We start from the raw sequence: 275,355 nt of genomic DNA, 5'->3' as shown, positions 1-275,355 counted from the left end.
TAATTTTTGATAAATTTTTCAAAAAAAAAAAATTATTTTTTGCTAATTAAAAATTTATATGCTTTGAAAAATTTCTAAAATGAGAAAATTTTTCGTTTTTTTATGAAATTCTCTCTGAAATTCGAATGATTTTTTTTTTCGAAATTATTTTTGACAATTTATTATTTCTTTAAATTTTTTTTAAATGGATTTTAATTAATTTAAAATTTTAATAATTAATTTAATAAAATTAAATTTTTAAAAAGTTTTTTTTTTTTTAAATTTCTCAAAAATTTAAATTTTTTTTTAAAATTTATAAAAAAATATGTATACAATTTTTTTAAAATTTTTTAATAGAAAATTTTTACTCAACTTTTTAAACAAATTTAATTTTTTTTTAATTTTTACTTATATTTTTATGAAATTTACTTAAAATTATTTTTTTTTAATTTCTCAATTTCATGTTAAAAATTCAAATTCATTCTCAAAAATTCATTAAAACCTCTTAAAAATAATTTTCGCAAGGGTCATTATTTTTCAATTTGTCACTCAAAAGGGTTGCAAAAACTTTGACATCTCTTAATGAACATATCGTCATTAAAAATTAATGAAAACCGTCTGTCTAATTTCATTCAAAACAAATTATTAAACCACTTTTCACGTTTCAAATTTTCCTTACTGCAAAATTTCCCGTTATTTTATTTGTTTTATTTCAAGTGTCACTCAAACATTTATTGCAGTTTATTTAAATCTGACAATTATTCCTTCTTCTATTGTTTATTTATTTATATTTTTCCGCGTCATTACCGAACAACAAAAGATTTCGAGGATCACACGACGTCGTCGTCGTCGACTGCTAAACACCGACTGAGTTTAATTTTTGGCACGAGCCATTCTTTTATGCTCATCTCCGTGCCTTTTTCGTCTGAGATGTATGTATTTATTCGTAACAGGTTCAAAAGCACCCTTTTCCCTTCTTTGTACGTGCTGCGTTCAGTTTGGGAGCAAATGAAAACAAGATACTTGTAAATGTAAACATCATCTCGGTTATAAGTGTTTTATTGGCTCAATTATTTGAGATTAAATGTATTTTTATGTTTTTCCTTTTCTTTTGTGCAAAAGTCCCATGAATGGATGGAAAAATGCACTTAACGAAGGGGGATGATTTCTGAAGAAAAATCTCCTCTGTTAAGGGCGGAAACGAAGATAAATCAGGGCGGAGTCTCGTTTTGTTAGAAGGGATGTTTGTTTGTTAAGTATTTCTATTAGCAATGTTGTTGTTTTCCCGTAAGAACTTCACGGCAGGGAATTAACGTTAATGATACGATAATAATGCATGTAAATGTTATTTATGCGATTATCCGTAATCATCTCGCACTTGAATCAAAGCTTTCGTGTTCATATAGAGAAGAACAAAGGTCCATAAATTTATCGGAAAATCGGAAGTTATATTCACTAAATTCTCTTCCGGCACGACATTTCAGGAAGTTTTTTGATTTTTTCAACTTGCGTTGATTATTCTTTGAGTTCTTAAGAGGATTAACAGCTGATCTCGCCTTGCTAACTTTTTGTTAATTGTTTTGAAAAAGGAGTTTTTCACTCAACCAAATTAAGTAGCGCAAATTATTTTTAAACCATATGGGACATGGAAATAAATAACCATAATAATAAATATTAATTTGGTTTCATTACCAAAAGCGCCGCTCCATGCTTTAATCAAAAATTTATTTTAAATTGCCCTGCAGTTATTCAACCGGCAATTTCAACCACTAAACAAATTTACTCTGGATGGATCAAACCTGTGGTTTACTAATTTTTTTCTCCCTGATGTTGAAATTTGACACCGAAGTTTTATTTTTTTTTTTCTTGATATTTTACTATAAAGTGTAATTTTCGGATTAAACTCCCCCTTTCGAAATTTATCCTTTTGTATCAATTTTTCATGTTCAAATTTTTTCTTGTATGTACGAAAAGTTTGACGTGTTTCGCGTTAGTTTCATTCAAGAAAATTTTATTATCCAATTTTCCTTCCTTTCCGTTCTTTCTTCCAAAAATTTCTATTTTCCATGAAATTTTCTGTTATAAAACCATAAATAGAATAATGATGGGTTTGTAAATTATTCCATCATCATTTTTCACGCCCCGGGATACTTAACTAACACATCGAGCTGCTTGAACGAATTACGAATGCATGGAATATCATTTCGCTCCCATATGCGGTGTTTATTTTGGCAATTAACATTCATATACAATCATCGTCTACTACCAGCAAATCTCCTTGTATCAGATTTATTGTGCTTGTTTCATGGAGTGAATGAGAGTAGAAAGAATCACAAGTCAAGTGAAAAAAAAAGAAAATAGTTTGTTTAGTTAATAGTTTGGGATGCAACCAGCATTTTTTGATGGATTATATTTCAGAAGCAATTATTGCAAATAAAAATGTATTTATTAGATCGAAAGTAGAAAGATTGTAATTGTTGTTGTTGTCTACGTTGTGTTCGTGTAAAAGGGTGACAATGTGAAAAAGTGACGAAATTCGCATGGTATCAGCTCGATGTTTGTTTTTTTTTTTTTTGATAAAATTCTTTCAAAGGCTTGAGTTCAATTTTTTATCTTCGAAAATTGATTTTTTGATGTTCTTTAAGTTTTTATCCAATTGAGTTATGTAGCAGGTTTTCGATACTTTCGAATAGTTCTTACAATGTACTATTTCTATTCTTATACTCTTTTCTTATATTATATGTTCTGTTCTCATTTTCCATTTTAAAAAATTTACTCGTCTGAAGTATAGAAAAGCCGCCTCTTTTTTTGAGGTTTCTGTATCATTTTGTTTGCAAATTCTTCTATGACATAATAACTTGTGAATAACTGCCTTTATTTTCGCAACTTTTATTTGTTTTCATAATGTTTTTTCAGTTGAAAAGGAACAATAGATAATCTATATTGGCAAAGGTCACATAAATAGAAGTCTCATCAAATATTCTCATTTTGGATGCTGAAAGTTACTTTGAAAATAAAATTTTCGGCGCAATAATACTTACTTCTGGAATCATCCTTTTGACTTTTAAGATTACTTAGTTTCATATCCACAGAGATAATATTTGTGAATTTTTTCAAATGGCTTGAAGAATGTTTTACATGAATTTTCGTCATCATTTGCAAGTCTCGGCTTCAATTTCATATTAAAAATTCGTTTTAACATATTTTTTCCATTTTTTGTTAAACATAATTTTTGTTCAACAACTTCTCAGCTTAAACTCCTATTATACACCAATGCTGTTTCTCCTCACAATACAAAAAGATAAAATAAAAATTTGATTGAATAAATTAATTTAGATGTTGGTTGATTGAATATTCCTCACATCATCATCATACAAATTATATTTATTTATTTTTATTGCAAAGATACACACGAGTTCCATTTAAAGTACGGTCCATTAAAATGTGTTGAGATACATTTCATTTAAATACGGACTAAATTGATAATTGAAACAAGTGAATTAACTTGTGTCTCCAATGAAAATGATGACCATTAAAATATATCTACATGCAAAGAGAAAAAGACCCTCATGACAATTCTGTCCCCATATACAACATAAATGAGTCTGCATCTTAATTGAATATATCGAGTTAGCAGAAAAAGATATTTTTGGACGATAATGAAGAGAGCGTTGAGAACTCCCAAACAACAATTATCGACGCAAATTAGTTTATGATGTTTCATCTTTCATTCGGAACACTCTTTGCAAGGTCTATTGAGCTATGATGATGACAAATTGCAAATTGAATTAGATTAATGGGGACAATTGGGAATTGATTGATATTTTCTTTGAAAGCACTGAACTCCTATTTTTGGCAACAAATTTCCATAAATTTCACATTAAAATGATTTTCCTTGCACAAACAATATAATCGAGGTTATGTCCTTGGTTTCATTTTTCAGATACGAAATCACAGTGAAAAATTGATGCAAACTGACATAACAGTTAATGAGTGATATTCCATGTAATCTAAAACAAAGTATGTAAACATCAAATATTTATTCAAGGCCCGAACAGCGAATAAATATTTAGGATAATAATTTCCAACAGATTACCTTTAACGATCTCCTTAACCCTCAGTACATGAGAGGAACACAAAATAGGTAAGGGATTTGTTTCCAAATATCTTGCGGTTATTCAATTTGATTTTCTCAATAGGAAAAAAATCGGCGTAAAGTTAAACCAACATTTGTTTTCTTAATTACATCTTGCTTCTTTTTAGAAAGATTGACAATTCCCCCGAGTTCAAACTTAAAAAAAAAATAAAATAAAAATGAAATTGATACTTTTGCAAGTCCTTTTTTGAAGAAAATTCAATTACCTCTTATAAAAAATATGTTTTCTCCGACATCAAGACAGTTGAAATTCACGTTTAGTTGGCATTCATCCAGGTTACTTATAGGACAATTTCAAGACAATTATTTGGCATGTTTTCGGTGTCAAGTTGCAAATTTTATTCGCAACAAGGGTGCACGAAGCAATTCAATTACAGTTGATTTTTTATTGCAAATCTAATAATAATGATGATGCTTGAGGAGTGAAAATTCTTTGACGTGTGAAATATGTCAGTTTTTCCAAAAGTTTTGTTTGAGCTTGAATTATTGATTTTTCTTCCTCTTCCTCTTCGAGAGTTATCTCGCTCGTAAAAAAAAGCCAAAATAAAAAATGTATGTCACCAAAAACTGTTCGTCGCCATAAACACGAAAACATTGTCTGTTGCTAATTTATGTTGTGCTTTAGTGCGATAAAAACGCCGGGGCAAGTGTATCGATGTCCATTTTCGGTTAATTTATCATCATTGACACGAAATTCGTGGAGTGAGAGACAAACGCGAACGAAAGTGTTGCCAAGTGAGATTTTTTTGAATAAATTTATTATGAAAAAAAAAATTTATCAAAAAAATTAGGAAAAATTGGCATGGCTCCAATATTATCAAAACAACGATCGATTCGAGACAAGAAAAAATTTGTTCCAGACATTTTTTTATTATCATATAAATGGTAAAAGGAAATCAAAATTATCATATAGAAGAAAATGTCTCGAGTGTGAGGTCAATGAAATTTAGTCCTTTATTAAAGTTCATTGAAAAACATGAAAAAACGCTGACATTTCCAAGCAATTTATCATGATAATTAAGTGTAATGACATTTTTCATTCGTGTCGGAGGTCATTTCACTCGTTCGTAGACGACATTAATCTCGACAAAACATCGAGAGTCAATCATTAGAACGGAACTCACTTAATCTATTTTTCTATTGAAAACCGCACGAAACGGGAGACGATAAAAAAAAATTCTAATAACGTTAATAGTTTATGAATGATGTAATATTAGAAACCAACAAAGTACTCCTCATAAAAGGACAATAACATTTTCTTCTCTTGTTTTTTGTAGGTGTTTCTTTTTATTGACACGTTCTTCCATTTATAAATGGAATTTCATCAAATTACGTCATCTCTATGGTCGTCTCTTCGGAAAAAATGAATAAAAAACGATACACGGCAATGGAAATTTGACACCAAATATGTCGACAACGTGCCGGTATTTTTTTTTTTTTGCTGTTTTTCTATTTTTTGCAACCTTCGACAGGGAACGTTCAGGTAAGTTTTAACATGAAAGAGCAATAAACTCATTTTCATCAATTTCCGACTCGAGTTACTTTTTCATGTAAATTTCGAGCGATTTCCGTCAACAATTTTATTTATTTACTTTTTTTTTATTGTTGTAGTTCATTCAGTGACTTATCGACTGCGAGTCATATTCATCAATTTTGTTGACTTTCGTGACTTTTTGACTCGTAAATCAGGTGTTGAATGTTATGAGGGTGAAAAATAGGGAAAAAAATATTTTTAAAGATTTTAGAAAATTAATTTATGAATTTTTGATTAAATTGAAAATTTTTCTTAATCCATAAATTTTATTTTTTTTCTTTTTCAGAAAATCTCGAGCTCCGTTCCTGAAATTAAGCAGTAATAAAAAAGTTACGAAGAAAAACAAAGGAAAAAAGCATAATTGGCCTTGTATTGTTCCACAAAACGGAAATTTTTTCCATAATAAACGCATTATGAACGTCCCGTTGGATGAATGTACCGAAAGAAACATGCGATGCGAGCGATTTATTGTTCAACATGCCTTTTCGTTTTGCTTTAATGCAAGCCATGACACACAAAAAGGGCAGTAAATTAAGGACAGCTCCATTAAAAATTACATAAATGGGGAAAAACTATAAATTTTTAACGTCTCCCGAATATTTATGACTGAGTTGAACTAATTTTTCGACTGTTTTTGGACCATCAACAAAACAAATTATCGATTTTTTTCGGTATTTTTGTCACTTTTATGAAGGGTTGGAGGGAAAATTAGTTCTTGGAATCGTTAATTTGTTGATTTCTTTCAAAAATAAGTTATTATGAGTCATTTTTGAACTTCGTTTAAGAAATTTATACATAATTTTTGTCACAAAGCTCCTATAAATAAGCCCATGTGCGAAAAACGATGATATCCAACGCCATAAATCCTCAAGAGACAATTTAACAGCAGATTTGTTCAGAATCACGAGAACAATGGAACACATGATGCCGCAATTTCTCGCTTATTCAACACAAAAGAAGAGATTTTCGCATTAAACTTCGACAATAAGTGAGATAACGAACAAAATTTACTGTTCAACTCCCATTTAAAATGTCGCTGGAAGCAAACAACATGAAAAACTTTGAAGGACATTCAGGTAAATTTTCTCATTTTCACATATTTTACACTGAATCATGTTTTAATATTGGGCCAATATCCCATTCTATTAACGCAACAACCGCAAAAAAAACTTCAATCACCCTTTCCTTTACATTTTTCTCGTTGGCTTTGCTTTACATGCCTTACAGATGTTCAATACATGATATTACTCTCAACTCGGTGAACCCCAAAAATGTATTGGAGGTCGTTTACCTCGTTTTTTCTCATTCCATTACACACGAAAAATGACAATTTTTGTCTAAATTGACGTTTTATGACTGAAAATTGTTGCCGTTATCAGTTATTGAGTAATAATTAAATGAAATATTTCCTCTCTGATGACATAAAATTGAATTTTTCACAAATATTTAATTGAAATTCGATAAAATTCTGATTTTGATTCACTTTTTTGTACTTTTTTGACATTCACAAGTATTTTACTCACCGATTTTGAGTATCCTCGAGGAGTTTTAATGACTTTTTGATTCAAAAAACGTTCAAAGACGCGATTTTCAGCAAATAGTTTCAATTAAATAGCTAGTTTTTGAGCTTTTGTCACTACAATATCCTTGTTAAAACTGATTCTCGTTCGTTGAAAAAGGCTGAGTACACTAACACCCCTGTCAAAAAGTGTTCTCAGTACGCACAATCTGTACGCATGCACCCTCTTCGACGAACAGATGACTCTACGGCGCTTCTGTGTGAAATTGTGTGAAAGAGAAAATAATTTTCTCTTGATTTTCTCTTAATCAAACATATGGTTTTGCTCACACTTCCCTCTTCGTCTTCTGCTTTTCGGGGGTGTTTTGGAATGTTTATGAATTAAAATTGTCTCTCTGCAAGGTCAGCACTTTTGAAAGTCGAAATTGTTACTGATTGCGAATTTCGTGTGCAAATTTTACCTGTTTGCAAGTCGGAACTGATGACTGAATTGCTCACGGAACAATAATAAATGAGAGAATTTTGTGCAACGAGTGTGTCGACACTTTTAATGAATGAAATTGAGAATGTGGATGATTTATGTACGTTTTTTGTGTGACATACAGGTAGGTCGATGGCCCCAATTTGCTTTGAACTAGACATTGTGAGCGACGATAACGCTTTTTTTGTGCGATATGCATGGATATAGCGATAGTCTGGAATGGAAAGTGACACGAGTACGATGAGTAATGAGATTAAAATGAGTTTTTGTAACGTTAAAAGGCGCGAGCATTAACATTGAGATCCGTTATGAGGCAAAAATTTTACAAAATTTTTCATTTTTGGGCTTTTTATACTATTTTCAAGATTATTTTTCGTCTCAAATGATGAAAATTGACAATTGATGGATAATTAATTTACATAAATTTTGTTGAAAATTGAAATTTTTGTTAAAATTTGATCTTATGACAAGTTGAAAATCAATTTTTTCTTACTTCAAATCAGAAATTCAGCAACAAAAATATTTCACTTATGGCAAAATTGTTCACTTTTAGATCTTTTTTAATGATTAAAGTCCTTTGAGTTCATAAAATTTTGAAAATTTCCTTTAAAAATATTATTTTTTGTCTTCTATGGGCCTTCTTTGCTACAAAAAAGTAAAATTTTAATGAAAATTCTTAAAAAAATGTTGAAAAAAATAATTTATTTTGTGTTTCGATGAATTTTCAGACCTTTTTACCTCTTACAAAATATCATCTTCCTCCCGATTCTCCCTTTTTCTCTTGCGATGATTCACAACCATCTGCGAAGCTTCGATATTACTACTTGCCGTTTCATCCTGTAACCATTTATTGAACTTTTCTGTCGTAGAATTTCCAACCAAATACAATTCGTGCTCCAAAAACTCCAAACCATGTGATGATTTCACGTCAGATAGTTTGTCGCCGCAGCACAAATCCTTCAAATGTTGCATTCTCGATTTGCAGGCTTCGAAAATCATTTGCGCTACATTCCCATGTCGATCAAACTTTGAAACGTAACGCCCGAATTCGTAAAAATACTTGTTGAGACGATTCAAGTCAAGAACTTTGGCATCAGCTTTGCAAATTTCCGTGTACGTGTCTTTGTAGATGTCGGGAATATTCATCTTGAACGTTGCACTTTTGGATCCTTCGATGGCGAGACAGTACCACAGAGGCATATCGATGGATTGTTGCTTGAGGTCTTCCGAATCCGAGCCAGAATCGAGAAATCCCATTTTCTTTTGAACGGTGAGACTTTGACACGGGATTTTTTCTTGCGTGACAGCGATGTCGTGCAGAGAATAGTAATTCGGGAAGTAACTCATCGTTTTTTTGAAGGAATTTTGATTAAATTTGATCAAAAATTGAAGATAAATAAACAAATTGCCGCTTTTTCTGCTGTTTTGTGATTGGTTGTTTTCGAGTTTTGCACTTTTTTTATTTTCGTACGCCTCATGAGGCTCGTGACTTGATTTTGAACGAAATCCAAAGTAACTTTTTTACTCAAATGAGACGAATGAAAGTGAACTCTTGCGGGCACCATCACATGGAAATTGCATCAGTCCCTATTTTATCAACAATTAACCATTAAATTCGACGAAAATCAATTAAAATCCGAGGTAATTCTTGAAAACTTTTGTCTCCGTAACTTTTCCGCCCAAAATTCGTCGGAATCGTGCAATATTTCCTTCGAAAATGGATAAACAAAAAAACCTCATTTCGTTTCAGGTCAAAGTCTTATCAGAAATCGAAGATGGCACAAAGCAAATTCAACGATTTGGCAGGAAAATTCGGCAAAGGAGGTCCTCCGGGATTGAATGCTGGCTTAAAAGCTCTCGTCGGTATCGGAGCTTTAGCTTATGGCGTTTCGCAATCCATGTACACAGGTATGTTGTTACTCTCCGACTCCCTTGTTGCGTAATCATCATTAACCGGCAATTAATTTTTCTTGTTTTTTAGTTGATGGAGGTCATCGTGCCATTATTTTCAGTCGTATTGGCGGAATTCAAAATGAAGTTCATTCTGAAGGTTTGCATTTCCGGATTCCATGGTTTCAATACCCCATAATTTATGACATTCGTTCGAAACCGAGAAAAATTTCGTCGCCTACCGGTTCGAAGGATTTGCAAATGGTGAATATTTCGTTGCGTGTCTTGTCTCGTCCAAATGCGCAAAATATCCCGCAAATGCATCGTCAACTCGGCTTGGATTACGACGAAAAAGTTCTTCCTTCGATTTGTAACGAGGTTCTTAAGAGTGTCGTTGCCAAGTTTAATGCGTCGCAACTCATCACGCAACGTCAACAGGTTTCGTTGCTCATTCGACGCGAACTCGTTGAACGTGCTGCTGACTTTAACATCATCTTGGATGACGTTTCGCTCACGGAATTGTCCTTCGGCAAGGAATACACAGCAGCTGTCGAAAGCAAACAAGTTGCCCAACAAGAAGCTCAACGAGCAGCTTTCTTCGTTGAACGTGCCCGTCAAGAGAGACAACAGAAAATCGTACAAGCTGAGGGAGAAGCAGAAGCTGCCAAGATGTTGGGTCTTGCTATCGGACAAAATCCCGGTTATTTGAAGTTGAGAAAGCTGCGAGCAGCTCAAAGTATCGCAAGAACTGTAAGAAATTCAATTTTTTTATAAAAAAAAAATAATTAAAATTTTTTTTTTACTTTCACAGATGGCAAACAGCCAAAACAAGCTTTACCTCTCAGCCAACACCCTTATGTTGAACATTTCCGACAGCGAATTCGACACAGCAGCCCAGAAATTAGGTAAAAAATAGAATCAAGACTTAGGAGCGTTAATTACTTTTAATGATGAGTTGTTCAGTAGTCAGGAGAAAACCAATTATCGCATTTAGAATTTTCGCATGTGACAAAACAACGCTCCTCTCAAGCTTTTTTTGCCGAATTATTTCATTTCATTGGCAAATAGTACGAAGAGATGAGTTTGAAATTTTTTCACATTTTTTTTAAATAAGAGCTACATAAAATTAGTCACCCTCAAAAAAAATTCAGAAATAAGAAAAAATAAAAATTTAGAATAAAAAAATGTTTTTTCCTTTTTTTTCATGTCCAATTTCGGTTGTTAGGAGAAAATTCGCCATCATCGCCCAATCGTAGTCAAGAATCCATTCATGAAGTGACAAATAGTGTCGTTCACTTGCTAAAAGGAGTTCAGGAATAAATTTTATTTGCATTTTTTTACCGTTAATTCTTGTTGGAATCTATTGGATCAAAAAAAAAATTAAAATTAAGGATAGTGCAATTTCATTAAAAAATAAAAAAAAATTTTTAGAGATATAAATTTGATTTTTTTTTTTTAATTTTTTGATATTTTTTTGTTTCCTCGAGTATGTAAGGCACTTTACTTGATACTTAATGAAGGTCGATATTTATCAGCAGAATAAGGATGATAATTTAATAAGCGGTTCATTGCACTTTTCATTTCGTTTGTTGGGTTTGGATCTTGAGAAAATCTGAAAAATTAAAAAAAAATGTTAATTTGAGTTTTTTGAGAATAATTTTTTGTAAGAATTTAAAAATAAATTAACAAAATAAAATAAAAATCTAATATTAAAAAAATTAAAATTTTTAAAAAATTCTTACAAAATTTTTTTTTTAATTTTTAACTTCAAAAAAAAATTAAAATAAAATAATAAAAAAATGTCAATTTGAATTTTTTTTAAGAAATTTAAAGAATAAAAGAATTTTAAAAAATAAATTTTTATAAAAAAAAAATAAATAAATAAAATATATAAATAAAATAAAAATTTAATATTTAAAAAAAAAATGAAAATTTTTAGAAATCCTTACAAAAAAAAATTATTTATTAAAAAATTTCAACTTACATTTTAAAAATATCATCCAACATCGCTTCCGTGAACGTAATTCGATCCAAAAAATCAATCAAATATTTTTCATCTTTTCTCATCACATATTGCTCGAAAATTGCTCTTGGCCAATCGATATTAAAATTAATTGCACGACTCAGAACCAAACTTTGCGGAACACTCAGATAATTATTCACCAAATAACTCGCGAGTTTTTCATCTCCATTCGCTCTCAACACGCAAATCGATCCATATCGACTGTAACCTTGATTAATCAAACAAATTTGCAAAGCAACTAATTCCGCGCATCCTGTTGCCGCTTGAGCAAGCGATAATTTCTGTGCTGCAATATAAAACTCCGCTGCACTTGCGTAATTTTCCATGGCAGAATTGAGCGTTGTATTTGTCTCTTTTGTTCCCTTGATGTACGGAAGTTGATTTGGTTCGCGATCGGATTTGGGATGACATGCGACACATTTTACGCATGTTTGGTTGATGGCATTTACCATATTTTCAGCATCTTTGAACATCAAATCGCCAAGTTCTTTGTTCATGCCGAAGTGAATAGCAGCAAGTTCGTAAAAACGCTTCTCGTTGGGACAATATTCACGGAGATAGAGCATTATGGCGTTCTTTAAGCCGCCTTTTTCGTTTTCTTCGCATTGTTCTAAAAGGAAAAAAAATATTTTAATTCAAGAAAAAATGAAAAAAATATGTTTTTTACTCAAAAGTGCTTCGAATTGCTTATTTTCGATCAAAATTTCAAAGCAATAGAACATTTCCTTGTACTTTCCGATTCCTGTGAGCAACTTTATTATCAAACTCCAAGATTTTGAGTTCGTTAACACATTTACCAATGCTTTACTCTTCTGCAAAACTTCAGCAATTCCCTAAAAAATTAAATTTTTTAACATTTTTCGAAAATTTTTTTGAAAATTTTCTTACCTCCATGGAACATTCGTACAAAAAACACAAATGCGCCTTGATCAATAATTCAATTTGAATCGTATTTTGTTTCTTCTGCGACAAAATCTGTCCTTCCAAGATACATTGAATGCTTGTTATCACTAAATTCAAGCGTGGATTCTTTCGTTCTGTATAAATCGAAGGTTGTCGATAAATATTCAAAGCTTCACAATACAACAACAGATAATTCCCGAAAAGTGTCGTATTTGGGCACAATTCCAAAAATAAATGAAATTGCGTGTCTAAATTGAAGCCCCAAAGCATGTTCTTGACTGTTAATGGAGGTCCATTGTTGTTCAGGAGATAAAATCGGGATTTGATGATACTTTCCGCGAGTTGTTGCGAAATGAAAGAAGCGACTTCTTCCGCACTGAGCTTCGAAGCGGAGATTATATCACTTACGACGAGCAGTTTGTTCAAAGTATCTTGCTCGACGGCATCTTTTAGAATGCTGAAAGGATCTTTTCTTTTGTAAACCGCTTCGTAAGGTAAGTCCATGTACATCGAAGCTTGATAGATTTGAACGACACGACGACAAATATTTGCTCCGTGTTTGACTTTTCCGGCGAGATTTTGAATTGCTTCCTTCACAGCTTGCTTTTCGCGTGAAGGAATTTCTTCGAATTCGTATCCAGAAGTGTCGGAAGTGCTGTCGAGATATGCTGCTTTGTTGGGAGATGATGAACCAGAAGCTGAAATTTAAAAAAAAAAATTAGATGATTTGAAAAAAAATCTGAAATTGAAAAATTTTGAACAAATTTTTATAAATTTCAATTTTCAACCATCAAAATGACATTTAAAAATTTTTTTACGTATTTTTTACGTATTTTTTTTACGTATTTTTTACGTATTTTGTATTTACGTATTTTAAATTTTTTAAGCTTCTCAACTATCAAATAGACATTCGAAAAAATTTTTTAAATTTTTTTTGAACTATTTGTCCCAAAAACTTTTTTTTGTGAAATTTATTTTTTTCAATTTTTAAGTTGAAATTTGTTTCGAACTTTAATTAATTTTCGAAATATTTCATAAATTTTCGAAAATTCATTAAAGTTCGAAAACAAATTTTCGAAAGTTCATTAAAGTTCGAAAACAAATTTTCGAAAATTCATTAAAGTTCGAAAACAAATTTTCGAAAAATTAATAAAATTCGAAAATTTGTTAATATAGAAAAGTGAATTTTTCGAAAATACAAATTAAAAAACTTACATTGACTCAATCTAGCTGTCAATAATGTCCTTCGATTAAACTTGTTAGCTGCAATTTTATCATCAATCGCCATAGCTTTTCTCTCTTCGACTGCTAATTCATGCGGAGCCATTTTATTCTCCGCCAAACTCATACAGAGCATCGTATAATGCAAATCCGTCGACTTATAATTGAACATTTTCTGATAACGAAGCGTTTGACAAATATCTCCTTGGTCCAGCAACACATTTATCAAGTAATTCAAACGATTTATCTCCTCAGGAGCTGTAATTGGGTCCAATTGATCGATTTCATCCAAGCCAGCAAGGATTTTGCATTCTTCCAACGTGTTATAAAGGATAAAATTCTCATTACTGACATAATTTCGAAAATGCGGCGAATGATACAAAGGTAAGTCACGATATGTTTGAGTGTTTATATAAGAGATAACTAATTGAGATTCGAGTTCTTGTAGATCGACATAGTCTGCATGTTGCAAAGAATACTTTTGAATGAAGTCGAGCACGTTTTTGTACCAAATATATTTGGCGGGATCTCCAAGAGGCAAATTTTGAGCAATCGAAAGACAGAATTTTATCAAAAGTTCCTTTTCCAAACCGAATTCTTCGAGATTTTTCTCACACATTTCGACACTGAAGATGGAATCTTTCTCTTCGTACGTTACTTGCCAATATTCCAAGATAATTTCATCGATTTCGAGATTGAAAAGTTTCGCCATCTTAATTGCTTTTTCATATAATTTCAGTTGTCGCAGCTCGGAACAAAGTTCAGAGAAGATTTCGAGTCGATTTTCGTCGTTATCTGAGTTGCGATCGAAAATTCTCAAGGAAACTTTGAGTTCTGTGCCATCTAAAATCCGTAAAACGTCGCGCATGAGTGTAAAATTCACATAATCATCAAAATGCCCGATCTGACAAATCTGGTTGAGAATCCAAAGTTGATCGCATGGCACGGGAAAATTATTTTCGATATGTAACAAGAGCAGTTTTGCCGAAAATATTAACCCATCATTTCGTTTTTGGAAGAGAACGGGACACAATTCCTCCGAATTCAACAGGATAAGGTATTTTTTGAGCAAATCTATCGTTTCAGTCTTCCGAAAGTTCTTCTTTGATGCCTCAAGAAACTCTGCAAGTAATGCAAATGCTGATTTCTGATAAAAAATTTTCGTTGTAATTGCCAAAGTTTCCGTAAATCCGTTTTTTACTGCAAAATTGACAACATCTTCGGAAAAATGATCGAAAGTTTGGTAATCAACGCCAGCGATTTCGAATCCGATTGACGTTGCGAGCCACACGATGCCCAAATATTGCGAAGAAACGTCGATGCCTTGAACAGCAGCGAGTACGACAAAAATTGGCCATCGACGATACCAAGCATAGTTGATGAGAGAGAGCGTAGTTACGGGATCAGCGGTTATGTGCTTCAAAAATCCCTTGAAAGGGTCTTCTGTCGGATCAGGAGTATACGTTTTGGTGAGTTGTAATATGGCGCCCATCAAATCCATGGAATTTGGTTGATTGGAATGCATCATATGGAAGATTGAAATGGATTGCTTGTCGATATTGCCCGAATCGGATTTCTGAAAATGAGAAAAATTTTGATTTTTGTTCAGAAAAAGTAAGTTTTTAAGAAACATTTTAAGATAAAAGATAAATTTTGAAATATTTTCATCCAAAATTCGTCTTTTTAAAAACTTTTTTGTTAAAAAATATCAATTTTTGGTTCTAAAAGCTTCTTTAAGATTCATTTAAGACCAAAATTCGTTTCTTAAAGAACTTTTTTGTAGAAAAAAGCAAAAATTTTGAATATCCAAGATATTTTTTGAACGATTTTAAGCAAAAATTTGTCATTAAATTGACTTTAAAAAGTATTTTAAGTCAAAATTTTACTATTTTTAGTTCGAAAAATACATTTTTAAGTCTAAAACTTTTGAAAATCTCACCTGTTTTCCGTACGTGTTTTTCCTTTTCCTACTTAGACTCCTATTTCGAGGTTGAAATTCATCAACTTTGTCATACTGAATTGCCAACATCAAATTCTGTCTCACATTATCAATCGGAAATCGCGATACAATTTGAAATAATTCCTCAACAGTGAGATTCATGTATTGCGCGACAAGCAAAAGCTTATACCACGACCTTTCTTTGCTCAACAAATCACAAATTCCTTTCCTGAATTCTTGTCCTTTTCCATCACTAATGAGTTTCATTGCCTCCAAATCGACGACATGATCACAAATATCCTCTTCTTGCGATAATTTTTCAAACATTGCTTGCAAAACTTCACTTATGGGCAACGCAATGGGCTTCTCATAGTCAATCCGCTTGAGACATCGCAGCAAGGCACGAACTTTTTGCGTATCAATACCGATATTTTCCATGAAACTGATGCAATGCGTAAGTAAATTCGGATCTCCCAAGTTTTGCAAAGCAACTTCCGTGACATGTTCCGCCGCCAACATCGAATGAGTCGTCGTGAGTTTCGAATATTGCATCAAATGTTCGAAGAAAAAGTAGTAAGCGGCGTAAATTCCTCTTCCTTGCTTCACGTAATGCAAATAGCTGAGCTTCGTCGGATAAATATCTTGATCCACGGGATTTAAGAGGTTGAAAGTTGGCATATAGTTATTTTCGCGATCGAAATTTTTTCTTTGAATCTCCATGACGTCGTAATGTAAGAAGCGTTTTAGCAGATATTCGATCTCGACAGGTTCTTCAGGTAAAAATGCGTTTTCGAGAAAGGAATGGAGATGTTTGAACTTTTTTGGAATGATATTTTCTTTGATAAGTGTCTCCAAGGGGGTATCATCAAGCAAATGTTCCAAAAAGAAGCCAACTTTTTGATCATCAGTCATTTCTTTGGATTTGGTCTTCTCTGCGACGTACGAAGAAAGGGTTTTACTGACATCATAAACACTTTTTTTCGTCATTGGATCGTTAAGTAACTTGTGAATCGCCAACAAACCAATAATTTCTGCCCTAAAAGGAGTTTCTTGTCCCGAATCGACGACTTTTTGCAAGAAACTTGGTTCCAAAACATGTAAAGCTTGAACATTTTCTCGTTTTTCAAGCAATTTCAGGATCATATCTTGCGTTTCGTCGGATTTTAAGAATTTTTCGTTCGCTTTATAGCTACCAGTTGTCATAATTCGATGTAAAATCTTCTGAATGTCATGTCGTTCGTTCTTGGAAAAGACTCCCGAACGTGCTGCTCCATACAAAATTGTCTCCGTATATGTCAAACGTTGCTCCCCCATATCGAACATCGTTTGATCGACATTCCATTGCTGATACAACAACGAAAGTGTTTCCTCAAAAGCTGTCGGATTGGGTTTCATCACGTTATTTGTCCATAATTTGATGTCATGAAGCTTCTCTTTGGCAACAAAGTACTCCCAAACCTTATATTTGTCCAAATGCGGTACCATTGTGATATCTTCCTCAGCAAAAAATAGAAAAACTACCATTTTGTTCTTCAATCCCAAGTCCAACTTGCAAAAAGCATCGAAAAATGTCAAATCAAATTCAGTTAATTTCTGTTCCTGAAATTCTTCGATCAACATTTCCTTTTTATGCTTCAGGCGGTTGAAAACCATCCATTCTTCCTCGAGAAATAACAAATGCGACTCATATTCCTCATATGCCGCTTTGCAATGTTCTATCAAGTAATCTCTCAGAGCTGAATCCGTCGATTCTTTGGAAATTTCAAAAAATACATTTTTCGCTTCGAATCCGATATTTTTCAAAACATGGTCCGCTCGATGCACTTGGCGATTATTCAGTAGTTGATGCACATACAACAAGACGTGAATGTAGAAAAACTTCCGAGCTTCGGGCAAACTGACTTCTTGACGTTCTGCGAGGAGTTTAAAGCAGGCATTAAGGTATTTTCCTTTCGTAGCTGCTTGTCGCACAATTTGTTCGTCATCTTTCAAGAGTTCCCAATCGCGGAGGAGTAAATCTTTTTCGCTTGTCATTATTTACAAAAAAAAAATGAACTTTAATCTTTTGAAGATTTTTTGTTGATTTTCACGAAATATCACAAATTTTTGACATTTTTTAACATGTTTGAAGTTGATATGGCACGTTTCGAGTATTTTTTGGTAATTTTAGGACGGGTTTTTGATGGAAAATTCAATTAATTGCTAAATTTCTGTGGTTTTCTGCTGTTTTTGTGTTCGCACTTGTCGAATTATGAATCAAAACAAAGAGAGAGTGATAAGAAACCAAACAAAAATTTATACGGAGAGAGTTTTTTGGAAGCTTTTGTACCGTTAATTGGAGTGAAACTTTTGTTTGGTAAAAGTAAATTGACAAATTTCATGTTTTTTTTAAATTGCAATTGAAAAAAAAAATTTTTTTTTTATAAAATTTTATAAAAATTTAAATAATTGATATAATTAAAACTAATAAAAAATATTTTTCAATTTTTTTTCTTAATTATGAGATTTTTTTTAAATTTTAAAATTAGTTTTGAAAAATTAAAAATAAAATAAAATTAATTAAAATTGAAAAAAAAAATTAAATTAAATTTTATAACTATTCTCAAATTGATTTTTTTTTAAATTTAAAAAAAAATTTAAATAAAAAAAAATTAAAATTTTTATCAATTCTTAGATTTATTTTTTTTTTATTTAAAAAAATTAATTTGATTAATTTAATGTAATTTTAATTTTTAAAACGTTTTAAAAAGTCTTAAAAATTATAAATTAAATTAAGATTATAAAGTTTATCAATTTAAAAAAAAAATTTAAAACTGAAATTGAAAAAAAAAAAAATTAAGAAAATTTTATATCAATTTTTATTAAACTTTTTTTTCAAAAATTAAATTAATTATTTATTACATTAAATTTTTTAAAAAATTAAAATAATTTTTTTTTTCAATTTAATTTTTAAATTAAAAAAATAATTTTATATTAATTAATTTAATTTTGAAAAAATGTTAAAAGCCTAAAAACTTTCAAAACTAAATTTAAAAAAAAAATATATTTTTTTAAACGAAAAATGTAAAATAGCATTTTCACGTCAATTAACGGTAGCAAAAACTTTCAACATAAAACATAAATTTCGAGAGAGAAACACAAAAAAGCTCAATTTTTCTCTTCTTTTACCTCTCTTTCTTGTTTTTTATCCAATTGGAACCCAAAAATGCTCAAATCATGTTTTATTCAACAACATACGGGCAACATACGAGCACCTGTTGAATTGATTTATGAAATTGGATTGGATTGATAAACGATCTCTGTGAAAGAACATAAAACATTTAACAATTAAAAAAAAAAAGGAATTTCGTCTAGACCTTTCTTGTAGGTCTATCATGATGATCAACAGATATCGAAGAAAAGTTCAAAAGGTCTCAAATATCAAAAAAACCTACCGAAATCAGAAATTTTTCCAAAAGTCAGGAGTTTTTGAAGGAATTTGAAGCAATGTCGATGACTCACAGTCTCATAAATAACCGTTTTCTCTAATCTCTTTCACCTTTTCCTTCTTCATCCTTCGTTCGTTGACCAAATTCTGAACATTTTTCAACAACAACCGGCATCCAAAGCTTCAAATGAGACGAATGCAAGTGATAATCGAATCGAAAACACATTCGAGTTCATGAGCAAAATGAACAAAAAATGAATGGTTGTCTTACAGTTTCACAGACTTCGAAAGCTCATTGTCGTTTCTTCGTTGCTGCCGATCGGTTCGCATTCTAACTCGTCTCTCGGTAGGTTTATTCTGTGCGCGAGTCGTTGAATGAAGAAAGAAGAAGAGAAAAAAAAGAAAAAGAGTTGACTTTTTGACTTGAAATTCTCAAACGAAGCACGGCAAAAGTTCCGACAAAAATCCAGAAAAATCTGAAATAAAAATAAAATTAAATTTAAAAAAAATCAGGAGATAAAAGTTGTGATAAAATGTGTGCCTCTTGTTAAAAAAGAAGAAAAACAAAATAAAAGCAAGTTAAGACATGAGTGCTCTTGCATTGCATCGTCCATCATTAATTTAATCATATGTATATAAAATAAATGTGTAAAAAGGTGAATGTTTGTTGAAGTGAACGTCTACCTACAAGAAATAAAAAATTGTAAAATTAAGAACCGGAAAAAAAATCTGAAAGAAAGTTCCTCAAACGAGGAATCAAAACTTGTGCAATCAAAGAAGAAAAAAAGTAACAATTAAAAAAAATTCAGATTAAAATATTTAAAGAAAAAAAAATGTTATAAAAACAAGAAACATAAAAAAACGGCAAGAAAAAAAACTATGGAATCATCTTAAAGTTTATCCACATTTTTTTCACACTATTCAAAAGTAAGTTTGTTCACAAGTCTCTTCGTAGTTACTTCTTGTTGTTCAGGGCATTGTTGTCTCTCATTGTTACTTAAATACGATGAAAAATTATTTAATAGAAATGTTTTTGTATTTGAATGAAAATATTTTAGAGTAAATTTATTTGCCGTATTTACCTCTCATCGTCATGCGTACGTCTCTCTTCGGCTTCTTACCTGCTCTGTTATCTCTTATTTATTCAAAGATATTTTTTTTTTTCAAAGAAGAAGAAGACGAAAGTACTTACCTGAGACTGTGTGTGGGTCAATTTTGAGGTTTTTTGTAAATTTGAGTATTGCGAAAAAAGAACAATCCGGATGAGTTTTTTACGGGAACTTCCCATTTCCGGAGAGAATTTTTTTTGATAACTCTTTTGAGTGTTGGATGTCAAAGATTCTAAAAAGAAAGAAGAAATTTGTTAATTTTATTAAAATTTAAAAAAATTTAAAATTAATAACTGAAAATTTATTTTTAAATTAAAATTAAATTATTAATTTAATTTAAATTATTTTTTTAAAATTTAATTATTTATTTAATTTAAATAATTATTTTAAAATTTAATTAATTAATTATTTATTTATTTATTTTAATTATTTTAATTTTATTATTTAAAAATTTTTTAAAAGAATTTGAAAAAAAATATTAAATTTTTTTTTATTTTTTGTGTATTTTTAAGTAAAAAAATAAATAAAATTTAATTAATAAAAATAAAATTTAAATAAAATTTAATAAAAAAATTTTTTTGAAGCAAAATTCTTCCAAAATTTAAAAAAAATGTATCATTCTGCATTAAAAAAATTATTTTGATTGCAAAATCCATCCAGAACTGCCACAAACCTTCCCTCAGGGAGCAAAATACAAAACGCGAACCTTGAACTCGTCGTTGAAACACGAAAAATTTTCCGTCTAACAACAAAACGTTCAACTGTAATTTAAAAAAACAAAAAACTCTGAAACAACCTTCAAACAATCGCCAGTTCTTTTTCGAAATGTGTATAATTTTACAAAAAGTCCAAGCATAAAAGCATGAATATGAACTATATAATTAATAAATTAAAGTGACGTGTACGTGCGTTACAAGCGAAAATCACACCGACTTGACTCGACGACGACGTCGTCGTATATTTGGGAGAAAATGTTCGCTCAGAACAGAACCATTAAAAATTTTACAGTAATAACGAGTAAAACCAATAGAAAAGACACTCGCAAGACAAGCAAAAATATAGAAATAAAAATAAAAAAAGACAAAGAAACAGAGTCGAGCGTAAACGAGAAGGAAAAAGGGCACAAAACATAATAATAAAAATACCTCAAGCTGATTCTAATTGATAAACTTTTTTTTTCCTTCTCGTTTCTGTTTTCTTCGTACATATTATAAATGCAATGAATGCCAGAGAGACAAAAAAAAATTCACTTTGAACGTGACTCACAATTAAATTTTACTATTTAAGACATTCGATTCGATTCGTCGTAACTCTCCGTTCCGTAAATAAATAATAAATACGAGCTACACACAAAAATTTGTACTTTTTTTCATGTTGCTGTTATTATTCAATATTTTAATTTAAAACATTTTATTTATTTACCTTGATTCAAGTTGTAATGTAACCAAATAAACTTGCAACAAAGTACTTCCATGTAAAATTTAAATTGATTTTTTTTTGCGCGCGATGATCGATCAGCGAACGATTCTAAAACTTAAAAAAAATATTTAATTGTTGTTGAAAGTAATTGTGTCAATGCCTTGTTTGTTTTGACTTTTTTGTCGTGTTTATTAAAAGCTCTATTAACACGTGAATGATGAGCAAGAAGAAAAGAAAGAAGAGACGTTATCATCGTGATGCAAACATTATTAAAAATAAACCACTTTCTAAAAAGAAAGAAATAAAGAGCAAAAAATAAAAAGAAAAAAAACTGAATTTTAGCTTAGTTCAGTTCAATTCAAGTGCGTGATTTTTTTTATACTCTTCTTTTTTTCACAATTTCCCATCATTAAATTTGTGTCTTATTGAAGATTATTTAATGATGAGTGAGTGTAGTGTGATGGGCATGAGAGAAAGACGACGATTTGGAATTGTTTTAATAATGAGGAATTTCGCTTTAATTAGCATAGTGACGACATAACGACATCAGGTTTGAGCTCGGTTCGATTCGACGCGATTTAATGAGTGAATGGGCTTTGTTTGTTTCGTTCGTTCAAAGATTTCGAGATTTTGTTGGAAGGTTTTTATGTTTGAAAGAGCTTAAAAAGCTTTGTGAAAAAAACTTTTCGACATCTTCTTTAGTAACTCTTGAATTTTAGAATAAAATTCAAACTTTTTCAAACTCAAAAAACATAAAAACCTTCCAACAAAATCTTTGAACGAACGAAACAAACGAAGCCCATTCACAGATCTTTTGAATCGAACAGAAGTCTTCGTCATTCATGAGCATCAGAAGTTAATTTGAGGTTAGATAAGAGATTTGTACAATATTAATTTCGTTTCTTTATCCAGCATTTTCTTCATTCGAGTCATGAAATAAACTTTCTTTGATATTTTCTTCGTAATTTGATCCTCATAGATGGATTTTTCTAAAAATAAGATTTTCGTTTCTTTATCCAGCATTTTCTTCATTCGAGTCATGAAATATCCTTTTTTGATATTTTTCTTCCCAAATTTGAGCTTCTTTCGTGTTAAGCTAAAAAAAAATGAAAAGAACCGAAAAGTAATCTTGTGATTTTAAATCAAAAACAATACTTACCGCCTTTTTGAAGAGACAAAATTTGATCAAATCTCTTTTTCACACGTTTTTGCTAAAAAATCACAACCACGATTGAAGGTCATTGAATCACCGCTTCTCAGAAAACCCGATGATTACTTCATTCACTGATCGACTGACCTCTTTTTCTCCTCAATTCAAAGCAATTCCTCGTAGCTCAAAACCACATCCTAACTGTCACGATTCTGCTTTTTTTTTCCTTTCCTCCGTAACTACCGATAAACGACTCAATTATCGCGTTTAAACCAGAATTTGCGTTTAGTCTCGCTGCTGCAATAAAAAATAATTCATAACAATTCGAGATCGACTTACCTATCATCATCAATTTCTTCTTGTTGCAACTTTGTTCTTTCTTTTTTTTTATTTCTTTTCTAACACACTTTGCTCAACTCTCAAACTGCAAAAAATTGGCCTTATTTCATAAAAAAAAATATGAATATTTGCAAGAAGCTCAGTCAATTATTATTATTCGCTATGATTATACACACGATCTCTTCCTGTAGAAATATTTACAGTTCTGAAAGGCAAAACTCTTCTGTTGTAGAAGCTAAAAAGCAAAAAAAAAAAAAGTAGGATAGATGCAGGAAAAAGTATTCAGTTATATTGTGTGTCAGCAGCTGTTTGTTCATCGACAACATGTCGATTATTATGTGTGGCTGGCAGACGTGTACTAGATTAGCATATTGCAAACCTGAATGCTGAACAATAAATGCACGTCTAACGTTTATGGTTGAGCACGATTGAGCTACTCTCCTGTACTTTTTTTTTGTCGTTCATTGCTGAGCATAGAATTGTAGTCGTTTTCTTAAAGGTTTGGATCGTTTAGAAAAGCAGCTTGTAAGGGAACAAGAAAAACGTGCAATATCTGATCGTTACTTTTTCTTGTTTCAATGTTCGTTTGGATGCGAAAGTGAGTAAAAATCCCTTGACGAATCGATTTGTAAGGAAATTTTTCATTCTTAGAATCGAATTAGGTCGTGAATCTTTTAGAATTTCATAAAAATCAATTTTCAGCCCTTGAGGTACTTTAGAATGATCATGATCGCCAATGATCGCTAATTCAGTTCAATTTCTTCTTCTTTTTCCTTCTTACTCTTTATATTTTTTTTCTGCAACGACATGCTCATTTCTCCGATTTGTGTGCTATTTTGCGAAAGTTCATAAAGTTCGCGACTTTTTTTCTTCTTTTCATGCCATTTCATGTTTCGTACGGTATTGTTCCTACTTACAAATTTAATTTATTTAACTTTTTTTTTGTCATTGTTTGAAGTTGTTACGTTACCTTATGCAATGGCAAACAATAAACGAGCGGACTTTCAGTAATTAGATGGCATAATTGGATAGTTTTACTCCCTTTTCCTCTTCTTCGTCACTTCTTTCTTTCTTTCTTCTCCATTGAAGCAGTTGACAATTTGATGAGACAAAATTTCTTTACTTAACTTCACTGTTTATCAATAAGCGATCTGTATTCTTTTTTTTTTTTTTGTTGTTGTCCATTCATCCATTCATTCATCTATCCATCGGAGTAAATAATTTGCACGTCTAACGAAAAAGAGATGGAGAAAAAAGGCCCCCTCTGGCACCGAATGTCCCAATTATCGCATTAATGATTTGTAGGTAAAATTTTTATGCGATAGAAAAATAATAGTTTTTTTTCCTCTCTTCGTTCATCATCGTTTGAGCAAAGTTGAAATTCCATTCATTCAAAAGTTGGCGTCGTCGTCGTCGTTGTCAATGTCGAGTGTAACCGACCGATTGAACACAGCAACAAACATATACAACCGACGTGCAAATTAGGCATTGCTTGCATTAAACCGTAAAATAATTATGTGTTCTCTCTCTCGTACTCCATTGACTCAACTACCTTATTAAAAAAGATAAGTAACCTTTATTTATGAAAAAAAAAAAAAAAAAAACTTTTTTGTGATATTTTTACCTTACTCCATTAAAAATCTGTTGGAGTTAATGAATGCAATTCCAAACCTAAAGCTAAAAAAAAATAAAAAATGTAGAAAAGAAGAAGAGATTTATTTTGTTGTTCGAAATGAAACGGAAAAAAATCATTTTCAGGTAATTTCTTACGTTGTAATCTCGAAATAACGTTTTGTTAAAACTTAAAATCGGAAAGGGGTAATTAAATATTGCCGTTTGCTGCCGTTTTGTATTGTTGTCTGAGCTGAAAGATAAAATTGAGGATGAAGGCAATGCCGCTAAATCACAGCCGTTGTTTGTTTGTTTTGCAGTTCGCACAAAGCTAGAGACAAAAATAGCGGTAAATCGATTGGAAGTTCGTTTGTGTGAGAATTTTCCTTCGATGAAGATTAGTTGTAAGTCAACTTTAAGTAGAGTTCAAGGTTTTGAGGTAATTTCCATTGTCGGTAGTTTTGTGAAGGTATTTTTGTAAAATTTGCTTGGTTTGAATTAATTGGTAATTTTTTTTTTTAATTCCTCTGAGTCACTCACAAGAAATTAGATATTTTCCTAAAACTCAAAAAAAAAAAAATAATTAAATTTCCTGCAATTATTTACTTAAATTTCATGAACTTGCCTTCTACTTGAATGAATTGAATCCATTTTGATCCAATTTGAGGGTTTCACACTTGATTTAACCAAATTTCTGTATTTCGCCATACTCCAAATGCTGCTTTACAATTCTCCAAAGACCTCTTTCTTCATTTTTTGATTTTATGACCTGATTCGGCGTAAATTCCTGCATTTCGATGTTACACAACCGCATTGCTCTGCTAGAAAAAATGATATAATGAACCATTTTTTATTATTTACCGAAAAAAAAAATAATAAAAACCTCATTCAACAGCTTATACTGACATAAGGGCAGCAGTTCCGTTTAAAAAAAAACACACAAATTTTTTATATAACACTTCTCTTTTTTTTCTTGAGTCTCTTCACACATTCACCAAATTATATTCATATAAATTTCTTGTGTTTCAAATTTTTTTTTCGTTTTTTGATGTAAAATGCACTTTACGAAGGTGTTAACTACCATTTTTTATAACACACATCGAGAGAACGTTTTATTTGAAGAATTTATTAGTTCATGTTAAAACCTTCTGACATTCAAGGTAGAAAAAAAAACAGAACAGAAATTAAAATAATGTAAATTTGTTCTCGGAAGACACAATTTTTATGCATATTTTATGATTTTTTTGTGTGTGTCTCTTTTGTTTTCGTTTTCAATTCTATGTTGGAGACAAATGTCGTGAGAATTTGTGAGTTTTTTAGATGGAATGATTTCCAATGAAATTTTCAAAATTACTTTTTGGGACATTTTCTATGAGCGAGGCACTTAGAATCGTTCCCTCGTTGCGGAGTTCAATCAACTAGAACAAATTGATTTCGAAATCGCTGTAACTTGACACTGTATCGCTTTGCATGTTGTACGATAACGACTTTACTTGACTTGATTATAATTGCAGAAATTTTTATAACTCTTGCTTTTACGCTCACTCGCATGATTGTTGCTTTGCTCATGTATTAACTCGACTCGTCTCGTCGTTCTCGTCTTACGTAACGATTTCGTGGCGTATAATTATGTCCAACCATGCACGCGTCTCTTCAGAAAAATTTTTAGAGTTACATTCAGAATATTTATGACTTTTATTCGTTCTGAGAAAAAGCTTTTTTCTTCCTTAAACTTCATTTCAAGCCTTGTTTCTTCATTTTTTGTTCCGTATTCGTTCATTTTTCCCTTCAAAAATGCAATCGCCAAGATCCTGAAAGTAAATGAGAGAAAAGCCATTAGAAACTTTTTGTTATGTCGAGAAATTAAGTGAATTAACACCTAATTTTAAATCCATTTTCGTGTCTTTTTCGACTTACACCTCACAGGCACGCCACAAAACCCAAGTAAAAAGCTGAAATTGAAAGAAAAAAAAGTTTGTTTTAATGGATGAGAAGAAATTATTTACACGATTATTATTATATTTAACAACAATATGCCCATAAAGTACCGCGCGAGAGAGAGATAATAATAAAAATTAAATTAAATTAGATATCGACCTTTGAGGCATACTGTTGATGCGAGTCTTCGCGTCGACGTCACTCGTCAGTGTTTGTATGGAAATGAAAGTAAAACACAATCTTGGTCACCGCATTAAAATAAATGAGTTTAGATATCGCGAGAAGATGAAGAAGAAAAATAACAAGAAAATCCATAAATCGCACACACGATCATGCAAAAAAAAAATAAGTAAGCAGTAGAAAAGATAGATGATAATAAAACAAACAAATGCGGATTTTTACTTTCTTCTACTCGTCGACTACTACTTAGTTACGACTTCTTATTTAACTTTTTGTTAGATGCTTTTTATGGAAATTTAGTTTTTGTCAGTCTCAATTAAGTTTTAACAAGATTCAATTTGGTTTTTTTTAAATTTGTTAGAAAAAAATATTCGAAAATTTTTTTTCGAAATTATTCGAAAATTTTTTTTCGAAATTGTTTGATTTTTTTTTTGAAATTATTCGAAGATTAAAAAATTTTTGAATATTAAAGATTTTTGTTAAATAATAAAAAAAATATTTAAATAATTTTATAAATATTAATACAAATGAAATTTTCGAAAATCTTATAAATATTTTTTTTTTAAATATTTTTCAAAGTTTAAAAAATTTTTAGAATTTTTTTAGCAATTTTCATATATCTTCGAAATTGAAAACAAAAATTGTTTTCGAAATATAAAAAAAAAGTTTAAAATTATTTTTTTCGAATGTTTAAAGAATTTTTAAATGTTTAATTTTTTTCTAAAATTAAAAAAAAAATATTAAAAGAATTTTGTAAATAATTATAGCAATAATTTTTTATCAATATTTTATAGTTTAAATGAATGTTTGAATATTCAAGATTTTTTCGCTACAAATGTAAAAATAAATTAATTTTTTAATTAATAAAATTAATTTAATTTTAATAATTAATTTTGAATTAACTTAAAATTAACTTAAACCGCTTTAAACCTCTTTGAATGATTTTTGCTAAAAAAATAATTTAATAATTTTTAAAAAAAATTGTTTTTTTTAAATTTATTTATATTTCTATTTGTTATTTGTTACTGTTTGCGTTTGATTGTCTTTTGAACTTTTGCTTGATTTTTGTGTCGAGAGTTATTTATCTTCCGCACGCTGGCGCGTGATTGTGTGCCGTACACGTTTGTTGCGCGACTTATATAGAAAGTTTGTTTTAGGTTAGCGCGCGAGATAGAGGTAGATATTGTAATAAGTGATATTTGTGCCAATTCTCGATATTTTATATTCCGATTCATTTGTAAGCGTCAAATGTAAACAACAACAACGTAGAAAGGCAAAAAAAAATTAGACATGATAATTTTTTACTTACATTTTTTTTCTTTCGAGAGGCGTTCTTTGATGGATTTAGCTTGAGATGTGAAGTGTCTGTCTGTCGTTCCTCTTTTCGTCTCTTCAAAAGTGTTGAAAAAAAAATACAATTGATCCGATGATTGTTGGCCGAGTTTTTATTTTCTTGTAACGGCGATTGTCAGGAAATGCGAAATTTGTTAGAATTTGAAAAGAGAAAAGAAGATTGTTTAGATTGCTGTTGGGAGTGTTGCTTGACAGATGGAGACATTTTGCGGAAATATTCAATTTTTAACAGTTTCTAAAGACATTTTAACGTTATTTCATGACGATGCGATGTCTAAACCGGTTCCAGCAATTCCAACAAAGCACTTCACGCCGAAAATAAAGTTCAATTTGAAGTGGTTAGGTACTTAATGTCCATCTTAGCTGGATGTGTCGAATATAACGACGTTCTTTATTTTTTATTTGAGGAACTTTTCTCCAAACAAACAAACAAAGAGCTTTACGACGAGATGCAAGAAGAAGAAGAACGAATAAGTGCATCGTCTTCTTTCGTTCTTCTTCTTTTTTTTTTCCTTCGTCGTCATCTTCTTCCCTTTATCGTTAAAAAAAATACTCGATTTTAGCGGCAATTTTGTTGTTTTCATTAAAATTTGTGGTTTTTCTCGAGTCAAGTTGTTCAAAGCGATTTTAAGTGAGGGATCGAGCATTCACACCCATTAAAAAAGTGTCACACGAAATTTGTCCCTGAATTGAAGTACATGAAATCTTTTTATCCGAAAAGTGTATTATTGCCTTTTGTCGCGTATTTGAGATAAAGGTCGCATCTCGCCAAGCTCTGAAATAAAAAAAAACCACAAGATAACGACAAAATATTGCGTCGTTGACTTTTACCTTCTTTACCATTTTACGCCCACGTTGACGCATTTTGTACATAAAATATGCGGTTTTTCATGCTTGTCCACTTTACGTGAGATGTTGCTGCTTTGCTTTACTTTGCGTCGTCGTCACTACCGCGCGTTGTCTGGAATTTCGATTTTTTTTTTCGAGTTAAATAACGAAAAATTTCCGAGGCGTCGTTTCTGAGTCAACTGTAAAGCAAAGAGAGTCATAGATAAATTACTTGCTGTAACTAAAGAAGTACCAAACAACAAAAAAAGAGACATGCAACGTTAAAAACTTCCATTTATAAAGAAAGAACAAGACTTGTTCAATATTTTATCATGCAGATTAGAATAATTTTTTTTTCTTCTATTTATTATTAAATAAAATATAGATACTCACACACACAAGCTCAAGAAAAGTCTCCTCATCTGTTTTTCTGTTCTGCTACGAAAGAGAGAGAATGGCAAGCAAAAAGCAACACGAACTACGAGAACGACGTTCAACAACCGACGAAGTTAGTTACGAATAGAATAGACGCAGGAATAAAATAAGAAAAAAATGGATATCGATGCTATTTATTACTTTTATTAAACACTTCTTATAAAACTCTATTCTAGCGAGTTGTTCAGCAAGCCAACAAGTAAACTCGAGAGCAGGCAATATATATCAAGTTATTAGAGTTGTATATTTTTTTATGGATTAAGAAACATGCTGAGTTTTTGTACGTTTTTTTTCCTATTCCTGTTTCTGTGAACTTTTTCAACGAACTCGAACTCGAGCAGATTCAAACCCTTCTGCCAATAAATAACGCGTGCATTATTCAAACAAAAACAAAACAGAAGCTAATTAATTTAATGACACGACACACGATAATAACCGTAATAGAACTGAAATGATACGATGCCAAAGATGGAGATAAGAATTTTGATGATAGTCGCGTCACTTCTTGTCGTCGTGATTGTGACTGTCGGAACATTTGTTGACTTTTATAGCATCTCCCATAGCATGAAAAAGCAGCAGCACAGATCTGGAGTAGAGTAAAGCAAACATCAACCAGAAACTAAAAACAATGTATGAAAGAAAAATTGTCGGAAGAAAAAAAGTTGTTTTTTGGAAACTTGATGAATGAGCAAATTATGACAAAAGATGAGAGCGCATTTTCAATTGAACTAACTATCAAATTTTTATTTATAAGTAGACAAAATGAACTCAAATTCACATGAAGAACGACATATAAATCTAAATATGGCAACCAAAAGTTGAATTTCTGAAAGAAGTAAACTTTACATAATTAAGCTTAAATACTCGTATCCTTCAACTTAGTTGACCAGAGTGCATTGGAAAACCGGATATTATTCTCTTCAGAAAGTTATTGTATCAATTATGTTAAAACGTTTGGTTTCGAAAATACTGACATCCAAAAATCTTATGAGAAGTACTGCTCATCGATATCGGAGAAACAAGTTGTTAATGAAAATAATGTTAATAAAATCGAATGCCATATACTACTTAGCAATTCAAATGGAAGACGCGGTAATAACGAATAACATAATATTGGAAGTAATAAAAATTTAGAATTTATTCAAAAGACACATTACAAAGTAAAATAATTAACTCAAATAGTTAGTTTAAGCTTAACCAAACTCTAAACTCATAAAAAAAGTTAAGATCAGAATATTTTCATATGAAAAACTTTAACTAAAGATACATTTGATTGCATATACCTTGGGTTAAAGAGCAAAGTACCATCAAAAAAATAGTTAAGATGATGTTCCTAAACTAAATTTTTCTTATTTGATGAAATAAATACTATATAGAATTAGATTTTAATACAATTTCAAAGTAAAAAAAAATTATACCTCCCAAACTAAACATTTTCTGTTCAAATATTAATAACAGACAGACATCCATTTCATTTCAAAGCTCTTTTCGTCTTTATCAGGAAACGCGCTCCAAAAATAAAAACACAGGTAGCTACGTTTGTTTAATGCAATGATAATGATCGTCATCATCAGCATCATAATAATTATATCAATGGAATTAATTCTTTTTTTTTTGTAGTTCACATAAATATATGACATTCTTTCAAATAATACTTCTTGTTTACTTCTCTCATGTATTTATTTCAACGTTCATATATAAAATATAAAATATCTGAAACTAAAACAAGAAATGAAAAAAAAGCAAACGTAAGGCCGTTCATTACCCGTTCTTTCGTCGTCTTTCGTTTCTTAAAAATCTCTTCTTTTTATATTACACAAAACCTACAATAAATAAGATTTTACTTTGCAAAAATGCTGTACGAGAAAGAAATCGCATCAAAAAACGACGTGAGCGCTGTTATTTATGAGCTCATGTACGGAAACTTGTATGTACTTTATAAGAAGATGGGCGAAGAAACTCGTGCAAATTTTTTTTTAATTCAATATTATAAAAATAAAAAAAGGTTTCGACTTTATGACACTAATGTACATAAATAAACGAGAAGAATTGATAAGATTTTAATTAAAAGAAACGACTCTTATCAGAAATCTAAAAACAAATATTTTTGACAAATTTTTTAATCACACGTTTTAAAATGTCATTAACGGTGTCTCATTACCATAATAATACTTCTTTTTTTTCTGTTCCATTAAAGAACGAGTGAACTACAAAATTTTTCAATTAGTCTTAGATTAAGTAGTGTTAGATGATGATGATGATGATGACGAGTTTACTTATGCAAAGCATAGAATGGAATAAAAGAATATTATTTTTGTTTCTACTCCTTATTTGGCTTCGCCATAAGAAATATGAAGGTTTCTTCAAAAGTAGACGATTAATGCATTCATTACAACTGTATGAAGATGAAAAATTAACATAAGAATGCATCCCATCATTGTTGTGCTTCTGCTTAACTAACTTTACTGCCTACTTAAAAAATATTAAAACGTAACTTTGTATTCAATTCACTGAACTCGGGTGCAATTTGAAGCATTTTAAACTTGAAAAACTCCTTTAATGACCAAATCTAATCGAATTTAAGTAATATTCTAACTTTCTTTTCTTCTTTTCTCTCATTACAGATCGAAGCAACAAATTAATTCGAATGATTTTATGTTTCGTCGTGTCTACAACATTATGGAAGCTTGATTGTCCGGTACAAAATAAAAAAAAAGTGATACGTCATTTCGAAATGACTTAAAAGTGTGTTAAAAAGAAAGAGTGCGTTGTATTCAGTAACGAACCAGTTTAGTTCGAGTTATTTTTAATTTTCATTTTTCAAGTATTTAACAAAAAAAAAAATTTCTCAAAAACTGAACGGAAAAAAATTTGCATGAGGTGCAAATTCATGCATTGGGCGTCTCGTTACAATATGAAGTATTTACCATACATTTCGACAGCAGCACTAAAAGCAACAACAAGGAAATTAAACAAAGTTAATAATATCTACAGCTGACCAGTAGAGTACAAAAAACATTCAAATTGAGTGTGTGTGAGTGTTTGTGTTATAGTTAGTTAAAAAATAAAAATAGAAAATCATGGATCGGTTGAGTTTCGATCATAATCGCGTGATTGTTGGCGCAAGTGATCCAAATGTTGTTACGGCAGCAAATACAAATACAAGTCCAACAACTGGCAGTAATAATAACAATCTGAATAATTTAATCAGGAATAGCAGCAATAACAATTTAAGGTTTGGCCAACAACAACAACAGCAAACAGCACCAACCACAGTTACAGCGACACAAACAAATCAAACAGCTACCGTTGGTAATCTCATACTATCAGATACGAAGCTAACTGGTTCTATGAAGGTAAGATTTTCCTCCTTTTTTCTTCTTTTATTGCTTGAACGAGTGAAAAGTTTGAAAGTTCTCGCGCGCGCGCGACAAAAAAAATCACGGTTCCAATCACGTTTCGCCCCGTAACAAAAAAAAACCAGTCTTCTCGTCGTTGTAAAATGTAACTTGCTGCATTCAACTGGTTCTTCTTGTCTTGTCTTTCTCTCCGGCATACGAGTGTGTAGTATGGCAAACCAAATTTCTACCTCGTTTTTTTCTTGTAAAACGTGTAATGCAAAAATAAAACTTTTTATGCGGCAGACACACTTCATTCGGGTTAATTTGCATGATGATAACATGCGAGCAATTGAATTCAATGCAAAAATAGCAACATGTGTGAAACTAAAAGTTGATCAAGAGACTTTGTTCTTTGAGATTTTAAGTAGATTTAATCCTTTAATGCAATATTTTTTTTATAATTCAGAATTTTTTCAGTTTTGTAGAAATTCTCAAGTCTACAAAAATTTCAAAGTCTACAAAAATTCTTAATTCCATAAAAATTTTCATATCTTAAAAAAATTTAAAAAAAATTATTAAAATAAATTTTAATGTAAAAATAAAAAAAAATAAAAAGTTTCAAAAAATTTTCAATAATTTTTGAGTTTACAAAAATTTTCATGTTTTAACAAATATAAAAAAAAAATAAAAATGTTAAATAAAAAAAAAATTCAAAAGATCTCAAAAAATTTTAAAACTTAAAAAAAAATTTTAAAAATTCGAAATCAAAAATTTTCTAAATCTTTAAAAGTTAAAAAAAATTTTAAAAATTCTTAAATTTCTTAAAGTAAGTTTCTTGAAGTTAATTTTTTAAATTTTTTCATATTTTGAAGTTTCTAAAATCTTCAAAATCTTAAAAAGTTAAAAAGAACTCGAAAATCGACAAAAATTTTAAATATAAAAAAAAAAATATGTCATAATAAAAAAGAATAGTTGAAAAGTTAAAATAATGATTTCTACAAAAAAATGAAAATCTACAAAAAATTTGAAGTCTACATAAAGTTCTTATTTAATTCATGATTTTTTATTTTAGTGAAATAAAACAAATTTTCTGTGTTTTGAATTCAAATTAAAATTTCATAAAGTATAATTTCTTCACAAAAAAATATAAAATAATTTAGAAAATTTTTAAAATTTAATTTAAAGTCGATTTGAAGCTCAGAATAAAAATCAAAAATTGTTGAAAAAAAACTTTCAACTCAAAATCTGTCACTTTCAATCAACAAAGAGAACATTTTCTTAAAATCCCGTTCGATGATGAATGCGATTGCCAAAAATTTGCCATTTTTCGTCACTTCAACAACACTCCTTTCACACTTTTCGAGTCACTGAACGTGTCCATATTTGTTAATTTGTGCGTCAAAAAACCCGAAAAAGCAATAAATAAACCAGAAACGTAATAAAACTGCTCACTTTGATGCCTTTCTGTCCCAAAAATGTAAATCAAGCAACATCATATCAATATTAATAACAATAAAAAGAGAATAGAACTCTCCGGTAATCGCGCAAAAAAAGACAAAACAGCTGGCAATATAGAAGGAACGAAAGTTCAATGATCTTTTTGCGATTCGTCGTTGATAAAAGTCGCTCTGTACACACACGAACGAAAAAAAAATGAAAAAGATTGTGCAACAAGTTATGTTCTCTTCGTTTAAGAAAAAAAGAAGATTTTAATTAGCGTGGATCGTGAGCAAGGTGAAAGGAATTAAGGTTGAATGACCGAAAAGAGGATTTTGCGAAAATGACCTTGACCTGCTATAAATTTCGAAAAATTCCGAATTACGCAAAAAAAATGGCTTAGAAACTTCGAGTTTGAATTTCACACACTTGTTGCACTTCCGTGAATTGAATTTTTTTATTGAAAAAAATAAAAATCAGTTGAGCACGAAAATTGAAGCAACAGCAGCGCGGCGTGATTAAGTCAAACAAAAACAAACATAAAGAGGCTCGAATGCACTGAAGAAGAAGAAGCAACCGACGTTCTTTTTCAATTTACAAAAATTTTATGCATGAAATGGCACACACAATGCTCGTTCCGTCGTATAAAGTGTGAGGGATTTTTTGTTTTCGTGCGTATTATTTAATATTTAATCATAAATAAATGCATCTTTCTTTCGTGCGATGCGAGTTGAGGAAGATATCCGGTACGAAAAACGTAAAAAATCGACCGAAAAATGCTCGCAAGCAACTTTGATGATGAAGTGACCTTGATTGCAACAAAAGATTAGAGCAGTTTAAGGTCAAAGTCTGTTCTGCCGGCGTGCCATTCACTCCAACAGCTCGTACTTGTAGCAATTAAAATTTTGTTAAATATGAATTATGGACAGGCAAAAGATGAAAGATATATGAATCATAATTGTGCCAGATGGATTTCTCGAAGCAGTAATTAAAGTTGAAAGTCATACTCGACGATTAACGGCAATTAGTTCCAACATCGTTGTTTCCTTATTTGATTTTTGGATTTTTATTGAAAAATTTTTTTGACAGATTTCAATCTTTACGATTTTCCGACGAAGGATTTGGGGTCCATGAGAGCTACTCATGCCGTAACAATGTCACGCATTAGCACATGACACTTTTGTTCGAGCAGAAATACTCACTCCATGAGTCACTGAAATCGAAACGAATATATGACAATTTTATTAATATTTCTTGCAAGGCGACACGAGTGCAGAATGTGAATAACAAAACACAAAAAAAAACATGCAAAAAGCACACACAAATCATTTATTAGTCGCGTTCCAATGGAAAAATTAAATCTATTGTCGTCGTCGACGAGTTTGTTGTTTTGTTGCATATCGATTTGAGTTTTGAACTTTGTTTTATTAGAATGCGATTTTGTGAGAAAATTTATCGAATTTTTATTAAAAATTGATTTTTAATTAAAAAAATTATTTTCTCCTTAAATTCATCATTCTACAATATTTTTACAAAAATTTTTTTATTTTATTTTATTTTTTTAATTATTTTTTTTATTAATTTTTTTAAATTATTTTTTTTTAATTTTTTTATTTTATTTTTTTTTAATTAATTTTTTAATTATTTTTTTTTTTTTTGCTTTTTTTATTTAATTATTTTTCTCACATTTAAACTCAAATGTTAAAAAAATTTTTTTGCAAAACTTTAAAATTTTAAAATATTTTACCTCAAAATGAAACGAAATTTTTTTTTAATTTCGTAATTATTTTTTTTTTTTACTTAAAAAATTTAAATAAATTTTCTAAAATAAAATCTTTCAAAATTTTAAAAAACTTTTAAAAATCTGAAAAATTTTTTAAATTTAAATTTTTTCATTTCTTATAAAATAATTAAAAGAAGAATTTTAAAAAATTGTACTTTTTGTTCACAAAATCGCAATTTGACTAATAGGCTCGCCTCGTATTAGTTCGCAATTCTTTACTTTTTATATTTTTTTTCGCAAGTGTGATACATGGATTGCCCTATTGATCTTAATTTTTCATTGTTTCCTCATCGACTCGACTCTCATTCTCATATACATGAAATTTTTGTTTTGTAATAAATAATAAAAATAATTGCGGATCCTGTTTCTTTCTTTCTTTCCCCATAAAACTTCTCTTTTCTCATAACAAGAAGTTATTATTGGCAATAAAGTAGTTCACTTCACATTCACATTATTTACCATAAAAATTCAAATATTGAAACTCATTATTGGTTCGTAATATGCTTGTCTTATGTTCAATCATGCATGACCTAATTTGGTAAAAAAAAAGAAAAATTACAAAAAAAAATGAACAAATGGGCATGAGGAAGCCCTATAACCTCTCTTTTTGTTTCGTACTGTCTCTTTTTTTTTCTTCGTTCTCGCGTCGTCGTCGTAATCGTTACGGAATTTATTTATTACAGCAACAATTCATGTCGATGTGATCAAAAAAAAAAAAAAAAAAATGACGAACGACACAAAAATTGATTATACCACAAAGTTTTTAACAGTAAAAACCATAAGTAGCACCCGAGAAATGAAGACAAAAAAAAGTGAGATGAATATCTTACTTTGCACGCTTTCCGAACAAAAGTTGTGCACAAAAGTAAAATAAAACAATAAGGCGTCAAATTACCGAATTCTGATGAACTTCAAGAAAAGTGAAATTCCGGTGTTGAATTTTGCTGTCTTCGTTCACTTTTCAATGTTACGAGCTAAAAACATTGGAAAAAGTGTAAAAAGAGACATCCTATTTGGTGAAAAGGGCGCTCAAAACTGGATCAGCAGATGGCTACCGTTCGAAATTCCTTCGTTTTCGTGTTCGTGTCATATTATTCGTTCGCTGCAATCATATACCGATGAATTTATTGAATTAAATTCGTTCAAAGGAAACAAAAAATATATATATTAATTAACGAATATTTCTTGTGCGTTCCGTTACTCAAGACATTTATAAATATTTTTTGGACGTCTCTTTAATTTTTTTTTCAATGCATTTCAATAAAAATTTTAAAAAATATTTTTCATAACCGATGTTCGTCTGTATAAAATTGAAAAAAAAAATTTTTAAAAAAATTTAAATTAAAATTAATTTTTTTTTAAATTAAAATTTTTAATTTAATTTTAATTTAAAATTTTAATTTTTTTAAATAAAAATTTTATTTTTTTCTCAATTTTTTTTATAAATTTTAATTTCGAATCAAAATAAAATAATTTATTTTTTTTAAAAAATAATTTTTTGCAAAACGAATAAAATGCGCTCAAGTAATTCATTTTACTTGAAAATTTTAAGTCTTAAAAATTTCTTCAATAATAATAATTTTTAATTTAAAACTGAGCAAGTTAAGTGAATGACCAACAAACAAGAGAAAAAAATCGTATAAATGATCTGTTACTCATTATTGTTAATTTTTATCATTATTTTATTAAAAATATCACACCAAGTTAAAAAAGCTTCACTTTTGTTCAAAAACAAATAATAAGAAATCATAAAAAATTGAGATAAATTTTTATTATTTTTTTAATGAGATACGTGTTGAGATTTCGACGCATGGGCGAAAAAGTGAAAAAAATAAAATTGGAATAAATTTAATAAAAAATAATAAATAATGAAAAAAGGAGAAAAGTGTAACGAATTATTTTGTTTATTTTGAACTTTGTTGCTTTTCGTGCATGCTGACCCAAATTTCAAGATGAAATAAAAAAAAAACAATTTTTGGCAACAAGTTCAATACTCTTGCTTCACAGTAAATTAATAATTGAAAAAAAAAAATAAAATTAGAATCTAGTTAATTTTCAATAATAATAAAAAAGATAGAGTTAAGTATTTAGTAAAAGCCAACCAACCGTTGAATTCTTTATAAAAAGTTTTTTTTTTATCTTTACGATTTTTTTTTTCGTTAACTTGCATTAAACTCTTAAGTAAGGCATTTAATGAGGACTGTAAAGAATCTACTTACACGAACTCCATAATTGTCGTTGGTTGCAAGAGAAGTCAACGACATAGATATTCGACATTTTTTCACGAGAAAATTACGCGAGGGGATTTGTGTTATTACAACAAACTGAAGAAATGGTATTTGATGCGGAATGTTGCACAAGAATTAAAGGCTTGAAGATTTCTTGAGAGTGAAAATTATTGTTTTTTAGGTTTTAAGAGAAATTTCTATTAAAGTTTTAATTTTTTAGAAAATTTAAGAAAAAAAATTATCTTAAATTTAATTTTTTTTAAATTTATTTTTGTTGAAATTAAATTTAATTTTTTAAAATACTTAATTTTTTATTATTTTATTTGAATTTTTTTAATTTAATTTTTTATTATTTTAATTGAATTTTTTTCATTTAATTTTTTTAAATTAAATTTAATTTTTAATAAAAATTATTTTTTTTTTAATTATTTTTTTGTTAAATGAATTTAATTTTTTTAATAAATTTAATTTAAATTTTTTTAATATTAAAATTTAAAAAAAAAAATATTTAATTTATTTTTTTTTAAATTAAATTAAATTTAATTTTTTAATAAATTAATTTTTTTAATAAATTAATTTTTTTTAATATATTAATTTTTTTATTATTTTAATTTATTTTTTTTTAATTTAAATTAAATTTAATTTTTATTTTTTTTTTAATTTTTTAATTAATAGTTAACAAATAATAATTTAATAATTTTTTAATAAATTTAATTTAATTTTATTTTTATAAGCAAAAACTTATTTTTATAAGCATTAACATTGTTAGCAAATTTTTAAATTCGAAATCCAAAAATGTAAATTTTAATAATTTTTTACAAAAAGAAATCCTTCATAAAGAGGAGTTGATTTTCATGCTTTCCTCATCACGCGTTCAAATACTCTCGTAACAGTTGAAATCTCACATATTACGATGCAATCTGGTTAAAAAAACTGAAATGCACGTCGTCATGGGTGTATTAACAACTTTTTAAACGTGCAAATTACTTGAGGTCCCAATTGAAACGCGGCACACGATGACCTTTATTGTTAATCATGCATGTTGCCTCGACGTTTTAAGTAAATATTGAAACGAAACAACATATTCAATAATTCCAATAATAATAAAATAATCAAATACTAATAAAAAACTACAAAATATATATCAACGAGTATTAGTTATGTCTGCCCGGAGGCGTTCACGCATTTTGCTACGACGACGATTCTGATTATTGTCTCAAATTTTCGTTAAATGAAAATTCTCTGCAGGCTGTTTGTTTTTTTTTTTTTGAGTTTAATGACTCGCTTGTTCTAGTTTTGTCACAAAATTTGCCTCATGGGTGGTTTTCGCTTCGTAAGACGACCATCACGAGTAACTTTTTTTTTGTTTCGCGTGCCTCGTCGAAAATTAATCCTCCGTAATTTCTGTTCTTTTATCGTTAAAAATTATTTTTCGTACAAAAAAGGTCTTGCTGGATATTAAAACAAAGCAAAATGGCAATAACAATGACCAACCAGAGAGAATTGTTGATGAATGAACAAAAAAATAATGAATTAACACCCGCTCAGTAACCCAATTTTGTAAAAAAAAATAAAATTTTGAGGTTTTGAGCAATAACAATCAACACTGACACACATCTTGATCGGGAGACGAGCTAAGATTTGATCGAATTAATTAAAAAATTAACTTCAGGAGAGTCGCCGAAGACAATGCGGGGCATTATGTAAGAAAAAACGATGATTAATACAAAAGTAGTACAAAACTGATCGTGGCTTGAATGAATAATGAAGGACAGAAAGAAGGGTGATCATTGTGCAAATTGTTTATTTTTTTCATGAGCAATCTTGATTTGTTTTTGATTTCCGATTCGAGTTTGGAATTTTTTCATGTTTTTTCGAGACTTATCGAAATTCGATCAATGTTCCCTTTGGGATCAAGTAACTTATCTGATCGACTTTAATGGCAATGTAACGACTAAGAGCCCTTTAAAATGTTTTAAAGCTTAATTTTGACGCTTTTGGTGAACTTTTCGATCATTTTTGGAAGTTGTAAGAACTGAAATGGCGTGAAAGTCAGATTTTATGACAAATATGATGAACAGAGGTCAAATGAAGGTCAAAATTTGAATTTTTAGCTTTATTGAGTCATGAGAGTTTTAAAATTTATTTTTTTTTGCTAAAAATTTAACTTTTAAAAGGTCTCAGAAATTAATTTTTGACTTCTAATTCTGAAAAAAAGCTAAAATTTTTGTTCAAAAGATCAAAAAATTCTTCCGATATGGAAAAAATGTCTGTAATGTAACGTGTTTGTCTTATTTTTATCGTCATTTCATTCCAAACAAAATTCTTTCGCAAGGTATTCCAAACAAATATGTTCAAATACAAAACATTTGTCTTCTTCAAACGTCGTCGTCGTCACCTCGTCGTCATGAAGCGTCTTGACACTCGCTCTTGTTTCTACTCACTCGCCTTTTGTTGTCGAAACAGCCTTCAAGATTTTTTTTCTCGTCATTCATTGAAGAAAACCAACAAAAGCCAACCAACTTGATCATCATCCAGCCTTTGATACCTGCTCACAAAAACGCCACTCGCGCATAAATAACAATTAACCGTCGAGCAACAACAACAACAGAAAACCTTAATTAGCCTTATTGGATAACACCCAATTCATTACCGATTTAACCGTTTACTACTGCGCCGCGCACGTCAATCGCTCAAGCACCAACACTTTTACTTTGCGCTAAACCATAAACTACACATTACTATTCATAACTTTGCATTCATGCATACCGCGAGTCGCGCTTCTTGCTGTTTTGCGCTATTATTATTATTTAATTTGTCTTACAAATGATTGCCACGATCCACGTCGATCGTTGTAATCATCCAAAAAATTGTTTTTTTTTTAAGTTTTGTGAAATTAATGACTTGAGCGTATTTCAAAATTTTATATTTCTTATGATTTCCAATTTTTTGTGAGTTTTAATTTTTTTCTTTAAAAAAAAAATTTTTTTTTTAATTTTCATAATTTCATGAATTTCAAAAATTTTCATAATTTTTAAGAATTTAAAAAATTTTCATGAATTTCAAAAATTTTTATTATTTATAAGAATTATAAAAATTTTCATATTTTTATGAATTTCAAAAATTTTCATAATTTTTATGAATTTTAATTTTTTCACGAATTTCAAAAATTTTAATAATTTTTAAGAATTATAAAAATTTTCATATTTTTATTAATTTTAAAAGTTTTCATAATTTTTAAGAATTTCATACATTTTAATAATTTTTTAAAAACTTTTATTTTTAAAATTCATCAAATTAACAAATATAATAATTTCAATAAAAATTAATTAAACAAAAAATTTTCGAAAAAAAACAACAGACAGACAACAAATCAAGCAATTTTCAGTTCGAAATGCGCCTCAAACAAATTATGTTTAAAAACAAGTACATTCATTAATAATTATGTAGCGATTACGCAAAATTAAAGTTTTTGTTCACTTTTTGCGATTCTCCTCATTGTTTGTTCGTTAGAAGAAGGCGCCTTCTTTTGTGCAAAAAAACTTTAGACGAGATTACGCGTTTTTTTTCACGCATTTTATTAAATATTGCGTGTTCATAACACCCGGAATCGAACAAAAAAATCGAATCTGGGTATTTATTTTGTAACGCATTGACTTTCTATTCGTTATTCGTCATTACCTACTCGCCAAACGACCTTGTGCGTTTTTGTCGATGATGAGCGAAGACAATAAACTCAATTAAGTTTTAATAATTTAATTTATTTTGCAAGTAAAAAAAGTTGTTTTCGTCTCGATGAGATTAGTTTTTTAGTTTTAGACACGAGCTGTTTCTTCGATCCATGATTTGAAGGAATAAACACGCGTAAAGGCATCTGGATATCCGATGGCGCAAGGACGTCCCCAACTAACAGCTCCAACCAATTCTTGTCGACCATTGATAGTGCAAACTAATGGACCGCCGCTGTCGCCATGACACATGCCTTGCCCGTATTTCGTGAATGTGCAAATGCCCGTGTCAATAACGGATCCGCTGCCATGCTTTTGGTTGCATTCGTCATTCGTGATGGTTTGAACATTGGCGAATTGCAAGTTATCGGGAGCACTTCCGGGATACGAGGTTGTTCCCCATCCGCTGGCAACGCAATTTTCGACGCCGACAAAGGTTGAACTCAAAGCGATCGGTTGAACATTTTCGTTGAATTCAATGTCACGGCCAACCTTGATGAGCCCGATGTCGTTGTACAATTGCCACGAATTCCAATCTTTGTGATAGATGAGTTCTACGACGTCGTAAGTGTCTCCGCCTGAACTGAGTTTCTCGGATCCTGCGACAACTTTGAAGTACGATGGAGACATGCCTTCGATACAGTGAGCAGCAGTTACGATCCAACGTTTGTTGTAGATCGCACCTCCGCAATAATGACTTCCGAAGTAACGAAGGGAAATTTGGTACGGGAATTGTCCAAGACGAGCATTTTCTCCTCCAACAATACGACCAGCATTGAGGGATTGTGGAAGAACTGTACGAAAAAAAATTTTTTTTTAGAAAATTTTTAAATTAATTCTTTTTTAAAATTCTTACCTTTGGCATTTGCAACGGCGGCAAAGGCGAGTAAAGCGATAAGTGCGATTTTCATGTTGATTGTCGACTTAAAAGTAACGAACAATTCGCGAAGATTGTCTTATATACACTTCCCATATCTCGTTTGGGGGCAAATCTTATCAAACATGCCTTGATGATAAAAATTTTAATTGTTTGATGAAAATATAAAGTTTTCAATGAGATAAGGTCAATGATACGTGATTTTGTAGTAAATTTTGGAAATCCCTTCGTTATCGCGCTACCTTAATAGATGCATATCAATGTCCGGTGTTATCTTATCCGCGTGAGAGATGACGGGAATTTTACGGAAGAATCGCTTGAGACACAATTATCGATTGCAAACTTGTAAGGCTGTCTTTAATAGAGGCAATTTGTTCATGTCAATAGTTTTTTCTGTTATAATTCCTGTTGCCTTTTGTGTGTCGCGCTGAATGCGAGGTGTGTGCATCGACATGCAAAATTCCAGCGGTTATTTGATACATTTTCGAGTACCCTTGAATGGGTTTGTATTTCATAGCGCACGTTTTATGCAAATTTATAAAGAATTGTAAAGATGGTGACATTTTAATTTTTTTTTGAAGATGAAAAATTTTTTAAAGGAGTTTAAGTTCAATTTTTTGAATTTTAATTTAATTAATTTCATGAAAATTGAAAATTTTAGGTATATGAAAATACAAAATTTTTTTTTGAATGTCTATTTGATGGTTGTAAAGCTTAAAAATTGAAAAATATAAAAAAACGTAAAAAAATCCGTAAAAAATACGTAAAAAAAATATGAAAAATTTTTTTAATGTCTGATGAACATTGAAAAATATAAAATTTCGGATTTTTCGGTATTTTTTTTTTTTTTTTTTTTTTTTTAATATAAATTTGATGATTCTTAAGCTTTAAATTTTTAAGTTCTTAAATTTGTAAATGCAAAATTTGATATTTTTCACAAAATTTTTAGTTAAAATGAAAATTTCATAAAAATTTATTTTATTTTTAAAATTAATTTAATTAATTAATAAAAAATAATAAAGGTTAAGCTTTATAATAAATTTTTATTTTTTTTAATTATTTATATTTGAGCCTGAAATTTGCTCTCATTAATAAAAATTTTTAATTTATTTAATTAAATAAATTTATTTTTTAAAATTTTAATAATTTAATTAAGATTTTTTAAAATTAAATTTAAAATTAATTTATAAGAAATTAATTTTAATAAAGGCTTAATTTTGTTAAAATTAATTATATTAATTTTATGCTTGGTTTGGATTAATTGAAATAATTTTACTTACAATTTTCATAGTTGACCTTTGTCATAGTTGACAAAAAATTTTAAATAAAATTTTTAGAATAATTTTTAATTAAATTAAATTAAATAAAATTAATTTAAAAATTTTTAATCAAATTAAATTAATTTTAAGATTTTTAATTAAATTAAATTAATTTAAAATTTTTTTTAATTATTTTAAAATAATTTTACCTTTTTTTTAAATATTTCAATAACTAAAAGTCAATTCAAGCCTTTTTTCATCAACTGAATGTGAGAATTGTTATTTTTATCCCATACGATGGTAAAAAAGTAGAGTAAGTCACACACAGTTAATCCATTTATCCACGCAAAACAGTCACATATCGACATCGCCTGTGGGCAAAAGTTAATTAAAGGGTTCTGAGAACGCCAAATTGAACGTTATTTGTTGCGACTTGACAGTTGTGTCGTAAAATCAAACGTTTTGTCATTTCATCGAAGGTCATTTATCCCAAAAAAGTGCCAATTATTTTCTCAACAAATAATAGTAAAACGTGTAACCTCATCAAAATCTCGTAAAAAACAGCTATTAACACGAATAATTTTGATATTTTTGCGTAATCCGTTTCAATTTCAAACTTATTTGCCTATTCGTTCGATTTTGTGTGTGCATCACGAGTTTCATTGAGCAACAATTTTCTTTGTTTACATCGAAATTCGATTCCAATGTCACTAACTCTCCCATTTTTTCTTATTTTTCGTTACAGGATGACAATTTGAACAAAAATGACATCGCTGAATCGCGTGTTGGTCTCACGCAAGCTGGATTAGAAGAATACAGTCGTTCCTATTACGATACCAATGCAATGTATAACCATCAAAAGCAATCGTCGTACGCACAATCCGAAGGCTATCACAGTTACGTCTCGAGTTTGGATAGCAGTTCGACGCCATTTCTCGATCGTTTGCGACAAGATAGCGAATTAATTCATTCGCGGAATCTCAGTTGGTCCCAAGATTATGTGAGTGTTGCGGGAAGCAGCAATCTCGGTGATAATAGTCCGGAAAGTAGTTCCTCAACGGAGACATTAAAATGGCTCGGTTCGATGTCGGATTTGTCGGTAATTAGTCATGCGACGAGTAATTCCGCCATTTCTGAAGTTGGAGCACAAAATCGTAAGAAAATATTTTTTTTTGTTAAAAAAATTTTTTTTTACCAATTTTTTTTTCAGCATCTCCCTCGCAATTGATCGTTCACAGTTCGAGAGTTCGAACGCCTCAACGTCACAATTCCGAAAGTGTTTTGTTCATGAAAGATGAAAATCAGGCGCCTTCAATGCCGAAAACATCTCCGACGGGAAATGGATCTTCTTTGGGAATCGGGCCTGTTTCGAATCACGTGAGCACTTCGAGTCTCGATGCGATCTTGGATGAAACGATGCGACATCAAACGCAAAGTACAGGACTGACGAGATCAAGTGATCGTTCTAGTCGTAGAAATAATAGCAGACTTTTTCCAATTAACACGTACACGGAGATGCCAAAAAATGCGCAACAACCTTTGTCTCCGAACACGGGAAGTCAAACGCAATTAGATCAAATTCAAAAGTAAGAATTTTTTTTAAATTTTTAAAATAATTTTACTTACATTTTTTTCATTTTAGATCTCCAACAAGTCCTCCGGCATGGCAAAGTGTTGCTGAACGCATCAATGAAATCGAAAAGAATGCCAACAATCCTTCGCAGCAACCTTTTACGATGCAACAACAACAAAAATACACATTTCTCGATCCCGCAAAGACTCAATTGGTATCAAATGCTGCCCTGAAAGCTGTGCAAAAGAACGCCATTCAATCGTATTTCGAGCGACAGCAATCTGTTCGTGAGAGTATCAGTCGGAGCAAATCTGTGAATCAATCGATTGCGTATTCGAAGCCCGTCGTTGCTCGTCCTCATTCGTTAAACATGAGCTCCAATATGTCAAGCTCGATGAAAAATCTTCAACGTTCCTCCATGTCGGGAATTGCTCCTCCTGATGGCTTGATGCAACATTCGAAACCCTTAACAGCTAAAAATAGTCCCATAAAGAGTCCCGTGAAAGATTCGTTCGATCCGAGAAACGTTATTAACAGAATCGCAGCGCAAATTATCGGAAACGAGATGAAATCTGATGAAATTCCTCCAACGCCTCCGCCGAGAAATCGTGCTCCAATTCCCGTTCGTCGAACATCCTCAGCTGCGGAATATTCCTCGATGCGTGATAAAGTCAACCAATCAAAGCAGAATCTCTCGAAAGATCTTCTCGGTCCAATGATCATGGGTCCTATTATTTCGCTCGATGATTGGGTGCCCGAACGTCCTCCGAAAAATCCAACGTTACGCATTCCAAGTCCCGAATTGCCTCCGCCGCCTGTTCCGATTGTCAATGAACAAGAAGCTCTGCCCACGTTTGATGAACCTTTGCCGCCGCCGCCCGACGAAGTTTTGCGACACGTGAGACAACATTCCGAAGTCGAAGCAAAGCACGCAAACACGCCGAGTAGAAGAAACAGTTTTGCGGGACACAGTACGCGAATTGTGCGAAATCCGTATTACGAACCCGCGCATATTGCTTCTGTGTCGCAGCCTGGATTGCATCGAACGAATGGATTTGATGCACGTGCCTCGCATCACAATTTTACGACGACGACGACGACTTCGCATCATCATGCGAAAAAAGGCGGCACGCATCAAGCGCAACGTGTGATTTTGGATGAAGCTCCGCAGAATAAAGTTTCGATGCGAAAGAGAGCGCATAATATGCAAAATACTGTGGGACTTCCAACGACGTTACAACAGCAACAAACTCCTCCGCCTCCGTTGAAGCCTCGAATGTCGGGACAACACGTTCATGGACCGCAATTGATTGAACGGTGAGTTTTGTTTCTTTCACTTCCGTATTTTAAATTTTAAAATTTTCGTGCATCGTCTTCTTTCACTTTAATGATGAGTTTTTGTAAGAATTTGCGAATTTTTCAAAAATATATTTTTCAATTGAAAATTACTTTTTCTTATTTTTAAAAATTGAATTTAAAAAAAAAATTTTTTCCTTGAAAGTTTAAAAATTTTATAATTTTTCATAAAAAAATAATTTTTAAAAAAAAAAAAAAATTTCAATAAAAATTTAAAATTATTTAAAATTAAAATTTTTAAAATTAAAAATTTATTGAAATTTAAAATCAAAATTAATTTTTTTTAAAAAAAATTAAAAATTTTAAAAAAAAAATTATAAAAAATTAATGTAAATTAAATTTTATTTTTTTAATTATTTTAAAAATTAAAAAAAAATAATTAATTTAAAATTAAAATTTTTAAAAATTAAAATTTTTAAAAAAAAATTATTAAAATTAAAAAAAGTTAGAATGGTAATATGAAAATTTAAAAAAAAAATTAATAAAAATTATCACAAAATAATTAAATATCATGAAAAAGCAAAAAAAAATCACATTTGCAAATTTTTACAAAAATTCACATATTTTCGTTACATTAAAAGCCAAATCAGTAAGCACAAAAGTCATCCGACTTTCAATTTACATTTGTTGAACAAACGAACATTTCCATTTATTTTTATTTTTTTGCATTGTTTTTTCGTCTGACTTGAGTGCGGCATGAAATCCCGTCGATTCTCATGACCTTAAACTTTGAAATGATGCAAAAGTTAACATGTTACTGTTTCTTCTTCGACTACCAAAGCACAATACTCGGCTGTACGTGTGAAGTAGTAAATTGAAGTAACCAAGGTAGTCAAACAGAACGAACGAGATAATTATGTGCGTTAAAAAAAAAAAAATAAAAATTGCAACAACCAAAATAAATGGAAAAATTCTGCAGTGCACATTCAAAGAAAGAGTTGAGGCGAAACGCTTTGTTAATAATGAGGGACCATGATCATGTGTGTTGCAATATTTTTTTAATGTACCTTGCTAATAAAAAAGAGCATTTTTGTGTGTTTGTTGCAATAAAAACAGGAGCAGCTGCTGTTTCAATTTTATTTTTGCACCAACCAACAAGGATCTGTCAAGAAACGTAGAGTTAGTATGAAATTAAATGGTGAACAAGTGAAATCTAAATTAAAACAAAGAACGAAATTTTTACGAAAAAGGAAGTGCTCAAGGTTGTCTGATTTTTATTTTGGTTTAAATAATTTTTTGATCAATCAATAGAGTGAAACGTCACTGATTTTAATAAAAATATTAAATTTTTTAAGATTTTCATGAAAAATTTTCAAAAATATGCAAAATTTTTTGACAATATTTTTGGAAAATTGTTAAAAATTTTTTGATATTTTTTTTAAATAATTTCAATTAATTTAATTATTTTTAACATATTATTAAAATTAATTTGAAATTTTTATTTAAAAAATATATTTTTATTTAAATTTATTTATTCAAATAAAATTTTTATTTATTTAAAATAATAATTCATTTTTAAAATTATTCATATTATTTTTATATTTATTTTAATTTTTTATAATTTTTTTTTTAATTTTTAATTAAAATTTATTCATTTAATTAATTATTTATTTATTTAAAAATTTAATTAAAAAAATTAAATTAATAATAATTAATGTTAATTTTTTTATTTAAAATTTATTTTATTGAAATTTATTTTAAACAAAAATTTTCTGTTTAAAAAAAATTAAAAAAAAATGTTGAAATTTCCAAAATAGAAAAAAAATTAAAAAATAATACTTAACTGACAAAATCTGCTGAAATTTAAATAAAAAAGCTCTAATTTTACGGTATACCGTTTCAAACTTTCTCTCTCTTACGATCAAAAGCTTTAAATTATTTCTCTCTCTTAAACATTCAACTTAAAAATAATTTCTTCACGTCTTAACTTAACATTTTTGCATTGAACACTAACATTTTCTGCCTTCGTACAGCAAAATTCGTACCTTTATAAACGTACATTTACCGGTTTTGTTCATTTTCTCTCGAAAAGTAATTTGAAAAAAATCAAAACAGAGAGAAACACGAGCTTTTCGATCGTTTTTCGGTATCGTTCGTACGATGGCTCGTGCTCGCAAGTACAAAAGAAACAGTTGTTTTGTCCACAAATTGCATAGAATTACGTCTCAACGCTGTTCGATACTCGTCTATGATTCAGTTGCTGTCACTTACTGATCGAAAGTAGACGTGCGTTTTAAATTTTTATCGGACAACGATAGTTATTTAAAGGAACGTAGCAAAAAAAAAATCCAACAGTGTGCAATTCTTTTGTTATTTATCGAGAAATAATAAAGAGAATAATAAGGAAGAATTTCTAGAAGATGACTCTTTGTCACTTGAGACGTCGAAGATGTGTCAATAAATCGAGAAAAAAGTGACTTGAACATAGTGAGCTAATATTTACTCTTCAAAAAAGGTGCATTACATGAAATTACAATAAAAGAAAAGATCAATTCTCGTTGCTTGGGTTGAAAAATACTTAAAAAAAAGTGGATGATGATTCAAAATAAAGCACATAATTTGTTTGCATAGTGTTCCGTTACTTTTCGAGACGACTCAACTTGGAAACAAAGTTACTAAAGTAAATATTGGATGTCTTTGTTTCGAGCTTAAACACATTTTTATGGACTTTCGATGATAATTTGAGTCATTTAATCGACTTAGGAACAAAAAATAAACACGTTAACGCGTCAAGGAAGTTATCAAGGAAAGAATTTCACAAGTCGCACGAAAAAAATATTTTAACCAAAAATACTTTTTATTATGAAATTCGCGTTGATTACATTCTTGTCACGTAAAGTTTTTATTTTTATCTAAAAAAAAAATTTTTTTTTTCAAACAAACTTTGTGTGAACTTTTTTTTCGTATGAAATTCAAAATTTCATTCACAAGAAACTTTTTGACGACTTCTGAATTAATTTAATTTGCAATTGTGGTAATTCAATTTGTAATAACGATAACGATGAGTAAGTGATTTTAATTCAGTTCATAAAAAACAAGCAAAAAAATGTGAAGAAACGGCACATTGCCATACGAACTGAATAAAATATCAGAAGAATAATGGAAAATATTTTAGATTATTATTATTTATTTTGTATTATTGTGGAATTCGGTTCTATAAACAATTTGTGTCGAATGGAATTCCGCATCCAAGAAAAACATTTATACAGAACAAAACAAAGAATTTCATTATTCGTTCAATTTTTTCATGTTTTTAATGATGAGTTGGTACAAAATAATAAGTACACATGACGTTTTTTGTTGAATTTCATTTAAAATAAAAAAAAAATATGTGAAGTCAATTGTTTCTTACCTTTAAAAGAAAATTGTATTTTTTGTATTTCGTTATCAATTTAATGGGAGAATATTACAGAAGCGGGATTCTGAACTAAAAAAAAATATTTATTGAAAAAGATTATTTTGAACAGGGTTCAGAATTTTTAAAGAAATTTAATTTTTTAATTTAAATTAATTTTTAATTATTTTTTTTTAATTTAAATTTTAATAATTAAATTTTAAATTAAATTAAATTTAAAGAAAATTAAAATGAATTTTAAAAAATTATTTTTGGACACTTTCAATCTGAAAATTCATTAAAATGGATATATTTAGTAAAAAAAAATAATTTTCATCACATATGTTTTATTTTAAAAAATTTTTAGAATCAAAAAAATTTAAAAAAAATTAATAATTAAAAAAAAATAAAAAAAAATAATAAAAATAAAAATAAATAATTAAAAAAAAATAATTTAAAAAAAATTTTCTTTAAAAAATTATTTTTTGACGAATTTCAAAAATTAACTTTTTCTTAAAAATAAAAAAAAATATTTTTCGAACCCTGTGCAAAACGAAAAAACTTTTATCGCATCTAATGCATTACTGTCATTTGACATACACGCACCAATTAACCCAAGCAACGATCTTTGCGTCTTTCTTCTCGTCTGTTTAACTAAAAAAATAATCTTCCAACCATTTTAGAAGAGTTCAGAAACATCAGAAAAACGATAAAAAGGGCAGAATAATTGCAAAGTAAATTTAATAATAATTGTGTTGTTGTCTAACATTATCAAGCGAACTTTAAAAGAGATAACGGTACAAGTCGTCGTCGTGTGTCTCGGGATGACATAAAAATAACCGGAGACAATTGTGATCGATCAATGTCTTAGAAAAAAAAAAAAAAAAAAAAAACGAGAAAAAGAGAGTTCATAAAGAAAAACGCATTAAAATGACCTTTTTATGTAATTATCTTGATCGCCAACGTTTTATAATAACTCTAAGCAAACACAACGGAGACAACAACAAATGTAACATTCTACAACGTATCGGGCAACAATAACATCGGAACATCACGAGCCTAAAATTTATGTAATAAACGTTTTCATAAGAAGTAACAATAGAGAAAACACTGCGATCTGATTAAAAAAACGACGAGATTCGAATGGAGTTAAGTGCAAAAGTGAATTAAAAAGTCGTCTCTAAAAGCAAACTCAAAAAAAGAGACAAAAGAACAAGTAAGCCACAAAAGTGTTTTGTTTTCGACGACGCGTGAGCAAAAAAGTAAACGGTCACAATGGTTTTCGGAAGCAAATTGAAAATACGAAGGTATGTGAATTTTTTTTCTCATTTGTCACATCCGAAGTTAAACAAAGATTTTGTTTTGTCTCGAGACTCGTGTGTTGTTAAGAAGAAGAGTTTCACACGAGTATCTCGAGTGTAGATTGTGTGATGAGATAAACTGTCGAAAAGTTATGTTTGTTAATGAATTGGGTAAAAAAATGCTCGGTACAGTGAGAATTGTTTAAAAATAATAATTATAATTGTTTAACAAAAAAAAGTTTGAAAATCCGTCAAATTAATGACTTCGTTCAGTCAATCACCTTTAAAAATTTTTTTATGGATTTAGGATCGGAAATTGGCACAAGTCATGCAAAGTTTCGTTCATGATGAGAAGAAACTTTTTTTAGAATTTAAAAATTTTAACAGAAAATTTTCAATCAATCAAAAAATTTATAAAAATATATTTTTTTTTAATTTTAAAAAAAAATTTAATTCATCGAAAATTTATTTTTCTATCAAAAACTTGCAATTTAATGATGACGTTCGCAAAAAACAAACGAAAGATCCATGCTTTTGATACCGTTTTCAATAAAAGAACGAAATAGATCTTCATTTGTTCTAAAATAAAAAAATTCTCAATGACATTGCATGAACGTGACTGTTGGATCGAAAAATTTAGCAAATAAACAAATTTAACAAATGTTAAAAGTTCACGAGATCGTCCATTGACCACAAAACGCGCAACAAAGTAAAAATCAATCAAAATCCCAAGAACTTTTTCAAATGGGTTATGATCGATTTCTCTCAATTTTTTTTTTTGCCATACTTAAAGGTCAACCACAAACTTTCTCATCTTGCATGGGCTTTGTTGGGTAATAATAGTTCGATCGCATTTTTATTTTTTTTTTAGAAAAAATGTTTTATGAGAGATGGTTAATAACCATATTTAACGACTAATGGCAAATATTTGTATGATTTATCTTTTCATCGTTTCTTTGTAGTTTTTCTTCCTACAATTTCTCATGCAAGATGTGAAGATCATGCGGATTAAACGCTTAATAGCTCATTTGCCCTTAATTGAACATTTTCAATTTATATAGTTTTTTGTTTTGTTTTATCGTGATAGAGAAAAAGAAAGAAAATGATGTCATAGAGATTCGATTCGCAAAACACTCACGCATCGCATATCGCATCAAGTATCACTTTACTTCATTAATTAAAATAATCTAACACTTTCAATCTGCTGTTAATTCTTTAATAATTGCTCATGTGTTGCAAATGTGTGTGAACAAACAGTTCTTTCTTCAGCATTTTTTTTTTTTGTTTTTTGCCCACATTTTGCGTAAAATAACATTACTTCATGACTCGGTTCATGACTTGTTCTGCTGAGCAAGTAATGAGCTGAAGGCGTGAAATATTGTAAAAGAAAAAAATTTGTAATTAAAGTTCTTTTCGTGTTCTGTTAATTAGAATGAATGAAGTGATACGGGATGATGCTGATGAACTCGAGATAAGAAACAAAGAGACAAGGGTTGAAAGATTAATGAACTTTGGTGACTTTTCAACTTTTCTTTTTAAAAATTCTTAAAAGAACTTTTAGAGATTAATTGAGAAATTTTGCTTGGTTTGGACCTACAATTAAAAGAGTGAAAACAATCAAATATTTGGGAGTCATTATAGACGAAGAATTAAATATGAAGGAAAACCTCAAAACTGTGATAAAAAAGACTGCAAAGAAGGTTGGTTTCTTGATAAGGAACAGAAACAAGATTGATAGAGAAACAAGACTGATGCTATATAAATCTATGGTTGGGTCGTGCAAAGACTATTGTAGCTCAATTTTGATATTGAACAACGAGACTGATTTGAATGAATTACAAAAAGTGCAAAACCAAGCTTTAAGATCACTGACTGAATCAAATCTAGAATCTGTGATATGTTGAAACAAACTGAATTATTGAGTGTCAAACAGAGAATAAACTTTAAAAAAAAAAAAAAAGCTCTCTTGCCCGATTAATTAAGAGTAAACATATCACATGCTGGAGACATTCAGCCTTACCTTTTGAGAAGAAACAATCAACTAAGACCATCAAGTAGCCTGCTAACCAATTTAGTATTTTACAAGGGATCAGTATTATACAACGAATTATCAAAAACCTGTGATATTAGTGAATTAACATTGAATCAATTTAAAAGAAGAGCAAAAGATTATGTGATTAAAAACATTAAAATATAGTAAACTAGCCCAAATTAAGAACATGAAAAAGTAACATATCATCTTAACGATGGAAAAAAACTTACTTTTCACTCTACAAACCTGTGTTGGCAATGACTTTCAATTTAAGATGAAATTCGAACCAAATGTCAAATGACTTCATTATCTCCTCCACAGTTGATACAAATCGCCATTAGTTCGCCCATCAGTGGATTACTTTCGAGACAACAAACATTCGATTCATCCATCAAGTTCACTTTATGAACGAATTGTCTTTGTTTCTCATTTATACCTACAAAAAAAAAAAATAGAAAAATTAGAAATGCTTTTCCTTCTTTGTCGTTTTGTGAAATAAATACAAAATCGAAACAAATCAGTCTTTCATCATTGGTATTTTTCATCAATCTATTTTTATAACATTTCGCTATTATTACCGTTTTTTTCTTCAATTTTTTTTCATCTTCTCTCGATGAAAACAAATCAAACTAATAACAGCAGCAGCAAAAAAATAGAGATCGCTTATTAAACCAGTTACCTTGACAAAAATGCGGACAAAGAAAGTCAATCATTTAATGTAAACGTGATTTATGAAGAATTCTGCTCGTTGCTCGATAATAGTTTCAGTCATGCTTTTATTATTTCATTTGTAATTATTATCGCTCAGAGCAACTCTACCTGTAGCTGGCTTTTATGGATCGTATGACGTGCGTCGCCATTTATAGATTGCTCATTTTTTGCTTCTAAAAAGTTCAAGGTAGTTTCTGAAAGAAAGTTCGACTCAAGCCGGATTTTTCAGCTAACAACAATTCTCGAGAGTGAATTAATCTTGCGGCCTTGGAGCGTTACGCTATTCGTGATATATGTTCCAGGTGTGTTTTGCTCATGATTTGAAAAGCGAACCATATGATAAACGACCTTGTTGTTATTGCATGTAACATGCATCGCTTTGCTCAGTTTTGCCGGATAAGGGAATAAAGTAACTTTTGCTCAATTCAATCGGTTCAGTTCTCGGAATCGAAGCAATAAAGCCATAAGGTTGAATTTTTAATCTATTGAGTCAAGCAGGCGAGAGAGACGATACTGTTTCGCCCTTCAGGCAAAAAAGAAAAAGAAACTCTTGATCTTATCAACGATCGACGTGTTTTCTACTCAACTCAACACTTATGAGCAAGAAAAAAGCACTGCGGATGCTCTTATTTATTAACTTAAACCGCCGTTTCGTACTTCTTTCTTATTATTATTGCGAGAAAGTGTAATCCAAGCTAGTTTTTTGACTATGCCATCCCATCGACATACGTCGCCGTCGTCGCACACATTATTTAATTGCTTCACTTTTATGCGTGAGTACAAAAAAAAACTTTCGTGCACTCTCTTTTATTTTATATGTTTTACCAGCTGGTTGGCAAAGGAATCGAATAATCGAGTGTGTTACTTTTGTCTTGCTGACTTGCTTGCATGTCGATCGTTTCAAAGACTCTTTATTCGGATTTCACGCAGAATTTTTTTCTTGCTGATGCACGACAAAATGTTATTGACTTGGGAAAAAAGTGTATCAAAAGATTTGTACAAAAGTTGTGTTTCGCAAAGATTTGCGGGTTTAACATTAATTTTGCTTGGTTTGGATTAATTGAATGACTTTTTCTGAAATTTTAATTTTAAAAATTAAAAATGTTAAATTAAAAATATTTTTTAAAAAATATACTTACCAAAGTCCTTGAAATGTACAGAGTTATTTGTAAATTTTTCATCATCCTTTATTTACTAAAATTTAAAAAAAAATTATTTTTAATTTTTTTTCAAAAAAATATTTTTTTCAAACTTCAAAAATTTTTAATTTTTTTATAATTTTTTTTTTTTATTTTTAAAAATTAAAAAAAATTTGTAAACATTTTTTAAAAAAAAATTTTTAAAAATTTTTAATTTTTTTTAATTTAATTTTTTTTAAAAGCTAATTTGTAAATTTAAAAAAAAAATTAAACTTTAAGAAATTTAAATAAAATATGATGAAAAATTGAGTCTTTCTTCACAAAATCAGCGAAACATGAAATTTCTTCAGCAAACAGGCAACAGCAGAGACGGATAGGCACACATAGGCAATGATGCAGTAAATAAAGAACGACGAAGACGACGCAGAAAAGAGACACAAAGGAAATTTTTCAATTGTAAACAACACACAAGTAGAAAGTTTCTTGTTCTGTTTTTCAATTTCTTTCTCATGGCGTGTCGTGCGTGTGAGACTTGCGACAAAAAGCCATTTTGTTCGAACAAGAATCAGAAAAACGTGTGTTGCAACATTGTAACAATTCACACTCAATTTCCGCCTCATCCATTTTCGTGTGCCCTTTATAGTCATAATAGTTGCAAGCCGATAAATAACATCTCTCTTAACTTTTTTTTTTTTTTTGAACGTAATTTAGCTACGGATCCATTTTCTGGAGAAATTTACGCACAGCTGGAGTTCAATTGCGTGTCTCTCTCTTTTTCTTAGACAAAGCATAAATCAAAATATTTAAAAAGCTTTTAAGTTAAAAGGGAACCTATAATTATAGCAGCAACTGCGAACGCGCCTCTTTCTTGTTTTGCATTTATCGTAAATCATCAGCTTCGACGTCATCGCTTGTCTTTCATAACAAACAAAAGCCCAATTTGGCAATTCAATTATCGTTTGTTCAAATTTTAAAATAAAAGAAAGAAAGAAATTTGGAGTAAAAGTATCAAAAATAGACTCTACACAAATATTTAAGACAACTGAAGCTAAAAATTAAAATTTGAAATAAAAAATAAAATAAAAAAAAAATTTAAAAAAATTAAATTAAATTAAAAAAAAATTTTAAATTTAATTAAATTAAATTAATTTAATTAATTAAAAAATTAAATTTAAATTAAATAAAAATTTAAAAAATATTTTTTTTTTCAATTTTTTTTTTAATTTTTTTTTAATTTTTGTTGAAAAAAAATATGTTGTCAACAAAATAAAACATGAAATATGCTCCTGCCCACAAAGTAACGAAAATTAATGTTAAACATCAAGAAAACTGACGATTACATAAAAATCTTACAATTTCTTGTAAATAAATTGTAAGATTAATTTCTGTTGTAATTCGGATGATTTTTGATGACAATGAAACAAAAGCTGTTAATGGAAGAAATAAATTTAATGACTATCAATTCACCTCCGTTTCAGAGAAAAAAGAAAGAAGACCATCCAAAAATTTTTAAAAAGGAAAAAAACTTTTAAAAAGCATAATCACGTTAAATAATTTGTGGATTAAAAGATTTTTTATTTTTTTTTTTTGCTCTGCTTTGAACGCAGATTGTTATGTTTTTTTGTGTTGTTACACAATCAGAGCAAAATTTCTTTTTTTTCCAAAAATTACAAATTTTTATTGCTTATTTATTCGTTTTTTTTTTCGTCGTTCATAAATTAATAATAAAATATAATAAACAAACTGTTCGTCATAAATCTCTTGAGTGCGCAAAAACTTTTATAAAGCACAAAGGTGAAAAGGAAAACAATGAAATTTAATACATGACCTGTGTTGGTTTTGTAATTTTTTTTCATACATTAAAAAAAATTATTAATAATAAGTAATAATTTGTACTTTTTATTATTTACCGTTTGTGCCACCCTGCATGCTTGAGTTGCCCGAGACGACATGCGAAGAGAGACGACAGACTTCTTTTGTTACTTTTTTCTGCTTATCACGCAATTCGCGGCAATTGAAGGAAATTTCAATAAATTATTTTTCGAGGAGATGTGTCAATAAAAGGTGTTATGAAATATTTTTTTTTTTCGGATCAAATGGGCTCAAAAGCGTAACATTGACCGAATTTATGTGGGTAACTCGTTAATTGCTCTCATTAATTTTTATTTGAATTTTAGATCAAACTGATTGTTTCATATTTTTATAATTGTTTTTAATGAAATTTATCAATCAGTCGGTAATTGACGTTGAAGTGAGCGATAATGAGTGATAAATTGCTCTGAAAAACTCTTAAAGGTCACGTCTAATGAATGTCTTTAATTACGTTTAGAAAAGGAAAGTGATCTTGAATGAGATCTTGAAAGGGCGGGGATTTATGTTCAAGGCTTTTTTCTGTAAAAAAAAAAAAAAAAATTTTTTGACAAACTTAACGAGCAAGTCAAGAGTCTTTGAACTTACAATGCACGTGAATGAATTTCTCGGAAGATTCGTTAGTAAGTAAATATCGCTTGCAGCTATTTATTAATAATAAATAACTAAGTAATAATAAAGTATCGTTTTTATGGAGTTTAAAAGACGAAAGCATGTTACGTGTCGTCTCCGTCGCGTCGTTGTTAGTTGAAATGCAAGTAATGAATGTTTTTGACTTGAAGGTACTTGAAGAAAGAGACACTTTTGAAAGAAAAATGAAAAGTGATGCGAATTTTGAATGAAACTGTGATTACAGATGAAAATATTCGCACGGTGTTAGGTTGCCTAAAGGCTTTAAATTTTAAAAAATTTAAATTTTTATGACAATTTTCTATTTCTAAGGATTAAAAATTAGATTTTTTAACAAATTTAAGATCTTTTAATAAGAATTTTTTTTTGAAAATAAAGCCGTTTCAAATTTTTTTCAAGGTTTTTGTCCCAAAATTTTTTTTTAATAAAAAAAAGTTTTGAAATACTTTTTCAAAAAAAATAACATAATTTAAAAATTTTTGTCATTAATAAATTTCATGTCATTAATCAATATTTTAATATATTTTATTGATATTTGATAATTTAAAGTTGGTATCAGAGTATTTCAAGTTAAAAATTTAAACAAAAAAAAATTATAAAAATAAATGTCAAAAATTTTTAAAATAGTTTTTTTGAAAATATTTTTAGAGAAGACAATTCATGTAAAAATATAAATTTTAATATAAAACTGCTTGAAAATTTGTAATTTTTTAAAAATTTTCTTCAAAAATATGAAAAAGACCAAAAAACGGTAATTTTTGTTGAAATTTTCAACTTTTTTTTTAATTTTGTCTCATTGGATTTTCGGCTTTTGAAATAGAAAAAAATTTGGAGCGACCTAAAGTTCAAAATAAAGTAAAAAGTGCTCATTAAAACCTTTAAATCATCGTAAAACGCCCTTAAACCATCACACAAAAGCCTTTTTTACGCATATATGATCCGATAACTAACTTACGATTCACTTCATTGCTCATCGTCATCATCATCGTTGTTCATCCCATAAACTATTGAATAAATCTAATCTGCAATAACATTGATTTTGAATTTTCTCCATAATTCATCGTTGAAATTTTTTGTTATTTTTGACTCCGGCATATCACGTACTAACGAAGTTTCAATGAAAAAAAGAAGAAGAATAACAAAACATCGTTACCACATCCATTAAAAGCCATTTTACTATTTTATTTACAAATAGTAGTCGTGTTATCACATCGCTTGTGAGTTGAGTTAAGCGCGCGCGCGAACCGGCAAATTTATGGACAAGATGCGAATATTGAACGTAAAACGAAAGAGACAAGTTCATCACACTCTCTGCTCGAATGTAAATATTTTGCTTGAAAATTTATCGTGAATATTTGTAAATTTATTTTTTTTTTTGCAACACGAGAGACGAGACGCGACGAGAGATGCAAAGAAAAGAGTTAGAAGACACGTAACAAGTTACAACGAATGCGTTTCGTTGTAAAAAGTGCATCAACCTTTTTCACATGTGTCCATATCAAGCATTTATTTAGGAAGAAACTTGTCACATTAAAATGTCGTAAAAATTTATTTATTAATATTAATGAATTTAGAGCAATGATCTCGACTCCGAATGAAGTCATTAATCCTCATTTCAAGAGAGTCTTTCGAAGACAAAAAATAGTAATTATTATGCGTTTTTTTGTATTTCAAAACTTTCTTTCGATTCCGAATCGCAGCAAAATTATGCTGATTGCTGATCTTTTTTCCGTTTGTCTTTTTTCTTCTGTGTCCGTTAGTACAAAAAAAAAAATGATGAATGGCTCAGATAAAGTTTTTTAATGGGCGATGAATGTGACGATTACGTAAAATTTTCTCGTATACGTCAGAAAAATGCATCGGGACCGTGATGAAAGACTTAAAGGCATTCATTAAAATTTATTTAAAGGTCTTGCAATGAAATGCGAGACAAAAAAAACTTTTTATTGTCATGAAAAAAAAACCAGAACTGGATTGAACGGATGTTTTTCGAAGTTTTTTTGTGCAAATTCCTGCCAATTAATGAAATAACTAAAAATTTGCATCCATGAAATTGCGTGTTGATTAATTTTACAAGCTTAGAGAGTTAGTTAGTTATTACTACAAATTTGTTCCTTTTTTCACATTTCATAAATAAAAGAAATTGCAAAAAAAAAAGTTTGTAACATTAATGTCGGAACCAATTACCATCAACAAGTTGCTGTTCATGACTTATATGAACAAAATGATGTTCAAAAAAAAAAAACCTGATGCACGCGCGGGCGAACTGAAAATAAGTTGATGGGTTTCTAGTTGAAAGGAAAGTGCAGTTTTTGGTACTTGAAGCGACTTTTTAGGCGATAGAAGATGAATTATTTGCTTGGTTTGGATTAACAGGAAGAATTTTGATGGTTTCGACGCGATTTTTGATCCAATGAGGCTCAGTGCTTTCAGTTGAAGATATTTTTGACGTCTTTTAGCTTCTTTTTCAAGGTTACGAAGTCAATAGGTTCATTTTTAGGCTTTTGAAGCGATGTCAAGATGCTCTTTGGAGATAAAAATGCTCTCAAATGTCACTCGAAGTTGAATTGTCTAAAAAATTGCCTAAAATTATACAAAGAAAAGTTCAAGTTTTGTTAAAAAGTCTCAAAAACTTACAAAAAATCGACTTTTGAGCCAATTAAGCATCTTCGTCTTTATCGAAATTTCATCTTATCAACATCTGAAAAGAAAAAATAACAAAATAATCATCATTATCAGCGAATCCAACACCTCATCTCTCTTTGTACGAACAAAATAATAACCTGTCATAACTTTTTTCTCCTTAACTCGTACACTACTTCTCTCTGCGCTGTGCACCTTTCTTGATCAATTCAATCTTCTGTCACGTACGAGCCATGCACACTGCGAAAGAAAGGCGAAAGTAATTGAATATTCATATAAATTTGATTTTTTTCGTGTTTCATCGGTAGCTGCGTTCATTTCAATTTCGTTTTCATTCTCAATTAACATATAATAACACAGTCGATCGATATACGCTGATACGCTGTGCTAATAAATTTATTATTATATTATTACTATTTAAATGCGAAGACGAAAAAAAAATATAAACAAAAAATAATTTCATTCAGGGTCATTGTCACTTTTGTTACTTTTTTGTCGTTTCTTCCTCTCTTGTTTGCTTGTTTTGATCTGTTGATAATTTTTTAATTTTTTTTTGGTCGAAACAAAGCACGGAGATAGTTTCGTTTTAATTAAATGGAAATAAAAACCGAAATGAATGGCAGTTGAGGAAGCATTTGGGCAATTTTTTTGCATTTTAAATGAGGAGAAAGATGAGTCAATGACTGAAAACAGGCGATCGTGAAATATCTCATTATAGTTATGATGTAACGCGTTTTGTTAGTTTTATTTTTAGAGTTTTTTTTTTGTTTTGTAGCCGAATTCGTTGATACGGATGATGAGCGATCGATCAATCGATGAGTAGAAGGGCAAAGAGCAACGTTGATAAAGTGAAATGGCTTAATTGATGAGTTTTTGGTCGATTTCTATTTGGAAAAGAGAAAGAATATGCACTTAAAAGATTTTTTCAACAAATTTTGATAATTAAAATAAATTAAAAAAATAATTAGTTTAAAAAAATTAAATTTTATAATTTTATTTTTTTTTTAAATTAATTAATTTATTTATTTATATTAATTTTTATTAATTCATTTAAAATTTTTAAAAAATTCTTTAAAATAATTTTTTAATGAAATTTAAAAATTTCTTAATTTTTTTTTTTAATAAAATTACAATTTTTTTTTTATTCTTCTTAATGTTAAATTTTAATTAATTTTAAAAAAATTATTTAAAATAATTTCTTTATTGAAATTTAAAATTTTTTATTTTAATTTATAAATTAAGTTTAAATAAATTTTATTAATTTAATTTTTTTTAAATTATTTTTTTAATGTAAAATCTTAAATAATTTTTTAAATTTATAATAAATTTTTTTTTAATTCAAAATTATTTTTTTAAATTAAAAATTTAATTTTAATTCTCATAAAAACTCATTTTTAACATTAAAATTTATGAAAAAATTTTAAAATTTTTAAAAAATTAACTTACCTTTAATTTTAAGTCCTTTCAAAATGACAATTTTCTTCATAAATCTCAACAAATTGTTGCACATTTGTTCTCTCCTGCAACGAAAAACGTGAAATTAATTGTTAATTCATTTCACACCCACACAAAATAACAAAAACGACTTCATCTAGATAAACTGCTATTAATGTAAAATAAAAAGAGGGCAAGCAAAAATCACGAAGAACATAACTCGTGTAACTTAATATCGATCATCGAACAGAAAAAAAAACAAATAAACGACGACTTAAACTAACTGATTCTCGTTCCGTTCAAATTAACCAAATAAACCACAATGTTCATGTCAAATTAAATAAATATCGCATTAAATCGAGGAACAAGACAACATTAACCTACAAAAAAGAGGTTCATGTCATTTGATCTGCGCTGCGATACTCTATTGGTGACGTTTTTCCATCGATTTTTGATTTTTTAAAAATTTTTTTAACGGAAAATAAGGCGTCTCCATCGAGATTTCCTTAACGGGATCCAAAAAAAAAACAATTGCCTCGCCTCTGAAGTTGAAAAAATTGATCAAATCGTGAATCAATTCATGCTGTAAATGGCCAATAAACTTACTTGCTCGTGATTGAAGTCTTAAAAAGCGCTGAAAAGATGAGGAATTGAGTTCAAGTCAGTCACTTAAATTACAATTTCAACATTGTCTTCAAGTTTTGTCGAAGTTTTGTTGCCACAAAGAGATTAATGTACCAAAAAAAAAGTAGCTAACTGTCATTTTTTCGTCATCGCAGCGACGTCTCTCGTTGGAAATGCACTCAAGCGTACAAAGTGTGCCATGTCTGGAAACGTTATAACTGCAACGAAAGAAAAAAAAATAAAATGAAATGAAAATATCGGTCAAATAGACAAAGCGAGCGTCTTCTAATGAGATTATCTTACGATCCAATTGGATTTTAATTAATCAGACACGAACATGACACGCCGCTGCGGTTCGCAGTCTTAGATCGCAATCGCATTGACATAACGAGACATGACAGTTTTTGATCAATTTTTATAAAAAACCAACCGACGACGCTAATGAAAATTGACAAATCGCAGTTCGAAGCGGAACTTTGCCTTTCTCAACATATTTTTTTTTTTTGTTTTTTTTTATTAAAAATCATCTCATAAACAAAACATGAAGGCATCTCTGAATAAATTTATTTAAAAAATTTATAACGCGAGACTTGTAACTGACCTTTGACACTGTCAGCGAACGTGCAAAATTTTTGTATTTAAAGAAGAGAAGCAAGAAAAAAATACAAAAAAAACGAAAATGACATAAATTTTATTGTTGCGTAACTTTTTTACAACGACTTGCAAGAAAACATGCTGCTGTTGCGGCTTTCAGATCGGATTAAATTTGCTACAAATGTCGTTTTATGGCGCGACGCGAGTGAAAAGTAGGCCAGATAACTTTAATAATAACAAAAAAAAAATAATAATAAAAGGGTGTGATTGTTTTTTAATTAACAATCGAGGCGACGACGAGTCAATTTGAGAGACAAAAGGAATCAGAAGTCGAGAATAGATCTCATTATAAACTGAAAAGCATTAAATTAAAGCACTTCATTGTCATTTGAATGCCTTTTTCAGATGTCGACGCGACGTGTGTGAGCAAAAAATAATAACATAAGAAGCAAAATGAAATGCATATTTCGAGTCTCAACAAGACTCACGGTATAATGTGATGCATTTTAAGTAAATATTATTGTAATGCATTTCAATTCCGTGATTGACGAGCAACGTTTTGATGCAATTTGTGAGATTTTTACGAGTTTCGAAGCAGAAAGAGATACTTGCGAGATATACTTATTTCATAAGTTTATAAGATATAAGCGGGAAAAGTGAAAAAAAACGAGAAAAATAAAAATACTTCAAATTTTCAAAAAAATTAAAAAAATTAAAATATTTAAAAATAAAATGACAAATAAAATTGAAAAAAAAAATTTTTTTTTGAAATGAAAAAAAATTAAAAAAAAAATTGAAAAATAGTTTGAGAAAAAAATATTTTTTTTTAATTTAATTTTTTTTAAATAATTCAATTTTTAAATTAAATAATTCATTATATTAAATTTAAATATTTTTGTATGATTTAAAATTTTTTTTGGTTTAATTTTTCATTTTAAAATCTTGTTTTTTTAATTATTAAAAATTTAAAAAATTGAAAAAAAAAATTTAAATAAAGAAGATTTTTGAAAAAAATATAACAAAAATTTTAAAATGAAGAAAAATTATAATAAAAATAAAAATTGTAAAAAAAAAATTAAAAAAAAGGAAAAGTTTAAGAAAAAAATAATTAAATAAAATTTGAAAAAAAATTAAAAAAAATTTAAAAAAATTTTTTTTTTTTTTTAATTTTTCTTAATTTAATTTTTTTTTAATTTTGTTTTTCATTTTAATTTAATTTTATTTTATTTTTTAAAAATATTTAAATTTTTTAAATTATTAAAAATTTGAAAAATTGAAATATTTTTAATTATTCACATTTCCCGCATCTTTTTTCGGAGAAACGTAAACTTTTCACATCAATTTGAATAAAAATATAATGAAATGCAATGCATAAAAAAGAGTGCGTCGCAATAAAATAATGAGCAAGCAAACTCAAGCCATAACTCAACGAGCGGTTCAAGGATGATTTTATGCACGCTTTGTATTTCAAAGCATTTTGTTGTCTGCGTTGATTGTTTGTTTTGTCGGTTTCGTTGTTTATTGTTTACACATTTTCGCTCCAACGGCACAAGTGGTAATTAATTAAAGCTTCTTCGCGAACAAAGGAGCGACACAAGCCTCTTGAAATCCAAAACTTTTTTTTTATTGACCAACCCCTTTTGTATTCAAAACATTACTCAATTTTATCTTAGATCCGTTCTCGGGTTACAGAAGTTGACGTCATTTACATTTCCCATCGTTGTTTGAATTCTAAGCCAGTCATGATTCTGAAAAATAAATAAAATAATTATTTTGCTCAGTATCCCAAAAATAGATCATTTATCTTAATTCTTGAGCATGTTCAACGTTATTTATGGACTTGTTATGTTTTTCAATTGAAATCTAAATTCTGCCTATTACTCCATCTGAAAAATTCAAACAGTGTTCTCCCACATTTCGTTGCTCTGTACGTGAAAATAATTGGCATGACTGACAAACAAATAACCTTGCCGCTGGTCAAACATGATGTTGTTCGCCTGAGTTTCTTTTTATTTATGAATTGTTATAAATTTAATCCACAAAAATATCCGCATAACTGTTCGCGTCGTTCGTTCAATTAATTACTCTCTTGTCTACATTCGCTAAAATGTCAATTAATGCCTCGTGTGCATGCAAAGAAAAGGCGCCATTGCGTTGATCGCAGCGATAATTCATAAACAAGAAGCTATTTTGCCACGAATTTATTGTGAAATGTAAAGTAATTTTGAGCTTTCCCTGCAAAATATTGCAAATCGTTAATCGCCAATCAGTGATAATAATCAATTGACTGAAACAGCGATAATTTATTTACTTTAGCAGCATTTATCATTGTTGGTTGTGTCTCTCTTATGGGGAGAGACAAAATCTCGTTTTGATGAGAAAAGTCGCGCGAAGTTGTTTGGTGACATTTTTCGATGCGATTGTCGATGATTGCATGATAAATGTTGGTAATGAACGTCGGAAAATGATGTAATTTCCCTTAAAAACATCGAATTTTGAGCTCCAGCCAATATTTCAAGTGTCAGCTTTCCGCATATATTTGTCCAAATCTAAAAAAAATAAAAAAAAATGTAAAAAAAATATTTAAAAAAAAATATATAAAAAAATATTTTAAAAAATTATATTAAATTAAATTATATTATAATGTTTAAATAAAATTTAAAAAAATATTTTAAAAAAATATTAAAAAAATATGATAAATAAATTTATCAACTTCTAAAAAAAAATTTGTAATTTATTTATTTTTAACTTTTTTTTTTGTTAAAAATTGAAAACTTCATTAAATATATTTTTTTTAATATTTTTTTTTAAATATTTTTTTATCTAATATTTTTTTTTATTTTATTTTTTTTTTTATTTTCAATGTATTTTTTTTAATTTTTTTAATTTTATAGTGTTAAGTTTTGCAATGAAAAATTCAGTAATGTAAAATGGATTTTGGGTGAAATTTTTTTGAATTTTTTTTTTTTTTCGCTAACATTGTGCGCTGACTCGAGTAGATAATTTTTCTCCATGAAACATATGCTCGGAGACGCATCGTTCTCGAGTTATAAGATCACAACAGATCTTGTAGGGCAAAATCAATAAAAATTTTTTAACAAAGAGATTTAAATTTTAACCGATACGCATTTCGACTCTAAACGCTTTTCAAGAAAACATACAAAAAAAATATATAATGGCAAATAGGTAATAATAAAATCGTAAACTATACAAAAATAAATGTTATTATGACTGTTTAACATCACAAAATGAGCGTAGACGTTATTTTATTATAACTTGGAGTATTATTAAAAATTTTTGTTATAAAATGCATAACACAAACCAGATTTTACATTTTTTTATATATTCGTTCGAGTCTTATTATGAGATCATAATAAAAACCGTCCAACGTTGTTGTTACTTTTTGCATTACACATCTGGCCATTAAGATTATTATAAAATAAGACAAAATGTAAATTTTTTGTTTGAAAGTGAAATTTCGCTTCTGCTTCATCTTCTTCTGTAAATTTTTTGGTTCTACAAAATTTTACGTTGTACAAAAAAAAAACGAAACATACATAATGACATAAATTAATTTAATTACATGATTACACAATGCACGGATTGGAAAAATTAACAGAACTTGTTATTTTTCATGTCGCTTCTCAAAACTCGAGTCGCTGCTCAGTTATGCATGGAAAATTAAAATTATTATCATTATAATTTTTTTTCTTCGATATTATGTGTGTCTTTCTTGCTTATTTGTAAAGTTGCATACGAAAAAAAATGCAACATTTAATATAAGAGGAAGTAAATGTTTGAATGGCATTTACAATATACCTTGCGCGTAAAGTTGTTTTGTTTTGTATATGGAGAACAATTTTCTGCATCTCTCGGCACTCACTCCGTCAAGCTATCAATTTTCTTGCACGTCGCCATTTAAATAGTGGTAGATAGAAATTAAATGCTTTTACACCTTGCTATTAAGTCATACACGTTGTTTGGTTTGTTCGTTATTTTGGCTCGGTTTGAATTAACTGGAAAAACTTACATTGTGTAACATATTGAAAAATGTCTGAAAAGAAGAAAAGTTTGTGAGATAATTTTTATTTTTTTGCATTAATGGATTTTTTTCTTGGCTTGAAATTGATTGAAGAGAAATTTTAAGTGGTTTTCTCATGAGAAAAGGTCATGCGATAAACTCGTAATTGATTTGAAAATTTTTAACGGAAATTTTTTGAAATGACATTTGATGAAAAATGGCGCGAAATTTTTAAATTGACAAATCATAATTTCAAAAGTTTATAAAAAGCTTAAAATTCGTAAAAATTCTTTTTAAAGATAAAAAATTATAATTTTTTGGTGAAATATGATTTGAAACTTTTTAACAGAATTTTTTTTAAAATGACATTTGATGAAAAATGGCGCCAAAATTTTTAAATTGACAGTTTGACAATTTTGAAGTTATTTTATGTGTTTAAAATCCATTAAAATCTTTTGATGGATACAAACCTGTCCTTTTTTGATGAAATATGATTTTCAAAAAGCTTCGGAAAATACTTTTAGCGCCTTTTCTTTCAACATAACCTCAATTTCCGTTGTAAACAAAAGTTGACTCACTCTTAGGTCATCTTCCCATCTAAAAAAAAACCTGAAAAAGACAAATTCCGTTATTATTCAAATCGTCGTGTGATTTATCTTTGACAACTTCGATTGTATCAACATCATTTATAAACATACAATTTTCGCAATATCAAAAAAAAAATCATTTACAACTTCTTTCTTTCCGCTTTTTTATGTAATATCACAAAAATATTTCACGACAATCTGGTAAGGTAACGTAATATCTGAACGAAAAAGCAAGCATGAGAGAAGCACAAAAACGTAAAAACAAACAAAATATTAATAATAATAATGAGAAACAACATTCCAGAGGCGAGCTTGGACAAGCGCAGTGACATGTGCGTGTACATTTTTGCATATGCATTCGACTCCTAACGGGCGATCACGACGATACTTGACTGATGGATGTTTTATTAAGTCTTTATAACGCGAAACGGGGGAGAAATGATGAATGAAGTTTGAGTGAATTTGAGATAAAATGCGAGGATTTTAATTAAATTGTTATTTCGCGCTGACAATTGACATGCAAAGTGTCTTCCGGTGTTCGAGACTTCAAAAAAATGGCGCCCGCATGAATTTATTTTAAGCTGTTTTGAGCGATAAGTGAAATAATTGCCTTGCGGAGTTACGTTTTAAAAGTTAAAACTGTTGTTTTAAGGCAAAAAGTGATAAAAAATAATTTAAAATGTATCTTTTGTACTCGTTTACGAACAAAATCAAGCAAAAACATGGCATTATAGTAAAATTTGATGAGCGGTAATTAAGTAAAGTGTAAATAGGTTGTGCCGAATTGACGTGCGTGTGAGTTTGGATAAGAAAAGGGCACGAAACAGTAGCTAACGAATGTTCTTATAAACAAATTGTGTAATCTGTTTGTCGTGCAATGCGGGTTATTTAGCCTCGACATGTTTACTGAGTTATTTTCAAAGCACTAATTCGTTTTTTTCTGTCTTTCTCATTTCAGAAGTACATCGAAAGCCACATATTTACCGCGTCAAACACATGATAAGCACCAATTGTCTGACCCTGATCACGGCAGTTACAAATTAAAGTTGACCTCTAACGAAGATTGCATTAATCACGATCAGTCGTCGTTCAACAACGGCAGTACCAACAGTTTGGCAAACAATAAATGTAACAACTTACCTGATGTACTTCCGTTAGCTGTCAAGTACAATGGGCAGCAGCAACAACAGCAGCGATATTTCTCGCCCTCTCCTCCCTCATCAAAGCAAAAGGCTGTGCCACAAAGCGCCCCAGTTATATCCGCAAACAACTTAAAGTCCCTTTTCAACTTCACGAAACTCAATACGCAAGTAGCAATCAGCGATGAACTGACAAAAGTTCCTCCCTCAGCGCCGGCGACAATCATCTCGAGTCCCAAATACACGTCGCAATCCGTTTTTGATCTCGTTGCGAATCGCGATGATGATCCGCCGCCGTATACGGATGAAATTAAGAAGGAATTGGTTCAACATTTAGAACTTCAACTCAATTCAAGTCCGCAAATTATCGTTCCTCCTCCCATTGTGAGTCCTCCGGCGCCTGTTATCATCCGAAAATCGCCCGAAAAACTACGTGAAAGTCCCAAAAAGGATTTATCGCCTCCCTCGACGCCCGAAAAACGTCTTTCCAATTGCTCCTCGGAACCGCCGTCGTACGAAGAAACGCAACAGAACTCAAGTTATCCCGGCGTTAACACGACATCTGTTGCCAATGTCTCTTCAGACAGCGAAAAATCCGACACGGAAGAGAGATTAACTCCATTAACGACGACAACGACGACTTCCGAAACACAAACTGACGAAGATACAGAGAGAATTACGCCAACGATGCCTCCTCCGCCGCCGCGTGAAGAACCGACGACAGTGAAAAAGACGAATTTTATTCAGTTTGTCTCGCGGAAAATCTCGCCTGAGGAACTCGACTGCGATAATTTGTCCAAAGATCTTGTTAGTCAATTGTCACCGTTAGATAAGTTGCACAGTATTTTAGGTGAGTAACGAAAAAATCTCAGTTTCGAGAATAAAAATTAAGAAATTTTCACTTTTCATGCTTCAAATTTCAATGAAAATGGTATGAAATGGGTTCCTTTTTTGTTCTTTGTTTGTTGAAGTCTTTTGATTTTTATTAAAAACAAATTTTGAATTGTTTCAGTTCCTCCAAAAACATTCCGTCAATCATCGGATTACGTCTCTGAATTATTTAACATCAATATTTCGTCACGACCAGCTAAGAAAGATGCTTCTACGATAACTACCAACGAGATAGCTGACGAACCAAAAACTAATGGGTACGTTGAAAATTTTATTTTTAACAAAAAAAAAATAATTTTAATTTTTTAACGGACTTTTAATTATTTTTTATAAATTTAATGAAATTGTTTTATTAAAATTTAATTTAATTTTAAGTATTTTTTTTAATTTGTGTATGTTAAATATTTATGTTAAATTTTTTTAAAATAATTTTTTAAAAATAAAAAAAATTAATTCATTTAATTTTTTTATTAAATTTTAATTTTAAATTTTTTTATTTTTCAAATTTTTTTTTACAAATTTTCAATTATTTTTCGTTAAATTATTTTTTTGATTAAAATTTTATTTTTTTTTTATTTTCTTAAAAATCAATTTTTTTAATTTTGTTTTATTGTTCATGTTTTTGTTTTTTTTTAATTAAATTTTTTAATATTTTTTATTTTAGAATTGAATCCGTATCTACTTCAACAACGTACTGCACTGAAACGACGTTGGAAATCGACAATGGCTCGGTTCAAATGAAACATTACAACCGTGAAATGACTCTCATCAGCAATGATCATTCGGATTTGACGAAAAAGAAGGTAAAAATCGATTTTACGAACAAATTTATCAGAAAATTTAATTTTTTTCTTTTAAATTAGGAGGAATTAGTTGAACGTCTTGGAAAGAAATTACAAGTTCTCTCCAACGAACAAACGCAACTGACGGAAGAAAGTGCTGCGAACGAGATTTTGGGCGAAGAAGTTTTGCAAAAAGTCACACAGAAAGTTAAACCAAGCGAGGCATCACGTTATCGCTCATACGTCGACGATGTCGGTTACATCACGAAACTTTTGTTATCTCTCTCGGGACGTCTCGCAAAAACCCATAATTCGCTTCAAAACATGGATGACACGAATGTTGAAAAGGTAAAAAAATTTCTTTAAAAATTAAAAAAAAAATCTTAATTAATTTTTTTTTAACTCAAACAGAAACCGTTGGAAACAAAGCGCGATCGCTTGTTGAGTCAATTAGAAGAAGCGAAGAATCTCAAGGAGAACATCGATAAACGAGGCTTGAATGTCGCGAAATTGCTCGAAAAGTCACTCACACTTGAGGAGTATGCCGATTACGATTACTTCATTCACATGAAGGCAAAATTGCTGGTTGATTCGGCGGAAATTGCGAACAAGATCAAGTTGGGCGAAGAACAATTGAGTGCCTTAAAGGAAACATTAGTTCACTCGGAGTGCTGATTGGTGCTTTTTATCCGAAATTTTGACTTGATTTGATTGTTTTTTTTGATACCTATGTGATTATTTTAAATGAAATGAAAAAAAAAATGAAATTTGTGAATATTGATACATAATGATAAATAAATAAATAGATTTAGTAAATAAAGTTATGTCATTAAATTATATTAAAATTAGTTTTTTCTTTATTTTAACATTTTTCGCACTCAAAAAAAGGTAAATTTTTGACAAAATTTTAATTTGGATAAAAAACATTTTTTTTTAATTAAAAAAAATTTAAAAAATATTAAAAAAATTTAAAAAAAATATTTTATAAATTAACAAAAATTTGTAAAAATCAAAAAAAAAAAATTTTTTTAAAATTAAAAAAAAAAATAATTTTAAAAATTAAAAAAAATTATAAAAAAAATAACTTCAAAATTAAAAATATTTATTAAATTAAAAACAATAAAATTTAAAAAAAATATTTTGATAATTAAAAAAAAATATTTTAAAAATTAAAAAGAAATTTTTTTCTTAATTATTGTTTTATTTTTTTTTTATATTTTTTCATTATTTTTGATTTTTAAAAAATTATTTCTATAAAATTAAAAAAAAAAATCGATAAATTTTTAAATATTTTTTTGCAATCCACATTCATTGAGAATTTTTGGAAGTGTTTCTCTTATGTAAACTTCTCGTTCATGTTGTTCATCGTTGATGCAATAATAATTTCCCGCACTTGAAGCCACATAAATACGTTTTCGTTGAATTTCCGATTGGGATCTCGAATGATTGTCCGAATAACTCCCTTGATAAGAGTTATAAATGTTGTTCTGACTCAGAAAATTTGTAACTTCAGCAGCTCGCGAACATGGCAAATCCAAATCATCGAACAGAGTGTACTTCAATTTCGGCATTTCGACGTACATTTCCTCGATTTCAAGTGACAACAAGGGATTACTCAACAGTTCCAAACTTTCCATGGATATCAAATCGTCAAAAATCACGGCAGGCAAGCGCGAAAGACGATTCGCACACAAATCAATTTTCTGCAAGGAACGCAAACCTTTGAAAAGCTCCAAAGGAATTTCCGTCAAATTGTTGCTGTTCAAGTAAATTTGCTCCAAATGCGAGTTTTTGTGAAACGAATTTTCCGGAAGCTCTTTCAACCAATTGTCCTGAAGATAAATTTCGCGTAGCTTGGTACATCCATCGAGAGCTCCTTCGAGAATTTTTCGCAATGATGAATGACGCACATCGAGAACTTGCAAATTTGGGAATTGATCGCAGATGACGGAAGATAAAGTTGGCACGACAGAAGATTTGAACGTGACTTTTGTGATGATTCGATCGTTGTGCGATTTGGGAAGGAAAATTCCGTCATCTTCGATGATCACGTTGTCGAAGAGACATTCAGTGCTTTGTGGTTGCTGACACGTAAATACTTCAATTTGAGGTTTTCCGTAAATGCTTGGAAGAAAAAGACACAATAAGAGGAAGATTTTCATTTTTGCGACTGAATTAAGAGAGATTTTGTAAGTAACTGATTGCAAATTTATTTTCGATTCCTTGATGTAAACTTTTTGAGATTAGAATTTCATTGAATTCATGGAATTGATAAGAAAAAAGGTTAAAATTCATAGAAATTCATTGTTTGATTAAATCAATATTTTCCAATAATTCTAAATAAAAAATAATGTTTCTGAGAAATTGAAGCTGTAATCTATGCAGTAATGTTTTTATTAAAAATTTACTCGAAAAATTATATTTTTGAAAAAAAAAAATTAAAATCGAAACAAAAAAAAATTTTTTTTTCAGTTTCAATTTTTTTGCAGTTTTGAGTTAAAAAATTAATAAAAATGATAAATTAGAGTCCTCTGACAAATTTTTATCCATTTGGAGCAAGATTTGACAAAATTTGCTTTGACACGGTTTTTGACATAGTTTTTGTCTTGATTTAGTTTTCAAAACAAAACTATGTCAAAGAAAAAAATTTTTTTCAGTTTCAATTTTTTGGTAGTTTTAAGTTATAAAATGATTAAAAGTGATAAATTAGAGTCGTCTGACAAATTTTTATCCATTTGGAGCAAGATTTGACAAAAATTGCTTTGACACAGTTTTTGACATAGTTTTTCTCTTGATTTAGTTTTCAAAATAAAACTATGTCAAAGAAAAATTTTTTTTTCAGTTTCAATTTTTTGGCAGTTTTGAGTTATAAAATGAATAAATATGATAAATTAGAGCCCTCTGACAAATTTTTATCCATTTGGAGCAAGATTTGACAAAAATTGCTTTGACACAGTTTTTGACATAGTTTTTTTCTTGATTTAGTTTTTAAAATAAAACTATGTCAAAGAAAATTTTTTTTTTTCAGTTTCAATTTTTTGGCAGTTTTGAGTTATAAAATGATTAAAAATGATAAATTAGAGCCCTCTGACAAATTTTTATCCATTTGGAGCAAGATTTGACAAAAATTGCTTTGACACAGTTTTTGACACAGTTTTTGACATAGTTTTTGTCTTGATTTAGTTTTCAAAATAAAACTATGTCAAAGAAAAAAATTTTTTTCAGTTTCAATTTTTTGGCAGTTTTGAGTTATAAAATGATTAAAAATGATAAATTAGAGTCCTCTGACAAATTTCTATCCATTTGGAGCAAGATTCGACAAAAATTGCTTTGACACAGTTTTTGACATAGTTTTTGTCTTGATTTAGTTTTCAAAATAAAACTATGTCAAAGAAAAAAATTTTTTTCAGTTTCAATTTTTTGGCAGTTTTGAGTTATAAAATGATTAAAAATGATAAATTAGAGCCCTCTGACAAATTTTTATCCATTTGGAGCAAGATTTGACAAAAATTGCTTTGACACAGTTTTTGACACAGTTTTTGACATAGTTTTTGTCTTGATTTAGTTTTTAAAATAAAACTATGTAAAGAAATTTTTTTCAGTTTCAATTTTTTGGCAAGTTATAAAATGCCTCTGAAAATTTTTATCCATTTGGAAAGATTTGAAAAAATTGCTTTGAAAAAAATGGTAATTTAAAAAGAAAATTAGAGCAATCTAAAAGTTTGCCATTGAGTGCTTTAAGATTTTCAAAAATTAAAAAAAAAAATAAGAAATAAAAAAAAGTAAAAGTAATTTCAAACCCTGCCTTAAAAACTTTTTAATAAAACTTTAAAGAAATTGCTTGACATTAAATTCATAATTTTGCTTATCAATAGAAATGAATCATCACAACGATCGCCATGTACAACATGATCCCCGTTGTTCCCCAAAAAGCTAATCCACGCGCAGGCTGAGGCACAACGAAAACCGCATAAACAAACGTATGCAACAATCTCGATATCCCCGCAATGCGAAACAGATAACAAGCTGCTGTCACATTCGGTTCCGTGTGAAGATACAAATAACCAATTGCGAGATACGGCAATATCGTTTCCAAATCATTACGATGCGCTCGTCTACAACGTTCAACATCCTCGTCATCGAACTTGATTTGAGACCTTGGAATGTGTCGCAAGTCTTCCGGATTTGCAAAAACCTAAAAAAAAAAGATTTTTTTTCAGAGTAAAATTTTCGTTCAAAGTTCAAGGTCAAAACTCAACTCTCTTCCGGAAACGTTGAAATCCTGTCAGAAGCATGACAAAAATCATCTTTAACACCAAAATAGACGCCCAAAAGGCATAACACTCGAAAGCTTTGGTCCCAATGACAGAATCCATCGTAAAAAAAAATGAATTTTCACGTGAAATCAACTAACGAACAACTCCTGAGCACGTCGCGCATCAACTGAGTGAATGATAAAAAATGCAATACACGCAATTTACATTCTGAGAACATTCTGGTTACGTTCAAGTTTTATTTTTCTCATACAAAAGTGAGTTTTGCGTGTAACGTATAAGTTGAAACTAATGAAGCAAAGATCGAATGTCATTAAAAGCCGCTGTTAAGTGTCTAAGTTCTTTATTGTTTTCTATTTCAGACAAATTTGATCACAAAAGCTTCATTTAAATTTGAATCTTGAATATTTTTTACATTTTTTTGCTTATTTTTCTCTGAAAAAGAAGAAAAATTCATGTTCGGGACGAGTTGCAGTTAAATAAGGTAAATAAAAAACTAAATTTTCTAATCTACAGTTGATGATTAACGAAGATTTACTTTTTACGCATGCCGCCTCCGCCTGCCAATATTGAGACAATTCTAATGAAGATGTTTAATGTATCCATGTAGATCGAAATTGCACTAAAATTTAAAATTTTTCATTAATTTTTGAGTTTTTCTTTAAAAAAAAGTAAATTTTCTTACTTGTTAATAGGATCAAAGGGTCTCTCAGCGTACAATGGATGCATTTCAGCTCGTTTGATGATTTTTTGGGTGTCATACAACATGAATCCGCTGAAAAGTAACAATCCGCCGTACAATGACATCGAATAAAGTCCCGCGCCAAGTGCCGTTGTTGGGGGTAACCACATGCCTGCGAGAGATGAAGCAAACACAACGCCCAATCCGATAGCCAAAGGTCCTCCCATGTACAAAAACTTATCGCTTGGAGCACACACAGCGACTGTCGATAATCCGCCAACGACGCCAGCAGTATACATTGCTGCACGTGTCATAATTGGGCCTCCAACGAAGCAAAGAGGAGCAATAACGGCCCCAAGAATGCCACAATGCACCATCCATGCTGCTTGTTTCGCGCCAAATCCGGGAGAATAGGGAATCGATTGAGCAACCATGCCAGATCCGATCATCGCAGCGAATGTCGCGAGAATTGAAACCCATCCGTTGCGTGCGACGAGATTAAGAAGGGCTGGCGTACGAAAAACTGCGAATGCAGCACCTGCTGATAATGCACAAGATGCTCCAAAGTACATGTAAGTGCTTTGAATGCGTTGCTTAACGTATTCGGGCCACAAATGAGAGTTTTGTAATGTGTTTGTTCCTTGTCCCAATCCAGCTCCGTAAAAGCATAAAGCGCCTAAAAGTTGAAAATTCATTATTTTTATTTTTTTTTATAGAAAGCAAAAACTAACCAAGTCCAATAGCAGCGCCCCCTGCAAGAGCTCCTTTTCCGATTCCGTAAGCATTTGCACTCGGAGGAGCCATTGCGCGTTCCTTCAAAGTAGGAGCACGTTGACGAATTCTTCCGCCAAAGGCTTCACGCGTGTCTCGTTGCAGCTGACGAATGCCAATTGTTCGTCCATATTGCGCCAAAGATGATTTCACGAGCGATTGTGAAATCAAGGGCTTTGTGCACATCAATCTGGATAACATCTTTGCGTGAAAATTATGATGCAATTCGTTGAAATTTACTTTTCACGATGAATTTCGCTTTATTTGTGTTCGTTTGATTCCTTTTCTGCTGTTTGACTTGAGAGATTTACTTTCGATTTGATAGAAATTATTTTTGATGCGTAATTTTTCACAAAAAAAACTAAATCTTTCGAGAATTTTCGTGTTTTGTTATTGAATGACAATTTTTGACATGTACTCTGCTTATGAGGACGATACAAATACTAAAAATGTTTCCCTTTATTCCCTTTAAAAAATACGTAAAAATACGTAATTTTTCTTTTGAAGGCCCATTTGATGATTTTTAAGCTTGAAATTGATCCAAAATTATGGAAAGTTGATATGAATGTCTTTTTGATGGGTCTTAAGCTTGAAAATTGAAAAATAAAAAAAACGTAATTTTTATTTTGAAGGCCCATTTTGAAAGTCTGATATGAATGTCTTTTTGAAGGTTATTTGAAAATTGATTTTGAGCTCCTGATGTTTTTTTGTCTTGGTTTAAATTTTATTTCAACTCATATGTTTTAATTTTATACAATTCTCATAAAAAATTTTCAAAAAATTCAAAATTAAGAAAAACTTAACATTTTTTATAATTGTATCGGCCTTACTCACATAAGTCAAAAAAAGTAAACAAACAAACGTTGTTTCTCTTCCAACTCGAAAATTTTCAAATAATTTCACACAAAATCAGTTCAAAATGGAAGTAGATGTAAAATCTCCTCAAATCGTGATGCCGGGCGACAGAATTCCCGAAGCTGAAGAACTAAACAAAAACAAACGAAAGCTCGTTCTTGGCCCGGGACTCACAACATGCGGCACAGAAATTCGCGCAACTCGTGCAGGGATTTTACAGAAAAAACCTCCTGCAACTTTTTTCGTTGACACTTTCCAAAAACGCTATGTTCCAATTCGGGGCGATCACGTAATTGGCATCGTAATTGCGAAATTGGGGGATTTTTATCGTGTCGATATCGGAGCGAGCGAACCTGCGTCGATGAGTTATTTGGCATTCGAGGGAGCAACGAAGAAAAATCGACCCGATGTGAATGTTGACGATGCGATTTTTGGACGTCTTGTTGTCGCAAACAGAGATACCGAGGCGGAAATTGTTTGTGTTGATTCGCACGGCAAAAAGGGAAAACTCGGAGTACTGAATAACGGGTTTTTGTTTGATGTCAGCATAAATTTGGTGCGAAAAATCCTGAGACCGGATTGCCCGTTGATGGCGGCATTGGCGAAAGAGTTGAAATTTCAAGCAGTTTTCGGGATGAACGGGAAAATATGGATTCATGCGAACAGTCAGAAGGAAACAATCGCTGTTGGAAATGCAATTTGTGCGGCGGAACATTTGAGTAATGCGGAAATTGTGAAGATGTGCGACGATATTGGACAAATACTCGCGGGATTTAGATAATGAGAATAAAAGATGAGAAATTTTTTTCATCAACATTCATCAATCAAGAGCATTTATTTTTTTTTATAATTTAACGTCTTCTTTAAACATTTCTTTCGCTATTTCAGGTGTTCAACATGAAATCTTCAGCTAGGAATAAAATATTTTTACTGTAATGATATTAAATAGGTAGAGATCCACGACACGAAATTTAAACGGGGCGACGGAAGTTCTTGCCAGCGAATTTAGCACCTGCGCCCAATTCTTCCTCGATACGCAAAATTTGGTTGTACTTGGCCAAACGTTCGGATCGGCAAGGAGCGCCTGTCTTGATTTGTCCCGTGCTCAAACCGACAACCAAGTCAGCGATGAATGTGTCTTCAGTTTCGCCGGAACGATGGGAAACCATGGTGCCCCATCCGTTCTTCTTGGCCAAATTGTGGGCAGCAATTGATTCGGTAACGGATCCGATTTGGTTGACTTTCAACAACAAGCAGTTGCATGCCTTCTTCTCGACAGCAGTAGCAATGCGTTTGGGGTTTGTGACAGTCAAGTCATCGCCGACAATTTGAATGGAGGTTCCTGCTGTCATTTTGGTCCATGCAGCCCAATCGTCTTGATCGAAGGGATCCTCAATACTGACAATGGGGAAGTCCTTGATGAACGATTGGTACAATTCAGCCAATTTGTCGGGTTGCAACCAAGTTGCCTTGTCGCTCTTGGGGTTCTTGAAGTCCAAATCGTACAAACCATCTTTGAAGAATTCAGATGCAGCAACATCCATACCGATTTCGATCTTGCCCGTGTATCCAGCCTTGGCGATAGCATCGACAATCAATTGCAAACCTTCCTTGTTGTCCAAAATGTTGGGAGCGAAACCGCCTTCATCGCCGACAGCAGTAGCATCCAAACCGAATTTCGCCTTAATGACGTTCTTCAAGTGATGGTACACTTCGCTGCCCATTTTCATGGCTTCGCTGAAGCTCGAGGCGCCCGTCGGCAAGATCATGAATTCTTGCATGGCGAGTTTATTGCCGGCATGAGAACCTCCGTTGATGACATTAAATGCGGGGCATGGCAAAACGATGTTGGTGTTGCCAGCCAAGTCGGCAATGTGTTTGTACAAAGGCATGCCACGAGCAGCAGCGCCAGCTTTGCACACAGCAAGAGAAATACCCAAAATGGCGTTAGCTCCGAACTTTGACTTGTTCTCAGTGCCATCCAATTTGATCATCAACTCGTCGATTTTCGCTTGTTCCGTGACGCAAATGCCCGATTTGATGACTTCGGGTCCCAAAGACTTGTTGATATGATCAACAGCCTTCAATACGGACTTGCCATGGTAATGAGCTTTGTCTTCGTCACGCAATTCCAAAGCTTCATGGATACCGGTTGAAGCGCCTGAGGGCACAGCAGCGCGGAACAAACCCAAATCAGTTACCAAATCAACTTCAACCGTTGGATTGCCACGGGAATCGAAGATTTGACGGGCCTTGATGCTCTTGATAGTCATCTCGATACTGAAAAAAAATAAAAAAATTAAAATTTTTTAACTCAAATCATAAAAATTAAAATTTGAACTCAGAAACTCATAAAAAAAATCGAGTTAAATTTTACGCGTTTGTTTTTTTCCATCATTTTATTGCAAAATTACTGATAAGCAACATATTATTGCTTCAAGTGTAAAAAAAGTTCAATTCAATTTAAACAAATGTATTACACAATCGTTGTTACACGCTCCAAACACGAAAAAAATATCGGAAAAAGGGAAAAATCAATGTCGTATGACGCACACAAGGCACGTACTCGCACACATTTGACCTTTAGTTCGTTAGAGGTCGAACGTTGTTACAGATGATAGCAGCTATCATCTCCCCCAACCGAGAAAAAAATCAAAAAATTCTCACAAAACACGAGTGAAAGTGACTTTTTTCGAGAAATTTCGCAAAAAAAAACGGAGTGACCGGTAATAAATGCTGTTTCTATAAATAAATGCCATTTATGAGGCGATTGCATAACAGCTTTGACTTTTGCATCATTTTCGCTTTGAGATTTTGTCAAGTTCAAATTATTTTTTTGTGATCTCGTGTGCCCTCATTTGAAGGTCATTTTCACTTTCTTTGTGTCGCTGACCCGTGTTTGTTAGAAAAAAAAAGTTTGGAACACTTTTTCAATGTCACTTGAAGAACTTTTTAAAAAGTTGCAAAAAATTATCTTTTTCCGGTTTTAGTTGATAAATTTTGCAATAAAAAGCGGAAATTTAAAGTATTTCTTTGAAAAAGCAATTTTTCTTGAGAATTTCTAATTGAAACTTACATTTTCCGGATTGAGTTAATTTTAAAGGTTTTCTGATTAGAACTCGACTGTGTCGCGGTCTGAATTGAATTGAAATCGAGAAAATGAATTGATGTTGAGTTTGCGCAGTTTTCAATGCTTTGTCGCTAATTCAGACATCAAACTTTAAACATCATGCATTCGGGTGAAAAAAGTACTTGATTTTTTAAAAAAAATATTTTTTAAAAAATTCATAAAAATACATATTCAAAATTATAAAGCTTAGAGATTATTTTAAAAAAAATTTAATTTAAAATAAAAAATTTTTTAAAATCTTAAAAAAATATTAACGACAAAAAAATTTATATTGAAAAAAAAATAAAAAAAATATAAAAAAAAATAAAAAAATATAAAAAAAAATTAAAAAAAATAAAAAAATTTAAAAAACATTTTTTTAAATTATTTTTTATTTATTTTTTTTATTTTTTATTTTTTTTATTTTTTTTATATTTTTTTTATATTTTTTTTATTAATTTTTAAAAAAGTTTAATTTTTTTTTATATAGGATTTTAGACCTGAAATTGGTCAGTTTATTTTTTCTCAAATTTTAAAAATTAATTAAATTTTCTTAAAACTTAAAAAAATGAAAATTTTAAAAAATTAATGAATAAATTTCAGAGATTTATTTAAAAAAATTAACGGAGAACAACTGAATTAGAGAATAACGAATAGCTTCTTGCGCAAAGTCGAAAAGCAATTCAGAAGCGCTTCAATAAATCGACGGCAGCCAGCGTTCTTTCGTGTTTATTTTTAAAAAATCACAAAATTTCCTCGAATTCAACGATGGACAAGAACGAAAAAAAGCGATCTTTCGTAAAAGTCAACGAAGAAGAGCTCATCGAAGCGATAAAAAGCCACAAGGAACTCTACGATTGCACAGACAAGGTAAATTTCTGAATATTTTCCCCAATTTTGCGGAATTGCCCTTCATTGCGTTCGCATTTCAGAACTTTAAGCGCCATGCGAGTCGGAACGCAGCTTGGAGCAAAATCGCAAAGCAAGTCGGTCTAACGGAAAACGAAGCAAAAAAACGATGGAGAAGCTTGCGAGACGGCTTTATCAAACATGTCAAGCAACATGACGAGGAAACGCGCGGCGCAATGTTGCATTACGACATTTTGAAATTTTTGTTGCCTTACGTGACGGGAGAAAATGCTCGAACACGAACGCCTTCAGCTGCGAAGAAAAGTCGAAATGTCGTCTCGAACATCATTTACATTCAAAATGACACGGATGAGCTTGGCACGCAGTATATCAGGGCGATGGATGACGAAGTTGCTGTCGAAAGTAACGAAGACGAGGAAATGGAAGATGGCAGTTTGACGAACCCAAAGACAGAAACAGTCGAGATAATTCCCACGGAAACGGATGAAAATACGGAAACGTACACAATTGAGGAGGCAACAGAGACAAATGTCAAATTTAATCATCGAACGTCAGCATCTTCGGGCTTCAATGAACAAAATTTGGATTCCGACGAGAGATTTTTGATTAGTCTGGCGCCGACTTTGAGACGATTGGATACGAAAAAGAACACTTTGGCGAGAATTAAGATACAACAATTGTTGTTCGAGCTTGAATTTGATGAAAAAGTTTGAAAGGAACTTTAATGAAAAGAAAAATAAGAAAATATTTTATTAAAAAAGCTATTTTTACTATAAATTTCTTTCTAAACAGACCAAATATTTTAACTTTTTGATACTGAATTCTTTAAATTTGCTCAAAATCCTTCTGAAAAAGGCTCAAATTTTCTTCATTATTAAAAATTAAAAAAAATTCCAACGATTTTTTGTCAAATATTTCAAATTTCATCTTTAGGCCAATACAATTATAAAATTTGTTTTGCGTTACTTTAAGTTTTTAATTCGAATTTAATATTTTAGAGTTAAAATTTGATTTATTTTAAATTTTTGAATTTCTTTTTACTTTTCAAAAAATATTTTTTCATAATTTTTGAAAAAACGAAAAAAATTAAAGATGAGAAGTGAAACAATTTTCGTCATTGTAACATCCTAAATTCTAATATTGTTGATACTTCGAGTTAATTTACTCCAATTTTTATTTAATTAATCGCTCAACTAGTCAAACACGAGAGCAGCAAACCATCTTCAACCATGGGCGGGATCTTCGGAAAGGCAAAGAAAGATTTGGCAGCTAAGATTACGGAACAAGACAAAGCAATTTTGGTAAAAATTTAAAAATTTTCTTTGTTTTTCTCGAGTTTTCATGTTTTATCGCCCTATCTTTTACGCAGCAACTCAAACAACAAAGAGACAAATTGAAGCAATACCAAAAACGTGTGGAAAATTCCTTGGAATCGGACAGATTGCTCGCGAAAAAATGCCTGGAAAAGGGAAACAAAGAGTGCGTATAATTGATTTTTTCAGTGCGATGATCTCATTCTCATTCCTAATCAACATAAACATTAATTTTAGTCGTGCCCGCTTGTTGCTACGGAAGAAAAAGTATCAAGAAAAGTTGCTACAGAATGCCGACAGTCAATTGGAAGCGATTGAAAAGATGACGTCAGACTTGGAATTCGCCGTTGTCGAGTTGGATGTCGTAAACACGCTAAAAGTGGGTAACGAGGCACTTAAGAAGGTCAACGATATCATGAGTATCGACGATATCGAGAGGATTTTGGATGAAACGCGCGAAGGTGTCGAGAAACAACAAGAAATTGATGCGCTGATTTCGGGTGCCTTGACAGACGAAGACGAGGAGAATATTTTGGAAGAGTTGGATCGACTTGTTGAAGAGGAGAAACGAGATCGCATCGAGTACATTGACGAAGATATCGGCGATCAATTGCCTGAAGTGCCGCAAGATGCGTTGCCCGAGAAGGAAAAGGCGAAAAAGGCACGAAAAGCATCCACGGAGAAAATTGCCTTGGAAGCTTGAATTCTACCTCATCATTCTAATCAATATGTAATTGTAAGGAAATTTTTAAATGTTGCTTGAATTGTCGTCGTCGTCGCCGCTTTACGTATTTTCCCGCCTGCGAACATCACGAGGATGTTGAGAGCTTATGAGATTCAATGTATGAGCACCAAAAATATGAGAAAAATATATTTTTACAATGCAATTTATACGATTTTTCAACAAATCATCATCGAATTTTCCAAAAAGTCTTATTTTTTAAAGGGTGATAAGAAAAAAAAATTTTTCACATTTTGAATTTTTTTTTGTTCTAAAAATTTTTTTTAAAGAAAAAAAATTTTTTTTAAAAAAATTTATCAAAAATTTTTGTCAATTTTTAATATTTAATTTTCAAAAGTTTTTAAATGAATTTTAAAATAACAGTAAAATATTTTATAAAAATTTTCTTTCAAAATAATTTTTAAAAAATTTTATTTGAAAATTTATCTTAATTTTTTCTTACCCAGAAAATTTTTAAAAATGTTGATCAATGGTCAACTTTGAATTTATTGTTCTAAAAAAATTATTTTAAAAAAACAATTTTTTTTTGAAACATTTTTAAAAACAAATTTAACTTTAATTTGAACGCAATAAATTTTTCAAAAATTTTTCTAAAAATTTTATAAAAATTAAATTAAAAATTTTTTAAATTTTCAAATAATTTTTTTTTTAATTTTCAAAAATTCAATTTTTTTTTTTCTTATTTTCAAAACCTAAAAATTTTATAAAAATTAAAAAAACAAATCAGAATAATTTTTTAAGAAATTTTTTTGTTATAATTTTTTTTTTTTGAAATAATTTTGACATGAAAAAATTTTTGAAAAATTATTTTTTTTAAATTTTTTTTTTTTGAAAAAATCATCTAAAATTTTTGAAGAATTATTTTTTTAAACAAAAAATCATCTAAAATTAAATTTTTGCAATTTTTTTTTTAAATTTAAAATTTAAAAGAATTTTAAAAAATATTTAAATATTTTATAAAAATTTAAAAAAAATTCTTTCAAAATAATTTTTTAAGAAATTTTCAAAATTTAATTTTTTTTTTCTCATTTTTCAAAACGAAAAATTAATTTTTTGAATTTTTTTTTCCATGAAATTCTTTAAAAAAAAATTAAAACAAACATTTACAATGCAAAATCAGTATAATATTTATTCAAAGACCCCCAAAATGTGAAAAATTATGTTAAACTATTGAGGTTTTGTGACAATCAACACAGCAGATGGTACTAAACCGAGCACATCAAGAGGCTTTTCGTAATCTTCGTCGGCAAAAACCTTCTTTGGGAAGTTTGTCATGAGCGAAAATGGAATGGTTGGTCCCTGTTTCATCTGCACAAACAATCGAACCGCAGCCAATTGCTCCTTGACGTCGAAACTTTCAACGACAGAACTTCCGTCTGTCATGCGGATCTGAATTCGGGTTTGTGTGTAATCTTTCGCGGGAGTTTTTGGTCCTGTTGGAGGCGAAACAACGGGCGGCGGCGATTGAACGGGAAGCGCTTGTCCCGCTTCTTTTGCATCGCGTAATTTTCGTGCTTGACGATCCGCTTCAATTTGCGCCTTGACTTTTTCGCGCAAAAGACGTTCTTCTTCCTTTTCACGTTTTCTCTGTGCCACGAGTTTCTTCATTTCGTCTTCCTCGATTTTGCGACGTGCTTCGGCGAGATCTTTGCCCGACTTGATGCGCAACTTTTCACGTTCAATCTGTTCTTCCTTCTCCTGAGCTTCGCGTGCCAGCCGTTTTTGTCGCAATTTTTCCTCGAGTTTTGCCATTTGTTCCTTCTTTTCCTCTTCAGTGAGGGGTTTCTTCTCTTCCGTCGACTCCGAGAAGTCAGAATGCCCCGATTTGCTTGCGTGAAATTCGACTTCGAGTTGCGTGCGGAATAACTTGTTGCATTCGTTGCATTTGATGCTTTTCGCTTCGGCAGGCGGTGCTGAGCTGGATGATTCGCCGGCTTTTGGTGCTTCGTCGGCGACAACAGAGGCAGGAGTTTCGGCAGTTTCTTTTGGAATTTCTTCGTCGGCATGTGCGAGAAGCCATTCCATGGCAGCTTCCATGCCCTGATTGTTTGTTACTTTGAGGGCATATTCGCTAAAAATGCATTAAAATTTCAAGGTAAGAATGATGATGCAAAATAATTTATCAGAAATGAATTGAACTTACGCCCTATCTTTGGGGAAACCCATGTCTACTAATTGATTTAGAGCATCCGACATCGTTGATTGGTTTAATTTACACTTTTCGACAGCAAAAACTTTCAATTTTAAGCTACAATTATGAAAAATCCGCAAATTCGGCAAAAATTCTACACTTTCGACTCGGAAAATTTTATAAATTGACACGTAAGCGCATTTTACATCCTTGAAAATAATTTTAAAAAATCAAAATTTCTTCTAAAATTAATTTTGAGTAAGTTTTTTTCAGTAAATTTTACTTAAAAAATTTTTTTTTGAAAAATTTCATTTAAAAAATTAAAATTTTACTCACAGACAGACACCATAAGACATGAAAAAACAATTTTTGCTTATGAAATGCCCTCCAACTGTCATCAACGTCACTTTCATCATCAGTTTGGATTCCCCGAAGTCTCTGTCTGAGCAACAATGCAAGAAATTGCGGCAAAATAACACTTTCCATCGCGAGATTTTCACATTTTCCATTCGAAATTGTCAATTATCAGCCATGCCTGTATTTGGATCATAAGTAGCGACAAAATTTGCAGCAAAACACGAGCATCGGCAAATCAATCGATTTTCGTAGAAAAAAATTTTTTTGGAAATAATATAGAAATTTGTTGAAAATATAAGAAAAAAACAGCAAAAATGGATGTGAAATATTTGACGGAGGAACATCTCAAGGGTTTCGACAATTACAAGGTGAGTAACTATTTGAGACGAGAAATTTGGCCTTGGCGCTTCTTCTTTCGGATTACCTAACAAGCAAGCAAATCGATAATTTTTTTGTATTCAACAGTATAGTGCTATCGATACGAGCCCGTTGTCCATCTACGTGATGCATCCTTTTTGGAATCGAGTTGTTTTGGTAACGAATCTTCATCTAAAAAGTCGTTTTTCGTGAAATAATTAAAGTTTTCTTTTAGCTCTGTCCCAAATGGATTGCTCCAAATGTTCTAACCTTTGTCGGATTTCTGTTTACCGTACTGAATTTCGTGCTTCTCTCGTACTACGATTACCATTTTTACGCCAGCACAGAACTCGAAGGAGCAACGCCAATTCCTAATTGGGTGTGGTTAGCTGCTGCCATAAATATCTTCCTTGCCTACACACTCGACGGCATTGATGGGAAACAAGCACGTCGCATCGGGCTTTCAGGTCCTCTCGGAGAACTTTTCGATCATGGATTAGATTCGTACACAGCGCCGTTGATTCCCGCCTGTTTGTACAGCATTTTTGGAAGACTTTCGGGATCCGTGGCGCCTCTGCGGATGTATTATGTCGTTTGGACCGTGCTTTTTTCCTTTTATGCGTCGCATTGGGAGAAATACAATACGGGCGTTCTGTATCTTCCATGGGGATATGATTGGGGCATGTGGGCATCGACCTTCATGTATCTCGTAACGTGGTTCAGCGGATACGAAATGTGGAAACGAAATTGGCCATTGGGCTTGAAGCCGGGATTCGTGATGGAATTCTTGTTGCATGTCAGTGCACTCGGCAGTATTCCCATTATTTTGTACAACATTTATCAGTCGTATGTCGATAAAACGGGAAAAATGCGAAAACCAATGGAAGCGTTGAGACCTTTGTTCTCGTTCGGAATTTTTATGGGAATTTCGTTAGCATGGGCGCATTTGTCTCCAACGAATATCCTTGAAACGCATCCGAGAGCTGTGTATCTGCTCAGCGGAACGATTTTCAGCAACATTAGCGTAAGTTTTTCACTTTTTGATAGATTTATTTTTTGAAAATTAATGAAAATTTTGTTTTAGTGTCGATTGATTGTCTCACAAATGTCTAATACTCGATGTGAAGCATTGCACTGGATGTCTCCTATACTCTTTGTTGCTATGTTAATAAGTTTTATGATTCCAAGATTAGAGACAATTATCATATATCTACTTCTCATTGGAAGCACATTAGCGCATTGGCATTACGGAACGATGATTGTAAGTTTTTTTCAATGAAAATTTGTCAAATTCTTCCTCATGCTGAATTAAAATCGTGATAAATTTTGCAAGTCAATTTTTGAGCAATTTTAAGCTTGAAACTGAATAAAAAGTCATTCTGAAGATGATTTCCATTCATATATTCCATTCATTCATATTTATTTAGTTTTTAAAATAAAACTATGTCAAAGGAAAAAATTTTTTTCAGTTTCAATTTTTTGGCAGTTTTGAGTTATAAAATGATTAAAAATGATAAATTAGAGCAAGATTTGACCTTTGACACAGTGACAAATTTTTATCCATTTGGCAGCAAAATTTTTATCCATTTGATTTGACAAAAATTGCTTTGACACAGTTTTTGACATAGTTTTTGTCTTGATTTAGTTTTTAAAATAAAACTATGTCAAAGGAAAAAAAAGTTTTCTATGTCAAAGGAAAAAACAGTTTTTTTTCAGTTTCAATTTTTTGGCAGTTTTGAGTTATAAAATGATTAAAAATGATAAATTAGAGCCCTCTGACAAATTTTTATCCATTTGAAGCAAGATTTGACAAAAATTGCTTTGACACAGTTTTTGACACAGTTTTTGACATAGTTTTTGTCTTGATTTAGTTTTTAAAATAAAACTATGTCAAAGGAAAAATTTTTTTTCAGTTTCAATTTTTTGGCAGTTTTGAGTTTTGAGTTGAAAAATGATTAAAAATGATAAATTAGAGCCCTCTGACAAATTTTTATCCATTTGGAGCAAGATTTGACAAAAATTGCTTTGACACAGTTTTTGACACAGTTTTTGACATAGTTTTTGTCTTAGTTTTTGTCTTGATTTAGTTTTTAAAACAAAACTATGTCAAAGGAAAAAAAAAATTTTCAGTTTCAATTTTTTGGCAGTTTTGAGTTATAAAATGATTAAAAATGATGAATTAGAGCCCTCTGACAAATTTTTATCCATTTGAAGCAAGATTTGACAAAAATTGCTTTGACACAGTTTTTGACACAGTTTTTGACATAGTTTTTGTCTTGATTTAGTTTTTAAAATAAAACTATGTCAAAGGAAAAAATTTTTTTCAGTTTCAATTTTTTGGCAGTTTTGAGTTATAAAATGATTAAAAATGATAAATTAGAGTCCTCTGACAAATTTTTATCCATTTGAAGCAAGATTTGACAAAAATTGCTTTGACACAGTTTTTGACATAGTTTTTGTCTTGATTTAGTTTTTAAAATAAAACTATGTCAAAGGAAAAAAAAATTTTTCAGTTTCAATTTTTTGGCAGTTTTGAGTTGCAAAATGATTAAAAATTTTTTCTTATTAATTTTTTCGTTTTTTTTTCTTTTTAGGTGCAACAATTGTGCGTTCACTTCAACCGTATTTGCTTCAAAGTCACCAAAGCAACTCCTTCAAAGAATAATTAGTTGATAGTTAGTTAAAATTTGATTCGAATCGTTTTTTCGAACACTTTTCTCTCTATTTTTTTTAGTTTTTAGCTCTATTCTAACAAAAATTGTACTCGAACAAATTGTACTTAGGTAGCGAAAATTTTCCTCCAAGTTTACAAAATCTTCATGACAAATACTCTCTCAAAGCTGTCTATTTTTTTATAAGTTTATTTATTAATTTTCGATTTTATTGCTCGATTGATTGAATCATCACAGTATTTTTATCTAAGAAACTTTATTTATTTAATTTAAAGCTTAAATTTAGTAAAATAAGTGAAAACCCATACGAATGAAAAACGAAAGATACCGAAGTATTTTAAGCATAAGGACTTCCCCTCGTGAAATTCTCTCTAAAAATTGATATTATTGGAGATTAAATTTTGTCTATTTATTTATTTTTCTTTTTTTTAGCCATGAAATGTAAAGTTAATTTAAATGATTTGAACAAAAAAAAATCTAAATGTAATAAAAGTAATATATATTTGATTGTCGAACACAAAAATTTTATTTTTTTTACGAAAATTTCAGAAAAAAAAATTTTATTTGAATATCTCTGTTTCGTTCGACGCGAAAATCAACCATAGCAACGGTCGTTTGTTTGGATGTCAAGACATTGAAAAAAATTTTCGGTGTCATTCCTTCATGTCGATGCTCTTGAATTTTTTTCGTGAATTAAAGAGTCGAAAATTTTGCAAAAATGATTGAAGAAATCCGTAATATGCATCATGTGCCATTTATTCAAGCCGAGGGTTACTTACTCAAGAACTTACCTTCTCCGCGAAATCCCGAAGACGAAGCTTGGGCAAACAACTTGAGCACGCACGAAAGAGTCTTTTTGCATCAAACGTTGGCTTCGACTCGAAGAAGTGCAAATTTTCAAAATTATCCGTAAGTTTTTTTTTTAATTTTTGTAAAATTTTAATTTAAATTTTTTTTTTAGAATTATTCCTCGCGATTCGTTGGATATAATACTCTCGTCGCAATATAATCATTCCGACGACTTATTTGGAGGAAAAAATCTTACCGTACTTCAAGATGAAACGTGTGACAAACGAACTTTTCGTCGTTTACGCAACACGAAAGACGTCGAGAAGATCATCCCGTTATGGCATCCCTTGAAAATTGGGGGAATTTCGGAGAAACAATCGCCTCATAGCGTAAAACTCATGAATCACGGGCCTCATACGCCATTGACGAATCCCGGATATTCACGTCAGAACTTTGATGGCAACTTTTTCAACTATTAAAAGGAGATTTCGCAGAAAAATTAAAACTAAAAATTTTAACGAGTCAATTTTAATTAAAAATTCTCTTCAACTTTTTGAATTTTTGGATCAGGTGACTTTTCTTTGTCCAATTGTTCGCGTTTTTTCTTGTGTTTGTCCTGTTTTCGCAATTCTTTCAGGATTTTTGTTTCTTTTACCATTATTGTCGATCGTGTTCCAGGTCCCCAATATGCCGCAGGATTCTCGGGGAAACGTACCAACGCTTGTTGACGACTTTTTGGATTGGCATCCGGATGAACTTTATTCAGGTCGTACTGTTTTCGACTTTCTTTGCTTAAAATCGCTTGCACGGGAGTTCCATCCTTCAAGTGAATCGGTTTAATTGGTTTAATTTTCGCCCAACATCGAAAAACATCCCAAATAACGCTCATGGGGGCGTCAGTTTTGAGACTTGTCTTCCAACAGTGCGACAATGACACGCGATATCCCGCATGTAAGAGAGCTGATTTCAGTTTTACCGCGGGAATCGATTCCAAATGTAAAATTCCGCATAATTTATCGATGCCATAGTACAAGGGGACATCAGGAAGCTCTTCTTTGATCACGGATAACATCCCGTAAATTCGTTTTTGATTCGTGAGATACGAAAAATGATCTGATGTCACAGTAGCGATGAGTTTATCCAAAAATTCTTGATCATGAATGGGATCTGACCAAATTGGGCCTCCAATGTGATGAGGATGCCCGCAATGTTCGCAACTTTTTGACACAGGAGGTCCCGTTGGAAGAGCAAATTTGACTTGTTTTGGATTTTTTTCCGTTGGATTTGGCTTCAAGATGCCCAAAGGTTGTAACGTTAAGGCATCGCATCCCGTACACATGTAAACCATGCTTTGTTTACTGCTTGAAATCTTGCATTGATGTTGTGACGTGTTAATTGTAACGAAAACACGAACATAAAAATCCACAGAAATCGAGAGAAGAGGAGTTATGTATCTTCCATACAGGTTCGCGTGTTGCTCAATGCATCGTAAAAGGATTCTCAAGCCTTGTTCGTGACACGCACGAGTTTTTAGCGCAACAGAACCGTATTTAATGAATGCCGTTTCGGGTGTATTGCCTGCAAGAACTGCCATATCAGTTGCTGTTATCAGTAAAAGTCCGCCGTCTTCGACAGTTCGAACAGCAGAATCGAGAAAACGTGATGGGCAACCATACGGATCCAAATCCAAGGCGGTGAATTTTTTGCTTGAGGTCGACATTAAATGAATTGCATCCGCTTCTGACGGCGAAATGATATCAGCGACGGAATTATGTTCAATATTTGCTTTTATCGCTTCGACAGCTTGTGATGACAAATCGTTTGCGACAATTTCCTTCACTCCTTGCAATTCTTTCGCATATCGGATGCTTCGTAAGCCCGTTGCGGATAACGCTTCAAGAATTGTGACGCCATTTTCGTCCTTTTTGCCTCGTTCGACAGTTAATTCCTTGTCTTTTGCTTTGAACCAATCTTGGATAAAAGTGTTCAAGACACAAATACTCAAGTCTCGATTGAATTCCTGTACCGGGTTGTAGAAAACATGACCTTTTCCGCGAATTTCAGCACTTGCTTCTCGAATCACAGACGTTTCTTGTTCGCCATCGACTTCCATAGCTTCGGTTTTCTTTCGAATAATGTAAGAAACGAAGCGTTTTTGAGAAACACCGAGTCTCGTCAACAAAACACGTGAAATGAGACTCATCGAGAACTGTCATTTAACGAAACGTCAAACTTTGTTTTTGTTTTGATAGCTTCGAAAATTCTTGAAAAACAATTTTAATCGATTTTAAGCGAAATTACTTTGAAAATTCAGATAAATTTGTGTTAAATTTATTCAAAAAAGCACAAAATGGGAGATAATTTTGGAATTCATCGCCCAAATGAGGTGAAACAGATCAAAACATCGAATTCAGGAACGCCTTCTGATGAATTGGGATCCACGGGACAGAGTAATTTGTCGGATTTTTTGATGCAATTGGAGGATTACACGCCAACTGTGAGTTTTTTCATTAATTTTAAACAGTTTTGAACATTTTTCATTAAAATTTGTGTTTTTCGATAGATTCCTGATGCTGTAACCAATCATTATCTTAACTCTGCTGGCTTTGATGCGAGTTCAGATCCACGAATGTAAGAAATTTTTATAAATCAACATAAATTTTGATTTTTTTTTCATTAAATTTAAAGTCTAAAAATAATTTTCGAGCATTGAATATAAGAAAAATCGATTTTTTTATAAACATTCGTATAAAAATTATTGAAAAAGGATTTTTTAATGTGAATTTAATATAATTTGCTTCTTTTGAAAATATTTTTTTTATTGAATTGCTCTTATCTTCAGAAAAATTTAATTTTTGTTTGATATTTTGTTCGAAATTAAATTTTTAAAAGACAAAAATTGTCTAAAATAACGAAATTTTTTACTTTTTCTCATAAAAATTAACAAAATTTAAATAAATTTAATAATTTTTCATAAAATTTCTCATTTTAGTGTTCGTTTGATCTCCATTGCTGCCCAAAAGTTCATCTCAGACATCGCAAATGACGCATTAATTCATTGCAAGACACGTACGAGCAACGCAAATTCAAGTCATGCATCCAGCAAACAACAAAAGGATAAATCTGCAAAGGATCGCAAATTCACAATGACCATGGAAGATCTTCAACCTGCTTTGAATGATTACGGAATCACGGTTCGCAAGGCACATTACTTCGTCTAAAACCTTTTAAAAATGAAATTCCTGAAAAATATTAAAAAATTTGGAGATATGTTATTTTCAAAGTTTATTATTTATAAAATTAGACTATTTTTTACAATTTTTTTTTTTTTTTGATCAACAACGTGAGTTTTTTTTTAAAGTTAGCTATCGTTAAATAGAATTAAAATAAGTAAATAAATTCTCTGTGTCTCTAAATATTAAGATCTCTCTAAAAAGGGCGTTGGGTGCACACATTTTTCACGAGAAAAATTTACATGTGAAATGTGTGACTTGACTAAAGGGCAAAAAAAAATTCTTCAAAAAACAAATTTCAAACAAAAAAATAAAATTATCTCTCTCTTCACAATTTGATTGTCCTCCCTCCGAACATTTAATTGACATTTTTAGTCTTCTTTTTTCTCGGTTTCAGGTTTTTCTTCTTGGGTTTCTTCCGTCGTCGATGCTTCGACAGTTTCAGGTTCTTTTGCTGTATTTTCGAGAGTTTTTGTTTCATTTTGAGTTTTTGTCAGTTTTTCGTCGTCTGAATCGCTTCCCGAGAACTTTTCTTCATCAGATGTGCCTGAACTGCTTGGTTTTCTCGCAGCTAATTTGCGTTCTGGCGTGGATTCTAAACGCGGCGCTATCGGTCTTTGTTTTCTCGCGGGATTCAACATGCCGCAAAATGCACATTTGAATGTCGTGTATTCGTATTCTTCTTGCAACGCCATCCCATTATGGCCCGAACACTGTTTGCAGATCATGGCGTAACGATTTGACGGTCCATCGCCGACGAGATAATCAACGAGCTTCTCGACGACACTTTTGGCGCGCTGATCGATGATGGGGAATGGCGTGCGAACGTTGTACGGAGTATTTGGCATCGGCATCGTGCGATTTGGCTGTTGATATGGCGTGTACGGAGTACGAGGAGCTGTCGAATAGGGGCTTCCGCGTTGTTGTTGATTCGCGACGAGAGCTCGTTGTTGCGCCTCGACTCTGCCAACCGTTGCTGTCATGCGTTGTTGCAATCCTTGCGTCGTCGTTGTCGATCGCGGCGTCGTAAATGATGATTTTGGTGATGCATCTACGGTACTTTGCTGCGAGGGATTCGTTCGCAGGGGCATTGGCTTCTCCGAGAAACGCGATAAGAGCTCTAACGCTACTTTGTACGTTTCCTTATCCATGACCTGCTCCAACAATTCTTTCTTTTCCGTGCGCAGTTCCTTCAATTGACTCGAATTTTTGTTGACTTTCCGCTGAAAGTACCATGCCACAAGTCGTTTTATTAAAAAAATGCTAAAAATAGACGAAATTTACATTTTTTACACGCAAAACAGACACGAAACTTACACAAAAGGGAAAATTAACAACGGCGTCGAGTACACAATGCGCTTCTCCCATGTCGGAGGAAAGAATAAAAAGTAAAAGACAATGAACGCAATCACATAGAGTCCAATGGAAATGACGAGAAATTGCCCGATGAGCCTTTTTTGTTTTTCCTGCGTCGAAACTGTGTACGCTTCAATTGATTTTATCTTCTCGTCGAGCGTTTCCAGCAGTTCGCGTGTACTTTTCGCCTTTTTCGACCAAATTTTACCCATTTTGCTGCTGCATTCAAGTGTAAAAATTATTTGCAAGACACCCGTTTGCCGTCAACGAACTGAAAAATCTACTGCAAAAAAAAATTGAAAAACAACAACAACAACAATTTTGCTGTGTGACTAAACTTTTCAAGTTCAAGCAACTAAAAATAAATAACTCACTTCCTGTATCTCCTTTTTAATGTCTCCGTTGTGAGCTTTCTTCGATGATTTCGTGACCTTGTCTTGATCTTTTTTAACGTATTTTCATAGTTTTCCTCTCGGAAAATCCCGAAATAAATAAAATCGGTCGACGAAGCAAGTTGTCAAAAATATTAAATAGCTTGATGTGTTCATATTGCGAATAACGTGAGCGCATTTCTTATTTTATTTTATTTATTTATTTATTTTTTTGTTAAAAATTTTTTAAATAATTTTATTTTTGTTTGATTTATAAATTGAATTGAGCAATTTTTGTAAACAGATGATTTTTAAAAATTTTTCTATGTTAAATTATAAAAAGTTTTAATAAAAAAAAAATTTTTATGATGTTTAAAAAAATCAAAAATACTTTAAATGTAAAAATTATAAAGATTGAATTTTTTTCTGTTTTTAAAAATATTTTATTTTACAAAATTGTCTTGTGTAAAATTTTTACAAATTAAATTGTTTCCTTTTTTAAAAATTTTTCAAAATTTTAAAAATAAAAAAAAAACAAATTTAAGAAAAAAATTGAAGTTTCATATGGCTAACATAAATCTTCAAAAAGTCAAAGATTTTGAAAATTTTATAAATTGTAAAAAGAAATAAAAAAAAAATAGATAATAGATAAAACGGAAGGACATAAAAACACATTAAATTTTTCGAAGAAATGCATGAAAAAAATTTGACAGTAATTTGACAGTAAAACTTCAAAAGGTGTAAATAGAAGAACGACGAAATTTTTTCAATTTTTCGTCTTTTTCGGTGCCGCAAGAGATCATGTCGAAGCTACTTCCGAAGAACGTGGAGCACGTGAAACGAGTGTGTTCCCTGTACAAAAAGGCATTGCGTAATTTGGAGTGCTATTACGATGAAAGGTAAGCAAATCTTTTTATCGCCTGCGTCAAAGTTATGTAAGAAAAGTGTATTGTTTTGACAAAAAAATCAACCTTTCTCGACACTTTTAGAACTATATTTCGTTACCGTGCTGTGTTGATGCGTCAAAGATTCGAGGAAAATCGCAACGTAAAAGATGAGAGACAAGCTCGCAAGTTGGTCGAAGACGGCGAGAAGGAACTTTTCGAAAATCAACATTACCAACCAAGACAATGTACGTTCTCACATTCGTCTCTGAATGAAAAAAAATAATGAAATTTTTCCATTTTAGGGCCCAATTCACCCGGAGGCGTCGCTTTCGGACGTGAAGTAGACTTACCTGATTGGGTTTTAGATTATTGGCATCCCCTGGAAAAAGCTGCGTACCCCGAATACTTTGCGCGACGCGAACAACGCAAAAAGGAATGGGTCGAAATGTGGGAAAAGCAATACGGAAAACCAAAACCCGAAGAATGGTCGCATCATTAGACAGATTACAGCTCGTTGTTAGTGCAAAAAATGCAAAATTTCGCTAAAATAAAGGAAAGAAAACTCGTCATAATTCAAAAATTTTTATTTTTGCTCTTCGTGACGCATTTTTTATGCGTTTTCCGAAGTCGACGGATAGTAAATTCACAGAAATTCAAAAAAATATCACAAAAAGTTGATCTTTTGACAACAATTAATCTTCAAATACGTAACAGAAAACGGAAGAACTTTAACTACAAACATCATATTTGGCTATTTTCTAATATTTTTCAAACATAAATTCATCTATATCTAACTTTTTTGCTATTTTTTCAACAGGACGTGAGTAAATTGAATGGATTGACTTTTTCTGTAGGACGAAAAATGGAACTCGTTTGATTATTTCTGATGTGCAAAAGAATGCAGCGTGTGTTTTTCAAGGCAATTGTTCATATCTGGTCATATTATAGTTTTGATTTTGTTCGAGGATTTCCGCGACAACCTGATTTTCCGAGCAAATGTCGTCGCCAACCTCCTTCCATCGGTAAAAAGATCTCGTCGTGACATAAGGGGCAACGATCTGCGCCATTTGTGACTTCTAAAAAAAATATTTTTTGATAAAAAAAAAATTTTTTGAAGGAAATTTATGCAAAAAATCACCTATGCAATAATCCTCCATGAGATGATATTCATACAAATCTTTGTGAACCGACTCGTAACATCTTTCGCATGGCAAATAAGACTCTTTGGCATCACATTCATCTACAAAAAATAATTTTTAGTGCGATTTTTTAAATGAAAGTCAAGAAAATTACTTATTAGATGTGAATTCAACGCCGCAATCTCCAAAATTAATGAACACTGAGGACATTTCGTCAAAATTGGGCACGTTTTCCAATAATGTCGATCAAGAGCTGCGGGATCGTTGCATGTCCAATCACAAAAAGTACAGATACTGTAACGAAAATTATTTAATTTCATCAAAAAAATTAAATTTTTTGAAAATTTTCTCACATTTGATGTTCTGCGGGCGTACAAGCTTCCGATCCATTCCCATTTTGATGACTTTCCTTATTTCTCGAGCTGTGACGTGTCTTTGACTGAGGAATACGAGAGACAAATTCGCGTTTTTCTCGTTCCATTGTACCGCCAACTGCTCCATTTTGTTTGCTATGTGTCTCGACATCCTTCAGAAATTGATTTAGCTTGTCGATGGCGTTGCCGGATTTGCTTTTGAGTAATTTGGCGTCAATTGCGTTGATGTCATTCGTTGGAGTCTATGAGAAAATTTAAAAATTTTAATTTTTTTGAAGAAAAATTTTGAATTTTTGACTAACTTTATATCCGGCAAAACTAACGGTATTTCGATTTTCATGTCGTGCCTTGAATTTGACATCAACGGGCGGAGAACTGCGAGAACTTCCCGATAAAGGAGGAGAAAATGTCCCGATACTCAAGTAAGATTTATCCATCATCTTACTTTCTGTCATTTCTTTGCGTCGCTAAAATAAAAAAAAATTTTTTGAATGAAAAAATTTAAATTTTAACCAAATATTCTTACTTCTGAATCGATTTTGTCAAATTCTGAGAAAAGTTGTCGATATAAAAGATTTCGACGGGTAATGTCATCATCAGGAGGAAGTTGTTTCCTGTGTTTTAAATAAAAAATTATTAAAAAAAAATTTTTTTAGCAAAAAATAATCATTTACCTCACAAGACGTGGTTGATGTTTATAAATTAAAAGTAAAATTCGTTCAGCAACTTTTCTCACATGTTCGGCAGGATGATGAATTCCTGAAATTGCTGCTTCGATGAATTGTAATGTTAAGCTAAACGACAAAAAATGATAAATTTCGACTTTTAAAAGGAAAAATTTCATCAAACCTCGATTTTTCTCTCGTTAATCCTTGACTGAGAACTAATTGTTCCAACATTTGAAGGCGTGAAAGAGCCAAACGTGGATGTGTTCCGCTACTAATCGTTCTCGCAAGGGCTGGCGTAACCAATTGTTGCTCCCTAAAATGTTTTAAAAGTTGAAAAATTGATTTTGAACGTGAAAATTGACTTTCTTACCGCACTTGAGGACAATCAGCAATTGTCAGGATGGTATGTTGCGCCAAATTGTGCACTCTTGGCGATGGATCTCCTGTTTTTGTTAAAAGCTCGGGCAATAATTTGTCTGTCAAACGGGAGACTTCACTAACGGATACTCTGAAAATATAAACGTAAATGTAATTCTAAATTAAAATTAAAAAAAAAAAATTGACAAAAATTCAGCAAATAAAAAATTATTTTAAATTTTTAAAAGTTTTAAAAATTTTTTTGAATTAGGTATTTTAAGTTTTTTTTTTAATTTTTTAAATTTTTATGTTGAAAAAAAAATATATTTTTTTTTAAATTAAGGAAATTTTTTTTAAAGTAAAATATTTTTCTATTTAAAAAAAAAAATTGACAAAGTTCAGCAAAAAAAAAAAAATTAATTTAAATTTTTGAAATTTTTAAGAAAAAAAATTAATTAATTTTTTTTAAAGTAAAATATTTTTCTATTTAAAAATAAATAATAAAAAATGCAGAAAAAAAATTGTCTTAATTTTTCAAATTTTTTATTTTTTTTTTAATTTTTATTTTGTTAAAAAATAAAAAGAAGACATCAAAAAATACAATTAAAACAAAAAAAAAATATTTTTTTTAAATGAGGAATTTTTTTAAAGATTTTTCTATTAAAAAAAAAATTGACAAAAGTTCAACAAAAAAGTTGTTTTTAAATTTTTCAAATTTAAAAAAAAAAATTAACTTTTATTTTGTAAAAAAATTAATATTTAGAAGACATCAAAAAAAAAAATTAATTCATTTTTTTTTTAAATATAAGGATTTTTTATTATTATTTTTTTTTAATTTTAATTTATTTTTTGCAAAATTTTTATGTTGATGGATTTTTTTTTTTAAATTTTCTGAATATATTTTTTTTCAAAGTGCAAAAAAAAAATTAATGAACTTTTGAGTTAAATTATATTAAAATAAGTTACCTATTGGGTACAAAATCCATGAATAACGTTCGAATCGTCTCCGTTGCAGTTGCAAAAACGGAAAAAACGACATCTCGCACACAACGATGGAGTAAAAATGTTGCTGCTCGCCTAAAAAATTATCAAATTTTAAATTTTTTGATTTTATTAAGGTAAAAAAAATCAACTTACGCAATTTTATTTGGCCCTCCTGTACAAACTTCAACACTTTCTCCCTTCAAAATGTTCCGAAGACGCGTTAATCCTTCTTCCCTATCCTGAAATTGACGTGAATAGAACATTTCAATAAACTCATTGCCGAACACGAGAATTGGCAACGATGCTTGACGTCGTTCTCTGTCATTTAGTTTCGATCTTCCACGCAATTTGGAGTCTTCTCCTTGATTTGTTGGCGATGGCGCGTAACATTCCTTCAGATATTCGTTCGTTTGCGAATGTCTCAACGTCGGGATTTCCCGTTCGTCGTAATCGTCGTACGTATTTCGTGGGAGACTTTTGTTTCGACGTCGAATGGATCCCGTCGAACTTGGAGTTGGCGATGCGGTTTTTGGACTGCGTGTTATTCCGTTGAAAAGAGGCGATCCGGGAGCATCGCTGTGACTTTTCAACGAAGAAAGTGATGATTTTCGTTGATGCCCCGTCGTTGAAGTCGCTGTATGATCAAAAGAACTTTCGGAATTCAAGTCTAACGGCTCTGGCGGATCAAAGGGAATTTGGATGACATTTTTCATGAGTACATTGGCAACATCTTGAAGACTTGGCGCTGACGGAAGAACGGGTTTCGATGTGTAAAGTTCCGAACAAACATCGTTATCGGGATTTAAACCATCTTTTTCGAGCAATTTGTCGACTTGAAGCAACTCGAACACCGAATTTCGGTACATTTCGATCTGTTCTTTGCGCAAACAGGCAGCATTGAAATCTTCCAATTGCACAGCTTGACGTTTCGCGAGTGCATAACGTCCCAATCGTTCGCCTGCACTTCGTAAGGATGTCATACAAAGCTTTAATTTTCGCGCGTATTCGAATCTTTCGTCCTGAACCGCTTTATGCTTCAACATTTCCATTTGACGAACGACTTCGGCGACACTTTCCTCGACATACATGCAAAAAGACAAATCATCGCAGATCGAATCGTACGTTGCTTCAGCAGGTTTCGATACAAGTTGATTCAAATCCCCATCGCACGGCATAACTTCTTCTCCCAAGACATTAACCGCAAGTAAAGCTGCTTGTCTCTGTGGATTTTGAGGATTTTCATACGACGGACCTATCCGCAACTTCAAATGTGTCCCGATTTTCGGTTCGACAGATACACTTTGCAACTCACGTGATTGATAATTGCTGTTCGCATTGTCCGATAACGCTACAAATCCCATATATTCGAAACTTTGACTACTTGGCGTACATGGAGCACACTTTTGCGGCGAATAATGGATCCATAATTCAATTCGCTCAGCTAAAAATGATAAAAAATTAATTATTTTTCACTCGAAATTGATGAAATTCCTTACGAATCAAGTACTGATGAGCTAAAACTTGAATTTTTGATATCCTCGCAGGATGATCCAACTTCAAAAGGATCTCTTTCGGCGTGTTATTCTCAGGATTCGAACGCCATCCTTGCACTGTGGGTCCATGAGTGTTCAATTCGCTTGCGGGAAAGTCTGTTTGTTCATCTGAAATACCCAAAAATGTTAAAAATTCAAAAAAATAATTTTTTTATTGAACTTACCTGAAGCGAAAATCACTTTGAACGGTATTTTCTTAACCATTTTGCACGTTTTAACCCTAATTTGATTGAAATTCTACTTTTTTCTTGCATAAAGTGTGCTTTAAGTTTAAAGTTGAATAAAAAAAATCAATTATAACGTCATACTAAAACTTTTTTTTATGAATTTCTGACGTACAAAATTTTAAAAAATATATTTTTTCTTTTTTAGACCAACAAATTGCAATTTTTGACTGACTTCAACCAATTTGTGGGACAGAAGTGCAATAATTTTGATTTGAAATCGATTTTTCTGACGATTTTTGAGTTTTTTGTGGTTCAAATCGTGTCAGACGAGACTTTTGTGATGGAATTCAATGAAAAATTTTGTTGGAAATGATTTTTTTGCGTCTCGAAATGCTTTGTGACAAGACAAAAATTGCATTTTACATCTGTCCTGTAGAAAATAAGGAAAATTTTTGATTTGAACGAGGAATTTTTTCATTACGAAGGATGTTTGAGCTATGAGTCGGCGCATTGCGCGCATCTAACGACATATGATAGTGACAGAACATTTACGGGTTTTACAAGTTTTTGATTTTTTTCACTTTTAAAAAAGTTTGAAAGTAAGTTTTTTCTTTAAATTTTTGTCAAAAATTATTTTTTATGAATTTTTGGGTAATTTTAGGATTTTTTGAAAAAAAATTTTATAAGAAACCGGAAACATTTTTAAAAGTTGTAACTGCCTTTGTGTTTACATTTTGCCACGCGGATGTTTTCCTCGCGAAAATTCAATTAAAATCGGTAAAAATGACGGATTCAAGTCTCGCAAGCGAAACAGAACAGTTAAAACTGAAGGAAGAAGATGATGGTTTCGTCGTCAATCCATGGGAAGTTACAAGCTCAAGCGATTCGGGTGTCGATTATGACAAACTCATCAAGCGTTTCGGCAGCTCCAAAATAGATGATGCAATTATCGAAAAATTGGAGAAAATCACAGGGAAGCCTGTTCATCACATGATTCGACGCGGGATTTTCTTCAGTCATCGCGATTTGTTTCAACTCCTTACGCAATACGAAGCCGGAAAACCTTTTTATTTGTACACCGGGCGTGGACCGAGTTCAGGATCCTTGCATTTGGGCCATTTAATTCCGTTTCTCATGACAAAATGGTTGCAAGAGACGTTTAATGTGCCTCTCGTGATTCAACTCACGGATGACGAGAAAACGCTATGGAAGGACTTGACAGTTGAACAAAGTATGAAAATGGCACGAGAAAATGCAAAAGATATCATCGCTCTCGGCTTCGATTTGAACAAAACTTTCATCTTTCACGATTTTGATTTTATGGGACGATGCCCGGCATTTTACCAAAACATCATTCGCATCCAAAAATGTGTGACTTTCAACCAAGCAAAGGGCATTTTCGGCTTTACCGACTCCGATCCTATTGGAAAAATTGGATTTCCTGCTGTTCAAGCGGCGCCTTGTCTTTCGACGTGTTTCCCCTTCATCTTTGGCGATAAAAAGTTAAATTGCTTAATCCCATGCGCCATTGATCAAGATCCCTATTTCCGGATGACACGTGATGTTTGTCCTCGTTTAGGATTTCCGAAACCCGCATTACTTCATTCGACGTTTTTCCCCGCGTTGCAAGGAGCAAAGTCGAAAATGTCCGCAAGTGACACGAATTCGGCAATTTTCATGACTGACACACCAAATCAGATCAAAAATAAAATTAACAAACATGCATTTAGCGGAGGGCAGCCGACGTTGGAGGATCATCGCGCAAAAGGAGGCAACCCAGATATCGATGTCTCGTTCCAGCTTTTGACATTTTTCCTCGAAGACGATGCCCGATTGGAGGAAATTCGTGTCGCTTACCGCAAAGGAGAACTTTTGTCGGGCGAAATGAAGAAAATTGCAATTGAAACCTTACAACCGATTGTCGCGGAACATCAGGCACGACGAAAACTCGTAACTGACGCTGTGCTCGACGAATTTCTCGCCTTGCGAAAGTTAACTTGCTAAAAATTAATCGAAATTAATATTTATTACGGATAAAAAATAAAGGAAATGCTTCAAAAACAACTCAAGTAGTTGCGAAAAGGTACAACAAATTCTTCGCAAATTGAAAAATTTCAGTACCGCCGAGTTTTGATTGTCCATAAACGCGATCGACGAACGTGATGGGTACTTCGCCGACTGTATAGTTGAATTGACGAGCTCTTACAATCATTTCCATCTGAAAAACGTATCCTTTGCTCACACAATTCGCAATTAGCTTTTCCAAAACGCGTTTTTTGTACACGCGGAATGATCCTGTGAGATCCGAAGCTCCGGGACGTAACAAAATTTGCGATAAAAAGTTGGCGCCGCGTGAAATAAGCTTCCTTTTGAAGTCCCATCCAGAAACTCCGCCATTTCCAAGATAACGTGTGCCACTTACGACATCATAATCGTGCTCTAATTGAAGATTTATCATCTCTGGAATGAATTTTGGCTAAAAAAAAAATTTTTTTTAATTTTTGAAGTTTTTGAAATGGAAAAAAAAATTACATGATGGCTCAAATCCGCATCCATAATGATGATAAAGTCGCCCGAAGCGTGTTTCATGCCATGAACGTAAGCGGTTCCCAATCCTAATTTGCTGGGACGAGGACGTAACAAGATTTTATCTTCGCCGTAGATTTTTTGGAGTTGTTTCGCGACGTCTTGTGTGCCATCTGGAGAGCCATCGTCAACGATAATTACTTCGTAATCGATGTTACTGCAAAATAAAATTAAAAAATTATTCAATTAGAAGACGACAGAATCCTGACGTGGCGGCTTTTCATGTTTTTCCCCTTACCTTTGTGTCATGTATTTGACGATGAGCCATATGATGATCGGTAAGTTTTCCTTTTCGTTGTAAGTTGGCAAGAGAATGGAATATTTGTTCAAGTTTTCAGGCATTTTTCTGCTGTAAATTCAACGAAAATCCATGAAAACTCCCGAGTCCTTTTTTGTTGTTGTTTTGCTGTCAGTCGAATAGGGTTTGCAAATATGCTCTCGATTTTTATTTTAAATCTCGAACCTTGTGCTACAGGGTTTTTCTCATAAAAAGTACAAAAAAAAATTTTTTTTAATTTTGTTTAATTTGGGTGAAAAAAATTGAAAAAAAAAATACGTAAAAAATACGTAATTTTTATTTTGAAGGCCCATTTGATGGTTTGTAAGCTTGAAATTGATCAAAAATTATGGAAAAAGCCTTTGGATGTCTTTTTGAAGGTTCTCAAGCTTAAAAATTGAAAAATAAAAAATACGTAAAAAATACGAAATTTTCATTTTGAGAGCCCATTTGATGGTTTGTAAGCTTGAAATTGACCAAAAGTTATGAAAAATGCCTTTGGATGTCATTTTGAAGATTCTCAAGCTTGAAAATTAAAAAATAAAAATTACGTAAAAAATACGAAATTGACCAAAAGTTATTGAAAATGCCTTTGGATGTCTTTTTGAAGGTTCTCAAGCTTGAAAATTGAAAAAAAAATACGTAAAAAATACGTAATTTTTATTTTGAAGGCCCATTTGATGGTTTGTAAGCTTGAAATTGATCAAAAGTTATGGAAAATGTCTTTTAACATCTTTTGGATGGTTCTTCAGTTTGAAAATTAAATTAAAAAAATTTTTCCCGAATTTCGAGACTCAATAAAACATGAAAGCTCGAGTTTGGAACCCCTTTTAAGACACGAAGAATGCAAGTTGGGCGAGTCAAAAAATCATAACAAAATGAAGGAGACGTGGAAACATTAAACTCGTTAAAAAACGCAGACAAAACCGAAATTAGTGCTTTAAAATTAGTGAAAAACGCGTCATAAATCATGCCATTTAACATAAAGTTCAAAAAATCCCGGCAATATAGCGTCATGTCGAAAAGTTTGTTCGTATTAAAAATTGAATTATTAGGTAGGCATTTTTCACACACTAACACACACTTGTTGTTGGCTGTTGTTCACCTGTTATTAAATCAAACGACGATCAAAAATTAAAATTTTCATCGAAAATCCCTCCTTTTGAATGCTCCGAAGGAAGAATTCGAAGGAAATCGAGTCCCGAAGGTCACTCGAAGGAATTCCCAAGCGCGAGGGAGGATCGTTTGGCAAAAAAATGTAAAAAAAAAACAAACAAGAAGGAATTTCGTTGAGATGTAGGCGTTGTTATGCGTGTGTTGTGTGGAAAAACATCCACTTCCCATTCAATTTACACATGAATTACTTTTGCTTTTATTTCGTCGCCGTCTCGTACGACGAGCAGCAATGTAAATAAAGAGACACCGTTGGTACGGGCGATGCGATATAAACAATAGAATGGCGTGTTCTATTAGAGTAACTCGACAAACATCAATGAAAACCACTTTGCGGTATGATTAGAAAATGATTCATGGAGTGCAATAATGCTCTTCAAGTGTTGAAATCGTTAAAATTTCACAAAAAAATCAACTTTTGGAACTCAATTTAGTAGAAAAAATTACTTTTTGTGCTAATTTTCAACTAAATTCTATCAAAAATTTAATTTAAAATTCTTTTTTTTTTAATGAATTTTGATTAAATTTCATAAAATTAGTGTTCAAATCTTTCAATAAATCCGAGAATTTGTCACAATTTCGCCATCAACAGACAAACAGTTGATGATTCATCAAACTTTTCATACAGGACTCGATAATTTTACGCACAAACAAACCGTACTGACGTTCATTCATAAAATTTCAATTCTAAAAATACTTTCGTCATAATCTTATCTCGTTGCATCGTCAATATTACTCACTATCAAGTGGATATGTCAAGAATTTGTGATATTTTTTTTTATCGCATTCCAAAGTTTTTTTTTTAATTTGTGTTTTTGTCTGTCAATTTGGATTTAAAAAAAAATATTTCAAAAATTTTAAGCTTAAATGAAAAAAAAAAAATTAAATTAAAAATAAAAAAAAAATAAATTAAAAAAAAAATTATTTAAACTTTACGTAAAATATATGATTTTTAAGTTTTTATTTATTTTAAATTTTTGAGTCTCAAAAAAATTTAAAAAAAATCTAAATTTAAAATAAAAAAAAAAAATAAAAATTAAAAAAAAAAAATAAAAAATTAAAAAAAAATTATTTAAAATTAAAAAATATATATATTAAAAATTAAAAAGAATTTTAAAAATTAAGAAAAAATTTACGTAAAAAATATGGAAAAATTAAGATTTTTAAGTTTTAATTATATTTTCAATTTTTTTTAAGAAAAATTTTAAATTTCACAAAAATAAAAAAATTTTCAGAATTTAAAATTTTTTTTTTTTTAAAATTAAATTTTATATTTTTTTTTTTATAAAAAATGAATTTTATTAAAATGCAAGTTTACGTTGTTTATTCAGTGAAACATTTTCCAACTCACATTTTTTATGATATTGTCTTATGATTGTTGTCTTGTAACTCACTGACTGATAAGAATGTTTTTTAGGGTTTTATTGGAGTAATGTTATTTTTATGATGATCAACGTTTTATCAGTTTTTGTCTTTATTTATATCGTTCTTTTGTGCGACGATCACGTATTCAATTCAAAAACGCCATGAAAATTTTACTTTTGAGTAATTTTTTAAAGAGTTTTTCGAATTTTTAACTAATTTTTCTTGCAATTTCAGATTCCTCAACGATAGACTGTACCCTCTCTTCCGAATCAACGGGTCAAGAGTGCCTTGATAACGTGTGTCAACGCATCGGAATTGCTCAACCCGAGTTTTTTGGGCTCAAGTACTTATTCAAAAGCAGCAATAGTAGCAGTAGCAACGCAAATTTGCTCCAAAATTCCGTTAGCAATGAATATCGATGGATCGAATTGAATCGCCCGCTGAATAGACAATTGGAGAAACATGCTGCGAATACAAAAATCCTCTATTTGCGTGTTATGTACTACGTGATATCGGGAATTAGTTTGATTCACGACGAAGTGACGCGAAATTACTACTTTTTGCAGTTGAAAAATGACGTTGTCGATGGCAAACTTGAGTGTGATGTTGATAAGGTGAGTTTTTTCTAAAATTTTTGTATGATTTGACTTAAAAAATTTTTTTTAGGCTGTGCATTTGAGTAATTTGGCGCGCCAAGCAGAATACGGAAATCATCAGGAGCGTCACACAGTTGAATATTTGAAGACTTTGTTGTCGTTTCCGAACGATTTGATCGATTCGCATGAAACGCGCGAAGAATTGACGGAACGTGTCATTTTGCGGCACAAAGAGTTGCACAATATCTCGCAACGTGTCGCCGAAGAGCTTTACATCAAGGAATGCCAACAACTCGATGGCTACGGACAAGAGCCCTTTTTCGCCAAAGACATGGGAAACAACGAGATTACGCTCGGGATTTCGTGCAGCGGCATAACGATGTCTCGCCCAAATTATCACAAGTTTTTCGCGTGGCACGACATCAGCAACGTCGTGAATCACAAAAAAGCCTTCAACATCGAATGTACAGACCCCGAACAAAGTATCGGTTTTACTTTGGCAGATAGCGAGACGGGACGTTATGTTTGGCGAGTATGTGTCTTGCAACATACATTTTTCAAAAATTACGAACAAAAGCAAATTCCGACGGCACAACTCACGCAACAACAAATCTTCCAAGAATGCCTTCCCGAATCACGAGAAGATCTCGTTGCTGCCACGCAACAATCGAACTGGAATGTCTCGGATAATCATTTAGCAGCAAGTACGAGCAATTTTCAGTCCCGAAATTCATTACAAGCATCTACGATGGATGTCAATTTGTCAAATGTGCATTTGGATTATGCGAATGGGAATCAACAAGGCAGCAATTGGGCAGTAAATTTAGCAAATTCGAACGTTTCTTTGATAAATCGGGAACAAAGTTCGTCGTGTCTTGACTTAAGTAACAATAATTTGGCTCAAGATCGGGACAGACTTAAAGCATTATTGCCTCAATATCGTCCTGCGCCTGATTATGAAACGGCGATACAACAAAAATATCGTGCAAGTGCAAGCGATATCAAATTAGAGCAACAAAATTTGCCGCCCGCGATGATTTTAAAGAATGGAAGTACGACAGACATGCATCGTTATATGAGTGACACATATTTACATGGAGCTCCTGCTCATTTAGCGCCTTATCCTGATGTCACTCACAACACAAATCCCCCGATGATTGGTTATAATGTCGCTGCTGACTTTGGAGATCATCACGGGTTGACACAACGTTTCAAAATGATGCGATTAGTAACGGCGCCGCCTCCATATCCCGTGAATCGATTGAGTTCAACATCAACTCCTGATCTTCATGCCTTGTTAGGATATCGCAATTCAGGTCCGTATAACGTTTCAGGCAGTTCTCCGGATTTGGTGTCGTCCCGAACGTTCATCAGCAACGTTCCATTGCCTCATCATACGACAGTTGTGTATCCGGCGCATACCTTACATCAAAATATCATGCCTCACGGGACCTATGAGAACTTGAATAGTATCATGGAGGCAACGGGAAAAAGTAATGGCTTGTTACCTGCGAGTCATATGCACAAAATTTACGAAATTTATGATCAAAATCCCGTTTTATTGCATCCAGCAGACTATCAAGAGAAGCCTCTTATTGCAGCGATTCAACCAAAAGTTCGAACAGCATCGCAAGAACAAATCAGCAGATCCGCCGAACCCATTTACGAAAACATCCCGTTACCGAAAATCGCTGTGCCGCATGAAAATAACGACGAACACGTGCTAAAAGTGCCTTTAAACAAAAGTCAAACGATTGCAAATGTGCCGTCATCATCCGCTACAAACATTTCGTCGTCAAATCCGCCCCAAAAACACAAATTCGAAATGACAAACGGGCAAACGGCGCATCAAATGCTCGCCAAAGCAACGTCAAACCCAATTTCAACAAGTTCTTCCGTATCAAATATGCCGTCCAGCAATTCAGCAAATCATCATTCGTCTCTGTCGAATGCGACAACAGCTACGTTACACGAGCCTTCCATTAAATCCGTCGATCATGCCGATACAAGTTCGAATTCCATCAATTTTAACAATAATAATTCGTCGATGCTGAAAGATCATTTGAATCGTTCGCAGTCGACGACGTTGCTTGAATCGTCGCATAGCTCAAATTACACAATTGATTCGAATACGACGCGAACAACGACAGATTCGGGCGTTAGTTTTGCCACGAAGGAAAAGAAGAAAAACAGTATTTGGAATTTGCTCGGGAGAAAAGGCGAAAAAGACAAAGATAAGCAGAAAAGTGCGACACTGGGCAGAGACAAAGGGGATAAAACGAAGAAAGGAGCGTCGCGCGATAGCTTAGATGGGCAAATGAAACATCGATGGTCAACGGGAACGTCGAAATTGCAACCATTGCCAACAACTTTAAGTAAAGAAAAATTGGTAAGAAATTTTTTTTTTTTTATTAAAAATTTAAATGTTTTTTCGAGTATTTTTTTTCATGAAATTTTAAATTTTTTGATTTTTTTGAATTTTTTTTCATTTTTTTATAAAATGTCAAGGAATTTAATTTTTTCTTTCAAAAATTTTTTTTTTTCCGGAAAAAATTTTTGAAAAATTAATTTTTTTTAAAAGCAGTTTCAATTTTTAGTTTTTTTAATTTTTCATTAAAATTCTTATTTCATTTTTTCGTTTTTTTTTTTTTTAAAAAAAATTTATTTATAAATTTCATTTTTTGGGGGAATTTGGAATTAAATTTTTTTTAAAAAAAAAATTTTTTTCAAAAATTTATTTTTTAAAATTTCAAAAATTTTAATGCATTTTTTATTATTTTTTTTTATACCTATTCTTAAAGTTTTTCATAAAATACTCAACTTTTTTTATGAATAATTAAAAAATTGTTAAATTTTTTTTTACAAATCTTAACTTGTTCTTAAAATTTTAAATTGTTAATGAAAATTTATTAATTTTTTTTTTCTTTTTAGTGCCAACTGCTTGAAATGAAGTTAGCAGATCCCGAACTCTTCTACGAATTCGAAGGAATTCCAAAACATCGCGAAAATGCAAGATACGATTGTGCCTTACAACCGGAAAACAAACAAAAGAATGTCGATCCGAACTTTTTGCCATACGACGATAATCGAGTTCGCCTTACTCCGTCCCGAGAAAATCGTTTAGGATACGTAAATGCCTCTTATATCACGGTAAATTTTCATTTTTTTCAAATTTTCAACAAATCTTTATGAAAAAATTTCATTTTTAGTGCACCGTTGGTCGAAAACAAAGATTTTACATTGTTGCTCAAAGCCCAAATGCCGCTACAGTGAGCAGTTTTTGGCAATGCGTATGGGAAGCAGATGTTTACTTGTTGATCCAATTGACTGACGAGTTTCAATATGTTCCAACGAATGGCGATAGATGCTTAGAATATGGACAAGTAAGTCAAATTTCATCTGAAAAAAAAAATTATAAAAATTATAAAAATTTTTTTTTTACAGTATCAAGTATGGCGAGAATTCAGTCAACAATCCGATGTCTGTACAACGAGTAAATTGCGCGTTTATCATACGCAAACACGTCGATATCGCTCAGTTTGGCATCTCATGTACAACAATTGGGGCGATCAAAATTGCCCGAAGGATGTCAACCATTATTTGCGATTTATTGAGGAACTTGGATCCGTGCGTCTTGAATCTGTGAATGAAGTACCAACGGGACATAACACAAATCCTCCGGTAACATTGTTTTTTTTTTCATTTTTGAAGATTTTTTCATGAAAATTATTTTCAGGTGCTTATGCATTGCAATGATGGTGCTGCGCGTTCTGGATTGACAGTTGCTGCGGATCTTTTCTTGTATGTCGTCGATCATAATCAAGTAAGATGAAGATTTTTATTCGAAAAAACATTTTTTTTATTTTTTTTTTCTTTTTAGGAACTTGATATTCCGAGAGTAATTTGCCAGTTGCGACATCAACGATTCAATTTTATACCATTGTTCGCCCTTTACAAGTTCATTTACTCCCTGCTCATTCACTACTTGAAACAAACGCGGTTGATTTAAGTTTATTTTTCTATCTGTATTATTATTGTGCACCTTTCTAACACAATTTTGTTTACCATTTAAAAGTATTTCTTGTATTCTTTTGTGTTTATATATTTACAAAACAAAAAAAACAATCAAAAAATTTAGTATAAATAAAAATTTTTTTATGAAAAATATTTAATTTGACTTTTTTTTAAATTCTCCAAATTTTAATAATATTAAAAAAAAAATTTGAATACCAAAAAAAATTTTTTTTTAAATTTTCAGTTTTAAATAATAAAATATTTTTTTAAAATTAAAATTATTTTTTTTCATTTATTTTTTATTGTTTTCGTGAAAGTCATTTTTTTTTAAATTATTACTTTTTTGAAAATAATTTTTTATATAGTTTCTTATTTATTTTTATAAAATTAAAATTCTTAATATCTTACGGAATTTAACTTTTCCTCGAAAATTTTTTTAATTTTCTTCAAATATTTTTACCGCATTTCGAAGAAAAAATGCGGTATTAAATTCGACTTGTCGTCTGTGTGTGTGTCAGTAACGCTGTGCCCCAAAAAAAATTTTTTTTATTTATTTAAAAATCATGGAGATTTTGATGGAAATCATCTTTAGAATGAATATTTATTCAATTTTAGCTTTGAAATCCATCAAAAGTTTACTTAAACTTGACTTGAAAATTTTTCCAAAAAACGGTCATGAATTTTTTTTTTATTTTTTCAAAAATCAAGGAAATTTCGATCGAAAAAAAAATCTTTAGAATGAATATTTATTCAATTTTAGGCTTAAAGGGATCAAAAAATGACTTGCAAAAAAAATCAGCGTTTTTACTTCCAAACGCTGATTTTTTTGTTTCTTCAAATATCGACCCAAAATGAACAGATATTAACTTTAGAATGAATATTTATTCAATTTTAGGCTTAAAAGTTCAAAATATGACTTGTAAAAACGCTGATTTTTTTGTTTCGTCAAATATCGACCCAATATGAACAAAAATTTTTAGAATGAATTTTATTCAATTTTAGGCTTAAAACTGGTCAAAAAATGACATGTAAAAAAATCAGCGTTTTTACTTCCAAACGCTGATTTTTTTGTTTCGTCAAATATCGACCCAATATGAACAGAAATCATCTTTAGAATGAATATTTATTCAATTTTAGGCTTAAAAGTGATCAAAAAATGACATGTAAAAAAATCAGCGTTTTTACTTCCAAACGCTGATTTTTTTGTTTCGTCAAATATCGACCCAATATGAACAAAAATCATTTTTAGAATGAATATTTATTCAATTTTAGGCTTAAAAGTGATCAAAAAATGACATGTAAAAAAATCAGCGTTTTTACTTCCAAACGCTGATTTTTTTGTTACGTCAAATATCGACCCAATATGAACAGAAATGAACTTTAGAATGAATATTTATTCAATTTTAGGCTTAAAAGTGATCAAAAAATGACATGTAAAAAAAATATCAGAGTTTTTACAATTCCAAAAAATGACGCTGATTTTTTTGTTTCGTCAAATATCGACCCAATATGAACAAAAATGATTTTTAGAATGAATATTTATTCAATTTTAGGCTTAAAAGTGATCAAAAAATGACATGTAAAAAAATCAGCGTTTTTACTTCCAAACGCTGATTTTTTTGTTTCGTCAAATATCGACCCAATATGAACAGAAATGAACTTTAGAATGAATATTTATTCAATTTTAGGCTTAAAAGTGATCAAAAAATGACATGTAAAAAAATCAGCGTTTTTACTTCCAAACGCTGATTTTTTTGTTTCGTATTTATTCAATTTTAGGCTTAAAAAGTGACAAAAAATGGTCATATGAACAGAAATGAAATCATCTTTAGAATGAATATTTATTCAATTTTACGCTTAAAAGTGATCAAAAAATGACATGTAAAAAAAATCAGCGTTTTTACTTCCAAACGCTGATTTTTTTGTTTCGTCAAATATCGACCCAATATGAACAGAAATGATTTTTAGAATGAATATTTATTCAATTTTAGGCTTAAAAGTGATCAAAAAATGACTTGCAAAAAAATCAGAGTTTGAACCTCCAAACTCTGATTTTTTTGTTTCGTCAAATATCGACTCAATATGAACAGAAATGATCTTTAGAATGAATATTTATTCAATTTTAGGCTTAAAAGTGATCAAAAAATGACTTGCAAAAAAAATCAGAGTTTGAACCTCCAAACTCTGATTTTTTTGTTACGTCAAATATCGACCCAATTTGAACAGAAATGAACTTTAGAATGAATATTTATTCAATTTTAGGCTTAAAAGTGATCAAAAAATGACTTGCAAAAAAAATCAGAGTTTGAACCTCCAAACTCTGATTTTTTTGTTACGTCAAATATCGACCCAATTTGAACAGAAATGAACTTTAGAATCAATATTTATTCAATTTTAGGCTTAAAAGTGATCAAAAAATGACTTGCAAAAAAAATCAGAGTTTGAACCTCCAAACTCTGATTTTTTTGTTACGTCAAATATCGACCCAATATGAACAGAAATGAACTTTAGAATGAATATTTATTCAATTTTAGGCTTAAAAGTGATCAAAAAATGACTTGCAAAAAAAATCAGAGTTTGAATCTCCAAACTCTGATTTTTTTGTTACGTCAAATATCGACCCAATATGAACAGAAATGACCTTTAGAATGAATATTTATTCAATTTTAGGCTTAAAAGTGATCAAAAAATGACTTGCAAAAAAAATCAGAGTTTGAACCTCCAAACTCTGATTTTTTTGTTACGTCAAATATCGACCCAATATGAACAGAAATGACCTTTAGAATGAATATTTATTCAATTTTAGGCTTAAAAGTGATCAAAAAATGACTTGCAAAAAAAATCAGAGTTTGAACCTCCAAACTCTGATTTTTTGTTACGTCAAATATCGACCCAATATGAACAGAAATGAACTTTAGAATGAATATTTAGGTATTTGGTTAAAAATTCTTTTAAAAAATTTAATTTTTTTAAATGTTGTTTTTTTAAAAAATCAATAATTTTCTGTTCATCTTTTTATTTATTTAATTTTTTAACAAAAATATTTATTTTTATTTAATAAATTTTATTTTAAATTGTTTATTTATTTATTTTTATTATTTTATTTATTTTTTTAAATTTAACTTATTTATTTTTTTTTTTGTTTTTGACCTTTTTAAAATATGATTTTTTGAAATTTGAATTAAATTCTTAAAAAATGATCAAAATGTAATATTTGGCTATTGTATGAGGTTCAAGCTCTAACGTATTTCAAAAATAATACATTTCAAACCGTACCATGAATACCCTTCGCTCGATTTGACATTTCATCGTAAGTGTCAGAAATCATTTTTCTGTGACAACTTGACGAAAAATCGTGAAAATCCATTCAAATCGACGAGATCCTGTGAGTTTGGTCCATTTATTGTTGTAATTCAGGGAAAAAACAAGCAAGCATGATTTCCGCAGCGACGAAAGCGAGCTATTTGCGCGCAACAACGCAAGCCATCGGCAGTGGTTTGAAACCCGTTGCTGCTGGAGTCACGAAGAAAACTGAAGTTGTTGTGCAAAAATGCGCTTCCCAAGGCTTGCCCTTCCGCAATTTGCGTGTCACATCAGGAGTTCCAGGTGAGGCATCACATAAAAGGCTGAAAAGAAGCAAAATTTCGTGAAAATTTACTTTTTTTTGGTCTGTTATGTAATTGTACGTACGAAGCAATATCGTATGTGTATGTCGTAAATGATTAGGAAGGTTATGAATTCCCTTTTTTCGTGTCTTCTTTTGCAGTGACAACTCAAGTAAGATTGGCCCATACTGATGTCGCGGTTCCGGATTTCAGCGAGTACAGAAGAAAAGGCACTGAACGTGCTACAGCCAAGAACGATAGTGACGAACAACGCAAAACATTCACTTATTTGATGGTTGGAGGCAAGTTTTTTTTAGATTTTGTTCTTCAGAACGAACGAAAATGATGAAAAATTTATTGAATTTTTGGTTTTTCTTCTATTTTTTGTAAAGGAGAGACTTTTGGTTTTTATATAAAAACGTCTTGAAATCCTTTTTAAAAATTTCAATATGAGATTTTTGAAAAAACATGAAGAATTATTGAAAAAAAGCAAAATTTTTAGTCAAATTTTGAAAATTTTCATTTTTTTAGATTTTATGAAAACAAAAAAATTTAAAAAAAAATTAAATTTTTCTTTTTTTTCTTCGTAGCTGGAAGTGTTGTCGGAGCTTATGGCGGCAAAGTTCTCGTCACGGATTTCGTTTCAAGTATGGCAGCATCTGCTGACGTTTTGGCTATGGCTAAAATCGAAATCAAACTTGCCGACATCCCCGAAGGCAAGAGTATGACCTTCAAATGGCGTGGCAAACCGTTGTTCGTGCGTCATCGTACCGCCGACGAAATTTCCGCCGAGGCAGGCGTCAACGTGAGCGAATTGCGCGATCCTGAACCCGATAACGTGAGATGTCAACGTCCCGAATGGTTGGTTGTTTTGGGTGTTTGCACTCACTTGGGTTGCGTACCAATTGCCAATGCTGGCGATTTCGGCGGATACTATTGCCCATGCCACGGATCGCATTACGATGCATCGGGTCGCATTCGCAAAGGACCTGCTCCATTGAATTTGGAAGTTCCCGCATACACCTTCCCCGAAGACAACGTGTTGCTTGTCGGTTAAAAAGGACGGTGTTTAATTTTAATTTTAGTTGAACAACATCAAAGCAAACCAATTTAGCAAAATTGAAATGAATGTAAAAATTAATCGCGAAACGACTCTGGTTACATGAATAACTTAATAAAAATCTATGAAAAAAGTTATGGAATTCTTTAGAAACATTTATCAAATTTCGAGCTTCAAATTTCAAAAAATTTAAAATATTTAAAAAAATATTTTTTTTTTTCAATTTAAAAAAAAAAAATTTTTTTTCAATTTTTCAAAAAAAATTTTTTGTTTTTCAATTTTTCAAAAAAATTTTTTTTTCTTCAATTTTTCAAAAAATATTTTTTTTCAATTTTTCAAAAAAAAAAAAAAAATTTTTTAATTTTAAAAAAAAATTTTTTTTTCAATTTTTCAAAAAAATTTTTTTTTTTAATTTTTCAAAAAATTTTTATTTTCAATTTTCAAAAAAAAAATTTTTTTTTTCAATTTTTTAAAAAAAAAAATTGTTTTTCAATTTTTCAAAAAAAAAAAATTAATTTTTTAATTTTTCAAAAAAATTTTTTTTTTTCAATTTTTCCAAAGGAAAAAAAAATCGTAAAAAATCCGTAATTTTCATTTTGAAATTTAATTTTTTAATTTTGATTTCTTAAGTTTGAAACTGATCAAAAAATACGAAAATTTCATTTTCAACTGAATTTATTGGTTCGTATCATAAAAACTAAAAAAAAATATTTACAAAAAAATCCTCTTACTGCGGCGGAGGATAATAAGGTCTCGTTTGCGGGGGATAATGATATCCCGTTGGAAATTGTCCCGGATACATGCCCGGCGGAGGATTTGGTCCCGGAAACGCAGGATACGAATAATTGTAATTGTACGCGGAGTAATTGTACATTTGGTCTGTCGGCAAGGGAGGTTGAGGCTCTTGCGAAGGATCTTGCGTTGGATATGGCGCATCTTTTGGCGGCATAGGAGGCGCATTTGGCTTCACAACGGGTATATTGTTGCCAATTGCCGGCGATGATTTTGCCGAGGTATTCGGCGACGGATGTAAACTTGCTGCTGAACGTTTCATCGGGGGACTCGCTTTGCTCGGAGGCTGTTGCGGGGGACTTTTCGTTACGGTATCATTATTTTGTTGATACAAATCGAGAACCTAAAATGAAATTTTTTTAATTTTTTTTTTCTTTTCATTTTCGAAAAAAAAAAGAAATATTTTACCTGATGACAAATGTCTTCGAGAATTTCCATTGTGACATCTTGCACGAAGGAATCCCACCATTTGAGATGTTCAGCTTGTTTTCCAACCCAATCGGATACGGTAAATTTACTCAGTTTGCTGGCGAGATAAATCAAAGCTACGGCGATAATTTCGGGCTCCCATTGCAAACAAACTGTCGTCGAGAGCGAATCATTCACAAAATTCCACGCCATTTGAACCATTTTTTGTAGTTTTGTGCTGTCTCCTTTAAGGCATTTTGCGTATTTGACAAGAAACGAGTAAGGATGTTCGATTTGCAGGTCAAATTTGATTGTTTGCAGCAAAATTCGTTCCAGCGTCATGACTTCTTCCTTCGGATCGTCGCCAAATGAGACAAATTTCTCGTCAGTCAACAGCTGTTTCGCTACCTTGATGATGTCTTTGCATTTTTTGGGCGTTTCTTCGACTTTTCCTGCCAAGAAGAGACAACAACATGCCGTCACGTAGCGCGGAAACGTCTTGAACGAGTGAAACATGTAAAAACGATGGAAATAAACGACTCCTGTTGCTACTGTATTGTGCCCGAGTTGAAGCGTTTGACCCATTGCCATGATGAAACGAGCTCCTTCCTTGCGATAACGACGTTCTGTCTCAAAATCGATGCCATCCATCTTCGACGGCGTATTTTTCAAATCCTTTTTCTCGTAATACCAACACGGCATTTTTAATTTTGTGTTTTGTTTCCTTCACGAGAGCAGCTTTGAGACAAATTTGTTGAAATTAATGAATTTGTTGAATTTAATTTGAGGTAAATTTAACTCAAGAATCAAAAGCGAACAATTTCAACTAAATTTTAGACAATTTTCCGCGAGATTTTCACGAAATTTTCCGTATTTTTTAATTGTTGTTTTTGATTCCGCTCGAGATAGAAGTGAGACGAATGAAATTGATACATTGCAAATTGCCATTTTGCTAATTCATCAACCTGTTTGTCGCCGGAAATGGAAATGCGGCGTAAATTTGAACTAATTTTGAGTTGTATGAAAGTGATAAATTAACTCGCCTTCATGCTAATTCAAACAGAAAATTTTAAAGACCCAATGCACAAAGTCAAAAAAATGTCGCAAATAGTCCCATGTCACAATTCGCGACGCATTTGCGACACCGCCATTTTGTCTATTTGGATACTCCTCGTTCTTTTTGCTAAGTAGCGAAACAACGTGCATACAAGTGCCAACAATTTTTTGAAAATCGTACGTAAATGGTGCTTTAATCCCGAAAAAAGTGTGGCAAAAATGAAGATTGTAAAGTGCAAGTGCGGCTCGTGATGCCCGGAGACCGAAGAAAGTGCTACTTGTGCGCCAAATATCAAATTATATAATTTTGTGCGAGATTTGGAAGAACCGCCGCACAAAACGGAGCATTTTGTGTCATTAAATGGCGAAATTCGGGGCGTGCGTCATCAAAAATTCGCGCAATGAAATGTGACAAACGTAAATTCGGGAGTTTTTCAAAGAGAAAATGCGAATTTCATGGATTTTTTGGCAAAAGAAAAGTTTCGAGGGTCTCTTGGCATTCATTGAGCGTGTCTGTTGTAGCGCGACGTGTACGAGTATGTACGAGTCCTTGTACACGAGAGAAAGAGAGCAAGGCGTGATTCATTGCCATTTTGGAGGGTGACTAACTAAGTGATAAAAGTACGTGTTTTAATGCGTTTTTTCTTTCTTTTTACGCTTTTTGCAGATGGATGAGAGAAAAGAAACCTACGATGGTCCCGCCGGCATGGAGCCCGAAGGAGTTATCCAATCGAATTGGAACGAGGTTGTCGACAACTTTGACGACATGAACTTGAAGGAAGAGCTTCTCCGCGGTATCTACGGTTATGGTTTCGAAAAGCCATCTGCCATCCAGCAACGCGCCATCATTCCCTGCATCAAAGGGCACGACGTAATTGCTCAAGCTCAATCAGGTAAGAACGCAAACGCCTCCATTTTGTTTTCTTTTGTCCTCAAATCCCGTTTTTTTTTGTCGTAACCGTCGTCGTGCAGGTACGGGCAAAACCGCAACTTTCTCGATTGCGATTCTCCAGCAAATCGATACGTCGTTGCGCGATTGTCAGGCATTGATTTTGGCGCCGACCCGTGAGCTGGCGACGCAAATCCAAAAGGTCGTCATCTCGTTGGGCGACTACTTGAATGCCCAATGTCATGCCTGCATTGGAGGCACGAATGTACGTGAAGATATGCGTGTTTTGGAAGCCGGAAGTCACGTCGTTGTCGGAACTCCGGGTCGTGTGCAAGACATGATCAATCGCAAGGTTTTGCGCACCAACAACATCAAGTTGTTCGTTCTCGACGAAGCCGACGAAATGTTGTCCCGCGGATTCAAGGATCAAATCCAGGATGTCTTCAAGATGCTTCCCACGGATGTGCAAGTCATCTTGTTGTCTGCTACGATGCCCAACGAAGTGCTCGAAGTCAGCAAATACTTTATGCGCAATCCCGTGCAGATTCTCGTCAAGAAGGAGGAACTCACGTTGGAAGGTATCAAGCAATTCTTCGTCAATGTCAAGCAGGAACAATGGAAACTCGGTACGTTGTGCGATTTGTACGACACGCTTTCCATTACGCAATCCGTCATCTTCTGCAACACGCGACGCAAGGTCGATCAGCTTACCAAGGAAATGGCGGAACGTCATTTCACCGTTTCCGCGATGCACGGAGACATGGATCAACGCGAACGTGATCTCATCATGAGACAATTCCGCACGGGCTCTTCTCGTGTCTTGATTACCACGGATTTGCTTGCTCGTGGTATCGATGTTCAACAAGTATCTTTAGTTATCAATTATGATATACCATCTGTTAGGGAGAACTACATTCATAGGTAAGATTTACTTTTTTTAAAATTTACACAAAAAATTTAAAAAAAAAATCTTTGAAAAATTTCATTTAAATCACAATTTTTTGCTTTTTGCACAATCTTTACCTCAAACATTTTTAATTCTTTGAGTTCTTAAAAAAATTGTCAAACTGCAAAATGTTTTCACAAAATTTTAGTTTTTTACTTTTAAAGAAATTATTTATAAAATTCATTAAAATTCATATCAATTTTATTTAAATTCATTCTAAATTTTTAAATTTTTCTGTCAAAATTTTACTGAAAATCATAAATTATTATTCACTTTTTACATAAATTTTCACCTAAAATTTTGATTCGTGAATTTAAATCAATTTTAATTGGATTTTAACATTTCACTTTTAAGAAAAATAATTTTTTTTTCAATTCGTAAAAAAAAATTTAAATGCTTTTTATAAAAAAAAAATTAATTTTTGTCAATATAACGAAAATGTTCATTAATTTTTTTAAATTAATTTTTTTAAATTATTTTTTCTTTAATTTTCAAATTAAAATAAAAATATTGTAAAAAATTTTTAATAAATATTTAAATATTTTTGAACGAAATTTTATTTTTTTTTATAAAAATTTAATTTAAAATTTTTTTATTTAATTTTTATTATTTTTATTTTTTCGAAATATGAATTTTTACTCAAAAACCTTATCAAATTGTTTACAGAATTGGTCGTGGCGGACGTTTTGGTCGTAAAGGAGTTGCAATTAATTTTATTACTGATGCTGACAAGCGTACATTGCAAGACATTGAAAAACATTACAACACAACCATTGAAGAAATGCCCATCAATGTTGCTGATTTGATCTAAGAGACAAAATAAAAAAAAAACAAAACACGTTCATATTACAAAACAAAACAAAAAAGTGAGAAAAAATTTGATAAAAAGGGAAAATAATAATAATAAAAATCGCAAAAAAAGAGAAAAAAAAACATTTCCAGTTATTAAAAAAAAACTTACCACGAGCGGATCAACTTTGGCATCCCAACTAAACTAAACTCGGGGAGCAGCCATCGCAGAAATAATAAAAATACACATAAAAAACGTAAAAAAACACAGAAAATCTTTGATTTAAAGAGGCAGGTAACACACATCAAAAAATAGATTCAGATATTGATAAAGAAAAAAACATATTACGAATGAATGGAAATTAAATAAATTCAAGAAAAAAAATACTATTCAACTTTTTGCATTATATTATAAAATATTCTTACATAACAAAATAACATATTAGCCAGTTTTTGATTAGAAATAATATTTAATAAGAATATTTGTTTGAAATTTTTGGAATTTGTAGTAAATTAATAATAATATGGTGTCGTTTGAAAATTAAATAAAAATTGAGTGTAACAGTTTTAATAAGTTGAAAAAAAAAATACCAAAAAGAGGAAAAAAAGTAGAAAAATAATTTTTTTTATTTAATTTTCCTTTTTTTTCATTTTTTGTTTGATTTTCTTTTTCTTTCGGATTTTTAATTAAATTAAATTTTCAACACTCAAATCGCTTATAAAAAATAAATAACACAAAACAACACAGCTAATTAAAAATAGAGAAAAACACACTTAAACACACAATTTAATGTGAAGTTAATTGTTAATTGACGACTTTTTATAAAAAGTCACGACTGATGATTAACAAAAAAAAATTTCCAGTTTGAAAAAAAAATAAATAAAAAAAATATTAAATTATAATCACCTTACTTTTATCCTAAGAGAAAAATAAAACAAAAAATCATGTACTTGGATTGGATGAATGTAAATAAAACTAATCAAAGAGTATTTGTGAATTTTTGTGTATTTTTTATAAATACTATTTATAACTTTTATTTTATGATTATTCTTAATATTATTAACTACTGATTAATAGATTTTGGTTATCAATTTAATTATTATTTTTTTTTGTTATTTTTATTTAGATAAAAAAAAAGAAAAACATGAAAAATGGAAGAATAAATAATCCCTCTTTATCAAAGAAGTCAGTTGTTGCATTGAAACATGTCCTTGTTTTCCAATTTCGAAGCCTTTTCCGCCAAAATTTTATTGTTTCAATTGATGTTTGTCTTAATTTTGGTCTTATTGATAGTTAAAATTGGGAAATTTGATTAAAATTTAAATTTCATACACTTAGAGCACAATTTTGAATGGTTTTCAATAAAAATTTAAAAAAATAACATTTTAAAATTTTGTTGTAAAGGTAAGTTTCTTTATGTAAAAATATAAATTTCTGAAAAAATCATAAATTTTTTTTTTTTTGAAAATTTGAAAAAAAAAAATTATCTCTTCGTAAAACGCCTTCCCATGAAACTTGCCCTGAACGATTTTTTTCAAGTCAAAAACTTTTAAAATAAAATGCAATTGTCTATTTTTTTATTTAATTTTTTTATTGATATTTAATTGTTAGAATATATCATACTTGTCGCTAGATACAGTTTTGGTTACTTTTTCATTTTTAAAATACTTTGCAAAAATATAAAATTTAAATAAAAACATTTGAAAATTTCGTGCTAACAGAAAATAAATCAATATTTTTTCGTCGTAAAATATTTTTTTTTCGTATAAATAAGCGAGAAAATAAACTTAGGAGCATCGGCAATGCTACAAATTATAAACAAACTCCAACTTCCATTTGTCTTCTTCATACTCTGCCATTTGCAAAAGTAACTGCTAGCAAGAAATTTCGCTCGTGACACTTTTTATCGATTCCGAACTGAAATGCACACAGCCTGATTTGCTAACGAGCGACCAAACATACGGGATGAAAAATTCTTCGGGAGCATCTTCTTCGACATATTTGAATTTAAGGTCGGGGAATTTCTGTGAAAATAATTTTATTAAAAAAAAATTATCAAAAAATGTGAAAAATTCTTACTCTCAAGCGATCACTTGACCATTGACTTGCGCCTTTTGATATCACTTCGAGAACTTCAGATACTCCCAATTCGCCTCGTTGTTCTTGAACGCGTTGAAGTCGAGATGAAAAGAAGCCAACAACCTAAAAAAAAAAAATATATTAAAAAAATATATTTAAAAAATATATTTTTACAATTTCAACTTATCAATATTCGTCAAGTAAAAAAAAATAGTAAAAAAATTATTAAAAAAAATTATTTAAAAAAAATATATAAAAAAATATATTAAAAAAATAAAAACTTCAAAAATATATCATTTATATCAAGTAAAAAAAAATAGTAAAAAAAAGCGAACTAAAAAGGAATAAACAAGGGCCTTGTGTTAACAAAGTCGAAAAAATTGCCAAGTAAAAAAGTTACAAAATTTTTGATAACAAAAACTTGAATATAAAGGATTTATTTCAGAATAAATATCAATACTGCCGTACACTGAAATAAATCCTTTATATTCAACTTCAAAAATTTGTAACTTCATTTATTGGCAATTTTGTATTTTTTTTTAAAAAAATGAATATTTTTGCGAAAAAAATTTTTTTAAATATATTTTTTTAATATATATTTTTTTTATATATTTTTTTTAAATAATTTTTTTTAAAATTTTTTTTTGAATATTGAGGATTGAAAATTCTCATACAAATGACACCTCTTATTATATATCCTTTATATTCATTTCTTTATATTCAGTCAATAAAATCATATATTCTGCCATTTGCAAAATTTTTTTCTCCTAAAAAAAAAATTTTTTTATTTTTTATATTTCAAAAATTTTTTACACTGAAATAAAATAAAAATTTATTATATATCCTTTATATTCAGCAAATCGTTATTTTTTTTGAATTTTTTGACTTTGAAATTTTTAATATATTTTTTACATTTTTTTAATAGGCTCTTTTATATTATTTTTTTACGAATATATAATTTTTTTACTATTTTTTTTTACTTGACGAATATAAATGATATATTTTTGAAGTTGTTTGTCTCGTCGAAAACTTCTTGGTTCTCTAAAATAATACAAATGTTTTTAAAAAAAAATATAAAATTTCAATGCATTTTACAGCTTTCTGTAAAATTTATCATTTTCTACAAAATTTTGTGCATAAACATGATACATTTTTTATATAAGAGTTTGAAATTATAACGAAAAATCAACGGAAAATTCAAATTTAAACCGAATCCCAGTGCAAATTTCAAAAATCTAATGATGCAGAAATGTTTGTCTCGTCGAGACGCACAACATTTTTTTTTCTCCTAAAAATAACAAATGATACCTCTTATTATATATCCTTTATTTCAAATGAATTTAAACTTTTCCTGTTAGATAAAGGTTCATTCCTTTTTTTATTTTGCAATTTTTGTGGAATCGAGACATGATCCCAATGCACAAAAAATTTTCCCCATATAAGAGTTCAAAATTATAACGAAAAAAAAAACGAAAATTAAAATTTAAAACGAATACCAGTGCAAATTTCAAAAATCTAATGACAAATTTTGTCTCGTCGAGACGCACAACATTGCCATACAATCATTTCTCTAAAATACCTCTCAGTTTTTTTAAATTTTCTACAGGGAACTTCAATTTCCCATTTGTTGTATGAAAAATTTATTTAATGAAAAAATTTTTTGTCGGGAAATCGTAAAAATGAAAATTTGTGCGTTCGACGAGACAAACATTTAAAAAATTTTTGAAATTTGCACTTAAAAAAATATTTTTAAATTTTTTTTTAAATTCGTTAATTTTTTAAAAAAAATTTCAAACTCTTATTTTAAAAAATATATTTTTTGTTTACAAGAAGTTTTCAACTTCAAAAATATATCATTTATATTCGTCAAGTAAAAAAAAAAATGGCAAAAAAGGCGAACTAAAAAGAAATAAACAAGGGCCTTGTGTTAACAAAGTCGAAAAAATTGCCAGATAAATAAAGTTACAAAATTTTTGAGAACAAAAACTTCAAAAAAGGATTTATTTCACAAAAATATTTTTACTGCCGTACACTGAAATAAATCCTTTATATTCAAGTTTTTGTTCTCAAAAATTTTGTAACTTTTTTACTTGGCAATTTTTTCGACTTTGTTAACACAAGGCCCTTGTTTATTCCTTTTTAGTTCGCTTTTTTTTACTATTTTTTTTTACTTGACGAATATAAATTTTTTAAAATGACGAATATAAAGGATATATTTTTTTAAGGTATCATTTTTTTATAATCCATTTTTAGGAGAAAAGTGATATGGCATACGAGACAAACATTTCTTAAATATAGATTTTTGAAAAAACTTCTGCACAGGGATTTTTTTAAATATATTTTTTTAATTTTTTTTTCGTTTAAATAATTTTTTTTAAACTCTTTTTTTATGGGGAAAATTTTTTGTGCATTGAAGGAAAATGTCCCGATTCCACATTTTTTAAAGGTATGATGATTTTGTATGCAAAATAGGTTTTTCTGTTTTTTAAAGGAATTTTTTTTACTATTACAGGAAAGCTGTAAAAAATTCCAAAAACAAACCCCTCATTGACTGAATGGATATAAATAAGAGGTATCATTTGTATGAGAGGTCCATTTTAGAGAACCGTCCAGGAGAAAAGTGATGTATGGCATGTTGTGCTTCTTTCGCATCATTAGATTTTTGAAATTTGCACTGGGATTCGGTTTAAATTTGAATTTTCCGTTGATTTTTCGTTATAATTTCAAACTCTTATATGGGGAAAATTTTTTGTGCATTGGGATCATGTCCCGATTCCACAAATGGGACCTCCGCGATGCAAAATAAGGTTGACCTGTAGAAGGAATGAACCTTCTATCTATTACAGGAAAGCTGTAAAATCGGTTCCAACAGACAAACAAACCCCTCATTGACTGAATATAAAGGATATATAATAAGAGGTATCATTTGTATGAGAGGTCCATTTTAGAGAACCGTAGGAGAAAAGTGATGTATGGCAATGTTGTGCGTCTCGACGAGACAAACATTTCTGCATCATTAGATTTTTGAAATTTGCACTGGGATTCGGTTTAAATTTGAATTTTCCGTTGATTTTTCGTTATAATTTCAAACTCTTATATGGGGAAAATTTTTTGTGCATTGGGATCATGTCCCGATTCCACAAATGGGACCTCCGCGATGCAAAATAAGGTTGACCTGTAGAAGGAATGAACCTTCTATCTATTACAGGAAAGCTGTAAAATCGGTTCCAACAGACAAACAAACCCCTCATTGACTGAATATAAAGGATATATAAAAAAATTAAGTTTTTTAAGATTTTTTTTTTTTTTTGAAAAAAATGAAAAAAAAATTACCATGTCAATGTTTTGTATGATATCTTGAAACGCTGGATGACTTCTGAATGCTTCAAAAACGTGTCGTTTATACAAAAGAGTATAAACCAAATTGGGACAATAGACAAGCTGATGCGCCAAACAAGAATTCAAAATTTCAAGTACCATTCGTAATACTTCTTCAAGCACTGATAAGTCCTGTAACTAAATTTTTTCATGAATTTCAGGATTTTTAAAGCAAAAAAATGAAAAGTTTCTTACCAAATCTTCCGTATTTGCCATGTTAATGGATGTATCGCCGCCATTTGCAGTCGTTGGAGGCTTGAGTTGTTCACTCAATCGATGTTGCTTCTTTGCGAGAGTCTCAAAAAGTCCTACAAGTCGTTGCGAAACGTACGGATGCAAAAATCTAAATTGCCCCGACATGTTTGCGAGTGCCGCCAAGCAATTCGTATGCAAATATTTATCACGAGTCTTCAGCATATTATATTGAATGGTTCGGATAACGACGAGAATCAGCAATCCGCCGAGCGAAATTTCGCTTAAATACTTTTCCGTGTACCACGCGACATTTTTCAACTGCAAATCGTGTATGCTCTTGTTGAAGCCGTCGTCCTCGCTGAGAATCAGCAACACAATTAGACTCATGTAGATGTGATGCGACGTACTATCGGGCCCGTTATAGAGTGTGTGCAATATCGGTGTCACGAGTTGCTGCAAATTACTTTGTGACATGACGAATTTGTAGAATTTCTGGTTGCGATGCAGCAAAATGTACAGCAGGAGTGTGGCTTGGTCGATTGTGACGATGCGACAAAGTGTGGCATAAAGTTGGGCAAAATCGATGCGGAATGTCACGTTACTCGGGTCATCTTCAGACAAGTCGATCGATGTGCATCCGAAGAGACTGTCACGATACGCATTCTTCTTCGTTGTGTTGTGGTTGATGAGAATCAAAATTAGCAAGAGACTCTGATTCGAGAGCGGATAATGTTCACGAAAAGCAGTTGGCAAATCCTCCGTTTCCAAAATGTCGGAAGGTTTTCGAGTAAATGTGAGAATATTCCATAGCGATTCGGCGATTCCGACAACGAACGACGATCCGGAGGTAATTCCGAACATATTTGCGGGAACGGGCATCATTTTGCTCACGTAAGTCAAGAGAACGCTCATCACGGTATTGGCATAAGGACTTTTATAAACAGTTCTAAAAGACAAATTTCATGAAAAATCTTGCTGAAAATGACAAAAAATTATATTTACTTGTAAATTGTTGAACGATCTGTTGGTTGAGGAGAAAAAAGATGCACAGACAACAAAACGATGATCATGTTAATCGCTTCAAGATGCAAATGGTATGTATGTTCCCTAAAAAGAAAACAATTTTTAATGAATTTTCTTCAAAAAAATTGGAAAATATTTACTTGACAGGTACAACAGCAATCAAATTTATCACGGCATCAAAGAAATTTTCGAATCTCGTGCCATCAACATTCTTCACGTTCGTCACTGCGGGTTGTTCCGTCGCCGCTAAATCAATGCTCACGCCATCCTCCTTATTTTGTTGCACTTGCTGACTAGATATCGCTTCGAAATGTTGCATCAACTGATACTCTGAGCTCGTTTCGATCAAATATTTGACGACACTCCGGATCATGAACAACGCGTTGAACGTTTGCCAAACATGCACGGAGCTCTCTTCCTCCGAAATCGCCAGCAATTCCGTAACTTTTGTCAGAAACACGTAAACCAGAGATCCCAAGTTGCCCGTACTCAAGTTATTTGCGACAAATTGCTGACACAACGACTCGAGACGCGCATCCAGATTCAGCTGTTCCTGACTCGTCGATGGAAGATTTATGTGATACTGCAAAAAGGTGTTCCAAAATTCGTCGTCTGTCACGGGAATGTGATTTTTTCCGACAAACTTCTTGAGATACGCATTTTCGGCAAGCTCTGCCTGCCGACTCACATTTATCCCCATGATCTCGAGGCGCTTTTTGTAGCGATGAACTTCTGCTAACTCGGAAATTGTAAAAGTTTTTTTCTTCGTCGGCGGCGTGAAACGAGAAACTTTTTGTTTTTATCGATTCGCAAAAAATTGTCGCAAAAAAAAACAAATAATCAATTTTGCATATTCGCTTTTTTTAGTTGCAAAAAACACAAATTCGTGAGTTTAATTGGTGAGAAGGAGTTTGATGACGACAACGAGGCTCGTAGATGTGCAGCTTTTCAACACAATCGGGGGATTCCTCTTACTTTTCCTGAGAAATTTCACGAAATACGAATTTTTCGTACGTGTTATTTATTTTCATGCCACGAATAATAATACCGACGCGTCGTTGGCACAGTAGAAAATTGCCATGTATGCTATTTCAATCGTTTTTCATACTGGTTGGGTTCAAAATGCATATCGATGCGCATTTATGAAGTTGAAGAGAATGAAAAAAATAAAAAGAAAACAATAAAATAAATAAAAATTAAATTTTAATTAAAAAAATAAATAAATGAAAATTAAATTTTAATAAAAAAATTAATTTAAAAAAAAAATAAATAAAAATTAAATTTTAATAAAAAATAGGTAAATAAATAAATAAAATAAAATTTAAAAAGATTAAATAAAGATTTTTCAATGAATCCAAACCAAGCAAAAATTTCAAATTTTCAATTCAAATTTTCAAAATAAGAAAAAAATATTTAAAAATAAAACAAAACTTTAAAAAAATAAAATAAAAAAATACCGTTAATAGTCAATTTTTGAACATTTTCAAATTTTTAATTTAAAAAAAATAGAAACAAATTTTTATTTTTCTTTTATATAATTATATCTTTATTTCTCACTTTAAAATTTTTCAGTTTGTTACTTAAAAATATCATTTTGCGTGACTTTTTTTTCGTTTCATGGTAAATATTGTAAATACAATTCTATAAATTATTTAAGTTTTTAAGTATTTTGTTGGAAAACCTTGTTTGTAAAATGTGAAAAAGTATATCAAAATTTATTTTCGGAAGTTAAAATTTGTCGTTGATAGATAAAATCTCTGTTGATTGGCATCGACGCCTCATTGCATTTTTTTTGCACAAAATTGGTTCACATTTTTAATTCAGTTACATTTTTTTTAGTAGTTAACGAGTAGTTGATTGGGAGAAAATTTTGCCTTAAATTACGAGTCACTTAATTATCCTAATAAAAAATTATTTTTTTTTCTATAGAAACAAACCAACAACAAAAACAGAATTCCCTTAAAAATTAACAAAAATATTAAATTAGGAGTTAAATGACTTAATTATCTGACGACGAAGATTCATTGTCGTTTGATGTTTTTCATGCTTGACAGTCTCTTCAAAAAAAAAAACATTTTTTTTTGTTTCTCTCACTAATTTCACACGTACTATTGCAGTTATTTGCTCGATCCGTTGGCAATTGGTTTGTTTTGGAGACGTTTATAGTCCTCAAATAGCAGTCTAATGTCAGCCAGCGACTTGCAAATTTGTTGAGCAAAGCCCTCGGAACTCTATAAAAAATTATTTTTATCAAAATTTTGAAAATTTTTTACAAATAACTAAAAAACTTACAGTTTTTTCGCATGATTTTTTCGATGAGATATGGAAGAAGAGCAAATCTTCGCCCGCAACGATGTACGAAACGCCATATCCATCATCTGCGACAGGTCCAAAGCCGCCTCCCGCACTAATGCAGTTCGGATATTTCTTCAGGTCCATTTTGTTTGTTTGTCCATGAGGCGTTTGACTTGTCGACAAGCGCCATGGTTCGCTGAGAACTTCCTTCAAGAAGGGCGAATCAACTTCGAGGTATTTCGAGACGACATACAAGCAGAAGAGATGTCTGTCAATTCCTTTTCCGCACATCGCATCTTGATATCCGCGTTGATGACGCAATGAGGCTTTTTTCAAGAGGGCAACGCGTTCTTCAGTCTAAAAAAATTTTAAAGGAAATTGTAAGTTTTCAATTTTTTGATTAAAATTTTCATTTTAGGTAAAAAAAAAGTTTTCTAATTAATCCAAACCAAGCAAAAATTAAAAACTTACCGTCGAATTAGGATCTTCCATGGATTTAACCCACGCCGCAGATTCAATAGTGCAAGGGCGAACCGTTTCTGTACGACCTTCACGGAACAATCTCGTCATCGATGCTTCGTATGTGAGTGAAAATTTGCCCGCATCTCTATAATAAGCCAATTGCAATGCCATTTGGATATACGCATCAGGCGAAAGTTTGCATGTCTTCATAAATCCTTTGCCATATTGGTTGTGAACTAAGATCCTTAAGTCAACATCCTATTTTTACATGAAAAAATATTTCATTAATTTTTAAATTCACTCAACTGAGGAAAAAACTCACATTAAGCAAGATTTGTGCTTCATCGTAAGCTTCTTGAATCAATCCTAATGTCTTCTCATTGTTCAAATCCCATGACAATCTCGTCGGAACAGGAGGTTCAAATTCAGGAGTTCCTTTTGTGTTGCCATTCTCATCATATCTGTTCGGAAAATCATCAAAAAAATCTTTAGAATTGATTTTTAACTCCGATTTTGACACTAAAAGGACAAAACTGTACTACATGCATGCATTTTAAAAGCAACTAAAAATTAAAATCGTTAGAAAAGCAAAGCATTTAACAGAAAATTAGTGTTAGAGACCCCATTTGACTTTTTTACATGTACCATAACCACTTACACATCGTAAATAAATTGATCCCCGATCACAGTTTCCCACATATGGCCCATTACAGGTGCATCTGACCTGAGATTTAATCTCTTTACATTAAAATAGTTCAAGAAAGAAAATTTTATGAATGATTTTTTTGAATGAAATCGACCGTCACCGATTAAAACCCTTTCCTTTCTCTCAAAAACTTCCATGGGACGAGACACGATGAAGAAAATTGTCTCTCACTTACGATTCCTTAAGACAAGAATCGCCAACGGCTTCTTCCGCCGTGTGCCCCATAACCACAGCGTCGCCCCTAATTTTGAATAGTTTGTCGTGTGATAAATTTAGAGGTCATTGTGAGAATGTGATTTAGTGAGTTTGAATGAAAGATGATGAAAAAAACTCGAGAGAATGAGTTTTGATAGAAATTTTTAGAAAGAAAGAAAGGAAAATATTAATAAAATAGAAAGAAAAGTGCCGCAAATTAAAATAATAATCGCATTCAAAATAAATTATAAAATTGTCCTTTTGATGTTTTTTTTGCGTTTTTTTTGTTTTTCATTGCACTTACGCATTTATGCAATCGCCAATTACGATTTCGAAAACTTGGCCCATAATCAGAGCATCTCCCCTTTAAAATTTTTTTTTTGAAATTTAAATTTTTTATAATTATTTTTTTTTTATTTACAATTTTTTTAAATTTTTTTTTTATGAAAATGAATGAGAAGGGAATGAGATGATAAGGAAATAATCGTCTTAACCAATATATCGTCAATACTTAACCAATTTTTATGATTTTTGTAGCGCAGCGGGGCATTTAAGCAAAAATTTTTGCTCCATTTCTTGTCTGAAAAAGAACTTTTTATCGGATCGATTTTCGCGCGATGAGCGATTTGCGTTTTAGTATTAAAAAAGAAGGAAATTAGAGAAAACAGTGCCAACACCTCAAGAAAAAAGTACAAAAAGTTCGTAAAAAAGGGAGTTAATGAAAGCAATTATTTTTAAATACTTTCAGAATAGAGAAGAATAGAAGAGAAGTAGAAAGAAGTATCAATCAACTACACTTTTTTACGGAAAAATTTAAAAGTTTTTACAAATTTAAAAAAATTTTTTTTTCGTTAAAAAATAATTTTTTTGAATAATTTAAAAAAAATCATTAAATTTAAATTTAATTTTTTTTTCAACTATGAAAATATTTAAAAAATTTTTTTTCGTTGAAAATGATTTTTTTTAATTTTCAAAAAAGATTTCATTCAATTTGAGTTTAATTTTTTTCCTCAAATAAAGTATGAGAAAATTTATCAAAAATAAAAATAAAAAAAAACATTTTTGACAAAAAAAAATTTTTTTCGTTGAAAATGATTCTTTTTAATTTTTGATATATATTTCATTTAAAATTAACAGTTTTACTAATTTATAATAATTTTTTTCAAAAATAAAAAAAATCATTTTCAACGAGGAAAATTTTTCCAAAAATAAAAAAAAAAATAATTTTTGATGAATTTTTTTTTAAATTTGTAAATCTTAAAATTTTTCCGAATATAATTTCAGAACTATTGAATCAAATTACCGTGACGAATCCGACTCTTCCATAACCATCGATTCCCAAACATGGGACATGACAGCTGCATCAGCCCTGAATATTTGCAAGTTTTTTCATTAAAGGGTTTTTTGACGATTTTCGGGGAATGGATCATGAATGGATGAAATTTCAAAGAAAAAAGGATCTTTTGGAAAGTTCTTACCAAGTGTGTTCCGCATTGAATCCAACACGCCCATTTGTACCAATGCACACAGTGAAACTCTTATCGAACCATCTGTTGTGTCCATTTCCATGCAACAAAACTTTGCCATAATGATCGAGTTTCTCGGGATGTTCAAGATCGAATTCGTATGGCTCTTCATCGAGTGACAAGACAAAAGCTGCACTTTCAATGAGATACAATGAGGTTTTGTTGACGCCTTTACTGAAGACAGTTTCTCGTGTTTCAGCCCATTTTGTACGATTCCATGCTGTGAGTGCTGCAACGCGTTCTTCGCCTGCGAGAGGAGTTGCTTTCGATGCCAAAATGTTCTCGAATTGACTAAAATTAAAATTTAATTTGTTTATAATTAAAAAAAAAAAAAATTTTTTTATAATTTCAAAAAAAAAAAAAATTTTTTTTATCATTTAAAAAAAAAAAAATTTTTATCATTTAAAAAAAAAAATTTTTTTAAATTTAAAGAAATTTTTTTTTATAATTTCAAAAAAAAAAACAAAAAATTTTTTAATAATTTAAAATTTTTTTTTTTTTTTAAATGAAAACTTACATTTGTAATTCACAGGGCTTCAAAATTCTTCCTTTGTGATAAATGATCATTTTGTAATAACATCCTTTGTATAAGACAACAATGTGATTCGAGTCAGGATAATGCACAATTTTGTCAGTTTCTCTTCCCGGAACGCGAACTGTGTTGAAAATTCGTTCATATTGCCATGAGCAGAGAGGAACAAGGCCTTGTACCATGATCTAAAAGTAAATTTTACAAAAATTAATTTTTTTTCAAATAAAAAATTAAAATTTCTTACAGGTTCGAGTTCTTGACGTTCAACAGTGCGACGGAAATTCAGCAAAATATGTGTAACACTCGCAGCACGAGCAGCTTGAACAGTTGTCGGATGCATGAAAATGGCGTCAATTCCGTAAAAGTTGCTGTTAACCATCAATGCGCCTCTTCCTCTCAAATAAACGTATTCTTCCCACCAATCTGACACGTAATTCGTTGACCACCAACTCTTGAGTACCAAATACCATTGCAACTTCTTCGCAATACCATTTTCGAATTCTTGCGCCAATTTGACGATCCTTTCGTAATTCGCATCATCCAACAAGGGACGAGCTGATTGCAAATATCGATCAAGGGTGTCATGAACACTCGGCAATGGCAATCTCGGTAAAGATCCTTGAAAACTGTACAACGACGGTTTATTCCATTTCAAGAAGATTTTAACCAAAACAACCCAAAGTTTCGTCTTTAACGACGGTTTTGATCCGGGCCCGCGTGCTTCATACATCCATCCTTTGTACATGAAGAGCAACTTCAACGTGTATCGCATCGTGTAACAAATGCACAGCCAAAAGAAAATTCCAACTAATCCGCTTGCAAACATCTGCCATCCCATCGTTTGTCCCGGCAAATACGGCAAAATGATATTTACTAAATCAAAAGGCGTTCGGTAGCCGCTAAAATGAATTCCCATTGCGACACATAACGCGAGCCACATTGTGTGAACGTGTGCGGGATACACGCCATTGTGAACTTTGTTCATGAAACGCGCAAAGCGTTTTTTCCATGATCTCACGCCAGATTCCCATACCAAGTTGAGGACTTCGTGATCGTAGTTGATGTCCCATCCTTCGTGCGTGATGCTGAAGGAGAAGGCAACAGCTGAATGCGCTTCAGCCATGGTTCAGCTGTTTCGTCGACACGATAAGTACACGAAATTTCTTCAAATTCGACGATTTGGAACTGAAAAGAAAGAAAAAAATTTTCAATTAATCCAAACCAAGCAAAAAAAAAAAATATTTAAAAAATATATTTAAAAAAAAAATTAAAAAAATAAAAAAAAAATTAAAAAAAACTTGAAAAAAATGTAAAAGAATTAATTTTTTTTTAAATATTTTTTTAATATTTTTTTAATATTTTTTTTTTTTTATTTTTTTTGTTTTTTTTTTAATATTTCTTTTAAATATTTTTTAAAATATTTTTTAAATTTTTTTTTTAAATTAAAATTATTAAATATTACAAAAAATTAAAATTTTTCGAAAAAAAAAATTAATTTTGACTAAAAATGACTCAAAAAATAATTTTTCTACAAAATTACACACATTTGAAACGCGAAACGTTATTTCTTATTGTTTTCCATTCATTTCGACAACGCTTTTGTTATCTAACTTGTTGATTCAATTCAATACTTGCTATTTGCCTATACGGTAGACGTCATGTAATAATTATAAACATGCAACTGTATCAATTCTATGACAAACCCTTGAATGACAAACTGTTTCAGTGCAAAAAAACTCAGTAAATTCGCACTTTGACTCATTCTCAACTCAAATTTAATTAAATTTCTCACTTTAATCGCGAATTTCTGTTGTTTTCATTCCGCAAAATGCTCGGATATATATTTAAACACGACAAACTGATAAAATAAAACATTTTTTTTCGTGTCTCGCGTTGTAAATATAAATATTTTGATGATCTTATGGCAATGAATGTGACCAAAGTTCAATTAAATTTAAATTTAAAGGACTTTTTAAGTCGTATTTTGTTGATGAAAGTCGTAATCGCGAACGAAATTGGCTTGCAAGGTCAATGCGAGGCGTCGTTGCCGGCAAATTTTTTTTTTGTCACACCTCGCTTGAATCTTTCATTACACGAAGTAGGTACATCAACAGACATTATGTAAGCACGAACCGATTAAAATGTTATTTTTAACACAAATTTTAGTTCAAGTGTCTGTTAATCATACGAAAAAATCATTATCACGATTGCGAATCGGACTTTGGATCGTCGTAAATGCGTTGCGTAATTTAAAAAGAAGATTTTTTTTACACGTTACACTCTAATCGTGTCGATAAAGAATACTGACCTACTTTCGGTTACGCATTCGCCACGCACTTGTACGAAAAACGAAAATTCACACGTCGCTCTTATCAAGGTCGAATGACTTGTGTACTCAAACTTCCTGCTTTTTTACGATTTTATTGATCATCGTTCGATTTGATAAGAAAACCGCCAAATTTAGTGACAAATTCTGTTATCGCCGAAAAAATTTGCATGACCTTGCATCGTCAAGTCCAGACAATTTGAACGTAGATAACATATTTCGTTTCATTTTTTTAATTTTTCGGGTCAATGCTCCATTTCTTGAACTTGAATATTTCGGGCAATATTCGAGATTCGAGAAAAAATTTGCATAAATTTACAAATCGATGAATGGCAAAATTTATGAAGAAATAGTTGACGTCGCGTGGTTACTACTATTCAAAGTTGTTCGACTTGTTTGGAATTAAAATGTTTATTTGGTGTTACGAAAGTCATGTGACCTTGGATTTTGACTATGGAAGTGTGTCAAAGTGTTTGAAGATGAGTGCACTTTGAACGACGTTCCGTTGTTTCTTGATTGGCATGTTTTGACGAGACTAAACGAAAAATAAACTGCATGCATATTTGTCACGTTTTGTTTGCCTTGTTATTTAATAAATAGTGTAAGTATATGAAAGCGTAGCAAATTATTTAGTGAATGGGACTTGGAATTTTTATTTTATCGATTTTTTGCATTTTCTTGTGATTTTTTTGTTTTAGAGAAAAGGTTTCATTAATTTTTCTGAAAGTTGATTTTTATAAATAATGAAATTTGATTTTTTTAAACTATAAAAATTTGAAATTATAATTCTAATAATATTTAAAAAAAAATTATTTAAAAAAATTTTCTTTTTATCTACATGTTTTTTTTAAATTCAACTAATTTTATTTATTTTAAATCTTTCAAAAAAATTAATTTTTGATGATTTGGAAGAAATTTTCTTCAAGAAACTCTATCCCTAATTTAAATTTATATTTTTCGTTTTTAATAATTCTATTAAATCAAATTTTCTTTTTGTCTTAAACAAAATTTGAAACTTTTTTAAGAAAATATCGAAGAAATTAAAAATTAAAAAAAAAATAAAAAAAAAAATTTAAATAAATATTTAATTTTAATTAATTATTTGAAAAATTTTATTTTTTTTTATTTTAGTTTTTAATTATTTGTATTAAATTTAATTAAATTTATTTTTTTATATTTCAAAGAATTATTTTAAATTTTTTTTTATTAAAAATTAGGCTTAAAAATGAATAAAATTTTCGACATTTTCGAATATATGATTTTTTTTTAAATTTAAAAAATGTAAATATTTACTTCTTGCAAAAAAACGTTTGATTCCATCATCTTTCGTACTTTATAAAAAAATAAATAAAAATTTTCAAACATTCTATAATTAGAATGTGTCTGTTAGCTTACAACTCATGTATATGCAAATGCAAAAATATTCAAAGTTCGTTCTCCAATTGAATCGAACAACATTTTTTTTATTTTGTATAAATATTTCATTTTATCGTTTGTGGGCAAATAAACGTGAAGATACCGGGTCATTACTCCCATTCAAACACTTTTTTTTATTTATGTATGTGTCTTTTTCTTTAACGCACACATTTTTTATTTTGTGCAGAACTTTGTCACGTAATTCTGTCTGGCTTGTTTGCTTGACATTCGCACGAAGTTCAACTTAAAACTTTCTTTCTTGCGAAAAAAAATGACTTTATTTACAAAACAAACAAACACTTGCCAATAATTTGCAATTCAGTGGAAACTTTACGCTATCACGTTGTTGTTTACAAATTTCATCAATTTATGAATGACGTCAAGGTGCAAAAATTATCATAGAACGTTGTGAACGGAGGAAAGCGTAAAACGTCTTTAACTTAATAAAATAATAATTTTAATAATGAATTTATTGCTTTTTTTCAGCAACGACGACGACGACAAATGACCTTTGCTTTTGAAACAAACCAACGAAAAATAACTGGAGGAATGTAAAAAGCGACTGCATGTTGTTGCTCGCGTTGTGTGTAAGAGCCGTAATATTTAATAATAAATAAATGAATTGTTACAAAGAGCCGGTTCACCTTCAGCATGAACAACACTTCACAATTTACAACAGAAAAAAAGTTGTCTATGAAGAAATATTAGATTTTTGAACTTTTTTTAAATATTTTTTCATCGTAATTCAACTTGAACATTTTTTTTGAAAATTTAATTCCACAAGTTTTCAACATCATTAATTTTTTAAATTTTTTTTTTTAATTAAAAATATCGTTTTCGTGTATTTTTGAATAATTTTTCACTTTTTGAAAGGAAATTTATTTTTTTTTTCTTCAAAAATATTTTTTTAAAATTTTTTTCTAATATATTTTAATTTCTTCTGTTTCACTTTTATTTAATTTTTCATTCAATCATTTCAAAAAAATTTAAAATTTATAAAAAGTCACATTTTTTTATCTAATGTTATCTGTTCTGAGTAAAATTTTTATCATTTTAAAGTCAATAATTTTTTTTTTCAAATTAGGGGGGATGTAATATGATACAAAGTCAACTTTAATCATCTTCACGACAAAATTTTCATTAAAAATCTCAAAATAATTTCTTCACAACTTTTTTCGGGAAGTATCTTGAAAATTTTTCATAAAAAGTATTTTTGTAAAATTCATAAACGACTCATTTGTAATTCGAGTGATTTGTTTACCTGCTGCCTGTTGCACTTTATTATTAAATAATATCAAAAAATTTACTGCGACGTTAAACAAATCATGAAAAAAAGCAAAACAACAACTCGGCACTGCAATACAGCGCGCAGGCAAGTAGGTAATTGGACTTTGAACTCATGAATCTAATAACATTGTTGACTATGTCTCGTGTAGCGCACGTATGTAACACGACGACGTTAACGTCAACGGCGAGACGACATGAGGAAATATACTGAAAGTACTTCACGAGGAATGGTGTCTTGAGGAATTTAGCTTGAAACGGCATTAGCTGAGGCCCGATTTGCCACAACAGGTCATCACACTTTCGCTTTTCATTCAAGAAATTGCATCTTCTTCGGCACGAACGTTTATTACGAAACGATGGATTTTTATTTATTTAAATATTTTTTTTTTCGTGTGTGTGACTCGAAACTAGGTCATCCCCTTACAAAAATCTACGATCTTCGGAAAGTCGCAAAAAACTGATACTTACTTAATGCACAATTCAATCCAGGGTCGAATTACATGTGGTAAAAGTTTGTTTTTCAATGTTTTTTTCAGTCTTTCAAAAAAATTTTTTTTTTCTTCGTGTGTTTTTGTTTTGTTTGTTTGCACTATTTATTTTTGCTCTCGAGAAATTTTCGATTTCTTCAATTACTTTTTTAATTAATTTTTTGTTTGTTTGTGTTAATTGATTAAATTCACTACTGCACGAGTGACGAAGACGTTTTCCGAAGACGAAAAAAAATATTAAGGAGACTTTAAATTTTGCATCCGTTCTGCTTGAGTTTTAGTTGAGTTTTGACAGAAATACAAAATGAATCGAATTTTGTGTGTGAGAGGGAGCGAGACAACATGAGAAATTTTCATTGGTTGGTATTTTGTGTGATGAACTGAATGTTGGGGTGATGTAAAAGTATTTTGACGAATCAAAATGAGGGTTTTGAATTTTGAGTCAGGTAAAAATTGTCATTTTATGAATGAATTTTTGAAGAAAATGTATCAAAATTGAGAATATTTGATCGATGAAGGCAAAAAGTGCCATTATTGAGCCTTTTTTCTTGTAATTTTCACACAAAAAAGTCCATTTTTTTAGAAAAATTTCCAAAAATTTCAATATTGAGCCTTTTTTCTTATGATTTTTTTCTAAAAATTTTAAAAAAATAAATTTTTTATTTAAAAATTTAGAAAACTCACTTACTGTGCTTCTGAATTTGAATTTTTTTCGGTTTTTTGAAACTTTTTCTCATAATTTTATTTTGTTTTTTATTCAAATAGACCAAAATTTTGTTTCAATAGTTGTTATAATGCTTCAATCTGTAAAGCGCTACAGTTTTATTACGATTTCCAACTGCGAAAAATCCTCCCATTGGCGAAAATGCCATCACACGAGGATGTCCAAAGCGCGAAATTTGTCCCGGAAAGTTGTTAAAAGCTGTCAGACTCGGAAAATGGATCATTCTTGCTGCTTCAGCGACATCCACGCTGCACATTGCTAAAATTTCCGAACTTGGATTGAAAACTGTCGCCGTAATTGCTGTCGTCAAATTCAAAATTGCCTTTTTCGTTTGAGGATATTGCGTTTTTCGCACGTCATTTATGTCGTAAATGTTTACGACGCCTTGTTTGCTTCCCGTTGCGACTAAATTTTCCGTTACGGAGATCGTTGAACCATTAATGCATCCATCGTCGCTCCATTTATGGGAAATTCTCCCGCCTGCAATGTCGAGGATCGTGACTTCGTTACTGATGCTGTGACAAAAGATGCTTTTGGAATCCGCTGTGAAGGCCAGAGCTGAGCAAAAATATTCTTGCTTGAATGTTCGGATGAGTTCTTTCGATTTCACGCTGAATAAATGGATTTCTCCAAAACGCCCGACAGAAGCGATGAATTTGCCGCACGGAGAAATTACGAATTTTTTGAGTTTTGTTATATTTTTGGGGAGAAGAATTTTTTTGGATTTTCCTGACAACAAATCGTACGTGAAAAAGTTCTTTGTACGACCTCCGACAATGAGTTCTTGTCCATCAACGAGACCCGCACACGTGATATCAAAGTTTTCGAACGCTATGCTGTGCAATTTTTCGTTTTTCTTCCCATCAACCGTATAAATGTTCGCAACGCCATTCTCTCCCGTGCAAATTGCGACTGTCGATGTCGGATGAAAAATCACGGAACTAATTTTTTTCTCCGTATACGTCGATCTGTTCAAATCCTTCAATCGTTTTATCACCAAAACCCCTTCTTGCAACCTCGAAGAGTCTTTTTCGACGAATTTTGTTGCTGTTTGCGCCAATTCATCATCGCTCGAGTCACTATCGCGCGGGCCTTTTACCCAATCCGGTTCGCCTGATAATTTGTGAAGTTCTCTCGTGCGTTGATTTTTATCCAATTTCTTTCTTTTGTAAGCAGTTTTGTTGGTTTCTTCATCGTCGTCGGAGGTGTCGTCGTCTTCATCGTGCCAAACAGGACGTTTTCTGTCAACTTCATATCCAGGTCCCTTCGTGAGTTGCTCAAGTTTTTTCAAGACACGTTCTTTGCCGATGAAAATTTCGGGAGTTTCATCATCAGAAGCCTCAGATTTGACGGGAACGGAAGTTGTTGGATGACTATCGTGAATAATGTCGTCTAAATCGCTATCCATTCTGCGTGGTAAAAGGAAAAATGTTAATTTTATTGAAATTTTTACGATTTGAAGACAAATTTTACCTTTTTTGAGAAATTGAATGTTGCCAAAGACTTTATTTGATGATTTTTTGAGCGATATTGGGCTAAAATCGCATAAAAATTTGAGAAATGTGTGTGAAAAATTGTTTGTTATTGTTTGCCACGAGACTTTTGTTAACTTGCCTTCATGCTAATTCAAACGTCAAACAAATGTCATTTTCGATAACGGTAGAGGAGTTCGTTCAGAAATTTTTTACTCACATTTTAAACATTTTTTATAAAAAATCGTCAAGATATCATTTAAAATGAAGTTTTGGAATTCTCAAAAAGAATATCAAGAACTAAAACGGAAAAAAATTTCAAAATTGTAGTATAATTTTTACTTTTTTTTAACCTAAAAGTATGAATTTGAAAAAAATGCCTTAATTTTATTAAAATTCTCAAAAAAATTTTTTTAAGTAGCGTAAAAATATTTTTCAATAAAAATCTTTTAAATTAAAAAAAATATATTGAATTAAATTTAATAAAAAAAAATAAATTTTAACATTTTTGAAATTAATTAATTTTTAAAAATTAAATTAAATTTTGTTGATATCAATTTGAGATATTTTCTCACTTTTCTTCAAAAAAAAAAAAAAAAAAAAAATTAGAAAAGATTAAAATTCTTAATAATTTTTGCACCAACCTTCAATATATAATTTTATTAATTTTACATCATTTTTTTTACAGACACGATTTTCACATGAAGCTTAACTCATTAAAAGGGAAATTCAATGCCATCGTCTTAACTGATAATAAAAAAGTCTCTTCATGGATGTCATTGGAGACAAAGAAGAATTCGTTCAAATTTCACTTAAAATCTCGACTTGTTGCTGCTAAACGATCGGAACATCCGCATCTTTGCACAAATAGCAACCACATTTCTTCGCCGACTTGAAGGTAACATTCCGATTTTCCATTTCGCCTTCCTCACTGATGCACATTACTTGAACCGTAATTTCCTCTTCTTCCATCATGTTGCAACACTGACCGATCGACGTGATGTTTTGCATTACCTTGTTGGGCATCATGAGCAATGGAGGCGCAGGCACGGCATACGACTCGCAAAATCCCCGACAAGCGTTGCTGTTGAGCGTAAATTGCGTGCATCCGACAATGTTAATGTCGCGTCGATGACCCATTTTGTGACATCCGGGACGACGCCATTTGCTGAGAGAATCGTTACCAAACACGACGACAGATACGAAAAGGAGCAAAAACGCAAAGACGAGCTTCATCTTTGACGATGCGCTGATGAAAAACGATTGATTCGGGATCTCGCCAAGGGACGAGTTTTTATATCGTTCAAATTGTGTCGAAGTCGTTGTGCGCAACAAATAAAAAAAAATATTTTTTTTACAAGAAATTGTTATTTGATGTCAATGTTAACGAGTAGAAAATATCGTTAATATGCAGATTTAATTGATGGTCAATTGCGTCAAACTTGTAATTTTTATGAGAGAAAAGTCATTTTTAGAACCAAAATTAATAATTTCTCCATTAATTTTTTTTTTATTTTATTTTTGTCCAAAAATACTTTTTAATTTTTTTGTGTTTGTTTACTTTCAGAGTTCTCGAGGGATATGATGCGTAGGAGAAATTGTTTGGTCCAGTTTGTAAATATTTACTGTGAGAAATTCGTGTTTCACAAAAATTAGATTTTTTATAAGATTTACGTTGAGATGCAAAAAAATTTTTTTTACAAAAGTTTTATGATTTTTTATCTCATTAAATAATTTTTATTAAAAAAATTATTTTTGTTGCTGAATTTTTTTTATAATTTTTTTTTAATTATTTATTTTTTAAAATTATTTTTAATTAAAATTCAAAACTTTCTTTAATTTTTTTAATTAAATTTTTATTTATTTTTAAATTTTTTTTTCGTAAAATTGAAAATTCGCTATATTTAAAAATAGTTTGAAGTTTTTTAAAATTTTTTTAAAATTATTTTACTGTAGCAAAATTTAAAAAAAAAATTTTTTTAATTTTCTTTAATTTTTTTTAAATTTAAATATATGATTTTTTTGTTTTTTTAAAGCCTTGAAAATTAATTTTTTAACTTTTTTCAACAGTTTTATTTTTTTTTTAATTTTTACATCTCGCAACATCTCAATAAAATTCGAAACTTGTAATTTTCCTCAAAGTTCATTCATTTTCGTCATAACTGCCTTTCGACGTTCTTAAACGGAAAATTTGTCTTTAATTGCTTTGTTTTTGACAGCCTTTGACTTCGTCACAGAACATTTTTTTTTTCGATTTTTATTAAATTTATGTAATTTTTCTTTGCAGATAATCTTTTGAAGGAGTCAAGAGGGGAAGAAACTATCATCGTCAGTCATTAACATACAAATAGTTGATAAATTTGTAATTAAAAATCACATCAAATGGCATTTTTTTCATTTAGTCATGCGCGCCAAATCCTCTGAGAATTACAAATAAAAAGGATTGCGCCAAGAAATGTTCGTCAGTTCTTACCAAAGTTCAGTCTTTATCGAGACAGAAGCTTGTCAAGATGAACATTTTCTGTTTTATTCCGCTGCTTTTTTGTCATGCTGTCTTTGGGCAAGCGAATCTCTTCGAAATTCAACCGCAAATCCTTCCGACGCCGAATCTTGGATGCGAATTGTTCGAGTACGAGCATGCCGTTGAGCAAGTCGATAGCCAAGGACGAAAATGTTGGGGAAAAGTACTCGTGAATTCGTGTATTGGGCGTTGCGATTCGAAAGAAATCTCGGATTGGAAGTTTCCTCATAAGAAGGCGTTTCATCCGGTGTGTCTTCATGTAAGTTTTTTACTCCCAAAAAAAATTTTACAAAAAATTTCTCTCAAAAAATCTTTGTTTTTAGGCTGAAAAAGTCCTTCGCACTCATAATCTCCCGAATTGCGAAGAAAATGCCGAGCCCGGAACAAACATTTACGAATATGTCGAAGCGAAATCCTGTAAATGTCAAATTTGTAGCCCTGAAAAGGCAAATTGCATTGGGCAAGCACCCGCTTCGAAGCCTGGCGTACCAACTTTTCCTTTTTTCATGAATGGAAGACGCTTTGAAAGTGCATCGCAACCCACGTATTCGTGGTCTTTCTAAAAAACGTCGAAAAAAATTAAGTGAAAAAAATTTTGTGTGCAAAAAATATTCAAAAAATTACCTTTTAGATCATTCAGGAACCAAATAAAAGTCAAATTTACTGTTTTTGAAACAACTACCAATTTTTATTAATTTACAGAAATGATTGTTTCTTATACAATATTCATGTATTTGTGTTCATGTTCACTGTTCAGGTTCACATTCAACGTTGAGTATTTTTTTCTGTATCATTTTTTTTTCTTAACATATTTTTTTTTATTTATTTATTTTTATTGCTTTATTTTATTAAAATTATATTTTTTTGATACATGATGATTAATTAAAAAATAAAAATAATAACAATTCTTACAAAATATTTTTTTTAAATAGTTTTTTAATGTTATTACAATATAGACAGGGTTCGGAAATAAATAAAAATTTGCCAAAAATTTATTTATAATTTTTTTTTGAATTGACAAAAATATATTATTATTTAAAAATTTTAATTCTGTTAAAAATTAAATTTTTATTTTTTAATAATTTTTTTAAACTGAAATTTTAAAAACTTAATTTTATATAAAATAAGAAATTTTTCTTTAAAAAGCAAAATTTCGTTCATTTCCAAACCCTGTTCATGTAAAATTAAATAAAAATAAAAAATTTAGAAAAAAATCGAAACTTGACAGGAGAGAAGGAGAAAGGAATGGAAAATAAATGGGGATGCAATAATAATTTAATATCTACAAATTTGTGACTTAACATTAAATAATAATAATTATTATAAAAAAAATGAAAAAACGAAAAAAAAATGAATAACGAGCAGATTTTTGTTTTTTTTACAGGCGTGAAACGACAATAATTACATGAAATTATAAATTAATGTAATGTAATAATAAGAAAGCAAAAAAACAAAAGAAAAGTGATTGGAAAGGGTTTGAATGTTTACTCGTGAAAAAAAATAATAATAATACTGCAATGCATAAAAATCATAAAAAAATTCACACATCGAAAGGGAAGGCAGTCAAGAGTAAAAAAAAAATTATTAAAATTTCTCATGATAAAAAAAATATTTAAAAAAATACAAATATGTGAATGTTTTTTGGTGAATTAATGAAAAATGATCGTGAAGTTTTTTTTTATAAATTTAAAATGAATTAAAAAAAGAAGAAAATAGATTTTTTTATTTACATATTGAACTATTTTCTTGTGAATTCACGTGTTTTTATATTAAATATTGGAGTTCAATTCAACGCGCGCGCTTTTTAATTAATTAATATTTATACAAAGAATATTAGTTAAAAATATAAAATAAAATATAATACTTGTTGCACACAGCTTTCAAAGGCGGGGAGCGAGAAAGGGTCGTTGCGGACTGAAATTCAATCTATATTTTTTTTGCTATCTCTCTCTCTATCATACACATTCAAAATAATAAAGAAAAAATTTTTTTTAAGTATTATTTTCATGTAAACATTGTCGATTGCAGCCCTTTCGGTTTGATCATCATCGTTGCTCGTTTCAGTGTGTAATCCCATCCGCGCCAACGGAACCACACAATGCCTTGACGAGCTGTCAAGTCTTGTGGATCATGCAAATAAAGCCCATTGAGGCCTCTTCCGCATGATTTCCACCACCAACCGCCCTAAAACGTAAAAAATTCAACTTTTTCGATCGAAAATGAGATAAAAATCGACAAATACCTTCAACATGCTTGCACAATTAAGCGAACTTCGATCGTTATCTCTGTTGTATGTCGAAAACGGACTGTTATTCGATCCATACCACGGATCATTCAACGAATCTCCCGCATTTCCTTCGTATCCGTCAATCTCAAGTTTGTAATAATCCGCCTCCGAATGGATTTTAAAGTGCGAATATTGAGCGTACCTTCGAACGAGTTTCATTAAAAATCTGTTAAAATAAATTCTATCAAACTTACCTCTTGTTTCCTTCGAAATCTTCCAATTCCAACCTCAAAGAGTAATCTTCGTTGTTTGTTAACATGTAAATGTTTTCATTTCCAAGCCAGAATTCCTTCGCAGGATCTCCGAAACCGTTTTTGTAGTCAGCCCAATCACGATTGAAGTTTTCACGAGGCTCTCCGAAATCGTCACGGCGTTGAATGACCTGAAAAATTGAGAATTTTTAAGTAAAAAAAAATTTTGAGGGAAATTGAACTTACAGTCCATCCTCCATCAGCAATTTCTTGTTCGCAGTAAACTTTGAGGAACCAATAAGTTGTTCCGCGAATTTGCAAGTAATATACTCCCGAATTGCGCATTCCTGCGTTCAGTAAGTCGACACATGAGTATCCCTAAAATTAAAAAAAAAATAATTTTTTAAGATTTTTTTTTATTTTTGACAAAAACAAAATCATGTGAAGAATGAAAAAAAAAATACAAAATTTTTTTTTAAAAATAAATTAAAAAATAAAACAAATTATTTTTTAATTTTTTAAATTAAAAAAAAAATAAATAAAAAAAAAACTGTATTTTGAAATTAGAAAAAAGAATTATTAAAAAAAATGAATTTTTTATTTGAAAAATTTAAATTTTCATAATTTTTCCATCTTTTGTAACTCAAATAAAATTTTTTATCAACTTTTATTCCAAAAAATTAAAATTTTTAATCTTTTTTTTTATTTTTGTATTTTTGAAATCATAACTTTAAAAATTTTCATTCTAAAAATGTCTCAAAAATTCTTTTTAGGACTTAAATTAAAATAAATTTCTTACTTTGATATCCTTAAACGCAGTAGCATCTGTGGCAAACGTACTATTGATGACGGAAGGCTTATTTTTGACACTCGGGAAAATAATACTTCCTTTCTTCGAATTCTTATTCGACGAAGCTGACGATCCTTCAATCGTGTTCGAAGTTTGCGTCGATGTTGGAATTGATGCTGTCGCATTTATTACTTGTTGCTGTGGCACATACGTTGGCGAAGGATACGTTGTTGTTTGAACGATGGATTCGGTAAAGTCATCATTGGAATATCTTCAAAAAAAAAAAAAAATTAAATTTTAATACATTTTAGAAAAAAAAAAATTTTTTACCTCGTATTATCGTATTCAACTAATCGATCGATGGTTGGATCAAGAAGCAGTTCAGCCGGCACGGGACGTTGAGCTAAAACAGCGACATCATCTTCTTGTTTCTTCAATCGACGTTCGACAGAATCCAAATTTTCGATTATTTGGTTCGTTTTTGTGCGTAAATCTTGATGGATTTGACCAATGGCGCGTTCTTGACGTTGTGTTTGGGTAAGAAGCTCATCGGATTTTGGTACAAGATGGTCAACGGAGCTCTTTGTGCCTACAACGACGTTCCATACTTCATCCATTTTGTCGGAAACGGACATTATTGGGCGCATTTGTTGTGCCAAAGTGTCAATTTTGCTCACACGCACGACGGGACGAGTCGTTGTCGTTGATTGATTTTGCGTATTGAGATGGTTTGGATCGACGACAGCATCGTGAACCTCATTGACGAGACGTAAAGCTTTGCCTAAGTTCTCTGAGACTAAATTGATATGGAATTGGAGCTTCTTGTCGATATTATTTGTCGCGGATTTGAGCACATCCAACTCTTTCGTAAATTGCGTCACCATTTCGGAGTTGATGCTGCGTGTAATTTCCGCAACATTCATGCTAACCGGTTTGCGTTCACTCGCTTCGGCATTTATGTCGTCGCCGCCCGTCAAAAAATTGTTGTCAATTTGATTTTTCAAGCCGCTCAGCTTGCTATCGATATCCGTGACCTTTTGATCAAGCGACACCAATCTACTATCCAAATTGTAGATCGGCATTGATGCACTATTTGACGTCGATGGGGGCGTTACGCGAGCTCCCCGACTCGATATGCTTTGTAAAATTTGGTTTTCCGTTAACTTTACGTCTAATTGCTTTAATTTATCGATTATATTTATCGTTTTGTCGATATTGTCGCCAACTTTGTTATCCAATGCTTGAACGCGATGCATCAAATTCTCGACAGTTTGATCCAACGTATCAATTCGCTGCAATTTTCCTTCCAACGTGTTGATAACTGCCTCAAACACTTGCAAAAGTTGTTGCTCTCTGCAAAGAAATCAAGAAAAAAAGAAGAAATTAACATCAAGCAAAGCAAAAAAATTAAAATTTGAGTGCCTTGTCAATCTTTCAACTTGAAATTATTGACCTACATCTCATTCTGAGCACCTCGAAATTGAAAAAAAAAGGTCTGACTAATTGATCAAAGTGATAAAATTTAGGACAAAGTGCGTTAAAAATTGGATATCGGAGAAAAGAGAGGGATTATCAACACACATATCACACAAGTGACAAGGCACACACCAAAAAATAAAAAAGATTTATTCGTTATAAATTTTAATGTGTGTCACTTGGCCATTTCAATCACGACTTTTAACGAGCTCCATTCATGACGCGCCAATAAAAATGTCTCTTTATCAATATAAGCCGCAATATTGCCTTTTTAAATGGTAATTATGCAACTAATTGATAGAGCTCTTTGAATAAATGTACTTCTTCACGCATAATAACGAGACACGAGACGTCAGACAAGGCACGAGAGTCATCAAGGTAAGAAAATTTTTACACATTTAGCGCCTCGCAAGAAACTTTAAACGAAATTTGATTAAAAAATTTAAATTTTTGATGAATTGAAGGCAAAAAAATATTTTTATCGAAATTTTTGTTTATATTGTAAATATAAGTTTTTAACGAAATCTATCAAAATATGAAAAATTTTAATATTTTTAATAGAAATTTTTAATTTTTTAAAGAAATTTTATCAAAAAAAAAAAAAAAAAATAATAATAATATTTTTTGATAATTTTTTTTTAAGATATTTTCATTCACGAATTTTTAATTAAAAAAAAAAAATTATCAAAAAAAAAATTTTTTTAGAGAATATTTTTAGGATTTTTCATTCAAGAATTTTTACAAATTCCTAACGACAAATTTTTAATTTTTTAAAAAAATTTTAGCAAAAAAAAAAAATTATTTTTAAAAAATTTTTTGTTATGAAATTCTCATTCAAAAATTTATTCATTGAAAAAATTGATGTTTGAGTTCAAATTTAAAATTTTTTTCTTTTTAGATTTTTCCGGGTCTTTCAACTCTTGAAAGTTGTTTGACATTTTATGACATTTGATCATCTTTCATTGAAGTCTATATGATGAAATCGTCTCTCAGGAAATACTTGACGAACGCAGATTTGCATAAAACGCATATTTACCATTATTTATTTTCTTGTTCATCTCGTTTTTTTTTCTGCTTCCCTTATGAGATTTTGACATTTTTGTCTATTTTAACGCGAATTTAATCGGATTAGAGAGACACATATCGATGGAGACGCCAGCGGCAATAATTTCACTGCAAAAGCGCTTTATCAGCTGAATTTCATCGAAAAATCGAAGACAAAACATGTTTTAGCACTCATTTTATGAAAATTACTATTTTTTTTTTAAATTTATTAAATACACTTGCAAGGCCATGCCACAGCGCAACTTTTTAACTTTCATATTTACTTACTTCGAATTCTGCGTGTATTAAATTGTGCGTGTGGTGCGCGTGATCTCGTAACCCGAAGCGTAAAAAGAGTATAATCGGTCCCAAAAAAAAAAAAATCGGCGGCGACACAACAACGGAAACATATCAATAAAAAACATTAATAATAATAATAAAAATTGTTCACCTGTCGTGTTTTTTGAGGCGATTTCGATTGCCTCGCGCATGCAAATAGGCATAGCGGAGCACAAAATAAATAAACAATACCGAAATCTCTGTTTAACACGTAATAAAAAAGTTCCATGTTTCGTTGAATATTTTCGTTGGTGCGAAATATTCGACAAAAAAAAATATTCAAAACAGAGCGGATTGCATATGAAATGAACTTCAACAAGTTCCTTATATGTAAAGACTCCTCTCTTTCTATTATGTGTCGCGGCAAAAAATTTTTTTAGAGGAGGAAAAAAATTGACATTCGATTTTTTTTTGTTTTTTTTTTCATTAATATTGAAATTGTGTCGCCAAATAGCGGCGCACGATTGCATGACTCATTATCAGAAACTGCAACGGAGAACCTTGTTAGCTAATTATTTTTTTTTATAAATAAAACTTTTAATAATAATTGCTTTGAGCTGGAATTCCTCCATGCTATATGCCACGAGATAATTATTGTCAGATATTGAATTACGTGCGAATCGTCGCTGTAAGCTGATGATGAGTCGTTCTATTCCCATAAGCCATTAGCATGAGGCTTTTTATGCAAAAACGTGATCTGATATCGAGGAACATCGTTCGTTGCGGTTGTTCGATCGAAGGTTGCGCGTAATCAATATTCATTCACGATCAATCATAAATTGTTCTTTAAATTAGATTCTATTGTGTGTGAGAAAGAAATTTTCTCGTCAAGGTCTCATGAAATAATTGCATGAAGGATGCATTGTTTATTACACGGAGATGAAGACGTGCGCGACAAAACATCCGAAAGACATTGGAATTATTTACATCGAACAAAAATTTACGTAAAAAATATATAAAAAAAGCAACTATGCAAATTATTGCGCTGATACATACAAGAAACGCCATCCAGTTATTGTTGCTTGCTTGCTCGGTGTTACAAATATGCCACAATATTAAATTTATGTATTTACCAACTTGATTGAAAATGGGTGGCTTAAGTTTTATTTATATATGAAACTTAATTTAATGTTTGTTCGCTTGTTGGCTGCAAAATAGTTTTTTTTTTGCCAGCTGCAAATTAACAAATCGCATAGCTTTGTGTTTTTGCGTGATTTTATTGTTTGTTGTTATTTTTATAAATGTTTAAAGAGCTCCAAAGAATGAATTCAATCCGAGATTAATCAAAGGCAGGTTTTTATTGTGCTGCATTTGTCTTAAATGAAATGCTTTATTGGTTGGCTTAAGAGATTTGTTTTAAAAATGATGTACAGGGAGGTTAACAAGTTTTGTTCTGTTTTTAATTGTTAAGAATTTGTTCTCTTAATTTGTCTTCATATAAAGATTTTTTTAATTATTATTAATTTTTAATTTGTTTCTTTAAAATATTTATTTCTGTTCTTTAAAGTAATTTGTAGCTTTTAATGACAGTTTTTGTTAAAATACTTAAGATTCTTTCAATAAAAAAGTTTCATATCGAAATAGTATGGCTAACTTAATGTTTGAGAGCATTGGATTCTCGACCTTCGATAAAAATATTCTGAGACTTCGACTTCGAGCAAATATCAATGCTTTGGTTTGTCTTCTATATTCTATACTTTCAATATCTTGTAACATGAGTTCAAGAAGATGATCTTAATATGTGAGGAGCTCTTCACAGACAGAAGATACGTCACCGCAAGCAGAAGATGCTCTATTTGTATCCAACGTTCACGAAAATTGATTTAAGATAGATTTTTATAGGTCCAAAATTGTGAGTTATGTCTTTCTATGTTGAAATTCTTCTTTTTGCCTAAATTCTCCATCAGTCTATGTTATGAGATACAATGTGCCTTATTAAAACGTTGTTATCTTTTCAAATGTTGCTTCGGAAGATTAATTTGTTGAATATTCAATAGTTGTTTTCAATCGTCTTTGGATATTATCTAATGGATTTAGAATAAAATTAATATAGTACCTCGAAAATTAATGGTAAAAATTATAAAACGCCCTGTACTTTTTGCTATGAATTGATGACCCAACTCGATATTTTTTGAACGCGTTGATCAAATCTTTTACGTCTTATTTTTAAATCTTTTTTGATTCTTTTTCTCAATAGTAATAAAAAAAATCGACATGAGAGAATTTTTTATATCACTTTTGATCTTTAGACACAACTTAACTTAACTGAACTCAAGTCAACACATTTTCCTCAATAAACTTGAATCATTGCATATTTTTTATTTTTTTTAAACAATTGCGTTCCCCTGTTAATGACTTTTAATGTTGATCTGATACGAGTTTTTTCTGCATTTTTATGGCTCATTGACAATAGTTTTCAGACAAAAGCACAAAAACTGTACAAAATTCAACGCCTATTCATTTATATTTTTTCATCTTATCAGCTTTTGGTAATCGCAGAACTTTTGCAAATAATTGCTTTTATTTATTTTTCGGGGTTTTTGTTTAACTTTTAGCACACACACATTATGAAATAAAATAAAATAACGGCAAACTTTATTATATTATTATTGTCTTATTTTATTGTAGATTTAGACTGAAAAATGTTGTTATGAAAAAATTTAGTTAGAATTTATGATTTTTGATTACACAAGATGACAAGACAAGGCACACGGTGTGCTTGCGAAGCGTATTAAAGCGAAATTTAATAGCGTTGCACGAATAACGGTCGCTATAATTTTCGCAAAACTAACAAGCATGCTTAATAAACACATTTGCATTAAATAATTTTCATGATTTTTTTTCTATTAATAACATGAAAACGGACCATTAAGCGGTGTTAAAACATTTGCCAGAACAGAAATTCATGAATTTATGGAAAACTGGGTACTTTATTTTAATTATTTAATCACATAGCTTGCAATAATAATAATAATCATGACAATATGATTTTGAAATCGAAAAAAAAACTTGAAGTTTTCTCAAGTATTTTCGGTCAGTCGGTGCAATTACACACGTCAAAAAGATTTGCGAGCCATAGCGTTGCTTTCACAATACGCACGAAGCACAATTCAACAATTCACCTCCATTAATGGCACTTTTGTGAATGCATGTGCGGGATTAACCCCCTTCATTTACTCGCGTAAAACTAATAAATTGTATGCAATTGACAGCTATGGTAAGTTCATTTTTGGACAGGTTTTGAATGTTTCTGCGTGATTGATTAGAAAAAAAAAAATAAAAATCAAACTTACCGATCTCCCGAGTGCGAAACTTTTGTTTGTATATCTCAATTCAATTTTCGACTCGACAACTTAATTAGAAACATGCGTAGCTGTCATAAAAAAAACTGTTGAGTTTTAGCCATGAGAGAACAACTACACAAGGAAAGTTTTCTACTGTCGTCACGCCCCGTAAAGTAGTTTTTCTTTCTCACAACACACACAATAAAACTGAAACAACTAGAAGGTCATTTAACAGGTTACCCTTTTTTTATTGCTACTTATGCTTTTTAGCCATCAAAAGATACAATCAACCCGCAATCAAAGCACGATTTTACAGTTTTTATTTAATTTATTTACAGAAAAAAAAGTTTTTTTTTGCAACTTGTAACAAAGCACGAGGAAGTTGAAAAAAACTATATGGGATCAAAAGATATGGTTACGAAAAAAAAATGTAGAATTTCAGACAAGCTTTTATGGTATTTTGATCACATTCTTATGACAGGTGAGTGGTTGTAAAATTCAAATTCATTACAGATAAAAGATTTTTTTTAATTAACGAATTAAAATTTTAAATTTATTTTGTTGAAAAAGTTAAAGTAAAAGGGTATTTCATTAAAAATAGCTATTTTAAGAATTCTTGTCAAAAATGTTAATTAAAAGTTTTTTTCTTCGAAATTTACTTTTACAATCATTTTAATTTTAATTTATTCTTAAAAGTTATTATTTAATAAAAAATAAATTTAATTGGGAACGAAAGGTAGTTTATGCCAAATTTTGAACTTTTAACTTTTTCAATGAAAATTCATATTTTGAGTTGAGTTTGTTGAGATTTATTTTTTTTTGTGAAGCTTTTTTCACAAAATAAGTTTATTTTTATAAAAAATTAAACTTTAATAAAATAAATTTAATTAATTAATTAATTTTTCATTTAATTAAAAACTTTTAATTTTTAATGAAATTCAAAATTTATTTTTTGTTAATTAAATTATAATTTTAATATTAATTTTATTTTTAATATTAATTTTAAAAAATTAATAAAAATTTGTTAAAAATTGTAACTGAGCAAAAATAAAAATTTTTATTAATTTTTTAATATTAATATTAAAATTTTAATTCAATTAACAAAAAATAAATTTTAGGAATTAATAAAAATTAAAAATTTTTATTTAAATTAAAAATTAATTAAACAATTTTTTTAATGAAGTTAAAATTTTAATTAAAATAAATTTATTTTTGTTGAAAAAACATCAAAAAATTAAATTTTTTACTCAAAATATATTTTTTTTTAAAGTTAAAAGTTCAATGTATGACATGAACTACCCTCCGCTTCCAATCCTTAAGTGTCTTTTGTCACAACTTTAAAACCTTTTAAAGACACTTTCAAATCGAGCAAATTCTTACAAATCACATATTCATACGATTAAAATCCACGCAACAGTTGCTTTGCCCGGGGGCTCGCATAGCAATAAATCTCATTCATTTTTAATATTTATTCTCGTTTTCCTCCGATAAATAATTATATTTTGCATTAAATGCCAGTTCAAGTCAATTCAAGCCAAAGTCGATTTGAGTCGCAAGAAAACAAAACTACCTTACAAAGGACGAATTTTTGCACCGCTTACATGTCATTGTTAATTAAACATACGTTCGTACAAAACTTGTATCAATAGAGCAGCAAAAAAAAAAAAATCTTTGAAATGAACTACATTCGCTGCACAACTAATAATGGCTAATTATTTAACAAGTCTGTTCTTAGGCATAACTCGATGCAAAATAGAGTTTTATTACTTGCCGTACATTTCAGGCATTAGTCAAATCATAATTCATTACAATAAATATTATAAATAGATAAGTGAACTAAACGCCCATATTATGCACATATACAAGTCGCTTGCTCGATATTATTAAGTTTTTTTTTCTCTCGCATATTGACATGCCATACACTACTGACCAACATACCCCGTGCGTCGTCGTCGATCGCAATAATAATTACAAACACACACTCTCGCATGATAATCTTGTTCTCGATGTAATTTTTGTACAACAAGTTGCCACAACTCGCCGCTGCTGCACATACAAAAATTACATAAAATAAACTTATAATGAATGAGTCGCAGCACCGAACACAGAAAACAGTAAATAAACAGTCTCGCGTATGGAAGTCGCGCGCGTTACAATGCACAAAAACAGGTTTATTTGAAAATAAAAGTGGACTAATTACGTAAGATTTTTTTTTTATTTTGATTCCAGTTTAATTTTTTCTTATATTTTTAGTGTAAAACTTTTAAGATTTTTTCTTGGGCTTGATGTGAACGGTACACAAGTGTATGAGAAAAATTAAGCAAAATTAAAAGTCAGTGGATTTTATCAATAAAATCGACAAGATTGTATTTATTTTAATACATTTTGAGCGAACGAGTCGATATTGGTCGATTGTAATGGAGAGCAAAAAATAAAAGGTACTTGATCGATTTTCAATACGAATTTAATAAAAAGTTTTAATTATAATTTTATTGATTTGACTTGATATGATTTGATCGATTCGAGGATTTACAATGAAAATAAATTGATTTTTTTGCGTGTTAGAATTATTTATAGAACATGATTTTTTTGCCATTTAAATTGAAAAAAATAAGAACTTTAAAATAAACAATAATAAAAAGAATGGAAAATCACGAAATCTGATTGTAAAATAAAAAAAAATAAAAAAAAAAGTTGACATGAAATGCCGGTTTTTGAAAGTTTATCGCAATTACGAAGCATTTTTGTGTAAAACATGCCAAAAAGATTAAAAATTTAGAAAAAAATATATTAATTTTTATTAAATAGATTTTGTAACAATTACTTCCTTATGTATTAAAAATTTCAATTTCTCAATATTTTTAATTTTTTTTTTTATAAAAACATAAAAATTTTGTCAGAACTTTTGAAAAAAACTCAATTTTTTGAAAAATTTTTTCCTCTTTGTTATATAAGAATCTTAAAAATGTTCAAAAATTGAGACGTAAGATTAAAATTTCAAATAACAAAAATACCGAAAACAGCCTATGAAATTTTAAATCTTCAAGACACACAGAAATTTTTTATTTTTTTTAAATTTAAAAGCTAAACTCTAACAATATATCAGTTCAGAAAATAAATAAAAAAAAAAATAAAAAATAAAATAAAAAATAATAATAATTTTAGAGTTTAACTTTGAAAATTGAACAAATTAAAATTTTTTCCGTGTGAATAAAAATCCTAAATTAAGATTTATGTTTGATGTTGTGAAGTTTTATCGGCAACACGTGCAAAACACAAATTTACTCCCATTTTTCAAATCTGTCTAGTTTTGTCTGTTTATTCACTTTCTTTTGAAGAAATGCCGCGACGCTCGTCAATTGTAATAAAAATAATTTATTGCTTCATTGAAGTCTGGGCCCGTATCTTGAATCATTGAAATACAATTTACGCAAAAGAACCATAAATCATAGATACAAAGAGCTCGCAACAATTTTTTTCTTGCTGATACACATTTTCCAAGTAAATGCGTTCCATATCTCTCTCATGTCGATTTTTTTTCTTGTGCTTGTTGCCGAGCAATTGAATTTGCAATAATTTAGCACTTTATGTGTTGCAAAGCAGAATTTGAATGGTCTCTGCAGCTTTTGAACGGCTCGCTAAGAAAATCAAAGTTGTTGCACAATTGAGTTGGACACATTTTGTGTGTGTGTCTGTTTTTGTGAATGAATGAATTGAAAGATATTGTAAAGCGAAATAAATGAGCTGTTTATGGTTTGTGAGCTATTTCCTTGTTTTTTTTTCATACAATTTATATTCGCGCTATCATATCGCCCCGAGGCACTTTGTTTGCCATAATTTTTGGAATCCTTCGTTTAACACTCTCAGTCTCGGTGTGACGGGAGAGCAATCAGACTAAAATACATTAAATTACATCGTGAAAGTGTAAAACCGCACATATTTTGTCGTTGTTGTTTTATGTCTGCTTGCTGCTAATGAAAGTGTCACAATATATGCATCGGATATTATCTAACCGACATTACATGCGCATTGTACTTTCGGACAAAAGATGAAAAGAAATCAAGCCTACTGTTCGAGCGAGATTACTTTTGTGCTATAAAAGGGCAGAAAAATGCTTCTGACACAATTTTGGGCACGATGTGGCAATTTTTAAATTAATTTTAACCAAAAAAGTGACATGTCAACGAGCGACATGAAGCAGTAGCGATTGATTAACCTCAACAATATTTTAATAAAAACATCATAGAAAAGCAATCATTAATCAAAAAAAACTGAATCCCACTCGAAATATAATATTTCATACAACACTCTTTTTTTTCTTCTTGGTAAGTTTCATTCACCCCATATTCGTTTAAATTATTTTTATTTATTTATTTAATGAACGATCATTTCTCTCTCGAGCTTAGCATATTCAATTTACCCATAAGAGGTGTACTTCAACAACGTGTGTGTGTGTACTTTTCCATTTATTATTGTTTGTTTTTATTTGTTTAAACATTTATTTGTCTGTTGAAATCTCTAATAGCACACAGAAAAAAAATTGCAAGTGATTGAGGAAAGACACGCAAAGACTTGAGACAACAAGACAACTGACATTACACATGAAAGCACATGTTAAAAAAATGTGAGAAATTTGCGTTTCGCTTTAAATTTTGCCAAATTGATTTTTCTTTTTAATTCAGGTAAGAATTTTTTTTAATTAATTAATTTTAAAATAATTTTTTAAAATAATTAAATAATATTTTTCAAAAATAATAATAATATAATTTTAATTAAAAAAAAATTAAAAGAAAAATTAAAGATGCTCTTTTATTTACTTTTATTTTAAAAAGATTTCTAATTTTAAAGAATTTTTTTTTGTAAAAAAAAAGAAAAAAAAAATTAAATATTTTATTCAAAAAATTTAGAAGAATTTTTACTTTATAACTTTAAAAAAAAAATTTTTTATATTTTTTTAATTTTTCAATAAATTTTTATGAAAATTTTATATTAAGCTTGACAAAAATTAAAATTGAATTAATCTTTATATTGACGAATAATTTAATAATAATTTAATTAAATTATTATATTTTTATATTTTAGGTATTTGCAACTTTTAAATTTATAAATTAAATTTTATAAATTAAATTTTTATTTATTTATTTAATTATTTTATTTAATTAAAAATTTGATTAATTAAAAAAAATTAAATTAAATAAAAAAAAATAATTTAAATAAAAAAAATATAAAAATAAATAAAAACTTTGTAAAAATAAATTTAATAAAAATTATAATTAAAAATAATTATTTATTAATTTTTATTTTTTTTTTAGATTTTGTAAATAATTTCATGTCTCGCAAAAATTTTAAATTTTGCAAAAAATAAGTTTTTCACAATAAACACTTGAAACTTTAAGCACCGCATGGAACAAAGAAACATATCGATGCGATGTGCGAAGCGATACCATGATAACTGAAGCAACTTGTCTGCGCGGATTAAATGTTGGAACTCGCAATGAAATTATTGAAATGCTAATCATCGAGGAAAAATCATGTGTTGATACGGAGAAAGTGCAGTCTCTAATAACATGCAATCTTTTTTGCTTTACGTTTAAAAAAATTTTTTTTTTAATAATACTGCTAATAAAACAAGTAATATCACATTTTTATAAATTTTGAATAGTAGAAACTTAACTTTTTTGCAAACTGTGAAAAAAATCTTTAATCTCTTGAAATTATTGTCAATTCCCGGCGGTTGTTCATATCAATTATTATATTAGCTGCAAAAGTTGTTATGACAGGCACCAATCAAATAATTTTGTGATTATTTATTATTTCACTCGTTTTTTTTCTCGTCGCAATGATTTTCGTGCAGTAATGATCGATTGAAATCGAGTTCGGATCGAAACAAAAACTGCTAAAATGGTAGCGCGACATGTCAGACATTTTTTTGTGAGTGTTTCATAAATGTATTTATTTATTGGGCAACGTGTGATCGACGCTGTGAATAATTGAAGTCTCGAATTACGGTTGAATTAAAAGTTTTGCGAAATTTTTTTTTTTTATTTAATATGTTGAAAGCTTTTTTATGACAAAATTTTATTCTTTTTAAGATGATTAAAAATTCAATTTCTTTAAAAAAAATTGAAACAAAAAAAATATTCTAAAAAAAAATAAATAATATAAAAAAAATTTTAAATTAAATTTTAAAATTAAAATAATAAAGAAATTGAATTTCGAAAAAAATTTAAATAAAAAAATATTTATTTTTTTTTATATTTTTTAACATAATTAAAAATTAAATTTAAAAAAAAAATATAAAATCATAAAAAAAAATTTGAAAAAAAATTTTAAATAAAAAAAATTTCAAACCTTTTTTAAAATTTAATTAAAACGACGCCTGGTAGTCTACTCCAAATAAAGCAACTCGCACATGTAGCAACAACAACTACCGAAATTTGATCGATCAATGAACTCTTTATTTTTTCTCTATACATCTCTCTTTATCGCCGTATCTCCTTCCCTCGTCATTCATCCAAGTAGCAAAAGTTAATCATCGTGGCAAAATCCAATCATTAACACAGTCGTCATCGTCACAACCTAATTTTGAAACACTTTTAATCTCGGTTCGCCGATAAAAAAAAAATTATTTGCACTGCAGGAAATGTACTTATTGCCCAACATCAAAGCAACACATCGCAACATATATTGAGAAGAAATTTGGTTGTTATTTCTCATATGCGCTAACAACGAGCCATTCAACAAAGTTATGAGACATGATGTAATGACTTATTGTTTTCGAAAACTCATAACAACGACCACAAAACATCAGCACAACGTGAAATCAATATAATGAATGATAATTTTTCCCAATAGTTATAATAGAGTTAATAGTTGTTGTATATCAATTTTTCCCATCATAACGCTGAGAGGCGACTCATTAAATTTTATGCAAAAAAAAAAAAAAAAAAAAAAATTTAAAGTCTATGAAAGTTGTTCGTTTTTGACTTGAAATATTAACAATTAATAATTATTATTTTTTTTACGAGACAAATTAATTGATAATTATAGTTTTTAAGGTTTCAAAAAACCCTGTGGGCGAAAAAAGGGTGAAATTAACCCCTTAAGAAGTCAATTTATCACATAAGGGGTTAATTTGACCTCTTTAAGAGGTTATTCTGACCCCTTCAAAGGTTAACTTGACCCTTGAAGGTATCAAATTAACCTCCTTAGAAGTCAGAATAATCTTTTAAAGAGGTCAAATAAACCCCTAATTGATTAAGTGATAAATTGACCTCTAAAGGGGTTAATTTGACCACTTTAGGGGTTAATTTATCTCTTAAGGGGTTTATTTTACCCTTTTTTCGCCCATAGGGAGGTTTCAAAAAATGTTTCAAGATCACGTTGGCTCGCGATGTGACGCAAAGCTCGGATGTATATCATGTTATTTTTATATTAAAAACGTCTTCAATGCCAATGTCAAGACAAAAAATGTTTATTTAAATTCCATCATTCTTTTCAATAAACACTAACAATACATTTTTATGGTCGATTATCTTCTTGATGGAAAAACGAAAACAAACAGAAAAACACCCCGTTTCGCATTTTTATAAAAATTTAGCGATTTTGTGGCGTGTCTGATAGGCGTTTCAATATTTTTTTTTTATTTTTTGTTCTAATTATGTCTTAATGTTTTCACGATATAGAAGGTGATGATTTAATAAAAAAAATGAAGAATATTGAGTGACGGTAATTTGTTATTGTTGTTGTCGCTAAATGAAGCACGAACAGAATATGGGAGTGTTGACATGATAATTGTAGGAAGTTGTTCACGTTTTGTGCTGCTTTGATGAAGTGAGATGAGACTCGTGTGAGAATGAGTTATTATTGAACATTGTTTTATTTTTAAAGTTCAAGAACAATTGATTTCAAGGAATGCGCATTGAGAACAGACGATGCTCCCTTTAGATTATGACATTAAAGGCACGTCAAGAATTTCGTTATCAAGGGATTTATTTTTACTTGAAGGAAGATTTTTTCTGACCTTCTTAAGCACTTTGGCACTTGTTCAATGAATTTTGTGTTAAAATCCAAAAAATTGAAGAGGAAATGACTTTGAGAGTCTTAAATCTCAAATTAATCCATCTTCAAGGTATGGAGAAGGGAGTTTAACAAATCATCGACTCATCATCCGAATGATTAATGATAGTTTTCCTTATGAGGTTATAAGTAACTTAAGCTTTTATTTTGAAAAATCATCCAAAAAATTTTTTTAAACTTTTTTTTTAGTTGACACTTTTACCCAAATTTGATAATTTTTATGAAATAGTGCGAGGTTTTGACCTTTTTCGCATTTCATTAGAAAGACAAAAATTTAAATTTTATTATTTTACTTCCTTATTTTGTATTTTCTTAAAATTTTTACGCTTCTTAAACTCAAAATTTAACCTTCGAAAGTTTCATAGAACCCAAAAAACTCATAAAAGGGCTTTTTTAAACACGATAAAATCTTAATTAACAAAACGTTAATCGTTTTATTGTAAATTTTGTAAAACAAACTTCTTAAAAATTACAAACACAAATGAAAGGTTAAACGTCTGATGTCAAGCGTAACAAACGGAGCAGCAAAAATGGTCACACACAATAAAAATTCCTCAATAATATTGACAATTTATTTATTTATTATTCATTCCATTCATTCATTTATTCCCATTTCCAAATAATACGACGTCGTCGTACATTTTTCACATTATTAATTTATTTATATTTGAAAGTAAATTGATTTTATTACATTTTACGTGCACCATAAAAACATTTGCTAATATTATGTGTGTTTTATACGAAAAATGGTTGACATAAGAAAAAAATAATAAAAAAATAGCCAAAAGCGAATTTTCGTTGCACGGCGCAAGAAAATAATATCAATTTAATAATAATAATAGTATAACAATGTTATTTGAAATAAGAAAAAAAAATCGTAAATTAATTGTATCGCTTTTTAAATCTATACTTTGTCTGTTAGATGCACGAGTTGGCTGGTTGGTTGGTTGCATTCTTATTTTTCGTGTACATTGTTTTTGTTTGAAGCAACGAGCAACGAACGAACGACAAATTGTTTGGAACCGAAGCCTTGAATAACCCGGTGTTTGCGTTAGTTTTGGTTTTGTAAAACATACATTTATTTATACATTTGCTCGAATAATAATAATAGTAATGTTTTATTATTATAAGAAAACAACAAAAAAGTGATCTTGTTCGATTTTCTTACCCATACGTTTGTTTGTGCAATGGAATAGCAACAAAACAGCAACAACAAGCAGTAACATAAGGCGTTGTTGTTGTTTGGGCTCTATTGTGTGTGGCTTTGTATGTGTCGAAATAGATCAAGGAGAAAAATTGGATCGCATTTCAACTGTTTTATTGAGGTACATCTATTAAGTTAGAAATAATTTTTTTGTTTGAAAAATGTGGAAGCTTAATGTTTCGTGTTAAGGTAAAAAAAAACATTTTTTTTATTAACATTGAAAAATTTATTAACTTGAGATTATGTTTAATTTGTTTTTTTTTAAACATAACATTTAAAACATTTTAAAATATTAAAAAAAAAATATTTTAAATTTTATTATTTTTCATTTTTTTTTGATTTAAAATTTTCTTATTTATTTTTATAAAATTAATAAAAATTTTAAATAAAAAATTAATTAAATATTAAGCTTTAAATTTTTCTTTGCATTTTAATAAATTTAAAAAAAAATAAGTAATTAAATAAATATAATACTTAAAATTGTATTACTTTTGATTATATTTTAAATTTTTAATTTAAAAAATTTATTTGTTAAAAATAAAAAAAAAAAATTAAATTGAAAATAATTTAAACATTAAGTTTATAAATTAATTAAAAATAATAAAAAAATTAATATTTAATTTTATTTAAAAATTAATACCTATTTAAAAAATAAATTAAAAATTAATAAAACATTAAGCTTTATTTTTTTTTTAATTTTTAAAAAATATTTTTTATTATCATTTTTTTTAATTTTTTACTTGATTAAAAAATTAAAATTATTAAAGTAAATATTACAATATTTAAATGTTTGTATTTTTCTTTTTTATTTTAAGGTACTTCAACAATTTCTCAAATAAAAGCTTTGACGTTTTTAAGGTAAGTTTTAAAAAATTTTTTTCAATTAATCCAAATCAAGCACATAAAAAAATAATCTAAACATTATTCGTTTTGAGAGAAATTATTTGAAATTAAAATTTAATTAAAATTAAAATTTTTTAATTTAAATAATTTCTCTCAAATAAATTTATTTTTAATTTTTATTACAATTTATGTTTTTTTATAGAAATTTTAAAAATTTTTCTGAATATGTAGCATAAAAAAATGGTATTTTTTCCGTATTTTCATATTAAAAAAATAATTATTTATTAACGAACGCTAAGAACGCTAATTTTTTTACTAATTCATCAACAATAGAGAAAAAATCTGTCGAAAAACTAATAAAGTTGTTATCGAATGCCGCCGTTCGTCGATCGTTTGTCGCGCACGTCAGTTCAGTCTCCAATACTAAACACAAATCGTCTTGTATTCCTTTCACTTTTTTTTTTCGTACAGTTCCAATTATTGACAGTCAGTTGTATATTTATTATTATTTGTGTTGTTCGCCTTATTAGTGTCTCATTCATTCTCTTTTTTCACGACGACATACGCCAACATACAAACATAACCTAATGACCTGCTGATTCTCGGAGCGAGATAACGGGCTCATTAAAATTCAGCAATTTTTGAACAATTTCGCATTGAACGACGCACATTCTTCTTATTATTTTTGGTGTCATTTGTTGTCATTTGTCAAAAAAAAGAAAAAAATTGTTATCCCACGACCTTCGTAATGTTACTCAAGTTAATCAAATGTCAGTCACCGTTATGATTTTTTGACTGTAATTCAAGTTTATGTCAACTCATACATGAAAGAAATTCGCACGAAAATTTTCAACGGAGGGCATTGAATCGAAAGACTTGCAGGGACGCATAAGAAACGAACCTGTTTCGTTGATTAATTAATTTAATTTGAATATTTTGTGAAGCGGTGAATATTCTAGAAATATATTTACGAAGGTCGCGTTGAATTTTTCTTGACTTTGTAACTCTTTGGAGCAACTTTTCAATCATAATTCAATAAAAATTTTTTTCAATCGATTTAATCGCAATTTATGACTCGCGTATTTGTGCAAAAAACTAAATGTTGTTTGACATAAATTCAATATTTCGTGTATTTATGATAAAATTTTGTTAAAATCATAAAAAAATAGTTAAAAAAAACTTACCTTGTTCTTGGTCTTGAGGCATTTAATGTTTTTGTCAAATTCCGAGTGTTGCCGGTGCCGTTGAGTAAATGTTGCTGTTGACTCGCACTCGTGCGCGGCAAACGAGGCGACGGATTTCCCGTTCCTGGACGGATAACGGGACTTCCAGCGAGCGTCGCAACAACGCACGCCGAAAGCACGAAGAGCACTGCGGCCTTTAAGGCCCTCATTTTGTCGTGTATTTAACCAATTCACGCGGAAAATGGTTGCACATTCGGCACGAAAGTGTGACACGAGTCTCTCTCGAAGACTCTTTTTCGCGTTTTGTTCGTTTCTTTTGTTTCTCGAGGTTTTTACTTTATTATCGTTATTATTATTTGTGTTTGTTTTCTATTTTTTTTTTTATTTTACATTAAATAACTATTATTGCAAATATTCAAATCACTGCTCGTTGCTATGCTTGTAAGTAGGTAATTTCTGTAAGAAAATATGAATTACTTATGAAAAAAGTGAAGTTTTAGTTTCTGCTGCATGAAATTGCTTGTTAGAGACTACTTATTACGAGAGTCATGTTTTTTTACTTTAGTTTTTTTTTCCATGACGTAATGATGATTATCAGTGCAGTTGTTGTTTGTTGTCAAAAACACTCAAGAAACCATTCAGGGGGATCCTCAAATCGGGTTTTTAGTTGAACTTGAACATTGAAGAGACTTCATTTATCAAATTTTTACCCATAATTATTCACCAAAAGTGTTTATCTGAAAAATCTTAAAAAATTTTTAAAGAAACCGACGATTTTTTTGTCTTAAGAGGGTAATTTGATGCTCAAAAGTTACTTGAGGAATGTAAATATTGCTTAAAATTTATTTTTTTTTACAAAATTTTCATTCCATTTAAAGTTCGACTAAATAAGTAATAAACTTAAAACGTTTGACTTCTTAACTCAAAAATCGCCTAAAACTGAAATTTTTGTTTATTGAAGTTAAAATTATATTTTTTTTGTTCATGAAAATTATTAGAAATAATATAATTTAATTAAATAAATAAATAAAAATTAAAATAATTTTTTTTTTTAATTTTAAGAAAATTTTTTTTTAATAAACGAGAAAAAATTTTTAAAAAACTATTTTTTTTTGTTTTAAAAATATTTTTTTTGTTCATGAAAATTATTGAAAAATAAATTAAAATTAAATTATATTTAATTAAATAAATAAATTAAAATATTTTTTTTTTGTTTGTAATTTTATGAATTTTTTTTTCTTTAAAAAATGAGAAAAAAATATAAAAAAATGTCTCAAGAAAGTACTTTAACTCAAAAATTGTCCATCATACGAAGTTTTCTTTCACTTTTTTCTACTAATGATCAAAAAAATCTTCAATTTTTGACATTTTCTCATTATAATAATTTCCTTAAATGCGATACAAGAATTGTCAAAATTTTGTCAAGACCTCCAAAAATTATGTTTTCAACCGAAAGCGAAAGTCTTGAAAGTGCAATTAACAACACCAAAAACGTCGATCAATGCTCACTTTCGTACAACGTGTGAATTGATATGCAAAATTAATATTTTTTTTTTAATATTTCGTGTATTTGTGTCTATTGTTCAACATTCCGCACATTATTCACTCATTAAACTAATTTTCTCTTTAATCATCAAATATATCGCGAAAAATTAATCTTTATTGTTATTTCGCAGCCAGTCAATTTCAGTTAATTTTTTTCGAGTCTTTATATGGTTCATTTCATATCATATCGTAATTAATGAGTTTTATTGCTCAATAGCAGTAACAACGGGCAAGATAGTAATAAAAAATATTTTGCATTTATTTTGTAAATGTTTTGGCTTTTAGTCGCGCATGAATAAATTTAAAAAAAAATATTTTTTTTTTATTTTTCATTCAAAAGACATTCACGTGTAATGTCGCGGATTTTCGTGCTTTTGCTTTTGCCTTTGCCTTCGGGTTGTTGTTGCGGTCTACTCTCTCGTGAACCTTCTCTTCTCATGATCTCTCTTTGCTCTTTCTCCATGCTCCGCGAAACAAGTTAATTAGCTTCTTGTTCAAAATCCGAAAAATTTTTGTGCGGAGATGTTGTTGATACTTGACTTATTGACCTCCATCTACTTTTTCGAAATTGATTTTTTTTTCGTCGGTAAATATGCTCGACGCGATTCAATTGATGTTAAAATAATACATTATGCAAGTGATTTATGTTAATTATTGTTCAAACAGAGTAACGACGATTTTGACTTCAATTTAATAGTTGTCGACATCGACGGTAGTGAGAAGCACGCCAAAAACGTTTTCTTATTCAATTACAAAAAAAAAGTAAAAATAACAAGAAAAAAGTTTTTGACGGAAATGTTATGCACTGACTTTTTTAACAGGCGCGGTACCGTTTTCGCTTCTTCTTCTTGAAATTGACACCGAATTGCATAACCGAAAAAGACACTCAGTTGCACATTCCATAAAATTTTTAACTTTTTTTTTACAATTGAAATAATTTTGCATGTCAGGATAGTGTTGTTTGTTGGCGATAATTTGACACATTCGATTCGCTTTCATTTCGTTTAATTTTTGCGATGTTAGAAAAATAATCCTGTTAAGTATTTGGTGCTTAATCAGCTTTCTAAACATTTGTACATTGCCTCTGAATATAAATAAATTTACAATTTGAGTCAATGACGAAAAAAAATCGAAAGATAAATAAACACTTTGTCATTTTGTGGAGTCATGGGCGATTATTACTTATATTAAGAGAATGAGTGAATGGAATCAGCGAAAGGGGATTTTTAATCATTTTACGATAAAAACACATTCGTTTTGATGATTAAAATTGGTTCAAGCATTTCGTTGGAGGTCATTGAAGAATTTGGAACTTTTACTGAGCTTTAAAAATTATTTTAAGAGAAATAATTTTTTTATTTATTTTAAACGTGAATTTTTATTTATTTGGTCTTGCTTTTAAATTAATTAAATTAAAATTTAATTTTTATTTAAAATTTAAATTAATTTAAAAATCAAAATTAATTAAAAAAATTTAATTTTTAATAAACTTTAATTTTTTTTTAAATTTAATGTTAATTAAAAATTAATTTAATAAATTTTTAAATTAATTAAATTAATTAAAATTTAAAATTAATTTAATTTTTAGTTTTGATTTTAATTAATTTAAATTTTAAGATAAAGCAAAATTTTTGATTTTCGAAAAATTTCAAATTTCTCCAATGAAAGGAATGGAAAATTTAAATTAACAAATTTAATTAAAATTAATATGAATTTTAATTAATTTAAATTTTCCTTTCCTATCATTAGAGAAATTCGAAAATACAAAAACTTAAAATATTTAAAATGAAGAGAATTTTCATGTTAAGGATTTTTTGCTCTTTAGAAGAAAATATTTTAAGCAATTATGAAAGATTCCCGATCAAAATTTTCAAATTTTTAATTATCTGAGGTTAATTAACTTATTATTTACGCTAACAAAATTTCTTTAAACAATCAATTTTTTGCTTTACAGACATTGTGTAAATTTGAAATGGGAATTAAAAGATCGTTAAATGGATTTTATCTTTTAGTTTGGTACTTAATACTCTTAAAAATATCAATAAAAAAATATTTTATGGTATTTTGTCAATTTTCTATGAAATGATTTTTTTTTTTGCATTTCATGATGACTCAAAAGACGTTCACGCTCTTTTTGACCCCCAAACTCGAACTAAATCTCTACAAAATGTACATTGATCCCAAAAATGTAACTTAATAAATGACAAATCATCAAAAGTAACAATTTTAACCTGCTTCAACTTAACGAATCCTTCCATAAAAAAATTTTCAGCTACAACAACTTGCACTGTTTCATCATTTTTAATTATTAAAAAAGTTCATTGTTCGTTGCAGAGTTCAATAATTTTTGTTAATTATTATTAAATAACATTTTTTTCTCGAATTGCAACAAACTTGGTTAGATTATGTTTAAACACATGTTATTTAATATTATTATTAAATTGATCATTTCACTGTTTTCTCGATTTATTATTTTTTTTCTTTTAAAAAAATTTTTCTATCACAATTCCATCTCCATCAATTATACAAAAAAGCCTTTAATTATCATTGTATGGGATATCTAATTCAATTGTATTTTTTTTTTGCTTTGTTTTTAATTTTATGTATTTTTTTTAACTAATCAATCCATCAATATTATTATTTTTTTTGTATTTTTTTTTTTGAATCCCATTGCACGCTAATTGCATTCTCTTCTTTATTATTAATATTTATTATTTTATGCTTTGATTTCAATTCAAAAGATTATTTTATTATTATTAATAAATAATTATACAACATTGTAACATTTTCCATATTTTTGTTGTTATTTTATTTTATTATTTAATAATTCGATAATTTTTTGTTTGTTTGTATTTTTTGTGTAATTTTTATTTATTTAAAGATTTTTAAATTACCCGAAAACACTTTAAATATTTATTTATCTCTTTCTTTATAACTTTTGACAACTTTTCACTTAAAAAAAGTTTTTGTCTGTAAAATAAAAAACTTTTTATATCACTTTGCGATCAAAATAAACTCACGACCGATCACTTCACCGTCTCACTTTACAATAAACATCAACATTATGTGTATGTAAAATTTTATTCGTCTGTAACTCATTTTGCTATATTTTATGAATGAGTGAACGTTGAGTTTTGCTGTATTTGTGAGAAGATAAAAATAGGCTTGTGGTGAGTTTCATTCACACTCGTATGTGTTCATATGATTTTTATTTCTTCATTAATAAAGAAAGATTTTTCGCGAATTTTCTTTTAAAAATTTAAAATTATCTTTTAACCTAATTAAAATCTTTATAAATAGAAATTTAATTTTTAAATTTTATCAAAAATATTGTAAATCGGGCTACTTGAAAAATATTTAAAATCCAACACAAAAATACATAAAAACTCGTTTTTCTTCGAAGCCAGCGAGTGAACGAAGTAAAAATAAATAGCCAACACCATAAATACTCGTTCGATGTTTTTGACTGGTTATTTGAGGAAAACAACAACAACAACCATGCACTCAATGAACGAAAACTGCGCGAGAGAGAGAAACATACAGATAGAGTCGCGTCGTTTATTCGATCGCGCGCGGCGCAGAACTTTCACTATCTATATAAAATTACGTGGTTGGTACTGTGTCTTTTAGATACAGCGAATGTTGTTCTCATGACATGTAGGCTGTTCGTTCATGAATTGCCTTTGGGGAATAGAACTAATAAAAAAAATGCAATTCAGCAATATTCTAACTTTTAGCTATGGATACAAATGGTTGCAAAAATTTAGCAACTAATCGTGATTCGTAGAAAGACAAGGCCTTTTTGTGAACACATTTGTGTCTATTGTTACAAATAATAAAAATATAAGTAACAATTTTTTGTTGCTTTGTTTTGTTACAATTGTGATTTAATTTTTTTTATAGTTTTAAATATTATTTAGGGTAAATTAGATGTCTGAAGATAAAATAAAAATAAAAAAAAATGTTTGCAAAAAAAAAAATAACTATGCTACCAAAAAGGCGTTGCTTTCGCCCGTATTTGTACCGCAAACGCTGCTGCTTGCTGCACTGAATGTAATTTGATTTGATTTATTGCATGGTTTACATCATTTTTATTATCTATCAAGTAAGCAAGCAACAAGCATCTGAAGCTGGAGCAATAATAATGAATTACTATAACTCGCATGTTGCTGCCGTTAAAGAAAAATCAAGAAACCAAACACCCATAGATAGGTAGATGGATAGAAAGAAATGTATAAGCTCATTATTTTCTTTTTTTTTCTTCACTGCTTTGGTGCTGCTGATACACATTAATTACAAACTAGTTCGCGTTGTGTATTTATCATATACACGAAGTTTTTTTTTCCTTATTTATTTCACACGGAAATTTTTTTTTTCTAAAATAAATATAAAAAGTATGGACTTACATGGATGTCTATTGAGAGATTATGTCATCAGAGAGAGACACTTACTTATATGGGCAACATAAAGAATTAGAAAAATTTGTCTGGTATGTTTTTTTTTTCGCGACGTGTTATATTATTTATACAGTTTTTATTTTTTGCAAAGGTCTCGAACTTCCCGGAGGTAGATTCTCGTGCATGCGTGAAATGAACGTGATTGTAGGTTGAATTTAATTTTTTATCGTTTAATTTTTGTATGAGTTTCCTCTAAACATAAATGTTTATTATTAATAAACGTAATTAATCAACGAATATGATTTTTTTTTGAATTGTTGCAGGAAACGTCTCTCATCTTTATTAATAAGTTCAGCTAAGTCAACCTCACTCAAACCCAAATCGACCTTTAACTACTGTTATTGCACATGTTGCATGTGAATGTTGATGACTTATTTTGCAAAGGTGTCAATTTTTGTTTTTGTGCGAGGACAAAAAATGGTTGCAAAGTGTAAATTCGGTAAGTTTATAAAGCTTGGTTTGGATTAATTGGATGAATTTGAATCTTTTGCGTGTTTGAACTGACTTGTGTTCTATTTTCCGCTATATTTTAGTTTAAATGACTTCCTGTTCAGTTTATAGAATATCAAAGATTGTCATAATACACGATACTTTTCTTCTCACATTTTTGCTTTGTAACGTCTTTCTTCTCTCGATATTTCCTAAAAATAAAGAAAAAAAAATAAAATTTTGAAAATTTTCTTAAAATCTTACCTTAAGTTGTAACATTACATTAAATATTCTTCAAATCGCGTTTCAATTACTTTTCATGCAAGGATTTCTGAAAGAAAAAAAATTATAAAATTAAAAAATTTATAAATAAAAATATATGAAAAACATATAGGTAAAAAATATATTTAAAAATTTTTTAAAATTATAAAAAAAAAAAAAAAAATAAAAAAAAATTTTAAAAATTTAAATATTAAAAAAAATAAAAAAATATTTTAAAAATAATTAAAAAAAAATAAAAAAAATTAAAAAATTTTTAAAAATAAATTAAAAAAAAATTTTTAAAAATTTTTAAAAATAATAAAAAAAATTTTCTTTTAAAATTGAAAAAAAAAAATGTTTTAAATATTAAAAAAAAAAAAAAATATTTTAAAAAATATTAAAAAATATAAAAAATACCTAAAAATAAAAAAAAATAAAATATTAAAAAAATTAATTTAATTTAATATTTTTTTAAAAAATACTTTAACATGAAACTGTCTCTCGACCCTTATAATTTTCAGAACATGCGCAAAATAATAATAATTTGCATTGCGCCTAAATAATAAAAATTGACAGACAATCTCTCGCACATATCAGTTGCAACTAATAAATTTTAAAGTAATTATAATAAAGGACAAGGTCAGCGCTCAATTTAAAACAAATTTAAATATGAACGAATAAAAAAAAAGTTTTTTAATATATTCATTCGGTTCACATATTCAACTTTTTCAGTACTACACACGGCAAAAAAAAAAACACGTGGTCTAAACTGCATTTCTTTATATCTAAATTGTTGATAAATGTCAGAAATGCGTTTTTTTTTTCGCGGAGACTTGACTTTTTCGTAAATTATCGCACTTCAACATTTAAAAGTGGGTTTTGTTTGATTATGATTAGTTACCTTTAGTCATTTATTATGCATTAAAATTAGAGTTAGCATTGTGACCAACCACAGAGATTGCTTGCTGATGTTTGAATGATAAATAATTATTAAATTAGGCTGCGAGAGATTTGTGCGCATAGATTAGATCGATTTTTCCTTTCGAGAGATAATAACTTTTTTTTGCGTTGTTCGAAACAATGTTAATGATTCGAGTTTTTTGATTTCTATTGTAAACGTTCTCGTGTCAATAATTTTTGTTGTTGTTTTTAATGAGAGAACAATTTACTTTCAATTTTTCAATCAATTTCAGGCAGGCAACTACCACATGTCGAACGGATTAACTTTGTTTACTTCTTTTATTGAGCTATTAATGCATTTTGCGCAAAAGACCTTCGTTAAAAGAGAGACGTGAACCGTTATTTTTATTCATTGTTTTATTTTTATTTTGCTCTTATTTCGCTTTTTACGTCTACATACCGCTAATGATTTTTTTTATGATCGCGAAAAATTATTTTTTAAACTTTTTATTTTTATTATTATATTATTGGAGTGATCAAGACATAAAATATTCAGTTCATGACTCTTTTAACGAAAGAATTTGCAGATTAGAGAAATCTTGATGTTCGCCACAAAACGTAAATAAAAATAAAAGGGCGAGTTAAAAACCGCATTGTTTAAACTTTTTACCTCGTTATACATTTTTAACGCGAGTTACCCTTTTTGTGTTTCTTTTTTTTCAGCAACAAAAAAAAATTACATTTCAATACAAATAGTAATAATTGAAAAATGTTAAAAATTAATGGTAACACACACACATGTTTCGTGTTCCTTTTGAGCGTTCTTTCGGTTGTGCGACTAAAAAGACTCGCGCGCGCGCGAGCTCAAACTTTGTCTGTACGTGATATTAAAAAAGCTGATTACACAATTTTGAATGATTGCAAGCGAGTTGCATTGAATGGTGCTTTGCGAGAAAACTAGTTGCTTTATAAATGGACTGAAAATTTTTGTGTTTTGCCTTATTTCTCTTTAGTGCTCTTAGATAGCTCGTTAGTTGCCTTAAATTGATTTTTGGTTGGAAATTTCAAGCAGAAAAGTTCCTTGAAACGCACTCGTTGCAGATAATGGATCCAATTTAATGCTTGGTTTGGATTAATTGGAATAGTGAGAAGCCTGAAATAAGCAAATTATGAGAAATTGAGACATTTCTATATGCAATAATTTCAAAATGTGGGTCAATTATACATTAAAAGTATTTAAATTTGTTTTTAAAACTTACCTGAAAATTCTTATTTTTTAATTTTTCAACAAAATTTGATTAAATGATACACAAAAATCCAATTTTGTCACTTTTTTCCATTCAAAAATGTTTTTGGTACAATTCAAACCTCTTGTCAATGCCTTCTTTTGGAGCTTCTTGTCGCCTTGAGCGTTCAATTCATAACACAAACTGTAAATGATAATTCATAAAACACAAAATAAAACTTTATTTGAATGTCTATTGATATTTTCCAATTTAGTCTAAACATCGCAGTTTCAATTCACTTACAAGTTATTGAACTCCATTTACGGGAAACTTCCAAAATGTTCTGTTGTTTTTCCTAAAAAATGAAAAATAAAAAAAAAGATAAGAAAAAAACCAGGCGTTCACATTCGCCGAACAAAAAATTTAATTTTATTATCGAAAATGAGACGCTTAAAAAACATGAAACTTGGTGGCAAAGAAACAATTTAAAATAGTTTGCAAGTCGCAACAGAATCATTAAAACATGATTTAATATACATATTAAAAGTTGTGACAGAAAACATGCTAGTTGAAATCGATTTTTTTCGTTGTTATTATATATATTTAATTTTTTCCTTTTTAAAACACTGCCAACCAAAAATTGTTTTTTTTTTTGCGCGTATCTATCTATATGGAAATGCGTTGCACTGTGTGGTAGATGCAAAAGCAACAACAACATTTTTAATCGCCAAAAGTGTTAATTAATTGAACAAATTATATGCACGGCAGGTAATGAAAATATATTTTTTCTATACTCTCATGCGCTCTGCGTCACTGCGTAAGACGTAAGAAATTACAATATATATTAATACGATTATTATTTTTTTTTGTAGCTTATGGAAGCAAGCTCTTATTATTTTTTTTTTTTAATGAAAATGTTCGAAGAAAAAATTTGCTATAATAACCTATAGCCAAAAGCGACGTTTCAAATATTTTTTTTTATAAAAAATTTTTTTTCATCGGTTTGGAGATATAATAAGTAATATTTTGTGCTGCATTTTGAAAAGATTTTACTTGAGGCGTAATCATTATATTATTGGAGTTAAAGATATGTCTCTCTCGGAAAAGACGAAACACACATATGGCGATAACGAACGACTTGAAATGTTACTTTGTTAAATTATGATGAAAAATTGTTTAAATGTTATTTAATTTGTAACAATTTTTTTTTTCTAACTTAAAATGTATGAGAAAATTTTTTTAGTTTTTGCAAGGAATTTCAGCGAGTTTTTGAATAAAATTTAAAAAAATATAAATATAAATAAAATTTTAAATTTCTCATTTTTAATTATTTTTTTTTTTAATTTTTAAAATGAATTTTGACCTCTAAAATTAAAAAAATAATAATTATAAAATAAATAAATAAAAACTTGTAAAATAAATCAATTAACTAAATTCATTAAATAAAAACTAATAAAAAATTTAAATAAAAAAAATAATTTTTTTTAAAAGTTAAAAATTCAAATTCATCAAAAAATGTTAAAGGATGAAATTTTTTGTAATTAAGAGGTAAATAAAATTTTATTTGATCTAAAGATCAAAATTAACAGTTGAAAGAAAACTTACCTTGATGAAACTCGGAAATTAATTCTTCTCCAATAAGATTTGTATCCTTGAAAAACAAAATTGTCATCTAATTTGTAACTTTTTTGGTCAAATTTCAATCGAAAAATTAAATAATGCTTAACAACGCCTTCAACCTGCTCTCGACAAAACATTCAAGAACCGTTTTAAACCATATTGAACGACACTTCTTGCTCAAGTCATTCAACAAAAACTCATTAACCACTGTCGACAGACTAAAAATTCTTTCGTTAAACCACTTTTTCATCATCATCATTAACATTAATGTGCTTTTAAAACATTTAACTACTTGTCACTTGATGACTGAGTAGAGTTGATTTGCGTTTCGTTGAGGAGCTTGTGGGCGTTTTTGATTAATTTTTACCATAAAATCATGGCGTTTTATGTAATCCGTTCGTTAAACCATAAATCTCGACGTGATTTGTCCTGCTTTTTGCTTGATTTTAAGATAAAAGGTCAATCATCTTGAAACAGCAAATTTTTCCTGTACTTCAAAAAAATTGACAATTCGGGTACATTTGCCCTTTTTTACTCGATATATCAACAAAAAAAAAACAACAAAACAACCGACGAATGACCGAAACGCTCGTATATGATGTAATTTGACATTGGTTTCAAATTCTTCTCTTTCTCATTTATTTTTTCTTTGAGCGTTTTTTTGTTAATTTATTTTTGTAGCTGCATTCCATTGATCGATCGTATAAATTAATAAACAGATTAACGGTCATTTCATTCATAATTCCAACCACACAGCGAAAAAAAACTTGCACAAATTTCATTTTTTTTTGTATTTACAGATTTTGATGGATGATGAATTAATGTCAAAGGTGATCGAATCCAGTTAGAGAGTAACAACAACATCGCAAATGTCTCCTTGACTCAAATTCTGATTATTTGCGCAGCGACACTTGAAATTCGGTTTTTGTTTTTGTTGGACAAACGCGGATTCATCCGTCAATGGCTCGCCATCCATCAAAGGAAGAAGAAAAAAAAATAGCAAAAAATAAATAATTAAGATTTTAACGGCTTTGCCGTTTGTGGAAGTCTTTAAATTCGTATTTGCACGAAATCTACACGAAAAATTAATTATCATTTGGATGGTATTTATTTTTATAGGTAAGTTGTAGCAACGAAACGGTTAACAGGTTAAAAACCTTCACAAGATGTTTTTGATTGTTAAATAATAATGTTCATCATCCTAAAATAATATTTTTTATGGTTCGACGCGCGCGCTGCTGGAAGGCACGTTAATTGAAAATTAAGATGTAGCGGAAGATTTGCCCTTTGCTCATCATTTGCTTGATGGATGACAAAACAGCTTCCGTTTTTTTTTTTTAGAAAATTTTAAAACATCACGAAGAATTTGAACTTATTCTTAAAATAAAAAAAAAAATAATTACCGTAAGGTAGATAAATCTAAGAGAATTAAAAAAATTATTTTTAAATTTTTTTTTCAAATTCTTATTTTAAATTTTTTTCAAATAATTTTTAATTTTTTTTTTTCAAATTCTAATTTTTAATTTTTTTTTTAAATTTGTATTGTTATATATTTTTATTTTAAAATTTAAATTTTAAAGTCAAAAATATTTAGTTGTATTTTTAAATATTTTTGACAATAAAAAAAAAATTTAAAAGTAAAAATATATGAAAATTAATTTTAAAAAATTTTAAAAAAAATAAAATTATTTAAAAAAATATTAAAAAATTTCAAAAATTTTAGAAAAATTGTGTTCTCTTAAATTTAAAATTAGCTTTCTCTAAATTATTTATTTTTTTCGTTTTATTTGATTTTTTTTTCTCTTTACATTATCTACATTACGGTAATATATATCAAGCATTTTATCAAAAATTCTTTAATTTTATTTTTAAAAAATTAATTTTTAGAATTTTTAACATGAAAAAAAATTCTTCTTTAAAAACTTTTCATAATTTTTTTTTGTCTTTTTAGATAAGATAAGAGCGTGTGAGTTCATAAGGCACTGTTAGAATTTTTTTTGAAGCGAATTTGTAGCCGAAACGTGATGAAAGGATGTCATAAAAACTCAAAAACGATTTGTTCAATTGTGTCATCTGTCAATCTTTTACGCATCGCATGCCGCTGTTTGTTCATCTCAAGCAAGTACCTGAAAAAAAAAAACAAAAAAAAAGTTAGAAACACTAAAATAAGAGTGCATTGCTGTGCTGTTGTGTTACATAAGTAGTCTCACTGATTTATAAATGCATTTCATTATTACACACATTTTAATTCGCAAATTGCATAATTTTTGTGTATCACATAGCACACAACAAATACACAAAAAAATTGCACTGATTTTATATAAAAGCAATTTATTTTCTGTGAACAGTTTTTTCTTCACTGCAGTAAGTACGAAACGCGCCATGCCAGCCGTTGTTCATTATTTTTGTTCACATTTCTACTATTTTTCTTTTTTTTTCGTACTCTACTTCTACAAAAATTGCTCTCCTCCAGACGAGACACATTTTATTCAAATTGTGTGATAAAATTTTCTGTATATGGCAGTTTGTAACTTTTCTTTTGCGCGCTCACACACAAAATTTGAATGCAAAAAAGAAACCGACCAACGAGCATTTTTTTTTTTGTAAGGCAACAAAAAAGTGTTAGTTGCTGTCAGTAAGCATTAGGTTTTGCGAGCGCAAGACATTTGTGTCAGAGATTCCAATTTTTCTGATAAAAAAGAGTAAATGGTCGGAGAAATAGGGGCACGTTGTTGTCTGACTCAAGCAAAAGCAATGAAATGTATGCCAAATTGTAATGTAGAATGCAAATGGGAATGTAATGCTGGGCACGAGCACTTTAAGTTGAAAGTAAATAAAATGGTAATAGTTACGGGTTAACATAATGTTTTTGACAAAGATAACGAATTTACAATGTGCAAAAATATGCAAAGTAATTCAAAGGTCAAAGATTATGTAAATTTCTGTGTGAGACATGGAGAGAGGTTTATTATTTATTTCATTTTGCATGCTGGATTTGTTTCAATTTTTGTTTTTATTTTTATTTTAATGAAGTTGTGCGAGTTGATTTGCTTTCAGTAACAATTAGTCATTCTAACAAAAATTTTTATGCAACTTACCTGAGTGCTATTTTATTTTTTTTTTCGTTGAAATGGTTTTTTTATTTTTCAAATCTAATTTTTTCAGAATTTTCAATTTTCAAACACTTCATTATTTTTTTTTTATTTTTTGTTATTCTGAATATCCAAAATAAATAGTTTTTTTTCAAAAAAATACTTTTTAACGATTCTTTAATATTTTTTTTTTTGCACAAATTTATTTTTTAAAATTAAATCCAATTTTTATTTTTTTTTTTTATTTTAATAATAAATATTAAATTTGAATAAAGTTTGAGTTTTTATTTTTTACTATTTTTAATATATATATTTTTTATTTTTTGTTATTTTAATTTTTTATATTTTTAATTTGGCTCCCGAAAAAAGAAGTTTTTTTCACAAATTATTTTTTAAGAATTAATTTTTCACTAAATTTATTTATTTATTAAGTTTTTATTATTTTAATTTGAATAAAGCTTAATAATTTTTTTTCTATTTTTAATATAATTTTTTTCAACAAATTTATTTATTTAATTTTTTTTAATTTTTTACTAAATTTTATTTTTTTTCTTTTCAGAATGTCAATATCCTGCTTTCAACTTGTTCAATTTAAGCCATTTTTCATTCAAAAAAATATCTTGCAAAGCGTGTGGCGATTTCATTGCAAATTTCTCGTTGCAACGCTCGAATTGTCACGATTCTAGACACGTTTTAGTCCAACCCAGTTTTAATTATTATCTTACGTCTCGTATTACATCTTGCGAAGCTCAATAAAATGCAAACTAAATTAAATTACAACTGCTGCCTGATTATTATTTACCTGACGTAGTAGTGACTTTTGAAAACGGCAAAGAATAATTACATTTAATTTTATTAGCAAATTAATTCGAATTCGATCTAATCATGTTTTCACTGTGAGTTGTGCACATTTTTTTACTACTTTACGCTATATCTCGTATTTTTATCTCACATTTTTTTTTGTACAAAATATGGAAAAAGAAACATTTCATGATTAATGACTTCCAACGAGATAATAAGGAAAAACAAGTATGATGAAAAGTTTTCGATTTGTGCAATTTTGTTCATAGCAGTGTATTTTTTTTTATGGACCGGATGACAAGAAACGAAATCAAGCCTTCAGGTAAAAATGTCGTTAATCATATTGTTCGAATGCTTTCATTCTGCAAAATTGAGTCATGCTGAAAAATTCGAGCATTTACATTTTTCCCACGCTCCCTGCGTTCGTTGCTTGCAACTTAACTGATTAAATTTCAACAACGTTCTCGAGGCAAAAATAACACATGGTCAGGTTTTTATAAAAATTATTTCATATAGGTACCTAATCTAACGATCGATATGCATTAGATTGTTGTTTAATTTTTTTTTCAAATTAATTTGATTTCCTCTCGCGATAACAAAAATGTTCGAGAAGAAAGTCAGGAGTGTCAGAGCCCTTAAAAACATAAAATTATGCCAAACATGCCTCGAGAGCATTCAATTATCAGGTGTATACATTTTACATAAAGACTAAAAATAAACAACTTTAAATAATAATTAACATCCGGCTGTACGTTTATGACAATAATCACTCTTTTTTTGTCACTTGTAGCCCTTATAATTGCATTTAAATGCCACAGTAGGAGGCAAAAATGTCATGCCGCAGCAACATGACAGCACAGCAGCCGGACCATGCGTAGAGAAAGAAAGAGAGAACAATTACAATTATTATGCCGTGCAGTTCATTCACTTTTTGCTTCAGCAACACGTGAAAAGAAATGCGTAAGCAATGAAAGTACATCTGATTAAAACATTTTAATTCATGTACTAAGTGAGTGATATGAAGAAAAGGAAAAAAATTTAATCGTAATAATATGTTCAATTATTTCCGGAATATTATTTACACACGATATTCAAAGACATGGAGAAACAATGTTGTTTATTAATGTTATTAACCCATACTCTCTCTAATCAACCGTAAGAAATTTGAATAATTTTTTAACAATTATGCATCTCTCTCTTGTTGCAACAATAAAATAAAAGTTAAAATTATTAGTTTCTAACCGGATTATTAATAATAATGCGACTAATGTAACATAACAATTGTAACAAAAAATAATAATTAATGACAAAAATGTATGTTGAAAAAAATATATTTAAAAAAAATGTAAAAAAAATTATTTTAATTAAAAAAATAATTAAATAATAAATAATAATTAAATAATTTAAAATAAAAAAAAAAAATATTTTTTAATTTTTAACTTTTTAAATAATTTTTATAATTCTAAAAAATAAAATAAAATAAATAAAATTAACTAAGAAGTAAAAGTTAAATTAAATTTTAAAAATTTTTACAAAAAAAAAAAAAATAATTATTTAAGCAATATAAAAATTATAAGAAGATTCTTAAAGTGAAAATTAATTTGAAAATGAAATACGGTAAAAAAATTATTTGATTTTTTTCAGAATTTTGCTTGGTTTGGATTAATTGAAGTAAATTTTAAGTTTCTAAAAAATAAAGCGCCATCTCTTGTCTAATTTTCAAATTTTATCAAAAGCGCCATCTGTATTCCTAAAATGACAAAAAGTAAATTTTAATAAAAATCTCATAAAAAAGTAATCATAATACAAACCTAAGAGGTGTAACATTTCAACTGCGTCAGAGTAAGTAACTGAAAGTAATAATAATAAGAAAATGATTGAATTTAATGTGAGTTTAATGTTGTTTAGCATATTATCAAATAATGCGAGAAAAGAAGTGAATTGAACGCACATAATTATTATTAAGTTGTTGTTTGTATTATTAAATATTTCTTTTCAACTGATAAATTATATAAGAGAACTTTTTTTTCCTTTATTATTAAATCATATGAATTTATGGTCAGGTTGCTATTAAAATTTATTTCCATTTTTATTTTAGCTTTTCACGCATTTGAGAAAAAAATTTTGGTTTTGAAAAACGGAAATAGGTAAGAAAGAATTATGTTAAAAATTATTAATTAAACAAAAAGCGCTCAAATCTTTAAAAATTTTCAAAGAAAAGTTTCAAAACTGATTACATCTCAGAAAAAAATGGAAACTCTCTCTCGCATTCTTCCTGCACATTTTTTTTCCCAATCAGGCCGGAAAAAATTTTTCACGTCGTAATCAAATAAATCGACGACAATCGTAATCATCATCATCATCACAATTATTAATAAATAAAGTTATGACAGTTGCGATTGATTTTTTCTCTCATTTCGCTTCCATATCCATATCCAACATATTTTATTACAACATTTACATCATCATCACAATTATTAATAAATAAAGTTATGACAGTTGCGATTGATTTTTTCTCTCATTTCGCTTCCATATCCATATCCAACATATTTTATTACAACATTTACACAATCGGAATCCGATAATTGGATCTCCCAAGATGTATTTCGATCTCTTCATTTTCTGCCAAAGCAGCGCGCATGTTATGCCGACATAGTACAATACACTTGTTACAGGTACGCTCGTTTTTTTATTATTATGCCATGTAATTAACGTTGAAATAAAATTTAATTTTTATACTCATTTATTATTATTTCGATTGACTGCAGAAAAAACGATCAAAAAGAAAGAAAAATGAAAGGAAATTTTTTTGCGTGCAGTTTTTCTTCTTTTTTTGCGCAAAAAAAAAAAACACAAAAAATCAGGGAAAAAACGCGAATTTTTACGGTTGATTCTCGAAAACGATATTAAGTAATACTTAGAGAGTTAACGTCGGTCATTGTTTTAGTTTACTTTGTATGGACAAAATTGAATTATGTTATTTTTTTGAATAATGCGATCGAGTAAAAGGCGAGAATTGATTCTACATCGATTTTTGCCATTTTTTTCTTTTCATCTGTTAACATGCTTATAATTTATAAATGGTTTTATTATTTTTATTGGCGCGTTACAAAAAAGGGTACAATCACATAATATAAACGCAGCTTGGGGCAATTTATAACAACATATATATTCAAAAAAAAAAAAAAAAGATAAAAAATATTCAATTCAATAAATCTGAGAGACTTATCGTACATATTGGCAAAAATTGTGTGAGAAAAGTTATTATCCATCAAAAAGAAAAAAAAAGAATATAAAAGTTTCTGATACATTTTATTAAATGGCTACGATTTTTATTATATATAGGGCAAGCGAGAGAGACTTTTTAAAACAAATAAAGCATAAAAAAGATTAACTTTCAATTTTTCTTGTATTTTTATTTGTAATTTACCGCGTGCAAGTGAAGTCAAAGAGTGTTATAAGACACATGATGTGAAGAGAAACATTATTTCCTCACTTGTTGCATACAAAAAAAAAAAAAAACATATAAATTTTATGAAAAAATGTTTCTCTTCCCGTTGCTTAAGTTATTGCATTTTTCATGTAAACAATGTTACAATTTTTGCGCAATTTTTATTGATAAATGTTACGTTAGAGAGAGTTACATTCATCGAGTAACGAACGATTTTTACGATCAAAGTCTCTCATGTGTCGTCAATTTATTTGATGAGAAAGGGTAGTTCATTAAATTTTAATGTTTAAGAATTTATTGAACTAAACAGATTAAAAAATATTTTTTTAGCTTCAAAATTAAATTAATTTTTTTAAAAAATTATTTATTATTTTTTTTAATTTTTAGTTACAATTTTATTTTAATTAAATTTTTAATTTAAATTATTTTAATTTATTTTATTTAATTTTAGTTTTTTCAATGTTTTTTTTTTAAATTTTCAAAGAAATTAATATTTTTTTTTAAAAAAATAGGTATATTTAGATTTTTTTGTTATCAAAAAAAAAAAAAAAAAATTAAGAAATACCTAAACTAAAATAAAAAAAATTATTTTAATTTTAAATTTAATTTATTTAAGTTTTATTTTTATATATTTTCAAAAAAAAAATATTTTAAATAAAATAAAATAAAAAAAAAATAAATAAAATTTAAAAAAAATAAAATATATCCTAAATAAAAAAATTAAAAATTCAAAAAAATTTAAAAACTTACCTTTATTTTTTTTATCTTTTTAGATCCAAATTCAATTTCATCTAAGGTAAGTTACCCTCATTCAGCAGAGAAATCTAAAATGTATTGTAAACAATAGTGCAATTAATGATGATGACATGTTACACAAGAGCATTACTGTCTTCAACGAGAGCATTAAAAGTTGCTAAAAAATTGCAATGAGATGCATTTTGGGTCGTCAATGCATTGTTTGACGACAATTGATGCACCGCATCGCCGATATCTCACGTCTCACATCTCTCTCTTAACGCGACGCGTTATTGTCAAGCCAACTTCGTGCGTGGCGAGCTACTATTTATTATCATGGTCACACAATTTGTTCAACAACAAGAAATTAACCTACTTTACCATATCGTCGACAGACTTTTTTCTCTCATGTCTCGCACATAATTTTCAGTAAAGTGCAGCAAAAAATGATATTTCTTTCACTTTTTTTTTCTAGATTCTCTTATTGTTGAGTTGCTGCAGTTGTTACGCATTCACGGGTTTCATAACAATTTTTCGTATTTTTAGGATTTTCGTGTGATGACATAAATGAGACAAGCTGCGACAAGTGTGGCACGAAAAGAGTTCGTGATTGAAGTTCATCAAGACGACGACGTGATTTATAGATTACAAAACATCGCTGCAGTGACAAACAATCAATCACAAGGAAAAACTCATCCATTCATCGATAACAAAACACATCGTAGCACCTGTCGATCGTGTTATCGTGAGTTGCTGTACGGAGAAGAGTGAAATAAGTCATTTTATTCATAAATTAAAAAAAAAAATCCGACGATGACCGTGAAATACGTTTTAAATACCTGCCGGCGATGCGACACGATACTGCACACAGATGACACACCGAAAGATGAAGAAATGTCTCCCTCACATTTATGCGTTACCTATTAATAAGAAATTAATTTATAATCTCGATGCCGGTATGGATCGTCGCGCGTACATGTGTGGTCGATTTTTTTTTTGTGGTAATTCATCGAAAATCTCACAAATCAGTTTTTCGGTTTAAATATGCATAATAATAACGGTGCAAATGACGAAGTTGACCGTGAAAAAGAAAATTATCATGATAACGGTAATCCGGTCGTAAAACACCGATCAAAAAAAATCTCCATATGAATTGACACGAAAAATTTAAAATCAATGAACTTGAACCTGTCCCCTAAGTATGCGCGATGCGATGTTAATAACAAGTGTTTTGGTCGCATCGCATCGCGGCGATGGAGAAATCAAAACAAAAAAATAAAAATAAAATGTCACTCGGGTTGTGTTGTAGGTTGAAAAGTTGATAAAATGGCGAAATCAACCCTTGAACAGCTTTCTACACGCATCCACACGGCATTTACATAAAAATGAACTCTCGTAGTAGAGTAGAAAAATAATCTCCATAAACGTCTAATATTTAAATCAATTAATGGCAGATTAAATATTTTGCGAGATTTAGTGAATGAAAATTTCAAACTTTTTTATGGATCAATTCAATTTTATGGATCGATCAATGAATGGAAGAAGTGTCTGTCGGTCAAAGACAAAAAAGTTAAGCAATGATTAATATCTCATAAACGAGCATCATTAGCATATTTTGCATATTCAGACATCGCACAATATAGATGTTTGTAATTTCAGAGCAAACATCGGAAAGGAAATTTTGTTGTTGAATGAGCATAAATTTATTTATAGCAAATAGTTAAAAATTCAAACTTGAAATTCGTTTGAGAAAGGATTTTTATTCTACGTTAAAATCTTCATTAAAGAACTTAAAGTTAAAAAAAAAATATAAATTTTGGTAAGTTTTTTTTTAAATTCTTAAATATTTTTTAAAAAATTTTTATTTTTAAAATTAATTATTTTTAAATACATTTTTTTAAAATTCTAAAAATTTAGAATAATACTAAAAAAAAAAATAATTTTTCTGAAAATTGAATAAATTAAAAAGAATTATAATTTTTTTAAAATTCATAAAAAAAAATTAAATGAAGAAATTAAAAAAAAAAAATAAAATAAAATTGAGGAGGAACAAAACTTATAAATGAAGAAATTTTAAAGAAATTAAAATCTGAAAAGGGAATAATTTCGAAATTGCTTTGGAACAAATTAAGCATAAATGTTAAAAGCTGTGATATTTTTCAATTTTAATAAAAATAAATAATTAAATAAAATTAAAAAAAAAAATTAAATTAAAATTGAAAAATATTTTTTTAGTAAAATCTTTGAGGCTTCAAAAAAATTAATTCAATTTTAATATTTTAAATTAATGTTTAAAAATTTGGAGTTTAAGAATTTTCAGAATCCCTATAAAATATTTTAAAATTTTTCACAAAAAAAATTCATTAGATTTAAAAAAAAATATTTTATGCCTAACAAAACTTAAGTCTTATAAAACAAAACTTCATATTGAGTCACGAATAAGGCAAAGAAACAAAACAATAACTGAAAAACTTACCATACAACTTTCAAGTTTTACAGCCTTTTCATAGCTTACCAACAGATATCGCTGCAGTACTGGTATACTTACCTGACAGCATATAACAGTATCACTTCAGTCAAAATCGACTCACGTGTGCGCCAAACAAATAACGGGCTTCATACATCTTAATGCAATTTTGATCATTTTTTAACCTTCAGCTACAAATTTCTTATATAACAATTTTTATTCCCATAAATTCTTTTGACGTTTTCAATCGATCGATGAGAATTGGAAATTCTAATGTTCTTAAGCCGCAGAGGCAAATCATTACTAATAAATACAATTTTTAATGGCATTTCCGTGCGATAATAATCACCTTTAATTTAAAAGGTTTATTTGCTTTTTTTCATACACAATTATTATTATTATTATTTACAACGTACTCAAAACAATCGAACCTTTATTCTGAGCTGAGAGTTTAGTGTTGAATTTTTATCGGGCGCACTGCACTAATAAGGCGCTGCACGATTTGCTTCAACTTTAACTGAACGTGTCTCGTGTTAGTTTTACCTTTGTATTCATTTATTCATCCAAGAATTGAATTTAATTTTCTGATTTTTTCAAAAAAAAAAAAAAAAAAAAAAAAAATTAATTTAAAGCCGGTTATGAAATGAAATCGAAAGTAAAGTAAATTTCTCATCAACCTTGATCTACATACGAAATTTTCGCTAATTTTTTTTATATTTAATAATAAAATAAAAACAATTAATTGATTTTTTTTCAACCTGTAGATGCGAGATACGAGACAAGAGAGAAACAGAAGAAAAAGAATGATTGAACAGTTTCACTTTCGTTTGATCTGTACTTACTACTGACATATGATACGAACGTATATGGTGCCTACAACATTCATGAATCATATTCATTTCAAGTATAACGGCAAAAGTGGGTGATATGCGTGCTACTTGTCGACTATAGATCGCTGCAGGAAGGTAATTAATTCTCAATTTATCGAAAATCTTGCCTTATAACCTCTAAAAAATTTAAAGTTTTAATGAATTTTAATCATTTTTGACAATTTTAGGTCAAACTTTTCTCATGAAGAGCCAATTATGATGCCAAAAGGACAAAAATCTCTCGAAAAATTATTCTCTCACACCTTCGACGGAGCTTCAGCAGCTGAGTTTGTTTGTTAAATAATACCAATATTTACATTAAGTCACAAAAAAGCTTACTTGTGTGTTTGCTCCTTCCATCCACACATCGCCGTATGTGATATACACAAAAAACAGACACAAAAGAGTCAGCGCGATTGTCTTGAATATATTTTTCAACATGAACACTGCGTTGTTTTGCATGAAACATTCAGTCTCTGTCCACACTTGATCGCGTTAACACGTGAAATGAAGTTTTGTGTGCCTAAAAAATAATAATAATAAATTAATTCGTGTGTGTTATGTAAAAAAAAGACGAAAAATTAAAAGGAAATTTCCTCATCGTGAAAAAAATTAATAATAAATACTAATTAATCAAATGTGAATGAAATTCGCATCAAATTGAGATTAAGTGCATTTAAATTAACACAATTGTGATAAAAAAAAATGATGAAATAACGAGTAAATTTTGAAAGACAAGAAAAAATATTTAAATATCGATTATTATTGTCGGTAACGTTATGTCGCTTATTTCGTTTGGTGATGAAAAGCAAATAAAAATTAAATAATATTTTGAAAAATAAGGTGACTTAGATCGTTCATACAAATATTTGTGTTAAAGTTCCTTCTTTTTGCTCGTTTCAAGGCAAAAAAGTTAAAAATTGGGTTTTTGATACACGGAAACTCAACATTTCTTCGCAACATTCCGATCGTCATCATCTATCTCCGTGTGTCCTACATTTACAGATAAAATTTATTCAAATCAAGAGCACCTCTCTCCATATTCGTACAGTCGTCGTATAGAAAATCCAATAAAATATTTACCCCAAAAAAAAAAAGTTGCAGTTACAAATTTTTTTTTTTTGTATAAAAAAAATATTTTTAGATAAAAGAAGTGAAAAAATTTTTGTGACTCTCACATGTAAAAAGATACGTCCAAAAGTTACGATCAACGATAAATCATGTTATTAGGTGTTTGTCATGAAAGAAAGAAAAGAAAAAAAAATTGTGTGTAGCGTTTTTATTGCATAACCCGAGCGCGGTTTCTGTGTGCGATCAACGTTATTATTATTACTATTTTTGTGAATGAATAGATGATGATGATCATCGGCGGTGATTATATGTGCGAGAAAGATAAACACTTTCTATTTGATGGTCAAGCCATATTTGGGCAAAATATTCGACCTTGTCGAAGGCCTTAAACAATTGAGGAACTTGCCAAACTCTTGGATGAGAAATTAAAGAAAAAAAATTGAATTAGAATTTTATTAAAAATATTAAAATAATTATTAAAATTAATTTAAAAAAAGAATTTAAGATTTATTTTATTATTTTATCAATATTTTTAATAATATTTATTTTTTTAAAAATAATTTTTTATTATTATTTACTTTTTAATAATAATTATATTACAATTTTTAAATGGTATAAATTAATATAAACAAAATTATTAAAATTAAAATTATTTATTAAAAAAAATAATTTCTATTTATTAAAAAAAATAATTTCTATTTTTACATTTTTTCTTATTTCTCATCCAAGAGTTAAGCAAAAATTTAAGATTTTTTATGAATTTTGAGAATTATTATTTTTTTTTAAATTTATTAAATTATTTTATTTAATTTAATTAATTAATATTTATTTATTTTTTTTTCAATTAATATATTTTCTTATTCAGCATAAGAAATTAAGAAAAAATCAAAATTTAAATTTTTAAAAGTTCAAGAAGAAGAAAAAAATAATTAAAAATTAAATAAAATTACAATTAATAATTATTTTAATAAAATGAAAAAAATATAAAAATTATTTTAAAAATATTATAATTTAAAAAAATATTATTATAATTTTATTTTAAAAAATAAAATTAAATTTATTAATTTTATTAACTTCAAGAAATGAGCAAAAATTTAGATTTTTAATTTTTTAAAATGAATTTTAAACAAAAAGGCCAATTTTTTGAATTCTTGAGAAAAATTTGGTTTTAGAATCAAAATTTGAGTAAAGAAGGAACATTTTAACAAATTTATCTATGAACGATCTTAACATTTTTAAACTTTTAGAAAGATTCTGAGACAATGAAAGTGAAATTTTAATAATTTATTTAAATAAAAAAAAAGTTATTTATATTAATTTATACGAAAAAAAAGTTTCAAGCAATCAAAAATGTCTTTAATGAACTATTCACTGCCCTTCACATCGCCAATTGGGCCTACAGGACCAAATTGGAGTGCTCTTGCTTCCGGATTTCAACCTGCAGGAGCAAATGCTGTCAACGGATTAATTTACGATCCCGCAGCACATCAACCTGTTCATCCTCCTCTCGCTCCCGAATATTATCCGAACAATCCGTATGCTGCGCCTCCCTTGCGTCAAAATAATCCGCAGCAATCGCAGTTCAACAACAATCATTATTTACCGCCGCATCCGCAGCAGCATCAACAACAAAACAGTCGACCAACAACTTCGACGACAAAACACACGGGCTATCCTCACAGCACGCAACCGCATCCGCAATTCCCGCAAACGACGCGCACTTTTGGCGAAAGTAGTTACGGCGCTCGCCAATCAGAAAATCAGGAGAAGACTCAGTATTTTAATTCGCGCGGAAGAACGCCCCAAACGACGCCGACACAGAACAATAATAACAACAGACAGGCGACGAATAACAAACAAAGCAAGAATTCTGTGCCCGATCGACCCGGAGGATATGTCAAAGTTCAAGCAGGAAGCGGCGGAAAGACGCAAAGTGTCGCAGTTCTCGACTACGATGACGATGAGGAAGATGATTATTACTACGACGACGACGAGAATGGTAAGGAAGTTCATTGCTCTTCTTGATAACTCGCATTATTTTTTACACCTTACGCTCGTGCTTGATTAATAATTTCAATAAATCAGAGAGACAGGTTTCACAAACAACAATAAATTTGATCATGGAAGGCGTGTCAAAAGTTATTTATAGATCGACAAATTAGGAAACATGGAAAGTTGAGAAATTTAGAGATTTTTTTTTGTTTGATTTGAGATACGACAGACGTTCATTCAAAGGATTTATTGAATTAATGATGTTCACTCTCATTGTCATGACCTTCTCAATAAAATTGAACGAGTTTCTACAGAAGATGACAATCCCATAACGGGAACTGCTTTTGATTGATGCTCGACAAGAATTGCATTTTAACATGATTACATACAGAAAATTGCATTAAATGCTTTTTAAAGTTTAATTTTCGTCTCTTTTGAGTCATTTTGATTTTTTTTTGTATCTTTAAAATATTCTTTTTAGGATTTAAATATTTTAATTTATCAAAATTTAGTTTTGAACTTCATATTATTTTGAAATTTTGAAGAAAATTTTTAAATCTAAAATATATGTTTTTTTAAATAATAAAAAATTAATGAAAAAGAATTTAAAAATTTTTTTATATTTTTAAAATTAAAATTAAACAAAAAACTCATGAAAAATTTGAATAAAAATTATAAAAAAAACTAAAATTTTGAAGAAAATTTTTAAATTTAAAATTTTTTCATTAATGAAAATTTTTCAATTAATGAAAAAATTTTTTTTAAATATTTTTTAAAAAAATTAAATAAAAACTCATGAAAATATGAAAAAATTATTTAAAAAATAAAAAAATTATAAAAAAATTAAAAAAAAATTATAAAAAAATTCAAATTAATTTTTTTTCTTTTTCAATATGAATAAAAATCTATTTTTTTAATGTACTCAAAAAAATAATTTAAATTCAGGGAATCGATTTTGAAACTTTTTGAACAAAAATTTATTTCTTTGTTAATTTTGTCTTTGGTTTACAGAGAAAAATTTTAATTTTTTTGATAAATTCTTCTAAAAAATTTCAACCTCTTAAATTTTTAGTTAAAATATCGAAAAAAAAAATTATTTTTCGTTTGATATAAAATTTAAAAAAAAATTTGAAATACTCTAAAATGTCTGATGATATGTATTTCTTATGTTTTAAATCAAATTTGGATTTTTTTAAATTAAATTTAAGCTTTATATTTTAGATTTTTTAAAAAAAATTTTTTGAAAAATTAATATTTTGAAATTTTTCTCTGAAAAAAGTAAAAAATAAAAAAAATTACCTTTAAAATTTCTCTAAAAAATTTTTTCAAATATTTTTTTCTCATTTCAGATGATCGACCTCAACACCCGCCAAACGTAACTCCCATCCAAGGCCCAATTTTCCTTGGCAATAATGGAACAGTTCCTGTTGTACCCGTTGTACAAAATCCCGCATTACCTAATAGTTCTTTTGTACAAATTCCGGTAAGTTCTTTACACTCTTTCTCATCCGGCTTATAAAAATAACTCGATTTTGTCATGTCATCGTCACCGCAAAACACAAACATGGAATCGCGATAAAGCGCCAATTGAGCACGTTTCCTCGTCGATATTTTTTTTTACACATTTTTAATTAACTTAACAACTTTTCTAAAGCGCGAGATGAATCATTGTCTCCGTTAACTCGACTTAATTAGGGTAGAAATAAAAGTGAAAAGTGACTGATTATTGAGGAATTTATTCGCACGTTGATTAATTTATCAACGCAACAACTGCCAAGAGTGTCGTTAACACAGAAAAGGATTTTAAATTCACACCTGCGTTCGCGTCAATCCATCGTTTGTGGTAAGCAACGGATGTTAAGACAATTGGTTGATCCGAAGTCAGTCCGCATGCTTTTTCTTCCGAAACGAAGCCAACGAGTTGTCGATCGACGATGAAAGGAGCTCCCAAATCGCCGTAACAAGTGCTTCCATTCGTGCGGGTTGTGACACAAAGTTGACCCGGCGCAAGAGTCCCAATAAGATTTCGACATTTGTCAGCAGTTTGAACGGAAACATCAATTTTCTTCAAAACATCCGAAAACTCAGTCGGCATTTCAGGATTTGTGTCTCCCCAAGAACTGATTTTTCCGATCAAATTGTTCGTATTGTTCGATGCCCGAAGTTCGATGGGAGCAATATCACGAGCAACTTGCGGTAAAGCTGTAACAAGACGCAAAATCGCCAAATCGTTCTCATGATTTGAGGAATCGCTGTTAAAACTCTTGTGAATGGTTATTTTGGCAATGTCCCTTTCGAGCAACGTTGGATAAAATTTCGAACGCCATAACGATCCCATCACAATACGAAATTCCTTTGGATCACGAATTTTGCTGCGAAACAAATTTTTTTATCAAAAAGTGACGAATCAAAAAAAAATACTTACTTATCTTGATAATGATAAACGCATTGTGCAGAGGTCAAAATCGAATATTTGGAAATAATTGTTCCGCTGCACATGTATCCGTTGCCGTAACTCGACTCGAAATGCTTCAAACGGATGGAAACTTGAAATCTGTAGTCAGTTTGATCTGTTACATATGATCCGCCGAAGATGGCAAGGCATGATGGGAGAAGTAAACAACAAATTAGCGTTAAAAATGGAAAGAGGTTCATTGTTGACGATGTTCAAAAATAGACTGAAAATGGATTTTGATGTAGATTTCGGTGCAAAAGTGAATCTTATCAACAAAACACGACGAAAACAGGTGAATAGATAAGATAAGGTGTTTGCTTCCGTCTGAGACAAAAAATTTGAATGAGGTATTGTGACTTATTGTGAGATGAAAAATCATAAATTCATGATTTTTTGGAGAATTTAATTTTTTTAGAATTTTTTTTTTGCATTTTTGAATGATTTTCGAATTAAAATTAATTTAAAAATTTTATTTAAAGAATTTAATTTTTTACAATTATTTTTTGCATTTTTGGAATGATTTTAAAAAATTTTATTTAAAAATTTAATTTAAAGAATTTAATTTTTAATTTTTTTTTTTTGCATTTTTGGAATTATTTTTAATCGATTTTAAAAAAAAATAAAAATTTAATTTTTTAGAATTATTTTTTGCATTTTCGGAATGATTTTTAATCGATTTAAAAAAAATAATTTAAAAATTTAATTATTTAGAATTATTTTTTGCATTTTCGGAATGATTTTTAATCGATTTTTAAAAAAATTAAAAATTTATTTTTTTAGAATTATTTTTTGCATTTTCGGAATGATATATAATCGATTTAAAAATTTAAAATTTAATTATTAAGTTATTTAGAATTAATTTTTGCATTTTTGAAATGATTTTTAATCGATTTAAAAAAATTATTTATAAATTTAAATTTTAAGAATTATTTTTTTTTGCATTTTTGGAATGATTTTTCATCGATTTTCAAAAAATTTAAGTTAAATTTTTTTTTTTAAGTTTTAACAAGTTGAAGCTTTCTAAAGCTTAAAAAATTAATATTAACTTCAAATTATTTGATAAAATTTAAAAATTTTTTTCATTCTTCAGAGATGCAAAAACTATTAGAAATCCGCGAATGAACATCTTAAAGAGCTAAAAGGCATGTTACTCACTTATCCGCATCACGACAGCCAACGACAACTTCTAACATATGGTTGCTGCCATTCAAATTCTTACATCACATCTTGGAGATTCTCGGCAATTCGCGTCATTCATTCTCGCAAAGTACTTTGCCTCGCCGTACTCGAAGCATTTCGTCATCATTGAAGCAAGTGAATCACTTTTTGTCTCTCTTCGTGTCGCTCCTGAACGAATCGAGTGCAATCTCCGTCGATGCATCGCCTCGATAACGCTCTGATTGATATTCACACCAACACAAGTTTCATCGCCTGCCTCTTAAAAAGACAATTAATTACATTAACGTGAGTTCACTGAGTAAACACAGCAACTACTTTGTAAAGTACTCGTCTTTTTTTGTCGTGCCCGATCATGTCGTCATTGTTCATTCATTGTTTGATGACTAAAACTTTTGATTTTTTTTTGCAAAAACGTGAATGTCTCAATTTCTGTAAGAAACTCGACGCGCATGCTAATTACCGAAGGATGAAATGGAACGCGCTCAAAAATTTCCATATTTGTCAATATTTTGATGTGACAAACAATTCTTCTTCGTCTGCTGTTCTCACCGACTCAACTCCGAACGCCGAATTGAATTTTAACGATGGGATTGAGATCATTAACCAAAATACGAAAAAAAAAATCGCAAGTTCATGATTAGCATTTTAATTCGTTTTGTCGATGCGAGGCGTAAGTGACACTTTTTTGTGCCTTTTATGGTTACAAGAGTTTTTTTTTTAATTAAAAAAAATTAAAATTTGTGGCAGGTTTTTGACTTTTTCTTCGCGCATCTCGTCAGTTATGCAACAAAAAAAGGCAAATACATCAAGAATTAACCACAAATCAGGTGCAGCGAATCAATCACGTGAATGATGAATGAAATGAATTTCAAATAATTACCCATTTAAAATACAGCGCGCCGTGTGAAAATTATAATTATTTTGAAGAGGCTGCAATATTTATTCATAACTCATTAAAATATTACAATTTTTACACAGACTTGAAGAAACCGCACAGTTAGTTTTTTGTTGAATATCGCAGCAAGTCGCGCTTCTAAAAACTGCTCAATAAATTTGTTTGTTTATTTGTCGTTTCGTACGTTGATGTACTGTTACGAAATCGTCGATTATAACCGTCCTAAAGTGTTGTTTATGCAATTTTTTAATGTCTTTGCACCTTTTTCTCGACTGCAACTGAAACTGAAGAGGAGAGGAACGTCGCATTATTTTAACAGAGAGATAAAATTGAATTTTGTCGTTTACGGAGTAACGTACGATGGTAATTTTTAGAGTAAATTGATATTTAAGTAATTTGTTGTAATTTGTTATTGATGATCGTTTAAATACTTAAAGAAAGGTTTTGAGTTAAAAAAAATTGTAAATTATTTAGAAAGTGATGAAAACATAATAATTTAATTTTATTTTTAATAAAATTTAAAATTTAGGATTTTTTTTTAATAAAACCCATAAAAAATTTTGAAAAAAAAATTTAAGAAATTAAAAAAAATAATAAAATTTTTTAATTAAATAAAATTATTAATTTGAAATTTTTTTTTTAAATAAGTTCATCAAAAAATTTGAAAAAACAAATTAAAATTAAAGAAATTAAAAAAAATAAATTTTAAGGAATTTTTCGAAAATTTTATTTACAAATTTGTTTTAAAAAAAATATTTAAATTTTTGAAGTAACTATGTAAATTTTTATTACATGGAAAAACCTTCTTGAGAAATTTTTTAAGTATCTGTTGAAAATTAAGATGAGAGACGACCAATTGTCTCTTGAACTCTCAAAGATGGAAATTTTCTTTCAGTTTTGCTTCAAATTAATGACTCGTGAAAATGAATAATCGTGTGAAATTCTAAAGAGAACTGTGAAGTAATTCTTGGAATTTTTCACTTCAAAGCATTTGTTGATGAATTTCATTGTTTAAAATTCATTTAAAACTTTTGTCTTTCGAAAATTTTTTTTTTCATTTTTTTTTAATTTTTGAAAAAAAAATTAAAATGAAAAATTTCTTCTATATTTTTTTTATGAAATTTCGAAAAGTTAAAATAATTCGAAAAACAAATAAATGTAAAACAATTTTTTTTGTCTTATAAAAAAAAAATTTAAATTAAAATTTTATTTAATTTTAAATTAATAAATTTATTATTTTTTTTAAATTTAATTTTTAATTTAATAAAATAAGAATTAAAATCTGAAATAGTTCACAAAAAAAAAATTAATTAAAAAAAAATTACCTTTTAAATAATTTTAAATAAACAAAAACGATTATTTCCTGTCTAAATGTTTCTGAGCGACTTTCAATCAAAAAAGTTCTATAAAAACAGACAAAAAATAATCCGACAATTACTTCTAAACCGTTTCAAATAACACAAATGATTGATTTTCGTCTAAACACGACTAATTAATCAGATAATTTATTCGTTTCACTCAATTTGACACGCGTTACATTTACTTGCCTCGCTCTCAAAGGCTTTAAAAGTAGCAACAATAAATAAAATAAATTGTCAGTTTCTTGGAAATTTTTCAATTACTTTACTTACTCACACGTTAAGTGTTATTTATTTATTTATCGATCAACAAAAGTTTAAAAAAAAATCGAAAACAAAGAAACTCCCCCTTTGAGCATTCGATTATCATAATAATATAATTGAAGCAAGGTCACTCTTATTACATTTATTGTCTGATTTTTGCGTTTAACATATGTCGCGCGCATTAATGAAAAAAAAAAATAAAAAAGTTGAAAACTGGAATCATAAACTGCCAACCACACCTAAACAACTTTAATGTAAAACGAAACGAATCGTCGACTACCTGAAAGTTTTAATTTATATAATCGAAAAAATAATTATTTTTTTCCTTTTTCGCTGTATCTGGTGCATGTTCCAATTAAATGCGTCACAAAAGACGTCAAAGAAGAAAAGATCCTCGTTCGTCATTCGTCAATGAATCAGCGTACTTACCGCGAAAAAAAAACTTGAGAACAAGGAAGTTGGAAACAATTGAGAGAGAAAAAAAAACGTGTCTCCGATAAATTCTTGAACTCATTTTTTTTTCGTTGCAACGAGCAGTTCAATAATCCAAACAGCAACATTTTAGAGAAGTTGCGAGCAGTTTGTCGAGAGTCAATAAAATATCGACAATGAACCAAGTGTATAAAAAGCACAAAAAGGCAAAATATCGTGCGTAAATTTAAATAAATTAAATTATTATTGAATATTTAAAGCATATTGTTGTAGCTGTTTGTTGTTGTTTTTGTTGTAATTAAAATGAAAAATCGCATTAAAGCATGCATCGCGTTGTATGGCGATGCTTATGTGACTTATCTTACTTGCACGATGGAGCGTAAAAACATTTTAACGCTTGTCTTACCTACATCAAAACGGTTGTTGTTTAGTTGTTATGTTGTATGTGGTTTTTATTAACAAGATGAAGAACGGCGGTCTAAAAGGATATTTTTTGTTTGGATTTTAGGCCAATGTTTATGAAAATTTCAGTTTTCAGCTTTAAATATCAAAATTTGTTATTTTTTATAAAGTTAGCTCTCAAATTTTTTTCACTTTTCAAAAGTTAGCTCTCAAAATTTGTTCAGTTTTTAATAAAAACTTAGCTCTCAAAATTTGTTCAGTTTTTCAAAAGTTAGCTCTCAAAATTTGTTTAGTTTTTCAAAAGTTAGCTCTTAAAATTATTTCAGTTTTTTAAAAAGTTAGCTCTCAATATTTGTTCAGTTTTTCAAAAGTTAGCTCTCAATATTTGTTCAGTTTTTCAAAAGTTAGCTCTCAAAATTTTTTTAGTACTTCATAATTTTAATTTTTTATCTTCAACAATGCATCTTATCATCATAAAATCTTAAACAATGATGCAACATTCCTTATAAGACAAATCATTTCCGTCATTCCTTAACTTTTTAGCATCTTTTCAACCCACTGTCTCGCTAATATATACATTAAAATTGTAACAAATATTTACATTAACAGCCATAAATCGAGTTCTTTTTGCAATACAAAACAAAAAACTGTTTGATTAAACTAATTAATAATGTTTGCAATGTATTTTTTTAAAACTCGAGCACGCACGCTAATCCATCATAATTGCGGATATCTCTATTTGCCATTTATTTAGTTATTCCTCCTTCATTAGAAGCGGATATAATTCACAAAATTGTTTTATTGGGTTTTTTGTGTCGAATTTTTTTTTTTGTTCTTTGCTTCGTCATGGATTTCTGAAGGGAAAAACGGTAGCTCACTAAATCCATGACTCATTTTGTTGTAAATTGAAAATAAAAAAAAATATTAAAATTGAACGTGTGCTCATTAAAACTGGTCTGTAATGAAGAATTTATCCCTGAGGCTCGTAAAAAAATGCCGTTATCGCTGAAATGAATCAAAAAACGCGCGTATTGAGACATAAAACAACAAAAAAATAAAACAAAGATAATAAATGTTAATATGCTTTTGTTTTAACTTTTAAATCTGTGCGAGGGTTACGAATGTGTGTGCTTGTTGTCTGGATATGAGAGATTAAATCATATGGAGCAAGGACATTCGATTGGGGAAAAGAGAAAGGGCAGGGTGTGGTTAAGTTTTTATGAATTTCAGTAATTTTTTTAAAATTTTTTTCAAATTTGAATTCTTAAGTTTTAAATTTTTTTCAATTTTATATTTAAATAAAAGTTTTTATAAATATTTTAAATAGTAAAAAATATTTTAAAGGTTATTTTTTTTTTGTTTTAAATATTTAAAAAAATTTTATTTTTTATTTTAAATATTAAATTTTTTTTTTTTATTTTAAATATTTAAAAAATATTTTTATTTATTTTAAATATTTAAAAAATATTTTTTTTTATTTTATTTAAAAATATATTAAAAAAATGTTTTTTTTTTTATTAAAAATATATATAAAAAAAATTTAAATAAATAAATATTTTTTTTTTTTTTCATAAATTTTTTTTTGCTCAAAAAATTTTATTTTTTTTTATTTAAAAATTAATTTTTTTTCAATTTCGATGGAGACGACTTGTAAATTAATTTTAAAAAAATTTTTTTTCAGATATGGTGGACTGCATTATCTGTGGCATTAGGTCTAAATGTGCGCGGCGACGTGATTCGAGGCGCTCCTTGCATCAAACGTAATCATCAACTATTTTGCCCGCAAGCTGGAAGTCAATATCCAAAGTAAGTCGCTTTATATTTTTTTTTTAAATATTTTTATGTAAATGTTGCTCTCATAACACTCGTCGTCGATTTTTTTATGTGCGTCGTCTTCCTTTTCTTTCGCCTCTCTTTGTTCATCGTAGTTCATAATAAGCACCTTGCACGCATCAAACCGTCGAAAAATCGAAAAAAAAGTCCAAAACTCGTTTATAAGCTGCAGTTTTTTTCTCCTCTCTTGTATTTTGTACAAATTTCATGTTTTTGTTGATATGTTAAAATGTATTAAAAACCACTTTCCCTTATAAATAAATAAATATAAATAATATGTTGAAGTGTTATGTGTCGTCGACTACAAAAAAAAAAAATCGTTTCACACCAGATTCTCATCCCGAATTTAATTTTTATTTCTCCATGACAGTGCGAAAAATCCTTTCTAACGAATTTTCCCATCGAATTTGTGATTTAATTCAAATGACGCACAAAAAATGACCGCCGATTGTATAATCGCCATAAAAATTATTGAATTAACATACATATGAAATGCATTATTTTAAATAAATTTCTTTTGCAGAGACAAAATCGAGGCATTCATTGATGACAACAAAGCGCTGATGAAACGAATGTATGGCGATTTCGAGATGAACGAGGATTACGGAAGTGTTTTGTCGCAAAGTAAAAAGAGGAAACGAAATACGCGAAGCAACAGCGGCGATGCATTTGAACCGGATTGGGCAGCGGAAATGTCAGGACCTCCGGGAAGCGGCCCGGATCCGATACGCGAAGCAGGACCAACGGGAGACTCGTATTTTGCTAAAATTAAACGGAATAAGCGGCAAAGTCGACAAGGCGGGCGAAATCGCGGAGGAGGAATAACGGGAGGCACGGGACGGTAAGCATAAAATTTTGTCACAATTTTTAATTTTTTTTTAAATTAAACAAAAAATTTTCAGTTCTGATGCTTGCGAATCAAAAGTTGAAATTGTAACTCCGTATTGGGCTTCAAATTCAGCAGGAAAAATTCGAGCAATTGTTAATACGCAACATTTTGAACAAGCAATTCATCAAGAAGTTTGCACGTGAGTTAAGTTTTTTTTCGAAATTTGTAAATTTTTTGAAATTGAAAAATTTTTGAAATTTGAATGTTTTTTTTAAATTTTTCTGTATTTGAAAATTTTTCGAAATTGAAATTTTTTTTGAAATTTGATGTTTTTCGAAATTTTTCGAAATTTGAAAATTTTTCATGATAAATCTTTTTTTCTTCTTCAGAAATGTTCAAACTAATCGTTGTGCCGGCGATTGTGGCTGTGAGCAAAAATACAAATGGCATCGACTTCTCGCTTACGATCCCGATAACGACTGCAAAGGCATTTTCATGGATTGGTTTTTGTTTCCTTCTTGTTGTGTTTGTCGTTGCGAAAAGCTTCCATAAAAAAAATTAAATTTTTTAATTATTTAAACAAAAAATCAACTTTTCTATAGTACGTAAATATAAATAATAGGTGTAAATATGAAAAAAAATATGTTTCTTATAAATAAATAAATTTGTCGTCGAGTCAGTTAAAAAAAATGTACTTTTGAAGTAAAATAATTTTATGAAGTAGGAAATAAGCTAAACACAAAAATTCATATTAGAACTTTAATAAATTATTGTAATATGTTGAGTAGAGTCAGAAAATACTTCAGCGTTTGTCATTATTTGTCGTTCCAAGTAAAAATCGATCGATCATGATCGAAATTCTCGAACAATGTTGCACCAACAAATCTCGTTATGATTTTTTTTTGTGATTTTTTGCAATTCACTTTTAACCTTGCACTGAAATTAGTAACCAAATAACTGTAAGCAAATGTATTTGAAGTACTTTTACATTGTTGGTTATTAGACAACCACATGTTGAGAGAGGTAAGTTTTGAATGTTCGAATTTATGTACATTTGAGCAGGTGTCTTTTTGTAAAATCATATTAATGTTTTGATGAATCATCGTTTAATAGCGAAAAATTTCATTTTTTTTTTCCTGAAATTTAATGAAAAATTATAAAAATTTTGAAAAAATGATTTTTTTTATAATTATTAGTTTTAAAATTTTTCTATCTTAAATTTTCTTTAAAAAATTTTTTTTTTTCAAAAAGCTTTTTTCTACTTGAATTTTATGAAAATTACACAAATTTTCAATTTACACTAAAAAAAGTTACCTGTTTTCGCCTAAAAATGAAATTTTTAATCCTGAAATGCACAAAAAAGGACAAAAATCAATCAAAAACCTTCTTTAACACTTCTTAATTCTCTAAATTTTATTTTAATTATCGATAATTTGGTACGAAATGCGTTCCCCTAACGTCACAATGTCCGAATGTTTCTTCTCGATATGCGTATCAAGCCACGATTTATATCGGAAACCTGTATTGCAATACTGACACATGTAATGATCGTCTGTCGAATGCACTTTTTTGTGTTGTTGCAGCTTGTCGCGTCGTATAAACGCTTTTCCGCATCCCTCAAACTCACAAACCCAATTTTTCTCGCCCGTGTGTACCAAAAGATGATTTTTTAAGCTAAATTTGTTCATTGTTTTGCCACACATGTGACAAGTTGCGGTTTTTACGCCGCAATTTTCCTTTTTGTGTTCTTCTTGCTCTTCTTTTGTGTTAAAACGCTTCGAACAGTAATGGCATTTGAAGCGCATTTGCTTGAGATGATAACCGGCAATGTGTTGACGAAGGAGATTTGGACTGCGGTATGCTTCGTTGCATTCGGGATATTCACAAGCGTATGGCGTGAGACCTGAAATGAAAGAGAAAATTAGTTAAAAGTCGAAATTTTCTGAAAAAAATTTTTTTTTTCAAAAATTGTTTTTTTTTTTTAATTTTTTAAAGAGAAATTTAATTATTTTTTTCACAAAATTTGTCGTTTTTTTAAATTTTGTAAAGAAAAAATTATTTTTTTTTTAAATTCATCAAAAAAATTTTTTTTTCAAAATTTTTTTTCTAAAATTTTTTATTTTTTATTTACAAAAAAAAAAAAAAAAAATTAGAAGAAAAATTTATTTTTTTTAAATTTATAATTTTTTTTTTTTTTTACAAAAACTCTCTTTTTTTTATTTTGAAAATAAAATCTTTTTCTAAAAAAACTGATCAGAAAAAATTTTCTTTCAAATTCTAAAATTTTCGTTTTTTGACAAATTTTGAAAAGAAAAAATTATTTATTTTTAAATTTGTAAAAAAAAGGGTTTTTTAATTTTTTTTTTCTAAAAAAAAAATTCTTTTTTTTTTTAAATTTATAAAAAATTTTTTTTTTTAATTTTCGTTTTTTGACAAATTTAAAGAAGAAAAAATAATTTTTTTAAAATGTTTTTTCCTTACCCAAATGGAGATTCATGTGATATTTAAGCTGACCCTTTGTTAATCTCTTCCCGCAATGCTCACACATACAAGAATTCTCCGCTGGCGGCGTATATTCAGGATCATGTTTCGCTTGGATATGCGACGTAAGTTTCATTTTGTTCTTAAAAACTTCTTTGCAGCCTTGATTCTCGTACGGACAAGAGAAATCCGTCTTGATGTGTATTTGATAATGTTCCCTAAAGTGTTTTTTCCTCACACTTTTACCGCAAACCGTGCAAATCACGTTAATTTTATTATATTCAACTCCAAGAGTTCTCTCACTTTTCTCTCTCTTAATAGAATTTCTGCTATTTTTCATGCTATAATCCTTTGTTGGCTTAACTTTAATTTTATGAAACTTCAAAGCATGAACTCTCATATCGCGCGGGCTTGAAAATGATTTGTCACAGTCTTCAACCGCACAAGCATATGGTTTTATGTTCTTATGAGTGTTCAAATGATACTTTAGCTCGCCCCGACTATAGAGTTTCTTGCAATCGGGACATTCGTAGGCACGACGACATCCGCGTCGCTCATCAACAAAGTACTTTTCGAGATCTCGATACAATTTTGTGTCGTCGTTCGTGTCGCGCATCGAATTATCCGGCGTTAATTCCATAATTGGCTCGTTTTCGTCCTCGGAATGTTCCTTTTTGACATTTTCTCGATCGTCGCCGTCACTTTCGCTGTTCGTTTCGTGCGTTTTGCGGAAATGTTTGGATAATTCGAAGGGACTTGCGTAAGCTTTATCGCAATCTGCACATTTAAAGGGCTTTAAACGCAAATGCAGGAAACGGTGATACTGAAATTCCGTTTTGTTGTAATATTTGGAGCAAATTGCACATTGATACGGGCGTTTTTGTCCTTTTCTCTCCTCTAAATAGTACTTGTCGATGTCGAAATTCTCATCTCGAAGCTCATCTAATTTTTTTTCGTACTCAGGATCTTTATTTACGACAGTTGGCTTCTCCACGGGCTTTCCATTCCATACATTGTGCATTTCGCGTTGATGTACTTTCAATGTTCGTGGATGAGGATACGATTTTGTGCAATTATCGATGTTACAAACGAACGGATTGACACCTAAAATGAAGAAAAATTAAAAATTTTAAGGATTTTTGGAAATTTTGAGGAAATTTACCCGCATGAACGTTCATGTGATACGTCAAATCTTGTCTCACAGCGTATCCTTTTCCGCATAAGTCGCATACGAACTTGGATTTGTCCTCAGAATCGGGTTCTTGATACACGGCAATCCTTTTTTTCTGAAAAACTTTTGGTTTTTCCTCCTTTTCTTCGACTTCTTCTTCGTTTTCGGGAATGTAATCGTCGTCGTTATCGTCATCGTAATCCATTTCCTCGACATCCGAATTCGTTTCGTGCTTCATTTTTATCTCCTCTTCAACTTCTTCCAACGCTTCGACTTCCATAACTTCCTTTTTGATATTTCCCTCGTCGACACTTCCCACAAAAAGCTCTTCTTCATGTTCAATTTCCTCGTCCTCCTCATATTCGGCAATTTTTATCTCCTCCTTCAGATCCGTCATGTAATATTTCAGAATTACTGTGACATCGTTCATCCAATTGAGGATCGAGTCAAACGACGAACTCACAGATTCGTCAGTTACGCTGCTCAAAAAGCTGTTTTTCAGCTTGCATCGGTCCAAAATCGTTTGAGCCCATAACGCGTTTTGCCGAAATCGATCGACGCACGAAAGAGTGCTGTTGCAATTGATGCAAATCCGAGACTCGGAGAACTTTTTGGCTGAAACACGGAGAAATGAGCTGAGAGTTTTTCGTTTTTCCGCATCCAGCACTGTCAAATCGTTCTTTGTGAGACAACAAACGCACTGATGCGATTGCTTTCGAGTTTCCATCGTTGACTTTTATGAGAAAATTTAAGGAATTAAAGGACGCATCGGGAGTTTGCAACAAATGAAAAACACATGATTTAGTGAATTCATGATGAAATCCGCATGAATTAAATTTCTTGAGCACAAAACTTGAACAAAGCACTTGAAACTGGGATCAAAAATGGGTCCCATATTAACTTGACTTGTACAAGAAACTTGAAACTGGGATCAAAAATCGGTCCCAAAAATCGCCTTTCTCTAATTCAAATTATCAATTTCATTCGTCTCAAGTCATTGGTCTACTGTTGTCCGGCGATTACAACCCAACAAAAGGTTGAGCTACAAGGTTTGTGTCCTTGCTATATAGAATGGAGACGACATGTTATTTATAAAAACAATGTTATTGAAAAGAGATAAAATTTTCCAATTTTCTTTCTTTGAATTGCATTGAATTGATAATTTTCTGAAAAAAAATTAAAATTAAAAAAAAAAAATTTTGACAATTTTGTTTTAAATTTGTGAAAATTAAAAGCTTGAAATTAAAAAAAAATAAATTCGACAAATTTAAAATTTTTTTAAAATAAATTTTTAAATTATTTTTTTTACAAACCTCAGAATTTTCTTAGATTCTTCAAAAAAAATTTAATTCTTATTTTTTTAATTAATTTTTTATTCTTCTTTTTTTGAATCGCCTTAAAATTAAAACATTCTAAAAATTTATTCAAATTTTTATTTTAGAAAAATTAAAAAAAAAATAAATTAAATAAATTTTTTGACAAAAAAAAAATATTGAAATTTGACGAAAATTAATTTTTTAAAATTATTTTTTTTACAAACCTTAAATCTTTCTAAAATCCTTCAAAAAATGCAAAAAAAAAAAAATTTTCACAGGATTCAAAATTTCATTTATTTTTTAGGTCGTTTTTTTCTTACATTTATCGATTATTATTTATCGCTATAGTTTACTTTTTTTCCCTAAATTTAACATGGGTCATTATTTTTATTATATTATTTTTTTCATAGAAAATACAAAAAGTTACAAATTGATGACAAATCATAAAATTTATCTCTAACTTTCTTTTCCCTATGAATAACTCGATGAGCAAAACTCTTAATTAAAATTTCCTAAAATAACATTTTTTATTTAAATTTCTTCCTAAATAGGTCTCTATATTTTCCATTCGAAAAAATCAACTATCAATAAATATTTTTTTTTTAACTATTTTTTTCATTAACGGCATAAAATTACCTAAATGGATTTGAGTTTCAACACAGAATAAAATTTTTCATTTTTTTTTTTGGGTTATCAGAAGTTAAACTAATTAAAAATTTGTGCGTCACAATAACGATTTTCAATAAATAACATTTTTTTTTTGTTAAAATCTGGAAAAAAAAATATTTTTCATTTGATATGTTTTATTTATTATTTTTGCCTTTCAATTGAATTTTTGGGTTGAATTTCGATCGCATGTCAATCAAATGTTGTGTTTGTCGTTTGACATTTGCGGCGGATCATGTGAGAGGGTAAAAGGAGGGTTTCTCTGTGCTGCTGATCTTTGTTTATTTTTACATCAATTAATTATCATTTTATTCATTATTCGTAAATATTGACTACGGGCAATCAATTCAATTTAATATCCGTTGTTTGTCTTTCTCTCTTGTACGCAAAAATAATATTAAATAAATAAATAAAATTTGAGCTATGTTGATTTTCGCTATCTACCTACGACATATTTATAGCACGATGATTTTCTATCTAAAATTTCGTGTGTGTGGATTTTAAAGCGTGGGTTATTGTTATCTCACAGAGATCTCTATATTAAAGTTCTTTCATTGTCGAATGACGACGTTTTGATGCAACAACGACAGAGATTAACTTCCTGTGGTGCAATTGAAAGGATCAGCTTGAAACGGTGGTATGTCTTCGTACGGTTTGATGCCATTTTTCTTCTGTTGATCTCGAATTTGCTCGACTTCCGTCATGACACGCAGGAGATTTTCGCCTGCGAGTTTTGTGAGATCTTCGATTGTCCATCCTGTGCCGAGAAGTTCAGCGAAAAGCATTGGATATGAGGAAATATCTTCAAGTCCTTGGGGTACCCTGAAAATAAAAAAGGAGAAATTATTGAAAATTCGCTTATTTTTCATCGATTAATTGTTTATAACGAGTTAAATAGGAGTTGAGTACAATAATCAACAACAGACGCTTTTGTCGTTAAGCATCACTTGAGAACCCATAAAAATATTTGCACAAAAGCCCTTGAAAAGGCTCAGCTCAATTCAATCAAATTGTTCGTTGAAGCATGAATTTTAGTTCCTTCCTTCATGAAATTGTTCGAATTTTCTAATTAATAATCCATTTTGGGTAAGTGCTGAAATGTAAATAGATCTGTTTCTGTTGCGTTCTGTGATTGTGACGATGAGACGAAAGGAAAATGAGGCATCAACATATTGAACATGTAAATAAGGTATAAAGAGGAAAATGATATGATGAAACAGGTGCTGTTGTCTGTTTGTTTGTTTTTTCGACAGACAAACATTTTCGAATAATATATGAAGGAGTTGAGGGAAGAATTGTTTGTTACATTGAAGGGGAGTCAGTGATGTGTTTAAAGGTTTTTTTTTTGAAGAATTTCAAAATTCGTTGAAAATTAAGATTTTAAAAAAATTTTAAAGAATTTTTAGTATTTTTTTTTTTTATAATTTAAAATACTTTCGTTTTTTTTAGATTTATTTTTTTTTTAATTTTGAGGAAAAACTTCGATTATTTAAATTTTTTATATATTTTATTTTTTTTAAAGGAAATTTTCTTTAAAAAAATTGAAATTGCCATTAACAGACATTTAAAATATTTTTTTTTTATAAAAAAATAAAAATTTTCATTTTTTCCAGAAAATGTTTTTTTAGAAAATTATATTTTTTTTTTCAATTTTTTCAAGTTTAAAGAAATTTTTTAAGGAATTGTACGAAAAACTACTCAAATAATGAAAAAAAAATTTTTTAATAAAATTGACATTTTCCTTAAATTTAAATAAATATTAATAAATTATAAAAATTAAAAAAAAAATAAAAAAAAAAATAAATTTTAAAAATAAAAAAATAAGTTTAAAAAATAAAAAATAAATTAATAAAAATAGAAAAAAATAAAAAAAAATTACAAAAATTAAAAAAAAAATTCAAAAATTTTTAACAAATAAATTTTTGATAAATTTTAAAATCTTTTAATAAATTTAAAAAAAAATTTCATGAAATCAAAAAAAAAAAATAAAAAAAAAATTCTCATGAAAATTTTCATTTAGAAAAAGGTAAGAAAAAATTCTTAAATTTTAAAACCTTAAACGTTACATCACTGACAATGTACAAAAAGGTAACATTCCCTCCTCCAACAATAATTGTTTATATAATTCCGTATCATTAGTACGGAGATCAACAACATCATGCGAAATGTATGCGTATCGCATACGAGATAAGTAGAGGTGTTTTGAATTCCCAATTGATTTCCAAATATTGATTGAATAAATTTTCCGCATGATGCTTCCTTTAACATTTACTTGTTTGTTGTTGTTGTTTATTTACTCTCGCGCACATTTTGGGAAGATCCCAACACAAATTTACAATTAAAAACTTACATATTGATGCCATCGAATCCCGCTCCAAGTCCGACAAAGTCAACGCCCGCGATGCGTTTAATGTGATTGATATGAGCTGCAAAAAATACGAGAAAAAAGGTAAAATTTAAATAATTGATTGCAATCAATATTTTATTTATGTGATTTTTATTTAATTTGTAGTTTCGCAATAAATAATTACGGAGCACTCACCTACGGCGTCATGCACTGTCGAATTTTCGCTGCACGTCAAAAACTTTGAGTAAAAATTCACCATGATGATGCCACGTTTCTTCGCTACCATCTGAATTATTTCGTTTTGCACGTTGCGCGACGAATTGCAGAGCTCGAAGGCAGACGAATGCGAGAATATCACAGGCGCTTCAGAGAGTTGCAGCACATCCTTCATCGTGCTCACAGCGGATTTCGATAAATCGATGATCATGCCAAGGCGGTTCATTTCGCGAATGATTGTCTAAAAAGAAAAAAAAATATTTAAAAAAAATATTAAAAAAAAAATTTTTCAACTTCTTCAAATTTTTTTCGTGAAAAACCTCGGGCACGTCATAACTAACATTTTTCTCTATCAAACATATGCTCTGAGACGTATAGTTTTCGAGATTACTTCTCAGCAACAAATTTTGTAAGGCAAAATCAATATAAAAATTGTAAAAATAGAAAAAAAAACATTAATTGCTAATAAATTGAAAGAAAAGTGTTTTGTAACGTGATTGCAATTAAATTAAACGTCGCTTGATTGTCGTGAAACGCGATACAAGAGAAAAATCGAGCGATTCTCGTTACAAAGGTCCGTAAGTGATTTACATCAACTTACACATGGAATACTGATGATGTCCTTTTTATCTTTTTTTACGTTCATTCAGATATTTACCAACGAGTCATATACAACACGAGACACATGAGGGGGAAAAGTAATTTAATTCATGGTGTTTTTGCTTTACTTTACACTTCTCGAGTACCTTTTCAATTCCTATCTTTGTATGGATAACGCGTTACAGGCGTTTTTTCAGCAAAAATTGTCTTTTAGATGACTCAACAGAACTTAAAATGTCAGATTTGTGTCAAAACTTCATGTCTCAAAATCTATTTCAATTAATTCAAACCAAGCAAATTTGAAAAAATTCAATTTCGTGTCAAAATACGCTTTTATTGCGAATTTTTGTATCGAAACCCGGTTTTTCATCAAAATTGAAATCAGATGTATGAGAAAAAAATGTCGAGAAGTGTACAACAAACCAAATATTTGTATTGCAATACAATTTGCACTGCGTCACAAACTATGTTCTCAGTCTATGATGATAAAATACGAAAAAAATAAACCGAAATCCAATGATTTCAAAAAAAAGTTGTTGTTGGACACAGCAAAATGAAAACTCTGAACGAGCAAATGTTGAATCAGCAATTATTTGCTGTAATTTTCGTTCGACGTTCGTTGTTGTTTAAATTGAAAACTTTTTCCCCGTACTTCGGTGCTCATAAGAGCATAAAATAATTAGATTTTGATGTGTTAAAGAGAATAGAGTCGTTGATTAAATACAGAAAACAAGAGAGAACACGATCATCAGGTAAAAAAGTTTTGTTAATTGGAGAGCAAGAGAAGTTTTTGAACAACTCACCTTTCCGTATTGCGTCAATCCGCCGTGCTTGACGTCGTATTTCGGTGCATCGGCATTATGCGAATCGGCCCACGTTGTATGACACGCGGAGCTCGTGAGTGTCATGTAACGCACGCCCAAGTCGTAATAAATTCGCAGAACGCCGAGAGAGCCGCCGAGCGTGTGTCCTCCTTCGAGCCCAATTAACGAACAAATCTGATGGTTTTTGTGTGCTTCAACGATATCTGCGAATGATATGAATTTTTATTTAATTTTTATTTTTTTAAATTTTTTTTAATTTTTTTTTTTTTAATTTTTTTTTTTTTTAATTATTTTTTTTTTTTTTTTTAATAATTTTTTTAATTTTTTTTTTTTTTTAATTTTTATTATTTTTTTAATTTTTTTTTTTTTAATTTTTATTTTTTTTAAATTTTAGTACAAAAGGAGAAAACTTACCGAGAGCTGATGTACATTGTGTCAATTGCGGCGTAAACTGCTCCGTGAGACGTTTGATAACGTCAATTTGTTCGATGGTTATTTGCACAGCATCCTTAAACTGTGCCTCGCATGGTGCATAAGCCGCCCAAAACTGCAAAAAAAAATTTTTTTTAGAAAATTAACCATTTTGTGATTTTGTGAAACAGGAGAAAACGTAAAACGAGTGTCTGCGATAATTGAATTGTGTGCTGTGTGATGCCTCCCATGAGTCGAACATCATTAGTGTGTGCTCTTGTTATAACAACATTAAAGCATTGATCGTATTGATAGCATTTGTAAGTAAAAAGCTATTCGTGTTTCGCTTGATTGTTTGGTAAAAAAAAGGCGTTTTCAAATGAAATTTAAAACTTTTACCGCATCATGCGGTGAGAAAAAGTTTAAAATGTCTGTAAAAGTTTTCGGGTTTGAGCATCTTTTGATGAAATTTGATCTTTGAAGAATTTAAAAGGAGGTTTAAAGTAAAAATTTTGTCGCTTGAACAAATTTTGAAAGTTTTAAAGATGAAAATTAAGTCAACTGAACAAATTCCAAAAATTTTGAAATCAATTTTTAAAGCTTTTAAGTCGAATTTTTCACCAAAAATCAAATTTTCAATCCAAACCGCCTAAATTAATGAACATAACAGATTGAAAACCATCCCGAAGGTACATTTCGTTCGTTAAGCAACGAAAATACTGCACTACAGTGCAAGAGAAAGACACTTTTTCCGGACAACCATGCTTTCATAACGAAATTAAGTGCAATATGTTTACCCTTTTCTCTCGCTATAACGCTACATTCTCGAATCGCACGAGATGCCAAAACAAACTTGCCTTCATCTGTGCAGCTTGCCACATTTAACAGGTGCACAACAGAGGTTAAAAACATTTTAATTCCCAAATATTGAATATTCATGAAATTCGAGCTCAGCTTATATTTCATCTCTCTCTCTCTCGCTTTTGCCCATCTATTCTTTGATTTAATTTCATTTTTGGCACAATTGCCAAACGAGAATGAGACGCAAATCAATGAATGCCGATTTAATGAGAAAGGATAATTTTTCGTCGATTTTTAACTGTGTGCACGTGACAAATCGCATTAAACTTTCATGCCGTGTCGTCATTTTAATATTCAAGGCAAGAAGAAAACGGCAAAAAGAGACAGTTGAAATAATATTTATCAATTTGTTTTAAATAAATTTAAAGAGAGTTTGAATAATAATAAAATAAATGACGTTTTTCCGGAAAATTGACTACAGATAAATTCTGCAGAGAATTGAACGTTTTTTGTGACGGAAGAATGGAGAAATAGATAGAAATAGCACGTGTCATAGTGATAAATTTGGAACAAGTAATTGAATTGATGTTCCGAAAAAAAAGACAAATAAGTAGGGCAAGAAGAGATTTTTTCTTTAATTAAATTGTTTTAATTTTTAATTAATTTTAATTTTCTTTAATTTAATTTTTTACGATTTTTTTTTAAATTTCTTGAACGAAATTAATTTTTTAAAAATTTAATTAGCATAAAAAAGAATTCATATTTTTCACAATTTTAAATTTTAATTTTTTTTTATTTTTTAATTAAATTATTTTTAATTTAAAAATTTACGATTTTTTTTAATTTTTGGCTAAAATGAATTTTTTTTAAGAAAAGCATTTTTAAAATTAAATTTTCTTATTTTTCTCATTTTTTAATGTTAAATTTTTTTTTTATTAATTAATTTTATTATCTTTAATTTTGTAATAATTTTTTTTTCATTTTTGAGCTTGAGTTAGGTATAATTTAAAAAAATTAATTTAATTTAATTAAACAATTTTTAATATACTTTTTTTTATTTAATTATTTATTTTAAATTTAATTTATTTAATTTGCAAAAAAAATCCATTTTTTCAAACAAAATTTTCAAATTTTGAAAAAATTTAATTTTTAAAATTATTTTTTTTTTTACATTTTTTGAGCTAAAATTTTATTTAATTAATTTTTAATTAAATAATAAATTAATTTAATTTATTTTTTTATATCAAAATGTATTTTTAAATATATTAACTGTCAAATTTTGATAAAAAAGTAAAATATTTCTCGTTTTTAATGTTTAAAAGTCTTTTAAAGATAAATTTTTCACTTACCTGAGCAGAAAGCCTTCCTTTTTTCATTCGTTGCAAATCTGTATGACTCCATTGACTCACGCTCCATGGTTTTACTGTCTTCAAGTCTTTATCGAATCTGTTGGAACAAGCAAAAACAACAAAAAAAGAGTTTATTTAGGCACACGAATGTAATTAATTGCCTTTAAAACCCCATTGTGTGCACGAAAAAGGGGTGTTTTTACTTTTTTTTTGTGTAATTTAATTACCGTACAAGCATAAGATTGTTTGTACAACAAAAGTAACAATTACAACAAGAAAAACAACAAAAAAAAAAAAAATAAAAATAATAAAAGTAACGAAGGCGGGCATAATACTCACGGAAAATCATTTAATTTATTGTGTAAAAATTTCCTAATGTTCCATGGTAAATCATTGTGGCCATCAATTAAAGGCACTGATTCAAGTAATTGTGTTGCTACCTCTAGACGTTCCTCTAATGGTGCACCGGCTGACACACGTAACGCTAATGGAACAGCAACGCCAGCTGCTGCCGTAATTAATAGGATCGATGTTACGGCAAGCCATTGTCTCGATGGTAGATCCCATTCTGTGTGTGTTTGTGTGTTGAGACACATGTTTGCATCGTCGGATTTGTAGTGTAACAGTTGTAACGGAATGGAAATGAAAAAATGGGAGAAACAAGAAAAATTGTTGAGTAAGTTTTTTTTTGTGCTTAATCACGTATTTACTTGATTTTCTCGTTTGTGTCACGAATGGAAATGAACAATGACAAACGAAAATGGAGACGACGGGCGATTTGTGAAAAAATTAATTTCCTGAATTTTTTTTTTCATTAATTTTTGTTTTTTGCATTTTGACAGTTTGATAGTTCATTTCTTAATGAATTTAAAGAAAAAACATTGAAAATATTTTTTTATTTTTCAATTAAAAATCAATTATTTTATTTTTTTTTAATTATTTATTTTTAAATTATTTAAATATTTTTTTTTTTAATTTTAATCAAAATTTACTTTTTTTAAAATCTTTTTTTAAAAAAAGAAATTTTTTAAAATTAAAAAAAATATTTTTTTTAAATTAAAAAAAATACATTTTTTTTAAATTATTTTTTTATTTAAAAAAAAAATTAAATTATTTTTTTATTTAAAAATAAATTTTTAATTATTTTTTAATTTTTATAAAAAAAAAAATTATTATTTAAAAAATTTAAAAAAAATAATTTAGGTAGAAAAAGTAATTTTAATTTTATGAAAAAAAATATTCGTTAAAATTTTAATTTTAAAATATTGTATCAGTCAACACATTTTATAATTTTTAATTAATTCATTAATTTTTAATTTTTTTATGTTTTTAATTTTATATTTAAAAAATAATTAAAATTCCTTCATAAAAAATTAAAAAAATATTTTTTTATAAAAATTAAAAAAAAAAAAAAAAATTAAACTTTCTTATAACTTCAAAGTAAAAAAAAAATAATAAAAAATATTTAGAGTAACTTTCAATTGAAATTTTTTTAATGAGAGAATTAAAATTTTGTAAAAAAAAACATTTTTCTGAGATTATGAACATTTCTCATTATTCCAAAACCCTTTATACACGTTTTGCTTCCATTTCTACTTTTAATTAAGCTTCTTGGAAAATAATCGTAAAGAACGAACTTTTCCATGAATAAAATGTAAATGCATTGTCTCAACACAATTTTTTCCATCTTCGCTTCTACACTTTACTAATTCGCCTGAACTCCTCTTCATAATAAACATAATATTGTAGAAAATTAAAATGATGGCAAGAAAAAAAATGTAAAAAAAAATAAGAATGATATTGTTGCAGAAATTAAGATGATATAGAGAGGCTACGTTCTTATAATACAAAAAAAAAAATTCTGCGCTTAGGGCGAACATGAAAGTCTCGCAACATTTTCTTAAAATTTAATCAGCCATCCTATTTAGTTTTCTTCTGCTAACTAAAGTCTAATGACGAGGTATGATATTCAGGAAGCGCATTACAATGTAATAAATGTTGTTGTTGCCTTGCTTCACGACAACGTGAAATGAGACTCGAGGGCAAACTTTTACACAAGGATAATGAGAAGCAAGAAAATTTAATTAAATTACACACAACAAAGAGAAAAAAGTTTTGTTTGTTGTTTTTCGTTCCTGATTGCCCGATTTTGTGATTATTGAAGGGAAATTTTACTTTTTGCTCAAATTGTTTAACCGAACGGTAAAATTGCTTTGTCTTTGCTTGTTTGCACGTATAATTGTTGATCAAACGTTAGTCAAGTACGAGATCATTTTAATTAATTAATGAACCAATTTCTGCATTTGTGTTCAATTAATTTGGCATTACGTTGCCTTTTGTTGTTGCAATATTGAAATTTTATTACTTTATGCTGGAATTGCATTGATGATGACAATTATTTCGCCATCATCTGTTTGAGCAATTATTTTTCGCTTCACATGATAATCAAATTATAATTTTCGAATTCATTAACTTTTTATTTTTTTTTTGTTACTTACTTCCAGATGTCGTTCCCGAACTACTTGAATTTCGACTCGGGCAATTGCTGCGATGTTTCCATCCGGGAGGGCGTTTTTCCGTCAAACTACCGTTCGAGTTGAAACTTCCCCCAATTATTGAAGATCCGCCGTATCCGAGAGTTCCGCTGTGAAATTGATGATATGCGTGAGGCGGGGGTTGCGCGAAATTACTCAGCGACGTCGAGAAATGATGTCCCGTAAGGAGATTCGTGTCGTGCAAATTGCATCCGCTGCTGTGAAATTTCGAGTTGATGCTGTGATGCGAGCCGATTGTGTTGTATTTGCCGGAATGCGGGCCATTTTGAGCGTTCCAACCGCCAAATTGATCGTAATTATTGGGAATGTAGGCAGCTGGCTCGTGATGATAGAAAAAAAGTTCGTTTTCTTTGTTGGTGCCTGTGCCGGGTGTTGCGGCGAGACAATGATGCGGCGGCGGAGGCAAATGATTATCATCGAAATAAAATGGCGGCGGATATGGCTTCATATTGATATCGGTTGCATCATCAGGAGCCAGTACCAATTTATTTTTATGATTATTATCGTTTTTTGTAGGCTGCTGCACTATGGTTGATGGCAACAAAACTGTCGCGGGTCCCGATGATGAAAAGTTAAATAAATCTGGTTTATTGTTCAGAAGCTGTTGCTGTGTCGTCGGATAACTGGTCGCAACGAATCCGCCGTTCTCGCGTTTATTTAATTTACTAAAAGCAACATTTTTGTTGTTATTGCTTATCGGTTGCTGCTGCTGCTGCTGATGAACGACGCGATTGTTGCTCGTGCTGTTATTGTACGATGGCAAGTGTGCGTTAAACGATAGTTTACGACTCAATGGCGGAGGCGGAGCATTAGGAATCATGTCGTTGTTCACCATTTCCTGCAATTAGAGGAGAGAAAAAGAAAAGACACTTTTAAAATTTACACCTCATTAAAAGATAAACGTCAAATTTAACCAACCATCATTTTTATCGCCCTACATTTTGCATTTAAATGTGAGCGAGACAAGTAATAATAATAAACTCCCATTCTCATTTTATGCACAATAAAATACGATTAACTCTCCTGTTTTATCTGTTTTTCGCAGTGACAGACTTTTAAAAAAATTTCATCAAATAAGCTTTTAAATTTATCACAAAAATTGAATTTTGTGATGAATTTTGAATTTTTTTTCATAAAATTATGAAATTCAAAAAATTCAAACCAACAAAATTTATTAATCAAAAAAACTTAAAAAATTAAAAAAAAAATTTAATTTTAAATTAATTTTTATTTTATTTTTTAATTTAAATGAAATTTAAATTAAAATTAAAATTAATTTAAAAATAAAAAAAAAAAAAAAAAATTTAATTTTTTTTTTAAATTTATTTTTAATTTAATTTAATTTAAAATTTTAATTTAATTTAAAATTTAAAAAAAAAAAATAATTTCATTAAAATTTATTATTTAATTTAATTAATTAATTTTTTTTTTATTTAAAATTGAGTTATTTTTGAATTAAAAATTAAATTAAATTATAATTGTTAAAATATTTGTTAAAAAATAAAATTTCAATAAATTATATTTTTTCAGCTCAAGAACCAAAAAATGAAAATCCGTCTCTGATTTTTTATAACTGATTAAAAAAATGTTGAAGTCACACCATTTTGTCATTGCTGCAGAAAAAAACAGACGAGGATGTCACGGGAACCGACAAAAAAGTGAACAAAAGAACGAAACCACATATTTTTTTCCTCCTTTCACTTTGCTCGCTCACAAAGCATTTCAACACGTGTTTTATGACTTCATGCCATCGTGCAAGCTACCTTTTCACAAATATCCATATCAAAAGGATTGTTTCATGCACACACAAACACTCACAGAGGGCTCTTTTTTCACTTTTTTTTTCCTTGTTGAAAATGAATGAAAACCGTACAAAAAAATAGTCATAATATTTTTATTCACTTTAACTTTATTTAAGCTTTATTTGCATAACAAGCTCTTCTCGAGCTGCCTCTAAATGCAAGGCAAGCAAAAGAAAAACATTCCCCCACACACACACATTTGTAATGCAATAATATTTTATGCAAATTGATTTTTTTATCGCTTCGTGTGTGTCATGCCACTTTTTTCTCATCTCAACATTCCTTTACAACCGACATCGATTTGTAGGAAATTCATGTCTTGTCTCTGCGCTCTCGACATTTATACGATGGAAGATGATGATGATGAGAATGTTCTTTGAGGATAGACATAAACGGCGATATATTTCGATCAGATCATCGTGCAAAAGGTAGAAAAGCAAAAGTACGGAGCAAAAAAGCGAAATGCGAAGCACGATTGGATGGATATAAAAATTGAATGTGAATGCTGATGTCTGCTGTTTTTCTTTGGCGACGCGCGTGTCTTGCACTATTTGTTAGCATTTGTGTTTGAATTACACGAAAATTCAGGGAAAATTTGGATAAAAAGAGGTTACAGAAACGATTTTATTTCTCAATCAAACATTTAATTTTTGGTTTAAAAAATTAAATAAAAAGTTTTAATTTACAAGATTTAATAATAATTTTTAAAGATCAATAATTTTCAATTTTCAAAAATAATTTTTAATTTTTTTAAATTAATTCTTAATTTTTAGTTAATGTGATTTAAAAAAAATAATTTTTTAAAAATTTTAAAAACAAAAAATTCGTGCTTAAAAAAAAATTTTATGAGAATTTTTTTTAAAAAAAATTTTTTTTTGATAAATTTTAATTTCGTTTTAAAATTTTTTTTAATGAAAAAGTTGAAACTTTGAGTATTGAAAAAAAAAATTAAATTTCATTAAAAAAAAATTTTAATAAATTTTAAAAAATAAAAACTTCGTTTTTAAAAAATTAATTTTTGTTGAAGAAACTCAAAACAATGAGATTTAAAAAAAAATTTTTTTGATAAATTTTAAAAATTTAAATTTGAAGTGAATTGACTCTTCTTTTTTAAATAAAAAATTTTTTTTTTTCAAAATAAACTTCAATTTTATACTTTCTTCTAATTCAAACTTTTACTTTCTTTCTTTGCTTTCAGCATGTTAGCACATGAGAATAATAACATGATCGAACATGAAAGAAAAACCAACGCACAAGAGAGCGACAGAGATGGATAAGGAAATCAAAATAAAATAAAATCAAAGGAATTCATGCAACTTTGCTTCCTTTTTATTTTATACATACTTTTTTTATCTGTCGTGCGACGTCTTGTTTTTCATACCGCTAAATTCCAGAAGAGAGAGGAAATTTGAATGATTTGATCAAATGCGACGATTCTTACACAACTCGACGGTAGTAAAGGACTAAAAATGCGATAAAAAATATACAAATTCAAATCACAAAGGAATTGTTTTGTGCCATTTGAAGTATTTTTTTTACGTTGTTGTTCTTTTTTTTGAAGAAAAAGGCAAAGTAAGACGCTGGGATTTATTGTAATTTGATAAAGAAAACTTTTATCAAGATGAGTCCATTAAAAAAATTGTTAAGAATGTGCATGAAAAAGTTCAATTTTAAGATATTTTCGATGCAAGAGACAATGAAAGATGACTCAATGAAAAGTTTTGAACAACGACAGTTTCCTACATCTCGATTGACATCCGTTTTCCGGCAAAGTTTCCCTCCTGTTTTGAATTGTTTTTGTCATTTTTGCGACGTGCATGTCAATTATTTTGCCTTTTTCGTGCTTTGATCTCGCAAAAATGGCAATTTTGAGTCATCTCAAAGCAATAAAAGAAATTAATTAATGTCTAATTATTCCCAAATGAGCAATTAAATTACTTGAGAAATATTCGAGAAACGTACAAACTAAATTTCATTGTGAAGAAAGTGCGTTGTTTAAGGGAGATGGGGCCAGCAAATGCTTTATTGCTCCTTATTAAATTAGTCGTAATCCAATTCTCTTTGTTTCGTTACATACATCCATTATTTCCATAAGAGCTGAGAAGAATAAGTTTTGCTCTTAATAGATCTATGCCAAAAATTTCCTTTTCCATAATCTGCACACACACGCACACACAAAATCACTTTAATAATTCATTCCGAGAAGAGCTTGTAAAGAAGGCGAATGGAATGAAGAAAAATGTTTCAGATTTTGTAAAGAAAATCTGCAAGTAAAAAAAAATTACAAAAAAATCTTCTAAAGTAGCGTAAAAATTTTTTTCAATAAAAATTTTTTTTTAAATTTTAATTTTAATTAAAATTTTTAAAATTCAAATATAATTAATTTTTTTTTTAAATAAAATTATTTTTTTTAACTGATTTTTAACTGTAATTATTTTTTTTTTCAAATTTAATTATATTTTTTTATAAATTAAAAATTTATTTTTTTATTAATTTATTTTAATCTTAAAAATTTAAATTTTAAAAATTTTATTTTGATTTTTTAAAAATTAAAATTAATTATTTAATTTAATTAATTTTTAAAAATTGAATTTAAAAAAAAATTAAATTATTTTTTTTTAAATTTTATTTAATTTTTTTACAAAAATATTTTTAAAATGTAAGTTAGGTTAAAAAAACATTATTTTTTTTAAATTTTTAATTAATTTAATTTTTTTTAAATTAATTTAATTTAAAAATGATTTTTAATTTAAATAAAAAATTTTTCAATCAGAATCTTTAGGATGAAACATTTTCGATAATTGCAAAGACCTAAGTGTATTAAATTATGAATTGAATGGAAATAAAGAGAAATGTAAATTGATTCTTCTTATATTTCTCGATGGGAACAAACAATTCATTATCTGACCCATAAAGGAAGTGGATCGAAAAGCTTCTTTGTTCCAATTATGTTGTCTCTTTTGTCTTGTCTTATCTCTGTTGTAACATTCAATAACATCTTTGTTGTTGTCCATTTTCGGGGTGTTTATCTATCTGGCAGGTAAATTCCTCTTCTTCACTCGAAGGAAATTCCTCCTTCTCTCTCGCTTTTAAGACATTTGTCTTTGATCGAAAACAATTCCATTTCCTTCGTTTTCGGAGATAAAAGACGTGTTTGTTTCTTACTTGCAATTTCAAGTAGGTTTTGAGTTCATTTCGAACAACAGACGATAAATTGCCACTTATTAGCAAATGATGTACTTAGGCTCTTCCGTTCTTTGTCTCACATGAACTGAATGCATGTTTTTCTCCACTCGAGCGGATATAGTAACATGCATTCAGTTGGAATGATAACACGACGATTGTGGCGACGATAACAAAGCATTTATCTTGCAATAAATCACTCATTTTGGTCACACCGAAACATATTTACGGGCATGCCGACACAGATTTTTATGTCGTTGCGAGTGTTTTACAAATGATCTATGATGTCTACAGTGATTCGGACAACTGATTTCATCAATAATGTAATGAGGGATGGGATTTTTTTCGACATTTTTCATTGTGTTTGTTGATTTATGATTTTTTTCTTTTCATGAAAATGACAGAAAAATCATAAAAAAGTGTAAAGGAAGTTTTTTTTTTATTTTTTTTGCATTGCAATGATGACTTGATGAATTTCTATATCAATTTTTTTTATAATTTCGTTTTTTAAAAGTTAATTTTTCTTTTAAAATAATAAATTTTAAAATTAAGCCCAAATTAAAATTTATTTCTCAACATTAAAGTCTAACTCAAGTCTAAAAGTTCAAAAAAATAATAAATTTCCATTGAATCTGATTAAAACTTTTTAAAATTCCTCCTTTTTTCTTTCGAATCGATTGAAATTCTTTTAAAACATGGACCGTAAATGCACATTTGCCGAAAAGTACAACAAAAAACATTGAAAAGAGGTGTTGTCAGATGAATCCTTATCTTTATCTCCATCCCGAATGTTTCTACCTCTGTCAAAACTTTATTCATCTCCAAACATGAGACTTAAAAAAAACTTTGAAACGAACTTTTTTTTTCGCATTTTTTCGTATCCGTATCAAAAAATGCTTTTAAACGATTCATTCACTTGCAAACACAGACACAGCAGCAAAAAGGTTAATAAAGATTGCAACAAAGACCTGATTGTTGAATAAAAATGCAATTCACAATCGAATAAAAAAGACATAAAATGCATTTGTTCCATACTTTACACGCTACGTTTAACTCACTTTCGCCATACCACACTCTTTATCCACAATTATTTCTATTTTTCATTGTGAATTCTTCTTTTAAGCTACTCTTTGCACACAGAAAAAAAAATCAGGGCGCTTTTCATACGAACAAGAACCAACAATAATAAACATAAAAAGGAATTTTATGTACTTTTTTGTGCTTTGCCTGTCTAAAATGCATTTGTGATGCGGAAAAATGGTCAGTCAGAGGGATAAAAAGAAATTCTTTTGTTGTTATCAACTCACTTTTTTAGAGCATTTCGAAAATTTTTTCTTGAAAAAATGGATTTTGATGGAATTTTTGTCTTTCTATTCAAAAAAAATTATAAAATTTTTAGCAAAATTTAAAAAAATATTATAAAATTCGAAAAATTATTTTTTTAAAAATATTATTTTTATAAAAATTTTATGTAAAAGAATTTTTTTAATTTTTTTTTTTTTATAATATTTATTAAAAAAAAAATTAAAAATTCTTTTACATAAAAATTATTAAAAATTAAAAAAAAATAATTTTTCGAAAAAAAAAATTTAATTTTTTTTTTTAAATTGTATTCAATTTAATTTAATTTTTATTTAATTTAAAAATTAAAAATATTTTTTTTTTTAAATCCGCTTAAGTCAATTTTGCTCAAAATTAAAATGAAAACTATTTCTATTCACTTTTTTATTGTTTGCCTTGCTTTGAGAATCACAGAGTGAAAACGAACAAAAAAAACCCGACTGAGTGAGTGTTAAATCACTGAAAATTTTCATCGAGTGAAAAAAGCAAGTGAGTTGTTACTTTTTTGTCATTTATTAATAAATATCATCTCTTCAGCCTCAAATTTCTTGCGAAAAAAAAAATCAGCCCACAGAAGAAAAAACTTATTTAATATATTTATGAAAAGTTTAATATATCGTCTCGTCTCGTTGTTGCTATTTTTTTTTTTTTGAAAACTCAATTTATTTCAGTAGATTTCATTGCATCCATTGGCGTTGTCTGGCATTGTGTGTTGATGAAGATGATAATAATGATGATGATGAGAAACATTTCGGGATAATTGAAGCAGAACAATGTCTTTTTGTTTATTAAATATTTCGCTTTTTTTCTTGTTTGTTTGTTGTCGCGTCGTCTTGTTGGTTTTCAGCGAAAAATGAATTTGTTTGAAGAAAAAAAAAATATTTTGCATGAAAAAAGAGAAAATAGAGAGATAAGTCTCTATTATGGGATTGTGGAAGGTAATCCTGTATCTGAACGCGAATAATGCGATTTCGGGGAAATTTTTAACACGCATAACGGGAAATTTATCTATTGTGATGTTTGCTTGGTGACAGCCTTGAACAATTTTGTATAGTGATATCTTTTCGGAAAATTATGCTTCAATGCTTTTTTGTGTCGTTTAACCTTAAACAATTTTTTTTTAGATTTTCAAAGAAAAAAAAATTGTTAGAAAAAAATGAAAATATTGGTTTTATGAAAAAAAATTCTGGTTTGATGAAATAATTTTTTTTTTGCCAATTTCGCATGTTGAAAAATTATCAAACTTCAGAGAAAATTTTTTAAAAAATTAAATTCAATAAAAAAAATATTTTTTTTAAATTTTAGATTTTTTTTTGAATTTTCATCTAAATAATATTTTTTTCTTTTCCAGAATCAATTTTAAATTAAATTATTTCTCAAAAAAATCATCAAACAAACAAAATATCGATGAAAAAAACATTTTTTCTTCGACAAAAATGAATCCAAAAACTAATTTATTCCGACATAAAAATGTAGCAAGCAAAAAATATTGATTGAAAAAGGGGTAAACAGTCATTCTCTATAATACTTACTCGCAATATCCCGACGTAGTAACAAAATGTTGACCTTTTTATGGCGATTTTTTATTTGTTTACATCTTATTTCATGCCATATTATTATTCTCTCTCTTTTTTTTTAATATAAAAACTTTTCTATTAAAGATTTCGTTTTTCGGTTTTTTTCATTTTGTCAAAACTTTTGGGTCTTGAGTGACATTTCGAGAGACTTTCTCCTGATAAATGATGATAAATTGCGTTCCAAAAAGTGTTCTCGACGAGCGCAAAGTGATAAGAAACTGCTCTTTGCTACTTAAAAATTCATTGACACCATCTCATCGGCATTTCCTCTCGATGGCTGCATGTTCACTTGAAACCGATACTTATTCACTTTCGAGAACGAAACGAGAGGCAAAGAGAAAATGTAATTTAAAATATTTTTTTCTTTCATTGTAAAATAGTGTCGCATCGTGAATTCCTCAATTCCTCACACTCAGACACTTAAATTATATTAAGTAAAGAGCGCGCGTGTTCAAGTGCAAAGAAGGCATTTTAAAAAATTCATAAGATGTGTCGTCGATACGTTCTCTCATGTGACACAGATAGATCGATGAATTGAACGAAAAAATGCGTCCATTTAAATTTTATTTATTTTTGTTCCATTTTTCAAGTTATTCACAGAAATGCATCATCTCGTGTGGTTTTTTACTGCAACGAATTCGAATTCAATGGAATTGAATAATTGATTGAAATGGACATTCGTACTAAAAGCTTTTATCAATTCACAGTTAAAATTAGATTTTTTCTGACCCATCGCATCGTAGTAATGTCACACACATTTAAGCATTTTTAATAATTGATGAAAATTCCATTGATCCGTTTGTGAGCAAACACGACACAAATAACTTACTTGACCAAAGAGTGAAAATGTAAAAAAAAATGCTCAGTTGTGCAGTAATCACGTATTTTTGTTCATTTTATTCGTTCGCATGCATGCAATTGTAAGAGTCGAACGGATTATTATCTCCGTAATTTCGTGATGTTAAGAGGATAAAAAGTAAATAAATATCGACAAGATTTTTGTTAAAGAGTTATTTTATAAAAGCGGATTTTAGATTAATTTTTTTAAGATCGACAAAAATTGTTTAAATCTTGTTAGTTTTTCATTTTTTAGGTTTTAGGCTTAATTTGAAATATTTTTGAACTTTTCAGCTCTTCTTTTTAAATCATTTTCATAAAGTTAGCTCTCGATGAATAAAACTAAAATTGTTAAAAATCGATCTAAAAGTTCAGATTTTCTGTCAGTTTTTTGTTTTTAAGTTTAAAATTCAATTTTGAATCATTTTGGGTTTTTCAGCTCTACTTTTGAGACATTTTTAAAAAGTTAGCTCTTGTTATATAAAATCAAATTTTGTCAGTTTTTTATTTTTTGAATTCTAAATTCAATTTTGGATAGGTTTAAGCTTTTCAGCTCTTATTCTGATACATTTTTTATGATCTTAGCTCTAAAAATTCAACTTTCAGTTTTTAAAAATCTCTTTTAAAGGTCAAATTTGTCAGATTTTTGTTTTCAGGGTTTACGATAAAAACTAAAAAATCACTCTTGACTTGCAAGATAGACACAACATCGCACAGAAAAACGTTTCTGCTGTAAAATTCCTTTTAAATTCATTGCAAAAATGACTTCAAAATAGTTTCGCACGAACTTTTTGAATTGCATTACATGCTTCTTCTCTGCCATAGAGTCTCATATGTTGGATGGAATGTTTGTCGGAATGAAATTCCATTTTGATGATGTTCGTGCTTGTAAGAATAAAATCCTTTTGTACTATTTTAAAGAGTTAAATTGTTCTAACGTGATGACTCGTCCATCCGAGAAAAAAAAAACTTTTTTATTCAGCAAAAATGCTAATAAAATAATCGTTCAAAAAAGTTTCTTTTTCCACATTTTTAATAAGTCATTTTCGACCAAAAGAAAAAAATGAAGCAGCTGACAGTGCAATCCTGCTTTGCATTTAATTTAGACGAAAAAGAAGCAAAAAAGAAGAATTTTCCTTCCAACAAGCTGTTGTGTCTTCGAGAAAATAACGAAGTTGTTGGCTGAGTAGGTCATGCGATGACAACACGTGCGAAGGAAGAAAAATATTTATCGTGAATAAAATTAAGAGAACACTAAAACAAGAGACGAAAAACTTTTCCTCCGTACATCGCGAGTTTTTCCACGTTCAACAGACACGTTTTTTGCACTCTTCCGTGTCTTGGCTGTCGCGAATGTCGAATAACAACAACATTATTTATTATTATTATTAGTTGAGTCAACACGAGCAAGACTTTTATTTATTAAAACTACTTTTTTTCCTCGAAGACACACGAAAAACAAGAATATTAATAAACAATAAAGGAAAATTTGAGAGAAAAGTGCTGACAATCACAAGTAATCTCTTGGATAAACAAAACTTTATCGATTTTTGCGAAAATCCTCAAGTGTGAGCGAAAAACTTCGATCATTAGCATCATTGTCGATAAAAAGTTTACAATTTTCCAACATTTTCTTATCTCCCGCAATCCCTTTTGCCAACATTTGATCGTTTTGCGCGCGACAAAAATGCAAAGAAGACACAAAAGCACGAGATTTATCACTATCTTGACATCTGATCTCTTTATTATTTATGTACATCGCACACAACAGGGATAAACATGAAAAAGGAGGCTCAAATCACGATTTAAATAAAAAAAAAGCGGCAATTCATCAACGGCACGGAGGAAAAGTCCCGTAATGTGATATTTTATTTATTTTGAAAGAACTTTTTTTTCTGTCTGAATACAAAAGCGGATAAATGGCGATAAAATTATCATGAGACCATATTTGTCAATTGCATCAATTATAGTAGCGAACATTTTAAATCACATCAATGGCTGTGCTGTCATCGGCATCGATGAGTAGCGACGACGCCAATAAGGTGATAAATATGTTTTTGAGCATAATTTCGAGGGAGGAAAAATCTGTGTAAATAAGGGTAAAATTGTTATTTAATCGACTGTGCAATTTTGCTGAATCTGAATGGTCGGTACGTGTGCAAATAATTTGCAATGATATTCGATAATGAGGAGGAAAAAGGTGAAATTTTGACATATTTTGCCTTATTTAATATTTATGAAATGCATTTTGCTTTAGATTTTTCACTAAAACTGAGATTTTAAGCAAAAATGTTGTCTTTCAAATAATTTTTAAATTTTTCAACTTTTTTTTCACAAATAATTTTTTGTTTTTTAAACTTAGGATTTTGTCAGTTTTTAATTTTTTAGTTTTTAGCTTTAATTTTGAAACTTTTAAAGCTTTTCAGCTCTTGTTTTAAAACATTTTCAGAAAGTTAGCTCTTGTTTAATTATTTTCAACTTCATCAGAAAGAGTCAGTTTTTCATTATTTGAGTTCCAAATCCAAATTTGAAACTTTTTAAGCTTCTTAATCCTTGTTCTTGAACAGTTTTTGTGAAGTTAGCTCCTGTTAAATTATTTTTTGCTCCCAATAATTTATAACTTTTAATCATTTTTGAAGTTTAACTAAATTTTAAATTTTCATCTCTCTTTCGTTGATTATTTGAACGAACTTTTGTTAACTTTTCCTATTATTTTACGAACCAATTTAAAGATCTTATCATTTAATCCCTTGCATCACATCAAAAGAGACTCAAAATACATCGTTTTAATTAACTTCAAAGCTTCCATGAAATCCATCTTACATGAATCAATTTCCATGAATCCAAATAAACCTTTGAACCGTAAAATGCACTTTGGTTCATCATATTTCCATACAACTTCGTATCTACAGCATTCATCCCGAAAGCGGATTATTGGTTTTATAATCCCGAAAAATTCTTCGACATTTATTTAAAACAACTGGGTTGCTTGCCACACATCCATCATTGTTAGTTATGAAATTTATCGGCGGAATACCTGTCGCTCTCTATTGCCTCGTCGAACGGCATTCATACCCTTAATTAGTGTGCATTTTCTCTCTTCAACTATCATATTATCATAATTGGCAAACACAAACAATTTTTATTTTGCGGAGTTAGACGATGTTCTGAACTGGCAATAAAACATACAAATAATTATGATCATTATCCAGTGAAAATAGATGGAAAACGCACACATAGAAGAACAACAACACAAAATATGGTAATTGATATTTATGCAAGAGCGGAGAATATTTAGGCTAATATTATTATTATTATTATTTTGCATCAGATATTGCAAACGCAAATAATATTCAAAACATAATTATATAGATTGTGTGTGTGTTTAGTGTTGTGCAATAAGCTTCCCAACAAAATTAGTCTTTTGTCTGGACCGTATGTGAGTATGGAAAGTGCATGCAAAGCAATATTATTGTTATGTTAGGGCCATATAATAATATTTTCAGAACATGATCACAATAAAAGTAGAGTTTTATTTGAATTTTAATACAGGGGTTGTTTTGGAGAATTTTTATCTTTTAAAAAATTACGAAAAATATTTAAAAATTTTTAATTTCTGATAATAATTAATTTTTAATTAATTAATTAATTAATTATAAATTATTTTTTTAAATTAAATTATAATAATTAATTTTTTTAATTTTTAAAAATTTTTTAAAAATTAATTAATTTTATTTATTTTTTTTTTCAAAAATATTTTAAAAATTAATTTTTTTTTTTTTTTTAAATATTTTTTTTTAAAATTTTTTTTCGTTCAGAAATTTTTTTTTTTCAAGTTTATAAAATCAAAATTTAATTCAAACCAATTTTCATTTCAGGTAATCAGTCCCCCGTCAACGACTGATGACGACGATATTAAATTCAATTTTGTTATTATTATTTTAGAAAAAAGACAACAACGACAACAAAGCAACATCAATAATAATAATAATATATAAAATATAACAAGCACGTTGAGGATATAAGAGATGCAATTTTTTTTTGAGAGACAGTGAAATAGATAGAACATGCTCGACACCGATACGACGATTCACATCCATATGAGAAAAATATTTCTCGTTCATTTACCTCATCAACATTTGCGCCGGCATCATACGAATAATTGCCATGAATGCCCGAACTGTCGGTACGACGGTAAATTGTTGCAACAAATGATGATGTCGGTTGCTGTTGCTTTTGTTGTTGTCTACCGGAGTTGTTGCCACAGTTATTTTGGTAATCAAGGCTATTATTTTGTTCATTATTGTTATCGTGATTGTAATTAGGCGTGTGTCGTCGTGAGGTTGTTGTTCGTGCGACGGGATCTTCGACGACGACGTCTCTTTTGTTATGCGTCGTAAGATTAATGGCTGAACCAAAGGATGTCCGAAGGGTGTTTGGCGTTGTCGAGTTCAAGTCGGAATTTGAACATGCACTGAACTGTAGAAAAGGAGGTTAGAATGCTTTTTTTTGTTTTTGGGATGAAGATGAAGAAAAAACCACAGAATGTTTGGAAATGACATTTTCTTGCTGCATAACAAATTAGGTATTGTGAACAGTTCACGAATTGCAATTTATGGAAAATTGTCTTCGATTAGCTTGAATTAAAAAATTTTATTATTTTTAATTTTTTTACTAAAATTGTCTTTTAAGAACAAAATATTGATATCTAAATTAAAAAAAAAATACTATTAAAAAAAGATTAACTTAAAAAAAATATTTTATCAATTTATAAATTAATTAAAATATTTTTTAAATTTTTTTACAAATTTGTTTTTCAACTTCTTTAAATTCAAAAAAAAATTTTTCTTATAATAAAATTTAAAAAATTTTTTTATTTTAATTTTTTTATAATAAAAAATAAATAAATTCTTAATTTAATATTTTTTATTAATTTTAATTTATTTAAAATTAATTTTTTTTTTTAATTAATTTATTTAATAATTTTTTTAAAAATATTTTTATTTTTTTAATATTTTAATTTTTTCATTTTTAATATTTTTTTTAATTTTATTTTTTTAATTTTTTTTCATTTTATATTTTTTTTTTATTTAAAATTCAAAATTTTTTTCTTAATTTTTTTTAACTTTATTTAATTTTTTTTAATTTTTAAATTTTTGAAATTTTTTTATTTTTTTTTATTAATTTTCAATTAAATTTTAATGAATTTTCCATGAAACGATTTTCATTTAAATACAATTTTTTATAAGAGAAAATTTTGCGATACATGAACTTTTCACAAAGCCTCCAGGTAGCAAAGATTAATTATTTTATCGAGAATAAAGTTCCAAATTTGGTCTGACATCAAAATAACTCCTCCATAATGTCTCTGAATGAACTATTTTTGGAAACAGGTGTGTGTGTGTTTGCAATGTGGTTGTAAAACTGTTACATGTTCATGAAATAAAATCATCAGAAAACCACATAATCGTATATATGTGCGTTTGTTTGCCTTGTTTTCCCACACACATGTCAGAAAAGTGCGACGTACTCTAAAGGTAAACACGCTTCGGGAAACATGATTTTTTGATTTCAGCAGAAATCTCCGGGATACAAACTGAGGGAAATTGACGCAAGAAAACGAGAAAGTTGAATGATCGTTTGAATTTCTGCTCGTTGTGATTTTTCCGTTTGACAGAAAAGGGATACAGTTACATTTTCAGGGGTATTACAGGCCAACAAAGAGACTTTGTGTGTGTGTGTGAAAATTCAGTCATGTGAGTGTTTTGGGGTGTTTGTGCGGTATTATGAAGTCAACAAGGCATGATTTGACAAGTTTCATGAAAACTTTTCTCTATTTTTTTGTTAACAGACGACTGAAGGTTGAAAGGTAAATTTATCCGACACAAAAGTCTCATTAGACGCTCATTTAAAACCACATAATGGAGCTTTTGTGACGACAACGATGACGACGAGAGTTAATTGACATGGCGCTGCAAAGAGACTCTTTTGAACAAATGTGCCTCAATTACCATTCAATCATTCACTTCAGCGGTAATCGAGCTACGAAGCTATCTTTCGCGCGTAATTGAAGGAAACTACAAAGAGAGAGAGACAATTCATGGAATTACTTACCAATCTGCCAGCTGAGCCGTATTTCTTCTGATGCTCCTTCTCCAATCGCATAAGAATTTGTGCATTTTGCTCACACGTGTAGGTATGTCGTGCCTTTTTACGATCTAAACTATATTGATAGAGTGGTCGTAAGGGATCTGGTATTAACTGGAAATGAGAAAAAAGAACAAAAAACATACATAAAAATGACGTGAGGAACAAAAAAAAAAGTCGAATGAACGGAAATTGCGGTAATTTTATGGGAGGAGATTTTTCGATTACTTTTTCAATGGAGGTCGCTAAAAATGCAAGCTATTAGATGGAAAGGAGATTTTTTGCTATACCTATCGATTACTACAGTTGAAATATTGTCTTTCAAGGCAACGACAATGGAATCACGTTTCGAACATAAAATTTTAAATTTCAACATTTTTCATCGTTTATAGTTCCGGAATTTGCTTTTAAAAGTCATGATTTTATGTCTTATGAAGGTGTTAACTTATAATAGATTTTTTTTCGTTTGAATTAACAAAAATGCGATTCTCAAATTTTACATTTTTTTAAATGTACAAATTTTTGTATATGTATTCAAAATTTTCAATAAATTTTAAGTTTTTTGAAAAAATTCTTACTTTTAAATAAAAATAAAATAGAATTTTATTAATAGATTTTTTCTGTTCGAATTAGCAAAGAGCGATTCTCAAATTTTACAATTTTTTTTAAATATACGAATTTTGGTTTCAAAATCTTCAATAAATTTCAATTTTTGAAAAAAAAAATTGAATTTTATTAAAAATTTTTAAGTTTGTTAGATTTTTAAAAAATATTTATGTTAATTGACCTTAATTTCTTTTCAAAACTCATTTCTATAATGACAACATTGACATTTATTTGAATGAAAGTCTACTTTTTGCTTGTCATTGTCAGCATGTCACTCACAAAATGATTTTCTTCCATTTATTTATCGACTTCATTCGATTGACATTGACATAACTTTGCTCGTTCAATAAAATGGTCATTTTCCATAAATTATGATTTTATTTCTCATTTTGCTTTCCTGCCTTGTGAATTTAGAAATTTGACATTGGCCCACATTTTGCAATATTTTTCTACGGCAAAAATTTATTGCTTGTCTTAAGAGAAAATGTTGGAATAGGAAAAAAAAATTTATCGCGTGTTCCCCCTTCTACATTTTTCTTCATTTTTGCTAACAGTCTTTTCTCTTATCACTGTGGTCGGCAATATTTCTCTCTCATAATGTCGTAATTTGTATCACTGTAGAAATGGATATTTTTTTTTCTCAGTTTTGGTTGGGAAAAGAAATCATCAATCATCTTTTCTTTTAAATTTCTTCAATTTTTTGAAGTTATTTAAGTTTTCAGACAAATTGAATTTTTTTTTTCTCAAATCAGAATTTAATCTCAGAAAATCTTATTTTTTTCTTCGTTCAAGGTTACAAGATTTTCATTTCAAGCAAAGCAATAAAAGATTTTTGTCCCGTCTGGCGAGGAATTGCGATGAAATTCCCTCGACGCAACGAAGGTACGCGAAAATCAACAGTTTACAAGAAACGGAATGCCACGTAAACCAAAATTAGGGTAATTACTGCATGGTTGCTCCTTTAAATGGAAATATTTGCTCGCACGTTCCCGAGTTTTGCGTGTCTCACTAAAGTAGTTGCGGGCACAGAAATGGCGGAGAAGGCTCTTTGAAGCGGAAAATGTGATGAAAAGTGTATCATTCTCTCTTTTTCCCTTTTGCTCGATTTTACTATTTTCTGTATTTTCTGTCAGAAACAGACGCTCGTTGTTAAAAGGTGAACGAACGCATGTCGGTAAAAATTTTTCGTTAACAGATTTTGTTTTAAAGTAGAAGTTACTTTTCAAACAGAGCTTATGAGATGAAAAAGTTTTAAAGTTTGCGACAATGACGCAAAGCACGTTCCAACCCAATTCAATTAAATCTCTAACGATGTGACCGATCTAAGGGACTTTCATTTTTTTTTTCTTTTGTCGCAGATTAGGATCTTCATTCCCTCTTGTATCCCGCTTGCCAAGGATTTGTTATTTTATTAGTGAATTGTATTGTATCGTCTTATCTTTCACTCCTTTTTTGCTTTTTTTTTTGAGGACAACGTCAATAAAAATTATGAGATACTATAACCACAATCTGTTTTTTTTCTCTATTTTTTCTACTTCTTCTTTTATGGGATTTTATGAATTTCTGTCCTTTATTATTGTGGCGATCTCTTCCCTTTTTTAATTTTATTTTGTCCAATTATTACCCTTTCGTAAGATTTTTATCAAAAGCACTCAAGACACTCGAGGCAAAATTTTTTTTGTTGAAGAAGAAGGAGAAGCATTGTAACGACGGAAACCAATTCAGTTACAAATATTTCCGTGAAGTGTCTTGAGAAAGCAATTAAAGCTAAACAATTGAAAACTACGTTCTTGGAATTGGAGGTCTTTGAACGTTCAATTGTTTTTTCTTTAAAATGCGAAATTTTATGAAACAAAATAATTTAAATTCATTCAACTTTATATTTTTATATTTTTTTTTGTTTCGAGCTTGAAAATGAGAGTTTTTTTAAAAATATTTTTAAAATAAAAAAAAATAAAAAACAATTTTTATAAATTTTTTATATATTTTAATATTATTTTAAAAAAATAAAATTAAATTAAAATAAAAAAAATAGTTTTTGCTTTTATTTAAATAACTTTTATTTAACTTTAACTTTAACTTTTTTTTAAATTAATTTAATTTTTTTTTTTAAAGAAAATTAAGATTCAGAATTGAATTTTTGTTTGAGAAGTAAAATGTTTGTTTAAGAAATTTATTTTTGAGCTTAAAATTTTTTTTATTATTATTAATTAATAATTATTTTTAAGTTTTAGAATAAACTTTCAAATAATATTTTTTTAAACCTAATTTTTAAGTTTTAAAAATAAACTTTTTGTATTAAGAATTTTTTTTTTAGTTTTTATACCGAAATTTTTTTAATTCACAAAATGAAATTTTTCTAAAAAAAATTTTTGAGTTTTAAATTTTTTATTGCTTGAAATTGAAACCTTTTCCTTAAAAAGAAAAATATTGTTTTTTTTCATAATTTAAATAATAATTTCATAATTTAAAAAAAATTATTTTTCCATTCTCAAAACAAACTTTTTGATATAAAAAAAAAATAAAAATCAATTTTTCGAAATTTGAAACTTAAAAATAAATTTCAAAACCCAAAAAGTAAAATTTCTTACCTCCGTTTCCGCATCACAGCTGCACAAACTCTGCGTACTCTTGCGCGTCAACAAACTATTCTTACTGCCATGCAATTTACTCGCTGCTTGTTGTCCCGCCAACTTGTTATTGGTTTGCGGTCTCACAACGCCAACTGCCCGATAATCTGACGAGCTGCTCGAATACGTGTCGCTATAACTGACATCCGTGTTATTTCTCCCGCCGTTGCTATACTCCTTAATCCGCTGTTGCTGTGCGAGCAGATAATCTGGCGTACTTTGCGGCGGATGATTCGCGATTTGCGGCGATTGTTGCAAGAGTGGTTGCGTAAAAGCCACGGAATTTTTCGTTTTCTTCTTCACGGGCGAATGGAAATTTGTCTCGCGCATTCGTTGCTGATGCATTGGGTCATAGGGCAGTGTCTCGTCGCACTCACTCATTGCTTTGCGCAACTGAATTTTGGTCCGTTTAAAACTATTTCCGCTACGATTGAGAATCGTGTTGCGTTCAAGCTCGTGGTCACTACTATTATTATACATTTTGACTCACTTTTAGTTTTTTTGCTGTTCTTTTTCACTTTTCTCACGTTATTTCATTTATTTAGAATTTAAGCTTTTTTCAATGCACTCTTTTTCGTGCTATTTATAAAGATTTTGTTTTAAAACTATTTTACTGTCTAAAGTTCACTGCAATGAAACATTAAAAAAAATTAAAGGAGTGCAATAAATTATGAGCAATATCATTGACCTAACAGATGAATTTTTAAATATTCGATTTTATTACAATTTTTATATTGTTTTTGCCTTACAAAATTTGTTTGCTGAGAGATAATCTCGAAAACTATACGTCTCAGAGCATATGTTTTATGAAGAAAAATTTTAGTTATGACGTGCTCGAGGTTTTTCGCGAAAAAATTTGAAGAAGTTAAAAACTTCAAAAAATTTTTTTTTCTATTTTTTTATATTTTTTTAATATTTTTTAAAATATTTTTTTTTTAAATATATTTTTTAACTTTAAAATTTTTTTTTTAATATTTTTTTAAATATTTTTTTAATATATGTATTTTTTAACTTTTAAAAAAAATTTTTTAAAATTTTTTTTTTTAATTTTTTTTTGCATTGGTCAACTCCCATAAATAATGCAAAATAATGGTTACTTTGCGGATCATTGGAAATTTTATCCTTTTTCAATTCGTGAATTATGTGGGTCATTATCCAAACGGATTTTACAATGGATTAAGAACCGAGCGGTTTCATATTTTTTTTTTATTATATTAAAACCCGAAAGAGAGAAAAAACGTCTGTTTTTCAACATTAAAAAATAATAAAAGAAAAACGGCAAAAAATATGCAAATTCGTTCCCTGAGGAGATGATTTGACTTAAATTTAACCCATTTTTTGCCCGTTTCTGATTAAAATTTTCCTTAACATGATTTTTTTTTTGCTTCGAGCAATAAAATGTTGACCGAACAATGACAGGATTTAACAAACAAACATTTTTTGTGTTACATTCCCGATGAATTTAAGCCCCATTGATGAAAAATAATATTTTTTTGTGGAATTATCGTGCAGTGAATATGAGAGTTGAGAGTAGGTCAATAATATTGATACGTTATCATCTGTGCGAGTGAGCAATGTGCAGTTTTCAGTTCAACACTCGATATTTTTTTTGTCGCGTATTTATTTACCATTAATTTTGTTTTAAAAAAATATTTTTGTCCCATTATCGATTTAGTCACAATGAAATTATTTACTTTAAAAAACACACAATTCGATTCCATTTAATTCAAACCGAGCAAAGTGTGGCAATTTTGTGGCTTGCTGTAAACTTTTTTTTTCGTTTTGGTTGGAATCCGGCATGAGACAATCCATTAGTTAATTGTTCCTACTTGACTTTTGTTGTCTCTATTCTCTGCTGTGACTGCTGCAATGAGAAAAAAAAGAGAAAAAAAATTATTATTTTAAGTAACGTCATTTAGAGAGAGTCATAGTAATTAGTTTTAAGTGCTTGCATCCCTTTTGTTGGAGTTTTGTCTTGCTGTGAATTGCGTTAATGTGTTGAATTAGCAAAATGCGAATTGAAAAATTTACGTCGAAAAATTTTTTTTTATAAAAATTTAAATTTAAAAAAAAAATTAAATTTTCGTTTAAAAATTTTAATTTTAATAAAAAATTTAATTTTTTTGACCATTTTTATTTCAGTATTTTTCAAAACTTTAAAAAATCAAAAAATTTTTTGACATCTGTCAATTCAAAAGAAGTTCGTTAAAATTGAAATTTTTTATTTCTTCATAATTTCTTTATAATTTTTTCTTTGTAAAATAAATAGAATTTTATGAAAATATGAAAAATTAAAAAAAAAAAAAATTTTTTGACATCTGTCAATTCAAAAAAAATTCGTTAAACTTTAAATTTTTTCATTTCTGCAAAAAAAAAAAAATCTTTTTTATAAACCAAATTTCAAGCTTTCATCCTTGAAAGATGATCGCCAACTATAATAATTGAGGATGTGACTGCAAAAGTTTCACAACTGCCTGAAATGCATGTAATTAGGTAAAAAGTTTATTCGTTGTCTAAATTGCGCCATAAATGGCTAACTTTTATTTTTATCGTTATTATTATTATTACGACGGATTTTATATATATTTTTTTTTAGAAAATCAGTAAAATTTACTTAAACTGATTAAAAGTTTTTTTTTGTTTATTTTACATATTTAATGATTCCTCAAATTATGTTTCAACATCATTTGATCTCATTTTGCATTATTATTAATTTTTGGAATGTCACAGGGATTTGCAACAATTAAGTGTTGATTGTATTTTCATTCATTAATTTTTTTTTGTGCTTTTATAATGACGATAAAATTATAATAATTGCGGATTACAATAAAAGCTGCGAAAAAAAAATTTTTTTTTATCACCATGGGATTTTTTTTTGTTTTTTTTTGGACTATGGCTTACCAAGAAATACGCCCATCAACGATTTTAATTTATTTTTTGTGCCGTTGTTGTTGTTGTTTATTATGTTAAGAACTTCCTGTTTGCATTTTCAATTAAGCGGATGTTGAACGTCGATGATGTTAAATTTTCATGTTAATTATTGTGCTTCGGCACAAAAAATTTAATGCGGAATTAAAGTTTTTTTTTTACTGTTTTATAAAATTTTGTTTTCCATAGGTCCCCATCGATTCGATGATGATAAACAAGCACGAGAGAGAGGACAACAATAACAAAACGTGAAAATGTTATAGAAGAAAATAATCGTAAAACGGAGCAAAAAATTATGCCGAGCAACAAAATAAATGAGAAAACTTTAATATGACATGCCCCGAGTGTATCACACACTTGTATATTGATTGAAGATATTTTGTCCTCGGTATGAAGAAAATTTAACGAAGAAAACACCGCAGTCGATCAATGTTCTTTGATATTCCCTCCAGTTTCGTGGCGAGGCATGGCATGCGTCGTCGTCGTCGTCGTCGTTGTCGAAGGAAATCAATCTTATTTTTCGACTGTATATTTACTCAACGGAGCTCAACAAAAAAATAAATAAGTAGGGCAAACATCGAAAGAGCAAGTCAAGTCAGCGAAAACAGGAAATGAATTGTCAATAACCCGGCAATATATTAGCAAATTACTGTGGATTACTTCTGTAAATGGTCCTGATGTTGACGACGCCATTCAACCCGGGAGAGGAATGAGAAACAAAATTAATCATAATTAACAATCTAATTGCGAGTTATGTTGCTGTGTGTGCAATTTATGGGAAATTAATGAATTTGAAAATAGTTTCGAGGCTTTTTGTAAGAAACTTTTCTCGCATAATGACGAAAAATTTTGCAAAAGTCATTAATGGATCTTTACATCAATTTTCATTCTCGTTCTAAAAAGTCACGAAGGAGAAACTTTTTGCCGTTAAAATTAAATATTTTGACATAAGTTTTATGATTAGGTTGGAAATTACACACACACACAAAAAAAACCGAAGCCATAAGCTGTAAAGTTATTGAGATATTTTCCATTTACATCGCTCCATGTGTGTGGGAAGGAAATGTAATCATAAATGGAAACATTCTTTTGCATATTTTTGCAAGCAAGCACATCTGACAAGAAAATTGGAACAGAAATTGATGGAAAATTGTCTTGCGGTGCATGTTGATAAGATATTTTCGGCGAAATCAAGCCTTGTAGCGATGGAAATTGTGAAAACATGATTTTTTTGTGACAGATGTCAATAACTTTTTGATTCGAATTGTCATTGTGAAGCTTAAAATGAATAATTTTATTAAAAAAATCGAAAATAAAATAAATTTAAATGTCAATTAAAAAAAAAAGTCAGTAAAAATATTTTCTTCAGATTTTTTCTTTAGAAAAATTTTGACTTAAATCGAAAATTTTTGTAAAAATTTCTAAAATTTTGACATCTGTCAATTCAAAATTGTTCGTTAAAATTTTTTTTTTATTTTTTTTTTCAAATACAAATTTTATCTTTTTGCATTAAAATCTAAAAATTCATATAGAAATTTTGAAATTTCTGACAAATTTTTATCCATTTGGAGCAAGATTTGACAAAAATTGCTTTGACACAGTTTTTGACACAGTTTTTGACATAGTTTTTGTCTTGATTTAGTTTTTAAAATAAAACTATGTCAAAGGAAAAAAATTTTTTCAGTTTCAATTTTTTGGCATTTTGAGTTTTTAAAATAAAACTATGTCAAAGGAAAATTTTTTTTTCAGTTTCAATTTTTTGGCAGTTTTGAGTTATAATATGATTAAAAATGATAAATTAGAGTGCTCTGACAAATTTTTATCCATTTGGACCAAGATTTGACAAAATTTGCTTTGACACAGTTTTTGACATAGTTTTTGACACAGTTTTTCTCTTGATTTAGTTTTTAAAATAAAACTATGTCAAAGGAAAAATTTTTTTTCAGTTTCAATTTTTTGGCAGTTTTGAGTTAAAAAATGATTAAAAATGATAAATTAGAGTCCTCTGACAAATTTTTATCCATTTGGACCAAGATTTGACAAAAATTGCTTTGACACAGTTTTTGACACAGTTTTTGACATAGTTTTTGTCTTGATTTAGTTTTTAAAATAAAACTATGTCAAAGGAAAATTTTTTTTTCAGTTTCAATTTTTTGGCAGTTTTGAGTTATAATATGATTAAAAATGATAAATTAGAGTGCTCTGACAAATTTTTATCCATTTGGAGCAAGATTTGACAAAATTTGCTTTGACACAGTTTTTGACATAGTTTTTGACATAGTTTTTGTCTTGATTTAGTTTTTAAAATAAAACTATGTCAAAGGAAAAATTTTTTTTCAGTTTCAATTTTTTGGCAGTTTTGAGTTATAAAATGATTAAAAATGATAAATTAGAGTCCTCTGACAAATTTTTATCCATTTGGAGCAAGATTTGACAAAAATTGCTTTGACATAGTTTTTGACACAGTTTTTGCTCTTGATTTAGTTTTCAAAACAAAACTATGTCAAAGGAAAAATTTTTTTTCAGTTTCAATTTTTTGGCAGTTTTGAGTTATAAAATGATTAAAAATGATAAATTAGAGTCCACTGAAAAATTTTTATCCATTTGGAGCAAGATTTGACAAAAAATGGCTTTGACACAGTTTTTGATTTAGTTTTGCTCTTGATTTAGTTTTCAAAACAAAACTATGTCAAAGGAATTTTTTTTTCAGATAAAAATGTTCGTTAAATTTTTTCTAACCTTAAAACCCTCAAAATAAATCATTTTTCTCCTATTTAAACAGTTGCTTTCCATTTGCTCATGAAAAATTCACGCCCGTAACACGAACACGACACGTACAACTGTTTAACGAATGTAACAACATGAAAATAAATTAATATTGTTTGTATATTTTATAACATATTTCCTCGAAAACTTCTCACAAACCACACAACGCACGTCCCAGATTTCACACATTTATTGTTGTCTAATAATAATAATTACAGCGACACACGTTTCAGGCAGCATGACGACGTCACCATCAAAGGCATCACAAAAATTGCCTTCTAAACATGTCAAACGAAACGACGAGCGACAATGTTGATGAGTTAATATTATTAACGGCAATCTATTGTTTCGTGTCTTCTCGCTTGACGCACCCCTACAGACACATTCACACATGTGTTCCGTGATAAGATGTGATTTTAATCCCTTTACATGTTGCTTTGAATTCGTCTTTTGTGCTGTGCTTTCTTTGAGATAATGAAATTTCTATTTATTTTAGGTGTAAATCTCTTTGATGAGACTTGGAGCTTTTTCGTTGGAAAAAAAGGAAACTTTGTAAGAAAATCCATACGGAACAACAGATTGACAAATAACAAACAAAACGTTCATAAATAAAATATGAGATTTTCATAAATAAACAACGAAAGGTTTGAGTTTGCTACAGACAGACAAACAAGAAAATGAATGATTTATCATCAATCTCGGAGGAAATTCACGACGAAGATGGATATTATTTAAATTGAATGCTTGATTTGAATTATTTGGAAGTGCTTTGAGGTAATAAACTTCCGAGTAACCAAAAAAGTGACCAACCCATCACTTGATACTGAAATAATGCGTGGTCAGAAATTCTCTCTTTCTTTGTTTCTGTGCATTCCGACGAAATGAGCCACAGAAAAAAGGTCACATGTGTGTAAGTGCCTTGATTTGTAAAATGTTTCGGAACAATGCAACTCCATAAATAGCTTCGAAAACAGCAAAACAGAGAGAAATTTCTAACCATTAAAACCAACAAGCACAATCATGCCAGACAAATGCAAAATGATAACAAAACAAAGTTTAGAGATCTAGTTTATTTATTGTGCAGACATTTGTCGCTAAGATACACACGACTAACTAACTAGCTTCCTCTGTTCTCAACGACGACGATGAATATTAAAATGAAAACGTGTAACGTGATACTTCACTCCGGGCTTCAGAAGAATGATGGCAGCGTAACATAAGCCGATTAGAATTTTTTAAGCCCTTCGATCGGATTGACCCACTTTTTCCGCTCAAACTTTCAAAAAAGGGAAGGGATAATTAAAAAATTCCAAAATGCTAATTGACTAATATTTTTTCCGCGCGTTGAAATGATTTATCTGGCGTTAAAAATGTTGTTGTTGCTTCGCGAATTTTACCGCTTTTTTAAACAGAGGAAGAAGAGGGGGAAATTGATATTTTTTGTTCGTTGGAAAATCGCACTAATTAAAATATTGTTCCAACTTTTAATTTGCTTTTCTTTTATGTTTCGTTCTCTCTTGCTGAAATGTACGCGAGGCACGCGGTGAAAAATTTGCCCGTTCGTTTGTTGTTTTTTTTTTCTGATAACTTTCGGTTTTGTTGACGCAGGCGATGGAAAAGTAATTTATTTATTTATTTATCTTGTGGACAAAGAATATCGCTTTCTTTGTGAAATTTCGGGTTTTTGTGTTATTTTTATTAACGAGTAATGAAGAAAGATAATAAAAGGGCGGCAAATTAGTTGAGGAACGAGAAAAATTGATTAAAGCGTCTTTTTAATTTAGTTTGATCGGAAATTTTCATTATTTTAATTTTAAAAAAAGTTTCTTTATTGGAATATTTCAAATTAATTTTTTTAGTTTTTCAAATTAATTTTTAAAAATTTTTTAAATAATTTTTTTTTAATTTTTCAAATAATTTTTTTCAATTTTTTTTTAATTTTTTAGATTATTTATTTTGTAATTTTTAAATATTTTTTTTTTATTTTTCAAATAATTTTTTTTAATTTTTCAGATTATTTATTTTATAATTTTTCAAATATTTTTTTTAATTTTTCAAATTTTTAAACTTTTAAAATTATTTTTTTTTAAATTTTTCAAATAATTTTTTTTTTATTTTTCAAATTAAAATTTTTGAAATTATTTTTTTTTTTATTTTTGAAATTATTTTTTTTTTAATTTTTAAAATTATTTTATTTCTATTTTTTTTATTTTTAAAAAATTATTTAAGGTTAAAATTTCTCCAAAAAATGTCAAACTGAAGAATTAATTTTGATAAATTTTAAAATATTTTTTGGAGGTAATTTCCTTTAACAAAAGAAACATACCCGATTTCCTTGTTTAAAAAAAAGTGAACAAAAAAAGATTTCTTTTGTTCCTCGAAACAACACACATCTTCATGAAAATCATAATGAAGTGCAGAAGCCTCAAGTCTCTTTTCTTTTTATTTTATTTTATGAACTACCTAACTCCGTGAAATAACAAACACACACACTCGCAAAATATTTTCAATTAGCATCTAATTTTCCCGGAAGATCCTCTTTTGTAACTTTTTCAAGTCATTTATGTGTACCATCATCATCATAATAATAACAATAAACAAAAGAATCACTTTAAGCATCATCCTTGCAAGAAAATGGGTTTATTAATTACATCGTCATTGTCTTAGTTTTGCCTTCTTTTTTTTCGTTTTTTTTTCTTGAACCCCCACAAAAAAACTAACAAAAAAAGGCGTCATCGTTCTTTTCTTTTTTTTCTTCAGTTTTATTGTTTTTTTTTGTATCCATTAAAAAAATTGAAAAAATACCTGAAAGTCAAGAAGATCGTAAAAAAGACATCATCGCGTGTTGCTTACAAAGCAAATATCAAGTTAAAAGTTAAAATAATGATAAATTTAAAGTTTACTCAGCGAAAAATTATACTCCGGAAGGCAAATATTTAATCTTATCTTTATTCCGCATTTGGCAGGTACGTATTTAATCATTAATTTCGCTTTAATTATGAGTTAAGTGTCGCTAATGCGAAGTATGTGTAACAAAAAATGAACAATTCTGCGAAATTTCGAGAATTTAACGTTTTCATGGAATTTTATTAAAAATTATTAAAGTTCATAAAAATCGATAAATACGAAGAAAGCCAATTTTGTATGTCAAACTGCTCATTAGTGACATTTAATATTCTCGTAAAAGGAGGATTTATTCGTAAATTGCCATTTTTCAAAAAATATCCTTGTCAAGAGGAAAAAATCTCCTCTCGAAACGACGAGAATCGTACAAAAAATGAGCTCATCCATGAAATTTCTTTATTTGTGAACAAAAAAAAAATAATAATAATTTCATGAAACAATCATAACAGCAATAATAACGAAAGAAAAGCCAGATTTTCCATAATATTCAGATCAGATCGAAAAATCCGTCTCTGTTTGTTTGTTTTTTCGCTTTCATTTTTACTCATTTTATTCAAATGAATGCAGACTTTTTTTTCGTTTGCAAAAGGAGAACATTAAGAGAACTAATTTAGGTCATGTATCAAGCTGTGTTTGTCGACGTTCTCGTTCTCGACGCGTCGTTCGTATATCGTCGTCAACGTTGTTGTTGTTGTTATTTTGAAAAGGAAACTTTTTTTCGAAAAAATAATAAAACATTTCATTCAAACCACGCTATTTAATGTACAAGACACGAGTTTGAGTAAAAATTTCATTTAAAAGTTCGTGTGAAATTAAAATTTAAAGTGCATTTTTAGGTAATTTTTAATTTTTTGTAAAAAAAAAAAACTTTTTTTTTGAAAATATTCATTGGGATAAAAAATTCAAAATTTTCAATCGGGCAAAAAATTCAAAATGTTCATTGGGAGTTTTTTAAAATATGCATTGGGATAAAAAATTTCAAAATGTTCATTGGGGCAAAAAAATTTCAAATTTTCAATGGGGCAAAAAAATTCAAAATGTTCATTGGGAGTTTTTTAAAATATGCATTGGGATAAAAAATTTCAAAATGTTCATTGGGGCAAAAAAAAATCAAAATTTTTCAAAATATGCATTGGGATAAAAAATTTCAAAATGTTCATTGGGGCAAAAAAAATCAAAATTTTTCAAAATGTGCATTGGGATAAAAAAATCAAAATGTTGGAATAAAATTTAAATAACACAAAAACGACCAAAATCTCAATTTTTTTTTTCGAAAACTTTGAAATGTGAAAAAAAGTAACAAAACAAATGTCTGCAGGCTACTCGAGTTGTGTTAAAAAGATAACCGTATGTGTGTTCGTTACTGATTACTCACAAAATTTCCTTCACTTTTTTTTCTTTCTTTTCGTGTTTGTCGTCTGGATGGCGATAAAGAAGCCAAAAAGCGATAAAGAAATGAAAGAGAAAAGTTTGTCCTTCGAAAAGTTCTCACTGTTTTTTTTAATGCAGTGGTAAATATTTTGGTTGTCCAGCTGTGTGTTGTCGCATATAGGTACACGCCGCAAACGTGAGCGGAAAAGTAAAAGTTCTCGTCAATAAATGTCTTTTTAATGAGAATAAATGATATAAAAATGACATCCGAAGTGGTTATGATTATGACATAAGAAGGCGCCTCAAGTTCATGAAGTTCACGAAAAAATAATATTTAATTATCGGAATTTATCTGACATGCACAGACAAATGAGCAGCAGCTTAGCAAGTGACGACACGAAGCGAGACGAGGCGAAGAAAGGAAAAGATTTCTTTCCATTTCAATTACCATAATCATCTAACGTGCCTTTTTACGGGCTACTGCGAGCCTTGTATGAAAATCAGAGAGAAAAAAAAATATAAAATAAAATAATCTAAAGTGAATAAAAAAATATATAAATGATTTGATTTGAGGCAGAGGCACGCTCCAATGAATAATATGCGGAATAATACGGTTCGATGCAAAAAAGGTACGTTTTTTGATGATATAATTCACGACTTCATAAAGAAATGCTGTGAAAAAAGTTGAGAAGGAGAAGAGAAATAAAAAGAGAAGATTTTCATCATCGTATCAATGTCGGCTGTTAAATCATCAAGAAAGCGAGTTCTTTTAACTAATATAATGCGGAAACTTCAGTGCGGAAAATCTCTGTGTGTGAGGCTTCGCACGATAAAAAAAGAGAGAAGAAGAGAAAATCGAAATAAAAAGGTTAATCAACACAAAAACACTCCTCATATTATAATAATACCTTGTTGAATGAATAAAATAAACACACAGGCGTCGTCATACGTCTCCGCTTTCATTACATTTCATTCATTTTTTCGCATGGAAGACGAAACCAGAATGAAATCAAGAGATTTGCGCGAATAAAATCTAATATAATAAAAACGAACGAAGAAACACTTGAGAAATCATCTTTGCATCGCAACGAACGAGAGACGAGAAGAAAAGACGAAATAATTCTATTTATTTATTAGAATTAGACACAAAAAGAAAAGAAAATGCTTGAGGTTTTATCATAATATCAAGTGAATATCGAAATCAACGAAGTCAACTCAACACCAATTTACACTCATTAGAATCCTTTTTCTTTTTTTTCTGCTGATTCCAGCGGAAAGTCAAGTACAGAAGAGAAAATGGAAGAATTCCAACTCATTAAACATTCATACATAAGCAAGAAAAAAAATGTGAGAAAGCAGAGAACATGTCGAATTAAGTTAATTCAGATGAATGACGAGTGGAATTGATTAAAAGAAAGCGAAACTTTTATTAACGCAAGGATTTGTGGAAAAGGATAATTTCTTAATTAAGTTCCGTGTTGATGGTCAAGGTTGTATTGTGAACGCAAATTGAATGGATTTTTGTCATGCTGAGTGATTTTTGATTAATTTTATCCATTAAGAAGATTTTTTTTTTTTATTTTTTTTTTTTAAATTTTGAACTTTCATTAAAAAAGACCAAAAAATATTTTTTTTTTAACTTTTTTTTTTTATTTTTCCATGGGATTTTCAGAAATTTTTCAACCAAAATGGATGAAGGTCCTTACAAAATGAACTTCAAAAAATACAAAACAGAGCATTAAAATAGAAAAAATCGATATTTATTCCAATTAATTCAAACCAAGCATATTTAACGAATATCCTAATTTCTTGAAAATTATTAAAAATTTCTTTAAAAAAGTCAAATTTACCCATTTTCGGATTATTTTGTGAATTTGAACTAATTTTGTTCATTAAACTCGAAAGAACTTCCCTCAAAAGAACCTTTTGATTCGTTTTAATTTAATTTTTTTCATCAAAACAAGAAACATATCCTCAGCAAAAATCAAAATCCATAAGGCAAACCACGCCAACAAGTGTCTTCATTGTAAAAATTGTGCACGTTTCTTGTTAAATTCATCATCAGTTAAAAAGTTTTTTATTCCCTCTGGCTTTTGCCTCTTTTTACTCATAAAAAACTCTCTGGAAGACAAAATTGCATTCGTTTCATCTTTCCCTTTTTTTTTGTCTTTCAACCAAATATGACATCTGTGTGAATCTGCGAAACATTTATTGGATTTTCTGCCTCTCTACCCGACACAACAAAGATTTTTTTTTGTCATTCAATCCCGGTATCAATATAACGATATGCCATAAAAAACAAATCGTATTTTGATCGCCCACATGGGCATTCTTCTGTGTTTTGGTCATTTTTTTGTTGTTGTCGAGAGTGTATTGCGGTAAAATGACACTTTTCGAATGAACCGAGAAGAAGAAAAAATAGAAATAAAAGAAATGGAGAGGAAAACAACACACTTTATCTGTCGCAACGACGACGAAGATGAAAAAGGTTACACAACTTTCGACCAAAAAGGGTTATTCGTGTTAAAAAGTTACAAAGGTCATTTCTATTATTGTTATTGCGAACAGACGGCATCAACAAATGACATCGGTTTTTCTTGTTAATTCCAGGATTTGTTCTAATTAAACCTTGTAACAACGAAATCGAGCAAAAACAAAACAAAAAATCGTCGGAGGATGCTGCGCTATAAATCAAGCGTAAATGTAAATATTTCAAAGTTTTTCTGCTGTGTCTCTCTTTTGAGACCCGAAACACGGGAAAAAACGTTCAAAGGATTCGTTGCAAGAAACTGTTAAATATTTAACCAGTTGAGAAGGGTATGAAATTTATTCATATCTTGTTGGTTGGCACGCTATGCGATGCGATGCGGCGTCTCATTACACAAAGCTAATGTAGCTTACTATTTCGTTTAAAGCGTTTTTCGACAAAAAATTCACTTTTTGATGGTTATTGAGGTCTGTCGTTTATAAAAAATTCAAAATTTCAAAAATAATTTTTTTTTGCCAAAATATTGTAAAATGTTTTTTTATATTTCATTCAGTCTTTCAGATTAAAAATTGTAATTTTTATTTTGAAATTGATAAACAGTGAAAATTGGATGGTTCGTTAAAATTGAAAAATACGTAATTTTTGTTTTGAAGGCCCATTGGATGATTTTTAAGCTTGAAATTGAACAAAAGTTATGGAAAATTTCTTTGGATGGTTTTTCAGCTTGAAAATTGAAAAAAAAATATAAAACGTATTTTTTTTATTCAATATTATTTTTTTTTCATTAAATATTTTAATTTTTTGATTCCTAAAATACGCTTTAGTCTTGAAATTTGAAGAATTTTAATATTTTTTTTATTTCCAAGAGATAATCCGACCTCTTAAACGTTTTTCATATGGTTCAAAAGTAACAAAAACCAACCACATAAATATTTTCCTCCGTTTTTGCTCTCGATGGGGAAATTCCTCACACCCGAATCGAGCAAAAATACACAAAATTCGAATAAATCAAATTGTGAAAAAAAGTCACATTCATTAAAAATTAATGTTTCGGATTCATTCAGCGGCGCATTGCTGAATGAATAACGAACGAGTAGCATACACAAAAAAAAAGAAGAAAATGCCTTTCTCACACATGACTTGCTTTGCTCGAAAAACGTCGACAGTCAATGAAACGATAAGTCAATAAACTGATAAACGACAGCGCGTCGCAATGTCACAAAAATTGTGTCTCAATGACTTGTCAATAAGCATAAATGTATTCCAATAAACTGTCACGCCGTCATTCCATTATCGCCAATTCAAGTCACTCACTCGTTTCGCGTGCTAATGGCAAAAACAAACAAAACCGCGCAAAAAGAGACATGATCTCGACTGTCTTCTGTCTAATAAAATGATTCATGTCAAACATTTTATAATATATAATATTATGTTTCACCCGTCTCTCGTTCATCTTTTTCTCTTTTTTGTCAAGCTAACTGTCGCATCTTGCTTGGAATGTGGTTTAAGAAAAAAAAAGAGGAAAAAAAAACGAGAAAGTGAAAAATTGTAACATTAATATTGTATACACAAGAAGTTTTTCTCATTCTTTTCCCATTTTTTTATTTCTGTTACTCTCGTGTGTTACTCGATTTCGGATGTCTTTTAATGCTTTGCATACGAAGTATTATTGGGGAAGTTAGCGATGATTTATGTTTACTTTTTGGCAAGCACGTTTAATTTTGTTTCATATTTTATGTGAATTGCTATGAGTTAATGGAGTTTGCAGGAAGAAATTGCGCTTTAGAAGGGGTTGAGAGTCTATTTAGTTGATTTACCGAGGAATTTTTTTCATGTTTTACCTCACTTAACATTTTTGAGTCTTTTTTTGTACTTTTACTTCAGTAAAAATGACTTAACATTATTTTCTTAAAACTTTAGAGCCTAAAAATAAAAAAAAAATAAATATTCAGCAACTTAGAAGTAAAGAAAAACGATATTCAGCAACTTTAATATGATTAAAAATTATATTCAGCATTCACATTAAAATTGTTCACATTAAAACACATAAAAATTGAAATTCAGCAATTTTAAGTTCATAAAAATTTATATTCAGCAATTTTAAATCCATAAAAATTTATATTCAGCAACTTCAAACTCATTTAAAATTTTATTCAGCAACTTCAAATGCATGAAAATCGATATTTAGCAACTTCAAACTCATTAAAAATTTTATTCAGCAGCTTTAAATTTATTGAAAATTATATTCAGCAGCTTCAAATTAATTAAAATTTATGTTCAGCAACTTCAAAGATACTCAAATTTAGTATTTGTCAAATGGAGACGCCTTGTATTTGTCTCATAAGCAATAAAACCTCGGGTGACTTTCATTTCTTCACTTTTTATTACATTTGTGTGGGTTTTATTTACTGCTTTAATTCCATGAACCACATGAGGCTTTTCCATTAAACTCATACTTGTATTGAAATTTGGCATCTCAGTTGTAACAAAAATACATAATAATTTTTGGAATTTCTTGTTCATGACTTATGCAGAGTTTGCTTCTTTGTATCGAATTTTATCCATAAATATCTTCATTCTCTATTAAATTCGTAAAATATTTGTATTTCCAAAGAATTTCATTTCGAACATATTTAACCCGAAATTATTCTCACTTTAATTCTCGATACTTTTCACTTAATTGAACGGCAATTTCGAAGGTATAATAGACATTTCTTCATTAATTACTGTCTCTTTTCATCTCTTGTTTTTATTATCGCACTCAATTTCCCACACATCGTTCTATTTTGTCTCGTTTCGATTCCAATCTGATCTAATTTGGATATTATTCCGAAATGTTATTTAAATGTGTGTGTCGTATAGAAATTAATGTTTTTGTTGTGTTCGCTGTTTGTTTTGCGGAGCAAAGACGAGAAAAAGCAAAGGAAAATTTCCCCCTTTTTACGTTATTTGCACATTCATTCTCTTACCGCTAAGAGGAAAGGTAACCATATGAATGTTAGGGATGTGTTTTCTCTTTTAGAAATTATGAAAAGTATTTTACTTATCAAAATTTTGATGAAAAAATTTATATTCAGCACTTAAAATTCGTGAGAGTTGATATTCAGCAATTTGAATTCAAGGAAATTTGTTATTAAAAAATTGTTATTGAAAATTGTTAAAATAAAATTTAAGAAAATTCATATTCAGCAGCTTCAATTTAAAGAAAATTTTTATTCAGCAACTTCAATTTAAAAAATTTTTTTATTCAGCAACTTCAATTTTAAGAAAATTTATATTCAGCAACATAAATTTAAAAAAAAATTATATTCAGCAACTAAAATTTTAAGAAAATTTATATTCAGCAAATAAAAATATAGGAAATATCGTTAAAAAAAGATAAAAAGTTGATGTAAAGGATTGTTTTTACAAGAAATCGTATTTCGTCATCCCTAAAAAGTTTATCAAATATGTATCATTAAACTGTAGTAGGTGATGACTGGTTAAAGGAAAGAAGCCTGATGTGTGTGAGGTTGATTGAATTAAATTAAAGGCGGAAATTTGTATTTATTTATCTTGATTTGATTTGTGTTTTGGTTGCTTTTTTGCTGTATCAGAACCAAAACCGAAGATTTATGACTTCCATGATGAAAATGTTATTTTTTTTCTGCAAAGCACTTTGATCCCATTGCCAAGAAATTATTATTTTAACCCGGATTTACGCATTGCCTCGACTTTTCTCGTGAAATAACAAATAATTGTTATGGCTCTAATATCCCTTTGGGACAACTTTTCGCATACACACGACATGGCATATGTGAAAAGAGGAAGCTATTTACGAAGAATAAAGAAAAGTCATTAAAATAAAGGCACAACGGAACTTTATTGTGCCTCATATATGTGAGAGGCATGAGAAGACGAAAAAGGAAGGAAGGCAATGATAAGCATGAAAAAATGTTTGGTGAAGACATAAATCATTAACTAAGTTGTTAACGGTCGTTTCGTAGTTAATGTTATGAGTGTTTGTGTATGCGAGTTGCTAATAGACTCGAGAAAGGAGCATTTTTCGGGTTTTATTTATGTTTTTTGTCAAATAAAGGTCGCTCATCATCGATTTTCTTGCTCTCCGAGAACCTTTTTCTTCCGTGAAATATTATCACGAAAAACTCGCACGATTCGTGTGAAAATTGCACACCTTCATGAATTTCGTGTGAAAAAGGATGCAAATATTGTCTCCATGGTAAAATAATAATTTTCTTCGTGATTTATGAGTGTTTCTAAATTTAAACAGAAAAAAGCAAAAATTGAATGTGCCTTGCATGACAATGAGTCGATTAAGTACGTGATGCTGTCTGAGAGATGGAAAACAAAGAAAAACAGGTAACAGAGACATTTTGTTGTGAAACTCATTGAAAATTATCATTTTGAGCCTTTTGGCAATTATTTCACAGTAATCCTCAAACATATGAGGAGCATCAAAAATTCATAAGAAGAGTTTTAATTCCTTTGGGGCATCCATTACTGTCTTACACGCAAGAATTAATGTCTGGGATGCCGAAATAATTGAAGTCAAATGTTCGAAAAATTTTACCTGAAAGACATTTGACTTGAAAATGTCCTTTTTTGGATCGAAAATTGTGAGTTTCATATCGATTATTTTTTTGTAATTTTTGACTTCTCTTTTTTTGAATCGTTGGAACTCGAATTTCATGAAAAATCGTCTAATTTCGAATGAAAATCAGGAAAATATATTATTTTCAGAACATACATCACTCGAAGCATATATGTCACAAATTGCTTTTTTATCCTCCCCCGAAAAAAAAAAATCTAACATTAACGAATTTTCCGAGTGATTTGCTCATTTTTTCGTCATTATGTATGTCACAAGGCACAAGGCGTTTCCATTTTCTTTGGATAGATGCTCGTAACACGCAGACTTTGTTCGTACAAAAGACAATAAAAGCTTTTAGTTACGCAATTTCCTCATTTTTAGTCCAATTTAACTCAATAACAGAGTAGAATTACAGAAAATAGCAATTGCTCGACGTTGTCTTCTTCTTCTTCTGTTTATAATTGGGCTTTACGATGATGATTTCTTGCGATGATGTGAACGATACAAAAATAATAATCATGCTTGAGCTTCTTTTCTTGATACTTTTCCTGCTTCGTACGGCGACAACTAAAGTAAACATTAGTAAGTGTGTTTTCTTTTCATTTTCCTCCATCTCGAGAAAAAAAATTACGGAAAAATTGATGAACGTTAAATTAGGTGTAGCTATATTGACAATGACGAATTTCCTCTCGGGCTAATTATTTGTCTCATTTTTCACACTTTTTTTCGTGCGACACAAATCACGACATTTGACCCTCTTCACCTATAAACAATTTCCCTTTTTATTTGTCATAAAGACGGTAATTACGGCAAAAATTTGTCCTTTTTAATGACTTTTTGTATCCTAAGTCATCATCATTCAAAAAAAAGTTTGAAAAAATGGAACATATTTTCCTTCTATGAAAGACAATAGCATGACCTTTCACTTTTTTTCCCATTGTCTATTCTTTTTTATTATCGCATCCATCGCTCTAACCTACAAAAATAATTCCGCAAGCTTTACGTTATGGCTGCTTAACCCCTTTTTTTACACGCCGATGATTTAAGACAAAAAAAAACTATGGAAAAACGTGGAAATGGAGAGATCGAAAGAAAAGGATTAATGTAAATTTAAAGATTTTCTAATTAAAAGCAGTGCTTTCTTGCGTTTACAAGAGCATTGTTGTTGCCAAGTAAGTTGCAAACTAGCACGAACGACTCGAGAGTGGATAAATTGGGATTTACTGTAACATTTTCCTTCTTCATGGTCTTCGTTTCGCGATCTGATGTGTGTGATAACGTACAAGTCAAATATTTGCCGAGGGAATTTTTCTCCTTTTTTCCATTCGAGAACGTGCCGGAAATTCGCTGTTACAGCCCTGATTGATGTCGGCGGTTGAATGGATAAATGATACTTTTAAAAGTGAAATTTATATACATAGTTAACGAATTGGATACACGCCAAACAGCGACAAGAGCATGCCTCCATGTTGAAAGGAATTAAAAAAAGAAATTGTACTTATTCATCATTATGTAAGAAGAAAGTAGCGAGAGAGAGAATGGGAAAAAGAGGCAGAACAACTGTGAAGAGTAAGATAACAGCAATTATACGCTGCTGGAAGCGATTTGAAACTGGTTCAAGTTTGTGTGTGTTTGTGCGTGCAAAAAAAAAGTTATCAACTGACATGCGATACTGCTGTGAAGGGGAAAATCTCTTGTCATAACAAAATAACAATGCAAACACAATAAATTTCATCATTCAGAATTGATGAGAGATGCATGATGGGTTGGAATGCGTTTGTAATACATAGGAGTGACTTTGTAAATGTAGTTTTCATTCAATTTTTACATAAAATGAGAAATATTTTGATTTTAGGTCAAATTTTTCAGCTTTTTAAAATGTTAGATTTTAGTTTAAGAGCTTTACAAATTCTCAGTTTTTAGTTTAAGAGCTTTACAAATTCTTAGATTTTAGTTTAAGAGCTTTACAAATTCTCAGTTTTTAGTTTAAGAGCTTTACAAATTCTCAGTTTTTAGTTTAAGAGCTTTACAAATTCTCAGTTTTTAGTTTAAGAGCTTTACAAATTCTCAGTTTTTAGTTTAAGAGCTTTACAAATTCTCAGTTTTTAGTTTAAGAGCTTTACAAATTCTCAGTTTTTAGTTTAAGAGCTTTACAAATTCTCAGTTTTTAGTTTAAGAGCTTTACAAATTCTCAGATTTTAGTTTAAGAGCTTTACAAATTCTTAGATTTTAGTTTAAGAGCTTTACAAATTCTCAGTTTTTAGTTTAAGAGCTTTACAAATTCTCAGTTTTTATTTTAAGAGCTTTACAAATTCTCAGATTTTCATTTGAAATATTGAAAAATTCGCAAATTTTAGTTTGAGAACTTCAATTTTTAATTCTTTTCAAATATTTCTCTCTTTTATCAGTTATTTCTCAGACGACTACCCTAAAATGCTCTCAACCTACATACATCCGTTGTTATCACTCAAAAACATTTCATTCCAACATTCATTCGTATTTTTATCAATATTATTTTTTTTTTGTCGTTGTTCTGGTCTATCTTTACAACTGTAACAATTTAACAAAAAAAAATCCCTTTTTTCGTGTATCAACATTTTTTTTTGTTGTATGTTTTTTATATTAGCAAAATGATTGACATCATTGTGGGGTACAATGGAGATCTGTAGCGAGCGAGGCATTCAGGCGGCAACAAACACACAAACTGTTGATGAAATGAGCATTCATTTGGGACGAAGTCAGGCACATTTTCACTCATTGATACTTTTGTTCGGGCAATCGACATATAGAGATATTTTATTTTTCGAACGTCCTTCCTTAATGATTGTCAGTGTGTTTGTCCGTTTTATTCATGAATGTTTACATTTACAATCGACATGCGAGCGAGATAAGAGTCGAAAATTTGAATAAATGTCCTTTTCCATCAATTTAAATATAATAAAATTGGGAAGTTTATGTCTGACACAGCGTGTGTGTGGCATGTTTTTCGAATATTTTGTTGCAAAAACATGATTGTTTGCACAATATTTTAGAATTATTATCCTTTTTCGAGCTTAATTCGGGATGGACAAAAAAAAAAATAGAGAGGAAATTTGATAGAAATGAGATTTTGTATGTAAGTAACTTTGGTAAATATGTCAAACGAAGGACATCATTTCTCTGCCATTGTGCCAGGCTAAATTGAAAAGGGATTGAACGACAATGAGAACAATGATGGATTGGTCAAACTCAAAATGAAACTCGACTTGATGATCGACAGACAGGAACAACCGCTGCGAAGAACAAGGAAGCATACAAAAATTGATGAATGGCGTAAATTTTTGTCTTGTTTGCACTTTTTGTCTGAATTACGACAAAGATGTGGGTTCGTTTACACAATTCATCAAACACTAAATTGACGTCGTGAATTTTTTTCTCTCTCTTTGTTTAGGACTGAAGACTTGTCAACGGGTTTTTTTTCGTGTTCTGAAGCTGATTAAAGAGATTTGGGCGAGAGTTCAACTTTCGTTTAAATCCTTCAAGTTTTTAGTTCGAGTAATTCTGACAGATTAAAATTAATAATTTAAGGTAAGTTTTATCAAAATTAAATTTTTTAATCAATTCCAATGAATCCAAACCAAGCAAAAGTAATAAAACTTTTAGGACAGAGACACATAAAAAAAAATTATTTTCCTCTTTTTGCGATCCATTTATCTAATGAATTTGTCAGAAAATGTCACAGACACAAAAAGTGCATTTTCATTTCCAAAAATTTACGGTAAAGTTTTGATTTCGCATGCACAAATTCACTCAGTTGTCTCCCAGGCACTTTATTGCTGCGTACAAATTTTCGAGCAACAATCTTTAAAGTACACATAAGGGACGTTTTTACATACTACAGAAAAAAAAACACGCCAACGAGTCTTTCTCATTCAAAAAAAGAGCAGATAGTAAAGTTTGGTCTGTCAAACTGCACAAAAATTTTTGTCGTGTTACAACGAGAAAAACTAAAAATTAATCCTTGGAGTGTACTTTTTAGCCGAAAAAAGACAGAGACAAAATAAAACAGTGCCTACGGTCTACAAGAGTCTCTCTCCCTTACTCAGATACGCTACGGATGTCATTTTATTTTATTTTTATTTGTACTGCATGTCATGAAAGTTGTGTAACATCCGACGACGACTACGTTGAACGTTTAGTTTTACAAACAGAACGAATTTTACTCAATCTTGCGAGTAAACAGCACACAAGTTAAATGTTAGTAATAAAGTTTTATTGTTTGGGACATCATTATCATGGCAGGCTTGAGTGACTGAAGACTTGACATTTTCACCCCTTCCTCTCTCTCGACATTGCATTGCTTTAAAACGTTTCTCTTACATTTATTTTTTGGAAATAGGCATAAATTAAGATCATTATTACACTTACTCGTTCATCTTCGTCACAATTTGAAGGAAATAAAAAGGAAAAAAGCAACTTTTTCCGCTTTTTTATCGCTTTTTCGAGGAATTTTGTTCAAAAATGCGCTTAAATGAGTTTTCTATCTCAAATTTCGTTCCATGAAACGTGTCAGTGATAACAATTTATTTGAATTTCAAAGTTTTTTCATGTTTATTTTTCGTAGATAATAGTTTTGTTTGTCTCCAGGCTCTTCGCACGAAAGATGGAGAGGGAAATTTTCAAACTTTTTCCATGTGCCTCTCGTCGAACGTTCGTTTTTAATCTGAAAAGTCTACAAAACTCAAAATTTTCCTCAAAAACAAACAGCAATTCAAACAAAACAAAAACAGCAATATGTTAAATGCTCTTCAATTTAATTTATGCATTATGGAAATTTATTGTTTAGTGGTTGATTTCGACAGAACTTTTCCCATATAATTTGCTCTCTATGAGTCTCTATGGAAGCGGGAGAAAAATTTTCTATCCCGAAAAATTATGAATTGTGCAACAAGTTTTTGTTTTATTATTATCATTATTAGTATCGTTGAGCCATGCCACAAGTACCACAAAACACATGCAAAACTGATTTGCAATATCTGCGCATTCAATTGCAGTTTTGGTCCGAAGGCAATTAAGCGCGAAATTTTTGATTGTTACACGCTGATTTATTTGCATTGTTCATAAATTGGGGTGTTGACCTCGAATTTGTGGCAAATCAGCAGTTTAATTTTTTATTTTCAAATATTCAATTTAAATATTCAATATTCAAAAATTAATATTTTAGAATTTTAAATATTTTTTGGGAAAAATGTAAATTTAATCATTGGTTAACCTAATAAACATTTATTGAAAATATTTTAATAATTCTATGAACAAATTCATTGATATATTTTACGAATTGTTATAACATTTTGAAGCTTACACGAAATTTTTTTGGTTTAAAAGTATGAAATAAGAAACAAGGCGTCTCCATTTTTAATCAAATTCGTATAAATTTATTTTATTAAAAATTATTTTATTTAATTTATTTTTATTATTTTAATTTTAATTTATTTTAATTTGTTTTAGTAAAAATTACTATTTTTTGTTCAAATTCAATTTTTTTCACGTAATTTGAAGTCATTAAAGTTCACTGTCATTCGTTGAACTTCAAACATTCAAAAAAATCTTTAAATTGGCAGTCACAGCGAAAAAAGCTAAAATTTAAATCGTTTTAAAGCTCAGCAGAAATAAAATTTGCACAAGACATCGAAATGCAATTCCAATCATCATCATCATCATCATCATGATAGGCGACGCGACGAGACGAAAAAACATTCGAAAACACATTTTTCAATTCACTCATGTTATTTGCGCGAAACAAATCTCGAACCAACTGTCGCTAAAACGCGACGAAAATTCTGCATGGCGATGACAAACAATTTTTTTGCCATTTTGAGCTATTTTTATCGAGTTGCTGCAGATTGAATTGTGAAATGAGACGGAATTGATTCTTCGCTTTTTTATTTTTTGGTTGCCTCAAATATTTCATTACTTGTTGAAGATGTACCTTGAGACGAATTACGATTCAGGTGATGTAAATTACGATCATGAATGAGAAGTTGAACGGAGTTAATGCAAATCCAATTTAAATTTATCATCCACATATTATTTTATTTTATTATAAAAGTAATTAAAAAGTTTTTCCTTGATAGGCATCTCGTTCCTTTTCTCTCTTTTAGCTCATAAAGTGATTGGAACTCATCTTCTCGTTTCACACACAGAAGCCAGAAACGTACTGTGAGAAACAAAATGAATGTTAATGCAAATGTAATCCCATTTACAGAGAGGTAAAACTTCCTGTATTTTGAAAAATCAAAAAGTTTTTAATTGCCTTGAAAAATTCATTGCACAAAAAATGAGAGAATTTAGACATGTTTCCTCAATCCAATTTTAGAATTTTATCTCTTCCAATAACGATAATAGGCAGAATAGTTTTTGAAACTTTTGTTCTCTCATTTTATGCCTTTATCAAAAATTTCGTCCTGTTCATTCACTTATCTAATTAACATGTTTCCCTTTCAATAACTTTCCATAATGAAAATTTTATCAATAAAGGCTTTGTTTGTGGAGTTTTGTGTAATGTAGGGATTCGCATATTGTGGCTTTTGGATGAATTTTATCCACAAATGGAGATTATTCTGTGCGAAATTTCTGAAAAATAATAATTTTAATGCAATATTTTTGGAATTAAACGTATTTGGTAAATCCTACTGTGAGATATGTGAGTTCTGTGAATTTTTTTTTAATTAAATATTTTTTTGTTCGTCTTTTAAATAAATTTTTTTATGAATTTTTATTTTAAGCCAAAATTTAATTAATTTTTTTTATATAAAAAAAAAAGTGTTGTAAAAGTTTAAATTTTTACCCATTTCAAGCGAAATTTGACAGATGTCAATTCAAAAAATTACCGTTAAATTTCAAATTTTGTACAAAAGGAATTGTTTTCCGTTGAAACTCCAATCAAAAACTCGATAAAGCGAAACAAATTTTAATTTACCGCTATAATGAATAGATTTCATTTAAAATTATACATTCATTCACGTTTAATGATAATAATACAATGCGACATAAAATATAATAATGAAATAAATGTCGGTCTCAGTAAATCCGATAAATTCTCTACACGAACCTGTGTGTAGAAGAGAAACAACGATCGATTATTATTATCATTTTATATAACGCACGACGGTAAATTGAAATGACAGATACGGGACACGACACTTTTCGGACTAAACTTTTTCTCGGCACACACAAAAATTATTATTTTTACGAAAAAACCATCTTTTTGTTTGAGGAACTCATTATCGTTATTTTTTTAAGGATTTTTTTTTTGTATTTTATTTTATTTTATTCATTTACATGTTTTTTTTATCTCCCAAAAATTATTTTATTTCATTTTTTTTTGCTTGTTTGTTGTTGTTGTTGGCCTCAGGGGAATTTTTCACATACAAAAAATAACAGTGAAAAAAAGTTGAACAGAAGTTGGTGCAAAAATGAGGCAGACAAGAAGAGAACAGAACAGAAACAGGAAAACGGGCGCGAAAAAATTGTGAATAAAATATATGATGATGTACTTAATTCACTTATTTTTATCATCATATCACCATTTACATTCGTAAATACTTACGAAAAAAATTTTAAATGTTTGTTTTTATCATTTGGACTTTTCTTTTTGTTCTGTTTTGTTTGTCTAAAAAATGTTTAAGGCGATTATTGTTACTTTGCAGACACACATTTTTAGATGAATTTCTGTTTCGTAATTTTTTTGAAGAAAATATGAATATGACCTACATATCATTCAAAGTTTGACTTATAAAATTATTTTTAGTACTAAATTTAGTACAAATTTCATTTTTAGTACAAATTTCAATTTTTAGAACAACTTTTAGAACAGAAGTTAATTTTTAACAAAATTTTTCCCTAAAAATGATTTATTTTTCCGCAAAAATCATTGAAATGCGAAAAAATTTTAAAAGACAAATCCTTTTGCAATAATATTTTCATTCGGTAATCCTTTCTTTGTGTGTTCAATGACACACTCACGCATATTCTGTCAAAGGCAGGCATCATATTTGCGGAATTAGCTACTTTTTCATTTCACATATCGCTCGTGTGTGTGGGTTTATCATCAAAAAAGTTGTCAATTCATGCGTTTTCCATGTAAATATGCTAAAAATGTATCATTTTTTTTCTTTGGTTACGGAAATCAAGTGAAATTCACCCCACTTCGCGGAATGATACGACACATTTGAATCACATTACACACAAATATCTTTCATTTTTCAGTGACAGTTTTCAGTTCCCAAGAGAATTCTCCCGTTCTTGTTTGTCGAAACACGCGATATGCAGATTTGAGCTGAACAAATGTTGTCCTTGTCACAACAAATGCGATATAAATCTTATTTCAATCATTTGATGATCCGAAAATCAATTCATTTGCGAAATTATCATGGATTGCAGTATCATCTGCGGTTGCTTTCACTCGAGTAAAGAGGATTATTTGCTCACGTGTGTGTGTTTTTTTGCGTGCCAGCTTAGGATTTCCGATGAACAACTGACAAATGGAGACGCCTTGCTTCATTAAAGCTGCTTTAATTTGAATTTTGCGGCAACAAGTTTTTTTTTCTCGCAGAAGAAGGTCATTTTTGACAAGATGAGTCGACAGAGATTTGGCAAGTCAAGGCAACGAAGACGCAGTAAATGAAGGAAATTAATTCTTTTGTTGCTGTTCTTTTCTTTGACACATTTCGTACCTCGACGCGTTCTCATTGTCATGGAAATCCATTAACATAATTTCCTTACTGGATTTATTTCTGGATATTTATTCGATATTTTTTTTTATTTTTTCGGAGGAATGAGATGAGAAAAAATTTTTCGACACACGTCAACCTCAATATTATCGCCGTGATAATAAGACTGTTCGAGGCAATTTCTTGATTTGGATTCATTTGTGACCATAACTAACCAGGTTACAGATAGAAGAGAAAAAAAACTTCTCGCTTACGACCTCAGAGACTTGCACGCAAGAAATGACGATGCAAACATAAATTATTCATGAAACGAATGAGTCTCATCAATCAAAAAATCTCCAAGCTCACACACGATCACGTAAAAACACGTAAGAAACATATAAAAAAAAACGAAAAAGGAAAAAATCTCTCTCTTTATATATTGTTATTATTATTATCGCTTGTTGTATTCATTGTACATTCACGAGAAAAATGGCACAGTAATAATATGGGAATGAACGAACAAACTTCACTACTATTTATTTCTTCGTTTTTTCCGTTTCGAAGAGAAAAAATATTTAAGAGGCTTTACTATGGAAATTTTGTTCGTTTTCATGGCTTTGTGTGCTTAGGTACAAGTTATTAAAAATTCGCGGAAAATATTTAAAGAAATTTAAATTAAAATTAATAAAAATATTAAAAAAGGTATGAATATTAAAAAAAAAAATTTTAATCAAAATTTTTATTTATTAATTTTAAAATAAAGTTAAAAAAAAAATTAAATCTTGAAAAAAAAAATTATTTTATTAATATTTTTTTAAATACCTACCTAATCTTAAAAACATTTAAAAAAAATAAATTTAAAATTAAAATAAAATTAAATTTTGAAATTTTTTTAAATTTTATCGAAATTTTTTTTATTAATTTTTAAATTAAATTTCAATAAAAATTTTTTAAATTAATTAAAATAAATAATTTTTTAATTATTTTAAAATTTTAATTGATTTCTCAAAAAAGTTGAAAAATAATTATACAAAAAAAATTTTAAAAAAATCTAAAAAAAAATCTTAAAAAACATTTTTAAAAAATAAAAAAAAATAATCCAAAATTAAAAAAAAAATTAAATCTTGAAAATTTTTTTTTTATTTTATTAAATTTTTTTTAATTTTTTTTTTTAAATTAAATTTAAATAATTGATTTTTTAATAATTAATTTTTATTTATTTTAAAAATTTAAATGATTTTTTAAAAAAGTTGAAAATTAATGAAAAAAAAATGAAAATGCACTCAAGTAAATTTTATAAAAATTTTGAATTTCTTCGTATTTTCTCATGTTTGCGAGTCTCAACGACAAGAAGAAAATATAAATGGTTTGAGATGGGTATGGTTTCATTTCGAACACAAATCAAGACATTTGAGGAACCTAATTATGGAGGAAAGAGAGCGACATACAAAGATTTATGTAGTTCAAGTGAATTTTCAAAAGCGACGACTTCATTAAGCGAAAAACGAAATTGCCGAGAAAAGTTTAATCGCTTTGAGAGATTAACAATTTAATTTTTCTACTTGCGAAAAAGAAGTATCTTTTTAATATCAGATTAAAGTGTCAAAAGAAATCTTAGTCGACGATTAACGGTCTTGTCTTGTTCGTAATCTCTCGTGTTTTCTTCTTCTTCAATTTTTCCTTCATTTTTCATCAAGATTCAAGTTCAAGTGTAAAAATAATAATTTTTCCGTTTCACGCCTTTCCTCTTCTGCTGTTTCGAGCAGCAAAATGAGGAAAATGAAGTCGAGAGGTGTTAAAACCTCCTTTTTCTTTCAAAATTTATTGACTCATCGTTCGTAAATAAAAGTCTGCTCTGCAGTTGAAATTCACTTGTATTTTTTATTACACCTGAACTGGCTCGCATCGCCATCAACATCAGCGATAAAGAAGGAAAAATGTTTACAAAAATGTACAAGCAGGAGAAAACGAGACGCGACACACACAAACACGCTTAAATACATGCATGAGGCGATTATTTACGACTATTTTGTGCAAAGTTTATTATGCGAATAATAATATTGCCCATTTTCTTTTCCGTTATTGCGAGGCACATAAATATCCTGACACTTTTCTCTTTTTTTTTCTTTTCGCTCTCGTGTGAGTTGGGCTCATTCACATCGCTTGCAGGAACGGAAGAAAAGTACAAATAAAAAAAAAAATAGGGAAAAAAGTGCCATTTTTTGCTTTTTTTTGAACGACGTATGTATTTTTTTGTAACACTTCTGGGCTTTGTTTAACTTTTCGTTTTACATTTCGCTCAGAAAACGGAGATGATGAATAAAAATTTACCTGCCTTTAAATTTATGACGCAGAACGAGGTCAAGTCTATTGTTGTCGGCGCTCTTTTAATATTCCGTTAATATTCCATTTTACGATGTGATTTACTTAATATTTAATTATTCGGGGTTTTTAATAATAAATGCTTTATGATCGGGGGCGTTAATGACTGTTTTTAAGTATCTCATTAACCGTAATAATTTCGGGTCACATTTCATTTTTTTTTTCAAAATTGCTTAGAAATTTTCCTGAATAAAAATTGTTAGTACTAAATATGTGCGGATTATGGATTATCATCACCTCTGGCTTGTAGTTCGTTCAATGCACCGAAAAGTTTGAACTCTACTTTATTTATTGTTTTTTGAACATTGTTTCCAGCTTGACCGGGCGAGAATGCTGCACACAGCGTGGAATGTTGTTTGTGTGAGTTTTCGCAAAAACAGACGACGACGACGAGGAACGTACAGCACGCAAGAATGAATAAATAGATTGATATAAAATACTGGATGGAGTCTGTGAACCGTTATCGAGACTCATTTCATTGTTTGGATTTGTATTTATTTGCTGTAGAAATCGTTTTATCGTGTCGTTATGCGATGAAACGAAAACTTTGGGGAGTTGTTGTTGGAGAAAATGATGAAAAATGTTTGAAAAATAATTTTTTTTTTATTTTTTAGGAAAATTTATTTTTCTGAAGAATTATGTACTAAAAGTTGTACTAAAAATTAAAATTTGTACTAAAAATTTTTCAAAATGATAAAATTTGTACTAAAAGTTGTTCTAAAAAGCAAAATTTGTATTAAAAAGAATTCAAAAGACGAAATTTATACTTTTTAAAAACCAAATTTGTATAAAAATGTTTTCTAAAATTCGAAATTTGTACTAAAATGTTCTAAAAGACAAAATTTATTATCAAAATTAATTCAAAAGTCGAAATTTGTACTAAAATTTGTTCTAAAAGACAAAATTTGTACTAAAAGTTGTTTGAAAAGCAAAATTTTTACTAAAAATTATTTTTAGAAAAAAAAATTTGTATAAAAATTGTATTCTAAAATTGTACTAAAAATGTTCTAAAATTTTGTAAAATTCATCAAAAGCATCCCATTCTTTCAAAAAAATTCCTTCTCACTGCTCATAATAAACCTTCTTTTATCTTGTGCGCTTTATTTCAACGCGATCTGCATACCACACTTCAGAATAACTCGATAGAGAGATAATATTAAATTATTATCTACAAAGCAATGAAACGCAAACGAAAGCAGTTGAGTTCAGCAACAAACAAAAGTCTGAAATATTCACACAGACAAAATGTGCTTCGGCAAATATTTATTATTAAATAAAGGATTTTGTTTCTATAACAAGCAACTAAAAAGTACGCAAACCAGTGCTTAATACCTTTGTTATTAAATTTTTTTTTTCAGTCTTTGTTGGGTCTGTTTTTGTTGAAAAGTTTAATTATGCCCCGAATAACAAACTTCATGTGCTTGGAATGGGAAAAAATCGGGGAGAAACTCAAATAAAAATCAAAAAGTTCCAATTAAAACTGCAAATAAGTCACGAATCGACATTATAAACTTTTGCGATGCATTTTTTTTCCAATACTGCACGTGACGTGATGCAACAACACAACGTGAATGATGACGATAAAATTTACACAAAAATTCCATAATCCTTTCGTGTCAATATTTTATGATGACTCAATTCGTGTAACCACATAAATTTCAGGCATTTTTCTCCCAATGTCGAATCTTTGAACGGCTTTCATTCACAAAATTCGGAGAAAAATGAAAATAAAATTAGTCTCGCGTCGAGTTTCTTTCTCTTTTTTTGTGCGAAAGTTTCACATGAGCCCACAAATTTACCTTGTTTCGACTAACTTTGTGTCTCTTCACGGAGAATCGCAACACAAAACGAGAGAAAAGATGTTTTTGAATATATTTTTTTATTGTGTGGTCGGAATATCAATGAATTTTTTAGAAGGGGAACGCGTGAAGAATGGCATTGCCCCAGTCTGTCGCTCTCATTCTTCTATCTGTGTCTTGTAATCTTATTTATTTCAAATATAAACATCGGTTTTCGCAAATAGACAACAGATTGTGTCTTTTTTTCGTGTGATTTCTGCGACGAACGACACACAAAATAAATAAAGATGAAATTTTATTATTTGTTGTAAATTTTGTGCTTGTCTGTGATCTCAGAAAGCCATAAATTTGCTCCGTTTCGCAAATTATTTCATTACCTGAGCATCACACAGATCATCACAGTAAATCACAATTTATCTCCCACGTAACGAACTAATGTCCCTGCCATTAATATTTTATTCCATAACTTTTGCCTCGCCAACGTTGGATTTATTATTGAAAAAAATGAAAGAAAATGAGTTGTGTCTTCGTCTTTTCTTTTTTTCTCGTTCATCGCTCAAAGATTTCAGATAACAACTGTAATTATTGAAACAACTAATCCTTTTTCATGGGAATCAACGACGATGACAATATCGATTAACGTTTTTTTATCATAATTTTTTTTTCTCGAGAGTTACTACATAAATATTTTGCTTCCATAAACACATCATCAATTTAATTACTTTTGCGTTACGGTATCTAAGTCTATGTCTAAAGAAGATAATAACAATAGAAGAGAAAGGCAAACATTAACTTGATGTTTGTCTTGGCGGACATTGTTGTAATTGATGTTGTTCGTAATTTTCGAACGTGATAAGGAAAAAGAAATTATAATAAGAGGAACAGGGTAACACAAAATGTTTGATTTTTATTCAAATTAATTTTTTTTAATGAAAAACATTTAAAAAATTATTTTTAAGAAGATTTGTACTAAAAAAAAATTTTTTTTATAAAATATGAAATTTGTAGAAAAAAATCATTTTGAAGAAAAAATTTTTTAAACTTGTACTAAAAATTTTCTAATAGTAAAAAAAAATATATAAAAATTATTTTTAGGGGAAATTTGTACTAAAATTTGTTCTAAAAGTCGAAATTCGTATTAAAAAATTGTTTTAAAAAAATATTAATTTTTATAAAATATTTAATTTGTGTAAAAATTCGTTTTTGGAGATAAAATTTTGACGAATTCAATTTTAAATTTAGACTAAAAATTTTCTAAAATTTAAAATTTATATAAAAATTATTTTAGCACATCGTTTGTACTAAACTTTGTACTGAAAGTCGAAATTTGTACTAAAAAATTTTTTTTTACAAAATATGAAATTTGTAGAAAAAAATCATTTTGAAGATAAAATTTTGACAAATTTAAATTCAAAATTTGTACTAAAAAGTTCTAAATTTTCATTAAAAAATTATTAACTAACAACGTTTGTACTAAAAATTATTCGCAATTCGTATTGAAAATTGTTCTAAAAGTCGAAATTTGTACTAAAAGTAGATGAAATTTTTTTTCTAATATAAAAATATCACATTTACAGCAATATTTAACTTTATTGATGACTCCGAACTTTTTTTTAATGACGCAAATATCTTTCGTATTTCAGATAATTGGTAACTCAAAACGCATCAAAGCTTCGATGAACTCCTTTAGGCGCTTAATTATGTTTACCCTTCCTACACAGAAGCACGTCTTGACAACGAAATTCCCTAATTTCATACAAATTTGCTCCTTTTACTCATTACTGAAACATATCGAACACACGAAGTCACGATTTGTCAAATATTATCATCATCATCTCCATTAACGACATATCCCAATTTTATTCATGTATCAGCTTTTATTTATTATTATTGCTACTGCTATTTGTAGAACTTGTTCTTGTTTGTTTGTTCGGTGTCTATTATATTTCTGGCCCAATGTTTACTCACATAATAACGGACAACAAACTAACAACAATGAAATTATTGATGATGATGTGTCTGACCGTTTCAAAATTATTGAAATGGAAATTCATCGTTTCTTGCTTTCGAGGAAGGCAGCACGAGAGAAATTGAATTGATCGATTCCCTTTGTGACACATACGAATTTCAAGTTATTTTCTCGTGCTTTTATTATCTTTATAGCGATAGCTTATGCCGGGAGCTTGTTCACAGACAAAATACTAAAATTTATATTGGAGCATCCCTTTTTCGATGCAGACCGGAAGCGAGAGAAATATCGAAGAGTAGAGAGGAAAGGAAAATAAAACGTGCACTAATGATGTGTGTTTTTAGTGTCTCACGCATCGAATATCAATTTTTCGATTTAAGATTGTTTATTTTGTGATCCTTCTTGTTTTTTTCGTCTTGTATTTCATTTCAGGAACGTAGATAAAAATTTTAAGAGAAGAAAAAAAATTTTAATTTTTATTAAAAAATTTTTTGAAAAAAAAAATTTTTACTAAATTTGAAAATTTGGATAATATTTGTTAAAAAAAAGTTTTTTTTTTAAATTCTAAAAAATTTTTTAAAATTTAAAAAATTTTTTTTAAATTTAAATGATAAATTTTTTTAAAAAATTTATAAAATTTTTAGCAGAATTATTTTCAAAAAAATAAAATTTAGGTACTCTAAAAAAAATTTTTTTTTTTTTCAAAAAATTAAGTAAAAGATTTTTTATTTATTTAAAAAATTACTTAAAAAAAAATAAAAGATTTAAAATTGATGAAAATACAGTAAAAATTAAAAAAAAGAAGCTAATTTTCTGTTTCTTCAAAAAAAATATTTTTCTTTTATATTACTTCAAAAATTTATCTTTTGAACCTTAAATAAATACTTTCTCTTATTAGTCCCTTTAACACTACATGCCTGTTATTTTTCCCTATTTTTTGCAATACATACTTTCATGGAAATAAATTCCTTGTCAATTTTTTGGATCAATGATTTTTATGACGATTTTTTTTTCTTTTGTAAATAAATATTTGTTATCATTTTACTCCTTTTTTCCCATCTTAGATACCAATAAGGACTTTTTGACAAATTCATTTTTTTTTGTATTTTTAAAGGGAAATTCTACGAAGAATTTTTTACAAAAATAATAATCTGCTTAATTTATTAAGAAGTTTTATTTTACCTTTTTTGCCTTGCTTTGCTTCGTTCGGTGCAAAAAGTAATTTATTATATTTTACAAAATTTTCTCACAATTATTTTGAATTATTTTTCTATACAAACAATATATCCTTATCATTCATGATTATTTAAAACTTTATTATTATTTTTTTTTGCTTTAATATTTTCCGCTTGTATGCACTTTACGATAGCAAAATAATATTAGACACACTTTTACGCTTTCTCTTCTTGTGTTTATTTTCTTCTTATAAATTTTTCTTTATTTTGTTGATCAAGATATTATATTTATCGTGTTCGGCTCATATTCTGAATATAATTCTTCATCGAATATATTGAATGTTTGAATAAATATTTATCATTATGATTTGAAATTTATTCAATATATATTCTCTCCGTCTTTATCTTTTCTTCGTTGTCGTATCATATTTTTTCGTTACTTTATTTATTTTCAATTTTTTTGCATGAGGAAAAAATTTAATCGTCTCTGTCTGAGAGTTTTCATTTTTTTATTTTTATTATATTACGCGATTGAATCGTAAATCTTCTAATAAGTAAGTAATAACGAACAAAGTAATTCGAAAAAAAAATTAAAAAAAAAAATTTTTTTTATGCTTTGAGTTATTTATTATTTTATTTATTTAATGCTAATGAGATTTTTTAAGCTTCACTTAAAAAAAAATTATTTTATTTATTTTTCGTTTCGATTTCATCTTTAATTAATAATTTTTTAATATTTTTTTTTTGTCTATTATTTTTTACACTGTGTGAATTTTTGTAACAGTTCCCTTTAAGAATCGACAAAAGTTAAAACCATGTCCAGACACAATGCAAAACTAACCGAAACTGATGCTGTAACCTCGTCGAGATGTGTTTCTCGTGAAATTCACCTCGCCAAAGAATCCCTGTGTGTGTAAGCAAAAGCATGCGAGACGAAAATCATCTGGTCTGGATTTTAGTTTTTATCTCGTAACGTGAATGCGACGCATGCTCACCAATTTCCAGCGTGTCTCGCGTAAAGGGGAACTCATCGCTGGAAGTCGAGTGATAAGAAAATTTTTACGCTTTTGTTCGAGTTTTGCTGTAGAAAGAGGAATTTATGAATGAAATAGCGTCTCGTGCCGCCGTTTAATGGAAGTCAAGTCATTTGATCCATTTTGCTGTCTTTTGATGAAAGCGGCGAACTTTGTTAATAATTTTCGCTCGAGGGACAAATTGCGACATTGTGCATCATCGCTATAACTAAATAAATATTTTTGAATAATTTTGCGGAAATGTGGAAATTTGCATTTATATTACTGTCTAAATGACGAGAGATGCGTTCGATTCAACGATTCGTGATTATTATTTGTGTAATTACGGGATTTGACGTGGATGAGTTAACTAATGTTTTGTTTGCGATTGTTTAGAATATCGATGGTTGATAATTATGGTTGTTTGTCGTCAACTGTCACCACGCAGGAATTCAAAATGAACAAAGGGATTAATTACATGTGAAATTTTTGATAGTTTCGTATTTGATGATGGGTTTTGGTTTGTTTGAAAGGAAATTTTGATAATTTTCGTCATTCTTTGATCTTTGATACACAAAAAATTAAAAATTTTTAAACATAAAAAAAATATTTAAAAAAAATTATTAAAAAAATTTAAAAAAAATAGATAAAAAAATTTTAAAAAAATTAAGAAAAACCTTTTTGAAGTTTTCAATTTCTAAAATAATTTTTATATTAAAAAAAATAATAAAATAAAGAAATAAAAAATAAATATAAATTAAAAATAATTAAAAAAAATAATAAAAAAAATAAAAATTTAAAAAAAAATTTATTTGAAAAAAAAAATTAAAATAAAAAAAAAATAAAAATAAAATTTTTTTGTTAAATGTTTTAATCAATTTTGAGGCTTTTATGAGAGATAAATGAATTTTAAATTTTTTTTTATCAAAATTGAAAAACTGAACTATGATAACAAACTCCATTAAAGTCTCTTGTCTCACATTTCTCAACTCTCATCTTTCAATCGGATGTTTAAACTCACTTTGATACTACTTTCCTCTTTTTTCCTTTTTTTTTTGATTGACAGACAAAGCCAATCAAACAATTCCCCGATAAAAAGTGCCATTGTTGTCGATTTCTATTGTTACTATTCGAGAACAAATATTGAAAAATAAAAAAAAATTCTGACCGGAAATTAAATTTTTTGAACTGTAACCCGAGACACGCTTAAACAAAATTTTTCCGCATGTCATACCATTGACCATTAATTAATTTTGCTTGCACCCCCGAAAAAATTAATATCCGCGTGCGCCCGGAAAAAATCGCATGTCAATTAAGTTTATGTTAAATTAGTGGCAATTATTTTGATATTAAATAAATTTTCACGAGTATAATTTGCAAACATACACAAAATTTTAAAACAAACAAATTCATTTGCTGCACGCACGTGTGAAACAGAGAGTTTATAATTACTCAAAATTTTGTCGATAATTAATTTACGAATCATTATCGATATCGAGTAATTAATATAGGAATTTCGAAAGGTTTCTCCGAACACTTTTGACGATCGAGACAGAAGAAAAACAAGAAAACACATCATTTAACAATAATTGCGTCTCTCATTGTTATGCAGGTCAGGCATGTAGCTGCTAAAACTGCTGAACAATCGCATCGAAGGTAATCATTTTTCTGATAAAGTTTAAAGAAGGTCGATCCATTATAATCTACTTTTCTGCTTGATGAAACGAAAATAATAGCAAATAATTTTGAGGCGAGTTTTTTTTTGACGACGGTTCTTGCACCTTTATTTTTGTTTCTTTCGTTTACCTTTTTTGCTGTGTTTGTAGAAGATTGTTTCAACAAATAATGAAATGCGTCGTGACAGACAATGAAGTAAAAGGATCATATCTTGACAACTGACAAGTTTTTTTTTCGTTTTGCTCTTCATTCGTGGGTCTGAAAAGTTGTTGTTACGGTAATCTGTTTGATTTGGGGGAAATAATGTTTGAATTAGCGAAGAGGGCAAATTTTAAAGTATTTTAAAAAAAATTTTTTTTCGAATAAATTTCGACTTTTTTAAAAATTGATATTGATTGAAAATTTTTGAAAATGTATTTCAAGTTTCAAAACTTAATTTTTTTAAACTTTAAAGATTTGACAAAAATGGCTTTGACACAGTTTTTGACATAGTTTTTGTCTTGATTTAGTTTTTAAAATAAAACTATGTCAAAGGAAAAAATTTTTTTCAGTTTCAATTTTTTAGCAGTTTTGAGTTATAAAATGATTAAAAATGATAAATTAGAGTCCTCTGACAAATTTTTATCCATTTGGAGCAAGATTTGACAAAAATTGCTTTGACACAGTTTTTGACACAGTTTTTTTTTGTCTTGATTTAGTTTTTAAAATAAAACTATGTCAAAGGAAAAAAAATTTTTTCAGTTTCAATTTTTTGGCAGTTTTGAGTTATAAAATGATTAAAAATGATAAATTAGAGTCCTCTGACAAATTTTTATCCATTTGGAGCAAGATTTGACAAAAATTGCTTTGACACAGTTTTTGACACAGTTTTTGACATTTAGTTTTTAAAATAAAACTATGTCAAAGGAAATGTTTTTTTCAGTTTTTTTTGGCAGTTTTGAGTTATAAAATGATTAAAAATGATAAATTAGAGCCCTCTGACAAATTTTTATCCATTTTGAGCAAGATTTGACAAAAATTGCTTTGACACAGTTTTTGTCTTGATTTAGTTTTTAAAATAAAACTATGTCAAAGGAAAAAATTTTTTTTCAGTTTCAATTTTTTGGCAGTTTTGAGTTATAAAATGACTAAAAATGATAAATTAGAGCCCTCTGACAAATTTTTATCCATTTGGAGCAAGATTTGACAAAAATTGCTTTGACACAGTTTTTGACACAGTTTTTGACTCTTGATTTAGTTTTTAAAACAAAACTATGTCAAAGGAAAAATTTTTTTTCAGTTTCAATTTTTTGACAGTTTTGAGTTATAAAATGATTAAAAATGATAAATAAGACCCCTCTGACAAATTTTTATCCATTTAGAGCAAGATTTGACAAAAATTGCTTTGACACGGTTTTTGACACAGTTTTTTTGCTCTTGATTTAGTTTTTAAAATAAAACTATGTCAAAGGAAAAAATTTTTTTCAGTTTCAATTTTTTGGCAGTTTTGAGTTATAAAATGATTAAAAATGATAAATTAGAGTCCTCTGACAAATTTTTATCCATTTGGAGCAAGATTTGACAAAAAATTTTTGCTTTGACACAGTTTTTGACACAGTTTTTGACATAGTTTTTGTCTTGATTTAGTTTTTAAAATAAAACTATGTCAAAGGAAAAATTTTTTTTCAGTTTCAATTTTTTGGCAGTTTTGAGTTATAAAATGATTAAAAATGATAAATTAGAGCCCTCTGATAAATTTTTATCCATTTGGAGCAAGATTTGGCAAAAAGAAAAAAATTTGAAAAATTAAACCAAAATTCGAATTTATGCTTCAAAATGCCCATCAATGAACAATAAATAAAAGTTTCGGGCGGAAGTAGTAAAAATGCCGTGAAAAAAGAAATTTAATCCAATATTTTTATATGGGATTTGCATTTTGCGAGTAAATGTTCACGAAATTCAAATCCCTTGAAATCCCGAAAAATCCTTCATCGACACGTGCGAATATTTAACCATCCCTAAATATCTACTTTTGAACACATGTTTGAACCCGAAATGAAAAAGACAAAAAAATACAAAAGTAGACCGCCACTTTAAATTTATTTCGTTAGTTTTTATTTATGACGAAATAAATTTATGCATGATATTTTTGCATGTTATAGCATTTTTGTGTTAAATTTTTTGTTGCCTTTTTTTTAGGAAATATTATAATAATAATTCATGTGTTTGTGCATTTCGGTCTGTTTATTTATAATTTTAGTGCAAGTTACTCAACCGCAATGCCAGCCAAATGTTGCTGAACGAGAATTTTCTGAATTAGAGGGAAAAATTTAAACGGCGAGGAAAAATACTCCTGTTTTCGAGTGTGATACTCAAAGGTAAAAACACTCAACCTCAAGTTTTTCGAGTAGAGAGAAGTGTTTTAACCAAACCACAATCACATCATAGGAGTTAAAAACACGGAACGAGACATCATCATCATCATCATCATACTCGTTTAACAAACGATCTTCATTACAAACGTAAATTTCAGCTCGGTGTTTGTTCATCGAGCCATTAACATAAGGAGCTTTCTTTATATTGACATCAAAATCCCGGGTTTTTTTTTATTTATTTATTTTTACGTTTCCTCTCTCTCGCATTCTTTGACAAACGAGAGTTGAGCATGACCATGGCCCGTTAGCAGATTGCAACGTTGCACAGGCGAGCAAGAGACACACAGAGGCAAACAAAAGCGATAAATGTTTATCGTTGCTTTTGGCATAAAAGTCGGTTGTTGTTTGTATGCTCGTTACCTGCCATTTTTACACCTTCCTTACAGAATGGAAGCCGCAGAACGTAGTTGTTGTTGTTGTTATAGCTGCTGTTAGGTTGAGTGAACAACATTTTCATAGTTATTGTTTGCTTTGAACTTTAGCATTTATTCCGTGTGAGACTTTATTGCCGTCGTCCTTGTCGCGTAATGTTTATTTTTTGCGAGATTTGGAACGAAAAAAAATGTCAAAAGCGCTTTTTGAGAAAAAATTTACTTTTTTTTAATTTTTCAAATTGAAAAAATATTTAAAAAATATTTTCAAATCCCAAAAAAAGATATTTTGACTCGAAATTATAAAATCTAAAATTTTAAAAATTATAAAAAAAAATTAAAATTATTTTTTTAATTGAATTTCCAACCTTTTTTAATATTTTTTTTCTTTGTGAAAATTTTTAATTAAAAATTTCTGAGCTCAAATATTTTTTTTTTATTATACAAAGAAATATTTTTAATTTTTTTTAAATTAAAAAAAAGATGAGAATAAAAAAAAATTTTGAGATCTCGAAAAAGGATGTTTTTACTCGAAATCAATAAATTAAAAATTTTAAAAATAATAAAAAAAATTAAAATTAATTTTTTTGTGAAAATCTTCATTTCATGAATATTAAAAAAAAAATTAATATTATTAAAATTTTTTATAAATAAAAAATTTCTGAGCTAAAATATGTTTTTTAATAATTTTTGCTTAAAAATTATTTTTTAAAGTTTCAAATAATTTTTTATTTTTTTTTTTTTTTTATTTTTAAAAAATCTTTTACGTTTAACGGACTTTTAACTAAAGAGTGCAAATTTCGCTGAGAATGCAAAAAAAAAAGAAAAATTTAAGAACTCTCTTTGCCTTGCTGCGCTTGTTAAACGCTGCGGTTGTGTGTGTGTTTTTTTTATTTTATAGTGAGGAGCTAAATAAAAATAAACGATAAACAAGAAGAAGTACTTTCGCGCTACTTTCGAGCAAAAAACAGTTTTTGTTGATATTACACATAAAACTTTCTTCGCGCCATACCTTTCCACGTAATTTTTATCAATTGTTCACAGGGCAAGGACAAACAAAAAGTTCAAAAGTTTAAACATTTCGGTCAAAGAGCACAAAATTCCACGTAATTATTGTCACAGTATTAGGTCAACGATGTTAAAAAGTAAAATATTTCGTTGGAATTTTAGTTGATCAATTTTCATCCAAATTCCGTGAATACTGAAGAGTACTTGTTATGTCATGAACGCAACTATTTTTATTTTTTTTTCTGTGTGTGTTTAATAAATAATTTTTCCATGTTTTTTAAAACTGAAACACGCATGAATAATGCAAACTTGATAATACATTCTTTGTTTTTTTTTATGAAAAATCTCGGGCAAAAGTCATCAACGAGTGTCAAAATGTGATAAAAGTCCAAATTTTTCGACTTTCAGCTATTTGATGAGACCATTTGAGGAATTTTATTCAATGAAAGTAGCAAAAAAGTGAAAAGTGTCACAAAATTCCTTGAAAATATTTCAATTTTTTAAATATTTATGCTATCTCAACATATTTTTCGTACGTCAAACAAAAAAAATAAACGAGTTTAAAAAATTTATATCACATCGCATGTCGAAAAGAGAGAGAGAGAGAGTCGAGATGCAATTTATTCCTGTGAAGTTTTGAATAAATGATCGTGGTTGTTGTTAAGCTTGTACGATTTTTTCTGTTGTTCTGTAAAAAAAAAATATTATAAAACAACAAACAAAAAAAAAATCAACTCTCCATGATTTGCGTCTCTGTGCAACTAAAAGTAGCGGTAAACTGAAGTTTTTTTTTTTTGTTTTTCCAAGTGCTGTTATAAATTTTGTTGACTCTGTGCGTCGTGCTCGAGCTCACTAACAAATAAACAAGAACGACAACACGACAACGATGATGATGATGATGACGCTGTGGATCATGATACAAATTAAATATTCCATTAATATTTTCTATGGGAAAAGGGCTTCTTGTTCCTTGTTCGTTGCTGTCGTCCTTTTGTACCTTGTAATGGAATGAAGCTGTATAAAAAAGGAGGACAGAAGAGTTGTAAAGAAAATTGTTGTTTTTAGTGTCATTTATCATGATTCATACGGAAAATGAACGGACAGTGTTGCATTACATTACGTTACAAGGAAAAAAATTGGAGTTGAAGTACGGAAAAGTCTAAATATTTAAATTTAATGACTTTGTTCAAAAGTTTTTTTTATAGTAAAGTTCGCAGGAAGAAGGAAATTTGACCTGAAATTCAATTCTTTAAGTCTTGTGAAAAAATTTCCTTTTTTTTTAAATTAATTTTTTGATCTGAAATTCAATTCTTCAAGTCTTGCGAAAAATTTTTTATTTAAAAAAAAAAAAATTATTTTTTGACCTGAAATTCAATTTTTCAAGTCTTGCGAAAAATTTTCCTTTTTTAAAAAAAATTAATTTTTTGACCCGAAATTCAATTCTTCAAGTCTTGCGAAAAATTTTCCTTTTTAAAAACAAAATTAAATTTTTTGAAGACTGTTTAAAAAATTTCCTTTTTTTTTGACCTTTCAATTCTTCAAGTTTTTATCTTTTAGAACACATTTGACTTACAAACTTCTGATTTCATCTTAAAAACTTTAAAATGTTAAAAACTTTTCTATTGATAATTTGTTAATTTCATCTTCTGACACGTCCAGATCTATTTCCTTTCAACTGAACTCCATTTCTTCAATACACAGGTACATTTTTTCTGTAAACAGAAAACTAATTTAAGACTTTTTGAAACTTTAATAACTTCTCCGCTCGTTTAATAAAAAGAAAAATTCTTTAATTATTTTTTTTTGCTTCTCTCTATTTATTTTACCTTTTTCAAACACAAAAAAAACTTTCAAGTCCTGTTGCTTGCTAACTATTTATTCGTCTAATTTAAGTGAAATGAAATGGAAAATTGTTTACTGTGGGTTTTAAAGTTTATCTTGTGTCGAACACGAACCAAACTATTTTCTCCTTATTTTTCCATTATGAATATTAATGTTGCTTCAAATATTTGTCTTTCACTTTTAAATTGTTGTCATTGCAGTGCAATATTTAACTTTTCTTTGAGACTTTCATCTTATCCATCAGTTTAATTGCATTTCTATCCCACAAAAATGAAAATTTTCGAGGGGAGCAAAAAAAAACTAAAATAAATATTATTACATTTTCCTACATTTTATGATAAAATTTCCATTTCAGAGACACTCAATTTTAATTTTAATAAAGTTTTATTAAAAATTCGTTGCCTCGTTGTAATAAGAAATGCGGATGTTGTGCCGTCACTCGCTAACTGGTTGCTTTGCTTATAAATTAATAATAAAGATGGAAGCAGATGACACCGAGCTAGATTCGGTTTTTCTTGTTTTTTTTTCTTCGGAGTTCATAACAATAAAATTATGTCATAAAAATCGTAAAAAGCAGCAGTTTCGAAACAATCAAAAAATTTAATATTTCAATTTCTTAATCTCTTGAAGAGTCTCCGAAACGAAAGATTTTTTTGCACGAGATTTTTCCTCGAAATTTCAAATAAAATCCAATAAAATAACATATTTCGGATGATACTATTAGATTATTGTTATTCTCTTCTGTACGACTTGAAGCATAAACGAGGAGAGAAACCTAATAAAATAACAACAAGTTTCACATATCAGCAGATGTTTCAACGTTTATTCGTTCTGTTTTTCTCTGAAGTTGCCTTTCGGGTTGAAAGGAGGAAAATTTAAACCTCCAAAAAATACAAAAACTTTAAAAAAATCTTCAAAAATTGAAGAAAATGTTCTTAAAAAGATCGTTAAATTTAAAAAAAATATTTTAAATATTTTTTTAAAGAAAATTAAGACTCAAGATACGTCAAAATTTGACTTCTTAAGGTATAAAATTCATCTTTTTTGGTTTCAAAGAGTACAACGGAGACGATGATTTCTCGTTCTCTCTCTTTTTCTTGATGTTCGAAAAGTCTCTGTGAAAACAATTTTAACGAATTAAATATTTAGTGCTTCCTATCTAAACAAATATTATTTTATTGTGCAGAATGACGTACTGACACACAGAGCGAAAGACGAAAAAACAAGCTTTTATGCACTTTTACTGCAAAAAATGTGTAATTTGATTTAAATGTTTAAACAAGGCATGAAATTTATTTTCTGGCAATTTTAAATTTGATACCCGAAATGGATTTCTACTTAAAAAAATTTAATTTCATAGTAATTTAAATTTTTTTCCTTTAATCCTTTGTCTCGCCAATCATCAATTAATCCAACTTTTGACCTGAATTTAATGGAAAATCACGTTAATTTACATTTTTAAGCCAAATTTTTTTTTGCGTTGTTTTTCAAACATTTCGACGATCCATTCGACCGTTTAACCACATCAAATGCATTAAAATCCTCCAAAGGTGTCGTTTTTACATGAAAATAAAGTCAATTTACGGGATTGCCATGAACAAAAAGCAAACAGGGTAAACGCACCGCACAAAAGTAAATAAATTGAACTCTACCGCATTTTCGTGGCGTGTTCTCTTGTTACTTTACGCGTCGTCATTGGCATCGAAATTGAGTTTTATCGAAGGATCTTTACGAGAACAAAAAATAAAAATCACACAAGACGAACTTTTTTGTGCACGAACAACATCAAGATCATTTCAGAGGAATTGAAATAATTTATTAGATTGTTTGTGTTATAGTTTTCCGCTTTTATTCACTCATTTTTCACCGTTTGTTTGTTTGTTATTTTTGCAGCATCTGAACTGAGCAAGGTGCAAAATGCTCGTATGTGACATGTGTTTTTGTTACCTGTTTCTAAAATTTTTGTTAGAATAATGTAATAAAGTTTCATGTAATGCTGTCTGCCCTTCGTTGTCGTTTGTCGTTCGATGTTAGCTGGTTCGTTATTCGGATGATGCTGAATAGAATAGCAAAAAGTTATGCGAAAAGTTTAATAAAATGTATGAAAGTTGCATTTAACTCAATTTAAACGAGATTTGAAAGTTATTGGAAATGAATATGAGCGTATTTTGCTAATTTTTAGTACAAATTTTTATTTTTAGAACAAATTTAGTACAAATTTTTAGTTTTAGAACTAATTTAGTACAAATTTCAAGTTTAAAAATAATTTTGAGTTTAAATTTTTACTTTTAAAGTAACTTTTCATTAAAATTTTTAATTTTTTAAAAAATTTCATAAGAATTTGATAAAGTTTTAAGATGAATTCTTGTATAAATTTTGATTTTTAGAACAATTTTAGTACAAATTTTTATTTTTAGTACAACTCTTTATATAAAAAATTTAAATTTGACCAAAAAAATATATTTTAAAGAAACTTTTAGATAAAATTTTGATTATTTGAAACATTTTACATTCAACCTCAGACAACACGATATCGTTAGAGCAAAAATTATTAAAAAATTAAATGAAATGCTGTAAAACTTAAAAGCACTCATGGTCAATTTTTAACGAGTTCTTGTTAAAATGTGTATTCTGTTTTTATTTGTGGGGCGCATATGAATAATAATAACGAAGTGCTTTGTTTGTTTACTTTTTTCTCCATGATTCACGGTAACTATGTAAAAATTGTAAAAACAGCAATTATTTTAAAATAATACACAAACAATTCATTCTCCCTCTCCTCTCATTCAACAACTTTTACTTGGAATATGAAAAAAAATTGTTTTCTCAAACATAATTAACATCTGTTTGTTTATGTTTGTTTACATTTTGATTCAAACC

At 29.3% G+C, this 275,355-nt stretch overlaps 35 protein-coding genes across 39 annotated transcripts; 16 read left to right on the top strand and 19 right to left on the bottom strand.

Moving 5' to 3' along the window:
- Nucleotides 1-8,357: 8,357 nt before the first annotated feature.
- LOC134831253 (DNA replication complex GINS protein PSF3) lies at nucleotides 8,358-9,109 on the bottom strand. The gene has a single exon (XM_063844932.1). It carries the CDS (start codon nucleotides 9,014-9,016, stop codon nucleotides 8,411-8,413), a length of 606 nt encoding a protein of 201 aa, XP_063701002.1. The 5' UTR covers nucleotides 9,017-9,109; the 3' UTR covers nucleotides 8,358-8,410.
- A 98-nt stretch (nucleotides 9,110-9,207) lies between these two features.
- Nucleotides 9,208-10,965, top strand: LOC134828394 (prohibitin-2). Its single transcript, XM_063841369.1, has 5 exons — nucleotides 9,208-9,310; nucleotides 9,420-9,577; nucleotides 9,651-10,309; nucleotides 10,371-10,464; nucleotides 10,785-10,965. Exons 2-5 carry the CDS (start codon nucleotides 9,445-9,447, stop codon nucleotides 10,877-10,879), a joined length of 981 nt encoding a protein of 326 aa, XP_063697439.1. The 5' UTR covers nucleotides 9,208-9,310; nucleotides 9,420-9,444; the 3' UTR covers nucleotides 10,880-10,965.
- LOC134832550 (spatacsin) lies at nucleotides 10,940-17,706 on the bottom strand. The gene is made up of 6 exons (XM_063846614.1): nucleotides 15,646-17,706; nucleotides 13,701-15,282; nucleotides 12,471-13,183; nucleotides 12,250-12,415; nucleotides 11,544-12,192; nucleotides 10,940-11,171 (listed from the first exon to the last, which is right to left on the bottom strand). The coding sequence occupies exons 1-6, from the start codon at nucleotides 17,677-17,679 to the stop codon at nucleotides 11,060-11,062; spliced, it is 5,256 nt and encodes a 1,751-aa protein (XP_063702684.1). The 5' UTR covers nucleotides 17,680-17,706; the 3' UTR covers nucleotides 10,940-11,059.
- Nucleotides 17,707-32,499: 14,793 nt separating this feature from the next.
- Nucleotides 32,500-46,981, top strand: LOC134832548 (protein Shroom-like). The gene is made up of 4 exons (XM_063846612.1): nucleotides 32,500-32,790; nucleotides 44,833-45,241; nucleotides 45,298-45,673; nucleotides 45,730-46,981. Exons 1-4 carry the CDS (start codon nucleotides 32,515-32,517, stop codon nucleotides 46,979-46,981), a joined length of 2,313 nt encoding a protein of 770 aa, XP_063702682.1. The 5' UTR covers nucleotides 32,500-32,514.
- On the bottom strand, nucleotides 42,039-42,863 carry LOC134832182 (chymotrypsin-2-like). The gene is made up of 2 exons (XM_063846125.1): nucleotides 42,808-42,863; nucleotides 42,039-42,745 (listed from the first exon to the last, which is right to left on the bottom strand). Exons 1-2 carry the CDS (start codon nucleotides 42,860-42,862, stop codon nucleotides 42,039-42,041), a joined length of 762 nt encoding a protein of 253 aa, XP_063702195.1. The 5' UTR covers nucleotide 42,863.
- A 2,247-nt stretch (nucleotides 46,982-49,228) lies between the features above and the next one.
- LOC134831861 (protein Shroom-like) lies at nucleotides 49,229-71,554 on the top strand. 2 transcript variants are annotated; one of them, XM_063845686.1, is made up of 7 exons: nucleotides 49,229-49,443; nucleotides 51,034-51,657; nucleotides 68,894-69,924; nucleotides 70,087-70,222; nucleotides 70,630-70,768; nucleotides 70,829-71,095; nucleotides 71,159-71,554. In XM_063845686.1, exons 2-7 carry the CDS (start codon nucleotides 51,626-51,628, stop codon nucleotides 71,420-71,422), a joined length of 1,869 nt encoding a protein of 622 aa, XP_063701756.1. In that variant the 5' UTR covers nucleotides 49,229-49,443; nucleotides 51,034-51,625; the 3' UTR covers nucleotides 71,423-71,554. The 2 variants fall into 2 exon arrangements, with proteins under 2 accessions (XP_063701756.1, XP_063701755.1); XM_063845685.1 differs by having other exon boundaries at nucleotides 49,229-49,471.
- Nucleotides 71,555-72,004: 450 nt separating this feature from the next.
- LOC134831054 (toll-like receptor 3) lies at nucleotides 72,005-72,928 on the bottom strand. The gene has a single exon (XM_063844692.1). The coding sequence runs from the start codon at nucleotides 72,907-72,909 to the stop codon at nucleotides 72,031-72,033; it is 879 nt and encodes a 292-aa protein (XP_063700762.1). The 5' UTR covers nucleotides 72,910-72,928; the 3' UTR covers nucleotides 72,005-72,030.
- A 2,419-nt stretch (nucleotides 72,929-75,347) lies between these two features.
- Nucleotides 75,348-76,884, bottom strand: LOC134830954 (growth hormone-inducible transmembrane protein-like). Its single transcript, XM_063844572.1, has 3 exons — nucleotides 76,435-76,884; nucleotides 75,707-76,379; nucleotides 75,348-75,643 (listed from the first exon to the last, which is right to left on the bottom strand). The coding sequence occupies exons 1-3, from the start codon at nucleotides 76,673-76,675 to the stop codon at nucleotides 75,556-75,558; spliced, it is 1,002 nt and encodes a 333-aa protein (XP_063700642.1). The 5' UTR covers nucleotides 76,676-76,884; the 3' UTR covers nucleotides 75,348-75,555.
- Nucleotides 76,885-77,321: 437 nt separating this feature from the next.
- LOC134831270 (exosome complex component RRP40) lies at nucleotides 77,322-78,157 on the top strand. The gene has a single exon (XM_063844958.1). The coding sequence runs from the start codon at nucleotides 77,394-77,396 to the stop codon at nucleotides 78,108-78,110; it is 717 nt and encodes a 238-aa protein (XP_063701028.1). The 5' UTR covers nucleotides 77,322-77,393; the 3' UTR covers nucleotides 78,111-78,157.
- Nucleotides 78,129-80,512, bottom strand: LOC134831269 (enolase). Its single transcript, XM_063844956.1, has 2 exons — nucleotides 80,406-80,512; nucleotides 78,129-79,609 (listed from the first exon to the last, which is right to left on the bottom strand). Exon 2 carries the CDS (start codon nucleotides 79,600-79,602, stop codon nucleotides 78,301-78,303), a length of 1,302 nt encoding a protein of 433 aa, XP_063701026.1. The 5' UTR covers nucleotides 79,603-79,609; nucleotides 80,406-80,512; the 3' UTR covers nucleotides 78,129-78,300.
- Nucleotides 80,513-81,140: 628 nt separating this feature from the next.
- Nucleotides 81,141-82,072, top strand: LOC134830162 (uncharacterized). The gene is made up of 2 exons (XM_063843552.1): nucleotides 81,141-81,308; nucleotides 81,371-82,072. The coding sequence occupies exons 1-2, from the start codon at nucleotides 81,207-81,209 to the stop codon at nucleotides 82,019-82,021; spliced, it is 753 nt and encodes a 250-aa protein (XP_063699622.1). The 5' UTR covers nucleotides 81,141-81,206; the 3' UTR covers nucleotides 82,022-82,072.
- A 371-nt stretch (nucleotides 82,073-82,443) lies between these two features.
- Nucleotides 82,444-83,508, top strand: LOC134830163 (charged multivesicular body protein 6-A). The gene is made up of 3 exons (XM_063843553.1): nucleotides 82,444-82,609; nucleotides 82,678-82,787; nucleotides 82,859-83,508. Exons 1-3 carry the CDS (start codon nucleotides 82,538-82,540, stop codon nucleotides 83,322-83,324), a joined length of 648 nt encoding a protein of 215 aa, XP_063699623.1. The 5' UTR covers nucleotides 82,444-82,537; the 3' UTR covers nucleotides 83,325-83,508.
- Nucleotides 83,509-84,465: 957 nt separating this feature from the next.
- LOC134830160 (UBX domain-containing protein 1-B) lies at nucleotides 84,466-85,653 on the bottom strand. Its single transcript, XM_063843551.1, has 2 exons — nucleotides 85,507-85,653; nucleotides 84,466-85,434 (listed from the first exon to the last, which is right to left on the bottom strand). The coding sequence occupies exons 1-2, from the start codon at nucleotides 85,557-85,559 to the stop codon at nucleotides 84,531-84,533; spliced, it is 957 nt and encodes a 318-aa protein (XP_063699621.1). The 5' UTR covers nucleotides 85,560-85,653; the 3' UTR covers nucleotides 84,466-84,530.
- Nucleotides 85,654-85,918: 265 nt separating this feature from the next.
- Nucleotides 85,919-89,397, top strand: LOC134830269 (ethanolaminephosphotransferase 1). The gene is made up of 5 exons (XM_063843689.1): nucleotides 85,919-86,219; nucleotides 86,317-86,385; nucleotides 86,444-87,232; nucleotides 87,293-87,469; nucleotides 88,803-89,397. The coding sequence occupies exons 1-5, from the start codon at nucleotides 86,166-86,168 to the stop codon at nucleotides 88,875-88,877; spliced, it is 1,164 nt and encodes a 387-aa protein (XP_063699759.1). The 5' UTR covers nucleotides 85,919-86,165; the 3' UTR covers nucleotides 88,878-89,397.
- A 99-nt stretch (nucleotides 89,398-89,496) lies between these two features.
- On the top strand, nucleotides 89,497-90,148 carry LOC134832599 (cilia- and flagella-associated protein 276). Its single transcript, XM_063846681.1, has 2 exons — nucleotides 89,497-89,789; nucleotides 89,842-90,148. The coding sequence occupies exons 1-2, from the start codon at nucleotides 89,599-89,601 to the stop codon at nucleotides 90,146-90,148; spliced, it is 498 nt and encodes a 165-aa protein (XP_063702751.1). The 5' UTR covers nucleotides 89,497-89,598.
- A 33-nt stretch (nucleotides 90,149-90,181) lies between these two features.
- On the bottom strand, nucleotides 90,182-91,871 carry LOC134832597 (tRNA (guanine(26)-N(2))-dimethyltransferase). Its single transcript, XM_063846680.1, has one exon. The coding sequence runs from the start codon at nucleotides 91,780-91,782 to the stop codon at nucleotides 90,202-90,204; it is 1,581 nt and encodes a 526-aa protein (XP_063702750.1). The 5' UTR covers nucleotides 91,783-91,871; the 3' UTR covers nucleotides 90,182-90,201.
- Nucleotides 91,872-91,901: 30 nt separating this feature from the next.
- Nucleotides 91,902-93,050, top strand: LOC134832596 (transcription initiation factor TFIID subunit 10). Its single transcript, XM_063846679.1, has 3 exons — nucleotides 91,902-92,166; nucleotides 92,233-92,300; nucleotides 92,662-93,050. The coding sequence occupies exons 1-3, from the start codon at nucleotides 92,020-92,022 to the stop codon at nucleotides 92,888-92,890; spliced, it is 444 nt and encodes a 147-aa protein (XP_063702749.1). The 5' UTR covers nucleotides 91,902-92,019; the 3' UTR covers nucleotides 92,891-93,050.
- A 66-nt stretch (nucleotides 93,051-93,116) lies between these two features.
- LOC134832595 (endoplasmic reticulum junction formation protein lunapark-B) lies at nucleotides 93,117-94,764 on the bottom strand. Of its 2 annotated transcripts, none has more exons than XM_063846677.1 (3): nucleotides 94,633-94,764; nucleotides 94,220-94,541; nucleotides 93,117-94,165 (listed from the first exon to the last, which is right to left on the bottom strand). In XM_063846677.1, exons 2-3 carry the CDS (start codon nucleotides 94,468-94,470, stop codon nucleotides 93,274-93,276), a joined length of 1,143 nt encoding a protein of 380 aa, XP_063702747.1. In that variant the 5' UTR covers nucleotides 94,471-94,541; nucleotides 94,633-94,764; the 3' UTR covers nucleotides 93,117-93,273. The 2 variants fall into 2 exon arrangements, with proteins under 2 accessions (XP_063702747.1, XP_063702748.1); XM_063846678.1 differs by having other exon boundaries at nucleotides 94,220-94,538; nucleotides 94,633-94,761.
- Nucleotides 94,765-95,338: 574 nt separating this feature from the next.
- LOC134829502 (NADH dehydrogenase [ubiquinone] 1 beta subcomplex subunit 9) lies at nucleotides 95,339-96,096 on the top strand. The gene is made up of 3 exons (XM_063842586.1): nucleotides 95,339-95,528; nucleotides 95,619-95,761; nucleotides 95,819-96,096. The coding sequence occupies exons 1-3, from the start codon at nucleotides 95,431-95,433 to the stop codon at nucleotides 96,013-96,015; spliced, it is 438 nt and encodes a 145-aa protein (XP_063698656.1). The 5' UTR covers nucleotides 95,339-95,430; the 3' UTR covers nucleotides 96,016-96,096.
- A 25-nt stretch (nucleotides 96,097-96,121) lies between these two features.
- On the bottom strand, nucleotides 96,122-100,879 carry LOC134829501 (centrosomal protein of 104 kDa). Its single transcript, XM_063842585.1, has 13 exons — nucleotides 100,756-100,879; nucleotides 100,535-100,699; nucleotides 99,192-100,479; nucleotides 99,021-99,131; nucleotides 98,068-98,205; nucleotides 97,879-98,010; nucleotides 97,704-97,823; nucleotides 97,556-97,643; nucleotides 97,332-97,496; nucleotides 97,009-97,271; nucleotides 96,810-96,949; nucleotides 96,655-96,756; nucleotides 96,122-96,592 (listed from the first exon to the last, which is right to left on the bottom strand). Exons 1-13 carry the CDS (start codon nucleotides 100,793-100,795, stop codon nucleotides 96,459-96,461), a joined length of 2,886 nt encoding a protein of 961 aa, XP_063698655.1. The 5' UTR covers nucleotides 100,796-100,879; the 3' UTR covers nucleotides 96,122-96,458.
- A 610-nt stretch (nucleotides 100,880-101,489) lies between these two features.
- On the top strand, nucleotides 101,490-102,822 carry LOC134829686 (tryptophan--tRNA ligase, cytoplasmic). The gene has a single exon (XM_063842899.1). It carries the CDS (start codon nucleotides 101,542-101,544, stop codon nucleotides 102,760-102,762), a length of 1,221 nt encoding a protein of 406 aa, XP_063698969.1. The 5' UTR covers nucleotides 101,490-101,541; the 3' UTR covers nucleotides 102,763-102,822.
- On the bottom strand, nucleotides 102,766-103,755 carry LOC134829687 (dolichol-phosphate mannosyltransferase subunit 1). The gene is made up of 3 exons (XM_063842900.1): nucleotides 103,583-103,755; nucleotides 103,291-103,501; nucleotides 102,766-103,234 (listed from the first exon to the last, which is right to left on the bottom strand). Exons 1-3 carry the CDS (start codon nucleotides 103,684-103,686, stop codon nucleotides 102,824-102,826), a joined length of 726 nt encoding a protein of 241 aa, XP_063698970.1. The 5' UTR covers nucleotides 103,687-103,755; the 3' UTR covers nucleotides 102,766-102,823.
- Nucleotides 103,756-104,494: 739 nt separating this feature from the next.
- On the top strand, nucleotides 104,495-110,902 carry LOC134831822 (tyrosine-protein phosphatase non-receptor type 21). The gene is made up of 8 exons (XM_063845644.1): nucleotides 104,495-104,676; nucleotides 106,394-106,773; nucleotides 106,826-109,144; nucleotides 109,687-109,905; nucleotides 109,965-110,138; nucleotides 110,200-110,436; nucleotides 110,492-110,578; nucleotides 110,636-110,902. Exons 1-8 carry the CDS (start codon nucleotides 104,592-104,594, stop codon nucleotides 110,762-110,764), a joined length of 3,630 nt encoding a protein of 1,209 aa, XP_063701714.1. The 5' UTR covers nucleotides 104,495-104,591; the 3' UTR covers nucleotides 110,765-110,902.
- A 3,184-nt stretch (nucleotides 110,903-114,086) lies between these two features.
- Nucleotides 114,087-115,565, top strand: LOC134831028 (cytochrome b-c1 complex subunit Rieske, mitochondrial). Its single transcript, XM_063844662.1, has 3 exons — nucleotides 114,087-114,375; nucleotides 114,536-114,676; nucleotides 114,965-115,565. Exons 1-3 carry the CDS (start codon nucleotides 114,204-114,206, stop codon nucleotides 115,429-115,431), a joined length of 780 nt encoding a protein of 259 aa, XP_063700732.1. The 5' UTR covers nucleotides 114,087-114,203; the 3' UTR covers nucleotides 115,432-115,565.
- A 532-nt stretch (nucleotides 115,566-116,097) lies between these two features.
- Nucleotides 116,098-117,533, bottom strand: LOC134830241 (cyclin-K). The gene is made up of 2 exons (XM_063843656.1): nucleotides 116,635-117,533; nucleotides 116,098-116,569 (listed from the first exon to the last, which is right to left on the bottom strand). Exons 1-2 carry the CDS (start codon nucleotides 117,334-117,336, stop codon nucleotides 116,162-116,164), a joined length of 1,110 nt encoding a protein of 369 aa, XP_063699726.1. The 5' UTR covers nucleotides 117,337-117,533; the 3' UTR covers nucleotides 116,098-116,161.
- Nucleotides 117,534-117,803: 270 nt separating this feature from the next.
- Nucleotides 117,804-120,613, top strand: LOC134832549 (eukaryotic initiation factor 4A). The gene is made up of 4 exons (XM_063846613.1): nucleotides 117,804-117,867; nucleotides 118,358-118,583; nucleotides 118,663-119,500; nucleotides 120,192-120,613. The coding sequence occupies exons 2-4, from the start codon at nucleotides 118,358-118,360 to the stop codon at nucleotides 120,334-120,336; spliced, it is 1,209 nt and encodes a 402-aa protein (XP_063702683.1). The 5' UTR covers nucleotides 117,804-117,867; the 3' UTR covers nucleotides 120,337-120,613.
- A 1,314-nt stretch (nucleotides 120,614-121,927) lies between these two features.
- On the bottom strand, nucleotides 121,928-128,032 carry LOC134829229 (dymeclin). Its single transcript, XM_063842229.1, has 6 exons — nucleotides 127,131-128,032; nucleotides 126,970-127,074; nucleotides 125,968-126,913; nucleotides 125,728-125,910; nucleotides 122,395-122,517; nucleotides 121,928-122,339 (listed from the first exon to the last, which is right to left on the bottom strand). Exons 1-6 carry the CDS (start codon nucleotides 127,688-127,690, stop codon nucleotides 122,190-122,192), a joined length of 2,067 nt encoding a protein of 688 aa, XP_063698299.1. The 5' UTR covers nucleotides 127,691-128,032; the 3' UTR covers nucleotides 121,928-122,189.
- A 481-nt stretch (nucleotides 128,033-128,513) lies between these two features.
- On the bottom strand, nucleotides 128,514-138,503 carry LOC134830208 (carnitine O-palmitoyltransferase 1, liver isoform). 3 transcript variants are annotated; one of them, XM_063843612.1, is made up of 10 exons: nucleotides 138,204-138,503; nucleotides 132,951-133,891; nucleotides 132,692-132,891; nucleotides 132,127-132,465; nucleotides 131,952-132,017; nucleotides 130,629-130,694; nucleotides 130,070-130,208; nucleotides 129,757-130,005; nucleotides 129,283-129,642; nucleotides 128,514-129,221 (listed from the first exon to the last, which is right to left on the bottom strand). In XM_063843612.1, exons 2-10 carry the CDS (start codon nucleotides 133,827-133,829, stop codon nucleotides 129,108-129,110), a joined length of 2,412 nt encoding a protein of 803 aa, XP_063699682.1. In that variant the 5' UTR covers nucleotides 133,830-133,891; nucleotides 138,204-138,503; the 3' UTR covers nucleotides 128,514-129,107. The 3 variants fall into 3 exon arrangements, with proteins under 3 accessions (XP_063699682.1, XP_063699684.1, XP_063699683.1); XM_063843614.1 differs by lacking the exon at nucleotides 130,629-130,694; XM_063843613.1 differs by lacking the exons at nucleotides 130,629-130,694; nucleotides 131,952-132,017 and adding an exon at nucleotides 130,406-130,471.
- A 462-nt stretch (nucleotides 138,504-138,965) lies between these two features.
- Nucleotides 138,966-140,552, bottom strand: LOC134829994 (U3 small nucleolar RNA-associated protein 18 homolog). The gene is made up of 2 exons (XM_063843322.1): nucleotides 140,421-140,552; nucleotides 138,966-140,356 (listed from the first exon to the last, which is right to left on the bottom strand). Exon 2 carries the CDS (start codon nucleotides 140,353-140,355, stop codon nucleotides 139,003-139,005), a length of 1,353 nt encoding a protein of 450 aa, XP_063699392.1. The 5' UTR covers nucleotide 140,356; nucleotides 140,421-140,552; the 3' UTR covers nucleotides 138,966-139,002.
- Nucleotides 140,553-142,902: 2,350 nt separating this feature from the next.
- LOC134831746 (glycoprotein hormone beta-5) lies at nucleotides 142,903-143,591 on the top strand. The gene is made up of 2 exons (XM_063845554.1): nucleotides 142,903-143,199; nucleotides 143,264-143,591. Exons 1-2 carry the CDS (start codon nucleotides 142,930-142,932, stop codon nucleotides 143,501-143,503), a joined length of 510 nt encoding a protein of 169 aa, XP_063701624.1. The 5' UTR covers nucleotides 142,903-142,929; the 3' UTR covers nucleotides 143,504-143,591.
- A 1,125-nt stretch (nucleotides 143,592-144,716) lies between these two features.
- LOC134831424 (angiopoietin-2) lies at nucleotides 144,717-163,697 on the bottom strand. The gene is made up of 7 exons (XM_063845150.1): nucleotides 163,662-163,697; nucleotides 146,539-147,561; nucleotides 146,218-146,479; nucleotides 145,665-145,796; nucleotides 145,422-145,609; nucleotides 145,183-145,369; nucleotides 144,717-145,124 (listed from the first exon to the last, which is right to left on the bottom strand). The coding sequence occupies exons 2-7, from the start codon at nucleotides 147,462-147,464 to the stop codon at nucleotides 144,945-144,947; spliced, it is 1,875 nt and encodes a 624-aa protein (XP_063701220.1). The 5' UTR covers nucleotides 147,465-147,561; nucleotides 163,662-163,697; the 3' UTR covers nucleotides 144,717-144,944.
- A 24,238-nt stretch (nucleotides 163,698-187,935) lies between these two features.
- Nucleotides 187,936-198,843, top strand: LOC134832543 (protein spaetzle 3). Its single transcript, XM_063846603.1, has 6 exons — nucleotides 187,936-188,584; nucleotides 189,927-190,060; nucleotides 197,244-197,368; nucleotides 197,919-198,236; nucleotides 198,298-198,423; nucleotides 198,614-198,843. Exons 1-6 carry the CDS (start codon nucleotides 187,936-187,938, stop codon nucleotides 198,774-198,776), a joined length of 1,515 nt encoding a protein of 504 aa, XP_063702673.1. The 3' UTR covers nucleotides 198,777-198,843.
- LOC134831163 (brachyurin-like) lies at nucleotides 190,294-191,238 on the bottom strand. The gene is made up of 2 exons (XM_063844824.1): nucleotides 191,003-191,238; nucleotides 190,294-190,949 (listed from the first exon to the last, which is right to left on the bottom strand). The coding sequence occupies exons 1-2, from the start codon at nucleotides 191,230-191,232 to the stop codon at nucleotides 190,328-190,330; spliced, it is 852 nt and encodes a 283-aa protein (XP_063700894.1). The 5' UTR covers nucleotides 191,233-191,238; the 3' UTR covers nucleotides 190,294-190,327.
- Nucleotides 198,844-199,607: 764 nt separating the features above from the next.
- LOC134831213 (zinc finger protein 546-like) lies at nucleotides 199,608-202,603 on the bottom strand. Its single transcript, XM_063844884.1, has 3 exons — nucleotides 201,868-202,603; nucleotides 200,706-201,809; nucleotides 199,608-200,127 (listed from the first exon to the last, which is right to left on the bottom strand). The coding sequence occupies exons 1-3, from the start codon at nucleotides 202,601-202,603 to the stop codon at nucleotides 199,643-199,645; spliced, it is 2,325 nt and encodes a 774-aa protein (XP_063700954.1). The 3' UTR covers nucleotides 199,608-199,642.
- Nucleotides 202,604-204,451: 1,848 nt separating this feature from the next.
- LOC134832542 (uncharacterized) lies at nucleotides 204,452-231,564 on the bottom strand. The gene is made up of 10 exons (XM_063846602.1): nucleotides 231,046-231,564; nucleotides 227,816-227,962; nucleotides 212,905-213,799; nucleotides 210,746-210,974; nucleotides 210,407-210,503; nucleotides 208,260-208,392; nucleotides 207,825-208,048; nucleotides 206,401-206,662; nucleotides 206,209-206,284; nucleotides 204,452-204,680 (listed from the first exon to the last, which is right to left on the bottom strand). Exons 1-10 carry the CDS (start codon nucleotides 231,562-231,564, stop codon nucleotides 204,452-204,454), a joined length of 2,811 nt encoding a protein of 936 aa, XP_063702672.1.
- Between the last annotated feature and the right edge of the window lie 43,791 nt (nucleotides 231,565-275,355).

The sequence above is a fragment of the Culicoides brevitarsis genome, chromosome 2, assembly GCF_036172545.1.
Source record: "Culicoides brevitarsis isolate CSIRO-B50_1 chromosome 2, AGI_CSIRO_Cbre_v1, whole genome shotgun sequence".
NCBI lineage: Eukaryota > Metazoa > Arthropoda > Insecta > Diptera > Ceratopogonidae > Culicoides > Culicoides brevitarsis.
This window is presented reverse-complemented; position numbering and strand designations above follow the sequence as displayed.

Bases quoted from the DNA above. Each gene is read 5' to 3' on its own strand.
- LOC134830208 (XM_063843612.1), bottom strand. From the start codon at position 133,829: ATGGCTGAAGCGCATTCAGCTGTTGCCTTCTCCTTCAGCATCACGCAC. The intron at 132,466-132,691 runs GTAAGTTTTCAT...TTTTAATTTTAG, and splicing joins AAGCCCTGTGAATTACAAAT to TCAATTCGAGAACATTTTGG. The intron at 130,006-130,069 runs GTGAGTTTTTTC...ATGTAAAAATAG, and splicing joins AAGCACAAATCTTGCTTAAT to GATGTTGACTTAAGGATCTT.
- LOC134829994 (XM_063843322.1), bottom strand. From the start codon at position 140,355: ATGGATAGCGATTTAGACGACATTATTCACGATAGTCATCCAACAACT.
- LOC134830160 (XM_063843551.1), bottom strand. From the start codon at position 85,559: ATGTCGGATGCTCTAAATCAATTAGTAGACATGGGTTTCCCCAAAGAT. The intron at 85,435-85,506 runs GTAAGTTCAATT...ATGCATTTTTAG, and splicing joins GGTTTCCCCAAAGATAGGGC to CGAATATGCCCTCAAAGTAA.
- LOC134830162 (XM_063843552.1), top strand. From the start codon at position 81,207: ATGGACAAGAACGAAAAAAAGCGATCTTTCGTAAAAGTCAACGAAGAA. The intron at 81,309-81,370 runs GTAAATTTCTGA...TTCGCATTTCAG, and splicing joins TCTACGATTGCACAGACAAG to AACTTTAAGCGCCATGCGAG.
- LOC134829687 (XM_063842900.1), bottom strand. From the start codon at position 103,686: ATGCCTGAAAACTTGAACAAATATTCCATTCTCTTGCCAACTTACAAC. The intron at 103,502-103,582 runs GTAAGGGGAAAA...TTTATTTTGCAG, and splicing joins GTCAAATACATGACACAAAG to TAACATCGATTACGAAGTAA. The intron at 103,235-103,290 runs GTAATTTTTTTT...TTTTTTTTTTAG, and splicing joins ATGCGGATTTGAGCCATCAT to CCAAAATTCATTCCAGAGAT.
- LOC134832599 (XM_063846681.1), top strand. From the start codon at position 89,599: ATGATTGAAGAAATCCGTAATATGCATCATGTGCCATTTATTCAAGCC. The intron at 89,790-89,841 runs GTAAGTTTTTTT...TTTTTTTTTTAG, and splicing joins GCAAATTTTCAAAATTATCC to AATTATTCCTCGCGATTCGT.
- LOC134830163 (XM_063843553.1), top strand. From the start codon at position 82,538: ATGGGCGGGATCTTCGGAAAGGCAAAGAAAGATTTGGCAGCTAAGATT. The intron at 82,610-82,677 runs GTAAAAATTTAA...TCTTTTACGCAG, and splicing joins AACAAGACAAAGCAATTTTG to CAACTCAAACAACAAAGAGA. The intron at 82,788-82,858 runs GTGCGTATAATT...CATTAATTTTAG, and splicing joins CTGGAAAAGGGAAACAAAGA to TCGTGCCCGCTTGTTGCTAC.
- LOC134831822 (XM_063845644.1), top strand. From the start codon at position 104,592: ATGCCATTTAACATAAAGTTCAAAAAATCCCGGCAATATAGCGTCATG. The intron at 109,906-109,964 runs GTAAATTTTCAT...TTTCATTTTTAG, and splicing joins TAAATGCCTCTTATATCACG to TGCACCGTTGGTCGAAAACA. The intron at 110,139-110,199 runs GTAAGTCAAATT...TTTTTTTTACAG, and splicing joins GATGCTTAGAATATGGACAA to TATCAAGTATGGCGAGAATT.
- LOC134831054 (XM_063844692.1), bottom strand. From the start codon at position 72,909: ATGAAAATCTTCCTCTTATTGTGTCTTTTTCTTCCAAGCATTTACGGA.
- LOC134831163 (XM_063844824.1), bottom strand. From the start codon at position 191,232: ATGAACCTCTTTCCATTTTTAACGCTAATTTGTTGTTTACTTCTCCCA. The intron at 190,950-191,002 runs GTAAGTATTTTT...TTTGTTTCGCAG, and splicing joins GTTTATCATTATCAAGATAA to CAAAATTCGTGATCCAAAGG.
- LOC134831424 (XM_063845150.1), bottom strand. From the start codon at position 147,464: ATGCATCGCGTTCAAGCATTGGATAACAAAGTTGGCGACAATATCGAC. The intron at 146,480-146,538 runs GTAAAAAATTTT...TTTTTTTTGAAG, and splicing joins GTTGAATACGATAATACGAG to ATATTCCAATGATGACTTTA. The intron at 145,797-146,217 runs GTAAGAAATTTA...TTTTAATTTTAG, and splicing joins CTGCGTTTAAGGATATCAAA to GGATACTCATGTGTCGACTT.
- LOC134829229 (XM_063842229.1), bottom strand. From the start codon at position 127,690: ATGGGGATAAATGTGAGTCGGCAGGCAGAGCTTGCCGAAAATGCGTAT. The intron at 127,075-127,130 runs GTAAATATTTTC...TTTTCTTTTTAG, and splicing joins ATTGCTGTTGTACCTGTCAA to GGAACATACATACCATTTGC. The intron at 125,911-125,967 runs GTAAGAAACTTT...GAAAAAATTTAG, and splicing joins TGGCAAATACGGAAGATTTG to TTACAGGACTTATCAGTGCT.
- LOC134832549 (XM_063846613.1), top strand. From the start codon at position 118,358: ATGGATGAGAGAAAAGAAACCTACGATGGTCCCGCCGGCATGGAGCCC. The intron at 118,584-118,662 runs GTAAGAACGCAA...GTCGTCGTGCAG, and splicing joins AATTGCTCAAGCTCAATCAG to GTACGGGCAAAACCGCAACT. The intron at 119,501-120,191 runs GTAAGATTTACT...AATTGTTTACAG, and splicing joins AGGGAGAACTACATTCATAG to AATTGGTCGTGGCGGACGTT.
- LOC134831028 (XM_063844662.1), top strand. From the start codon at position 114,204: ATGATTTCCGCAGCGACGAAAGCGAGCTATTTGCGCGCAACAACGCAA. The intron at 114,376-114,535 runs GTGAGGCATCAC...CTTCTTTTGCAG, and splicing joins TGTCACATCAGGAGTTCCAG to TGACAACTCAAGTAAGATTG. The intron at 114,677-114,964 runs GCAAGTTTTTTT...TTTTCTTCGTAG, and splicing joins CACTTATTTGATGGTTGGAG to CTGGAAGTGTTGTCGGAGCT.
- LOC134831213 (XM_063844884.1), bottom strand. From the start codon at position 202,603: ATGGAAACTCGAAAGCAATCGCATCAGTGCGTTTGTTGTCTCACAAAG. The intron at 201,810-201,867 runs GTAAATTTCCTC...TCTTCATTTTAG, and splicing joins TCACATGAACGTTCATGCGG to GTGTCAATCCGTTCGTTTGT. The intron at 200,128-200,705 runs GTAAGGAAAAAA...CTTTCATTTCAG, and splicing joins TCACATGAATCTCCATTTGG to GTCTCACGCCATACGCTTGT.
- LOC134829502 (XM_063842586.1), top strand. From the start codon at position 95,431: ATGTCGAAGCTACTTCCGAAGAACGTGGAGCACGTGAAACGAGTGTGT. The intron at 95,529-95,618 runs GTAAGCAAATCT...CGACACTTTTAG, and splicing joins GAGTGCTATTACGATGAAAG to AACTATATTTCGTTACCGTG. The intron at 95,762-95,818 runs GTACGTTCTCAC...TTTCCATTTTAG, and splicing joins ACATTACCAACCAAGACAAT to GGCCCAATTCACCCGGAGGC.
- LOC134830954 (XM_063844572.1), bottom strand. From the start codon at position 76,675: ATGTTATCCAGATTGATGTGCACAAAGCCCTTGATTTCACAATCGCTC. The intron at 76,380-76,434 runs GTTAGTTTTTGC...TTCAACTTTTAG, and splicing joins GGGCGCTGCTATTGGACTTG to GCGCTTTATGCTTTTACGGA. The intron at 75,644-75,706 runs GTAAGAAAATTT...TTTAAATTTTAG, and splicing joins CCCTTTGATCCTATTAACAA to TGCAATTTCGATCTACATGG.
- LOC134832182 (XM_063846125.1), bottom strand. From the start codon at position 42,862: ATGAAAATCGCACTTATCGCTTTACTCGCCTTTGCCGCCGTTGCAAAT. The intron at 42,746-42,807 runs GTAAGAATTTTA...TTTTTCGTACAG, and splicing joins CGCCGTTGCAAATGCCAAAG to TTCTTCCACAATCCCTCAAT.
- LOC134830269 (XM_063843689.1), top strand. From the start codon at position 86,166: ATGGATGTGAAATATTTGACGGAGGAACATCTCAAGGGTTTCGACAAT. The intron at 86,220-86,316 runs GTGAGTAACTAT...TGTATTCAACAG, and splicing joins AGGGTTTCGACAATTACAAG to TATAGTGCTATCGATACGAG. The intron at 87,233-87,292 runs GTAAGTTTTTCA...ATTTTGTTTTAG, and splicing joins CGATTTTCAGCAACATTAGC to TGTCGATTGATTGTCTCACA.
- LOC134832548 (XM_063846612.1), top strand. From the start codon at position 32,515: ATGGATCGGTTGAGTTTCGATCATAATCGCGTGATTGTTGGCGCAAGT. The intron at 32,791-44,832 runs GTAAGATTTTCC...TTTTCGTTACAG, and splicing joins AGCTAACTGGTTCTATGAAG to GATGACAATTTGAACAAAAA. The intron at 45,674-45,729 runs GTAAGAATTTTT...TTTTCATTTTAG, and splicing joins CAATTAGATCAAATTCAAAA to ATCTCCAACAAGTCCTCCGG.
- LOC134831270 (XM_063844958.1), top strand. From the start codon at position 77,394: ATGGAAGTAGATGTAAAATCTCCTCAAATCGTGATGCCGGGCGACAGA.
- LOC134832596 (XM_063846679.1), top strand. From the start codon at position 92,020: ATGGGAGATAATTTTGGAATTCATCGCCCAAATGAGGTGAAACAGATC. The intron at 92,167-92,232 runs GTGAGTTTTTTC...GTTTTTCGATAG, and splicing joins TGGAGGATTACACGCCAACT to ATTCCTGATGCTGTAACCAA. The intron at 92,301-92,661 runs GTAAGAAATTTT...TTCTCATTTTAG, and splicing joins GCGAGTTCAGATCCACGAAT to TGTTCGTTTGATCTCCATTG.
- LOC134831861 (XM_063845686.1), top strand. From the start codon at position 51,626: ATGGTTTTCGGAAGCAAATTGAAAATACGAAG. The intron at 70,223-70,629 runs GTACGTTGAAAA...TTTTTATTTTAG, and splicing joins GACGAACCAAAAACTAATGG to AATTGAATCCGTATCTACTT. The intron at 71,096-71,158 runs GTAAAAAAATTT...TAACTCAAACAG, and splicing joins ATGACACGAATGTTGAAAAG to AAACCGTTGGAAACAAAGCG.
- LOC134831746 (XM_063845554.1), top strand. From the start codon at position 142,930: ATGAACATTTTCTGTTTTATTCCGCTGCTTTTTTGTCATGCTGTCTTT. The intron at 143,200-143,263 runs GTAAGTTTTTTA...CTTTGTTTTTAG, and splicing joins TTCATCCGGTGTGTCTTCAT to GCTGAAAAAGTCCTTCGCAC.
- LOC134832543 (XM_063846603.1), top strand. From the start codon at position 187,936: ATGTCTTTAATGAACTATTCACTGCCCTTCACATCGCCAATTGGGCCT. The intron at 190,061-197,243 runs GTAAGTTCTTTA...ATTTTTTTTCAG, and splicing joins GTTCTTTTGTACAAATTCCG to ATATGGTGGACTGCATTATC. The intron at 198,424-198,613 runs GTGAGTTAAGTT...TTTCTTCTTCAG, and splicing joins ATTCATCAAGAAGTTTGCAC to AAATGTTCAAACTAATCGTT.
- LOC134831269 (XM_063844956.1), bottom strand. From the start codon at position 79,602: ATGACTATCAAGAGCATCAAGGCCCGTCAAATCTTCGATTCCCGTGGC.
- LOC134830241 (XM_063843656.1), bottom strand. From the start codon at position 117,336: ATGCCGTGTTGGTATTACGAGAAAAAGGATTTGAAAAATACGCCGTCG. The intron at 116,570-116,634 runs GTAAAATATTTC...ATTTCATTTTAG, and splicing joins TCGAAGACATTTGTCATCAG to GTTCTCGATTTGTATCAACA.
- LOC134832595 (XM_063846677.1), bottom strand. From the start codon at position 94,470: ATGGGTAAAATTTGGTCGAAAAAGGCGAAAAGTACACGCGAACTGCTG. The intron at 94,166-94,219 runs GTAAGTTTCGTG...GTCTATTTTTAG, and splicing joins TTGTTAATTTTCCCTTTTGT to CATTTTTTTAATAAAACGAC.
- LOC134831253 (XM_063844932.1), bottom strand. From the start codon at position 9,016: ATGAGTTACTTCCCGAATTACTATTCTCTGCACGACATCGCTGTCACG.
- LOC134832550 (XM_063846614.1), bottom strand. From the start codon at position 17,679: ATGACAAGCGAAAAAGATTTACTCCTCCGCGATTGGGAACTCTTGAAA. The intron at 15,283-15,645 runs GTGAGATTTTCA...TCTCATTTTCAG, and splicing joins AAAACACGTACGGAAAACAG to AAATCCGATTCGGGCAATAT. The intron at 12,416-12,470 runs GTAAGAAAATTT...TTAATTTTTTAG, and splicing joins TGTACGAATGTTCCATGGAG to GGAATTGCTGAAGTTTTGCA.
- LOC134829501 (XM_063842585.1), bottom strand. From the start codon at position 100,795: ATGGTTAAGAAAATACCGTTCAAAGTGATTTTCGCTTCAG. The intron at 97,644-97,703 runs GTAAATGATTAT...TTTAAAACACAG, and splicing joins CATCAACCACGTCTTGTGAG to GAAACAACTTCCTCCTGATG. The intron at 96,950-97,008 runs GTGAGAAAATTT...TTTTCGTTACAG, and splicing joins ACGCCCGCAGAACATCAAAT to TATCTGTACTTTTTGTGATT.
- LOC134832542 (XM_063846602.1), bottom strand. From the start codon at position 231,564: ATGTATAATAATAGTAGTGACCACGAGCTTGAACGCAACACGATTCTC. The intron at 210,504-210,745 runs GTGAGTATTATG...TTGTTCCAACAG, and splicing joins AATAAATTAAATGATTTTCC to ATTCGATAAAGACTTGAAGA. The intron at 206,663-207,824 runs GTGAGTTGTTCA...TTTTCTTTTTAG, and splicing joins GATTGACGCAATACGGAAAG to ACAATCATTCGCGAAATGAA.
- LOC134832597 (XM_063846680.1), bottom strand. From the start codon at position 91,782: ATGGAAGTCGATGGCGAACAAGAAACGTCTGTGATTCGAGAAGCAAGT.
- LOC134828394 (XM_063841369.1), top strand. From the start codon at position 9,445: ATGGCACAAAGCAAATTCAACGATTTGGCAGGAAAATTCGGCAAAGGA. The intron at 9,578-9,650 runs GTATGTTGTTAC...CTTGTTTTTTAG, and splicing joins TTCGCAATCCATGTACACAG to TTGATGGAGGTCATCGTGCC. The intron at 10,310-10,370 runs GTAAGAAATTCA...TTACTTTCACAG, and splicing joins CTCAAAGTATCGCAAGAACT to ATGGCAAACAGCCAAAACAA.
- LOC134829686 (XM_063842899.1), top strand. From the start codon at position 101,542: ATGACGGATTCAAGTCTCGCAAGCGAAACAGAACAGTTAAAACTGAAG.